General features: G+C 47.1%; 17 protein-coding genes and 1 pseudogene across 38 annotated transcripts in view; 6 read left to right on the forward strand and 12 right to left on the reverse strand.

Annotated features, from left to right (window-relative positions):
• Positions 1-10,718, reverse strand: part of ZBTB8B (zinc finger and BTB domain containing 8B) — a 21,771-nt gene extending 11,053 nt beyond the window's left edge. The window contains exons 1-2 of one of the 2 annotated variants that reach the window (XR_006723910.2): positions 10,680-10,718; positions 6,669-7,144 (exon numbers count right to left, since the gene is read on the reverse strand). Coding sequence is in view for 1 of the 2 variants with exons in the window: in XM_010952156.3 (XP_010950458.1) it covers positions 904-1,891 (988 nt within the window). In the remaining variant the exon portion in view is untranslated. Of the gene's footprint in view, positions 1-903; positions 1,928-6,668; positions 7,145-10,679 lie in introns of those variants that run through there. The other variant, XM_010952156.3, reaches the window with a different exon arrangement.
• A 12,539-nt stretch (positions 10,719-23,257) lies between these two features.
• On the forward strand, positions 23,258-47,297 carry BSDC1 (BSD domain containing 1). Of its 4 annotated transcripts, none has more exons than XM_010952157.3 (11): positions 23,258-23,298; positions 23,564-23,624; positions 28,749-28,865; positions 31,545-31,712; positions 33,072-33,126; positions 35,008-35,123; positions 35,546-35,614; positions 35,769-35,847; positions 36,655-37,134; positions 42,737-42,840; positions 46,499-47,297. In XM_010952157.3, the coding sequence occupies exons 1-11, from the start codon at positions 23,288-23,290 to the stop codon at positions 46,532-46,534; spliced, it is 1,296 nt and encodes a 431-aa protein (XP_010950459.2). In that variant the 5' UTR covers positions 23,258-23,287; the 3' UTR covers positions 46,535-47,297. The 4 variants fall into 4 exon arrangements, with proteins under 4 accessions (XP_010950459.2, XP_010950460.1, XP_074233043.1 ...); XM_010952158.3 differs by lacking the exon at positions 46,499-47,297 and adding an exon at positions 44,327-46,275; XM_074376942.1 differs by having other exon boundaries at positions 23,275-23,298; positions 23,522-23,624.
• On the reverse strand, positions 46,452-47,966 carry TSSK3 (testis specific serine kinase 3). Its single transcript, XM_010952161.3, has 2 exons — positions 47,822-47,966; positions 46,452-47,113 (listed from the first exon to the last, which is right to left on the reverse strand). Exons 1-2 carry the CDS (start codon positions 47,964-47,966, stop codon positions 46,452-46,454), a joined length of 807 nt encoding a protein of 268 aa, XP_010950463.2.
• Positions 47,445-49,386, forward strand: FAM229A (family with sequence similarity 229 member A). Its single transcript, XM_074376944.1, has 3 exons — positions 47,445-48,687; positions 48,769-48,915; positions 49,121-49,386. Exons 1-3 carry the CDS (start codon positions 48,551-48,553, stop codon positions 49,221-49,223), a joined length of 387 nt encoding a protein of 128 aa, XP_074233045.1. The 5' UTR covers positions 47,445-48,550; the 3' UTR covers positions 49,224-49,386.
• A 19,904-nt stretch (positions 49,387-69,290) lies between these two features.
• On the forward strand, positions 69,291-71,702 carry MARCKSL1 (MARCKS like 1). The gene is made up of 2 exons (XM_074376946.1): positions 69,291-69,597; positions 70,429-71,702. The coding sequence occupies exons 1-2, from the start codon at positions 69,511-69,513 to the stop codon at positions 70,939-70,941; spliced, it is 600 nt and encodes a 199-aa protein (XP_074233047.1). The 5' UTR covers positions 69,291-69,510; the 3' UTR covers positions 70,942-71,702.
• A 181-nt stretch (positions 71,703-71,883) lies between these two features.
• Positions 71,884-99,037, reverse strand: HDAC1 (histone deacetylase 1). The gene is made up of 14 exons (XM_010952162.3): positions 98,880-99,037; positions 92,581-92,693; positions 83,984-84,101; positions 79,530-79,604; positions 77,971-78,109; positions 77,369-77,510; positions 76,199-76,291; positions 74,876-74,984; positions 74,653-74,793; positions 74,018-74,126; positions 73,790-73,920; positions 73,363-73,515; positions 72,776-72,824; positions 71,884-72,496 (listed from the first exon to the last, which is right to left on the reverse strand). The coding sequence occupies exons 1-14, from the start codon at positions 98,926-98,928 to the stop codon at positions 72,469-72,471; spliced, it is 1,449 nt and encodes a 482-aa protein (XP_010950464.1). The 5' UTR covers positions 98,929-99,037; the 3' UTR covers positions 71,884-72,468.
• A 2,835-nt stretch (positions 99,038-101,872) lies between these two features.
• On the reverse strand, positions 101,873-120,247 carry LCK (LCK proto-oncogene, Src family tyrosine kinase). 3 transcript variants are annotated; one of them, XM_010952163.3, is made up of 13 exons: positions 120,090-120,247; positions 109,593-109,702; positions 109,206-109,287; positions 108,932-109,022; positions 108,586-108,684; positions 108,340-108,443; positions 108,005-108,154; positions 107,583-107,735; positions 107,250-107,429; positions 105,234-105,310; positions 104,990-105,143; positions 104,775-104,906; positions 101,873-102,516 (listed from the first exon to the last, which is right to left on the reverse strand). In XM_010952163.3, the coding sequence occupies exons 2-13, from the start codon at positions 109,695-109,697 to the stop codon at positions 102,314-102,316; spliced, it is 1,530 nt and encodes a 509-aa protein (XP_010950465.1). In that variant the 5' UTR covers positions 109,698-109,702; positions 120,090-120,247; the 3' UTR covers positions 101,873-102,313. The 3 variants fall into 3 exon arrangements, with proteins under 3 accessions (XP_010950465.1, XP_045370598.1, XP_074233046.1); XM_045514642.2 differs by lacking the exon at positions 107,583-107,735; XM_074376945.1 differs by lacking the exon at positions 120,090-120,247 and having other exon boundaries at positions 109,593-115,124.
• Positions 120,248-122,065: 1,818 nt separating this feature from the next.
• On the reverse strand, positions 122,066-123,630 carry FAM167B (family with sequence similarity 167 member B). The gene is made up of 2 exons (XM_010952164.3): positions 123,162-123,630; positions 122,066-122,540 (listed from the first exon to the last, which is right to left on the reverse strand). Exons 1-2 carry the CDS (start codon positions 123,417-123,419, stop codon positions 122,310-122,312), a joined length of 489 nt encoding a protein of 162 aa, XP_010950466.1. The 5' UTR covers positions 123,420-123,630; the 3' UTR covers positions 122,066-122,309.
• Positions 123,631-125,895: 2,265 nt separating this feature from the next.
• On the forward strand, positions 125,896-132,064 carry LOC105066769 (myotubularin-related protein 9-like). 2 transcript variants are annotated; one of them, XM_010952166.3, is made up of 10 exons: positions 125,896-126,470; positions 126,647-126,755; positions 127,023-127,091; positions 127,201-127,374; positions 127,818-128,044; positions 129,501-129,662; positions 129,841-129,982; positions 130,059-130,279; positions 131,529-131,680; positions 131,754-132,064. In XM_010952166.3, exons 1-10 carry the CDS (start codon positions 126,286-126,288, stop codon positions 131,885-131,887), a joined length of 1,575 nt encoding a protein of 524 aa, XP_010950468.1. In that variant the 5' UTR covers positions 125,896-126,285; the 3' UTR covers positions 131,888-132,064. The 2 variants fall into 2 exon arrangements, with proteins under 2 accessions (XP_010950468.1, XP_010950467.1); XM_010952165.3 differs by having other exon boundaries at positions 125,901-126,470; positions 126,966-127,091.
• Positions 132,065-132,128: 64 nt separating this feature from the next.
• On the reverse strand, positions 132,129-139,130 carry EIF3I (eukaryotic translation initiation factor 3 subunit I). Its single transcript, XM_010952169.3, has 11 exons — positions 139,065-139,130; positions 138,880-138,972; positions 137,508-137,595; positions 137,133-137,198; positions 136,020-136,169; positions 135,805-135,932; positions 133,625-133,735; positions 133,419-133,508; positions 133,026-133,099; positions 132,429-132,521; positions 132,129-132,299 (listed from the first exon to the last, which is right to left on the reverse strand). The coding sequence occupies exons 1-11, from the start codon at positions 139,065-139,067 to the stop codon at positions 132,218-132,220; spliced, it is 978 nt and encodes a 325-aa protein (XP_010950471.1). The 5' UTR covers positions 139,068-139,130; the 3' UTR covers positions 132,129-132,217.
• On the forward strand, positions 139,065-151,822 carry TMEM234 (transmembrane protein 234). Of its 4 annotated transcripts, none has more exons than XR_006723915.2 (6): positions 139,071-139,355; positions 139,514-139,660; positions 140,429-140,495; positions 143,043-143,135; positions 143,392-143,542; positions 151,686-151,822. XR_006723915.2 is itself a non-coding variant. In XM_010952173.3 (5 exons), exons 1-5 carry the CDS (start codon positions 139,187-139,189, stop codon positions 143,484-143,486), a joined length of 423 nt encoding a protein of 140 aa, XP_010950475.1. In that variant the 5' UTR covers positions 139,065-139,186; the 3' UTR covers positions 143,487-144,133. The 4 variants fall into 4 exon arrangements, 2 of the variants coding, with proteins under 2 accessions (XP_010950475.1, XP_045370603.2); XR_006723914.2 differs by lacking the exon at positions 151,686-151,822 and adding an exon at positions 151,151-151,287; XM_010952173.3 differs by lacking the exon at positions 151,686-151,822 and having other exon boundaries at positions 139,065-139,202; positions 139,509-139,660; positions 143,392-144,133.
• On the reverse strand, positions 144,136-149,043 carry DCDC2B (doublecortin domain containing 2B). Of its 4 annotated transcripts, XM_010952171.3 has the most exons (9): positions 148,746-149,043; positions 147,582-147,633; positions 147,068-147,144; positions 146,724-146,855; positions 146,278-146,424; positions 146,134-146,173; positions 145,339-145,474; positions 144,816-144,919; positions 144,136-144,549 (listed from the first exon to the last, which is right to left on the reverse strand). In XM_010952171.3, exons 1-9 carry the CDS (start codon positions 149,009-149,011, stop codon positions 144,454-144,456), a joined length of 1,050 nt encoding a protein of 349 aa, XP_010950473.1. In that variant the 5' UTR covers positions 149,012-149,043; the 3' UTR covers positions 144,136-144,453. The 4 variants fall into 4 exon arrangements, with proteins under 4 accessions (XP_010950473.1, XP_074233055.1, XP_074233058.1 ...); XM_074376954.1 differs by lacking the exon at positions 147,068-147,144 and having other exon boundaries at positions 146,724-146,872; XM_074376957.1 differs by lacking the exon at positions 146,134-146,173.
• Positions 149,517-152,178, reverse strand: IQCC (IQ motif containing C). The gene is given in 7 exon segments (XM_074376951.1): positions 149,517-149,894; positions 149,896-150,248; positions 150,251-150,632; positions 150,753-150,871; positions 151,105-151,366; positions 151,603-151,746; positions 152,028-152,178. Coding segments are annotated over 7 exon segments (1,497 nt in total). The 5' UTR covers positions 152,172-152,178; the 3' UTR covers positions 149,517-149,801.
• A 57-nt stretch (positions 152,179-152,235) lies between these two features.
• CCDC28B (coiled-coil domain containing 28B) lies at positions 152,236-156,599 on the reverse strand. 7 transcript variants are annotated; one of them, XR_012511357.1, is made up of 7 exons: positions 156,483-156,588; positions 155,073-155,260; positions 153,778-153,944; positions 153,474-153,664; positions 153,234-153,256; positions 152,529-152,644; positions 152,244-152,371 (listed from the first exon to the last, which is right to left on the reverse strand). XR_012511357.1 is itself a non-coding variant. In XM_074376960.1 (6 exons), the coding sequence occupies exons 2-5, from the start codon at positions 155,234-155,236 to the stop codon at positions 152,568-152,570; spliced, it is 735 nt and encodes a 244-aa protein (XP_074233061.1). In that variant the 5' UTR covers positions 155,237-155,260; positions 156,483-156,588; the 3' UTR covers positions 152,236-152,371; positions 152,529-152,567. The 7 variants fall into 7 exon arrangements, 6 of the variants coding, with proteins under 6 accessions (XP_074233061.1, XP_074233063.1, XP_074233062.1 ...); XM_074376960.1 differs by having other exon boundaries at positions 152,236-152,371; positions 153,474-153,944; XM_074376962.1 differs by lacking the exon at positions 152,244-152,371 and having other exon boundaries at positions 152,474-152,644.
• A 2,362-nt stretch (positions 156,600-158,961) lies between these two features.
• On the reverse strand, positions 158,962-172,479 carry TXLNA (taxilin alpha). Of its 2 annotated transcripts, none has more exons than XM_074376949.1 (11): positions 172,325-172,479; positions 171,593-171,802; positions 170,609-170,947; positions 169,127-169,218; positions 168,303-168,473; positions 166,235-166,429; positions 164,398-164,517; positions 164,109-164,183; positions 163,508-163,600; positions 162,997-163,092; positions 158,962-162,269 (listed from the first exon to the last, which is right to left on the reverse strand). In XM_074376949.1, the coding sequence occupies exons 2-11, from the start codon at positions 171,768-171,770 to the stop codon at positions 161,943-161,945; spliced, it is 1,686 nt and encodes a 561-aa protein (XP_074233050.1). In that variant the 5' UTR covers positions 171,771-171,802; positions 172,325-172,479; the 3' UTR covers positions 158,962-161,942. The 2 variants fall into 2 exon arrangements, with proteins under 2 accessions (XP_074233050.1, XP_074233051.1); XM_074376950.1 differs by having other exon boundaries at positions 172,296-172,432.
• A 2,519-nt stretch (positions 172,480-174,998) lies between these two features.
• Positions 174,999-214,770, reverse strand: KPNA6 (karyopherin subunit alpha 6). The gene is made up of 14 exons (XM_010952177.3): positions 214,631-214,770; positions 190,209-190,342; positions 189,306-189,398; positions 188,812-188,911; positions 187,972-188,066; positions 187,121-187,252; positions 185,838-185,926; positions 184,809-184,908; positions 184,334-184,497; positions 184,075-184,153; positions 182,347-182,472; positions 181,869-181,996; positions 180,705-180,883; positions 174,999-180,121 (listed from the first exon to the last, which is right to left on the reverse strand). Exons 1-14 carry the CDS (start codon positions 214,632-214,634, stop codon positions 179,934-179,936), a joined length of 1,611 nt encoding a protein of 536 aa, XP_010950479.1. The 5' UTR covers positions 214,635-214,770; the 3' UTR covers positions 174,999-179,933.
• LOC105066776 (thioredoxin pseudogene) lies at positions 194,317-195,361 on the forward strand (annotated as a pseudogene).
• A 2,536-nt stretch (positions 214,771-217,306) lies between the features above and the next one.
• TMEM39B (transmembrane protein 39B) lies at positions 217,307-234,070 on the reverse strand. Of its 2 annotated transcripts, XM_074376948.1 has the most exons (10): positions 233,922-234,070; positions 232,137-232,263; positions 231,399-231,618; positions 230,714-230,797; positions 230,232-230,386; positions 223,647-223,983; positions 222,524-222,711; positions 219,440-219,560; positions 219,267-219,353; positions 217,307-217,763 (listed from the first exon to the last, which is right to left on the reverse strand). In XM_074376948.1, exons 1-10 carry the CDS (start codon positions 234,067-234,069, stop codon positions 217,521-217,523), a joined length of 1,710 nt encoding a protein of 569 aa, XP_074233049.1. In that variant the 5' UTR covers position 234,070; the 3' UTR covers positions 217,307-217,520. The 2 variants fall into 2 exon arrangements, with proteins under 2 accessions (XP_074233049.1, XP_010950482.3); XM_010952180.3 differs by lacking the exon at positions 219,267-219,353 and having other exon boundaries at positions 233,922-234,069.
• Positions 234,071-235,226: the final 1,156 nt, after the last annotated feature.

The raw sequence follows: 235,226 nt of genomic DNA on the forward strand, positions 1-235,226 counted from the left end.
ATGTTATTAAACTTTTGTTTGATTTTCTCCTGTTTAAAAAAAAAGTCTCAAGACAGCTATTTAGTAGTGAATAAAAGCAGCTGATCTTCCCTTAACGTGATGGAGTTTCACTGCTCAATACTGAACGGTGAATTAGAAATGTGACTCATTAATTTCTTGGCTTGAGATTCTAGAAGCCATAGGGTACTGTCACCAGTAAGGTGACAGCCAAGTCTATTTCTATCGCCTACAAAACAATTTACAACACAATCATCTCATTTGTTAAGAAGAGTTAACCACTTTAACTCATCTCTCAGAATTGTTCAGGCAAACAACTAACTTCTCTTAAAACACAAAAACCTACCAAATAACATAAGAAATCTGCTCTCAGGACACCAAATCCAACTCTAAAATATTCTCAAGTAGATGACACCATCAAGTATGACATGTTACCTGAGTGTCTACACGTGTCAGTAACCATGGTTGACACAAAGGAGAATAGAACATGTTATCATAGGTGAGGACCTTTTCATTTGGTCCTCAACCCTGTGAGAAAGGCAAAGTGAGGGTGATAATCTTCTGAACAAAATTCAGAAGTTTTGGTTCAAAGAAGGGGACCTTAACCAAGGTCCCCCTGCTAGTTAGTAGAAGAGAACGGGTTCTTTCCATGTCCCCAAACTGCACTCAGCATGCTTATACTCTAGTTGTAGAGGTAAAAGACAAACATAGAGGAAGAGGCAATGCCCTGCACACAGCAGGTACTCAATTAATACCTATTGGCAGTGGTGGCAGCGATAATGTGGTGATAATGGTGGCAGCAGTGATGATGGTAGTGACTATGACGATGATGAGGATGATGGCGGGAGACCATAAGGCACACAAGCTAAATGACAGGCAAAGATGATGGATGCTCATGGAGCTCACCTGAGTCCTCTCCATACCAGTCAGTCTGCGCATCCATCATGGAACTCATGGCTACGCCCACACCATCTGGCCTTCCTTCCAAACTGCGAGGAAAGTGATTGTCCGCATCCTCTTTGCTCTGGATGGCACTGTTGCGCAGGAGTGCCTCCAGGAATTGCTTCACGTGGTGGTTACTATAAGCCAAGTCAACAGCCGGGCCACTGGGCAAAGCCTCCTCTACGTGGGCCAGGCTCAGTGGGGCAGCATACTTCTGCAGCTGTCCCCCAGCCTCCACCTCCACTTCGTCGGCATTGAACTCCACCTTGGGCTCTATCTGTTTGGGCAGGATCAGGAGGTCACTGTCCCCTGAGCCACTGCCCTGGCTGTCTTTCGCCACCAGTTCCAGAGGGTGGCAGCCTCTGCAGTCACCACAGGAGGACTCTGTTGGACTGTCCATACTCTCTTCCCCCTCAGCTGGAGAGACCAAGCTCTTGATATCACAGGAAGTCCCTTCCCTGCCTGAATTGGGGCTTCCACTGTCCACCTGATGAGCCGCTGCTGCAGCCGCTGCCGCCGCCGCAGCCGCTGCCGCCGCCACTGCTGCGGCCACAGCAGCCTCCTTCTCCATCTTTCGGCAGATGTCAAGGGATGATCTGATGTACGTCTTGCAGAAGTTCACCACGTCGTTCATCTGCAGGTAGCTGGCAGCCGACATAACTTCAATCACGTTCTCCCCACACAAATCCAGTTTCCCAGAATAGAGGAAGTCTAAGATGGTGGAGAAGGCGTCGGAGGTGACAATGTCCAAGGAGGCGGTGCTGTGCCGCCCGCTGTCCTGGATATAGTGAATGAGCAGGGCTCGGAAGTAGCCACTGTTGGCAAACAAGATGTTTCTGTGGGCCTTGAAGATCCGCCCTTCCACAATGATGCTGCAGTCACAGAAAAAATCCCTCTGTCGCTGTTCATTCAACTCCCCCAAGAGCTTGGCATAATAGGATTGCATCTCCATTTCTCCACCAGCTGCTGCCACGCGGGAGTACTGTGGATCTCTGCCAAGATTTTTTTTTTTCGGTTAATTCACTTATCCCCACCTTACAAATAAAATGTTCATTTTTTTTTCCCTTTTAATTCTTCTAAAAACCCTGGTTCAATAATGTCTATAATATGAGCTGTTTGGGATCTAACAAAAATCAAAAGTTGTCTAACTGGGTTAACTGTTCAAAAACAACTATAGCTAACCGTATATAAGCACAGTACTTAGTGTTTTACATGGGTTCCTTCAATGAATTTTTATAAAAATATTATAAATATTTTTATAAAAATATTAGTACTTACTTGTACTCTCCATGGATTGTAATGTTAAAGGAGGCATTGTAAAATATTGTGTAAATATCCTTCTGTTTAGAGAAAGATGCCAATTATGAAAAATTACTAATACACTGACAGAGAAGAAATAGTTCCTAAGAAGATATAGGGTCTTCTTTTCCTTTAGCTAGTCTCCTTTTTTTGTATTGTAAGTACTAATATTATACTTAAAATGTTGTACTTACTAATACTGTACTCATGAGACTTAGAGAGTATAGGAAATGATCCAGCCATAACAGAAACAAGACTCAAAACTAGGTTGGTTAACCTCCAGAGTTCATGCTCTTAGGAATTACATTCTACTTTCTTCAAGGCTCAAAACAGAGATAATACCTGAATCTAAGAATTACAGTTCAGTCTCCAATGTCCCAGTACAGAACTTAGAGACTGACCCGTACGGTCTCAGCTCACACCTATTACCATAAGTTTGTGGAAACATTTGGTGGATGCCTGGGCTAGCCAGCATGCATTCTCCATTCTTATGGTTTTAGTGCTCTGTTTGGCTTTGGTGGAATCATCCTTGTCCCATCTGTGCCCAATGTGCTTTGCATAAAGCTGGCACCATCTCCAGGCTCCAGATGTGTAAGATGTCACACAGGAGAAAACCATCAACATAGCTCACCCTCTGACCACAGTGATTGGCTCAGAAATGGCCATGTACATGGTCAGAGCCAATGAAAAGCAATGAAACATTTGCTGGGGGTTCCAAAAAAGCGCACTCTCTGCTCTGTGGGCATGTGGGATGTGAGGATGCTGCTGCCACATCACAATGGGAACCAGTCTAACAAGGATGACAGTCCAGCTCAGGCAGGAGCAACAGATGGAACCCAGGGACACCATCTGAGCCCCAGCTCATGCTGTGCCAAATGCCAATTAAGTCCCTTTTTGCTTTAGCTGGTCTGAGTTGGATTTTCTATATCTTGTAACTGAGAGACTTCTAACTCATTGACTCCACAACCCTTGGTTCTCTCCTCTGTATTTTTATGTTCTGGCCCTTCTCTGTCAGGGAATTAAAAGCCTTTTGAAGGCATATGCCATGCCTTATTTGATTTAACTTCCCCCACAGCACCAGGCAGAGTGTTTTGGACAAAGCAGGTTTGCTAAATACAAAGGAATACTCCTTTCTTACAAGCTGCTGAGTAGAACAAGTATAAATAAAGTTTAAAATCCTTCTACTAGTGAGGAAGACAGATGCTGACCTTCTTCCCTGAGCTCTCTCCTCCATCTTGTCCCATCACACAAACCGTATAGCCATCCATCAACTTACCCTTTTACTTATTGACCTACTGAGCTCAGAGAAGTTCCTACATCATCTCCACCTACTGGAATCCCAAAAGGCCTGGTTAAAGCTGCCAAGCACATCTAACAACTCTTCAGCACCCTTCCTTTCTACAAATGGAACACAACTACCTCATCCAACCAGAAATGAAGCACCTCCTCCCCGCAGAAAGAGTCTTTTCACTGGCAAAATAGATCCCTCAAGGCCTAAGAGCTAACTGAATAGACTTTACTTATAAAAGACCAACAATAACCTTATTAAATGGCAATTTACATCTACTTTATACATATTTATAACAAGTGATGCATTAAGTTTAGGAACTAGAGAACCAATTAGGAAAAAAGTAGAGGAGCTTCTATAAGCAAGCAAAGTGACAAACTTAAAAATGAGAACTGACAGCCAGGAAAAGGTAAAAAAAAAAAAGTTATAAAAATTAGACCTAGAAATTTTTTCAAAATATTAGCCTGAGGCCACTTAGCTAAGGATATTAAATGCTCTTACATATTCAAAATGGCCTAAGGACATCACTAAATTATAGCCCAGGGATATAATTGATGGGCCTAAATCATGAAGATGATTCTTATATTCAATTTAAACTCATGGAAGTTATAATTTTGGGACTTTTTTCATCCAAAGTAGTTAAAATTAACATTTTGGTTCAGAAAGGAAGAGAACTGTCAGATATCTGAAAATTTCTACGCTTCCCAAATAAATCAACACTAAGCATTCTCATAAGACTAAGGTAAGGTTTCACTGTCACTCTCACTGCTTCCAACTGCTCCAGCAAAGCATTCCTGCCACTGCATTTGACAATCAAAATATTAAGGAAAAACAAGATAAAGGAGGATACTACATTTAAATACTACATCCTATTCTTCCTCAGAACTGAAAGAAAATCTATCAGACTGGTAAAATCACATTTTTCAACGTAATAATAATCACTGTTGGTGGAAAGGTAATTTGGAACACCATTTTAAAGGGGAATTTGGCAATATTTATCAAAATTTCAAATGTACACATCTTTTGCCCCCAAATTTCATTGCTAAAAACTTACTCTTTTGGATGTATTCCCAAAAGTATATCAAATCATAAGTTCAGAGATGTTCATCACACCAGGTTTTTGTACTAGCACAAAAGTAGGAAATAATCTGAATGTCCACCAGTAGGAAATAAGTTAAATCAATGAGCTACATTCACACAGTGGAATACTATGCAATCATGCTTTTAATGAGCTAGAGTTATGTGTCTTTGTGTGAAAAGGTCACCAAGATATATTACGGAAAAAAGGCAAGATGCAAAACAAACTGTACAGTATGATCCCATCTGTGTATACACTTCTGCTGGTATATGTAAGAATTCTTTTTGAAGGTTATATAAGCAAGAGTTAACAACAGATATCTTTGAGGAGAGGGACAAGGGGAAAGGGTGTGTGGAAAGACCTTCACTTTTCATTTATAACTTTTCTGTACTGTTAGGATCTTTTACTGTGCACACATATTGGCTTTTTTTTTTCTTTCCTTTGCAGCAAAGAAGAAAAAGGAAGATGGGACAGAGGGATAAGGAGTTGGAAAATCAGGGAGATAAATACTAAGTAGGTACAATACTTCTTAACTTGTAGAATGCTCTTATCTACAGGGCCTCCTCCCAGGGCACTGGCATTTTTCACTGGAAGTGCACCTTTCCACCAATACTACCCAAAACCCATTTCCTGGGGTTTTCTCTCTACAAACATTCTAGATTCTACTGGGTCATATAAACATTTCCTGGTTTTACAAAAGCCTATCCACATACATTTTTCAAACCTTTCTCCAATCCTGCATTTGGCACACGTGGAAATATTTATTCACATCAATCCCACATGTGTTCAGTGCTCTGCATCCCGAGAGATGCTAAGGATCACCACTTCTCTCTGAAAGAAGCTCTCGGGGTATACTGCTCCCAGAAGTACATTTATCCACTCTCTGGCAGAGACCCTCCCAACCTTCCCAACAGTTCCAATTCAATTCAACAGTTACTGGCTATATGCAATGCCTGACACAAGGAAGATGCCAGGAGTAGAAAAATGAACGAAGTACAGTGCATGTCCTCCAGGAGAGGGCAGATGCCAACACTACCACCTGCAACAAATTCCCATGTTCCCCTGAGGGGATCACAGGACTGTCTTCGTTGCAGCACCAAAATAAGCTCTGAATTCCACCCACAAACTCTTTCCAACAATATTCCTCTAGTCTCACCAACAGGAGAATAATGAAAATCTGCTCATCAATTGTTAGACTTTTCTGAGCACTACTCCTCAGCAAGCACTGTAAAAAGTACTTTAGAAGCATCAATTACTTTTAACTTCACAATAATCCAGTGTGGTAGACAAAATCATTACATCTTCTTTTTCAGAGGAGGAAATTGAGGTTCAAATCTACAGGTAACATGCTCAAGCTGGGATTGGAACTGACACCGGTTTGAGTCCAAATCTGACATCCCTAACCACTATGCCAATCTGACTCCCTGAAACCTCCAGGACACTGTGAGAAGGGTTGGAGATGTCACTCCTTTCCCCAGTGCACAGAGTGGAGGGGAACGACTCTGAAGAATTTCTGCTTCTGTAGAAAGTATTTCAGGGTCAAATGCATCTTTGATTCACTTGCCAAACTGCTCGAAAAGCAAGGGAATCTCCCCCGTCGGGAGCCAGACCACCCTGCAGAGATCACCAGAACCCGTTGCTAGACACGTTTTTTGGCCCCCGAGGGTGGGAATCAAGGCCTTGCCCCTCCCGTGGCCTCCCGCGGAAAAAGTGACCATCGCTGCGATGTCCACTGCCCCAGCCCGGCCGAATCCTCGCGCACTGGTACCATCAGAAAGAGCGCGCCCAAACCACGAGCTGGACGACGCCGGGGGTGGGGGCAGCCCAGTGCCAGAGAAGGAGGCAGACCTGCCGCCGCGCCGCCCCTCCCCACGTCGGAGGGGAGGGAGGTGGTCAGTCATCCAGCGCGGGTTCCCCCTGGGATCTAGGGAGTCGCCAGGGCTGGGAGGTCCGAGGGAAGCCGACCGAGACGGGCATCCCTGCCCGCTGCCCCACTCTCCGGGCGCCCCAAATCCTCCCCACGTCAATGAAAGCGGTAGCTTGAGCCCGCTTCTCGGCTCTCACCTTCCAGCGGGTTCCAGCCGCTCCGCCGCCGAGCTATGCTCACCGACACGCCCCCCTTTCATTCACCTGTCGCCCCCTCCGGTGAGAAGCTGGGTGGCTGACCAATCATAGGTGTGTCTGGGTTCAGGAAGGCGGGCCCTTTGGCCAGCAGGTTGGTCAATGGCGCCGGCGCCCCCTTAGGATGATGCGCTCTGAAGGCTCTAATGCTCGCGTGGTGATGGGAGTTGTGGTCTCACTGTTCATTTTTCGGGCAAAAATATAGTGGACAAAACTACAAGTACCAAGATGCCAAAAGGAGCAAGGACCAGAGTTTGCAAAAGGCTGGAGCTTGGTTCGGTCTTGGGAGTCCCACTTGAGGGACCTGCGAAGTGTCGGTCTCTTTGTTCGGAGAGCTAAAAGCACGTTGTGCATATGAATACAGCCTGGAGAATAAGAGCTCCGACCTGTCAGTCCGCGGGCACTCTCCGCAAAAAATTCTGGAAATGAGAGAAAAGATTTAATCTACTCAACAGGTTTTTCTTGAGCACCCGCAACAGACTCTTCCACTGAAAGGCTTTCAAGTTTATATACACAAGTGAAACTGTTAAACAGCACTATGTACATGTTGCTAAGTAACCGTATAGGCACGTTTTGGGGCAGCTGTAAAATAGACAAACCAGATTACCGCTCTCAGAGAGTTTAGTTCTAATGGGGGCGGGGGGTGCGTTTGTTGGGGCTGCTGTAACAAAGTACCACAAACTGGTTTAAACAACAGAAACTTATTGTCTCACAATTCTGGAGACTAGAAGTCCGAAATCAAGGTGAAGGCGAGTTTGGTTCTTTTGAGGGCCATGAAGGAAGAATCCATTTCAGGCCTCTCTCCTTGACTTGTAGATGGTCTTCTTCATGCTCACATAGTGTTCTCCCTGAATACATCCCTGTGCCCAGATTTCCCCTTTTTTATAAGGACACTAGTCATATTGGATTAGAGGTTCACTCTACTCCAGTACAACCTCATCTTAACTAATTACATCTGCAGCAATCCTATTTCCAAATAAGGTCACCTTCTGAGGTACTGAGGGTTAGGACTTCAACACAGGAATTGGGACGGTGGTGGGGGTGGGGAGTGGCTGGACACAATTCAACCTGTAACAGGGAGAGATGGCCAATAGATAACTTAAAAAAGGAAACAGATGAAGTGCATGGCAAAGAAAACAGGGTGCTGAAGCAACAAAGAATGATTCGGTGGCTAGGCTAGGTTGAGGGTCAGGAATGGCCTCTCTTCTTTGGTGACATTTCAGCTGATACCCTAATTAGGAGGAATGAACCATGCTAAGCTTAAACAGGGGAGCATTTCAGGGAGAGGAAGAGCTAGTACAAAGGCTCTAAAACAGAAACAAGAAGATGGCCCCTGGGGTGAGGTGGTGGATGACAGGCAGACCAGCTTAATGGGCATGCAACCTGTGTGATCTCAGTGACAACCACAGCTGCATGTTCAAGGCCATGGAACCTATATGGACATACCCAACTACCAAATTGTATACATTAACTAGATTTGATTTCTGTTTTGGAAAGATGGGGAAAGGCTATAACCCTTCACTAAGACCATCTATATTTCTCCACAGAGCAGGAGGGACTGGAATAATTGCAAATGTAATGTACCTGTAGCTACCCTGGCAAGTCTGAGCATGCTCTGAGGTCAGGAAAAGACCACCAACAAAACCTCTCCAAGTCAGCGTTCAGGCAGCCCTGGCAATGAGCAAAAGCTTCTGATGCTCAGTCTCTTAATGAGCAGCAACAATGCTGGTGCCCCAGGATTTGGGATGTGTGTTGCCTATTACAGGGGCCACTGATGAGACGGTGATCGTAGAATCTGCCACAGTGCTGAGGTTAAAAACAGTGACAATCATATTCTTTCCAGCATAATCTCTGCATTTACTGTGGCCAGCCCCTGTCAACACCTGTCTTAGTGAGAACACAAAACTCATTGGAGAATGTTCCCACTCTATTCCTTCTCCAGAGGAACTTGTGTAGGATGGTAATTACTCCATCTCTGCACAGTCCACTTCTTTGGATACCCACATCCACACTCATTCTTCTTCCCAAACATCAAACATGTTCATGTCCTCCCTAACAGACCATCTAAAGTTCTATCCAGTTACTGCATCTTACTCAAAGTCTCTGTGTGATGTGCAGTCTTCTCTATCAAGTCCAGATGTGGAAAACATTATCTGCCTATCATCTACTCCCAATCTACAATGGTAAAGAAAAATACAGGAAACCTGCAGAAGTCATGGAAATTGTCCATGGCAATTGTTAAAACCTCTGGAGCAGAAACTGTGAGGATTCCCTGCCCAGTCAGTATTGTAAATTCTTGAGTCCACCAGCCAGCCAGCCCCTGGATCTCTTCTCTGGAAGAATCTTCTTAGTCTGTTGTTTTCTGTGTCCACATCTGAGGTGGACATTGGAGAAAATGTCCTTCTTGGCAGCTACCCAGCTGTTCTGGTTATTAATCTATTGTCTCTCAGCTCCAAATCCACCCTCTAGGCTCCACTTTGTGATGCTGGGGCTGAGACTCAGAAAACCACAGTTCCTTTTTGCCACCTGCCAATATGGAATACCCGAGGGAGATAGCAATTCTGGAAGAGGTTGAAGGGATATCCTTCTTCCTGTCTACTTCCTGTTCCCCCATCATCACCTTGGCAATGATTTTTCACTCTGGCAGCTACAGTTTGTTCCAGTAGCAGTGATTGATTTTGGTTTGTACTTTTCTGACAATCATAGAATCTATTTCATTGTGCCTCCCTCAGAAACACCAGTCACTTCAAGCAGCCTCTTCTCAGAGATCTGGGTTCCAGCTAGGGTTGCCAGATTTCACAAAGAAAAACACTGGACACGAGTTAAATCTGAATTTCAGATGAACTACGAATAATTTTTTAGTACACGTATGTCCCCTGCGATATTTGGGACATATTTACATATAAAATAATTCATCGTTTATTTGAAATTCAGATTTAACTGGCATCCAGTGTTTTTCTTTGTGAAATCTTGCCAACCTAGTTCCTAAATTGAACTTCTAAATTGAAGTGATTCCACCCCCTCCCCTACGATGCCCCAGCGGTAGGTAGGGGTGGTAGTTATTTCTTGCAGTTACTCTCTTTGTGATACTTTAGTTTGTCTTTTTTGCCTTTGTGGTTCTCTATCATCTGCTTAACAATTATTTATATTAAACTCTCTCTCTTAAAAGAATTGATATATTTTCTGCCTCCTGATTGGATCCTGATTGATAAACCAGCAGAGCCCACTTCCTGGCGGTGTGGATTTTGGGACCCTGGAATGGCCTCAAATACAATCCCTCAAAAATGTAGTAGGGCTTTAGTCTCTTTGCTTCCTGTAAACTTGTTTCCATATGTAAACAACTATAGCCAAAATGCTCCTCTAGAATTGTTGGCTCCTTATTGCTGACTTCTGATCTCTGCCTATCAACCTCTCTCTTAACTTAATGGCCACTGCCATAGAAACAATATATGAGCTCATTCCTGAGGGCTGGCAGGTGAAAAGTGCTTTTAAAAAGTCTGGGAGCCACAGTCTTATCTCCTTCCAAAGTAAGCACTTTGCTGCCATCACTATTAACTTGTCCAATTTGGGATACAGAAGCAGATGGCTTTTTCAGCTGCACGAGGGACAAAATTATGGGGTTCTAGTCAATTTAGATTGCAGGCTTTAGGCAGAGTTCCTTCCTTAGTAAAGCTATGCTCCAATCATCTCTTCTTGCAAACTGGCTGGCTCTACTGTGAGTTCCTCTTTCTATCAAAGGACTTTGCTAAATGTAGCAAGAAGGAGCCAGCACACCCCAACAATCTGCATTTTCATACCACTGCCCCTAAAGCTACTGCCTCAGCCAGCTTATGATCTGCTTTCCAAGATAAGACAGGCAATATTGGGAATAAATATTATACTTCTATATTTTAAAAGTCACCTGTTTTCCAGTCTCCAAAAATCTGTTTCCTCATTGCCCCCAGAAGAACTTACCTTCTCCCTGAATCCATCTCCGTTAGGTTCCATTTCCTGCAGCAACAGATATGAAATTCTGATTAAAGTAGGAATTGTATGTAATAGAGACCTGAAAAACCTATAACTTAAATTCTGGATTTAATTTTTCTAGTAAAATGAGAAGTCCAGAGGTAGGCAGCCAGGCCTGTGTAGTTCAGGAAATCATCAGGGACTCAGGTTCTTTTTGTTATCCTGTGTGTCATCTAGCGCACAGCTTTCATATTCAAGATTCCCTTGGGTCATAGGATAACTGCTGGAACTCCAGTCATTAAAGCCAAGCTCCAGGAAGGAAGAAGGGGAATGTAAAGGAGCAAGAGACATATACTAACTGAGTTAGCTCACCTTGTAAAGTTTTCCTGGAAGCCTTACCCAGTAATTCCTACTTAAGTTTTGTTAGCCAGAATGTAGTCATGTGGCCACTCCTATCTGCAAGGGAGACTAGAGAATGTAATTTCTTAGCTGGGAGTACTGCTGTCTCAGGGTTGTGTTAGTAAGAAAGAAAGTGGGAAATGAATATTGGTAAGCATATCTCAGCTGGTGGGATCAGCACTGACAGAGGATACTAGAGCGTAGCCCACTAGCCATGAGCGTCCCACACGCTGTGGGCATCAGTTAGTATGTTTAAAGAAAGCATGGATGACAAGCAAAAATCAGTTTTGATTCTATATACCAGCAATGAACAATCTGAAGAGAAAACTAAGAAAACAATTCTATTTATAATAGCATCCAAAAGAATAAAATACCTAAGAATAAATGTAATCAGGGAGGGGAAAAACTTGTATACTGAAAACTATCAAACATTGCTGAAATTAAAGAAGACCTAAATAAATGGAAAGACATTCCATGTTTACAGATTAGAAGACTTAATATCATTAGGATAACAATTCTCCCCACCCAAAAAAACCCCCCCAAAACTATAGATTCAACACAATCTCTATTAAAACTCCAGGGAGGGGGGTGGGAAGGGATAGACTGGGAGTTCAAAATTTGTAGATTCTGACAGGCATATGTAGAATAGATAAACAAGATTATACGGTATAGCACAGGGAAATATATACAAGATCTTGTGGTAGCTCACAGCAAAAAAAAAATGTGACAATGAATATATGTATGTTCATGTATAACTGAAAAATTGTGCTCTACACTGAAATTTGAGACAGCATTGTAAAATGACTATAACTCGATAAAAAAATGCTACAAAAAAAACCTCCATGGCCTTTGTGTAGAAATAGAAAAGCTAATGCTCAAATTCATGTAGAATTGCATGAATAGCCAAAACAATATTGAAAAAGAAAAATAAAGTTGGAGAACTCTGACTTTCTGATTTCAAAACTCACTATGAAGCTACAGTAATCAGAACAGTGTGGTCCTGGTATAAGGGTAGACACACATACCAATGGAATAAAACTGAGAGTCCAGAAATGAATTCAAACATCTGTGACCAATTGACTTTCAGCAAGAGAGCCAAGGCCAATAGGGAAAGAGTAGTCTTTTCAACAAATGGTACTGGAACAACTGGATAACTATGCGCAGAAGAATGAAGCTGGATCCCTACCTCACTCCACATGCAAACATTAACTAAAATGGATCAATGACTTAAATATAAGATCTAAAACTATAAAACCCTCAGAAAAAAACATAGGGGTCAATCTTCATGACCTCAAATTTGGTAATGGTTTATTAGATTTGACAACAAAAAATCCAAGCAACAGAAGAAAAAATAGATAATTTGGACTTCAAAGGATTAAAAATTTTTGTTTTATCAAGAATGTGAAAGCAACCTATAGAATTGGAGAGAATATTTGCAAATCAATCTCTGATAAGGTTTCAGAATATATAAATAACACTTGCAACTCAACAACAAAAAGACAGACAGCCAATTTTTAAATGGGCAAAGGACTTGAATAGATATTTCTTCAAAGAAGGTATATAAATGTCCAGTACACACATGAAAAGATACTCAACATCATTGGTCATTAAGAAAATGCAATCAAAACCACAATGAGATACCACTTCACATCTACTAATATGGCTTTGACCGAAAAGACAGATACTATAATAAAGAGGATAACAAGGATATGGAGAAATAGAAACTCTTGTACATTGCTGGCAGGAATGCAAAATGGCATAAGCTATTGTGGAAAACTATTTGATGAGTTCCTCAAAAAGTTAGATAGGATTACTACATGACCCAGAAATTCCACTCTTATGTAACACCCAAAAGAAATGAGAATATACGTCCACAGGGAAACTTGTACACAAATATTTTTAGCAGCATTATTCATAATAGCCAAAAGGTAGAAACAACACAAATGTCCACCAACAGATAAATGAATAAGCAAAATATGGTATATACATACAATGGAATATTATTCAAGCATAAGAAAGAACAAAGTTTTGATATATGCTACAAGTTGGATGAATTTCAAAAACATGCCAAGTGAAAGAAGCCAGACACAAAAGGTCATAGTTTGTTTGGTTCCTTTCATATGATATATCCAGAACAGGCAAACCCATAGAGACAGAAAGCAGATTAGTAGTTACTAGGGGATGGGAGGAGGGGAAAATAAGGATATGAGGTGTTTTTCTAGGGTGATGAAAAAATTGAAACTAGAGAGAGATAGTAGTTGTACAACATTGTGAAGGCACTAAATAACACTGAATTGTACACTTTTAAATGGTTAATTATATGTTATATGAATCTTACCTCTATTTTGTTTAAAAGCATGGAATGATGGGGAGTGTATAGCTCAGTGGTAGAGTGTTTGCTTAGCGTGCATGAGGTCCTGGGTTCCATCCCCAGTACTGCCACTGAAAAATGAATATTAACTACCGCCGCTCCAAAAAAAGAAAGAAAGAAAAAAGAAATTTTTAAAAAGTGTGGAGAAAATAGTGGTCATGGAGAGTATCAGTTAATCAAGGGCAAGTCAGTTAAGTGTAGGTCAATTAAGAGAAGTTCTTCTAATACATTTAATCCAAGTTGTGAGACTTGACTAAATTTCTTAGCAAGTGTAGAGAACTGTCTACAGAGCCATATGAAGTATTCTCTCCTCCCTTGCCTGAAGAATTTGATCCTTCCTTAATTGATAAGAATGAACCCTCATTGCTGGAGAAAGTCCATTCTTGTCCCTCTGGACAGAACCAAAGTCCAAACCTAACATGTCCTGTAGGATGAAAAGCAGACAAAAAATAGGAAAGAAGAGGTCTGCCAAAAGAAAAAAAAGTACAAGAATTTGCTATTTTATATAATGAAAAAGCAGGAGACTATTGATGGAGGTGGATCTGGAGAGTACTTAAGGAAAGACTGAATATAGTTTCAGATAAAAATGAATACATTGATGTGAGTGTACTTACTGGAGAGTCTGCATTCAATGTGCTCACTGACAGCTGGCAGCTGTTATCCTAGCAACTTGAAGTGTTGGTTTATGCAAATGTGGATACAATACTGACCCATCATTAATTTGTATAACAGTGGAAATCTCTTGGCATAAACCAGAGGAAGAAATTCAAAGATCTCAGGAGGCAGGATGATTTATTGAATCTATATATGCATCTTGCTGACCAAGCCAATATTATATTCTTTGAAAAGGCCCAGAATTCACCTCCTCTACCAAAGGTAAAGGACAATTGATGAGGGAAGTGCCAAAATCATTAAAAAGCACTTTCCTGACTATCTTCTCCATGCCAGGAGTGGTGGTGAATGGATCTACAATCGAAATAAACTCTCATTTCAGGGAGGATGGGCAGATTCTGGGGTGATAGAGCCCAAGTGGTGGCAGTTACCTATCTAATACAAGGTGGAAAAGGTTACCAATAAGCAGTAAAGTTGTTATGAAATCAGAGTGGTTTGATACACAGAGATCTTTGAAAACAACTAACTAATCGTGGATAGCCTACTAAGTTCCCATTTAATTTTTATAACAATAACAGGGGGAAAATATTTCTATGGCCAGTAAACAAAGGCTTATAATGACATAATAGACAATTTTGATCTTTCATCCAATCCTCATACCCAAATCAATTCACAAGTGTACAGATCACTGAGAAAAAAAAGAAAGTTGAGGACCCTTAAGGAAAGATCCAACAAAAATACCGTGAGACCATACTGTGAGTCTTTCTACTGCCTTGTCCAAAGAACTTGTGCTCGGACACTGGCCACACTTATTTCTGGACATCCAGAATGCCTCTGTGCTGCACAAGAGTGTGGGCTTATGGAAATTTGTGAATCGGCGTCCAGTTAGGAAAACAGAGACCACCCTTTGTATTCCAAGCAGAGACGAATTTAATGTAGCAACTTGGTCACAATGACATTAGAAATGTTGAGGAGCTAGGGGTAAAAGGTGGCATTCTCCAGAGCCCAGGAAGCTGCTCGTACCATTGGACTGATGCCTACAATCCTACACTCACTACTGACAGTGCCAGAGGACACACTTTTGCCAAAGATAAGTCACCTCCTCAAGCAGGAGCATTTTCCCCTTCCTTCCACCTTCAAATATAACCAAGTGCCTCCCATTGTTAGAACCTAACTGGGACCCAACTATCAGTGGAATCTGGGAAATGTAGTCTGCAGGCTTCTAGCCCTGGCAGTACAGGGGAGATCACAAAGGGACAGATGAGAGACTAAGAAACAATATGAGGTATAGGAAATCAGGCAATAAATGGAGTTCTGACCAAAGTCTGCTTAAGGATAGATCTAGGTCCCAAATCTATGTGCTAGTTTTTATCCTCATTTGCGTAACTGGAATAAATATCTTCAACTACTGACAGAATCCTACATTGGCTCCCAGACCACAGGGTAAAAGCTTCTATTATAAGAAAAATGTAGTAGACATTATTGAAGCTTATCACTCCCACTAATATGTAAATTAAGGTGAAAACTCCAGACAGCATTACACAGATTAATGCCACCATTAAAAACTTTAAATATGCAGATGTGGTGATTTCTGTCACATCAGTGTCTATTCTTCACTCGGACAGTGGGAAAGACAGATGGTCTTGAAGAAGATGTAAACTTAATCAAATGGTGACTTCAGCTGCAAATGCTGCTCCATATATGAGCTTTTTAGAGGGAGTATATCAGCACAACCCCCAAAACCTCATCAGTCAAATGCATTTTTCTGCATTGTGACAGAAAATGTAAGAAACTATTAGCTTTATAATCTTTCCTCAGAGAAAAGCCAGTCCTTCTGCTCTAAGCCCTAAGGTAGCTTGCAGGAATCTGGACTCTGCCACCATCTGGCTCAGTCAGTTCAGTGCAGGAAGTAGAAACCACTCCAGGTATTTGTAGATCTTGCTTGCCAGCAGCCACTGCTGCAGAAAGATGTCTTCTGCCTCAATTCTGCTTTCTGAAGTCTCATGTGGCTGCACCTACTCAAAGGAACCTAACCCACATCCAGAAACTTAGCTGCAAGGGAGTCTGAGATTTTTTTTTTTTTTTTTAGCTTTACGATTCCTCAAATAGAAGGAAGGTGGAATAGAGGTCAAGGGTCAATCCAAGTACCTGTCGCTTCATCCTACAGGCAGTCACACTGGTGGCCCCATACTGATAGAACACAAAAAGTAGGAAATACCAGGTGCCAAATAAATCCAGTGAAAATACAGCAGACTGACACTTCATGAAAATTCTGGAGTCACATGGCCTGAGACACATCAGGACATTCCCTCCAAAGCAAAGGACAGGTTGCTGCACTTTGGACTTCCTTCCTCACAGAAGGAGCCCAGGGCTTGGTGGGTCTCTTTGGATTCGGGAGGCAACGTACAGCCTGATTGGTGCACTACTCCTATCCATCAGCCAGTTTCCAGCTTTGAGTAAAGCATAGAGCAAAAGAGGGCAAGTGAGACCCCTCTAGCTGGTCCAGGCTGCAGTGCAAGTAGCTCAGTCTTTTGGTGCTGAAGACCGAACAGATCCTTGGCTCAAAGTGCCTGAGGTAAATCAGGATGCTCTATGGAACTTATTGCAAACACTGGTAGAGGGATCACTACAGACAGGCCCTTAGGGTTTATGGGCAAAGTCATGCTTTATTCTTAAGTGAGTTTTTTTTTTTTAATAGCTCCTGGAGTCTTAATAGGCTATGATAGATTGCACACCTGATCAAGGGGCACCAGGTGACCTTGTAACCTGAGCTGCCCATTGTGAACTGAATGTTTTCTGATCCCTAGGCCTGCAGTTCTCAAGGTGAAATGGTTCATCTAGAACCTGGCCCAAACAGCCAGATGTGCTGGTATCAGACAAAAATGGACTGCTGTGGCTTGAGCACCCCATCCAAGACAACCCTGTCCTTCAGGAAGGAAATTGTGCTAGTGGCAGAACATGGAATGGGGCATGTGGTTTTCCACTTTGCAAGATGGCCTGAAATCAAGATTGACATTAAATCACAGGCAGTGGCTACTGAAGGAAACAAGATGAGAGGCTTGGGAACAAAAGGTTGGGGACAGAGGAACAAGGACAGACCTGCTGGAATAGGCCCAGACTATTAGAATGTTCACTATGGGAGTGACTGGGACAAGGCTCCCTGTAAAGGAAAAAATATTAGAGCTTGGTTTCCAGATGGCAGATTCTGAAAGAGTAAGAAATGGCTTTATAGAAATGGTTATGTGACTAGTGGAGAAAGAAATCCTTCAGCAGGCAGAACTGTACGCTGTATAACTCATTGTCCACATTGCCTGGAAGGAGAGATGGCCTGAGGTCAAGATCTGCACCAGGTCATGGACAGTGACTAATGACATGAGCAGCTCAGTATCATAAAGATTGGAAGTTTATGAGAAAGAAGTTTGCAAAAGATGGATTTCTAGAATGATCGTAGATCATGAGACAGCAGGTATGCCAAATGAATGGTCACCATGGGCCCCCATGGTGGGGAAGCTTTTAATAATCAGCCAAGAAAATGTTCTGTGGGTGTTAACTCAATGGTTTTACCCCACCCAGTCCAGCTCTTGTTCAATGGGTTCATGGACAAAAGACCATGATGACAGGGGAGAAGATTATGCATGAACTCAAGAACAGGAAAGACTCTACCCTCTACCCTCCTAGGTTCCATAGCTGGATCTGTGAAATAAACTAACAGGCAAATTAACAGGAGAAAAGGTACACAAATTTATTCATTTTTAATATTGTGCGCACGGGCATAATATAGGGGGAAAAAAAGTAAATACCAAAAAAAGTGGTGGGATTTGGAAGCTTATATACTGTCTTAATAGGAAAGGGGGAGGGGAGAGGTAGGCCACTTAGAGGAGAGAGTAAATGATTTTTTTAGGAAAGATGAATGGGTCCTCAGAAGAACATATAGGAGATACGACAGTTTGTGACAAAGTTTGTCTGGGTGTTGGGTCAACTTCTAGTCTCCCCTCTGTGATAAAAGTTTATCTTCCCTGGTTGATGAAACTCCAGGAGAAGGGATTTATGATAACTGAGTTCCTTTTGGAAGACCTGTCCTTAAGCAGATGAGGGAAGTTCAGAGAAAACCTCTCCAGGAATTTTCTGTTTTTCAAGAGACTTCAGTGCAAAATAATCACTACACCAAGGCAACATATTTTGGGCTGACATTTCCTGAACTCCTTCAGCATCCAATCCCAGTCTCCCTTTTTGGAAAAACCCTCACTGTTGTCACAGGAAGAAGGAAATGCCAGATCTCACCTCCCACTGCTGTGTCTTTCTACAGAAGCAAAGCGAGCTAGCTCTTTCCTCTACCCACTCTTAGATACAGCCATGGAGCAAGCTTATGATAAAGAAGTCCCAAGAACAATGCTGGAGGCAGCTGGAAAAATATTATCATTTATCCAACGCAAGAAAAAAGCACAGAAAGGTAATGTGACTTGCTTCCCTGAAATCAGTCCACAGCGCCACCTTCTGGGAGCCTTGGTGAAATCATCAGCTCTTCTGCAGCAACATTCTTTGGCTATTTGGACCACTATAATCTACCTGCCTCTTTTGACCACAATAATCTGCCCAGTACACAAAGGATGTCTCCCTTTTGTAAATTATAAAGTGATGCATAAAATTCTTGGAGGCTGGAACAGGGCTCTGCTCAAGATCACACAACACAGAATGTTAGGAGTACAACCAAGAGAGGGGTGTACTGGGAACAGTATAACAACCGCCTGTGGAGGGTAGGGAGCATGATTTGTAATGTTTATAGATTTAATGATGTAAACACTCCCACCTTCATCAATTTTAGACTACAGCGTGACAACACTGAATGCAGAGCTGGGAAGAGAACACCATTATATAGTATTTCCTCCACATAGATACAATAAATCGTAAGTCACTTTAAAAGCACAGATAGTGAAATGTATAAAAAATATGTTTGGCTGTTTATTACCTTTGTTTTTATATAATTTATTTAAATGTAAGTTTATATGATTTAAGTTTTTATAATAGCTATATTCAACAACAAGATCATAAAATTTCTGAAATTTTAACAGTCAGCTCTAGAAGGCTGAACTAGAACCATTCTGCTGGCTTTTAGGCATGTCCTGTGCTGCCTCCACCAGCAATTTAGGCATTTTCATTTTGCACTGGATCCCACAATTTATGTAGCAGGTCCCGCTGCCAACTCTACACTGGGATTTCCAGAGTGGAAATAGGGTAGGCTTTGGAAATTTCACTTCCCAGGAGCATCCCGAGCCTGACTGTCTTCCACTGAGGAAGCCCAGCCTCTCCAGAGGAGCCAGAAGGCCATCCTAGGACCACTCCTGTCAGCCCTACTGCAGACTAGAAACCAGCTTCATTTGAATGAGTCAGAGCACCATCTGGTGGCACCTGAGTGTCAGGGATTCCTGGGAACCAAAACCCAGAGGCTCCTAGGACAAGAATTGTTTGCCAAGAGGGATCCAGCAACATAGAAGAGGGGATGTGAGTGAAAGGAGGGTCTGAAGGTCAGGGACAGGGTGAGATTATACATTCATATTTCACCTAAGCGCTAGAGGAGAACTTGGAGGTCCTGAGGATGGGGGAAAAAAACAATCCTAGAGGCAAAAAATGACCAATGCCCATAACCCAGGATTAAAATCCACATTTGCTAACTCCCAATCCAGTGTTCTTTCAACATACCATTGAATTCAACAAATGCTTATGAATCCTCTACCAGTGCCTAGGAGAGGGTAAGGGGCTACGGCAATAATAATGACTACATTAAGGACTTTATGCCATATGATATGCTAGGTGTTTTATTTACTTAATTCTCACAACGACAAGGAGTATTATCCTCATTTTAATGATGAAGACACTAGAGCCAGGGGGAGTTAACTTGCCCAAGGCCACACTGCTGGAAAGTGGCTGAGCTGGGATTTGAATCCAGATCTGGCTGATGCCACTAAAGGGAGCCAAGGGTCAAGGTGTGGGGATGAACAGATGGGGAAGACTAAAGAGATCCAACAGGAGGGTCCCACTCAGTCTACACACACTGAAGACCTCATGGTCATGCACTGTGCCAGGCCTGGGGGTGAGGGGATGAGAGAAGGTGAGTAGACAAAGAGAGGATGCAGTACTTGCCTGTCTGCAGCTTGTGGGCTGAGTGGGGAAGCAGGACATGAGGCTGGACCAGGTTAAAGCACATGCGATGTGCAGAAACCTGATTTTATCAGATGGCCATGGGTTCAAATCAGAGTTCTGCTATTTCCTAGCTGGATGGCCTTGGGAAAATCACTCCATCTCTCCGAATCTCAGCTTCTTCAACTATAAAATGGAGATTAGAAATAGTTTTTACCTCATAGGACTATTGGGAAGATCACACAAGATACTCTGTGTAAAACATATTAAGTGGTGTGGTCACTAGATCAATCACCTTCACAGCGTAAGTCATTTCCTTAGTCAAAAACCTCTGGTGACTCTCCTGTGTCCATAGATTAGGTTTGAATTTTCAGTCCTGTATCCTGTATTCTCAGGAATCTAGATGTTAATGACCTTTACAGCCTCACCACCATCTTCTCTTTTCCCTTTTATTTGAGCCACTCCAGCGTGCTCCAAATTAGTCTTGTTTTATCCTTATTCTCCTTGCATTTGTTCTTTCACTTGCTCCATAAATATTGTCTATTACGTTCCAGACACTGTACCAGATGCTAGGGGTAGACAGGTAAACAAGACAAACAAAAATCCCTGCCTTCGTGGAGGTCATATTTCTAGTCAAAGAAGGACAGATAATTGTTTTTAAAGTAAAAAGTGTAGTATGTAAGATGGTGATAAATAGTGTGGAGAGAAAAATTAAGCAGGGGAGAGGAATGAAAATGCTCGGAGTGCAAGATGTAATTTTAAATAATGTGGTCAGAGTGAGTAAGAAGATGATTGTTGAGCCAAGATCTGAAGGAGGTGAAGGTTTGAAGCACATGGAAATCTGGGTAACAGCATCCTAAGCAGAGGAAACAGCAAGTTTAAAGGACTTGAGTCAGGAGAGTGCTGGGAATTTTCAAGGAGCATCAAAGTGGCCAATGTGGTTGAAGCAGAAGGACTAAGAGGCCTAGTAGCTCAAAGTCAAATCAACTATGTAGATTCACAGACATAGAAAACAAACTTATGGTTACCAAAAGGAAAGGGGGGGAAGGGATAAATTCCAAGTTTGAGATTTGCAGATACTACTATATAAAATAGATAAGCAAGAAGTGTATTTTGTATAGCACAGGGAATATATTCAGTATCTTGTAGTAACCTACAATGAATGAAAAACAATATGAAAATGAATATATGTATGACTGAAACATTATGCTATACACCAGAAATTGACAATTGATACATTGTAAACTGACTATACTTCAATTAATAAAAAATTTTTAATTAGCAAAAAAATCTAGACTATAGGAAGGCAAGAGTTGATGCAGAGATACCAGTTATCCAGATGAGAGATGATATTGGCTTGTACCTACTCAGTAGCAGTGGAGGTGGTAAGATGTGACTGGATTCTGGTTTTGTTTTAGAAGTAGAGCCAACTAGATTTGCCAAGGGATTAGCTTTGGAGTATGAAAGAAAGTGAGGAATCAAAGCTGTCTCCCAGGTTTTTGATTTGAGAAACTGGAGGAGTAAGGTTGCCATTTACAGTTTTGGGAAAAGTTTGCAGGAAGATGAGGTGGATACATCAGGAGTTTGGGGATGTATTAAGTTTATATATCTATTATACATCCAAAAATAGATAATGATCCTGGTGTTCAGAGAAGATGTGTGGGTTGGAGAGAAAATTTGAGAGCCAGTGTATAGATTTAAAAACCATAAGACTTGAGGAGATCATCTGGGGAATGATTTCAGACTTCGAAAAGGAGAGGGTCAAGGACTGAGCCCTAGGACAATCTAGCAACAAGAAGTGGATGAGAAAAAAAAAAAAAAAACAGCAAAGAACTGACGAGAAGCCAGTGAGGTAGAAGAAAGTCAGGAGGGCATGATGTACTGGGAGCCAAGTGAAGAACATGTTTGAAGGAGAAGGAAAGTGATCCAACTCTATTAAATAAGGTGCTGATAGTCCAAGTAAGATGAGAATTGCAAATTAGCCATTGCTCTTTGCACCCTAACAAAAGTGATTTAAAGGACTTTGGGAAGGAAAAACCTGACTGACGTGAGCTCAAGAGAGAATGGTGAGTATAGGGAACACTTTCAGGAGTTTTGCTGTAAAGAGGAGTAGTGAAATGGTGTAGGGTCAAGAGAGGGTTAGTTTTTCTTTGCTATTAAGACGAGAGAACTAACAGTATGCATGATGACAGAAATAACCCTGTAAAGAGGGAAAACAGAACGGGGTTGGTAAAGAATTACTAAAGCTAGGTCTTTAGACAAGAAGTAATGGGATCTAGTAAAAAGTATGAGGGTGCGGATGCAGGTAGCAGATGAAGCAGTAAGAGCAGTGGAAGTCTCCTCCGGAAAGCCCCTGTCTCTGTCTCTCTGTCACTCTGTCTCTGTCTCACACACACACTCAATCCTCCTCCTCCAGGCTGTCTCCAGATTTCTCCAGACCACACTCAGCTCATGTTGCGCTAAGCTGGGTCGCGAAGAGTTAAGATAAATAAATGTGTGTGTGTCTCCCCAACATCCTAAGAACCCCTCCAGAGGCTGCAACGAAGACACCTCAGAATTTTCCGCCGCACACCTCCAAACCCTGGCCCAGAGCCCCGCATACTGCGCTTGCTGAATTAACCCGAAGAGACCCCAGGCAGCTGCTACGCGGCTGGTTTCATAAAGGGGGGCGGTCCTAGCCCTGAGCTCTGGGATACGGACTTTCGAGCTCCAGCTCCACACTCTCCCTTTCTCCCCTCTACTCCCACCTCCCGGCCTCTCAGCCAGAGGGCCGATCTTGGCCCAAAACAGCCACCGTATCGGATGTCAGCTGATACTGGACCGAGGTTGTTGGGATAGGGCTAATACTGGAGGTGGGGCCTGAATACGAAACTGGGTGGGGATTGGACAGAGCGTTAAGGGGAGGAGTTGAAATCTGAACTCTGGACAGAGACTGGACTGAGCTCAAGGAGGTGGAGCCTAATAATAGAGTGGGGCGGAGATTGGGCTGAGGGTGGTGTGGGCGCGGGACTGGGCCGCGCGCTCCGGGGCGGTGCTTGAGGGGGCGGTGCCGTGTCGGAAGTCAAAGGTCAGTAAATAGTGGTGATGTCAGGCGGGCAAGATGGCGGAAGGGTGAGCCCGTCATCCAGTTCTCCGGCGTTGGGCCGTGAATTTTCCCAGGGTTGGGGTGCTGGGCCAGGGTCACCGCGGGGAACAGGAAGCCAGTGCGGGCGTGGACGGAGCCGAAAAGGCGGGGTGGAGTCACAGTGTGAGGGGGTGGGGAAGCGGCCTGCGAAGCCTCGGCCCGCGGGCCACATCTGAGGGGGAAACTGAGAGCCGATCTTTGCGCGGCCAGGAGTCGCACCGCGGGGCCGCCAGATGTGTCTGTCTTCCACAGGGAGGACGTGGGATGGTGGCGGAGCTGGCTGCAGCAGAGCTACCAGGCAGTCAAGGAGAAGGTAAGCCGGGCTGGCGCCGTTGCTCCGGTAGGGCCCCGCGCTGCCTCACGGTAACCTGGTCCGAGCCGCACCGCCAGACCTATAGGGGCGCCGGGCTTCGGGGATGAGGCCGACTTGGGCCCTACTCTCTGGCCCCGACTCAGACCGGTATGAGTCTAGCCGCAGTGAAATAAAATTGGTCTTAAAGGCTGGAGCTACCCTGTCGTAGGAATCCATGGGAAAGAGTGATTTATTCCCTCTCGGGAAATCTACAACTTCGTAGAAGAGAGAACATTTGATTAGGCCTTCAAGAGAAAGGATTCTAGCAATAGAATCTTCCTTCTATAGTCATTCAGGTACTGGAGTGTATGCCACAGCCAGCACTTTCTAACAGGTCCTGAGAATACCGACTTCAGTCAAACAGATGCAATCCTGGGCCTCCCAAAACTCACAGTCTAGTGGGGTAACAGCAATTCCTGGGAGATGAGTGAGGGTTGACTTTGCCAGTGGACAATGCCATTGTGTTCCTGTTTCATTCCATACTAGTTTGTCAAAACCAACCCAACTGAATTCTAGAAAAAGTTAATTACTATTTACCTCAAGCAATTGGGGTGAGTCTTGCTTCAGGGCAGACTCCCAAGAGGCTTCCGGCTTCATTTAAATCAGTCCTCTACTCTGGGAGTATTTTTATCCTCCTCTAGCCTGCATACTCTTAGATAGCCTCTCAGCTACAGCCCAGCAAATCTGAGAATAGTTCAAGCTGTTTATGTTGTTGATGAGGCCTCAGAGAGAATTTCACACTGAGGTTTAATAGAAGAGACCCCAAAGTAACTTGCTTCTTGTTGCAGTCTGCCGGAAGGAGAGTCCGACATTCATTTAGCAAATGTGTGAGGAACTCCTGTGATTTACTCTCAAGGTTGATCTCATCATAACACACACAAAAATAGATAGTTGATTAGCCTTCCATCTTTGTTCTCTCATTTGAAGCAAGGGAGGGGTGGGTGTTTCACTTTTGACAGTTCCCCATTTGGGAAGAGAAGGCTTAATTTCATACTCTTATGTGAACCTAGGCAAGTTATTTCACCTCTCAAAGCCTCAGTTCCTCATCTCTAAAATGGGAATACTAATAATACTTACCTGATAGGATTGTGAGGATTAAATGATAATGTAGGTAAAGCACTAAGAACAATACCTAGCACACAGTAATTACTATATAAGTGTTAACTATTTTTATTAAGTACTGAGAGTGATGGGGAAACTTCTTAAATACCACCAATCCATTTTTCCTTCAATTCTGTTCTCGGTCTTTCAGGGCTTTCCTGGCCTGCCTTCCTTCCCTTCCTATCCTGGCTCCATCTGGACCACTCAATTCCCAGCACCCCTGATTCTCTTGCACCCCATAGCATATATTGCCCTGGAAAATACAGCTCGGAGACGCTACTGTAATCTGCCTTCCTCTGCTCCTTACTTCCTCTTGTAGAGTGTGTGTGTGTGTGTGTGTGTGTGTGTGCGCTTGCCACAGACACTGGTAGGGAAAGTCTCGTTGCTCTTTGGCCCCACCACAGATTCCCCAAACTCATCTGGGCCTGAGCCCTTCAGATCTCCCAACACCTACCCCAGCAAGTTTTTTCAGTCTCATATGTGCTTCTCCCCTTGCCTTCAGAAACTTTCCCCAAACCTAACTCTTCCCTCAAGTCCCCTGTTCGACCACTTCCTCTTTTACTTCCCAGAGACAACCTCACCTCCTCCTTTTTAAAATTTGAAGTCAACAGCATGATTTCTTCTTAACTCCCTCAGCACCCCTGAAGCCACTACACCATAACTTATCTGTATAAACACTCGTTTTCACCTACCATTTGCCAAATCCAGTGGATGTTTTTCAGCCCTTATCTTCCTGGACCTTTCTGCTGCATTAGACACTAGTGATCACTCCCTCTTTCCTGAAACTACTTTCCTGGCTTTTGTGGCATGATTCTCAGTTCTCCACATACTACTCCAGACTTTCCTTTCTTTTTTTTCTTTTTTAATGTTTTATTTATTTATTATTTAATCATTTTATTTTGGCAGGAGGAGGTAATTAGGTTTATTTATTTTTGGAGTTGGTGCTGGGGTTTGAAGCCAGGACCTCATGCATGCTAAGCATGCACTCTACCACTTGAGCTATGCCCTCCCCATACTTTCCTTTCCTGTTTTGTGAGTTCCTCTTCCTCTACTTTCCCCTTAATTTTTTTTTTTTAATGGAAGTACTGGGGATTGAACCCAGGACCTCGTGCACGCTAAGTATGCACTCTACTAATGAGCTATACCCTCCCCTCTACTTTCCCCTTAAAGGTGGCGTTTGAAGGGCCTTGTTCTTAGCCCATTGCTCTGTTTACTCAACAAACTCTTCCTGGGTGACCTCCTCCATTTTCATTTTGGGGTGACTCCTGGTCCTTTTCTCTGAGCTTTCGTGTTTGAGAATAGCTCCTGCTGGACAGCTGTCCCAGGTAGCCCACAATCACCACAGATTCTATGTACCAAAGTCATTGTTACCATCTATTTTCTAAACCTGCTCTCCCTTCAGCATTTTCTCCCTCAGCTGGCAGCACTACAACCACCCAGTCACCTAGCTTAGTAGCGAGTAGCTCTCCCTGACTTTCTTTCCCTGAGTCAACACATCTGTTTAATCACCAGATCCACCCTTTTTGCCTAATATTTCTTGAACCAGTCCCCCATCCTCTCATCCTTACCAGCACTGTACTTATTCATATTCTTCTATTTTCTTTCCTGGACTATTGCAGCAGCCTCCTGACTGGTCTTCCTCCATTTCTAATGTTGTTGCTCCTGGACCTATCATCCATGCCAGTCTCTGGAGTGACCTATCAAAAATGCAATTTCATTATGTCCAACCTCCTTCAAACTTTTGGTGGCTCCCCATCACCCACAGGCCTGACCAGGCCCTCCACGGTTGCCCTCTCCAGCTTTATCCTTTACCACCTCTGTTTTGCGTTTTATGTTCACTAGGACTACATTGCTTGTAGGTCTCAGTAAACCCCAGGCCCCACTATGCCTAGACTTCCTTAGCTGACTCCTGCCCATTCTTTAGAGCTCAGTCCAGGATTCCCTTCTCCAGGTCTTTACAGCCTCCCCACAACATGCTGGTCACTGCTCTGCCCTCGCACACCAGCACTGTTGTGTGAGCATTTTCCCTGGTAGACTGACTTTCTTGAGGGCTGGCACCATGTCTGTTCATTTATGTTCCCTCAGAGCTCACAGTCTAGTAAGGGAGACAACCATTCATCACATAGTCATGTGAATGTTATATAATTAAAACTGTCCTAGTACATGTCAATTTAACAAGCACACATTTTTTGAGGGCCTACTCTATGCCACACTCCACGTCAGATACTGGGAAAGCACCAATGAACAGAAAACAAAGGCTCTATATTCATGGAACTCAGCAGTTTATGCAGGAAGATAGGTGTTGAACAGATAATCACACGTCTAAAGCAAGGCAAATGTTAAAGAGGTGCCCATAAAGCAGGAGAGCCATCCTAGTCTGAGGTGGCATCAGGGGGGGTTCCCCAGGGAAGCGACATGTAAACATAGATCTGAAGGGGGAACAGGGGTTAGCCAAGTGAGAGGGTTCATTCATTTTGTTTGTTCTCTTGTTTTGAAAAGCTGAGCTGTGTGTCAAGGAGAGGGAATGATGTGTTCAGATGTCCTGAGGTAGGGAAGATGCTAGAGCATTTGGGAAACTTGAAGGCCAACTGGTGCTCAGTGAGGGGCACAGTGGGAGGGGATGAGAGTCTGCCAGAGGTGAGATTATATGGGTCTTGTAAGTAAAGGTAAAGATTTTATATTTGCCGTAGGATATCATGTAACCACTGAAGAATGTAAGGCAAGGGCAACATGCTGTTCCAACTTTCAAAGCTCCCACTGGTGTCACAAGGAGAAGGTAGCAGAGGTATCTGATCAACCTGGGAAAGGAGTCCAGGTGAAAGAGCATGTTGGTCTGGACTAAGGTGGTGGCAGTGTGGATGGAGAGAGAATTAATAAATGACTCTTCCACTCCAGTTAAGGAGTCCCAGTCTGAAATGGAGGCATCCTCACCCCCAGAGAAGCCCCTGGCTGACAGATGAGCCTGTCTCATTCAGAGCCTTCCCAGGCAGGCCCTTCAGCAAAGAAAAAAAAAATCACCAGAACTCTCAAAAACATGTTTAAAAAATGCAGGTACTTAACCCTGTGTAAAATGGAAGGGCTTACAGGGGTGAGCACAAATAGTCCAGGAAGGTGTCCTAGAGTGGGTGAGGATGAAGCAAGACAAGGAAAGACTCAGACAAGGGCTGCAGGCCTGCTGTCTCACAGTGGGTCTGAGTGCAGGGTGAGAGGCAGGTTGGTCCGACAGAAGCAAATATCAGTTCTGTCCAAAGGAGCTTTATGGGTGAATGGAACCTTGGAATGGTGGAACCAAGAAAGCCTCGGAGAGAATCCAGTCCAATATTTCTCTTAACATCTGCTTTGTTGAATGTAAAAATTCACACACCTTTATCCTGGTGTTAAAAATTGCTCATAAAAGCTTTCTAAACTGTTGCTGTCACCAATGCAACATGTTTATGAAAACTTTCAAGCAAATAATTTCATATACTGCCTCAGATTTCTGCTGAATTTCCCCATAACAAAAAAGTAAAAATAGAAACACTTTTCTTTGATAAAAAAATCATACACCTTCTCTTCGTGTTGTTTGAAATTAGAAGCAAAGGTCATGACTTCTACAGCATAGCAAAGTGTGCATCAGTCTGTTTTATTTTCAGACTCCACATGTCCCCTTCCCCAGTCTGCTCACCAGAGCCACTGATCTAGTCCACCTCCCTCATTTCCTAAGAGGAAAACGAGGACTAGGTGAGAGTTCCTTCTGGCCACATATCTTATAAGTGTCTGAGCTGAGCTCAGTCCCTGTTCTCAGAGCAGCAGGAAGTTCCTCCTTGCTATTCTGCTGTTGGGTAATCCCGGGTCGTGGAATTGGGACAAGAAAGCATTGTTTTTGAGCCCAGGTGCCATATTTCTTGAGTTTTCCATTTGTCTGTCTGGAACTGAAGTACAGGGAACAGGAACAAAAGGTGGTGGAGCCAGCTGGCTCTGTCATCCCTCTCTGTCTTCCCTTAGTCCTCCGAAGCCTTGGAGTTCATGAAGCGGGACCTGACAGAGTTCACACAGGTGGTACAACACGACACGGCCTGCACCATTGCAGCCACCGCCAGCGTGGTCAAGGAGAAGCTGGCTGTGAGTACCACCTGCACCCTCTAAATATCTGTCCCTCACAGCCTGACCTGCTCTGGGACCCTGGTGAGGGTTCCCAGCCTTTCTACCATTAGGTGACTGTTTTTCCCCATAGACTCCCATTTTGAAAGAATTGTGTCTGTCAAGTAAATAAGCTACATATATTAAGTAATAATAAGTTTTCCCACTTCTGTACTGTTCTAGCAAATGTTTTCCTATGAGCAAAGTCAGCATTATAAACAATTTAGAAAATGGAGATAAATAAAATAAAAAGACCTAGACACACCTGTAATTCAGTCTCCCAGAGATAACTGCTGTTTGTATTTGAGGAGCATATCCCTTATGTACAAGTTCTTTTTCAAAACTAGAATCAACTGAATACCATGGTTTATAATCTACTTTTTTTTCCCCCTCTGGCAGGGGGAGGTAATTAGGTTTATTTATTTCATTACTTTTATAATGGAGGTACTGGGGATTGAACCCAGGACCTCATGCATGCTAAGCATGTGCTCTACCACTTGAACTATACACTCCTCCTATAACTTACTTTTTTACTTAATCATTGCAGACCTTATTCTACAGCATCATAAATGGCATGGTAATCTGTTATGTGGATTTAACCAGTTCCTAGTTTCCTATTTCAGTTCTCTACAATGTTGTAAACAACTACAGTGAACATTCTGACTGCTAAATCTTTGCCCCTGATATTTTCTTTATAATGAAGCACTGGAGGGGATATAGGGTGAGTACAGTCTTAGACCTTTTACTATCTACGGCAAAACTACCCTCCAGAAAGATTTTGCCAACTTATATTCTTACTGGCTCCGTTTTTGTTTTGTTTTGTTTTTAATCAATCAGAGATGTATAATGGAATTCTCTTGTAAGATAGAAGTTAGATTCTGAAGTCAATGTAAAAAGTGAAAATTGTACTTCAAGGTCAAAGATAACCCTGCAAACCGCAAGTTTCCAATGAAGGACAGTACACTGGTTTTGTATTATAGTTTCTCCATTAGTGTTGGAACAGATTTCAGTTTCTTCGTTTACTCACCAGCTGAATCAGTTGCCTTGTGATTAGAGGCCATGTTATGAAAAACATGTTGTGGAATTTTTTTAGCCAAATTCTTCTGTTAAATTTTGTAAAATACTGTCTGCCTGCTAACCACTGCTACTGATGAATATGAATGACAAGTAGTAATCCTGCTAAACTGCTCTAAGTCCAGCCAGTAGCACAGACACCACTCGTTCCTTTCATTTATTTATTCCTTTTTTCATTTCACAAATATGATTGTATACCTGTGCCAACACGTCCCGGGCACTGTTGATAGGCTCTAGGTTTAAAATGCCTGGGCAGCCTATCAGGAGTAAATATTTTCTACAAGGTTTGCAGAGCCTGGCCTTGTCTCTCAACATCCCATCCCTGCTCGCTCAAGGGCATTCTGTCCAAATTGGCTCAAGATTGGTGCCCGACTTGCCCCTTCTACAAAGTCCATACACTGGCCCTCAGCTGGTCCCAGGGTTGCTTCTAGGCAAGGCTGCCTGTTCTCATCCCGCCCATGTTTCCTCAACCTTTCATACAAAATACTTCCTTGGGGGTGGGTATAAGCTCTGGTAGAGCGCATGCTTAGCATGCATGAGGTTCAATCCCCAGTACTTCCATTTTAAAAAGAGAAAAAGAAAAGCAAAATACTCTATTTCCTGAATAATTATGATGATATTGTAATATTACAGTACTGCTGTTTATTAATTATTTGCGGTGTGCATTGTGCATGCCTTATCTCTTTTAATCTCCACAGTAACCCCCTGAAGGAAATTTATTTACCTGCATTTTATTGATAAGGAAACAGACTCCAAGAGGGTTTAGGTATTGTAGCCAACAAGCAGTAGAACTGGGATTCAAATCCAAGACTGACCCCAAAGCTAGTACCTTTCCCATCACTCTACCCATAAGTCTATGGCATGGATCCTCTCTTGTCTCTCTTTTTTTTTTTTAAAGACAAAATTTTTTTTTAAATTTCATTTTTCTCTCTTTTTTTCCCCCCCTAGAGGGGAGGGAGGTAATTAGGTTTATTTATTTATGTGTTTTTTAATGGCAGTACCAGGGATTGAACCCAGGACCTCATGCATGCTAAGCATGTGCTCTACCACTTGAGCTATACCCTCCCCCCTTCATTTTTCTTATTCTTTTTTTTCTATATATTTTTTTCTCTTTAAAGCCTACTATTTTATCCTTGTTTTTTTGTGGGGGGGGAGATAATTAGGGTGAGTGGGTGGTTGGTTTATTGATTGATTGATTTTAATGGAGGCACGGAGGATTGAACCCAGGACCTCGTGCATGCTAAGCACACACTCCACTCAGCTATATACCCTCCATACTCTCCCATCAATATCTGATCAGCCTGACTGGCCTTGAAATTTTGGTGAACCAGCCAGTCAAGGAGCTCTGCTCTGACCTACACAGGCCTACTGTGGCCCTGTTTTGTACCTTCATCTGGGGGATGAGGTCCCTGGCTGCCTTTCTCTCCTTCTCCAGCCAGAGGTATGAGCTGAAAGGTTGTGAGCATTTCTCTGGTCCCACACAGAGAGTACACTTTGGCCCCTCATGCTTCAACCCTCCATACCTCATACCCCAGGTTGCAGCCTGCTCCTGGGCCACTTGCTTCTTCTCCTGGCTTCTCTCTGCAGACTGAAGGCTCATCGGGAGCGACGGAGAAAATGAAGAAAGGGCTGTCTGACTTCCTAGGGGTGATCTCCGACACCTTTGCTCCCTCACCAGACAAAACCATCGACTGTGATGTCATCACCCTGATGGGCACGCCCTCTGGCACAGCTGAGCCCTATGATGGCACCAAGGTATTCACTCACTGTCTCCCCTGCAAATGCCTAACGGCACTGGGCTGTAGCTTCCAACCTGAGCTCAAAAACAATACATATTCATAAAAAAAAATATGTATATAACTAAATTAGAGAATATTGATATTGAAGAAGATAATCATTTCTAAACTTATAATCCCATCACACAAAAAGAACTACTGATTCCTCACTGGTGTATAGCCTTCCAATTCTTTTTGCTCGCAAACACTGATATAGTTTTGGTTTTTCCTTTCTAACAAAAGAAGCACTTTACATATGCAGTTTTGTAACCCACTTTTAAAAAATTTACAATTAACTGTTAGCATCTTTCCTAATCACCATTACTTTTAATGTCTTTAAATTCTTGCAAGTACATACAGCATAATTTTTCAGTCATTCCCCTAGTGTTGCACATTTGGATTCCTTTCAGCTTTCAACCACAATAAGGAATGCTGTGAAAGCATCTTAAATAACATTTGTGTTATTTAAGACTAATTTCCAATAGGAATAAATGTTCAGGGGAGGATGTCTTCAAAGCAGTTAAGTCAACAACAATGGTAGGATATTTCTACAGCATTTTATATTCTCATGGTTACTTCTCATATTTTGTGGGGTATTTTCTCCTAAATTCACAGGGTGGTGTCACAGCACTTTGGCCTTCATAGCATTTTACCACGTTGAATTTCCATTCCAAACACAGTTTTTCGTGCATGTTTTTCAGTGCTGGTCTTTGCACTACTACTTAGTGCACATTTGAGTAGATTGTGAAACTTTTTCAATTATAGGATTTTAAATTGTAACAGTAAATCACCAGAATCACTTGCTGAAGCTCTGATGCAGCCATCCCATGCTTCATGTAATGATGAGGAAGGAAGGAGGGACTTTCTGTTTACTAACTAAAGTTTGCTACTCCTGTGGCCCTAATGGGAACACAGCTTGCAGTTTATTTGGCAGACTGGCTATGAAATTAAGAAATTCTTGATGAATTGTTTTAATTTGAAGGAATTACTTTATTTCAAAATGTGCCAATGAATTTGGACTTTATTAATATATTTGCATTACCATTTTTCATATTTCACATAATTCAAAACCATTTTATACATATAGTTTTGTAGCTTGCTTATACTTCATTTTCTTAGTTCCCGAGGTGGGATATGGGTTGAAAGACCATTTTTCTAGGAACTCCAGCTTTGGATTCCTATGCCTGTGCTCCACTCTGTAGCCCACAGTATTAATTGCCAAGTGTCCTGTGGGTATGGTAGCCCACGGGGAGAAGCTTGTGGTGGCTGACTGGCTGAGAGGGGCTACTTTCTATCTGAAGCACCCCAGAATTTCTGTTCTTTTCTCTGATTCTTATAGGCTCGCCTCTATAGCCTGCAGTCAGACCCAGCAACCTACTGCAATGAACCAGATGGTAAGGAGGTAGCAGTGAGGGGGCAGGCTTGCTGGGCAGGGAGACCAAGGAGGTCTGGACTGTGTGCCATGTTTATCTCTGGTAGCAGTGGCCAGGCACCCACTGTGTAGAGGGACCAGAGTGGGGCTTGCTTGAACCTTACATTTGGTGGGATGGGTTGATGGTCCCTCTTCCTCCCTGAACCCAGACTGTCTTCATCCCCTTCTGCAGAAGCTTTGCTCCTCTTGTCCCTCATCGTCAGCTCAGGCTCCCTCCCCGCCCTGTGCCCTGCCTGCCTTCCCTTTGTCCTGTTTGCTAAGCCTCTGCTGTACAGTAAGCTCTAGGCTGGGAACTGGAAACCAGAAATTGTCAAACCTTCCATTCTATCCAGACCTCCAGGAACCTGCCGTTAGGAGAGGAAAACAGGGAATAAAGGAAAGATAGTAGAGATGGAGTGACTGCTCCTGCGAAAGATGGAGGCATTGTGAACCCGGAGGATGGCACTCAATCCAGCCTAGGAAACCTAGGATATGACACTTGAATTGAGACTTTAACGATGAATTAGAAGTAAACTAATTTTATTTTTAGAAGTGGGAAAAGGGTGTTCAAGTATAGGAACAGGACACTTGAAGGTCCAGAAAAATCTAGGCATTTGGGAAGGCTGGATAAAGGGTGAGGGAATGAGAACAGTGAGAGCTGCTGGGGGCACCAGACTGGAAGGGCTTTGGGTGCCAGACTAAGCAGTTGGAATAGTGTCCTAAAAGTTTCAAGGTAGTGGTTCTTAACCTTTTTTTAAGTCACAAAGACCTTTAAAAAATCTGTTGAAAATGACAAGCCCTCTTTCAACAGATTTTTGTATGCAATATGGGAATTCTTTAACTCTTTGAAGCCCATCTTTGGATATCGCCTAAAAAGACCTTCTGTAGAGAACTGTTGAAGGATTTTGAGGCCTGAGGTGATCAGATTTTGCATTTTCTAAAAGAGTCTCTGGGCAGTGTTGTGTAGGATGAAATAGGGAGAGACAGAGATGGGAATACCAGTTAGGAGGCTTGGTAGGAATCCTCATGTCAGAGATAGACCCAGAACCAGGGAGGTGGCAGGTAGAATGAAGAGGAAGGTGTGCATATAAGAGACACTGAGGAGGTGCAGTCCAGAGTGACAGAGAAAGGAGGCGTCTGGGAGGGCCCCCAGGTCTCTGGTGAATAACTGGGTGGGACAGGTGAGGGAGAGCAGAAGATGAGTGCACATTGGGTTTGTGGCATCTGTACAGATGGACATGTCCAGGCACCTGGACCTCTGGATCTGGAGCCTAGAATGGTAGTCTGGGCTGCAAAGACAGACTGAGGAATTGTCAGGGGGAGGAGGAGGTTGAAACTCATGGTTTAGTGGAGGTTATTGTGGGAGAAAATGGAGAATGAGAAGAGATAAGGAAAGGAAAAAGAGGAGCCCACTGAAGACTCAGATGGAACAACTAGACAAGTGGGAGGAAATACACAAAAGAGTAAGAAGCCAGGAGAGAAAAGGGCTCTAAGAGGAAGGTAGTGGTTCCCAGGGTCAGAAACTAGGATGGTCAGAAACACGAGAGAGGACAGAGACGCCATCGTTGGATCTGGCAGCACAGGGTCACTGGTGACCTGAGAACAGCTGTTTCAGAGAGGAAAGGGTTCAGTAGCCTAGTGCAGTGGGCTAATAAGCAGGCATGGGAGAGTGGGGACCACAGCCCCTCCTGGAGATCACTCCTTCATCCTGCCTGACCCCTCCCTCCACTTTGGGCCATATGGCTCTGAAAAAAATGATAAGCTTTCCTCATTGTCCATGTCCAGGCTTAGGTGTGATTTTAATAGGCCCAGTGTTCTTTTCTCAGACCCATGGAACTGACCATCAGTGTCTGTCCCTCTGCAGGGCCCCCGGAATTGTTTGACGCCTGGCTTTCCCAGTTCTGCTTGGAGGAGAAGAAGGGGGAGATCTCAGAGCTCCTTGTAGGCAGCCCCTCCATCCGGGCCCTCTACACCAAGATGGTGAGGGCCCAGCCAGCAGGACCTCAGCCAGCTCCCGGCTTGAGGTGTGGGGAGGTGGGAGGGACATGACCAGAGAGAGCCATTGTGGAGGCTTCTGGCCTAGAGCGCAGTGAGAGGCCCTGTGGAGCCGAGCCAGCCAGGTCCTGAGCCAAGAAACCACATGTGGGAAACAATTTGCCAGGCTTCTGGCATTCACGGGGAGAAATGAGAGGGCCAGCAAAGCCTGATGGGAGTTCTTTTCTCCCTCCTTGGCCAAGCTGGGCCAGGAAGGTGGGCCTGGTGGGAACAAGTGCTCTAAGAATCACTGCTCAGCCACTTAGACCATGTGAAATCCAGAGCAGCTGGGAGCTGGCTGATAAGGCTGGGGACACATCCCACACAACCACTCCCAAAGTCTCATTTCTGCTGCCCTTTCCCTCTAGGTGCCAGCAGCTGTTTCCCATTCAGAATTCTGGCATCGCTATTTCTATAAAGTCCATCAACTAGAGCAGGTATGCTGGCCTGGCCTGGGGAGATACTCCACTCAGCTGTGGGGGAAGTGGGCTGGATTTTGTTGAGGGAAGAAGGGGATAGAGGGTGCCAAGAGTTCTGGGGTCAGGACCAGGGTCTGGGAAGAGGGTTCCCTGACTGCTCCCCCATATTCAGGAACAGGCCCGGAGGGATGCCTTGAAGCAGCGGGCAGAACAGAGCATCTCTGAAGAGCCTGGCTGGGAGGAGGAAGAAGGTAAGAGATATTGAGAGGTGGTAGGCAGGTACAAAGTCCTGCCTGTGAGGTACTCTCTGGGCCATTCTCTCTGAAGCCTAGAGGTATGTGGCACCCCCAGGGAAGAGGAGGGAAGGAGTACAGTGTTTGCACATGTGGAAAATAGGCTGAGCTAGCAAGGGGATGTTTACCAAGGCTGGTGGATCCCAGGTTTAGGTACAGAAAATTGCATGTGTTATATTATATGTCCAAATTATACTAGAAGCTTTACATGTATAGTCCCTACCATAACTTCATTATCCCTCTTTTGCAAATGAGGCAGGTAGGTTAAAGAAAAGTTAAGTGGCTTGCTCAAGATCATGCACCTAGGATGTAGCAGAGCCCCACCTGAACCTCAGACTGGCTTACTTTCAAGTCTTGGCTTTTTAAGCTAAAATACAATTTGGGGCTGTGCTGCCGGAAGCTGAGTGCCCACCAAGCATGCGCTAGGCCTCCCTGGTAGGAGAGACTTTGACCAACAGGAAGTATCTGCAGAAGAACCATGACAGAGAAGGTGTGAGGAAACTGGCACCTGTTAGTCTTTTTTTCGAGGGTGAGGGGTTACTTATTTATTTAGATTTCACTTGGAGATACATTGAGTTTTGATGCATTAGATATTGTTACAAATAAGCAAATACAATGATCTGGACCTATCTTTAGTGAAGCACTTGTTAGTCTTGATGAGAGCACTTTGGTGGGAATCTGAGGTCTGTCTTCAGAGAGCTCCAAGGTTATCTTGGTGCTGACCAGGGCACATCACTCTCTTTCTCTGCCTTTCTCTCTTAACAGAGGAGCTTGTGGGCATTTCACCCACATCTCCAAAAGAGGCGAAGGTTCCTGTGGCCAAAACTTCCACATCCCTTAAAGGAGGACCTGGCCCCCGGAGCCCCTGTGAAGAGACTCTGGTGACCCCAGTTGAGCCTCCAACAGAAGTGACTCCATCAGCGAGCAGTGAGAGCATCTCCCTGGTGACACAGATTGCCAAACCTACCCCTGCACCTGAGGCACCAGTGCTGCCCAAGGACTTGTCCCAGAAGCTTCTAGAGGCATCTTTGGAGGAACAGGGCCCGGCCGTGGACATGGGCGAGATTGGACCCCCACCCCTAGCTCAGTCCAAGCCCCACATCCCTGCTGGCCGCCCCAGTGGCCCAGAGTCCAGGCCTCCAGCCAGAGTAGAGACTCTCAGGGAGGAGGTGCTCACAGACTTACGGGTGTTTGAGCTGAACTCGGACAGCGGGAAGTCTACACCCTCCAACAATGGAAAGAAAGGTAAGTCAAGACCAAGGCCCAGGGAATGTGTCAGGGCAGGGCAGGTGAGAATTGCCACCTCGCAAGACAGACTTGTCTCCTTGTCCCTTGTGAGGATCCTAGGAGCAGATGGCCTTTATTTGTGATACTGATGATGATGATGGCAGCTGCTATAGGTTGAATATTTATTACCATGTTCCATCAATTCTAAGATATATTTATTCTCTGAAATTAGGATGCACGTTGTAATTATTAGGGTCTTAGATTCAACAAAATAAGGTTTATGTCAGACCCTTTGCTAAGAATGTAGTATTGCATTTAATTTCTCAGTTACCAGGGGAGCTTGTTAATTTCTAGACATGTCACAACCCCATGATGTCAGTATTACTGTTCTCATTTAATAGATGAAGTGGGGAGGGTATAGCTCAGTGGTAGAGCCATGCTTAGCATGCACAAGGCCCTGGGTTCAATCTCGTATCTCCATTAAAAATGAATAAATAAATAAACCTAGTTATCTCCCCTCACCAAAAATTAAAAAAAAAAAATGAAGAAAGTGAGTCTCAGACATGTTAAGTAACTTGCTGAAATTCACATGGCCAGGAAGTAGCAAACCCAAATTCAGACCCAGATCTGTCTGATCTGAAACCCATAGCCTTAACTATCACACTGTGCCAATTTCTATCCTTTTGGACAATTTAACTTTATCCTAGGGTGGGAATTCCTGTGACATTGATTGCTGTCAAGGTTCTTCTCCCCTGTATGACCTCAGGAAAGTCATTTAGCTTCCCTAGATCTTCACTATTATTAACTATATAAACAAAACTTACATGTACAGTTTAAAGAAGAATAAAATGAACACTCATGAACTTGCAGTGACCCAGCTTAAATAACAGAGCTTAGTTTCTTATCTGCATAATGAAATTTTAGACTGGAGACTGACTTTATGTAAGGGGGGAACCTCTCTTTAACTCCTGCAATTAAAGGAAGTGGTATCAGCTTTAGCTCTGGTGCCAGCTTTTTGCCACATCCAAAATACTTCTCCAGAGATAGCTGGATTGTCAGCGAGAGCTCGCCTAGGCTTCTCACACACACATATCCCGTCTTTGCCAACACTCAGCACCAGTTGGCCACAAAGCTTGCCCAGGAGGTGAGCGCTGGCCTGCTGGCAGCAAGGGACTGGCTTGCTGCTGTGTATGGGGAAACGGGCCCCCTCACACCCTACCCACTCCCTGATGGAAACTGTGGGATTTCCAGTTTCCAACAGAGTGCTTTCCTTCTGACTCTGATTCAGTGAGGTCATCCATTGAGCTCCTGCTCTTTATGAGACACTGAGGAGGGAGGGGCAAAAGCTACAGTCTTTATGATGAAGCGCGAAGCAGTATGGGACAGGCTTGGTACCGGAGGAGTTCAGAGAAAGAAGGAACCTCCGAGCATCAGCAGGTTTTTCACCAAGGAGACAGGCACTGTATAGGAGAGTCGGAGAGTTTGGGGTAGGTGCGGGCGAGTAGTAGCCCAGGCTGAGGGGGCCTAGAAAGTCCAGATAGCAGAGGGCATGAGGCACATTGAAGGGGGTGACCAAAGTCCATTTTTCTGTATTGTCTCCTATGAGAGGAAGGGAGTAAGAAGGGAGGTGGGTTTGGCTCAGAAATAGAACTTAAGAACTTAAATTTTTAAGCTGAATTCAGGAAGTTGGACTTCGTGCCGCAAAGCAGCAGGGTATGTTGCTTATGTTATATGCCCAGCCTGTACTAGGAGGTTTACGTGTAGAGGCTTGGGCTCAGGCTCCGAAGTTCAGGCAGTTCTGGGTTCAAATCCCAGCTTTGTTCATAAGCTATGTGACTTCAGAGAAGTTACTGACCTTCTCTAAGCCTCCGTTTCTTTTCTGTATGTTGGGAGTAATTGTTTCATGATAGGTCCTCAGGGAAGAAATGGGGGTAGAGCCCTGCTTTGGGGAAATGATGAAGATAATAAGAGGCGCCATTCTCTGAGCACCTTCTTTATGTCTATATAGCTCTATGCTAAGCCCTTGATACGCATATTACTCAGTCCTCACCAGAGCCCTGTGAGATCTGTGAGATTTTCCCCACTTTTTCTTACTGGTAGGAAACTGAGATCAATCACCCACCCAATAAGCATTTAGAAAAGTGTGAAATAGCCTTTAGGAGAGTGAAGAGTAGGTGATGGACCTGACAGGTGGTATGGGTGGTGGGTGGGTGGTACAAAGGGTCCATTTGAGGTAATGGTCGTGAATTTTTGGAGAGCCCAGTCAGCATTGTTGTACTTTTGTCCAGCCACATTCAGTTGCTCAGGTGCGGGCACAGATAAGATGGGGAATTGGATTTAACCAGGTTTCAAGTTTAGCCAGGTGAATTCAAAAAGACTAGAGTCCAAGTGTATGCAAGAAGTGATCAGATTGATGCTTCATGGAATCTGAACTGGGTAAGAGAGGGAATAACAGTGAAACAGTTGAAAGGTTAAAGAATTACAGGTTCCATTTGGAATTGGGCTACTGGAGAGTATGATCAGAAAAAATGAGTGGTGGGTGGAGACTGGAAAAAATGAGATTATGAGGGAGATGCAGTATAAGCTCTTAATCACTCTGCTACGAGGTGTCTAATGCACTCGGGAATTCACGGAAGGAGGGCCTGGGGATTCAGTGAAGAAGACCTACCAGAAGTAGTCACTTAGGGGGAAGCTGGGGACTTGCACTAGAGTGGGACAGTGGGTAAATAGAGGGAGTAAGTTTTAAAAGAATGGAAGCTTGGTGACTCCTTTTCTCTCTTGTGTCCACGTCCTAAGATGACATGAGGGAGGCTTGGTTTATGAGTACAGCAGTCTCTGGGGGTGGCCCAGCCACAGGGCCTGCTAAGGGCCCAGGGTGCTCCCTGTCATTGCAGGGCTGCTTCCCACCTGCATTTTGTGCCGAGACCCATTTATCCAGGAGACTAGACTTACTCCGCTCAGGTCCCTCAGCAGGAAGCAGGGAGAGGAGACTGGGGCAGATCCTGTGGCCTGTGGACTGGAAGGAGCCCGACAGTAAAACTCCATCATGAATTCTTAAATTGTTGTTGCATAGATCAGTTCTCTGCCGCGTGCACAGTGTACTGGAGATCTTAGTGGTCTCATTGTGTGACAGGACAGGATGGTGGGAGGAGGCAGGTGGTAGAGAAAGTCCAGATTCACATCTCTGCCATTCAACACCTTTGTTTTCTCATCTGTAAAATGGAACTGTTAATACCCACCCCAGAGGATAGATGTGAAGTGCTCCAAAAATGTTAGCTGTTACACTTTTCTACACCAAAGCGTCTGCCCTAGCATTTAAGCCTGAAGAAGAGAGTTTCAAATCCCTAGAGGGTCTCCTGAGGTTAGAGAAAGCTGTCACAGCCACAGCTCTGAAGGAGGAATCAGCCAGGAGTCCTGACTTCTAATCCACAGGAAACCTGCACTGACAGAGCCAGGCATGAGCCACCAGTGTCCTGAAAGCACAGGGAGCCTTAGATGTGGAGTCAGAAGTGGGTATGGTTGCAGGTCTGCCCCTGACTGGCTGTGGGACCATGTGCAAAATTACTTAACTCTGAGACCAGGCCTTTAACGGCTCCATTTGTTAAATATCCACTATGTAGATATGTTACAGGCACTTTACATGATACTGCTAATTTTAACACTGTTGTATCTCAAACTACAGGCCTAGGTCTACAGAGAGTCATCCAGTACCTGTTTATAATGCAGAATTCTGGGCTGTCGCCTAGAACTGCTGAATCTAAATGAGGGGGATGGGAAGGCAGGAATCTGCATTCTGATAACCTCCTCTGGTGGTTCTTTCAAAGAGGGTGGTTTTACCCTTACTTTATAAATAAACTGAAGCCCAGAATAACTTGCCCATAGTAGATAGAAGAGTCGGGATTCCACCCAGGTCTGCTTGGCTCCAGAGACCCTGCTCTTATCACACTGCTTATGGCTAGCTAGGTGGCTAGAGAGAACAGTGCAAGACCCCTTACAAGGAATATGGGGATGGGCTGGGGGCGATCTCCAAGTCTGGGCACCTGGTGAGGAGCAAGCTTGACAAGAAGAAACAAGATTTTACAGGTGGTGCCATTGAGGGCTCAGAGCTTACTCTTTTTAAAAAGTGCTTTTTTAAAAAAATGGTTACAAAGTAATATGTGTTCATTTTAGAAACCAAAAAAAAAAAAAACCAAGAAAAATTACCCCATGGCCTCATCACCTAGAGATAACTACTGTTAGTATTCTTGTGGATATTTTGCTCATCCTTTCTGTATGTGTGCATGCATCTGTGCGTGTATTTTTTTAAATGGAATCATACTGCATATACATTTTTTTACAGGAACTATTTTTGTAGTTTTCTTCTTAGTAATATTATTTCCCATATACATTTTTTTATATTGCCTGTAAGAAGTCATACCTGAATATGAATGTTTGGAGCAATGGTTTTCAAGTCTTAGTAGGCATCAGAATCACCTAGATCAGGGAGGAGTAAATATTTTCCATACAGAGCCAGGTCACAAATACTTTAGGCTTTTGGGGGCATACAGTCTCTGTCCAACTTCTCAACTCTGTCATTAAAGCTTGAAAACAGTCATACATAGATGATGTGTAAACGAATGGCCCTGGCTGTGTTCCAAAATTTTTTTTCCAAAAACAGGCTGTAGGCTGGATTTGGTCCACAGATCATAATTTGCCAGCCCCTGATTTAGAGGAAGGGTCTTTGAATATTTATTGAGTATAAACTATTTGTTCTAGTCAATTGTAATACATAACAGAAGCTCCCTGTCCTTGGGGAGCCCACATTCTAGCTCCTCTATTATTAGACAATAAGCATAGTAAATCTGGTTGTGTAATACACTAGAAAGTGACAAATAGAATGGAATAGAACAACCAGAGCAGAGTGAGGGGATTGGGGCTGCAATGGAAAATAGGACGGTGAGAGTAGGCCACATTTGGGGTGGTGAGATTTGAGCAAAGACGTGAAGGAAGTGAGCAAGTTGGCCTGTGAATATCTGAGGAAGAGTCCCAGGTACAGGGAACAGCCCTAGCAAAGGCCCTAGGTGGGATTGCACCTGGTGTGTTTCAGGAGTAGCAGGATCAGGGTAAGGATGGAGTGAGAGGAGAAAGAAGTTCATTGTTTATTTCTTCCGAAAGATTTCCATAGCCCCAGGGAGCCTCTGGACCAAGATGCTTCTCCACTGTTCAGTAACTTGCTTTTTCTCACTTAATAACTTAAGACTATTTCATCATGTATATAAATGTTCTATGGCCTAACCTTTAAAAGCATAATGTTTTAATTTAATATAAAAACATAATGTTCTATCATATGATGACACCATTTATTTTTGTAATTCCCTATCAGTGGACTTTCAGGTGGTTTTTTTAAGTTTTTATCACTATAACAACACTACAGTAAACATCCTTTTGGTTAAATTTTTTACTGAATCCAGGATTTTTCCTTAGAATAGATTCCTAAAAGTGGGATCACTGAGCTGGAGAAAGCAGAATGTAAAAACCTTTGATGTGTATTTGTCAGGCCCTTTTATGAAGTGCTGTCACCCCAACTCCCACCTCTTCACATGCCCCTTCCTGTCTTTCACACTGTGGATCATGGTTCCAGGCTCAAGCACAGACATCAGTGAGGACTGGGAGAAGGACTTTGACTTGGACATGACTGAAGAAGAAGTGCAGATGGCGCTTTCCAAAGTGGATGCCTCCGGTGAGGTGAGTGGGCCTGTTGGCCACGGGGAGACAAGCCCAGTGATCCCAGGTCTGAGGACTCCCCTTCCCAAGCCCAATAGTCCCCTCAGAGTGGATCCCAGTCCTGTCTGAGGTGTCAGGCTGCAGGAAGGGAGCTCTGGCCTCCCACGCAGGCCCTGCCTGAATTTTTGTCATCAGCAGCCTCTGCTTCCCCTCAGTTCCAGGGTGCATGGATGGGAGAGTTCTTGACCTTAGCTCATATCAAAATCACCTGAGGAACTGCTAAAAAATACAGATGCCAAACCCTGCCCCAGATCTTTTAACTCATGGTCTCCAGATGTGTGACTGGAGCAGACCCCTGGCCTTAGAGACAAAAGACAGTGTGATCTAGGGCAAGTCACTTAACCTGAGCTTGTTTCCCCATCTAAAACATGGACTTGATCACCCTAATCTTACATGTTGTGATAGATGATGCATGTACACACGTGAGGCATAGTGCTTGGACATGGGAGCACTAATAGATATTACTGAAACCACCACAAAACCCAGTCCAGTTATAAGCTCAGAGGCTTATTCTTCACCACCTGTCAGAATCAAGAAGGGTCATTTTGAATGAGAACCTGGGAGAAGAAGCTCTCACAGCTAGTAAAGGACAGGGCTGAGGCTTCAGCCAACAAATCTGATTCAAGTCAGTGTTACATCCACCGTCACACAAGTACCACATGATTTCTTCCATCATGTAGTTCAAGAACCCACTGGAAAGAAGTGAACAGATTAGAGACAAGGGAAGGACCTTGTTTTTCATGTTGGGAGACTGAAGCCTGCAGGGAGGTAGTGACCTGCACTAGAGTATTTTGCACCTGTGACCTTACTATACCCAGGGTAGAGAAGGCCCATGGTGCCCTCTCATGCCACAGCACCTTCATGGCTTTTGTGTCTTTGCAGCCCTCTTTAAAACCTGGCATACAGTATACCTGGACAGAGTCATTCCACAACTTGTCATACCAGGGATCCACTGACAGCAGGCCAGGAGAGAGTTGCCTGGGGAGACTTCAGCTGGGGATTTAGGGTCCTAGAGCCCCTAGTGAAGAACCTGTGAGCACTTGCAGCCTGGTACCTCACTTGCTTCTGATCACAGTGCCACTCTCAGGTTCCCTGCCTGTCAGAGCCATGATCTTATCTGCTCAGCCAGAGACAAGTTCTCCTTAAGGGATTGACTATTTGGTTCTCACAGGCAGGGCGTCCCCTTGTAGTGTCCAGTGTTGGTTGGTAGTAGTATTTCCTCTGGGTCTGGAACAGTCAGAGCAGCAGATCCACCCCTTAGGCAGAAGACAGCTCTGCTCCCCAGATACTCCTTAAGGCTCTCATAGGAGGCAGGGTATGACCTGGGTCAGTGGGGGTGGGGGGGGAGAGCTATCCTGAAATGGAGGCAGCTGGGGAGCTTGGGTCTGGGCTTGACTCAGAGGAGTAAATATGTGTTTGTGCTCTCCATTACTTCTTCCCTTTGCAGCTGGAAGATGTAGAGTGGGAGGACTGGGAATGAGGGGAGCCAGAGCAAGCAGCTCCCCCACCCACAGCACCTCCCAACTCCCTCGCTCGTCTCAGCCCGGCCCTGGAAGACACTAAGAATGTCCCCCAAATGGCCTCTGTCAACCAGAGCTCTGGGTAGATTCTGGGTTGTTCCTTGTTGGCCCTTTAGGCCTCTACTCTGGGAAGGGGCTCGTTAAATCCAAACCTGGAACTCTGACTTGTGCCAACCATAGGATGACCCGAGGGGGAAGAAACCTTACCCTCTCACCAGAAGAGCCTACATTTCTCTGCTGAACACCCACTGTTCCTGGGGACTCTTGCTGGGAACTCCCAAGGGAGAGCCCTAGCCCATCTACCAGTGTAGACAGAGGCTAAACCACCAATCTCTTGGAGGACGCCAAGACAATATACTCTGTCATCCATAAGCAGACAAGGAAGGCCATGCCATCTGCCCTTGGCTAGACAGGGATGGTGAATACATTTTGGTTCCTGTCTCAGGGGGTAAGAGGCATTCATTTCTGGGAAATTTGCCTCTCTTGGGAATCTCCCCTACCCAGGCATTTTCCATTCCTAGAAAGATTCCTTTGGTTCAGAATCTAGAGACCAAACTCTGAGATCCCACCTCCCTCCTTTCATCCAGTCTAGGCTGGTACTTCCCCACCGCCTTTCCCAAGGCTTCTTCGTGTCAGATGCACCCGAGTCCTTAGCCCAGCTGTGCCACCTGCAAGAGTCTGCTCTTGCTTTTCTTCCTCTCCCCAGGAAGGGAGGGGGCCACTTCAGGCCCTTCCGTGCGTTGCCTGACGAGATACCCTGTCCAACCAGCAACCCACCTCGACTCCCCTGTAGCTTAGGACACAAGCCAGCTACCAGCGGTACAGAGCAGTGATCAGAGCTGAGTACTTACAACGCTGGTAAGCCCAGCTTCTCCGCCTCAACCCTTCTGCTTCTTGAAGGGACATGCTGGGGGTGAACTTCTTGAGACTCATCAGGCTTCTGCAGAAGCTCTTCTTCCTGAAGGCAGGCCCAGTCTTTGCGGCTCTCACCCCCACCCTGGTAAAGCTGCACCTCTCTTGGGGGACTGAGGGGCTGCAGGAATTCCTGGAGACCCTGGTGCTTCACAATGCTGCTCTGGTGATTCTTGTACATAATCTGGTGTGTTCACCAATGATTTAAAGGGATTGTGGTCAGGGACGCCAAGAGAGTGGTGGTCACTTCCACTTCAAACCTTCAATGGGGGTGGGATGGAGAGAATGCTGAATCTTTTTTTGACGGGGTGGGGTTTTTTCTCTTTGTAATTATTTTAGTTTAATTAACCTTTTGGTTGTTTGTGCAATATTATATATTTTAAATTATAATGCATCTCCCCAGAGTATTTTGTAGCTGGGAAAAGAAAAAAGGAAAAAAAAAAAAGATTCTAACAGCTGTTAGTTTTGTAATTAAAAAAGAAAGAAAAAAGAACTTTGTCCTGAACCTTTTCCAGACTTGCCGTTAACAGCATTAAAGAGATTCAACCAGAAGCTGGAAGATGTCTGGGGGTCTGTTCTTGTCCCCACAGCAGCTGCCCCAGGAGCCAATGTGCAGGGTGGCTTCCTGCTATAGCCTGGGGGAGGGGTGGAGTTGGGGAGGAGTCCTGAGGAAGTCCCTTGTCCTCATCCCAGACTGTTTGGCCTTTGCGATGAGGAAGGGACAGGGCCCCCAACAGGCCTCTCACCAAGACAAGGAGTCAAGGGCCATTTCTGCATTCCCAATGCTTCTGCTTTTATTTGGAAAGGAAGTTGCAACAGTGGTAGTTCTAATTGCTCTTGGTCATTTTTCTCCTCTCCTCCTCCTGTATGTGTATGATTCTGGGGTCTATTTTTAATTAACTTTAGTTAAACACCTGTATGAAAAATCACTTGTCAGCTGTAATAAAAGGGAAGTCTGAATGAGGCCTTCTGGTTCCATGAAGATCTTTAAAGGGAAAGAGAAGTAGGGCTGGGGAGGGTGTAGGTAAGTTTTAGGATAACTAAACTTAAAGTGTAAAATATATATCACCATTTTAGAAGCGGGTTTTTGGGTTTGCTTTCTCCCCCTGCTTTATTGGGGAGGACTTGCCATTGCTTTTATCAAGTGCTTGCTAGCCATGGATGCCAACTAACTTCTTCAATTGAAGGCCGGAGAATCATGTCTGGTTCCAGGAGCCGCTTGAGCAAGTCCTGGCATTCGGCTGAGATGCCCAGATGAGTGGGGAAGGACACCCCCTTCTGCTGCTGCCACAGCATCTTGGGGATGTCTGTGTCGTCAAAAGGTAGGCTGGCACAGAGCATGACGTACAGGACCACGCCCATGCTCCAGACGTCACCCTTCTTGCTATCATGGGGAATGCCCTGCAGCACCTCGGGGGCGGCATAGGCTGTGCTGCCGCAGAAGGTCTGGCTCAGCTCCCTGCGTGATTTGGGCAGCACCTTGGCGAAGCCAAAGTCTGTCAGCTTCAGGTTGAAGCCCTGCAACAAGGCGTTCTCGCATTTGAGGTCCCGGTGGGCCACACCACAGCCATGGCAGTAGCGGATGGCCTCGACCATCTGACGGAAGAGAGCCTTGGCCCGGCTCTCGGGCAGTGGCCCCCCATTCAGCACACAGTCAAAGACATCCCCTCCTTCAGCCAGCTCCATCACCAGGTAGATCTTCCCATCGGCAGACTCCAGCATCTCATACACCCGGATGATGTTCTTGTGGTCCAGGGTACGGACAATCTGGAGCTCCCGGGGCAGGAATCTCTGGATAAACTCTAAGGAAACAAGGGGAAAGAGATGGAGTATCAAGTCCAGCCTTCTGTCTGCCTGTCTGCCCACTACATCTGGATCTTGTGCCTTGGTTCCCTTCAACCAGTCTTAAATGTCTAGCTGCTTGGACACAGCAAAGAAAGTTCACTTCTATTGTTATTGTAGTTAATATATTATTCAAAGGAACTACTTTCTGTCAGCTTCAGGGAGTGTTGTGAGCAGCCTGTGAGACCGTGGATATCAAAGTGCTTTGGGGAGTTTTAGACAAAGCTATTGAATTCCAGTTATGAGGCCTGATTTGCCCACAACACAGTGAGCCAGCTCCTCTCACCTCTGCCTCTGACCCACAGTTCTTTCCAAGAGCCCTATCTTTTTCCCATCTCTACCTGCCTTAGCACCAGGTCCTGCCCTCTGCTAGCTCTGGCCATGGCCTAGCCCATCTCTCTTCCCCTCCTGGAATAGGAAAGGCCTGGTGAGCTTGGGGTCTGCTTCTGGGGATCCTTCACCTCCTGCCACTTTAATTTGGACTTTGGAGGATGTGATTTTCCTCACTCCCAGCATCCCTCTGTTCCCCACTGACCTGCTCCAGAGCCACAGTCTCCTGCTCTCCTTGGTTCCAGACTAAAGGGGAGGAGGGAATGATCCTTCTGACTGGAGGAAGCACCCACCCACCTCAGCCAGCCCTCCCTTTCTCCAAAGGGGCCCCAGCTCACCTTCTGGCCCTCCCATCTTGTCTATAATTTTAATTGCCACTTTTCTTTGGTGTTTTTTGGAAACTGCTTCTTTTACTTTTGAGTAGGTCCCTTCCCCAATGGTCTTGCCCAGCTGGTACCCATTGGAGAGCAGAAAGTCCTCCATGCTGTCTAGCACCTCCTTCCTATCACCCTCTCAGCTCATGCTGCCTCTGCGAGGCAGCTCTACTCCACCATCGCCCTTGGCCCGCTCCTTTTCCCCCCAAGGACTTCATCCACAGCCGCCCCCAGCGCTAGAACATTCTCCGTCTGGACACAGCAGCCGCGGGTAGTGGGGAGGGAGAGGGCCAGACATTTTAAAACTCTGGCCCAATTGTGATGTAAATGCTGTGTGACCCTTGGCCGAAATGGGCAATGCCCCTACTTGCCCGCGCAGCCACCACCAAACCCAGCACGGGTTAAGTCATCGCTGCACCCCGCGCCTGGCCTGCGCCTGGCCTGCACCTGGCGGTGAGTCGCAGCCCCGCCTGTCGGGGGCGCTCCGGGTTTCTGCGCGGAGCCCAGGATGCCAGACTCCTTTTCATGGGAGCCGCCTCCTGCGCCCCCATCGGGCAGCTGGGGGTCTGCGCGACCCATAGCGCGAGCCCTCCAACTCCCCGCTCGCCGCCGCGCTAAGTGTCTGGGCGGCGCGAGGTTCCCTGGCGGGAGGAACGGGTTCTGTGAGGTCAGCGCGTCGCGGCCCGGGTCACAATGCAGCCCTCCCCCTCGGCACCCGGGCCCGGACGCGCCGCAGACACCTGCCCGGCTCCGCCTGGACCGGAGCGTCCTCCCGCGGCCAGGGCTCGGGCAGCTGCTTCCAGCCTGGGACCGGCCTCGGCCTCCGGCAGGTGAGCAACAGCCCAGGGGGCGGGCGCGGGGAGGCGGCGCCAGGCTGCCCTGGAGCGGCCTGACCGCCACTCCCTGCGCAGAGCGCCCAGGGGCCTGGACATGAGTGCTCAGGAGCCCCCGCAGGGTCGGAGATTCCCAATTGAGGCCGGAGACTCCCCTGGCCTTGCCGCCGCCCCCGAGTCCCAGGACAGCCCGGAGCCGGTAGCTACGGAGCACAACCCGGTCAGGTGAGGCCGGCGCCCCTCCCCGCCGCCCCGCCCCGGCCCGGCCCACTTTTCCTCCCCAGAGCCCCCCCGCCCCCGCCCCCGCCCCACGTAAGGTCCCACATGCGCGCCCGAACCTGGAGGACCCCAAGTGCACTCCTTGATACGTCCCCAACAGAATGGGCCGCCCCCGCCTTCAGCGCCCACTGTCGCGCCCCGCTTTCCCCAGGCCGCTTCGACGCTGCCCGGGCTGCCACTGCCTGACGCTGCTGCACGTGCCCATCGACGTCTACCTGGCCATGGGCGGGAGCCCCCGGGCCCGCGCCACCTGAGTGCGCCTGCGCACGGCGGCACCGCGGGAGCCGGGAGGGGACGAGGCCCGCCGCGGGCCACCACGCTGAGGTCGCGCGCGCCGAGCACGAGACAATGATGCACATTTTAAAATAAAAGAATGATGCACATTTTAATAAAGCACAGCATAAACTGTTCTTTCTACTCTGGGCTGGCCGTGTATGTCTGTCCCGTCGGATTGGACCGCCAGCTGCTCCGCCTCCAACAACACCTTCCCTTCTGCTGCCTCCTCCCTTGGACCCAGCCCTAGGGGCCCGCCCTTTCCAGTCTGCTTTCTTCTTGTAGGGCACCAGCCTGTCCCCCCATTTCTTGCTAGTCGTGACCCCTCCCCAGGGTCCCTCTGCTAGGGCCCTCCCCTCATCCTTCTCCCCATCGCTCTCCTTGGTTATCCAGTAAAATTCGCATTACTATGCGGGACCCAGGGTTCAGAGAATCATGTGACTGGAGGGAGTGGATAGACAACTTAGAATAAAGAGAATGGCCACCCACACCGGGCCCAGGCCCATTTAATTCTCCCAAGATGGAGTTTGGTTTTGCTGCTTGCTGTTTTGTGACCCTGGGCACCTCTGGCTTTGTTGGAGGGGTTACGGGCTGCCCTGTACATCTTGAGCCTTGGTTTCTTTTGACTGTTGGGGCCAGAAAAAGACTGGGGAAGAAGGAGTTTGAAAAACTTTGATTTCATATTTCTATTTTACAGGTGAGGGAACTGAGTCTTAAGCAACTTGCCAGGCGTCCCCAGATGATAGGCGATGCTAGCAAACTCCTCAGCATCCTCAGACTTGATGTCACGAAATCCGACTGTGGGAGGGGCCCACTACAGGAAGGCTGCCTGAAAGTGTAGTATTTAAGCTGAATGAGTATTTCCTATTTTGCAATTTTGCTTTAATAAATTTTATTTTAATTTATTAAAATTTTATTTTAATATTGGGAAAAAATGTAACCCAAAGGTCAGGTTTAGTCTCGTGTCCCCTGAGATTTAAGTATGGTTGACTCAACACCCCTCCCCTAATACACATGGAGTAGAAGCCCCAGCCCCCCAGAGCGCTTCAGATCTCATGGTCACCTGAAAGGGACACCCTTCTCAACTTCCACACAAAACTCTCTCCCAGGCAGCCCCAAATATGGGAGGCTTATTGAAAGAGGAGATACTTATTTGAAAGGGTCTACTTGGACTTTAGACTTGACCTTTCAGTGCGCTGCTCTTTTAACATTCTAGCTCTTGAAAGCCCCTCCATGCCTATCTTTCCCCTTCACCGGAATAATCCTTGGCTTCAGGTCATAGTGCTGGCTTCTCTCTCCTTCACTCCTCTCCCCCTTCACCCTTACCTCCTGGAGACCCACCCCATCCCACCTCTACCCCAGGACTCTGTTCTTCTCTCCATTAAGTGAAGTATTCCTGCTGTTTCCTTCCCCATCAAACTCCATGCAGGCCCTACTCTGCCTAACAGCCCATTCTGCCACTCTGCCGAAAAAGGGCCTCCCTCTCTGTAAATACTCCTTACCCTCCTTCGGAGGCCCTTGTTATTTTAGCAAGAAAAAACTTTTGGCCTCTGTATTGATAAAGTCTCTCTATTGCAAGTGATTGATGTTAGTTCAAGCAAAAAAGGAATTGACTGTTTCAAGTGGCTGGAAAGGATATAAGCTAGTGATTAAAGAAAGAACTATAGGAACCAGGGCAGCCACTGGGGTGGAATTAAGGATTCAACCTCACTGAGACTGTTGCTCTGTTCCTCTCTCATCCCCTATTAGCTCCTCTGGGCAGGGAACATGGCTGCAGCTGCTTAGAAATCCCAGGAAGGGAGAGTTGCTTTCTCCCAGTCTCAGTGTACCTATCTCTGGGAAGAGCAGTGATTGACCCTTTTTAGACCACATCCACATTCCTTGGGCCAATTACCACTGTCGGGGAGATGGGAGACTAATTGATCAGGCTGAGCCGTAAGCCTACCCTTGAGGTGCCAGCACAGCCAAGTGATTGACAGCATCACAAGAAAATAATGGGTAAAAATGGAGAAAAAAACATTCTAGGAGCAGGGGCAGCTTAGGCAAAGATTGCGTATGCCTGGGAGGAAAAGAAGCTTGAAAAAAAAAAGGGAGGGGTAGAGAGTGGAAGGGGCCAGTGTGACAACTCTATTTCACAGCAATGAGGAGCCTTGGACAGTCTGACCAAGAGTCAGGCCACTGAGTTCTAGTTCAGGCTTTGTCCCTGTCTCAGTCAATAAGATCTGCCGGCCAGTCTTGTGCAGGACACTGGGGATTCAGCAGTGAACCTGACAGACAAGGGCCTTGACCCTCATGGATCTCACATGGCCTAGCAATGAGGCTTCACTTAGGCAGGTCCCTTCCCTCTGGGCCCATTTCCTCACTAGCTCGGAAAAAAAAAAAAAAAAGCACCAGCTGATCTCCATGGACCTTGCCAGGCCCCAAAGTCTAAAGCCTTCCTGTTCTTCCTTTCTCTCTTCTCATCTCCCTCACTTCCTTTCTCCAGTCTTTCAAACCCTCCTTTCCTTTAACAAAAAGATTTAACGCCATCTCCCAGATGCTAGGTTAACGAGGGATACAAAGATTCCAGACAAACACCCTGCCAGTGGGCCAGACCCTGGGGCTAGATAGCTCTAAAATATCATGCGCAAGGGGAAAGGTCATTCCAGGTGGAGGGAACACTGTGAGCAAAGGACTAGAGGCAGAAAAGTGAACAAATTCAATTAATTCAGTTCAATCAACATTCACCAACACCTCCCTGGGCCTTGCTGGATGCTTTATCTGACAGAGCTCAGAATTCAAGGGAGCCAGGGATGAGTTAATAGAAAAGAAGTTGGATCATGGAGGCCTTGAATTTGAACTTTGTTCTGTAGGTGAACGGGAGCATGACAGGAACTAACCTGGGTCACTTCACTCTATTTATCCTGTTCTCTGTTGCTTCTTCCTCTTTCCCCTTGGAAAAGTCACTGGCCTAAACTCCAGTCCAGGATTTGAGTCCTGACTGCCATTTACTAGCTGTGCAACTTTGGGCTAGTTACTTAGCCTCTCTGAGTCTCTATTTCCAAATCTGTAAAATGGGGCTAATGACACCTAATGGAAGCTTTCAGTAAAGTCATGCAGGTATAGCACTGGCGGGAATCTTGGGCACAGAGATTGCTGCTGCTCCTACCTTTGGTTGGCTTCAAGGGGCAGCAGAGAGCTAGCCAGCGATGTCCCCAGGGGCTGGGTAATGCCCAGCCTTGGAGAGGGTTGGGGAATCTCTCTTGCTTCCCTCTGCCAACTTCCTAGCAATTCTGCTCAGGAGATGAGGAACTTGGTGGGGGGTGGACATTTTCAGGGGAATCCCAAATGGGAAAGGCAGAGTTGCCTCCCTCACCCTAGAGGGTAAAGCTGTCCCCAGACCCCAAAGCAGGACCCCCACATCCCAGCCTCATTCCCTGGGCCTGAGGAATGGGGAGAGACCCAGGGAAGGGAGCATACTCAATTCACTGCCTTTCCTGACTTCTCTCTCAGACACCTTATTAGCCAGCCTCCCTTAAAGACCCTCTTTTAGAAGGAGGGGGCGAGGTACAGATGGACCCCCCCAGGTTACCATGGAGATGGTAGGGAAAGGATTGCTATATCACCATGACAACAACTGACGTCAGCACTACCCTTTCCCATCGCTTGATATGAGAGGGGGCAGCCACCCCAACCATAAGCAAATCCTCCACAAAGCCTCCTCCCTTTACTGAGCCAATCAACCAAGGGGTCGACAGGCTTAATATAGCACAGGAGTTAAAAGCACAGACTCTGATGTCAGTCAAACCTTGGTTCAAATCCTCTTTCTACATCATCTTAGATGTTTGAATTTGAGCAAGTCCCTTAACCCTGGAAATCTAGTATGTACAATGGGGATAGTGAGCTACATGCCTCTGAGGGTTAATGTGAAGATTGCAGGGAATCATGCATGTAACAGGCATTGAGCCAGCTCACGGGAAGTGCACACCTATGTTAGTGACTCTCTAGAATCCTGGGGACCTGTCAGGGCATTGTGGCTTTTCAGATATAGACTCACAGCCCATAGAAGGCCCCCAGGACTCCAAAGAACTGGGCCCTGAGTTTGAGCATCTCAGAATTTGGGGGTCTGAAGATGAAAGCCATAGAGTGGAATTTCCAGAGTCCAAGGAAACCCCAGATGCCACTTTCCCTGAAACCCCATCACATCCGGACCCTGACCCAACTTTCTCTTTCTCCCCCCCTGCCTCCTCCTAGGCCTTCTTTAGTAGTGCTTCTGCCTCTTGGGACTCCATCTGCTTCTCCAGGAAAAAGGATGGATGAGGGCCATGGGAAAGACATCAGGCAACCTGACACCAGGTAGATCAGTAGGTTGGACCCCAAGGGGATATGGGGGTCCCAGCTCCCACTGGCCTCTCCCCACTTGCCCTTGGAGTAAGAACACTGGAATCATTCTCATCCGCTCTCTCTTCCCCAACCCTCAGTCCACGTCACCACAATCTATTCTGCTCCAGTTCCACTGCCACCACCCTGAATCAGGCCCCTATCACTACTAATTTGAGTGACTCCAGCAGCCCTCTAACCAGTCTTGTGCTTCCTTCCCTGCTTGATTCCTCCAGCCCAGAATTATTTTATAAAGACCACAAAGCTAGCCATGTCATTCTCCTATTTAAATCTCATCAACGGCTTCTTTACATCATTTGTCCAACCATGTAGACACCACTGAGTTCTCCCCACCTTTCAGCATACTGTTCCTTCTGCCTGGAATAGCCCCCTCCCATCCCACTTACCCCTCAGATCTCCACCAATTGTCACTCCTCAAAAAAGTCTCCCCTACCCACCTGTCCTTCCCCTCCCATAGCACCTGCTTGTCCCACTGTGTACTTATCTCTTCCTTGATCCCTGATGAATGCCCATCTACCTCATTAAACTGTGGACTCATTGAGGGCAGAGGTTGTGTCATATTCATCATGACATCCCTGGGGCCTAGAATGGAAGGGCTTAGGAATTTGTAGAATGTCTGCAGATTAGACTAGCTGGTGAATGACTGCTCGATCAGTCCACAAAGGAGAGGCTGAGTGCTGTGAGGAGAAGGAACAGCAGACCCAGTGGGGGGCTGGGGTGGGGGTGAGGTGGGGGTTGGAATGGCATCCCTAAGGAACCGACACTGGAACTGAAACCAGAAGCAGTTACCCAGACAAGGACATGGAGGCAGGATATAGCCCTAGCCCTGGGCTATGTGCCACAGGTGAAGGTGATGCTAAAGACACTGTGAAGAGGGCCATGTTCATGTCTTGGAAAGACCACCCTAGTTGCTCTGTGAGAACAGATCACATAAGAGATCAAGGGTAACAGCAGGAAGATCATTCAGGAGGCTGCTGCAGCCTCCCAGGTGAAAGATTATGGGGCCTTGGACCAGGTGTTAGCAGTGGAGATGGAGAGGCAATTGGATTTCAGACACATGCTAGAGAGGGTGAGGTTTTGTAGCTGCTTGAATATAAAAAAGGAGAGACAGGGAAGAGTCTAGAACCAAGCCCAGATTTCCAGTTCAGGCAACCGAGAATATGGCCAAGCTGCAGAACATGGGAGGAAGGGCAGGTGTGAGGCACGTTTGCTGTGAGGTGAGGCATCCAGGGGGAGGGGTCCAGGAAACAAGTGTCGACAGGGAAAAGAGGTCTGGGCTGAAACGGAGAAGTGAGTCTAACACAGGTGGACATCGAAGGTGTGGGAACCAGTGAGATTTCCTGGGAAAAACTGTAGCCTGCCCAAGAACACCCATGATTAGGCAGTGAACAAAGGATGAGAAACTTTCCACGTGGCAGCAACCAGTAAGATAGCAAAACAACAGTAACAAAAAAAAATCAAGAGTGCAGTGTCCAGAAAAACAAGGGCACAAGAATATTTCAAATAGGAAGGAGCATTTGTGTCAAAGTCAGCCACTGCTAAGGGGTCAAGTCAGATAAAGACTCAAGCATCCCTAGATTTAGCAACAAGGAGGTCAGTGGTGACCCTGACAAGCTGATCCTGTGGAATGGTGGTGGGGGAGGAAGCCATCTGCAGGGGTTGGGGGAGGAAGTGGAAACAGCGTGTGTACACAACTCTTTCAAGAATGTTGGCTGTGAAGGGGGAGCTGGAGAAGGAGCTGGAGTCGAAGGAAGGCTTTCTTCTTTTTCAAAGATAGGAAAGACTAAAGGCTGTTTGTTTGCTGCTGGGAAGGAGCCATCAGGGATGGAGAGGTTGGAGATAGGGAAAGGAGGAAGGGTGAAAGGAGGAAGATTCCCCAAGGAGGGAAAAGAGGAGGTTAAATCCCCAAATATGGCCACACACTTTGGTGGCGGGGCAAGTCAGAGCCTGTACCAGGCTCTGGGGGCTCAGAACAGCTGCCCACTCTCCCCAGCAGCCAGTGTGAGTCATTGGGGTGGGGGGAATAGCCCACACTGGCTGTGTGGGAAAGGGAGTGAGGCCAGCATATTCCTCAGGATCCCAAGGGGGGTGGGGGAGCAGGGCCCAGCCTGGGCTCTGAGCCCTGAACCCCATGCTCTGAGCAAGACAAGGGCACAGAGAGGTTGTCTCACTCTTCGTAGGGGCAGGCAGAGTAATAGGAAGCCTGGGGTTTACTTTTGGCTCTTCTTTGCGTATCTTGGAACCTCATTTTCCCTTTCTGCAAGGTGTGGCTTTTTTTTTTTTTTTTTTTGGTGGGGGTGGGGAGAATGTCATACATGTCTGGGACCCCTTTTAGATTGTTTCTGAGGCAGGAAGCCCCATAAAAAGACCGGCAGGACCCCCAAGCAGGGCCGCTACTCTCCTGCCAGCACCATCCGGTTCCCTGACCCAGAAGCTCTATCTCACTTTTTGCCTCTGAAACGCCTTACTTACCCCCTAAAATGCTATTGGTTCCCTGAGCTCACTTCTGATTGGTTATTTCCTTCACTCCCAATTGGTTATTACTCTCACTTCTGATTGGTCCACTTTCCTAACTTTTGATTGGTCCATTTGTAGTACTTCATTTGCATGGAGCTCACTCCTGATTGGTTACTTCTCTCACTCCTGATTGGTCTATTTCTACAAAGCTTATTCCTAGTTGGTCAACCTCTGTTATACTTTATTTGCATATGATGTTGCAAAGTGTAAAACTGGCAGCCTATAAAGGCCTGTGTAAACCTACAGACAGGGTCCAGAGCTTGGAGTGTTAACTTTCCTAAGCTCGTCAGCATAAAAAACCAGAGTTCTCCAACTACGAGTGCTTCTTGATCTGTCACCCAGTTACAGTTGGCTGTCATAACTGAGCTGTAACACATTTTTCTGCAACATTTTCAGAAGTGTATGTGTGTTTGGAACTGTGTAGACAGTTTAGGGTGTCCAGGAGCCCCAATAAACTTACCCCTGGTCTCTGGATAGGAACACTGAACTAGAGTTGGCTGAGGAGCCCTTCTGCCTCTGATATTTAAGCGTGCCCTGGAGCAAGGGAAAGGCGCTTGTAAGGGATGTGGTAGGCAGGGGAGTAGGGGTCCTAAGCCCAGGAGCAGCAAGGCCTTTGGAAGTGTGGGCTCTTGGCGAGCACACCATTAGGGTTGTGAGCAGAGATTGGAGGCCCCTGGGTGGAATAAGGAAGGGTTTATTCTACCCTCAGCTGACCTTCCTGCCTGGGGCCCCCACTTGCTGCCTCTGCTTGTGTTCTGCCTTCTGTTATTGATCCTGGGGGAAGTACGGTAAGGTCTCGGGATCCTCAAAACACTGGTGACCAGCGCCTTCCCACTGAAGCGGCTGGTGAAGACCGACCACGAACTAGACCTCGCCCAAGGGTCTGGCGCTGCCCCACCCCCACCCCTCTGCCAGCTGACTCCTCCTGCTAAAAAAAGCGGGGCCCGAGGGGACTATGGGCTTTCAGGCCTCCCCCTCCACGCCTGGGCAGTTATTAAAGAGGTCGAAGCCGGGCCAGGCCTACTGGACACCATGCTATTCACTGAAACTGTCCACTTCGTGGTGAATTTTCTACTGTCCTGGTGAGGGGACCTGGGGGAGGGCGCCGGCGGGATGAAGAGCCCAGGTCTAGCAGCTCAGAGGGGAGGAGAAGCCCAGATTCTTGGGAGGGCCCCGACAGAGGCCTCCAATTCCTCTCCCCGTCCCTCTAAGTCGGCCAAGAGTGATCCCGGGCCTCGCCCCTCTGCGTCTGACCCCAGGCGGCCGCCTCCTCCCCGCCCGTCGTGCCTCTGGGGGTGACTGCTGCCCGGTCTCCCTGGCAAGAGCCCCCGGGCCACGCCCCCACACCGCCTGGACCGGGAACTGTGTTTCTGCGACTGTCGGGGCCCAGCCTTGCCGGCGCCCGGCGCCCGCCGAGTGGGCGATTATTGGCTGAGCCCGCAGTACCACCGCCCACCGGGCGGTGCCTGGCGCTGGCCTGCGCACAACCTGCTGCTGCTGCCAGGGACCACCGGGCTGACGGACTTGCCCTCCGCACGAGGGCCCAGCTGCTACGGCGCGCGCCCGCGCCTCACGTGAGCGCGCGGGGCGGGGCAAAGGCCTTGGAAAGAGAGGGGCGAGGCCTATGGCAGGGGGCGAGGTCTGTGGGAAGGTGCGGATCCCCAGAGCCGAGGACTGGTCAGGGGTTGGATAGGCTGGGCTTGACGGTGCCTGGGAGCGGGAGGAGGGGACGGAACTGACTGGGAAGGGCGGGGCCTGAAGCGGCTGAGCACGGAAGGAGGCGGGGCTAGGCGGCGTGGGAGTAGACGCAGAGGGAACTGGGAGCCTTACTCCCATCCTGTCGGCCTAACTTTCCCTCCCTCCAGGTGAAAGCACCGGTGGCAGAATATTAACTAACAATACCTGGGCAAGAGGAAGAGACATCTAGTTCCCCTGCGCCTGTGAGGGGCGGGGCGAAGAGGGCTCTACCTCGGAGGGGCGGGCCTAGAGGCGGGGCCTAACGGAGGAATGGGGCGGGGAGAGAAGGGCAGGGGCTGAGCACGAGGTCCGTCCGCCCTGACTTCCAAGGTCGAGGACTAGGAGGGGTTGAGCAGTGAGAGGCCCCGCGGGCCTACGTGTGAGTTTCTTCGGGTTATTCATTCCCACCATTCTCAAACCACCACATTTTTTTTAATTGACAGATTCGACTATATTAAAATTTCTGTTCATCAAAAGATACCCAAAGAAGTAAAATAGAGTTCCAAAGAGGGCACCTCAAGAGTAATGCCAGCGTTGTGCCCAGTACAAGGAGTGTGGGAACCAGAATAGGTTATGCCCTCGGGCACCAACTGGGTCAGTGCCAGGAAAGGGGTGACCCCAGCCCCAGGCCTGGTGACCAAGCTAAATGACCTAAGGGAAAGGGTCTGCCTAAGAGGCACTGTCCTGACCATCATCCTGTGATCATCCTGTGTGTGTCTGTGTGAGCTTCACATTTTGGGACATCTCTGAATGTCTTCTGCATCACCTCTGAGCATGGCTCTGTTTCTCTGTGTCTGTCTATCCCTGGTCTCTGTATCTATTTATTTATTAAACAAATACTTATCAAATACTTTAGTGGGTTGTGCCAGGTTTGTACTCTAAGTCACTGACTTTACATTGCTGAAAGAAACAGTTGAAGTCTCTGTCCTCATGGAGCTTACATTCTGGTTGGGGAGACAATAAAGAGAGGTCCAAGATAAACAGGGTGCTGTGTTTGGGAAGAACAAGGTGGGCCAGGTGCTATTTTATATGGAGTGGGCAGGGACTTCGTCTTACTCACAGATCTAAAACAGTGCCTGACTCATAACTGGGGCTTACTAAAGATTGCATGAATGCATGGCCAGGAGTTCCTGGCTGAGGAGGTAACTCTCAATCAAGACTTAAAAGGATGAGAGGTCAGCCACTCCAGACCCTGAGAAGAGTGTTGTGTGTGGAGGGAACAGCATATGTCTAATGGTGGCCCTTTGCCTCTGGATGTCTCTCCTGGAGTATCCCTTTGGCCATGTCTCTGTTCCTGTCTATTGTCTCTGTGATTTTGGGAGCTGTAGGCTGGTTTAAACAGGGCCTCTCCAGGGTCTCTGGAAGTGAGGTCACTTCTGAGCTGAGTCATTCCACTGACCCACTCTGACCCAACCAGCCTGGTCTGGCCATTCCCCTGGAAGCAACCCCTCCCCACAGTGGCCTCAGTCCCACGATCTCTGGCTCCTTCCCAGGATAGCATCCTGCGGCCCGGAAGGAAGTCCTTCGTCCTGTGTAACCACAGTCCCTGCTGGGGCAACCGCAGCCCTTTCCTCTCATTCAGCCTCATGTGCAGAGGGGAGGAGATGGAATGTCTCTGAGGCAGCAGATCCTGCCTGGACAGAGAACCCAAGTAAGGACCTGAAAGAGTGGAGGTGACCACCCCTCTGCAGCCCCAGGGAGGTGAACCTCAGAGGGGCAGAGACGATCACTCATGTTAGAAGCCTCTGCCACATCCATTATTTCATTTAATCCTTCAGCATCCCATTTTATAGATAGACACTCAGGCAGATCCAGAGAGGAAAACGTGTCAGAACTGGGACCAGAACTCAGGTCTCTCGATAACATAGTAATAATTATAACAGGTAATATTTATTGCATGTTTCATCTCAGCCAGGTACTATGCTAAAATTTTGCTGCCTCATCACAACCCTATGATGTATCATTGTTATTCCCATTATCCTCAGATAAGGGGATAGGCTCAGAGCCATTAAATGACTCGCCCGAGAACACCCAGCGACTTCACAGCTGAGCTGCACATGAGCCCAGGCAGTGTGGCATGCCCAGCTCCACACCCTGTGCCCTGGGTTTCAGAGGAGTGTCACCAACGTCTGTTTTTCCAGGGATTTGGGGAAGCAGGCCTCAGGTTCATTGCATGATGGTCCTGAGGCCGACTTGTGCCAAGCCAGGATGAGCAGGAAGATGGCCTGGGAGCACTGCACAGTCCCATGTCCCCTCTCTGTGGGTGAAGATTGTCCACCTTTGCCCTCTCTCCTGGGGTCTCTGTGTTTCTGCCCTTCACTGCGCAAATAAAGCTGCTTTCACCGATTTCTGGCTCTCCCTACTTCAGGGGGTGATTGAGGTCTCTATTCTCCCCAGTCACACACACTTAGACTGAACCCACAGGGCTGGGAGGGCCTCCACAGCCACCCCTGACCATCCCATTGCACCCACAAACCCCCATGGGGTAGACTGGATGAACCCCACTTGCTCCGGCTCCCCAGGCTCTCACAGTGCCGTAGAAAGGTAAAGACGTCCACCAGCTCAGTAAAGTGCCACAGGAGGGGGACACTGGGACACAATCAGTCTTCTGGAAGGTCAGGAAAGCCCTTAGGAGAAGTTCCTTGAGCTGAATCTTGACAGGTGGGTAGGCCCTTGGTAGACATACACGGGGAGTAGCAATCCAAGCAGAGTTGGCAGCATGGAGAAAGATTTGGTGGTTTGCAGGCTGAAGTGGTCTGGGCACCCCACTGAGGGAATCATGAGACTGGTGGCCAGGTGGGCTCTGCCTAAAATGAGGCCAGCTGGGCCTGGAGCTTCAAAGACCTTGAAGGCCAGAACAAGGGGTTAGGTTCTCCAAGAGGAAGCAGGGAGCCATGGACAGGTTTAAAGCAAGGGAGGGACATGGCCCCATCATGGCATCTCCTGGCCTAAAGCCCTCCGGGGGTCTCGGAATCCGCTCTGGTGAGCAAGTGGTCTCTGGCCCTCAACTAGGTCCAAGGCCCTGGGCACCTGTCCCTGTGTTCCCGTGTTCCCCCTACACACTCTCGCAGGTCCTAATTGGGATGGAGGCCCACTCTGAGGAGTGATCCCACGCAAACCTCCCTGCAGAGGTCCGGCAGAGGGAGCTGATAGCTAGAGGAAGGAGTCTTTGGGCCACTACCCAGACTCATCCACTCAGTGGTCCACAGCAGCTCCTTCCCCCACCCCTTAAGACCCACTTATGACCCATCCTCTGCCTTTTTTTAGGGGTCTCAGTCACATAAACAGTTAACTGCATGACAGCCACCCCAGCTCCCCACACCCAGCGGACCCCTAGAGCTGTCTCCGTTCCTCCTCTAGCCCCACTCTCCATCCACATGGAACTTCATTCCCACCTCTGGTGCTCTCCACATTCTGAATGTCTGCACTTCATCTCCCCCTCTGCCCTCTGCCCTTGCCTGGTTCAGGCCACTTACCCCATTGTCTGGACCGGTCCTATCGACTCTTTCCTGGTTTATCTTACCTCCAACTCTGTCCTTTCTAATCCGTGTCCTGAGCCTGTTTTGTTTCTCTATGTTTTGTAGATCCCTGTGGGACATCCAGGGTGATCTCCAAGGGCAGCCGGAGTTTTGGAGAGATCTGGGCTGGAGACAGAGATTTCTTCATGGTCAGCTTATAGACGCTTTTGTAGATACACGTAGAAAAGGATGGAGGAGAGACAGACAGGCAGACACACACACACAGATCTTCTCTTTTTCTCTCCAGCTCAGATTTCATTCCAGACCCACAGATCCTGATGACATCCCAAAGACACCTCAAGTCAACCTGTCCAAAGTTGACCTCTCTGTTTCCATGGAGACCCGCTGCTCCTCCTCTTTGCCCCTCCTTTCACCCATTTGCCCAAGCCATACCCTCGGGCCCCATCCTTGGTCCTTCCTCCTCATTTCCAACATCCTTAGTCCTTTGCTAAGACCTGTCACTTCTGCCCCCTGAGCCCCTCCTTTACTTCTGTGTCTTCCTCCACCTTCTGGAGCATTTGACATGGCGGATCACTCATTCCTTCTGGAAGCCATCTCCTCCCTCAGCCTTCAGGATTCCCCTGCTCCCAGTTCTCTTCCTTTCTCTCTGCCCATCAGCTAAATCCCCCTGCTGGGTCCCCGTCCAGAGTCTAAATGTCAGAGTGCCCCCGGTGCTGTCTTCTTGAGCTGTTCCTCTCAGTGGATCCCATCCAGTCCTGTGGCTTCCAATTTGAGACACCTCCAAGTTCTCCTCTGAAGTCCAGGCTCATAGATCCATTAACTGCCAGCCTGATGTCCCCACGAGGACTCTCACAGGCACCTAAAACTTCAACTTCAAGGGCACATTCACAATCCCCGGCACTGGGAATAGTCCCTAGCTCAAGACATGTTGGTGTTGGCTGACTCTCCCTCACTCTTTAGCAGAAGTCCCCATCATCCTTGCCTGGACTATTTCAACAGGCCATCTTGTTTCTCTGCTGCGTAGCAGGGAAGAGGGACAATCCAGTCAGAGGGACAGCCTGTGTAAGTGCAGGAAGGAGAACGGGGTTATGGCTTGGCGGAAAGCCCAGAGTGTGCTATGGGGATCAGACAGTGGAAACCTCACATGTAAGGCACAGACTGTCCTGAGGACAGTAGGGAGTCATGGGAAGAGTTAAAGCCAGGGGAATATGTTTGATGCTACATTTCTTTCACTCTTTCATTCATTCCTTCACTCATTTACTCCCCCAGTTAACAGGTATGTATTGAGCACCCTCTGTTGAAAGTGACCCAGACACAGGAGAATGGCTGGACTTGAGCAGAGAGACAGTGAGAAGCTGATGAAACAGCCTAGGTCCAGGTGAGAAGGGCAGATTGGGAGGGGGAGACAAGGGGATGATGAGCCAAGGTGGGTGGCCTGGTGATGCAGCCCAGGTTCCTGGTTTGGGCGACTGACTAGTGGGAACCCTAAGCCCAGAGGTGTGGATCAGGTGTGGGAAAGCCCTCCTTTCCTCCTGGGGAATCTGAAAAGACCTCAGGAGTGGTTTGATCTGGGTTTTAAGAGATTTAGAAATCTGGCAAGCAGAGAAGTGGAGAGAGGCATGCTAAGTGGATGAAACAGCCTGTTCAAAGGCCCTGAGGTGGGAGAAGTTCAGCACTCTGAGGAATCAGATGGCCAGGAGAGTTGAAGTTCCGTGGGCCAAGGAGAAAGAGGAGGGATGTAAGGGAAGTGAGGCTGGGAGCCCAATCTCTCTGAGGCACAATCTGGAGCATCATGGGCTGGTCCCCCGAGATGTAAAGCCTCCCTGTCACACAGGCAGGAAGGAGAATGTGGGGCAGAGCTGGGAGGGGACAGACAGATGATGTGTGTGTTGGAAGGGGGTCCAGAGTATATCTTTTCTGGAAAAAGTCACTAAAAGGAGGCCTCAAGGGGAAACTTCTGAGGGGTGAGAGAGGGGAGAGAATCCTCAAGGTTCTAGGGAGAGGCAGATTCCTTTACCATTTAAGGGATTGATTGACCCAAATAAATTTCCCTTTGAACACTTCAGCATCCTTAGATCAGTCCCTTCCCCACCTGTCCCAGAAGAAAGTTGATGGAGGGGATACTTGGTTATCCCAGGGTCCCAGATTCCCACCTCCTCGCCTTAGGTCAGGAAGGGAAGAGGAGGGACGGGAATGGGCACAAGTCTATGTCAGGCTCTCCCCCAGCATTTCATGTAACCGCACTTAGGACCACTGTTGAATATTCCCGTGTGCTCTGTGCCTCAGGGCTTGACATCATGGCAGTAGGTCGTTTATCTCACAGTAACCCTAAGAAATAGGCGATCATTGTTCCTGTTTTACAGATGAGGATACTGAGGCTCAGAAGGGCCAAAAGCCACAGAGCTAGGATGTGATGGGGCCAGCTCTGCGCAATGAAGACTGCCTCAGCACAGCGATGCCTCACGGAACCCTTGCCACAACCCCAAGTGGCGCCCAGTGTCCTCATTTTACAGGGTGGGCACTGCAGGACTTGTCAGGGGAAGGGACTTGTCCAGGGTCACAAAGCTGGAAGGGAGCAGTAGTGTGGCTCCAGATCATTTGAAGGAAGAGGCTGAATGGGAGAGGTCATGGGGCAAGATCTGAGCAGTGTGGAGAGGCAGGAGGGGGACCTGAATGGGACTAGGAGAGAGTTTCAGTTTCCCTTTTAAAGGGACTTCCCCTGAATGGGGGATTTTGGTTGGAAAGTTGTTAGCAATCCACATTCTATGGGTCTGGCCACCTCCTGGGTGCCTTCCCCAAAGGCATCCAGGATCTGAAAAGAAACTGAAAGTTGGGAGGAGGGGAGGGTGGGGCAGTAAGGGAGAGGCTGAGGCAGCCCAGAACAACTGGGTTGAATTTCTGGTGACCTCACTGAGCCTGGGGGAGATAGGCAGGCGAGCTGGGATTACACACAAACCTCTTAGCTATTGGAGAAATTGAGCCTCAAAGAAACTGTTCTATTAGATAGTGGCTGGGCCCTGTCCAGTGTACACAACCCAAACCTTGCTCCAGACTCAGCCTCTGCCTCCATCCCCACCACACCACCCACACACGACACACACACACACACACACACACACACACACACACACACACACACCCCAGAGATGAGAGGAAGAGGAGGGGAAAGGAAGAAATAAAAGATCTGGGTGGCCTAAAATTCTGAAGGGGAACTTTCGGAATCCCTTGTCTTTTGTGATGTGACTGGTTGGATGCTGGGTCCCAAGAAAGGGCCCCTGAGGTGCTCCAGTATCCAGACCCAGGTTCAAGGCCCAGGACTGGCAGAGAGGCTGCAGACCTGGGTCCTGCTGACAACTAAGCCAGAACCCAGTTTTCCCAGGGTGCTGGGGAGTCAAGTCCCAGGGCTCCTGGGCCTGCAGCTCCCTTGTGTCTCCCTGCCGACATCCCTAACTGCTCCTCCCAGACCTGGAGCATCAGAACCCTTCTTGGAGGCCTCCAGAGCCTAGCATGGCCCTGCTCCTCAGAGGTCCCAAAAACTGCTTTCTTTTAGTCCTGACCTCCTCGTCATCTTCTGCTCACGCAGACACGCCACCTCACTGAGCTTCAGTTTCCTCCTCTGTAAAGGGGAACAATGATGGTACACATCTCACTAGGTCACGAGGTAACATATGGAAAGCAGTTGGCACAGGGCTTGGCGTACAATGGGCACGCAATCAGTGCTAGCAGCTATGATTATTACTACTATTGCTCATTCTTACCTTTTTAAAACTCTCCCCCTCCCCCGTAGTCAAGGATCCCCATGATTCTGTCCTCTAGGGTTCTTCCTCCCCATCTCTGCTGGCTCCCTTCCTGGGGCCCTCTCCTGCTGCCTGTCCCCCACAACCCCCACAGTGGCAGAGCTCCCACTGTCTCCTAGAACTTCCTGGGTGACCTCATGTACTGCTTGGCTTCAGTTACCCTCTTCCTAGCAACAAACAGAGACCCAGATTTCCTGGGGTCAGTTCTGACTTAAAACCTTCTGTCTGTTGTCCCTAAGGTCATTAGCCAGACCCTGGCCTTGGAGTCCTGGCCTTGGGCTCAGGAAACACGATCACATGTCTATGTGCTGAAGCGTATAGACTTCAGGCTGCCTCCTGGATGTCCCCCGAGATGTTCCCTGGGCGCCTCAGACTCAACTCAACAAGGCTAGATCAAGCAACTCGCTCCCAAGTTTGTTTTTCCTCCGATGCCCTATCTCAGTCATGGGTCCATCTTACCAGCTGTCACCCAACACAGAAATGTGGGCAACAGCATCATCACTCCCACTTCCCCACCCCATCCCTGCATCCAGCCAGTCACCATACCCAAGGGTCCTGTCCCTTAAACCTTGCTCCAGACTCGGCCTCTGCCTCCATCCCCACCCTCATGCAAACCGTTTGCTGTTCCCCTTTGTGATGCTCTAAGTTCTTCCTCCATCCCCCAGCCCACCCACAGGTCCCTCCTCCTTGCAGCCCACAGGCCCTTCATCTGACCTGGCTCTGGCTCTTTCTTCCTCTGGTAAGGCATTGCCAGTCTCCCTGGATGGGAAACCCCTGAGGGCAGGGGCCCTGTGTGACTCACAGCTGATACTCTGCCATGTAGGAACAGAAGGAGGAACTCCATTCTCTGTGAGTATGAATCACAGAGGCCAAGCTGTCACTGTGCAGATGAGTAAACTGAGGCCCAAGAGGAGAAAAGACTGGCTTACCGTTACAGAGCAGGCGGAGGCAGACCTGGGGCTAGCATAAGGTCTCTGGCTCCAGCTGATGCTCCACGGAAGGAGAACTGGGCTGTGTGTGCCAAGTCACCATTCCTGAGGCCTCCACTGGGACCCAGCCATTCTCTGGTGTCTCTTCCCTCCACCGGCTTTTGTGTATGCTGGGCCCTCCCCACACCCACCCTCCAACCAGGAAGGCCCATCCTCCATCTCTGGCAAGATACTGCCACTCACGCCTCACGTAGCATCTAATCGGATCCCCACCCGAGCCCTCCTCAGAGGCCTCAAAGTGCCCCCACAACCTTCTTTATGGGGCAATGTTCTCTTCTGCTCTCCTTCCTCCTTCAGCCCCACCCTGTGCTCTCCCAGGGTCCCATTCCCTTCTGTCCATGGGGGCTGGGAGCATCTCAGGCCAGGACTAAGGTGTGAGCTTTTACCAGATAACTGAGACAGATGAGAGATGTGTGAAAACATGGGGTTTCTAGTCTCTGCAGCTTCCCTTCCATCCCAGAGTCCCCTGTCTTCCCCATTCCTCCCTTCCCTGCCACTCTGTCTTGGCAAAAGCTCATATCTCAAAGGTCCTGACCTGCTGAGGCACACACAGCCCCCCACAGGGACACTCACACAAACACAAAGTAGCCACTCCCTCATCCACACACTCAGATATTCTTTCACACAGCTACATGCACACTCAGAGCTACACACCCAATCACAGTCAGACACAGTCACCAACACAATGTCAAGGACAGACAGGCACACACCCAGAAAGTCTCAGAGAGTCACCAAGCGTCTCTCTCTCTCTGTCTCACACCCTGAACACACATAGCCAAACAAAGACGCAGACTCACACAACCGCAAAACTACACACCTGGTCACACACACACGCGCGCGGTCACAAAGTCTCTCTCACACACAGACATATACAGAGCAATACACAGCCACACACAGAGAGAAACAGACGCACACAGTTGCACACAGGCCCCTGGAGACACAGAACAATGGGCACATTGTCTAGGCTGGCAGCAGCTGGGGAGGAAGGAGCGCAGTGTGGACGGAGGAGGCCATGGGGGCTGCTGAACCACCCCCACTCACCCCCACAGCATCCTAAGCCTCTTCCCTCTTCCAGAAGCTGGGTTCAGCTAGGGCCTGGATTTGCTGAGGGATGCAACTCTCAAGCGCCCCCTCCCCAGCATCCTTTGATGTCTGCTGGGAGATGCAGGGGTTCCCCCCTGGTCCACAACCAGGCTCCCTCTGGGGCTCTGGGGACTCGGGGTCCTTTAGCCCTGATGCTCCTCTCTTCCTGGGATCATCTGGGTGATCTACCTCTTATCCCCACAGGGCAGTGCCTGGTAATGGGAGTCTTGGGAGCAGCTCTTAACCTCTGACTCCAACCCCTCCAGGACTCACACGCCCTCCATCTGAGCCCTGCCAACCGGTGCGGGCAGCGCCTGGCAGCATTGTGGGTTTCTTATTGTGGCCAAGACAGAGACTCGGGTCATGATGTCCATCCCCGAGTGGCAGTGGGTGGAGAAGTCATTGTCCTGTCAGTAAACTACAGTGGGGCATGATGCCCCTCCCTGTCCTAAAAGCTAGCTCCTCTTGCCTCCCACTCTGACCTGGCAGCCCCAGACCTCAATGGAGAGTTCTTCCAAGGCTTTCCTTACAGCCCCCACCCCCTTTTAGCTGTTCTCTCCAAATGCTTTCTCACCCTCAGCTACTGGTATCTGCTGTGTGCCCTTGGACATGTCACTTTCCCTTTCTGAACCTCAGTGTTCCAGTCTGTAAAATGAGGGGTGCCAATGAAGCTGAGAGCATTCTGTAGTCTCAGAGCGGTGTTGGGGTTGGAGGCTACAGGAGTGAGTACTGAATGTAGAAGCCACTTCAGCCCTCCCTGGCCCTATGTGGTCAGATCTGTGGGAGTTCCTGATTTCTCAGGCCCTAAGGTGTCTCCACACCTCACAGCCTCAGGCCTCCCAGGAGGCTTTACTTGGAGGGAGGGCATGAGGGAGAGACATGCTGAGCTGGCCAGGGCACAGCCCTGCTTTTGCAATACTTTGCTTCCTCCAACCCCCACCCCCTTCTTCCTGGGGGCTGAGGGCAGGCAGGCAGGCAGTCGGACACACACATCCGGGGTTGGCCTGGACTCTGGGGTTCCCCCTGGCCTAGGACAAGGAGGAGTGTAGAAGACTCTAGCTGGAGAGTCTCCAGCCACTGCCATCCTGCCCAGCCTCCAGGGTCCCTCACTCGGGCAGAGCTGAAGGCAAGGCTGGACAACCTTGGGGGCTGTCTTCAAGGGACTATCCAAGGGCCCTCCTCTTCAGGAACTGGGTGCTCTAAGGTTTATTGAGCCCCGTCTTGGGCTTCCTCTGCCTGCTTGAGGGGAATCCTGATGTAGGGGAGCAGATGTGATGGGAGAGCACCAAAGTCAGACAGGTTATGTCCACGTCCCTGAGCCTCAGGCTCCTCATCTTTCAAATGGGAATGGAGAAGCCTCTCAAGGTCACAAGACCACCCCAGATGGGAGTTTGTAACAGGTCCAAATTGAGGGCAGGAAGGACAGAGAGTGAGAGCTTGTCTGTAGGGGCTTAGTCTGACAGGCCACCAAGAGACCAAGAAGAGGGATGAGGGACGGGCCTCACTAGTCTGAGCAGAGTGACCCTGCGGCGGGCCAGACCTCCCAGGCTGGACAGGGCAGGCAGGCAGGCGGACACGTGGGCGGGACTTCGGACAGGTCGGCCTGAGGGGGCATAGAGCCCAGCTCCGGCCCTGCGGCTTCCATGACCACATTCTCTAGAGCGTAACTCGGAACCAGCCGGCTGACGAGTCTGGGCATGTGAGTCCTTCGAAGAGTTCTAGGAGAATGACGGGGGCTGCCAGCGCAGGACCAAGGTGATGGGAGCCACTGCAGGAGCTCGGGCGTCCACCCTGGGAGGTGGGCGGTGAGAAAGGAGGGGACGATTGCTCCCTCCCCTTTCCTCTAGGAGCCCCCCCTCCTCCTAGCTCGCGGAAGGACCCGCCTTTCTCTTTCCCACACCGGACACCACCTGCCCCTGGGAGCCGTGTGGGCTAGGGGGACGAGACCGCCAGCGTCGCCCACTGCGCAAGTGGGGCCCGCGACCTGAGCCCGCCTCCGCCCCTCGATTGGGCGCTCATTTAAATGTCCGGCCCCGCCCCAAGCTCCGGGCGCATATATATAGGCGGCTCGGCGGGCGGCGGGCGGCATTCTGGCGCGGAGCGGAGCGGCGGCGGGCGCGGCAAGCGGGGCGGGCGCCGAGCGGGGGTGCAGCTTGGTTTCCCCCCGACACCCCTCCCTCTCAGGCGAGAGCCCCACCCCTCCGCCGACCAGGCCCACCCGACCGAACTATCCCCTGCGGCGCGAGCCCAGGGCGGCTCCGGGCGCCCCCCAGCAGAACCCCCGCCATGGGCAGCCAGAGCTCCAAGGCTCCCCGGGGAGACGTGACCGCCGAGGAGGCAGCAGGCGCTTCCCCCGCTAAGGCCAACGGACAGGTGGGTGCGCTCGGCATGGCCCGAGCCGGCCCCCTCCTCTCGCATCTCGCCCTTTCTAGGGCCCCGGGCCGGGGCCGCGCGCTTTGTCCGGCCCGGGACACGCGGCGCCCCCTCCCCCGCCCGGTCCCTTTGTTCTCGGCGCCGCAGCCCCCGCGGGCGAAGCGAGGGGAGGGGCGGGGAGGGGGCGCCGGCCGGGCCCCGCCGCCTTCTTTGTTCCCGGCCCCGTCCCCCGGCGCTGCCCCCCAGCCGCCCCGAGTGCCGCGCGGGGAACAAAGGCGCTGCTGGTCCGCGCCAAGGGGGCGCCCAGGGGCCGCGGGGCGGGTGCCCGGAGGAGAGGGCACTCCCCCTGCAGATCCGACCTCAATAGCCCACAGCCTTTTTTTAGGGAGGAGTCGCGGTGTAGGGAGAGCCTGAGGTGAGTGGGGGGCCGTTTACACAAAGCAGGAGACTGGGAAAATAGGCCGTCCAGGTGCGGGGAACAGCGCCCCGGGGCGGCTTCCCGCCCAATATCGGCTGCACGGCTTTCTCGCCCTCCCGTCCGCGGGGATCCGCGGTCGCGGGCGGTTCTGCGCCGAATAGAGAGCGCGCCCCAGGGGAAATGGGTGGGGGGCCCCAAGACCCCAGCGCCTCCTGCCGGCCGCGGCCTGTGCGCGCCTGTGCGGGGCAGGAGGGAGATGTTTGACGGGATGCCGGCCGTGGGGTGAGCCGGCTACCAGGCTCTGGGGGTGCGGCGGAATGAATCGGGACCCCATTATCTGAAAGCGGTCAGAGGTGGGCTGGGGGAGGGGTGTAAGAGCCCCGGCCCTCAATGCTGTCTCCTCCGCCTTGCAGGAGAACGGCCACGTGAAAAGCAATGGAGACTTATCCCCCAAAGGTGAAGGGGAGTCGCCCCCGGTGAACGGAACAGAGGAGGCAGCCGGGGCCGCTGGCGATGCCATCGAGCCAGCACCCCCTAGCCAGGGCGCTGAAGCCAAGGGGGAGGCCCCCCCCAAGGAGACCCCCAAGAAGAAGAAGAAATTCTCTTTCAAGAAGCCTTTCAAATTGAGTGGCCTGTCCTTCAAGAGAAATCGGAAGGAGGGTGGGGGTGATTCGTCTGCCTCCTCACCCACAGAGGAAGAGCAGGAGCAGGGGGAAATCGGTGCCTGCAGCGAGGAAGGCACTACCCAGGAAGGGAAAGCTGTTGCCACCCCTGAGAGCCAGGAGCCCCAGGCCAAAGGGGCAGAGGCAAGCGTTGCCTCCAAGGGAGGAGACACAGAAGAAGAGGCAGGGCCCCAGGCCGCAGAGCCGTCCACTCCCTCGGGGCTGGAGAGTGGCCCTACACAAGCAAGCGAGCAGAATGAGTAGCTGGGTGGGGGCAGGTGGGTGATCTCTAAGCTGCAAAAACTGTGCTGTCCTTGTGAGGTCACTGCCTGGACCTGGTGCCCTGGCTGCCTTCCTGTGCCCGGAAAGGAAGGGGCTGTTGCCCCCTAGCCACGTTCCCTCTCCTCCTGTCCCTCCTGTGGATTCTCCCATCATCCAGCTGGTCTTCCTCTTAAGGCCAGTTGAAGATGGTCCCTTGCAGTTTCCCAAGTTAGGTTAGTGATGTGAAATGCTCCTGCCCTGGCCCTACCTCCTTCCCTGGCCCTACCCCTGCAAAAGGCAATTGTTGGTTTTCTTCCCCAGTTCTTTTCCAAGTAGGTTTTGTTTACTCCACAAATCCCTGAGCCAGATGTGGGGGTACCTACACTCCCAAACCCTGTGTGTCCAGCCTTTCCCTGTTGAGTTTTTAGTCTCTTTGTGCTGTGCCTAGTGGCACCTGGTCTGGGGTGGACACTGCCCCTGTCTAGGTTTTTATAAATGTCTTACTCAAGTTCAAACCTCCAGCTTGTGAATCAACTGTGTCTCTTTTTTGACTTGGTAAGCAAGTATTAAGCTTTGGGGTGGGGGGGAGGTCTGTAATGTGAAACAACTTCTTGTCTTTTTTTTTCCCCCTCCCATTGTTGTAAATAACTTTTAATGGCCAAACCCCAGATTTGTACTTTTTTTTTTTTTCTAACTGCTAAAACCATTCTCTTCCACCTGGTTTTACTGTAACATTTGGAAAAGGAATAAATGTCGTCCCTTTAGTGGTGCTTTTTAATGAGTGGTCTTCTGGGGTAGGGTGAGACTGATTAACCTCAAACCTTGAGGGAGGGACTAAGACAGGTAAGTTTGTGGAGTTTTTTTTTGTTGAGGGGTTGCTGAGATACAGACACCAGAAGCATAAAGAAGTATTGTCGAACCCAGGGATACTACTAGGAGACGAAATCAGGAGAGTATAGAAATGTACCATTTTATTACAAAGATTCTCACAAAAATGAAAATAGTATCTCAAAAAGGAAACTAGACTACCAATCTTCACCTGCAGAATTGGGGGAGGACAGAGGGTAGGCAGTGTGAGTTTCTTGGCTCACTGGGGGCCAGTAGGAAGGTATGAGAACAGAACCAATCTAAAAATGGCTGATGTTACCTTAAGGAGCCTGGAAAGAACAGGGGGTCCCTGGAAACCCAGCCACCCCTTCTAAAATGCTCAATAAGGGCACCTTTTCAAAGCTGAGTACTTCAAGATTTTGTCCTATGGCTGCTTAAGCGTATCCCTTACACGGAGACCTGGCATCCTTTATGGTTCAAAATTAAGAATTGGGGAGAGATGGGTGGCAAGGCAGCTACTAGAAAAGCTCACCTAACAAGTGTGCCCTGAGCTCAGGGCCCTGGTTCCTGTCTAGTCCCTGGGGATATTTATATTTAATATATTTTTATATAAATACACAGAGAAATAGAAAATATAAAATCTGAGGGGTTATGGGCTAAAGGTGGGGAACTTGGCAAGAAGCCAGAACTAGAGAGGTCTGTTCAGGCCAGCTTGACCTCCTCCTTGACCCTGTGGAGAGAGAGAGCAGAGACTGGCATGAGACAACCCACCCCAGAGGCCTTGAGGCAAAAGTGGGTACAAGACTTTCACAAGACCCGGGCTGCCCAGGTGACTGCTGAGGGCTGGGGCTTCCTAGCTCTGCCTGGAACTGCAGAGAGAGACAGACTGGTCCCTGAAAGAAGCCTTTGTAAACTGGACCAGCTGTCCCTGCGCCTTCCCTCTCAGCATGGTGGGACAAAGGGGCTGGTGCTCCAATGCCAGGGGGATGACAGACAACTCCTTCCTCACCCTTTGGCTTCTTGCTTCTCCTCCTTGGTTTTCTCCTCTTCTGCGACTTCTAGAACATAAGAGTGCAAGGATTTGAAGAGTGCAGCCCCTCTGGAAAGGCCTGTGGGCTCTCCACTTACCCTAAAACCCCTTCCCCAACATTAGAGCTCACTGGACACAGAAAAGAGGAAAGCCCATCACAGGTCCTCCCAGACAGCCCTGGAGAGAACAAACAGGTCGGACCAGTTTCTCAGCCTGCTAGAGCCTGAACTCGGTGGGCGGAGGCAGCCCCCTGGGAAACGGGTAAAGCACTGGGAAAAGGGCTTGGGTGGTATGTGAGAGCCATGCTCTGACCACGGGAAGCCCAGGCGTGTCCCTGGCTCTGCAGCCTGGCAGGGCTCAATCAGCCAGTGAAGATGACGAATTGAGTTTCATTCTTTTGTGGGCCCTGCCACTTCTGGGAACCACTGAAAGGTCGAAGGAGCCAAGGAAGAGCCCCACAGGAGCTGGCAGGGCCTGCGTCAGCTCCCTCCTCCCAGTGCCCTACATAAATTCCTGCTCCAGGGCCTGGGGCTCAAGACCCAAGTCCTGGCCCAACCCAAACTCACCTTTTTTCTCTTCTGGGTCTTTCTCTTTCTCATCTTCTGTTTTGACTCTCTTGGCCTTTTTAAAGTTGGAAGAGTTTTTGCGACCACCTTCTCCCTCCTCATCAGAGTCAGAGAACTCCTCCTCACAGGCAATTCGTTTGTCCGAGGAGCAGACTGGGAGGTAATGTTAATTATGGGTTAGAGAGCAGATTCTTTATCTTAGGGTCTGCCCAGTGCTTTCCTACATGTTCCCCCAAAATACACCAAGGGAAGGACCAAGACAAGGAGGGGGAGGGAACCTTGGACTCCCTAAATTATCCCTATAGGCACAGGAACTTGGGTTTCTCAACAGGTGGGTAGCTTGGGGAGCATATAGCCAGGAACAGAGAAGGGAAGTCAGAACTGCCTACAGAGTGCACAGGTACAGGCCCCCGGGGCTGGGTCTTACTCGAGATGCGCTTGTCAGGGTCTTCTTCATCCTCGTCTCCACTCTCCTCCGGAATGGCATCCTCGGGAATGGCCTGCATTTGGACCCCAGGTGCGTGGGGCAGCATTCTCAGGTTCTCAAACAGTCGCTGTCTGTGGCCAATGGTAGACATGTGGGTGACTGGGCTCTGGTCAGCGATCAAGCAGAGCCTGGAATGTTCAATTGGGGGGTGGGGTGGGGTATACTCACTTGATCTTTTCCAGATACTCATTTGTATTCTGGTTGGTCATATTGGAAGGACTGATGTGAAGTTTGAAATCTGGTCCAAAGTATTCGAAGTAGTCGTTGTATGGAAGCTCTAATTGGGGCAGGGGGGTAAGAGAGTCAAGAGACCTGGCCACCAGGGGACCCCGAGAAAAGCATTTGTAGGTTTATCCCAACTATCAGAGAAGCATGCCTCCAAGATAGGGTGAGACTTGGGTACCTATAGGATTTTAATTTTTCTAAAGCCAGTCTCCAGTGTCCATACCAGTAGTGTGTGTGTGTGTGTGTGTGTCACTGAGGAGAAGGCCAAAGCCCCTCATTTAGAAAAATTTAGGCAATGCTCATTGGGAAAACTCCCTTACTCACTACCACAGTTACCCTACAGAGCACAGACTCCAGAGCTGTAAATAACCACTGACAATTTTGTCCAGACCAGAAGCAAGGGGGAGATGGGACAGGTCAACTGCAGGACTCAGGAAAAACTGACTGTCATGGACTGAAACATCATAACAGGACAGACAGGAGAATCAGAGTCAGAAGAGGAGAGGTTGTATAGCCAATGGGAAAGGGGCCATGAACTTAAGGACACAAGAGCTCCAGCCTGGCCCTGGAGCTATTACCATTTGGGATCTCTGTGTCCAGGGCCACAGCTGTTTCGTATGTCCAGCACCGTGCAACATTACGAATGGTGTAGCCACCTCCTCCCAGCATCAGCATAGGCAGGTTGAAGCTCTTCACAAATTCCACACACTTGGCGTGCCCTTTGGTGGGAGAAGGAGTGCTGAGTTACAGGAGCACCCAGCAGGACCCTGCCCACCCATCCCTACACTACTCAAGTCTCACCTTTGATGGTCAAATTGAAGCAACCTAACCGATCCCCAGACAGGGAGTCGGAGCCACACTGTAAGACGACCGCACTGGGCTGGAACATCTCCATTACTTTGGACATGACCTGAAAGGACACAACCTGGTCACTACCAGCCTCAAGAAAAGCTATGCAAGGTTCAGGTTGAAAAGTGTGGGTGCAGCACTTTTTTCTGCTCCTTATTACCCACTCCTACCTTTCCACACTCCCTCATGCTGGGTGCTGACATACAGAAAAGGGAGTACCAACTTGGGGTTCTCATTTCCCTACTTTGTTCAGTTCTCCAATTTGAAAGGATCGCCAAGAGCCTTCTAGCTTCAGTAATGCTGAACCTAAAATGGCCTCCTCATCGATTCCTGAATCTTTCCCTTCTATCTCTGCTCCAAGCTCCAGTACCACTTGCTCTAAGAAGTCTTTCTGACCCTTCACTGCATCTGCCCCATGCATTTGGTCCTACAGACTTTGAGCCTTATACTGTGAGGAACTTCACTTTCGTATACATCATTCTCACAACTAGATTCTAACTGAGGACAGAGACCATAACTCAGGCTTCTCTGTCACCCTTATTACAAGGCACGTAGTAGGCATTGGTGTTTGCTAAATAACTACCTGACCTTATTAGGTTACTACTCTAGTAATGGTTGGTTCCTTGTTGCTTACAGGTGAAGATATAACTCCCTAGCATGACATTCAAGGTTCCCTTTGAAATACTGACCCCACAAACATTTCCTACCACATCCTTCAACACTCCTCCCCGACATCATACTAGCCTACGTACTACATACTGGCACCTCTGTGCTTCTGCTGGTGCTGTTCCCTCTGCTGAATGCCACCCCTCCCCTCCAGCCCCCACCTCCTCCTTCACATAGGTAACTCCTCATTTTTCAAAGTCCAGCTCAAATGTCACCACCTCTGTGAAATCATCTCTGACTGCCCTTTCCCCAGCCTAGGCAGCAGTTTCTCTTTTGCTTCTCTGTTCATCCCTCAGAAACAGCACTGACCACATACCGCTGGGGATGTGCCTGCCTCCCACACCACAGACTAAGGTCTTCAAGGGCACAGACTGTCTTAGATATTCTTGTATCCAACAGAGGGCCTGCCCACAGAAGGCATCGATAAATATCTGGATGAATTTTGTTCCCCTAACTGGCCACACAGCAAGCAATCCAGGGTTGAAACATATCTCATCTTCCAACCAGCCCCTCAGCGGGGAGAGATCCCTGAGCTGTTCTGGGGGTGCTTTGCTACCCCTTCCTTAGACCAACCCCGTTTATAACCCAGGTGACAGATAAGCCACTTACCGGCTTGAAAATGGCCTCATAGGACTCGTCATCAATCCCATCTCGGAGCGGGTAGTTAACAGCATAATACTTGCCTTTGCCAGCCCCAATATCCTAATCAAGAGGAACATTAAAGTAAAACTGAAAGATGAAGCTAGGGAGAAGTTCAAGGCTGGGGGCTGGAAGGCTAAGGAAAGAGGCAGTGGTTCTAAGAGAGATAAGCTGGGCCCATGAGGTGGGCCAGGGACAGAGCAGGTTAGTACCATTCCCCTCACTGGCAAGTCTGGCTCATGTCTCTGGACACACCACTGAGTCTGCACCCAGACTGAGAACTGCTCATGGGGCCAGAGACTGAATATCCTACCCCGCAACATGAGACCTCTCGCTTTGGCCTGTGGCAGGGGGCTTGGCCACAGAAATAACACCTACCTCATGACAACCCTTTCCCTTCCAGAGAGCTTTACTGCTCACTCCTCTACTCCCCACTCTCCTCTCTAGCGAGGTGTGGAAGGAAAGCAGAAAGGGAAGAATTCTTCAAGACTGTAAATGCTCACTTATTCTAATGTTTGCCATAGCAAACAACTGAATTATTGCCACTTTTTCACCCAGGGGCTACTGGCATGGCAAAGTGGCTGGTCTCATTGTATTCATGCTAATACATGCAGTTTAATAAATGAGCTTCCAAGGATTCTTATCCTGAGGTCCATGGACGGACTTCAGTAAGAAGTGTCTATTAACAATTCGATATTAAATGTAAAATTTCATGTACTTTTCTGAGGCGAGAGTACATAGCTTTCAGTCAGATGGTCAAAGGGGAAGGTAACCTAAAAATGTTAAGAACCCTTGAGATGGTCCATAAAGGTCTCAATTCCTAGCCCATGGGAGAGAATCTGATGTTTCTAGCCTAAAATTCATGCTGTCTGGGACATCTGAATAGTGTAATGCAACTCAGCTGTGGTCAGGAGGGAAGTGAAGTGAGTCAGGAGACCCCCATCCCTCCCAACCCTTTATGTACCATCATTCCCTTCCTCCAGAATAAGAAAAGGAAAGAGACCATGGCAGGTGTCCCAGGCTAGGGTGTGGTGGTCTGAATGGCAGTAGAGGCAGAAGGTGGTTTTTGGTGACATGAGATAGGAGAGTTAGAGCTGGCAGCTGAGGGTGAGCTGGTTGGCCCCTGAAGGGAATTCTCACCCGTAGGTCCCCAGTTCCTGGGAAGTACTCTCCATATTTATGAAAGGACACAGTCATGACTCGGTCTGTGGTATAGAAGGCCTCTTCCACGCCATCGCCGTGGTGAATATCAATGTCAATATACAGCACCCTCTGATGATACCTAGGATCAGAAGGGGGTCAGGGGGGTCTGGGGGCTCTTTGGGAGTGGGACGCGCCAAGGGCGCCAGGTCCCAGCTTACCGGGCTGGCTGCCTCCCTCAGGTATCTCTAAGCACCAGAGACGTGGAAACTGGCTGAAGGAAGGTGGAAGAGCGGCAGGGTGTCTCCAGAGGCCTGACCAAGCCGACCAAGTCCGATCTTCCTACTCTACAGCCAGGGTCAACTCCAGCCACACAGGGACACTCTGGAGGCAGGATCTGAGCAGCGCCTGCCCCTGATCTTGCCGTGGGCTCAGATCAAATCAAGACCCCGTCAAGGAGAGGATGGCCAGAGACACTCACCGAACACATCCTAGCCAGCACAATGCTAGGAAAAGCAAACTAGGGAGGCAAGCCCAAGGGAGAGGGAAGTGGGAACCTGGCCTAAGGTGCTCCTCCAAGAGACAAGGCCAGGCAGGCATACTTTAGCAGTTCCAGGATGGCCAAGACGATATCATTGACGTAACAGAAACCAGATGCTTCGGACTTCTTTGCATGGTGCAGGCCCCCAGCCCAATTCACAGCGATGTCCGTCTGCTGCTTATTAAGCTTCACGGCACTTGCTGGGCATGGGAAGAAAGAACACAAGCCTGTGACCAAGCCACACTCCCCCTTCCCCCAAGAAGCCAAGGGAACCCAGTTGAGAGGTGGGACCTACCTATTCAACAGCTGTATTCCACAGTTCACAAGCCAGTCCTCTCCCCACACCCTATTCCAACCAGGAATAAACATGATATTGGCTACTCTAAAAAAACCTGTTTTCCAAGCTGAGGGTGGTAACTCATTAGTAGGCCTTAAATTCATTTAGTGGGTCATGATTAGTATATATATATATATATATTTTTTTTTTTAATGAGATAGACTACAATGGAAATAACAGAATTAACAGTAATGGTAACCTTTTGTTACCTTTTTTAGCTCTTTTGTGAAACTGGCTTCGGGGGGGGTGGCGCACAGTGTGTGCACACATGTGCATGCACAACCCAGATTGCAAGTGTAAATGTATTTCTTACTGTCGTTCATGGTCAAAAAAATTTTGAAGATACCAAAGGTAGTAGAGGCTTAAAGTACAAATAGGTACAAGAAGTGAGAGAAATGCACACTCATATGTACAAGTGCATTCGTGGCAGCCTAACTTAAAACAGCAACAAAAAGAGAGCAACCTGAGGGAATCAATTATATCAACTGAAGTTGGTCTGTAACATGGAATAATTATGGAGCCACAGGAAATCATGCTATAGATTATTACAGTTAGAGAAATTTTAAAGAGGTACTAAGCAAAAAATGTAGGTGCAAAACTACATCTATATAAATCACACATTTTTGTAAAATATAGATGTATATATGTTATGCCCAGATACATGCACACAGAAAAAAGAATGGATGTACAAATATCAAAATGGTAATGATGGTTATCTGTGGACAGTGTGATTGTAGGCATTTTTCTTCCTATGCACTTCTTTGTTTTCTGAGATTATATTGTGAGGCAGTAGGAAGTAGGGAGGAAAGAAAACAATGATCATAGAAAAATAAATATTTGTTAAGAAGGAGTAGAGTAATCCTGGAGGTAATCTAGAAATTACTAATGGAAGCGAGAGATATGTGGAGAGTATTTCTGGCCTCTAAAGGTAATTACCATGCTCTTTTGTAAGACACAGATGATGACACTTCCCATTTTTATAGCACTTTGCAGTTCAAAAATTGCTTGTAAGTATAGCATCTCAGTAACCCCATGAGGTCCGCAGGGAATTGCTGTACACAGGATGTCTTGGTAGGAGAGGACAGTCAAGGACACCTGTCTGTACCATGTCAGATTGAACCTGGGCCGGGACTGGGCCAGAAGGACATTTTAAAAACCTAAGGTGAAAACCCACAGGACCATTTCACACGGTCACAGCTCAGCCCCACTGGGATAGCGGCCTAACAGACAGACCTCCCAGCACAACCCAGCGCAGCCCTTGAGAAGGGATGTATATTCCTTACCCACAGAGCCACCAGTAGACAGCTGACAGAACTCAAACAGGCCATCAAATACTGGACAGTCCTCACCAACGTTGACTTGAAAAACATAAGCAGAAGGTTAGTTTCCACAATTTCCTTTAGGTTTTATTTACATATTTATGAGCTGATGGAAAAAACACAGAATCTGGATTCAGAAGACCTGGCTTCTCGTCTAGGCTCTTCTATGTAATGGCCGTGTGAGCGCGTCACGTAACTTTCCTGAGCCTTGGCTCGGTATCTATAACAAGCAATAATGACACCCACCTCACCCAACTGTTGAGAAGATTGACAGAAATCCTACATGGGGAAGCATTTAGCAAGTAAGTACTTGGAAAATGTTGGCTCATTCCTGAGGGAGAAAAATTTAGCCTCTTACTCCACTGTGGGTTCGTTCCTGGACCTCACTGCAGCTGACCAGCAAGGAACAGAAATCCATGCTATCACCAACTAAATGCGTAACAGTGTGCCAGACACTGTGCTAAATGCTTTAAATACCTGATGACACTTATCCTCACACAACTTCTGAAGTAGGATGTGGTCATGTTTTACAAATGGGGAAACAAGCTCACAGAGGAGATCTGCCAGTAAGTGGCAGAGGCGGTATTCAAGCGTTTGGTCTGTCTAAAAGCCTATGAAAATATACGCTGGCCTTTTCCCCCGTAATTTCATATAGACAATCTCACATGATTCTCCTAACAACCCATAAAAGCTGGACAAGACAAATATCAGCCCCACTGTGCAGAGGAACAAACAGATGTGGAGAAGTTAAGCGACTTGCCCAAGGTTATAGAACCAGGCAGTGGCAGAACCAGAGTCCAGGTGTCTTGACTCCCACAGTCCAGTGCTTTTTCTACTACACCAAGTGACAACTGGAGTAAGGTTATTTCAGGCCTAAAGGGGTAAAAGTACAAACTAACACGTAATGAGGAAACACATGCAAACAAAAATGCAAATGAAATGAAAAAGACAGGATGGGAAGCACACCTGAAGGTTGTAGACTCAGAGCTAGAGAGGAACCTTATGGCTCCAAGTCTCCTCTCACAGAAAAGGAAAACTGCTGAGACATCAATGATACACAGAAGTTAGAGGCAGGGGTGGGGCTAGATCCTTGTTCTCTTGCCCCAGCCTTCCCACTGCACCCACTATTATCCACAGGGGTTCCCAAAGCAGAACATGGAGGAGGAGCTCTAGGATGAGGCAGGCAGGACAGCCCAGCTTGGACTGTAGTAGCCTCTTGAGACACAGCTGAAGCTCAAGATTGGCAATAACCGCAAGAGTTACCAACTCTGGCACTGGCACTGTCCTAAACTTGGAGGATGCCCTGGTCTGGTGCCCTGCCAAGAAAAGTGCTCTGAGGAAGTGTGGCGTGCACGAAGGGGTGAGCAGTGGGCAGCTCTCTCCCCCACTTAACAGGTAAACACTGGGAGGCTGTGTCAATAAGAACTTTGCTCCCTAAGGCTAAGTTATTTATTTATCCACTGGCAATCAATTTCCCCCTCTGGCTACTTCCTCCTTCGGTGAGTTTGGCCTGCCTGGGTTTCCAAAGCTTTGCTTATACTCCTGTTTGGGATGTGGGGCCCCCATGAGACTAAACCGGTATTTTAGAAACAGGGAAAAAAGTATTTTCCTTCAGGCCTTAAACCAACATGTAGCTCAAATGGCCAGCCCATTATTCCCAGCCAAATGGAGCTGCGTGATTACAGATGGAAGAAGGGTAAAATGGGAGAGCAGACCTTCACGTGGGCTAATCTGTGAAGCAAGGGAGGACTTTAATATGAGTTTTCCCTCTTCCCACTATAAATACTTTTCTCATTCTTAGGCTGGCTTTAGACTGAACGGGAGCAATACTGGGTGAGAGATGGCGAAGCAGACATAGGTGGAGAAGGCAGTATAAAGTCTATTGCAGAAAGAGATGCATGGGATTAAACACTGACTTCAGGATGGTGCTTAAGCCTTGGGGGGGGGGGCTCGTAATTTGGTGGAGGTGGGAGTAGAAGAGAAAGGGCATGTGATCTAGGAGATGCACCCGGGGGGCTTCAACTGTACTGGTAATGTTTTATTTCTTAGGGTGATTGTGGGGACATGGATGTTCATTATATTATTTTTACACTTTTTTTGCTATGTCTGAAATATTTTATATGCAGCATATTTTAAAATACTCCAGAATTAAGAGACTAGATTTCCATTCTCCATTCTACCACTATCTTGTATGACCCTGGGAAAGTCCATTCACCTCCCTGGGTCTCAGTTTATATATCTATAAAATGGACAAGAATGGCCCTAAATTTACCACCGTAAGTCCCTTTTATCATGTTTCTATCATGGGCCTCATGTTCTGATAGACTATCTGTCAAAAAAACGGCATTTATTCATGTTCCCATTTTCAATTCTTAAATACTAGGTCAGAACTTCTCATTAAGATTCTCAAAGTGACCACAAAGCATTTAAATTATATGCTAGCCAGGAGCAAGGAAACCTTATTTATTTGCTCTTATTACAGGTATAACTTCCTAGGTCAGGTGTTGGTAAATACTGAAAAAGAGTTCAGCTTTTATATCGCTGTTATTATTTCTGTAGACAACCCTGATTATAAAGCACTGCCCTAAGTGACACCTCTCTAGAACCTTCTCTTTTTTTTTTAATTTATTATTTTTTGGGGGGGAAGGAATTAGGTTTATTTACTTTTAGAGGAGGTACTGGGGATTGAACCCAGGATCTCCTGCATGCTAAGCTAAGCATATGCTCTACCTCTTGAGCTATACCCTCCCCTCTAGAACTTCCTGAATCAAGTCAGTAAGGTGCCTTGAAGTCCTTAGAAAGCCTCGTTCTTCCTACCCCCACCTTCAATGAGAGAAAATCTCAGACCTAATTTTTTCATGCACAACTTGAGAAAGCCGATTTCAAGAAAACTGGAGCAGACTGGGAGCCAGAGCCAAACCTGTGCCCTCCCAAGGGCCTAATATGTTGTCTGCCTTGACAGATTTGAAAATAGCTAAGGAGAGCAAAAGCTACCACTTACTGATAGTCGGTACTTTAAATACATTATCTTACTTATCCCCCAACTTCCATTATGAAATAGGCACTATTGCCTTCCTTTTTTTTTAATTTTTTTTTGGGGGGGTGGTCATTAGGTCTACTTATTTATTATTTGTGTTTTTTTTTTAATGGAGGTTCTGGGGATTGAACCCAGGACCTCATGCATGCTAAGTATGCGCTCTACTATTTCAGCTATACTCCCCCACCTTGTCTCCTTTTTAAAGGGAAAACAAGGCTCTGAGAGGCTAGGGGATTACTTAAGAACACACAGCTAAGTGGCAGAGCTAAAGGATTCAAATCAAGATATCAAAGTTCATTCTCTTGCTTCAATACCAAGTTGCTTCTCTAATGAGAGCCCTCTCTGCTGATAGTGGAGCCTGATTGCTGGCCTAAATAAGTTATGGAAACCCCTAAAGCCATCTAGTGCAAAGGAATGAAACTGCCTCACCTTGGAAGGAAACAGGACCCTGCCAATTCAGACAGTAAATACTTCACTTAGATGGGGCAGCAGCTCCTGGAGTTGTGGGTGGCAAAAAAGCTTAATGCTTCAGAAAAGGTCTCTGCGGTTCTGTAATCATTACCACTGCACAATTATTGTAACAAATAACCTTGGAAATCAGACTACCTTGTGGCCAGTAGCAACAAAAACGTGCCACAGATTTCCTGATAGCTCAAAATAAGCTATAAAATAAACTAATCAAAACTTCTGGACAACACTGTTACATTGTTTGATTATGAGATCTTAGGTGCTAAGAAATATTTTATAAAATAACACAAGGGAGAAATCAGATATGACAGTTTCTTCCTAAATTTCAACATATTTTTCCCTCACAGCTAAAATAATCCTGATAATTCCTATAAACAGGGTGTGGCTTCTGAGATGGGACCTGTTCTGAGTTTCAAGTCCCAGGGAACATGGGTAGAATCACCTCAACTCGAAGGTTACATCATAGAGAGTCTATTCTAAAGTGGTGCTAAATTCTCAATTAATATGCACAAAGTAAGAGTAGTTACAGTTGCATGGAATGACATCCAGTTCATTTTACAAAAGAAAAATCTTAGGGGAAGTGACTTGCCCAGTCAGTTAAAGAGTCAGAGCTGGGACCTGTATCTCCTGTCTCCCCCTCCACGTCAGTGCTTTCTCCATTACAACAATTACAGTTTGGGGGGTATAGTGTTGTGAACCAAACCGGACAAAGTTCAATCTCTATTCCTTACAATCAGGAAATAAGGAAAACCAAACTTGAGAAAAAAGAAGCACTTTGGCACCCTTATTACAAAGCAGGGAAAATCAGGTGTCAGCTGAATAGGGGACACAAGGGAAGGCAGGGTGAGCCTCTCTAACTGAAGGGCGATCCAACTGGGGGCTTGAGAGTAGGGAGGAAACAGAATGGACTTACATCTCTGCATCTGCTTGCTGTATTCAGACATGTTATCTGGGCGGATGGAGCGCAAGAATTTAATGTAGTCATCACTGTGGTACTTGGTCATCTCCTCAGCATTGGCTTTGTGGGGGCGCTAGAGGGCAGAGGGGAGAAAGAGCATGTTATTCTTGACCACTGCCAGTCTTCACTCAGCACTGAGCACTGAGCTATACGGAATAAAAAAAATTACTGATCAGATTCAGGTCTCAAGAAACTCACAACCTAGGTAAGCAAATAAGATTATCAAGAGATATTCAGTATCTCAAGATCTAGACTGCAATTCAAGCTCATTGCTTAGGCAAATCTGCTTTTTTTGTTGTTTTTCATTTTAAAAAATTGTTTTTAAGTTTTTAATTGTGGTGGTGGCAAGTCTATCTCTTGAGCCTCAGTTTCATTGACTAAACAGGGATAATGACATCTACCACACAGGGAAGTTGTGAGAATTGGGTGAGACTGTTATATATCTCTTTGTAAGCTGTAAAGCACTTTACAAATTATTACTTCTTTTTAGTATTAAATATAGTATATAATTATGGGCCAAATGGCTCTTAGAGTTCAAAAAGGAGTGATTAGTAATAACTGAAACAGATGAGAAACCCTATATAAATCATCATCACACCAACAATTCTGCTCACATCCTCCCCATTAAAATTTCCTTGACATAGTAACTTCCTGATTATCACAACATTCTGATTTACCCTCACCTTTTTAAAAAACTCTCTTCTCTTCCTCTCATCCCTTAAAGGTGGGTCTCCTTCAAAGATAACCCTCTTCTTTTCTAATTACCAGTACTTCTGTAGTTTATAAAGCATTTTTAATACACTAACATTAATTGTGTTTACTCTGTGCCAGCCACTGTTTCAGGCACTTTATATGCTATCTCATATGATCCTCACAACAATCTTTTAAAGCTCATACTATGATTATCTTTACTTTACAATAAGGAAACTACAGTAGAGAGGGGTTAAATGTAATTTACTCAAGGTTACACAGCTAGTAAGCTGGACTAGGAACCCAGAGGTCTGGCTCCAGGTACTATTTAACTCTCTTTTAATCCTCACTTAATATAATGAGGAATATTAAGACTGAAAGACAGATACTGCTTTATTAAAAACACCCATAGTGAAAGAAGCAAGATCTGGCTCCAAATACTAAGTTGTTTTTACTATACTAAGCCCTTATCCTCTTGGCAATGTCATCAAAGCCTCTGCTTTGACTATCCCGTCTACATAGGTGACTGCCCAGATTCTCACTCCATCTTTATCTCTGTTCTGAGCTCCAGATTCACAGTTCAAACAACTTTCCAACCAGCCCCACTCACGAACCCTAGAGGCACTTCAAATTCAACTGGACATGACTTGTTGAGAGCCTAGAGGCATTCAAATTTAACTTAACTTCCAGAACTTCTCTTAGGCTATTTTTGTTAGTGATACCAACATCCACTCCTGCTGAAAACCGAAGTGTCATCTTTAACTCTGTCCTCTCCTGACTTCCATTTCACTCCACTGCCAATCCCTTTCATTGTATCTCTGTCATCTCAATTGCATCCACCACCTTATTTCTCCTCTGTGCTTCTTTCCCAGGTTTCCTATTCTCACCACCACCCATTCAGTTGCTCAAGACAGATATCAAATCTGTCTACTTCCATCCCCAGGCCACCACATTCTGGCTTGGATCATGGCAACAATCTCCTAACTGGTATTCCACTCTCAACCGTAACAACTGTGAATCTGTTCTCAATCCTACAGCCAGAGTAATCTGTCTAAAATTCAAACTGAATCATGTCACTCCCCTCTAAAAACCTGTCAGCAGCTTCATTACTCACAAGATCAAGCTTAAACTCTTTAACCTGGCTTGAAAAATCAAAATAGTAGAGTCCCTGCTCACTTCTCTAGAATCCCTCTAAATATTTTATGCTGTAGCCCAAATTTAAAGCACTTATAAGAGTCAGGAAGTTTAGCTAACTTGGTGCTTAAAACAAATAAAATACTAGTGAGCACAGGGCAAGCCTTTACACAGCTCTAGCTGACTGCTGCCATGAAGGAATCTGGGCCCGACTGCCAGATCTACTCTGAGGCCAGGAGGAGGCCTGTCTTCATTCTAAGAAAATAGCACAGACTCCTGGCACTTAGCAGATGCTCAATAAATATCTGTTGTCCTAATAAATTAACTCTCATTTGGATTATTTTTTGGCCTCCTAATTGGTTCCATTTATATCCAGCCTTATCCTCTTCCAAACTATCTTCCATAATGGTGTCACAAAAATCTTTAAAAAGTCAATGTCCTCTAAAACATTCAATAGCACAAGAAAAGATTCTAAATTCTAACATGGTAATCAAGAAACTTTGCAAGGTTCCATTTCCAATCTAACTCCTCCCTACCCGCTTTTGTAAATATTATACTCTAGACAAACAACCCTTCCTCAACAAGACCTAGAGAGCTTCCCACCTCAGTGTCTGTGATCACGCCTTCCTACCATTTGACATTCATCCCTATCCCAAGAGTCTGAAAGACAAAACCCATCTCAAAAACCGCCTCTTTTACAAAGTAAAAGCAAATCTCACCCTAAGAACCCATCTTCATCCCAGGCCACAAAGTTCCAAGAAACATGACCTCACAATCAAAAAAAGCACACGAGGAAACAAAAGCGCTAGGAATGAGAGCCCACAGAAACAACCAATAGCAGAATCAGATCTGCAGGGGCCTTAGATATATGTTTAAATAAAAAAGAACTGCATTGCAATTCCATACACTAGCAAATAATTTTAAAATAAATGAGATGTAATTTATGGTAGCATTAAAAAAATGAAGTACTTGGAAAAAAAATCTAATAAAAGATGTACATCACCTTTATAGAGAAAATTATAAAACTTTATATTAATAGCCCAAATCTCAACTGCCCATCTACAATAGCATGGATAAGTTGTGGAATAATCTGCAATTAAATACTATACAGCAATTAATATAAACAAGCTACAGCTACACACACAAAATGTATACTGTATAATTTCACTTATATCAAGTTCAGCAAAATTAAATTATTTAGGTGTGGATAATTAGGTATTTAAATTATGATGAAGAGCAAGGAGGCAATTAACAGAAAAGTTAGGATTCTAGTTACCTCTGGGGAAAGAGGCTGGAATTAGGAAGGGACACATGTAGGTTTCTGAGGTACTGGCAATGTCCTATTTCTTGAAATAGTTGGTGTTTACACGTACGTTTACTTTATATCAATTTTATATCAATGTGTTAAATTGCACATTTGTTTTATGCACTTTTCTGTACATGTGTTATATTTCACAGTAAAGAAGCTAAAGGAAACCTTTATATGAGACATTTAAAAAGACCTAAATAAATGGCGATATACCATGTTCATGGATTCAAAGAGTTAATATTCTCAAAATATGAATTCTCCCTAAGCTAATGAATAGACTCAATGAAATTTCAACCAATATCCCAGTAGATTTATTTGTAGCACTTGATGAGTTAACTCTAAAATTTATACAGAAGTACAAAGAGCAAATAGCAAGTCACTTTTTCTTTTTTTTTTTAAGAATAACAAGGTGGGAGGACTTGTGCTACTAGATATGAAGACTTAATAAAAAGCTATTATAATTAACCCACTGTGGTACTGGCATATGGGGCAATAAACAGACCAAGTCAACAGAACATAGAGCCGAGAACCAGACTCACACATAGTTCCCGGCATAAAGTAGGTGCTTAATAAGTATTTGTGCAATTAATTAATAAATATGGACATTTCATATATAAAAGTGGTGGCACTTAGATTAGGAGGGAAACAATAGACTTTTCAATAAATTAGGTAGGACTATATGGGGGAAAAAATTTCAGTGGATTCCCTACTTCAAACCTTATTAAAAAAATCAATTCTAGATATAGTAAATACCTGTGTGTGAAAAGCAAACCTACAAAGATTTTAAAAGATTAACATAGAAGAATACTTTATGGGTTGGGAAGGATTTCTTAAGACATAAAAAGCACTTATAAAAGAAACAATAAATATGGCTATATTAAAATTATCTCTGTTCATTAAAGACACATTAGATTGAAAAACAAAACCAGAGTAGAAAATATTTATAGCAATATACTAACAATGAAGTATATATACCAAAATATATAAAGTACTGTTACGAATTGGTAAGAAAAAGAAAGGCAAACAACCCAAGAGGAAAATGGGCAAAAGAAATGAAGACATTTCACAGTAGAGGACATACAAATGGTTAATAAACATATAAAGAGATACTCAGTTTCACTGGTCACTAGCAAAATGCAAATCAAGACCACAACTACATATCGTTTTTTTCATCCATTTGATTGGCAAAATTTAAAGTCTAATTCCAAATGTAGGAGAGGATGTGAATCAGGGTATCTCTTACACATTGCCAGTTTATTCAACCACACTGAAAAACACTTGGCATTTAATATTCACATACCCGATTGTCCAGCAATTCCACTCCTAGAGAAATAGCCCCAAGAAAATTTTACATGTATGCACTAAGAGACATGTACAAGAATATTCATAGTCCTAATATTTAAAGCTTAGATACAAATTAAGATCATAGGTCAATGGATAAATTGCAGTATACTAACATGATAAAATATTATTCAGCAGAGAAAAATGAAAGAATTCAGGTGGATAGATTTTACAAATACAACAGTGAGATAAAAGCAAGTCCCAGAAGACTATACATAGCATGAGACCTTTTTCAAAAAGTCAAAAACAAGTAAATGAATACTATACATTGTTTAGGCACATGCACACATGATAAACATAGGAGAATAATATGATAAGCAAGAGAATGACAAACATGAAATTTAGAACAGTGGGATGTAGGAATATAGATGTTCATTGCACTATTAAAATATTTAAGTAAAAAATGAATGAATAAATAAAAAAATTTTTAAAAAGAAGGCCAAGCATGAACCTTCTTTTGATGCTTATAAGCCAAAGATAATGAGTAACCCAATTCTGTGTATCTGAGGTCCTATTAAAACAAAAAGAAAACAAAAACCAGACAATCAAAAAGAAAAATACATAGAAGGCTTGAACAGGAACTTCAATGGGGAAATCTGTAAAAAGATCCTCGACCTCACTAGTAACCAGGGAAATACAAATTAAAGTAGTAAGATACCATTTCATGTATATCTAAACTGGCCAAAAAAATGTAAACATGACAAAATCAAGTGTTGGCAAGGACTTGGAGCAACTGCAATTCTACATTGGTGGCAACTGGAAACCATTCTGGCATTACCTAATAAGGGTGACTGTGCATACATCCTGACCCAGCAACTCTACTCCTAGTACATCCCTTAGTGAAACTCTACAGCACATGTGCACCAAGGAACATGTTCAAGAATGTTCACAGCAGCAGTGTTTGTAATAGCTCAAAACTAGAAACAAATCAAATGCCCACTAACAATAAAATAGACAACTTGTAGTATATTCTTTCCATGAAATACAGTGAAAATAAATACAGCTACATGTATCAACATGAATGACTCTCAGGAACATGTTGAGGAAAACAGGAAAGTCACATAATAAATACTGTATGGCTCTATTTACATAACATTCAAACATGTAAAACTGAAAAATGTATTTTTTAAGAATATATACTGATAAACTTATAAAGAAAAGGAAATAATAAACCCCCAAGTTCAGCGCAGAGATTAACTCTGGGGAAGAAGAAAGGATCAGGGAAGGACATACAGGGGCTTTAGCAGCCATGAAAATATTCCTTTTCTTAAACTAGGTAGTATTAATTATAATGTGATTCTTTATACCCTACATATATTTTATAAAAATTCTACTCAATATTTTATAAAGACATTAAAAAAAAAAGAACAGAGGCAATGAATAAGAAGCCTGCAAATATACAAAATTAGCATCCAAGGCAAGGAAGAGAACAGGATTCTTAACTATGTAAATAGGAAGGTGCCTGGATGAAAAGTGAGGAATTAGGTTCTGGGAGAGACTAATTAAATGTGTAGAGACGGAATTGGAGGAGGAGGCGAGGAGGAAGCAAGGAGGATGACATCACGTAAAAAAGACTCCAACGTGCCTCCTTCAGGTAAAGAAACAGAATACAGCAACTTCTATGAGAAGTCTAGGGAGCTTCTTTCAGGACTGACTCTCAAAAGCCATCACTTTCAGGACAGACACTAAAATAAATGGTTGTTTGTGCTTTGCGAAAGGGATGCTAGGATTATAGCCCAGAGAAGAAAGAGGACAAAGGGATGAATGCAGAGAAACACTGTTGGGGGAAGAGGACTAAAGATTTAAACTTAATAAAGAGGTAGAACCAGAGAAGGAAAAAGATCACGTGAAAGAGAACAATGTCTAGAGATTTCAGAAAAAGATTATACTGGGGTTTTGCTCCAGAAGTTTACAACAAGAATACCACACAAATGAAGTAACCACCAATAAAGTATTATTATCTCCTATGACAGCCACTGTTGGTTGTTTCCCAAAAAGCCATTCTCCCCCTTCTTGTTAACAGATTTCAATTTGGTGCATGTTAAGGTACCCAGCCCCAAGGGTCAAATGTGATTAGTCTAAGCCAATTGCTGGTGAATGGTCTAAGAATGGCAAATGACCCAATGAGATTTAAGGGGAAATCTGTTAGGAAGCTTGTAAAGGAACGGTTTTGCCTCTTTAATTAAAAAAAATACAGTGTAGGGTGAGGGCAGTGGAAAGTAATCCAAATTAGGGTTGTTACAAGGATTACATGAAATAACAAGTAGCCTTGGCTTCGTCCCTAACAATCTACAATAAATGTTAGTTCATTTTGCCTCCCACTTAAAGGTAGGACCCATTTTTAAATATTAATATCACTCATAGAGGTTAAAATAGTCCCTGCGGTATGACAAGAACTCAAAAAAACATATGTTGAATAAAAGAAAAAAGAAACAGTGCTTGAGGTAACTTTGAAAATGAGTAAGATATGACTGGGCAGAGTAAATAATCCTCCCAATCACGATGGGGTGGAAAGAGGCAGAATCTGATCTGACTGCCTTGGAGGGGGAGTGGCAGGAAAGGAGGCAAGCCGAGGCCAGATCAGCCTGGTGCAGACGCACAAGCTACAGGCAGCTCCTTAAGGCCCTGGTGCATACTATTCCATATTCAGACATCTCTTTTATCTAAATGCTAGCTGGCTCCCTAGAGTCCCTGAGAACCTCTGCTAACTTTCATGTTTTTCATTCCCAGATGCCCTTCACACCTAAAAATGCTCTCTGGTCCCAAGACCCGTCTGATCCTCTGTCTACCTCCCTTCCTCGCTTCCCCAGCTGCCTCCAGTGGCTCGGGACATGACATGACCATCTGGGACAGAAAACTCATCTTTCAGTCTCTAGAATTGTGAGGAAGGATACTGTTGTTGTGAGGTTACCTAAGCTGTCAGTACAGACTTTAACAACAGACTCTTACACGCTAATCATAAGGCAACGCAGGCTACCAGCCCCTCTTTTAATTTTCTCATTTGGACCCTTGGAACAGCCTCCTAACTGACCTCCCTGCTTCTAAAATGCATGCCTATTCCACTCTCTCTCATTTAAAATACTTCATTTGTTCTTCACAGACTCCAAACAAGGTTCAAACTGGGAACCTCCGGACCAAATATGGTCTACAGATATACTCACGTATTTTTGTTTGTACAAACAAACTTGGGCCAACATTTTAAACCTGGGAGATTTTACATAACAATCTAGAGTGCTGGCTCCTCTTTAAAAACTGGTAGGTGAGGCAAAAATCATCAGCTAGAGCTGAGTCAAGAGCTTAGACAGTCTATATTCTCAAGTATTAGAGACTTGGCACCTAGTTCAACAAGGTCTCTATCACTTTTTTTTTTTTGGTATTGGATTTTTTTTGACCCTGGCCCAGCAGAGTAGCTAAGTATAATATATCCAACCACTGCTGACCTTTCCACCTCCAGCTCGATTTGCTTACACCTGTGAACTTTACACACAGCAATACCTACACACTGAATTACTTATATTTTCCCCAAACACACCATATTTTTCTTAGCTCTCTGCCTTTTTGTATACATTCTTCTCTTGGCCTGGTCTGCCAGTCCCCTCCTGAAATCCAGGCTAAATTCTATTCAATCTTTAAAGCACTGCTCAGATATCACCTCTAGAAAACATTCCAAGGCTCCCTCCTTCACTCCTCATTATCTCTGCATCTTACATATTTTTTAATTGTTGCACTTACACACTGTTGTACAATTTATCTGTGTACATGTCAGTCTCCAGCACTAGAGTAAGCTCCTTAAAAATGAGGATCTCTGGCGGGAGGGTCTAGCTCAGTGGTAGAGTGCATGCTAAGCATGCACGAGGTCCTGGGTTCAATTCCCATTACTTCCATTAACAAATAAATAAAACCTAATTACCTCCCCCCTCTCCTTCCAAAAAAAACCACAGAGGATCTCTATCATTTACAGTATCTGCCACAGAACAGCCAGCCAACACATGTGATAAATGAGTAGTTGAAAAAATAAGATAATGAATGACATATGGGGAACCAGAGCTGACGAGGGGTGAAGCTCCCAGTAACTCACATAGATTTCCATTTTTCGGTAGAGACCATAATTAAGCAGCAAATTGTGAGTCATGCGGATTCGGTGAGGCTTCATTGGGTGGCCTTGTCCATAATAGTAATTTCCAACATCCCCTGAAGAAAAAAGAGTGACGGTTTCAGTGACATAGTTAGACACACACTCCCAGGAGAACCCACCAATTTTTACAACAAACTTCCGGGCAAACTCTCTGGTTCATTCTAGGCTCCAAGATTCTCACCCACCTCAAGGAAGGGTAACTCCAAAAGAAAACAAAAATAGCAGGGGACTCCAGTGAGGTCAGCACTTAAGGATGTCAGTCTAGCCTAGTTTCTTCCCCTGAAACTCACAGGCACTAGTGTGAGGGGGCCATTCCAAAGCTACTGGGGAACAGCAGCCAGTGAGGTGACTCACCTCACCATATCTCCAGTGAATTCACTCCCACAACAGAAAAGTAACCATCAATACTGAGAAATTATTGTGAGTCGCAGTTCACCTCTTTGTGTTTTTCCACCTAGGCAATTTCTTTTTACTTTTAATTTATACACAATTTAAAAAGCTTCATTATGTGGTTCCCAATTCCACTGTAGATTAGAAGTAGCAGTTTAAATAAAAGAGAAAGAAAAGTCATAAAAAGTAGATACAATTTTTTCTTTTGGTGGGGGGAGATAATTGGATTTATTTGTTTGTTTGTTTTTGGGGGAGGTACTGGGTACTGAACCCAGGGCCTTGTGCATTCTAGACATGCACTCAGCATGCACTCTAACGCTTGAGCTATAGCCTCCCCCCGACAATTTGTTGAAGTGTAGAGTGTTCTGGACCATTTAATGGGCCATAAGCATGCAATACACAGTTCATTAACTCCTAGGTTCAGTCTCTGTATTGTAATTGATACAATAATAAATTTATAGCAGGATAATCTCAAATCATCATTAAATGATTAATTTATGTTTGATATACTTCTGTTAAAAGTAGAAGATATAAAAAGTACACTTTTGAACTGTTATCCAAACTGGTTTTATATATATATATAAACACGTAAGGAGTGAAGTGAACCCTTAGCTGTCTGGAAACTTGATTGTACAGAATTCTTTTTCTATGGGTTCCAAATAGACAAACTGTAGCTAAAACTATTGGTTGCCTCTCTGGCATCCATCCCATCCTTCTCCCATTATGTAGTAGCCATCCTCTTAGTGGGACTGACACATCTCTTGCTCCAGAGAAAGGCTTTGCTTGGCCTAAGCTAACACAGTTCACCTCTTGCACATTGTGACACTTTATGGTGTCAAAACACATTCACATTCGTTTTCTTACTGGATTCTCACAATACCCCGTAAGATAGTTAGGACCGGGAGTATTCTCATTTTATAGATAAAAAAACTAAACTCATCATCTCTTGCTTCATCTATAGTAAGAGCCTTCTAATTGGTCCCTCTGCCTTCAATTCAAACTATCTGCCACACTATCACAAGTTATTTTCCTAACACACAGCTTTGATAGCATCACTCCCCTGCTCAGAAATCCTTTATGGTCCCCCATACCTACAGGATAAAAAATAAAGAACAACTTCAGTAACCTGGCATTCAAGGACTTTCTTAATCTACTTTTCCAGCTTCCTACCACCACCCTACCCTACCACACACACACTGCTCTAAACCTGAGTAGGCAAACTATGGCCCTCGGGCCAAATACAACTAGCTGCCTGTTTTCTGGATACATGATGTTACTGGAACACAACCATGCCCATTAGTTTACATATTGTCTATGGCTGCTTTCAGATCATAATGGCAGAGTTGGGTAATTAAACAGTTACCAGAGACCCACCCATATGGCACACAAAGCCTAAAATATTTACTATCTGCCCCTTTACAGAAAGTTTGCCAATCTCTGCTGTAAACACACTAGATTATTATTAGCTTCCTGAACATGGCATTCACCTCCACACCAAAGTATCCTGTGCCTTTGACCTGGAATGTCCTTTCTTCTCTGATGATCTTCATACTACAAAACCAAGCTCAAGCTCCAAACATATTTATGATCAGAACAAATGGTCTCGTCCTCTGCATGCAGTTTTGTATATAGCATTTAATCTTGTTTTGTATCTGAATTATTTACATATATATTTTATAAGTCTAGTGCTCCTCAAAGGCAACGACGAATACGCCCTGTACATCACAGAGGCTCAATAAAGATTCAAGGAATTGAACTGAGACTCAGAGAAGTTAAGTGCCTGCTCAAGATCACACAGCTAATGAGTGATCTGGGAGTCAACCCTTCTAGTTCCAAATCCAGTATGCTAAAAGCTACTTGGGATTTCCCAGGTACCTGTATCAGTTTGTACTTAATCTGGAGGGCTCTATGAGTCTACTTGGTAGAAAGTTCCCAGAACAGTATTTCAAAATCACATGAACTACACACCCAAAGATCTCTCCTTGGAAGTCCATCAGGATGAGGCAGATCTTTCAGCACCAGTGAAAAAAAGGTCCCAACCTCTTATGTACTGTGATTTGGTAATTCCAGAAACAGGCTTCATTCCAGGGAGCAATGCACTGTGGGGAATGCCACCAATAGCATCCATGCCACACTCCAATTCTCTCTGGCATAGACATGGCCTAGGATAATCCGAAACTTCTAAACAGCTGGATATTTAGGGTCTCATCCTCTTCTCTCCCTTTTTAAATAAACCTTATTTTTTGAAAGAATTCTAGATATACAGAAGAATTGCAAAGTAAAGAGTTCTTAGATACTCCACATCCAGTTTCCTCTATTATTAACATTTTACATTAGTAGAATAACTAAAAGTCCATACTTTATTCAGATTTCCTTAGTTTTTACCGAATGTCCTTTCATCCTCTTCTCTTAATCTTAGTGAAGCCTCCGAGGGCAGGAACTGTGCTCTCAGCCAGAGTCACAAGCCAGAGCATTGCATGCAGTGGCATTCAATAGGGACCCTGTCCCATACAGACACAGACTTTAAGATGCAGTAGCAGGGAAGGTAGGCAGAAAAGTTTGTTCCCAGGGCTCTTCAGACAACCTTATCAACATTGGGATGGGAGAACAGGTTCTCAAGGCATTTGCTGAGACATTCAGATGCAGACCGAATTTCTGGGCAGTCAGAAGTCACACGGTCATTACTATGTTATATAATTGAATTCCTGGGCATGGGCCTTGATCCCTAGCAACTCCCTTGCCTATGAACCCTGAATCCAACCAAGGTTGAGACCCGGGAAACTGAGATAACTTATCTAGAAGGCTAAGGGGGCACCTGAGGTTTCGGCCTATAGACACCATCCTTTCCTTAACAGTTTTTAATCAGGTTGCTGAGAGATTTTAAAAGAAATAATCCTTTTAGATACATTTGGCCCTCCCTATCCACTATGCAGAAGCCTGGATAAGAACAGGTTCCTAAGAAAGGGGTGGGGGGGTTCCTGTACTATGCCATTTTATATAAGGAACTTGAACATCTTTTGCAGGGGTCCTAGAACCAATTCCACCCCACACACCCCTGCAGCTCTCCTCTAACCCTGCCCCGTGGATACTGAGGGACCACTGTACTACTTTTAAACTTTTAAAGAGCTTATCTCACTATTCTGATAGTTTTTCAGTTTCATAGGAGAGTGGCCTGAACCTTGGAAAGGTAACGTGACTTGCCCAATACTTCAAAGCTTCTGAGTGGCAGAGCCAAATCTAAGTCCCAAACTAGTGACCTCACTGCAAAATTCACAAGTAGTTTCTCAAAAAGTAAGAAATGTCCCTTGTCTAAAGACTGAAGTCTTTCTACTTTTTCTCTTTTTGAACTGAGTGTGGAGATCACAAAACTGTGCAAACTAATACGGCTACAAAGTCACAGACTTCAGCCTCAAATGGGCCCTTACCACTGCCCAGCAACTCTTCCCAATTTATTTTCTGGCTCCTTCTTTCATAATAGCTATTTAATAGCTGTCTCTCTTCAAGACTCCTACATTACTAACTGCCCTCCCCCTACTCACAGGAAAAGGAATATTCTCTTACCTCATCTTGAAAACCCCCTCCACTTTCTCCCCATCTTCTCCCCTTCAAACTTATCTACCTTGGAACTTGTTCTTGCCACTTACCCTCTCGTTCCGATGGAACTTCCTGTTGGAAGGCTAGTGTACCTCCCTATGCTCTAGTTTCCATCTCACCTGGTCTCCTCAGGAACCCTCATAATTACTAGCCCTTCTCTCCAATGTCTTCACCCTCTCTCTCTGGCTATTTTCCATAAGAATTTGCAAATAGTCAGCTCTCAGCCACTACATCTCCTCTTTATCAACAATCCTCCCTCTGCTCCAACAAGCTTCCTTTAAAAAGAGTCCAACCTGATGTCTTCTCTTCACTCATCCATTCATTCAAGCTACTGCAATTTAGCTTCAGTTCCAAACCCTGTACAGGAAACGGTTCTTGCCAAGACTTGGCCACTACCTCCCTATTTTGGCTTCTATTACCCAACACTTTCTGGTTCACTTATGTCTCTGGTCATTCTATCCGTATCTTTATCCAGTTAATCAGCAAGTATTTATTCACAACTTATTATGAGTTAGGCACTGTCTTGGGGACCGAGCATACAAAGGCAGACAAGACATGATCCCCTTCCCTAAGGAGCTTATTATCTGTAAGAAGTAAGAACAAATGGGCAATTCCAATACACAGTGACAAGTGCTATGACAAGGGAGTACTGAGCATAAAGAACACTAGATTTTTTCTCATCCACTTCCTTAGAATTTCACCCTGGATCCTCACCTCTTTCCATCCTATACAACTTCCTGTATAGGATGCGGGGGTGATCGCATCCTCTTCCATAACTAAAATTACCACTATATGTATGCATGCTGACAGCTACTAAAAATGTCTGTCTTCTCATTTGTCTTCTAAATTGCAGACCTGAATCACCAATTGCCTACTGGACACCTCTAGTCGGATATCCCCCAGACATCTCAACAAGTATTTCTTTAAAAAATGAAACCCTAAGTTATCAACTGACATGGCCTTCTCCAAACACTCAGCATCAAACTGCCCAAACGAGAAACCTTGTCTTCTTCCTCACTCTTCCATTCATGAATTTAATCTCTGTCCCAGATGATAGTTCTAAGGTATAAATCTGATGATGTCACTAACCTGCATACAACTTCAATGATTCACAGGGCTCTCAGAATAAAGTCCAACTTCCTTAGGGTAGTGTGCCCCACCCTTCATGATCTGGTCCGCATTTACTTCTCCAGTCTCATCACTTGCAACTTTTCCCTCACCCCTGCTCCCTACTTTCTAACAGTGTATCCTCAAATCTATGCCTCCACCACACTGTACATTTTAAAGGTGCTGTCCTCTCTCACCTTTCAGCTTTCTGTTATCTTTGCCCTTCCTAGGCCTGGCTAATAACTCCCATTCTTCAGGTCCTAACTGAGATGGCACCTCCTTCCCTGACACCTCAGGCTGGGCGGGTGCTTCTCTGTGCTCCCAGAACCCTCTGAGAGCTGTCCTTCCTCTCAGCCTCATAGTGGAGAGCAGTCTCTCCAGACTGAGAGGAAGATGGCAGTGCCTTGATCGTCACACAGCCCCAGCCCCTAAACACTACCTAGAACAGCTGCTCAACAGATTTCTGTTCAATGAAAAAGTCTTTTAACAGGTTGTATCCTTCTTTTCTCAACCCCAGAGGTCCCATTTCCCAGCAGCAACTGCAGGCACCGCTGGGAGACAGGGGGAGGGGAGCTGGTGACCACTAGGTGGTGAACCTTGCAGGCCTCTCATCGGAACAGATGAGGAAGGAAAGGAACAGTGAGAGATCTTCAGATTCTCAGCAGGAACATGTCATCCTGCAACCTTCTCGATCAAGTTCTGCCTCCCCTCTTGGACTCAGCCTCCCCTCTAGGAGGCCCCCTCAAACTCCACAGCCGACTTCTCCAGAATTCCCCACCAAGGTGACCTCAGGCTTCCCCGGGCCACCCTCTCGGCCTCGGCCTCGGCCTCCTTCCTCAGATCCGACCTCCTTCCCCTTAGCCTCCTCTCTCAGCCTCGACCTCCTTCCCCCCAGCCTCCTCCCTCAAGCTCCACCTCCTTTCCTCTTAGCCTCCTCCCCCAGCCCCGACCTCTTTTCGGCCTCCGCCCTCAGCCTCGACCTCCTTCTCTCAGCCTCCACCTCCTTCTCGCAGCCTCGTCCTCCTGCCAGCCTCCTCCCTCAGCCTCTCCCCAACGTCTCAGCCTCCCCCCTCGGATCTCCCAGGCTCCCACTCCTGGATCCGGCCCGGCCCCGGCCCCGCCCCCGCCTCCGGCGCAAGGACGGTGCTCACCATCGTAGTAGTAACAGACTTTCCTCCTGGTGCCCTGAGTCTGCGCCATTTTGCTCGCGTCCTAACCCTCCCGTCAGTCGGTCCGTCTACCCTCCCGCCAGCGGCTCTGCTCAGCGTCGGACCCAGCAGGGAGGGGGCGGGCCTCCAGCGGGCTCCGCCCGTCCCCGCCCGGGCTCACCTATAGCCGCGCAGCCCGGGCACCGCTCCAGCCAATCAGCGGCGCCGGGACGGCCCGGAACTCGGCGGGGGGCAAGGGCAGCCCGGCGAGGCCGCCCAGGGCCCCTTGGGCCTGTACCACGGTCCGCGACAGGCGGGTGGGGCTGCCCCGGGACCGTACCATTCGTCCCGGGGGAAGAAAGCCGGGCTGCAAACTTTGCCGTCCCATCCGGCGTTGGGAGCGTGCTTGAAGATCAGAGGCCAACTTTGTCATTTGACAGAGAACCAGCTGAGGCCTACGGGGAGAAAGTGACTTGCGCAAGGTGACTTAGTTAAGGAAACGGCTGGACCTGGAGTAGAACGCGGGTTTGAACGAGGAGAAATAAGCCGACAAAGGACAGGAAACTACTGTAGGCCAAGGGCTATATAATAGCTTTACCGGTGTTATCGACGTTTTCTCAGTGATCCCCATTATTCCTCATAATGGCTTTGGAAGGGGGCTTTCCCCCGCAGTTTTACAGATAAAGATAATGAAGCTCAGAACTTTGTGGCTTCCTCAGAGTCACACATTCAGTTACAAATTTCATTACACACAATTTTCAGTCATAGATTTTGAATGCCTACTTGTGCACCAGAGGCACATAACAAAGTGGTGGAACCCAGCCCTTCTTACTCCAAAGCCTACTTGATGCAGTCACCTAGGAGTACTAAGGGGATTGTCCTTCCCCTGTGCACTGTAGGCACTTTAGCAGCGTCCTTGACCTCTACTCATTAGATGCCAGTAGCACAACCTTCCCCACCCCCAACACCCCGCACACCCCCTGGTATGTCCTCAGGCACCGCAAAATGTTTCCAGGGCAATGGCTGAGGGGTAGGAGGGAGTGTAAAATTACCTCCCCACCCTACCCTTGAGAAAAACACTATACTGGATCAATCAGTCATCAACTAATCATTATTGAAAGCTAAAGACTTAAAATGCACTGTGATGGGCTATTAAAACAACTACAACAAAAAATGAAAAAAAAAAAAACAAAACCACAGCTACAATAATATTAATATTTAGTGAGCACTTACTATGTGCCCTGGTCTTATAGTCAATAAGATATGTTGTTATGCCTCTTTCCAGTTTGAAGATTCCTTGGTCACTTGAGTTCCTCATTTGGGAACTGCATTTGGACCATTAATTATAAAGGTAACAGGAGATCTAAGACTGGGCAGTTCTATTACAGAAACAGCAAAGCACCATGGAATAAACCCTATTCGCAGTTCTGTGCTGCTGCTTCCTAACTAAGAAACTTTCTGGGCCTCCATTTCCCTCTTTGTAAAATGGAGTTCACCAACTCTGTCTGCAGCAGTATCCAGAGGAGGGTGGGGATCAGATGAGGTCATGGGTGTGGCAGCATTTTATAAAATGCACAAACTCAGTGTGTACAGAGGTCAGGCACAGGTGGTTTGAGTGGATTTATATTTACATTATTTATGTTAGTTTGCTTTGGGACAATTTGCTTATTTTTTTAAATCAGATTCTTTTTCACTTTCATAAAGAAATATGTCCTTCCCCCATCTTTCTTCAAATACACTGCCATCTTCAGGTATCTTTAATTTTCTCACTTTTTAATGGAAATATGGGTGCAAAAAACTATTTCATTTTCCTCTTTATTATAAGAACAACAGCTCGACCATGATGAAAAATAGCCACTGACTCTCAAGTTCATTGTCTGGAAGCAACGGGGTGTGAAGAGGACTCTGGCAAAGGGAGAGTTCATGCCTCCTGAAGGGAATGGCCACTGCTCAGCTCCATGAGGATAGGTAAGTCCAAAGGAGCCAAATCTTCCTATTATTTTCAAGAGAAGACAGAAATCTGGAATTTTATACAAAAACCTCCCTAGTTTTATAAATTGCTAACTCAGTATATTTTCAAGACAGCAGTAAGTGCCATCCTTTTAAAATATAAGTCAGATCATGTCATGGCTCAGCACAAATCCCTGCAATGTCTCCTCAAAATGGCACCTGCAAAGGCCACAAGGCCCCAAGCCCCATATTCCCCTCCCTTAGGACAACAGTACCTTTCTGAGCCTGCCAGCAAGCTTCTGCCTCAGGCTGTTCCCTCTGCCTGACTGCTCCTCCCAGCCCCCAATACCATATGGCTCACCCCTCACCTCTGAGTCCTATCAAGTCTTCAAGTCACCTCAGTGAAGCCTTCCCAGACCACCCTCTTTAAACAAACCTCCCCTAAACACGCCATTCCTAACTCCCCTTACCCTGCTGTTTTCCCCTGAGCACTCTCACTTTGTAGCATCCTGTATCATTTACTTCTTCATGATGTTTATTGTCTATCTTCCCTTAAAGCATGTAAATTCCATTAGAGATCTTGCTTATCTACTGCATATCCTAGGAGCCCAGAATTGTGTCTGGCACACATTAGATGTTCAATAAATATTTGTTAACTGAGTGAATTATTTCAATGTTTAAAAATATCTTGAAGGTGAATCAGAACATATCTGAGCCCTTGAATCAGTAGCTGTAAAAAATGCTGTTGCCCTTAGATAATGGAGGAGGGGTGATAGTCACAGGACACATCTACTCTCTAAAAGGGTCTGGGTAGGGATTACCCATAATCCTTTAGGGCAGGATTTTGAAGAGGTTCAAAGAACCCATACAGCAAAGTATAGGGACCTCCTCTTGGCCCCCAACATCAGCAGGACTGGAAAAAGTTCAGATGTTCCTTCATCCCACCTTTCACCCCAATTCAGGGCATCATAGTTTCCATCTTCTGAATGCCCACTCCCCACTCCCAAGGAAGAGGAGATGGGAGTGGGGAGAAGAAAGATACAATCTTCACCAACACAGACATTTATTGAGCTCCTGATGTGTGCCAGGCACCAAAGAGGAGCACACAGAGGTATTAGACAAGGTCCCAGCCCTCAAGGAGCTCCTTGAGGATCAGGAGAAAGGAAAAGGGGGCAGGAGAACCTGGTGTCAATCACGGGCCTCTCTCCTCTCTTTGGTGGTCTTGGAAATAGGGGGACCCAGAAAGGGACAGCTTGAACAAATGTCCAAGACATACATACACAGGCCACACATGTACAAGCACATGTGCAGAGCCCACACAGAACCCATGAATAGGGCACAAGAAGTGTATGTGTTGCACATAGGTGGCATTCACACACAGAGTCCATATGTGCATAGGGCACATGGGTGTGACACAAAAACTGCATCTCCCCCAGCCCGGTTGGCAAGATGGGGGGAGGGCTCCAAGCCCCAGCCAGCCAGGCCTCTCAGGGCTGGGGCTGGTACTGGCCCTCCGTGGCCGTGAAGAAGTCCTCCAGCACGCTGCGCAGGTAGTCAAAAGTGGGCCGATCCTCCGGGCGTTCCTTCCAGCACAGCATCATGAGGTGGTACAACTCCTCTGGACAGTTGTCAGGTTGTACCATGCGGTAGCCTCGCTCCAGGTTCTGAATCACCTCAGGATTGGTCATCCCTAGAGGTTGATGGGAGAACTGACATCAAGGCTCCAGGCTTTGGAAGCCCACAGGCAGGGGGTGATGTTCAAAATATTTAACAACTGGTATGATGTGAGCACCAATCCAAAGGGACCTTGGTCTTCATCAACGGTAAGGGCATACCAGCAGTACCTGCTAAAGGTCAGTTGTGCCCACCTGCAGTGTCTGCTGTGACTTAAACACTCAATAACACACACGTGTGGCTGTGAGACCTTGAGTGAGCCACCATACCTCTCTGAGCCTCAGGTTCCTCATCTGGAAAATGGGACAATAGTACCTCCTACCTCATAGAGTTGTTATGAAGATTGAATGAGACAGTGCATACATAGCACTGAGTATAGTACCTGCAGAGGAGATGCTGCATAAAGAGTACTTGTGATTATCATGGTTTGGTGGGGAAGGATGGGGTGGTCAGGGCCCAGGGTGGGATGGGGGCCCCATGGCCAGGACAGTGGGGAGGCCTCTCCAGCTTTGGGAAAAGGCATATGAGATGCTGCATCAGGAAGCCAAATGGACACTGGGCTCTACCAAGGCAGATTCTACATGGGGCAGAGAAGGTCCACTAGGCCCCTCCATGACCCAGATGAAGCCATCTTTGGGCCAGTTCCCTCCCTTTGTGCTGGCCCCTTGGTAGGCTCCTTGCATGTGAACCCCAAGAGGAGCTGCTCTGTAGAACTGCAGGATCACAGCAGAAATAAAGCTCCCTGTTTCTGAATTACCCATGTGGCCTCTGGTTTCTCTTTCAGTCTCCTCTCAGGAGACTGTGACAGGCAGTCCCAGAGCCTGACCCTTAGAGGGTCCCAGCAAAACAGGAGTTTTGCTCCTATAAAGCACCAGACTGGAGAGATCTTTCCTCCCCAGGCTTTGCGCCTGGGGGGGCCTCTAACTATGCATCCCTCACGTCAAAACCAGGACACCGAAAGATGATAGGCTAGGGGACAACACTCATGGCTACAGTCAAGGGTACAAACCCACTGGCTACACCCAGCCTAAATATAGCCCACAGACATACTTTGGTTTGGCCCCTATAGTGTTTTTAAATAATCTGAATCATCATCAATATTTGGAAATGGGCAAACTGTCCTAAAACTCCGTGTTTTGGCTTCTCTTGAAAAGACAAAGATCTGTATTTTGGGCCCCCGTGTCTTAATAGCAACCATCTGCTGGAGCAGATGCAAGTTCAGCCAGGTCCCCATTACTCCCCGTAGCCTCCCTGACCCTGAAGCCATGTGTCAGTTGCCATTTATCATCATACTTTCTCTGCCTTTTTCCTTCAATACAAAAATTATCTAAGGGAGCAGTGACAGCCCTTTGCAGGATGACTGGAATGTGGGTCTAGCCCCAGCGCTGCCCCTGGACTCTGTGATGGGGCAAGTCCAGGGCAGCAAGGTCCTGCAGACTCTCACCTGATTCAGGTGACTTTACCTTTCTAGGAGCAAAGTTCTGTGCACACTGCGCTGGCGACATGGGAAGCTTCTGCCAGTCCCACCACTGTGCTCCATAACCTCCCTACCCTGTCTTTGTGTTCCATTTCCTTTCCCCAGAATTTCCAAGTAAGGTCCTTCCAAAAAAATTCCAATCCTGTCTTGCCTGAATTCAGAGGTAAAGGACTTTATCCAGGAGTTAGAGGGAGGGGTGGGAGAGGGTGAGAATTAGTTGTTTACATGTCTCTCTCGCTCTTTGCACAGAAAGCTTCAGAGGGGAGGGAAGTCAGTGTTTAGTGAGTATCTGAATCAAGCTCTCTTCCAAATAGTCTTGTTTTTCATATCATGAAACTGAGGCTCAGAGAGGTGATGTCATCTGCCCAAAGTCACTTGCCCAAAATGATTAATAATATAACCTAACACTCTTGAGTGCTTAGTATGGATCAGGTACTGTTCTAACCCCACATTTTATAGCTGGGAAAACAAGGAATGATCTGATCAAAGCCAAACAGAAAGCATCAGTGGCAGATCTGGTAACAAAAAGCAGGTCTCTTGCCTCCCAGGCCAGATCCTCTTCTACATACTAGGCTGCCTGTGTCAGAACTAAAGAAGAGAGCTGGGATTATTGAAGGAAGAGAGATCTGAAGAGGGAGATGGAAGCCAGCCCTGGGGGATATAGGAGTGACACCCCTGAGGGATGGAGGAGAAGCAGCTAGAAAGTTTCAGATTCCCAGGCTGGGAAAAAGTGAGTGGAAAGATGGATTTGCTGCCCTTCCCCATCAACCCCTTCAGTTACTGCCCTTGACCCTGACCTGGGTAAGGGATGCGGCCATGAGTGACAATCTCTGTCAGCAGGATCCCGAAAGACCACACGTCCGACTTGATGGTGAATGTCCCGTAGTTAATGGCCTCTGGTGCTGTCCACTTAATGGGAAACTTGGCCCCTGGAGGGAGGCAGAGTGAGGTCACTGGGGTCTGCTTGGCCAGACCCTGTAGACCCCAGACTTCCCTCATATCCCACACCTACCCTCTCGGGCTGTGTACTCATTGTCCTCAATCAGACGTGCTAGGCCAAAATCTGCGATCTTGCAGCTCAAGGTATCTGACACCAGGATGTTGGCTGCCCTCAAGTCACGGTGGATGTAATTTCGCTCTTCAATGAATGCCATGCCCTCTGCAATCTGCAGGCCGGGTACAGGTCAGCAATCCTGGGCCAACATCCTTATCCCACTGCCCTGCGCCCACCACCAGCCTCTCCCAGGTCTCCTTACTTGGGCTGCCATGTCCAAGAGTTTGTTGATGGTCAGCTTGATGCCTGTGGGGGTCTTGAGAAAATCCACCAGGCTTCCTGTGGGCAGAAGCAAGAGTTGCTGACCCAAGATGCCCCAGGAGAAAGCTCCCAGACCCTTTTCCTCTGACTGGGGGTCTAGAAGCAGTGTCTCACATGTGGAAAGAAAGAGTAAGAGCTACAAATGAAGGAATGTGTGTTCAGAGTGAGGATACCCAGGATGTGTGAACATCCCAGGGACTAGGATGCTGCACTCTTAGATGGGTCTGCAAGCTTCTTGTCACCAATGGGATAGAGCGTAAACTCCTCAGCCAGGCATACAAAGCCCTGCAAGTCCCATATTTGTAGCTTCTTCTCTTTCCTCAACTCCTGCCCCTTTCACTCTACTCACCCTAGACAATGTTGAGATTTTTCACATAAACCACTGGGTTCTCACTCCAAAGTCTCTTCATCCCATCTCGCCTAAAAATTCTACTTTTCATACATGGCCCAGCTAGACTTGTCCTCTAGAAAGCCTCTCTAGATCCTACCAGGCATAATAAATTGCATCATCATCTGCCTTCCCCACAGCATGCTGGAACTTGCCCAGACTCTGGTTTTCCTAGTGTACATAACTAAAATAAGGTTTCCCTGATAGCAGGAGCCTTGTTTTATCCATCAGTGTTTCTAGCCCACAGTAAGCAGCAATAAATGTGTGCTGAATATACCAAACAGAGTATGGAAAGAGGCCTGGGGGCCTAAGAGACTACGTCTCTGGTAGCAGAGGGTGACTAGGAGAAGACCAAGGATGGGAGTGGCTGGAACAGAGCTAGTGATCACTGGCTCTTCTCAAGAGATTAAAACCCTGTGTGAAGATGACAACAACCTGAGTGTCCCCTCTATGAGTGCTGAATTAGTCACTAAAGACAAAGACCTCACCCAGAGGCAGCAAATGTGGACATATGCCGCCATTCCTCCATTGTGTCCATGGCAGATGTTGCTAATCAATCCCAGCACTCACTTTCAGTGAACCTCAGAATCCTTCTCAACACAGAACTTCAAGCAACTACCAAATGAAAGCAGCCCGCAGGATAAAACCTATTTTTCATTTCCAGAATCCATTAGCCAATTAACAGCTTTTTTCCCTTCCTAAAAGGTAGACAGATCTTATACTCCCAAAGAATCAGAACCAGATAACAAAAAACTTACTGGGCAGTTACTATATGGCAGCCACTGCTCTGCTTTATATGCATTAACTTTCATCCCCACAAAGACCCTACAAGAAAGTTACTATTGCATTATTATCACCATTTTACAGATGAGGAAACCATGGCAGAGAGAAGTGAAGTGATCAGCCCAAGGCCACACAATCCTGAAGCCAGGGTTCCAACCCAGGCAATCAGACTCTGGAGTCCTTAATGACTACTCTTATTTCTGGATAAGCCCATTTAGATTTCTGCTGTTATACTTGGGGAAACTGCACATAAGAGGTGGGACAGGGACTTGGCCTGTGTCACACAGCAAATCAGGGGCAAAGCTGGACCTAGAAATTCCTATTTACCTTCCTGGGGCTCTCACTCTGTCCAACATTGGACCAAGGGAGGGGGAGGCCCACCCAGAACTGAAAAGGAGGACTTTGGAACAGATCTGCCCTCCTAAGGCTCAGAAGCAGAAGGGAGAGAAATGGGGTTAGGGACATACTCATCTCCTGAGATCAAGCATCCTTAAATCAAGGTAGGGCTTTGAAGAAGGCAAACAGGGCTGCAGGTCAAGGAAGACTGGGGGGTGTGGGTGAATGCTCTTCTACAGCCTGCCACCTCAGGCTGGGCTCCCAGAGGGGGCTTTAATGACACACCCTCTTCAAATACCCTCTTGTCGCCCCTGGAGGTTAATCTTTAGGGGCTCAGGAAAATTCCTCTAGAAAACCTCAGGGCTGAGCCCTGCATATCTTCACCCGCTAATAGGAGCAGAGGAGACCACAGCGCCCCTCCCTGGGGCCACCCATGGCGGCGCCGCCCACCATTCTCCATGTATTCCGTGATGATGTAGATGGGCTCCTGGGTGACCACAGCGTAGAGCCGAACCAGTCGCTGGTGCTGCAGCTGCTTCATGAGATTGGCCTCGGCCAGGAAGGCATCGGGGGACATGCTGCCCTGCTTCAGGCTCTTCACTGCCACCTTCGTGTGCCCGTTGTAGTACCCTGAGGCAAGAAGGTGTTGGAGGAAGTCAGTCGGAGCCCATGCACCCAGAGCCAGGCAGCTGCCCTGAAACAGGACACTGTCGTAGGACTCTCACGACCTCAGTAGACTCCTCCCCTCCCCCCTTCTCCGCAGTCCTGGAAGGCCTCACTCACCCATCCACACCTCCCCGAACTGGCCAGCCCCCAGCCGCTCCACCAGCTTCAGCGTCTCCCTGGGAACCTCCCACTCGTCCTCCCACCAGGGCTTCTGGGGCTTCTGGGTCTGGCAGGGGCGGCTCAACCGCGTGCACAACCCGTCCGAAGAATCTGTGAGGACAAGGGAGAAGGGTAGGGCTCCCAATATCGCGGGACTCGGGGTCCCCACCCGGTCCGCACCTGAGGAAGTGTACTGGCAGAGGATGTGGGGGGCTGTCACCTGACCTCTAGGGCTCTAGGGTACCGCACCTCACCCTTTACAGGGGGAATGAAGGAGACGGGTGGAGGTTACCCCTGAGAGGGACTTAGGGGAGGCAGGCTGATAGGGCACAGGTGAAGGAGCCTCAGGCGCACGTCTGAGGGAGTCCTGCTGGGCTCACTTGTGTAATGGCGGACCAGTTCATGCAAGCCAGGAAAAGTGATGCGAGGGGAGATGTAGAAGCCGCCTTTGTCCAGGTTACGGATCTTGTAATGTTTCACCACTTCTCCCTGGTTCTGGTCGAAGTCCCGGACAGACAATGAAAACGACCCTGAATGGAAGAAAGGATGAAGGAACACAACAGAGGGGGAGGGGTGGCCTCCAGCGAGTCGCACCTCCCCTCACGCGCCACCCCAACCCGCATCGGGCTCTCAGCACCAGGACCTCTGGGAGCAGCAGCCCCAGCCCGCGGCCCCGCCCATGGCCCCGCCCTCGAGGCCCCGCCTAGCGGCTCACCCGCGGTGCTCTCGCTCTCCCGGACCAGGAAGGAACCGTGCGTGTTCCCGGGCGCCAGGAGCTGCCTCTCCGCGTCCTTGCGGCTCAGGTTTTTGAAGAACCATCTGCGCAAGGCAGAAGCGAAGGCTTCTTTCATTTGTTGGTCCGTTCTTCCTCCATCACCCTCAAGCCTTCACCACCACCTCTCCTTTGCTCCAGGGTCCCTGGATCTACTCCCACCCATCTCTTCGACGAGTCCCTACTCACGGTTCGGGCTCCAGGCTGTTTGCTTTGGCCACGAAGTTGAAGGGGATGAAACCTTCCTGGCCTGTGGTCAGGGACTGCGCCTTCCACCACTCGCCGTTCCTGCGCGACAGCGGCAGTTAGCGTGGTCTGCTCTGTCTTGGACTAAGCAGGAAACCCTCCCTCGGGACCCCCAGTTAGGCCATGCCACCCCACCCTGCAGCTTAGCACTCCGGAGCCTCCCATTTTGTCTCAAGAGCATCCACTGCAAGCCAGATCAAGGGCCGCAGGAGGGCTGCGGTACCCGGAATCCCCGCTCCCTCACACTCTACCACTGGGCAAGGATGGGTGGCGCGACCGGGGCACTCACTGCTCCAGGATACGTAGCTGTTCACCCTTCTCGAAGCCCAGGTCTCCATCGTGAGAAGGCTCATAGCTGTGCAGGGCGATAACCAGGTTGTCTGTAAAAACAGGGAGCGTCAGGGAGAACTACTCTGAAATAGGCTGGGAGTATGAGTTCATGAGTTAAACAGGGCAGAGGAAAAGACTAAGGGGATGGAAGGACAGGTGGAGGGTAGGTGGGGAGGAGATGAAGGCCCACAGCCAAGGGTCCTTATCTTTGGGGCCTTGGTGGTTGAAGTCACCTTGCAGTGGAGAGGCTGGAGGGTTGGAGCCTTCATAAGTGACCAGTGGATCCCGCACTTCAGAGCCATTCCGGATGGGCAGCTGTAGGGGAGAGAGGGGGATGAGCAGAGACAGAGAGCAGGAGTCTGTGTCAGACCCTATCTCCCCTCCCCACTACCCTGCTCTCCTTCACTTGAGCTTGGCCGCATCTTATCACTGAATTTGCTAGCCGATTGCTGTGTGACATTAGGAGACTCCCTTCCCCTCTCTGGGCTTCTTTCCATTCTGTATTGCAGAGGAGGGGGCCTCGTTGTTATTTCAAGGACCTGTAGTGTTGGTCCATTTCTTTCTTCTGGGTTGTACACACCACCCAACTCCCTCACCAAGCCCCCTGTCTTGCCTCTTACCGTGGCCTTGACATCCAGTGGGACTATTGGGTAATGGCAGTTCTCACATACATCGATGTTTTCCATCCAATCATCTTCAGGGTTTGAGCTGCAGCTACAGCCCATGGTCCCTGGGAGAGTGGAGAGGGGGCTGAAAGGACTCCCCAAGAGCTACTTCCCCAACATCAGACATGCTAGGGCCTAGCCCTGGGAATTTCCGCAAGTGCCTGAGGTGGCCAGGCCCCCAGCCCACAATCACCAGCCACAGAAATCTGAAATGTGGTCCTAGCTCCCAGTAAAGTCACACATGGCCCCTCTTTGAGCCCTAGGCCCCGCCCTCCCACCTGGGCTGGGCAAACCGCCACAGGCACCTTTGTTAATCTAGAAGCCCACTTCCTGCCTCTCCCCCCTCCCTCTCTCTCTGCCCATCCCCCAAGTTGGGGGACTACCTACTAGAGATCACATACACTTCGCCAAGCCCTAGGGGAGACCTAAGTTTTGATCCTCCCCTACCAGAAGGGTGTGTGCGCCTCACCTCCTAACTATAATTCCCCTCTCCAGCCAAGGAAGGTAAATAAGACTCCTGCTCCTGAATGTCAGCCATCGGGCCTCTGCTCCCCCAGTCTCCCACACACAGAGTCTCCTTCAGAAGCTTCTTTCTGCTGCTTCCCAGCAGAAAACCCTTCAGCAGCCCTATTGGTCATATCTTTTTTATTTGTTTGCTTGCTTGAGCAGTGGAAACTTTTTGTCAGATGAAATCAAGCAGAACCCCATAGATGAAGCAGGTAAAAGTGGAGCTGTTCTGCCTGAAGCTCCTAGGAGTCCCTGCAGCACCTCCTTCCCGGGGCTGCTCCTCAGAACTGCTTGGAAAGCACTAGTCCTCAGATAAAGTTTAATTTACCATGCATTCAAGATCCTTTCATATCAATATCAAATCCACCTCCTCTGTCTATTCTGTTACACACACACAGACAGACAAACAAGCATCCCTACCCACACATTCACACAGCCTGTGTTCTGAGCTACTTCTCAAAACTTCACACTTTCCTTACAGCATTCCTTTGCATGTGGTTCCCCTGCCCTGGAATACTTTTGTCCACCTGTTGAACTCAAGGCTCAGCTCAAATATCACCTGTCCGATGAAGGCTTCCCAGTGCTCTTTGCTCTTACAATGTTCCACTCAGCCCACGATCATCAACTTAGACACTGAGTGCCATGATTAGACTAACTGATGTGTCAGTCCCACTGCATCTCCTACCCCCTTAATGAGATGGGGGATTCATCAAGAGCAGAAGCTGTGTTTTATTTTCCTAAATGTCCCAGCACCCAGAACTATTCTTGTTAATAATTGTTGACTAGTATGCAGAGGGTTAAAGCACAGATTCTCCACCTGCAAAATGTCTTAGAAACCACCAAGTCTAACCTCTGATTTTAGATGAGCAAACCGGGGCCAGGGCAGAAAAGGCCTGCTTAAATTCACACAATTTGGGGCCGAACAAAGCTAGAGTTGTTAATCCATGCTGGGACCAAGTGGAAGTGGGGAGCAGTGGTGGTTTTTTGGTTAGCAACTTTTAAAGAAATATGTCAATTATATTTCAATTAAAAAAGAAGAAGAAGAAGATTCAAGCACAGGCCCCAGAATCAGAGAGATCTATGTTCAAATTCTGGTTCTGATATTTATTGTGTCACTTTGCTGAAATCATTCTACCCAAGCCTCACTTTACCTTCTCTGTCAGTTGGGGACCATCACCCTTTTCTCAGAAGCTTAGATAAATTTTAGCTTAGTTTTGAGCTTAGAAAGTCTTCCATCACTGCCCAGTCTGCCCTACCAACCCTTCCTTTGGAAGGTGGGAGAATGGGACTGGTCCATAATCCTCTTTGCTTTAAACTCATGTTTCTTAAACTGAGATACTTACAACCTTTCATGGGTACTGGAAGTCACGGGTGTGCACCTTCCCAAAGCATGCACCTTCCCAAAACTTAGTCACAGAGTTAAACAAACATAGATCTATTACAAATAGAGAAAAATACAAAATGTACAAGGAATTTTAAGCCAAATCAAGAGCCTTTCAAGGAAAAGGGTATCCATTTACTCTCCTTCTACTGTTAGAAATCCTGGAGCATCGCGGGGACACATTTGAGAAATCCTGTTCAGCCAGAGTCCCACCCATCTGTGGCTGCATATGGCTATTGATTTTTTTGATTGCTAATTTTACTATGGCCAGGAACTGATTAGCAGCAGAAGCCTCCAGAAAAAAACTGATAACAACCTGGAACTAGCCTAAGATGAGCTAAGCTGTCTGATAAGGCCATGAGCATTCTGTTGTTTGTGATACTCAAATAGGCCTTGGAAAACCACAGGTTGGTTATATTACACAGAGAACACCAACATGGGATGAGATGTCAGCTTAGATCAGTAAGGTCCCTTCTAGGCTTGACATTCTTGGAGGCTTTGGAAAAGACTAAGAGAAAGATGAGAAAAGTTTCGAGGTGAGAAAAGAGGATGGACAGGGGTGCAGCAGTAAGGAGAGGCCGGTAGAAGGGGCAGTAGGAATCTAGGCTGAAGATCATAGGGTTGGAAGCTGGTTCCTAGTCCACAGTAGGGTCACATGGGAAGGAAAAAGGAGCCACAAGGCCTTGGGTCAGGGTCCGGGAGAGCATACAGGCAGGACCTATATCCTGCATGAATCTGGGCCTCCCAGAAGGAATCTGATGTCCTTAAAGACTGGGGCCAGATAAAAAAGAATGAAATATTGCCATTTGCAGCAACATGGATGGACCTAGGAATTATCATACTAAGTGAAATAAGCTGGACAGAGAAAGATAAATTAGTATATGCTATCACTTATATGTGGACTCTAAAAAAAATAATAATTCAAGGGGGAAGGTATAGCTCGAAGTGGTAGAGCACATGCTTGCATGCATGAGGTCTTGGGTTCAATCCCCAGTACCTCATCCAAGAATAAATAAATAAATCTAATTACCTCCCCACACCCGGGCAGGGGTGTGGGGGGAGACAGGGACCAGGAGTGAGAAAAAGTCAAGCTGTGTTAAATTAATCTGAAAAGAACTTGGTAACTCTGCTGGGTATGTGACCCCTAGTGTTTCCTCTGTGACTTGTTTTGTGCTCCTAGAGTCTTCCAGCTGCAGATAGAAGGCCCTGCCCCCTCCCAAAAGTGTGAGCTTTAGAGTATAGGGCCGGGCAGCAATCAGAAGACCCCAGGACCCCAGAGGTTATTTTGGTGAGTGGCTTCCAGCCACTGGGAGCTACATGCTCCTATGAGGCCCCAGGATAATGTTGAAGGCCTGCAGTTTATTTCAATATTTTAAAAATCTGAAGGGAAATGGTACTATGATTTGTTCCTTAGTTTGACAACTTGGATTACTGTTTCTTCAATGCATACTTAGTTAAGTCTCTGATTAAAATGTGAACTAGAAAACAAGAAAATTAGTACCTATGTGAGGTAGTTTAATAAGCAAAAACTTCAAAATCATGAGACCCATGGTGGGAGGGGAGGAAGTTCAACAAGGGAAAGGCGAAGGAGTCTCTGGAGGGAAGAGTTTAGAAGCACTAGTGTAATTCACCAGCCTCGCTTTAAAAATAGAGAAACTGTTGGATCAGAGAAGTTGAGTGATTTTCCCCATAGCACATGAGGGGCCTTGGCAGAGGTGAAACTCAAACCAGGCTTCTACCTCCTTTATCAAGGTACTCTCCTCTATTGTTCACTTCCTGGAAAGTCTAAAGAGGGTAGGGAATCCTGAGAGTTCATGGAGAAAAATAGACCAGGAAGGAGGTTTGATCATTGTGCGGTTAAGAAAGGCCTTTTTCTCTAAAACAGTTCTCCCTCTACCTAGAATGTGTGTTTGTGAGTATACATTTACTGGACTGGTGAATACAAGTGTCCGTGCATATGGAGGTCTATGAATCAGCGAGCATTGTGCTTATGTGTTCACGCCCATGGGTGTGTAAGAGTCTGTGTGTGCAGATGGATGTATAACAGAACAGGGTATGTATAATTTGTGCCTGTCCCTATATAATTGTGTTGTCTTATATGCATGTATTTATTTATACAAAATGTGGGTCCCATCTTAGTCTTAGTTTGACAAAGATTGCTGGGTAGCCAAAATGATCAAACCAAGTTAAAAAATGAGGTCAGCAAAAAGAAAATCAAAATTAAAGCTTAATATAAATTTCTCATCAGAAGGAAGGAACGAAGGAAGGAAGGAAGAAAGGATGGGAGGAAGGGGGAACAGATCCAGAGAATCCCCAGGGCTCTTAAGACCAGCAACAAGGGCAGATTCTGGGGTGAATGAAACAGGACATTCTCTCCCAGCTCAGGAATTCAAGGTCAATAGAAGGAATTTTGTAGGTTCCAGATCTCCTCTGACCAGGGTCTGTAATGTTTTCTGTCAAACTCAAGGTCTGTCCATGGTCCACAGAGCACTTTGTACCGGTTATAAAGGGCCACTTCCCTGTGGTTTCAAACAGAGAGTGGAATGAGGACTAGATTTCAGTTCCTACCCCTTCTTGTCCATTAGCACAGTGCCCAACACACATAGTGGTCCTGCTCATGCTGTAGAATTGATCAAAATTTCCAGGCTGCATGAAGCTTCTGGACTAGATTTTCTGATCCCAGGGTTGTTTAGGAATCATATCTCAGTGAGTTCTATTCTTGCCAACTTGTTCACTTTTATTGATTCCATAGACATGATCTTGCCTGGCTGGGCCTAGAAGGTGTTTTGTCCCCTTAAAAAAAAATATCCAACACTTTTCCTCCTCTAAACTGTAAACCTATTCATTTGTTAAACATTCTGTCCAAAATGTGTGCCAGCTTCTTGCCTGGTTTTCTCTGGCTAATGCTTTATGTTAAAAGTAGGCAAGGTAGGGAAGGTATATCTCAGTGGTAGAGTGTGAGGTCCTGGGTTCAATCCCCAGTACCTCCACTAAGAAATAAACGTAATTACTTGTTGGCATTGTACAGAAATTAACAGCCATATTGGTCTAGAAGCATTAAACATAATTTTTTGCATTTGTATAGGGGTAACACACTGTATTGAATATATAAGTTCTTACCTACATAGGTTTGATTACAGAAACTAATAAAGTATTCTCTAAATAATGAAAAAAAGAAATAAACCTAATAACTTAATAAATAAACCTAATTACCTCCCCTAAAACAATAACAACAAACAAACAAACAAGCAAAAGAATTGCAAAAAAAAAGAAACTAAATTAAAAAAAAAGCAGGCAGGCTATTCCACTGCAGACCACTGTTGTACTCTGGGCCACCTTGTGGCAAAATCTGTCAGGAATAATTTAAAATATTTTCTTGGTTTTTTTCCTTTGGCCAAGATTTGGTTATTGGCAAAATTGCATATTTTCAGGGGGAGGGTATAGCTCAGTGGTAGAGTGCGCACTTAGCATGCACCAGGTCCTAGGCTCAACCCCTAGTACCTCCATTAAATAAATAAATAAGTAAACTGAATCACCTCCCTGACCAAAAAAAAACTGCGTATGTTCAATGAAGAGACTGGACTGTGGATGCCCACACAGCCCTCATCATGGTACTCAATAATCAGGGTTGACAGGCATGGTAAATAATTTCTTGTGGGTAAAACAAGGATGTGTCCTTTTTCATGTTTTCCCTCTTTGATATAATACCACCTTTGAATGAACCCCGTGAGTTCACAGAGTTCACAAAAACAAAACGGGGGGGGAGGGTATAGCTCAAGTGGTAGAGCCCATGCTTAGCATACATGAGGTCCTGGGTTCAATCCCCAGTACCTCCATCAAAAAACTAAATAAATAGATGAACCTAATTACCTCCTCCCTGAAATAAATAAATAAATAAATAATTTTTTAAAAATTTTAAAAATGAAAAAGAATATTTAAAAAACAAAAAACAAAAACAAAACAGAAAGATAAGCCTTCCCTTGCATGCAAACAAGATGGCTTTATTCTCACAAGCTGGGAGCAGCTTGGACCTAGACCTGATTCTAATAGATAATTATTGCCATAAACAAGGACTGTAGAACAATCATTCTAAAGATGATATTTTTGGTAAAGGATCCTCCAACTAGGAACTTGTACATCCCTAGTAATTCCTTTTATTGGGTCCCCTTCCTCATGTACCTCTGTATGTATTTTGCATCAAGGGGGTTTTATCAGGACTAGTTTGGCAATCCAGACCACTTTATTAAAGTTTCTGAGAGTCTGCAGGGCAGGGAGTTTTCAGGTCACCATGTCCATGTCACAGTGACCCAAGTTCATTCCCAAGGCCTCTTAGTCACTCACTGGCAGAGGGCCTTTGGGCAGGTTATTACACCTTTCTGAGCCTCCCTCAGTTCCTTTATCTTCAAAAAAAGGACCTGCATCTAGGATTACTGTAAGCATTATACGTGATATCTAGATGATCTTATATAATAAAGTACTTTAAATGGTGCTTGGTACAGAGTAAGGCCTGAAAAATGAGAAGATAGTTATTTGAGGCTAGCATGGGCATTTCATTACCCCAGCCCGAAGCATTTTCAATTTCCTTTCTGATTTTTGGCACTTCCACAGACCACTTTTTCACCTTTAATATATTTACCTCAAATGGAAACTACCAAAAATGGAAAACCAGTTACCACCAGCCATAAATAGAAATCAGTATATATTAAAATAAACACATACTATAATACATACATTCACATTTGTAAATGTTCATTCATTACCCCCCTAAAATCACTCACCTGCATCAATGGTGCGCGGCCCATGTTTGGGAAAATGTACTGCAACACAAGCTTTGGGCTTAGGCCTCTACTGGTGAATTGGAGGAGGCACAGTTTTCTTACTTAGCCAACCTATCGACCAAAATTTAATGGCTCTGCCTTATGTGTCAGGCTCTGACCTAGAGCTGGGAACACAGAGGTGAGTTGACAGAGAGGTCCCTGTGCACTTGGCCCTGCCCTCTGTGACAGAGGTGGGTCCCCCTCTCCCGGGCCAGTCCATTTTCACAGGAGGCATTCAGGCCCGTCTTCAACTTGCTGATCTGTAATGTCTGTGACTCCCGACAACACTGACAACGCAAAACAGCAATACTTGCCAGGAAACAGCATCTCAAAATCACCACCATTACCCATTAAACCAAGTTAACGACATTTAGCTAAAACCATTGAAGATGAGGTAGATCTCCATGCATTGATGTGGAAATAGGTCCCAGACATAACATGGCAAGCAAGTTACAGAACAGAATGTAGAGTATAAGCCTATTTGCATTTAAAGATGTATATATAGGGGATTCTTTTAAGCCAGGCTCTGTTCTAAGCCTTTATTTGCATGACTTCATGTAATTCTCATAATAATCCTATGAGGTAAGTACTATTAATAGCCCCATTTTACAGATGCAAAAACAGAGGCTAAAATGGGGCAAAACAATTTGTCTGAGGCCTCATAACAAATAAGTCTGTGGAGTGGCAAGTCGAACCCCATTCTACCTGCCTCAAGAGACTAGGCTCTTAACCAATACGCTTTTCAGCAGCCACACACACAGAGGAAAATCTGGCAGGATGCACACCAAACTGTTCACAATGAGCATATCTCAAGAGTGAGACTGGAAGAAGCCGCATTTCTTATATTTTTTTAAGTTTAATTTTCTTTCTTTTCTTTCTTTCTTTCTTTCTTTCTTTTTAAAGTTTAATTTTCTTTAAATTGAATATAGTTGATTTACAATGTTGTGTTAGTTTCCTGTGTCTCTTATATTTCTTTGAATGCCTCAGTACTGTTTGAATTTTTAAAAACAGCCACATGCTAATTTTGTAATTGAAAAACAAACAAAAAAAAAACAACAAAACCACCACCAACGCAGAAACTCCACCAAGAAATAAAATCACCTGAGAAAGATCAACCATACAGCTTGCCCTTCCACTCTTCTCCTTGTCTCAAGAGGTGCAGGCATGGGACAGGGGTACAGGGGAAAAGATTCTGTGATGACAGAAGTCTGGGAAACACTGAACTGGTTAGAAACAATCAAACAGGGAGACTTTCTCTGGGGAGACTCTCAGAGCTTCAATAAGCTAACGTTGATCACGAAGTAAATATGGGACACTCTGCAGCTGAGGCCATGTTAATTTGTCCCCAGAACCATTTCCTTTCCAGGTGCCTCATGGGCCTAGCATTCTTTAAAACACACATCGGAAATGCCACTTACGAGACTTTAAAAGCAAGTCTGTATTTTGTTGGTAGAGGCCAAGTCCCTGGATGGTATCTTTGTCCCACCTGCCCCCATCCTACCTACGTACGCAGCTACCCTCAGCATTGCTTTCAATGAATTGAGCCTGGTCTTGAAGCCATCAGCATGGGTGTGTGTATGGATTTGTAGGATCCAGTGTGTGATGTATGTGCAGTCCCTGCTTCTGCCTCTGAATGTACATGCACACAAACATTTTCCAATGATGATATAAATGTTGTTTGGGCTAGAGAGGGAGGGTGCCCGTTGTGTGTGTGTGTGTGTGTGTGTGTGTGTGTGTGTGTGTGTGTGAAGCTGTGTATGGGACCCTCGTCTAAGGTGGATCCTGTGGCTCAGCCTAGAATTCTCACACCTACTATACACAGGAAACAAGTTCATTTGCAAAGCCACACCACAAGTGTGAGGGAATGGGCTGCTCACTGGCCTGCCAAGGTGCTGAGTAGGAGTAATTCTGGGTGTGGACAGCGCCCCCCTACCCCTTGGTGCACAATTTGCAAGAGAAGGTGGGGTGTTAACCTCCATTAAGCACCTACTATGTGTCAGGTACTATCCAGGGCACACTGCAGCCATTATTTTCTCTTTGATTCCCCACAAGCACTCTGTAAGGGAGGGATTTACTATTGTCTCTTTACCAATAAGTAAACTGGAGTTCAGAGCGGTGAAGCCACTTGTTCAAGGAAATGGCAGAACCGGAATTGTGCCTGGTCGGACTCCGAAACGCACATCCCTTGCACTACACCAAACCCCCCGGCTCTCTTGCGTTTGGTCTTGCTCTGCGGTTGGGGTCTCTGTCCTCATGGTACCCAAGGAACAGAACCCAGGGACAGTGACCTTGGTTTCATGTCCTAGGTACTCTGCAAAACAGGCCTTTGTCCTTCTCAGAACTGCCTTGACTCTTCCAGGAAGCCTTTTCTCGTCCTCTGAACCCTCACCTGTTCTCTTGCCCTATCACTTGGGACTTTTTCCTTTTGAGAAGAACCTCTGTCCCTGAGCCCCGAGGGCAAGGGACAGTGAATTATCTATCAGCACAGGTTGGATGTAGGAGACTGCTTAGGCCCATCCAGGGTCTGGATGAGCCCTCTTGACATGTGGGGAGAGTCAGCATGTTTTCCCAGACCCCGAAAGAGGCTGTAGGCCTTGGAGCTGGGGAGAAAAGAAAGGCTGGGACATGCTGACTCGGTGGAAACTATGTGTCAAGAAAAACTCCAGTGGTGGATGGTGAGGCAGGGGAAACCTGGAAAGTCTGGCTCAGGTGGGGACTTACCCCGTAAACTGCAGGCCGAGAGCTAGAAAGTGAGGGGGTGGACAGGGAGGTGACTCGGCCTCCCTGGGCCTCTACCTTCCTGGGGTTTGAAGCAGGAATCAGCAGAACATGTTGGCCCTACACATGCAGCAGCAGTGGGGGGTGGGGGACTGGAGCAGGAGGGAGCAAAGGGAAGAGGGGAGGACATCCTGTGGACACAAGGCAGGGGCAGGAGTGGCAATTTTCCAGATGGAAGTCCTTGCCCAGGGCCAACTGCATCCCTGTCCGGGATAAAAATAGCCCTTCCTCTTCCCTTCACCCATCATTCTCTCAACCTCCCCCATAACTTCCCAGAGTCCTGTCAGATACTTCCATGCTGGAGGCCCCATCCCAGATGATAAATATCCCCTCACATGTCCATCCGTTCCCAACGGAAGATGCCTCCCTCTCTCAAGCAATGCTGGTCACTGATTCTAAAATCACTTCTCACGTGTCTATCCGTATGCTCCGGGTTTCTCCTCTCTCCCTGTCCCTCAGGAGATCTTGTCACCGGGGTCTGCCCCAGCAACCAGAAGGATACTTGGGACCCCTGACTCAAGGTTGTCCATCACCCGGCTCCATGAGGGATCATACCCCAGGCCATCACCTCTCCCAGGGACTGTGGGGAGGGAGTGCTTTGCCCAGTCTGGGCCTCAGGAGGCTGATCCATCACGGGGTGAGGGACTGGGTTTAGGGATTTCTGAAGGCCTTTTCAGTACCTGTCAGTCCAGATCACCAAGAAAAATGCTCCCAGTGAGATGGGGACTGATGGCGGGCAGTGTGGCAGACAAGAGAGAGAACAAGTACCCAGGAAAAAAGGTAATCTGGATGTTCTGCCTGCTCCCACCTGACCTCCAGCCAGGTTATTCTGTCCCCCCAGCCTGATGGGCTGCTGCATACCCAGGGAGCCTGGCTCCATGCCCAGCTGCAGCCCTCTGCTCTCAGGCCCCCTAGGCAGACTCTCGGCCCTTACCGCAGCCCCTGGTCCCTGTTCCCAGTATTTCTTACCTGCCCAGCACAGGAGCCCTCTGGCCCCATTCACATGGTCTTCCTGGCCTAGCCTGGCTGCCCAGACACAGTTTCAGCTCCCCTCAGCGTCGTAGCCACCGCCTGTCTCCTCGCACCCACGTCCCACCCTGACTTCCTGCCTCCTCCTGAGGGCTCCGCAGCCAACCGGGCCCCAGCAGCCCAACCACAAGCCTCCAGCACCCAAAGCTTCCTGCTGCTATAGCCCCTGGCCTCTCAGCCCTTGGGGATCCTATACATCTCCAATCTAGGCCCTCCTCCCCCTGAGGGTGGCACTCGGAGGTGAAGGGAGGGTATTTGATGGAACCTTCCTCCTGCTCTCCAGGGTGCACCTGGACAAGAAATTCAAGGGGCAGCCTTTAAACTCCAATGAACAGGAGACAGACAAGCACTCAGCTTTCTGTGAAAGGCAAGTAGCACCACCACCATAGTCACAGTCTGAGAGATGAGTGACCCTTTCATTACAGTCGGAGGGCAGAAGTAACATCACCACAGAGTCAGAGGAGAGGACAACATCCCTGTGAAATTGTTGGAGAGCAGACACCGTGTTACAGTCAGACAGATACCAGGCTACCAATGTTGCCAGTCTCGGCAGCTGAACACCAGCCAAGTCATCTCAGGACACAGGATAATAGTTTTATTACTTGCAGAGGGTAGGCTAACATCCCTTTCACAGACAGAACACCTTTTACAGTCAGAAAGCCCGATGACAGGCTGTTTGAGGGAGCGGGCAGGACAACCCTGTGTCTTTAAGAGGGCAGAGTAAGAGCCTCTGATGTAGGCAGTGAGCAGGACAGCACCAACTAATTATGGTTGGAGAGAAGGGCAATCCTTCTAACCCAGGTAGAGGCCAGGCCACAGCCCTGTCAGAGGAACAGGGTCTGGCACCACCTCCTGCAACAGGTGGAAGACAGAACAAACACTCCCGTCCAGGCACCCAGGTGCAGGCGGCAGACTGGCAGCACTTTCTGTTATGGGCAGGAGGCAGGAACCTTGACACAAGCAGCAAGTAGGCCAACAATCTCCCTTTCCCCTGGGACCCTGCTGAGGGTAGCACCCATCGTAGGCTGAGGGACAGGTCACCACTGTTATGAGGAACTCTAGGTGGCCTCTATTAGGCACAAGAACTGGGCCTTGACCCCACCCAGAGGAAAACATACATGTGTTTCCACCCCTTGAGCCTGCACTAAGTTAGCAGGTTGGGGGAAGGGAGCCCACAGAGCATTGTTGGGGTTTGTGAGGTGGAAGCCTATGCTGTGTTCACCTCAGCTGCAGAGAGAAGGGGGAGACAGGAAATGGGTGGGGGGAAGAGGAAGCCTGAGTTGGAAAGTCAGACAAAGAGGGTAACACAGAAACAAAAGCTGAGAAATACAAAGTTTGAAAAAAAACCTACAGAATGACACAGAGCTCAGAGTCCCAGCTGCGGGCCCCAGCTCCCCTTGCTCTGAACCTGAGCACCTCCCAGCCCATCTCTGGGCCTCAGCACCACAGCAACAATACCACTGGGGACAGTAATCATACTCAATAGAAAGTTCACATTTATTGAGGGCTTACTGTGCATTATCTCACTTAAGATATATCAAACTACTGGGGAGTGAGAATTAGCATTTTCATTTTAGAGGTAAAGAAACAGATGCAGGGGTTAAGGGAGCCCCTCAAGATCCAATAGAAACAAATGGTGATGTCGGCATTGAACCCAGGTCTATCAGATCCTGCATTCTTCAGCTGCCCATTTAGCCAAGTCTCCTTCCATAGGGGTGATTTAGATTTTAAGTTCTTTTTCAGTTCTGATCTTGGTAAGGTGAAGAGAGAGAGATGGCGCTGTGGGAGAGTTGGGGATCCATTAGTCTATCTCCCTCCCCAAGGCCAGCATTCTCTCCTGCAGTGGAATCCTTGGTCCCTTCAACATGCAACATACAGCGACCTTTGGACTGAATAAATGACTGCAGAGTCCTTGATGGGAAGCAGGGCGTTTATTGGGGGAGCCTGGGAGTCTGTGAGCTCCTCCCCTTCCTCCTAGCCGCATTACCCTCCATCTAGGGCAGCAAGGGCAACAGGATGCTGGGGCTTTATGCTCCCAGAGAGCTGCGTGTGCCCCACCCCTCCCCCACCCCTCACCAGGTGCTGGCTCCTCTGGGCACCCCTCCCTTCCTCCTTCCCAGGTGGGCTTCTTCCCAGGTGGGCTGGGGTAGCGGGTGCCCCTCAGCAGAGGGTGAAGCGCCGGGAGCTGATGTTCATGCGCGTGAGGCCTAGGTGCCGCAGCGGCGGGGCGAGGGCCATGCCGGCCCCGGGTTCCAGCTCCAGCTCCAGCTCGGCCTCGTTCAGCAGCTCTTGGTGCAGGTGACAGGCTTGGTCCACCTTCAGCCGGTGCAGCTGGGCCCGCAGCCGTAGCAGCTGCCCTGCCAGCTGTCGGTCCTGTGCCTGCATCTCCCGCTGCGGCCGAAAGGGGGCGTGATCCCGCTGAACCTCCATTCTTCCCTTCCGCTCTACACCCTGGGTCTCTGCTCTGGCTGTGTCCTCCCCACCCCCTCATTCCTCTGCTATCTCTCAAATCTTGCTCTAAACCCTAGCTAAGGAACCATTTTTGCACAAATACAGGTGCCTGTAGCCCAATCCTAGATCAACTAAGTGGAATCTCCAGTTTGGAGAATGGATATCTTTACATTTGCACATACTGGGTTAAGAGCCATCTGTTCAACACTTGCCTCTGTCTACAGCTGGTCAGTGACTCCTTTGTATCTTTGAGGTATAACAATTCCCAGAGTATGGGAAGCCATGCCTTCCCCACCTGTAACTGGTGGCCCCCCAAGGGCAGGGCTCTGTCCCCTGAGTCACAGAAGCACAAGGTCAGTAGATTGAGTGGACTCCTTCTAGCAAGGCTCCCTGAATAAAACACTTGGCAAGTCCATTCCTGGTTCTTCAGCCCTGGGACAAAGCCAAAGGGGTGGGGGGCAGTTGCTGGAGGTGGCATCCCCTCCCACACCCGGGGTCTTGGGCCCTAAGGAGGACTGGCCCTCAGGCCCTCTGCCAGGCCACCCACCCCACCAGACTCACCAGCTCCCGACGGAGCCACTCAAGGGCAGAGTCGATTGAGTCGAAACCGCAGATGGCCCCGGGTCCCCCCGGCCCAGGTCTGGCTTGGGACCTGCGCCAGGCCTGGCTCTGGACTCGGGCTGTCCACTCCAGGTATGAAGGCCGCCGTGTCTGCAGCTGCAGCTTGGCAGTCAGTGCCTTTACAGAGTCCAGGCTCTCTTGTTCCTCATCCTCCTCTTCTTCGCCTACTGCCTGGAATTTCAGTGGCCCCAGGGCCATGGTTTGGGGTGAATGATAGGGCAAGGCTGGCAATATTGCCCAGGAAGAGGTGGCAGAAACTGAGAGTGGAAGAAATGTGCCAGGGAGTGTGCAATGGTGAGTGCTCAAGGTGGGTCAGGGAGGTTTGAGTGTGTCAGAGTGGGTAAGTAGATGGGTATGGGAGGCTAAGCATGCAAGGGCTGGGATTTTCCTGGACTGCTGACCCAGGGGCCACGTGATGCCCATCCGGGTTGGGGGCAGGAGGAGCTCTACTCCTCTGGCCCCTTGGATGAATTTTATTGTCTTTGACCAGAAGGAGACACCCAGTTCCCAGAAAGGAAGTTGCTCCAGGATAAGAAAAGCATCATTCACACCAGAGTGTTGGCCCTCTTCCCAAGACTCAAGTTAAGGGAGCTGGGAGAGGATAGAGCTGCCCCCTGTCCTCACTTATGACCCTAGCTCTTGCTCTTCAGCAAAGAGTGTCCAGATCCCTGGCACAGGAGTCAGGAGACTGGGTTCTGGCACTGGCTCTGTGGGACCTTGGACAAGTCACTGGCTCTCTGTTAGGACAGATCAATGATTTCAAGCTACACAGCTAAAGAACTTTAGGTTTCCCTGGGAATCCTTCAAGGACTGTGTGCAAGGTAAGAGCAAAGCTGTGGATAGGCTCCTAGACCTCTCTCCCCCTTCCCCATCTCAGAGCTTCAACCAGAGCAGTTCCCTTTTTCAAACCTTGTATTGAAATAGAACACACCCACAGAAAAATTCACGTATCATAAATACATGGCTTGATGAATTCTCCTATGTAAGCAGCACCCAGATCAAGCAACTGAGTATTACCAGCATCCAGGAAGTCTCCTTTTGTGCTTCTGGCCTATCACAACTCTCCTAATGTAATGTAACCACACAAAGGGCTCACTCCTGTGCCTGTAGTCCAAAAAGCCAAGCTTTGACAGGGTGTTTGCAGTAAAGTAAGGGTTTATTGCAGGGGGCCAAGCGTGGGAGTGGGAGACAAGCCTCAGATCCAGTCCAACTCGGTCTTTGCGTTGTTTTTTGTTTGTTTGTTTCTTTTTTAAAGATGAAGAACAAAGAGGCTGGGATTACTCACCATCTTGTGACGTTTCTGTGACATTTCTTAATCGTTTTTCTGACATTTCTTAATCGTAGTTTCAGGAGTCAGGATGTCTCTGGTTTATGATTATCTGGCCAGGTGGTCCATGGCTGGGGGCTGATGAGCTGTTAGCTCATCTTGCCCTGGAGAAACAACTTGAGTTTGTATGTTAATGATGATATCTAGAATAGCAGTTTTAGTATGTTAATGATGTTATTGACAAGAACAATTTTAGTCATCCTGACTCTGGTTGTTGAGGGTTCAATTAGTACAGGATTGAGGTCAGAGGGGACAAAAAAGGGAATAAAGTTTTGGTTAGAGAGATTAACCATAAACCTAGTAAGGGAACTAGGTTTTAGGGGGACCTGGTTTCAGTAATACTACCCTACTTTCTGACAGCATAGATTAGTTTTGCCTTTTTGTATATTTTCCAGTGATTCTCAAACTTTAGCCTAGGTCAGAATCACCTAGAAAGCTTGTTAAAATGGATTACTGGGGTAGCTCACAGCGAAAAAAAATGTGACAATGAATATACGTATGTTCATGTATAACTGAAAAATTGTGCTTTACACTGGGTTTTGACACAATATTGTAAAATGACTGTAACTCAATAAAAAAAGTTAAAAAAAAAAAAAAACCCAAAAACCAAAATGGACTACTGGGCTCCATTCCTAGAGCTTTGGATTCAGTATGTATGGGACAGGCCTATAATTTGCATTTCTAACAAATTCCCATCCCAGCTGATGCTGCAGGTCTGGAATTTTACAATTTGAACTCTTTTATGTCTGGTTCCTTTCACAGAGCAGTTCCAATTTTATGTTTATATTATGGGGGTACTTATGATTTCAATATTTGAAAGAAGCGTTGTGCACGCACACACACATAAAAGCCTGGAATCTAGTAGACCAGAAGGCTCTTTGAAGGCAGGAGTATATTTCTTCTTAGTAATCAGTGTAGGCATTGATGTTTAAGAAATAAAAGACTACTTGGATGGATGGGTCTTCTAGTAAATAGATTTAAACTCTTATAATTTACCAGCTTAAGTATGTCTCTGGCCAGACTGAAAATTGAACAGAAACTTCCTCAGCCATCCTTGGGTTCCAACACCCAATGCAGGGCCCAGCTCAGTGTAAAGTAATTCATATTGGGTCAAAGGATGGAGTGATGAAGGAAGAGGCTCTGGAGGGCAACTATACCAGAAGTGGCCCCCATAGAGGGCGCCCTCAGGCAGGGACTTCCAGCTGTGGTGGGGGAGGGGCACCAGCGACACAGCTGCTTGCACTTAAGGTGGACCAAGGGATTTCCCCCACCCAACCTCAGATGTGTGGGAGGACGCAGATAGTTCCCAGTTTCACACCCACTCTTTCCACCCCTTCTACCCGGGTACAGGAGAAAAGATAGTGTTTTTCTTTATTTTTTTAAAGCAGTAAGAGTGCCAGCACCCCAGGGTTAAACAAAATAAAAATATGAGTGCTTCCTGTGACCAGGCACCAGGGAAAGGGCTTTAACAAGATAATTCTCCCCATTTCACAGATGATTAAATTGAGGATTTCTTAACAGGTTCTAGCCCCGGGGTCCTAATTAAGAAGTGCTGGCAATAGGAGGGGGAAAATTCCTGTGAAACTGCGGTCCCTTCCTCCAAGGGGCCTCCTTAACAGCTGTCCTGCCGGCGTCGCCAGCTGCCCAGCCAGTTCCTGTCCCTGTCGGAGCCCGCTCTCACCCCGCCTGACGCTCCTGGAGTCTGTCCTGCTGGGCCCCAGGCCCACCACTAGCAGAATGGAGTTCTCGGAGCTGATCCGTACGGGTCAGGCTCAAGCCGAGCTCCTGCGGGGCCCGGAGGCACCCCCGCTGCGCGGCACGCTGTGTGTCACCGGCCACCACCTGCTGCTGTCCCCAGGGCCCCAGGCGACTCCGGACCTGTGGCTGCTGCTGTTGCGTAGTGTAGATTCCATCGAGAAGCGGTGAGACGTGGCGGGGAATCCCCATGGGGGGGAGCGCGCGGCTCGGCCGGCAGAGGGGGAAGGGCAAGTACAGTTGGATCTGGTGTCCCCCTTCATAACATACAATCCTAAGAAACTCGCTTCTCCTCCCCTGGTAGAGGGCAGGGGACACTAAGCCTAAGCCCGTCCATCCCCAGGGTAGCGGGTGACTGTGGCACCATCACGCTGCGCTGTAAGGACCTGCGAGTCCTGCAGCTGGACATAGAGGGCGTGGAAGCGACGCTGAACATTGCCCGCTCCATTGAGGTACCGCATCACTTAAGCTACCCTATCCCGTAACGAGGGAAGTAAATTGGGGTTACTACTCAAGGGGACTCAGCACCCAGTGCTATCTCTGAGCATAGCTAATGGCAAGGGGATGGATGCAGGGTGGTCTGGAGTACGTGGAGAGACGGGAGCTGCGGAACCAAGGGTTGGATTCCGATCTTTCCTAGACCCCTTGACTTCCTTCCCCAGGCGCTGTCCTCCCTGGAATCGGTCATCACCTCCTTTCCTTTCTTCTACCGTCCCAAGGGCTTGAGATTGGGCGACGCCTGGCACTTCCATCCGCCCGAACGCTACTACAAGCGAGTAGCTCGTGAGGTGGGCGCGGTCGTGAGGGCCTGGGAATTTGGGAGCGCCTAGCCGGAAAGGGATGCGGGGACGGCGCACTCAGTGGGTGCCCTAGACCTGGCCCCTTCCTACGCCGCAGACCAACGCGTGGCGGCTGAGCGAGGCGAACGAGGACTTCAGCTTGTGCCCCAGTTACCCCCGCGCTGTGATCGTGCCTCGCGCTGTTAATGACGATGCCCTGGCTCTCACCGCCCGCTTCCGCCAGGGAGGCCGCTTCCCAGTGCTCAGCTACCACCATGCTCCCAGCCGAACCGTGAGCCCCGCCCTCCCCAATCCCGCCGCTAGAACCAACTGCGTTCCTACTTGGCTCTTCTATACTGGCGGGGCCAATTCTCTGCCCTGCAGCGGCCGGGGCTCCTGCCCTATTCTGGCCCCCCCCCCGCTCAATCCAGCCTTTACCACGCTGACCCCGCCCCTCTTGCGGGTTTCCGAATCTCGCCTATCTCTGGCCCCGCCTCCGGCTGGTCTGAGCCCACGAAGCCTCGTCCCTCCTTTTGTCAACCCATAAGCCTCCCACTGCCTACCCTTCGGGTCTCTCCCCACTCCGGCCACAACCCGCCCAGACCCAGGTCCGACACTCGTAGGGCTCCTGCGCCCCTGCTCCAGTCTGCAGCCCCTGCTTAGAGACCCTCTGAGTGAAGTCCCTGAACCAGGGCTGGGTGGGTACGGCTTCCGGAGTTGAGTCCCTGTCCGCAGGTGCTGCTACGTTCCAGCCAGCCCTTGATCGGGCCCCAGAAGCGGCGTTGCGCTGAAGACGAGGCCCTGCTGCGAGCTGTGCTGGCAGGGTCTCGCCCTGGGGCCCGGGGCTTCATTGTGGATACGCGCTCGGCCCAGACCGCCAAACAGGCCCGCATGACTGGCGGCGGCACAGAGGCTAAGGCCGCCTACCCGGGCTGGAAAAGGCTGCACCGGCCCCTGGAGAGGTAAGGGACCTTCCCATCTTCTCCTAGGTTCTTTCCTGCCATGGGGGCGGGGAAGGGGTGTCTTGCAGGAATCTTGAGGACTGTTAGGTCTTTCCTGGTAGCCATGTCGCCAGGTGGGCATCCCCACTTGCACACTCCTAGTGACAGAGCTCATTCCTCTCTAGACATCCCAACTCTGCCTGGAAAGAAAAAGCACCTCTTTACATTAACAATGAAACTGAAGTTTGTCTTCCAGGAACAACCTCACCACACATACACCTTGCATTGTTTCCAGCCCTGCCCTGAGAAGTTTGCGGGCACAGTTGTTATGTATTCCCTCTGTGTTCAGGTGATGGCAGTACCAAGAGGAAGTCCTGAGAGAGTTATCCTGCTTTGAGGAGAGTGAAATACTCTCCTATCCAGATTACAAAACTCCACTTATTTATTTATTAAACATTGACTGAGCACTGAGATGGTGGCCAGCCCAGACATGGCTGGAAGATCAGCAGTAAATGAGCGATTAGAATTTATGTGCTCAGTAGCAGCATAGAGGAGGCACCGCTCTCTTAGACTAGGTCATCAAAAGAAAGTTTCCCTGAAAATAGGATGTTTTAGCTGAGACCTGAAAGAGAGAAAGGGTAAGCCAGAGGGTGGCAGGACATTCCAGGTGGAAGGCACTGAGGTGTATAGAACCAGGGAGCCTAGTCATTTGTCCTTTTTGTGGAACTGCAAGTCCTTCAGTATGGTGGAGTGTCGAGTGTGAGGTGGAGGGTGAGAGATGGATGGAGGTAGAGAGGCTAAAGCGGTGACGGGGGCCTGAGCAAAGGTCTTGAATGCTGTGATTCTGAACTTAGATTTTACCCTAAAGGCAGTGGGGAGCCACTGAAGGCTTTTTTAAAAAATTGAGGTACCAGGGATTGAACCCAGGACCTCATGAATGCTAAGCATGTGCTCTACCACTGAGGTATACCCAACCCTCAGAAGACTTTTAAATAAGGCTGAAAAAGTCTCAATTAGATTTTCTGGCAGATTACTGGTGTTCTAAAGCAGAACAGTTTCTGGAAAGTAGGAGCATATATCAGACCCCCAAGAGTATTATTTCTCTTGTCAGACTGGGGCTCCCCTGGGGATACTGTGTTGCTCCCATCAGATCAGGGTACTTCAAGGGTACTATGACACTTTCATCAAATTGGGTGTTTCCCGGAGCATTCTGTGTTTCCCCAGAGGGCTGTGTGACCCCTCTCCAGGTATGGCTAGGCCTCCCCAACAGACTAGGTCTCCCCAAAGGGTCTTGAGTCTCCTCCACCAGATTGAGGAATCCTCAAGATTGAAGAATCCTCTCCATTAGATTAGCTGGGCTCCCCAAAGGGCTCTGAGTCCCGCTTGTCAGCTGGGCTCCTTGGAGAGTTTTATGTCTCCCTCAGCGGTCTGGAGCAGTTGTTCTCAGGCTGTGCTCACCAGAGTCCCACTTGTACAGGGGGCGGCCCCTACAGGAGAGCTTCGTGCACCTGGTGGAGGCCTGTGGGGACCTGGAGCAGAGCATGGACCACTGGCTTAGTCGACTAGCGGGCTGCCGCTGGCTGGCACATGTGAAGGAGGCACTGAGCACCGCCTGCCTAGCAGCCCAGGGCATGGAGCGGTAAGCACCTCCCCCAACCCATGAGACAGAACAGGGCAGGGTGGGCGGGGCTCTCAACACCAGGCCACAAAACCTTGTCTCAGTAAGCAAACAGCCTTGAAATGGGCCCACAGTATTCCTAGCCTGGCCACTTCAGGCAGGGAAGGACTGGCCACTGTTGATAAGCCCTGGTCGACAGGGAAGGGGCCTGCATCTTGGTACATGGGGCTGAAGGCACAGACAGCACCCTGGTCGTGACTTCACTGGCCCAGCTCATCCTGGACCCCTCAAGCCGGACCATGGCTGGATTCCAGGAACTGGTAGAGCGAGAGTGGATTCAGGTAAGTGGCCGCCCAGCCCTACCTCTCCACCCAGAAACCCCACTTCCTTGTGCCCATCGCTCTGCCCCCTCCCCAGGCCGGCCACCCCTTCCAGCTGCGCTGTGCCCACTCGGCCTTCTCCCACGCCCGCCCCAAGCACGAGGCACCCACTTTTCTCCTCTTCCTGGACTGTGTGTGGCAGCTGGGCCGCCAGTTCCCGCTGTCGCTGGAGTTTGGGGAGGGGATGCTGTTGGCGCTGTTTGATCACGCCTATGCCTCCCCTTTCGGCACCTTCCTCTGCAACAGCGAACAGGAGAGGTGAGCTGGCGGGTGTCAAGGTGGGTCAGAGGGCAGGCACAGGACCGGGGCGGGTCCTTGCTACATCAGCACCCTACTTCCCTAGAAGACACCTTTCCCTTTCAAATGAGTTTCTCTCTTAGAAAATCTCTTGGTGTCCTCTCCTTCCCTACCTCTGCACTCACACTTCCCTGTAAATTCTGCAAACCCATAAATAGATGGCCAGTCCCTCAGACCTACTCAAGAACAACTGCATCCCAGCTTAAAAACAAAGACTGAAGGGGAAAGGTGCAGCCAGTTATTTCTGGGGCTCCCTACCACTTTGCAGGGTTGATTCTAGTGAAGCAATAGATTAGAGGTTGAAAGCTGAGTCAGATTGTTTGGGCTCAAGTTCCCGTCCCACCAGTCACCTGCTGGGTGTTCAAAAACAAACCCAAGTCTCTGTTTCATCAGTAGCAAGGAGAGGATTGTAATAGTTGCCAAAATCTAGGGGTGAGGTGGGAGTGTGTGAGAATTAGCTGAGTTAAAGGCACAGTGCCTGGCACACATGTGCTGGTTATTATTATTTGGTTGGCTTGTTGCATATGCTTGTGATCAGATTTCACTAGCTGTCCTTCTCTCATCAGGCTGAGATAAGGGGAGGGAGGGGCCCCTCCTCCCTAAGAAGGTGGGGATCATAGTTATCTTCTGTTGCCCAGCTGCCTCCTCCACTTATGTTGTTTTCACTAACTACACTTATGGGTCCCCCAGGTTAGAAACTGTTCTCTTTAGCTCCCTCTCCCCCATCCTTCTTATTTAGCTTTTCTTTTAAGAATTTCTCAGCTTAGTCCTTTCCTGTCAAAGGCCCCTCCTACTACCCTAATCCAGACCCTTTCCTTTCCATGTGGGCCATCGGAACAGCTTCCTCACCAGACCTATCAATATTCACATTGGTCCCTTTCCCAATTTCTTGCTTTTGCTCCTGCAGTTCCCACTTCTAAGTATTTACATGTTTTTGCACCCTTGAACTTCTGCTGCAGAGCCAGCTCCAATGGCCCATTTTTAATTAGCCTTCCCTGATCATCTCAGGCAAAGCTAAGCAGAACTCCTTTAAGAACTAGGACTTCATTCCTTTATCGTAATGTCCAATTCAGGATCTGATTGGCAGTAACATTTGCAGGAGAGGTTATCACTGTCCCGGAAGAGCTGTCACCCTACTTGCCAGGGCCTCCCACCCAGAATCCCAAAGGGCATAGCTGAGTCTGAAAGCTCACTCCCTCATTCCCTCCAGATGCCTGTGTGAAGTGAGAACTCGAACCCACTCCTTGTGGTCTGGGCTCAATCAGCTAAAGGAGCAACGCAAACTCCGGAACCCACTCTACGTTCCCAATCCCTTGGCCCTCTGGCCCTCTGTGGAGCCCCAGAGCCTGCGACTGTGGCAAGGTGACCCCCTACCCACCTTCTCCCCTTGGGAGTTCTCTGCTCAGCTTCCTTACCTGTCCTTCCTCCTCCTCAGGCCTGTTTCTGCGCTGGACCCGTCCACCTGAGCCTTCAGAGGCAGCATGGGAGAAGGTGTGGCAAATAGTGACAGATCAGGAGAAGACAGAAGGCTCTCAGCCAACAGTTTCAGCCTCTGAGCTCCAACTCTAAGTGTTGGTTCCTTGGATAGTGGTTGAGATGTTCCTGAACCCTCTCCCGGCCCCTCAGCACCTTTGGACCTTGGATGAGGGTGCCTGCAACCCAGCCTAGCCCATAATACTGAAGTTCCAGGTTTGAAGTGTCCAAAGTGTAGGGAGAAGTTCCAAATAATAAAGGTATCACCCATGATTGGTATCAGCTCGCTGGGGTATCACTGCAAAGGGAAAGTGATGAGACAGGCCCCATAAAAATATCTGATCAGAAATCATTTATTTCCAAACTAATTTATTTCTTGGAGTCTGAAACCTTCTGTGACCCTGGCCCAGATGGAGATCCAGCTTCTTAAGCCTCAAACTCAAACTCAAAGTACTGTGGGTCAAAGTAGTGGATGCGGACATAACCATCTTCTCCGCCGCTGCTGTAGCTGGAAAGAGACAGCCAGGGCCCAGTCAGATGCCTGCCCTGGGGGAGATAAGCCTGGGGGGGCAGGGCATGGGAAAGGGGCAGAGCGGGCAGACCAGGGCTGAGCTCAGCCTCCTTCACCGAGCCCTACCTCTTGCCATCAGGATGGAAGGCAACGCTGTTGATAGGTCCGAAGTGGCCCTTGACTCTTCCAAACTCTTCTTCAAAGGCCAAGTGGAAGAACCTGGAGGAGAGGTGGGTGGTAGGGTGGGGTGGGATGGCACAGTTAATTCATTCTCCACCTCCTTCCAAAGTGGTCAGAGGTATCTTCTCAAATGCAAACCACAAAGTGGGGAAAGTGGGACAAGGGGAAATGAAAATGAATGAAACAAGACAAAGTTGGGGGAAGACTGGACCCAAAAGTCTTCCCTACTATGTGCTGGACAGTGCTCTAAGAGCTTAACAACTATTAACTTATTTAATCTGCAGTTTTATGAGGTAAGTATATTATCATTGTCCCCATTTTATAGTCAAGGATAACGGCAGAGAGAACTACAATGCTGTGTAGGGCTTCAGAGCAAGAGAGTTCATGTTCTTAACTATTTTATTCACTCGTCACAGGAGGGCCACAAATTGGCTGTACTTCCTAGCAGCCAATGAATTAAGGGAGGTCTCCTTGTACGGTTTTTGTCCATCATGAAAGACATTTCATGATATCTCGGTCTGGAAGAGCTCCTTCCCCCTTTACCTGGCCTCGAACTTGCCAATCCTAGTGGAGGTAGTGGTTACATCCATGGCTTCCTGACCACCGCCCAGCACCACCTGAAGGGCAGAAGAAACTCTAGACAGGCCCAAAGCACAGGCAAGTCCATTTTCTGTTTTCCCACCACCCTATAAGCCTTTAAAATCTCCCACATCAGACGGGGAAGACACCAAGGGTAAGGAACAAACAGATCCTTCAGCCACCTCCTGCCCTGTCCCCTGGGGCTTCCCAGTCATTCAGCCTTGTTTTTGCTCTGGGCATTTCCTCTCTGCCTGACACTATATCCCCCCAGAGTTCCTTTCTTAATTGCTAGACAGACAGCTAGATCTTAGAAGCATTCTGAGGCTTTGATAGGAAGCTTGACTGGGGTTCTCTTACATGATCATAGTTGGGAGAGAGGGCAGCTGAGTTGACGGGACGTTCTGTCCGGAAAGTCTTCTGGTGTTCAAGGGTTGTGGAGTCAAAGAGCTAGAGAGAGAAGATGACGAGGAATCTGTAAAAGGAGACTTCTTGGGAAGTCGGGCAAGTTGAGAGTCATGCAGGAGGGTGGGAGAAGCCCCACCAGACTCCTTGCCCAGGCTCACCTTGGCTGTGTTGTCCTTGGATGCAGTGACAAACATGGTCATGTCCCTGGATAACTGGATGTCATTGATCTGCCGGGAGTGCTCCTTAACATTCACCAATACCTCTCCAGACTGTGGAAGGAAGAAGAACAATGCTCTGACCAGCTCGACCCCCACTGTTCAGCAAAGGGTCTATGCTGTTTCTTGTCCCATTAACAAATGGGAGGGGAAGTCTGGGTTGGGCTTGCCTCAGTATCCCTGAGTCAGCATTTACTCCCACTCCCAAGACCAAGCCTGTCCCTCGAAAAAACACATGCTTATGGTGACAAATCTACAGAACTATTAATTAATCATTGTGTAACAGCACAGCAATTTCCATTTAATCCTCTTCCAACAAATACTTATTGAATGGCTCTATTTGCCAAGTGTTGTGCTGAGCACTTACCACCTATTTCCTTTAATCCTCACAACAATCCTATGAAGTGGGTATTTTAACAGAAATTTTCAAAGGTAGAAACTAAGATCCAGAGGTGATGTGACTTGTTGGAGACCAGTAAGAGGTAAAGAGACAGCACGTATCCCCTTCTCTTGTAGGATCTTGGTCACAGTTCATGGGAACCGGGCACATTCATCTTTTTTTAGGTCTTCTCAAAGGGCCACTTCATCTCCTGATTTCCCTTCCCACTAAACAACCTGCTAGACTGTGTAATACAAAGAGCTTTAGAGTCTGCCTTTAAAAGTGCTTCTGTGTGCCTCAATTTCTCTATCTAGAAAACAAGATTATTAAAGGCCCCCAGGGTCACTGTAAGGATACTGGGACTGGGTCTTATTGACTGTGTGTGACACCTGGGCACCTGGGCTATGCTCTGTACACATTTGTTAGATGACTCAAACGCCTTAAGCATTAGGCCTCACACAGAGACCCTCAGAAAACTGTCACTTTCTTTCCTGAATTATTTTACCTATTATGAGGGAAGAATTATGCTTATGTCCTCCATTAATTTGGACACACAGTAGGGACGTATCTGGCTCCTACATCTTGCAGAACAAGTACCAGTTTTGCAGTCAGGCCTACCTGCAGCCCACATCAGCTCCACTGTTTGCTAGCATCCAGTGTTATTTTGTTTGTTTGTTTGTTTGGGGGGGAGATCATTAGGTCTATTTAATTTACTATATTATTAGTTTTTTTTTTTTTTTTTAATGGAGGACTGGGGATTGAACCCAGGACCTCATGCATGCTAAGTATGTGTTCTACCACTTGAGCTACATGAAGCATTAATTTAGATCTCTGACCTTGGTTCCCATTCCCTTCCTCCAAGTAGGCCCGTTACCTTAGTGGACCACAGTCAGAGCTGGCTGAGTGACTGATTAACCTTTATGGTATCACATTCCAGCACAGCACTCCCCAGAAACCCAGGCACCCACAACTGAAATCTGAGGCAGCCGGGACTTTTCCCTTTCCCTAATCCTCCATTTCATCAGTCAGCCCTGAATGCCTCTTGACTATCTGGTACTCCACGTCTCTGTGGCTATTGCCTAGTTTATGTCCATTCTCCAAACTGCAGCCTGCAGAACGTTTCTAAAGAGCAACTCTAATCATCCATAACCATTTGAAGATTCCCCACTACCTAAGGGAAAATCACAAGCCTTTATCTCCTGACACTCAAACAGCCTACTCCTTGCCTACCTTCCTCAACACCGCATTCCAATGATACCAGACTCTCCTGAAGAATCTGCCCACTCCCTTAACTCTGTGTCTTTGCACATGCTGCTCCTTTTGTCTGTGGAACGTCCAAAGCTCCATTTATTCTTCAGGGCTTAATGTACCTGCCACCGTCTCTGTGACAGAGGGCACTTTCTGTACTTGGTTGAGACCTCTATGGTGGCACAACTCACAATCTGACTCATGTGCTAGCTGTCTGTGAGTCTGTCTCCCCAGGTGCAGGAAAATGCTTAACTATGATCATCAGTAACACAGCCTGAGTACTCTGTGACAAGGTTTTCAAATACCTAATGTCATTTGGTCCTTGAAACATCTTACAGATAAACAGGCTCCGTGAAGTTATGCATTTGCCCAAGATCACATAATTAGAATGTGGTGAAATCTGAACATGAATCCAACCCTTGCTCTTAACCACAGGGCTTATCCTGCCTCTTGCAGGGAATCCTTCTGATGGGCTTAGCCCCACCGACCCCATTACCTTGGCACTATACTGGTTGAGCTCTCCGCCCTCGTGGCCTGCAATGATGCACTCTCCGAGGGGCCCCCAAACGGCGCTGGTGATCTTGGAGTCGTTGCAAGGGATCTTCATATAGGGCTCATTGCTGTCTGTGTGGGGCAGCAGATATCAGGCCCTGGGCTCTGGAGCTGCGCCCTTCACCTCAACCCTAGTCCTGAGCCCCAGTGCCGGCTCACCGATCTGGCTCGGATCCCGCAGGTCAAAGAAGCTGACGAAGCACTGGTAGCCCATCTGCTTGTCCGTGGAGAACATGATGATATTGCCCCCAAAGTCAAAGCCACAGGTCCGGACAGCTGAATTAGTCTTGAGTAGGGCCAGCTGCTTCCCTGGGGACAGGCAGAGTCTGGGCTACCCCTTGCCCACTGCCATCTCAGGATGGACACCCTCTACACATGCCTATTGTCACATCTCACTCTTCCTCCTGTGCTAGCGACTCCAGCCCCTCACCCTCCTCCTCCTCCCTGCTGGGCTTTGGCTCAAGCCTTTTAACTTCTTCCCCACAGTCCCTCCTCAGACTGCCATGGTGGCACTTATAGAGGATTGCATTACATTTGTCTCTGCCTCAGAATGTGCTCCTTCACAGTGAAGACCTGCTCTAACTTCTCTGTGTGTCCTCTGTGCCCAGCACAGACCTAGGAGAGAACTGTGTGTCCAGTAAATATTTACTAAATGGAGTGGCTTAAGAGGCTCCCCTGTCTTCTGTCTGTTCTTCCAATGCTCTCCCACTGCTGCGGAGCTGGCTAAAGCTAAACACGCTCTTCCCTGCTCAGGGACCTCCACAGCATGCCAAGTCCTATAGAACAAAGCCATGCTCCGGAGTTGGCATTCAAGGCCTGTGCTGGCTCCAGCCTGCCTTGTCATCTCCACTGCTGTCTATTTCAACCCCCAAGAGGCAGGAGCTCCTGCCAGATCAGATGACTTGGATATGACACTTGCCATGCTTTCATCCCTGCAGGTGCCAAAGTGATGACCTCCTTCTCATCCTTTAAACCTCAGCTCATATGACATTTACCTTGGGAAACCTTCCCAGGCTGCTCCCATCCCCGTTCCAGGCAGTCAGTTGTGCCCCATCTGGCCATCCACGGTACTCTTTGCTTCCTCTAACATGGCTTAGATCTCACTGGAGTGCCTCTTTTCCCGTCTGTCTTCCTTATTTTCTTGTCTGTCTCTTCCTCCCTAGACTAGGAACCATCTCGGGATTTATCTCTATTTCCCCAGAACCTGTTCACCTAAACAAGTGTACCGTAGGTCCTCACTGTTTGTTAAAAAAGTGAAGGGTCCAGGCTTACCTGTTTCACAGTCCCAAAGACGACAGCTGTTGTCAGCTGAGCCAGTGAGGACATGCTTGGTGTCCCCTGAAGAGGGTGTTAAGAAACATGACTGAGTTCACCTGAGCCCTTGTCCTCTTGGAAGGCCAACTGAATCACCTCCCTATTCAGCCCCAGAGAGCCTTTCTTCCTCTCTTACCGCAGAACATTCTAACCTCCTCATCTGGAACATTCATGTTCTAAATGTTCCCCCAACCAGTGAACAGACCAAGGAGTAGGAGGCTGGTATCATATTCTAGACCCATGGGAGTATCCCAAACTCCCAACTCCAAGTCAGCAGCCTCTCCATTGCTGGCAGACCCTGGGAGCAAAGACTCAGGGCAGAGACAAGGATACAGTCGGCATCCACACACCACACAGCTCCGGTATGGCCCATGTAGGTGCCCAGCCTCTCACCATTCACAGAGTACCATACATTGACAATCTGAAGGAGTCAACGACAACGTGACAGAATGATACACATCCCTGGAAGAGCAATGGTCTCCTATTTTGCCCCAGGAACCCTGGCAGCCTCTAACCAGGCCAGATTCTGCCCTCTCCTGCTCATCTCTTGAGAAACAGCAGATCGCTGGTAAAAAGACCAACTCCTGGATTCTCCTCCTTCCTGCAGGTAAGCAGCAGGGAGCCAGGAGGCTTGCACAAAGTCTCCATTTGCCACTATCTCAGCTCCTCCCCAGACTCCTAAGCCCTCAAAAGAACAAAAAGCCAAGTTGAGTGCCAGCCTAGAAAAAGAGTAGCTTTGGTGTTCTGTCCAAATGGGAGCAGTTGGCAGTAGGGAAGCCTGGGTTCCAGTCCCTGCTCTGCTACTATCTCACTGTATTATCTCAAAATTAGTGCTTCTCCCCTTGGAACTTCAGTTTTCCCATCTGTAAAATGGCCATGACAATAATGCCTTCTTCAAAGGGTAGCTGTGAGGCTCCAATAAAATGATATCTAAAACATTTAAAATATAAGTGACTAACATTAATTAGGAACGCACACACAGCAGGTACTGTGCGAAGCTCCCTCCTTGAATAATCTCATTAAATCTTAAAGACAATCCCATGAGGGAGGTAGTATTTTTACCCATGTTTTGTAAAAAGGGACACTTAAAAAGTTTATAAAGGTTAAACGACATGCTTAAAGTTACACTGCTAGTGAATAAGGGACTCAGGATTCAAATCAGGTCTGTTTGGTTTCAGAGCTCCCACTTTTCGCCACTAGAGTTAACTTCCTCCATATGCAGGTGTCTCAAAAGGCATTACTGTCAGGGGCTGTTTGCACTGAGTGGCAGGATGGAGCCCAAAAGGGCTGACTGAAATGAGATCAGGGTCATCTTCATTAAGGCCTCTGTGTCCCCTGCCGCCCAAGGATCAGCTTTCTCCTTCTACAGGTGGTCAGCTCCCCTATCCTTGTAGAATAGTTTGTTCTCCCCGCCCCGTGAGTGAGCTGACCCTCGTCCCGTCCCCCTTCCACCATGGTCTCTCGTTTTTCTTCTCGGCTACCCCCTCTTCCTACCAACAACTGAGCTCTTTTCCACCTCTCCCGGTTTAACGTTCTCGCCACCTAACCCTGGAATGGTCTCTCTTATTTCTCAGAATGTCGATTCTTTGGTTTCTCTCTCGTGGCAAAACTGGGTTGTTCACTCTTCGCCCCAGCAGAATGAACTTGCCCCCTCCCAGACCCTCTCCGCATGGTCCCGCCAGCCCGCCCTTCCGCCGAAGCTCACAGGGTCCTTGGCCACCGTGAAGAGGAGGTCTCCTTCGCGGTTGTACTTAATCTGAGTAATGGACCGCTCATGGCCCTGCAGCAGGATCGGCTTCTGTGGGGATAGGATGGGAGTGTCAGCGCCCAGAATCGGCCCCAGCCCCGGCCGGGATCCCCACGTAACACCCCGAACGCAAGAGAACTCACCATCCCTGCGGTGACGCGAGGGAAGCGGCAAAGTGAATGAGACCGGAAGAGGCTTTGGCGCCACTTCCGGATTACGGGCCTCCTCCCCTTCGTTCCCGGAAGTGGAGAGGAGCGGCGTTGCCATGGCGGCGACCCTGGGTGGGCAGGAGGGTCCCGCTCCCACTCTGCCTCTCCCCCGGCTTCACGACTCTTACCCGGAGTTCATTTCCTACTCCAACTCCGCCACCTAACCCCGACCCCGACTACAACCCCCAACGTGGGCTCCTGGATCTGTCTCCCCGGCCTCTCGGGGTCTGTCCTACCCGCCAATCGCACCCGGGGCGTCGGAGAGCGAAGGAGGGATGTGGGGGCGGCTGGCTGGAGAGGGGAGGCCGGAAGAGGGCTGGGGCTTGGCGGGCGGCGGAGCGGTGGGGCGGCGGGGGTGTCACTCACATCTCCATCCAGGGCAGGTGCTGGCTCTGGTGCTGGTGGCCGCTCTGTGGGGTGGCACACAGCCGCTGCTGAAGCGGGCCTCCTCCCGCCTGCAGCAGGTTCATGAGCGGACCTGGGCCCGGCAGTTGCTGCAGGAGATGAAGACCCTCTTCTTGAATACTGAGGTGCGTCTGTGAGTGACCCCGCTCTAGGGGTTAGCCGCTAAGAATTTGGTTTCAGAAGTCAAGCAGGTCTGGGTCCGAATTTGGGATGAGTCCCTTGTCCACCCTGAGCCTCAGTTTCATCATCTGTAAAATGGGAATAATATAGGTAACTATTCTATAGGGCAATTGAGAGGATTAAGTGAGGTGAGTCACTAAAAGCACTTAGCATTGGGCCTAGTACGTAATTAGGGCTCAATCTATGGCTGCTATTATTAATATTTGCTTATGTGATCCCTCCAACAGACCTTTCAGGAGGGAGGGCTTGGGGCTGAAATTTGTCCTGGGAAGGAGGAGATAAGGAAGGATTTGAAGAACTACCTCTGACCTCAAGGCTGCCAGTGTAGGCTAGTGAGAAAGACAGGACATAGACACAACCGCCTCTCAGGGCTAAGGGTTTTGAGAGAGGTACAGATAAAGTGCTGTGTGAGTTCAGAGGAGGGAGGCTGGAGCTCCGGGGCCAAAGGAAGCCCTTTGGAGGGAGTGACATTGACACTCAGGGACTTGCAGGATGGGGAGGACAGGATCTAGCAGGGCTAAGGGAGAGGGCCTTCAAGGCAAAGGCATGGAGTTCAGTCAGTGACTTACACTGTGCTCTGGAAAGCTCCTTTTCAGAGGGCTTAGGGCTCCCTAGGCCCTTATAGCTACCCCTCCGTCCAATCTCGAAGCTCAAAGACGGCAACACTGCTCAGTTAAGTAATCACACTGACTGAAGTTTTATTCTGTTTCTAGTACCTGATGCCCTTTTTCCTCAATCAGTGTGGCTCCCTTCTCTACTACCTCACCTTAGCATCAACAGGTGGGTCTCTGCTTAGAACTGCTATGCTTAGTGGTGGAAGCCACCCGAAGAGTCTCTTTGGGGAGGGTATCTAAAACACCTTGTTGCCTTGAGTGAGGGAGAGCCCACCATCTCTGGTTCTCTCGTTGCACCCTCTTCCCTGGGCAGTAGGGGCACAGTGGGCTGCCTATGATCATGCTGCCAGGCACCAGGGTTTGTGTGAAACCTGGCAGTCTTGTGCAGCGGCAGTGGAGGAAAGAAGGTTCATTTTGCTGTGCCAATGGCTGGTTTCCACTGCTTGCTATCTGCTTGACCTTGAGCGAGTCCCTTATTGGAACCTTGATTTTGTACAGTCAGCTTCTAGCACTGAGAGGACTAGATCCAGTGTATGAGAAGCATCTAGCAGAGTACCTGGTGCACACTGTACCAGGAGGACCTCAATAAATACAAATTTCCTTTCCCCCATTGTTGTTGACTGCCCTCTCCAACATTAGATACTGTCTTGACTTTATGCATCTCATTTCTCATCATGACCCTATGAAGTCAGCATGAATATCTCCACTTAGGAGATGAAGTTATAAAAACTTTGGGCAACTTCTTTCATCTCTCTTTAAGTCCCATAGCTTGTCAGTACAGAAGGATTTGAAGCCATGTGTTACTAAAGTTTATGCTCTTGAAATTTGCTGTGAGTTCTCCTGCTGCGGTTTCACCTCCCCTAGAGTCTCACCCCAGTGTCCCAGGGACTTAGGGGAGTTTGGGCCCCACATAGTTCTGGGAAACCCCTCAGAGGCTGTGGGGGTGGTGCAGGGATAGGCCGACCTCCATACCTGCCACCTCAGTATCACCTGGAGTCACTCCACTTTCATCTGTTTTACATTTTGGGCTTCTCAGAAAACTTGATTTAAAAGAAAGTTTGAAAGCCTCTGGCACTCCGTGCTGCCCAAGAATGCTGAACTCTCTGGCCAGCTGACTGCAGTTAGCCATTTACCAAGTTTTGAGCAAATTGGAATTTTAAGTTCCTGTTAGCTTACCATCTACCCTGCCTCTATCCTTTAATGTCCCCCAATTCTAACAGTCACAACAGTGGTCACTATTTACTAAGGACATATTTAGCCAGGGACTATACACACGTGATCACATTTCATCTTACAACAACCCTGCTGTCAGGAGATGTTATCTTGCTATTCCTGTTTTACGCGTCCGTCGGGGACAGGCTCAGAGTGTTTGGCCTAACCACAGTTGCATAGGGAAACCTAGGTCTGCCTCCCTCCAGCGCCCATGCTCTTCCACTGCACCCGCTGCTTGCCTCCCCCATCTCCTGCTGCAAACTAGCCTTAGCAGCCATGGCATTTGATGTCAGGTATGCAGGCTTCAGGAAGGAGCTCTGAGTAGGTAGCAGATGTGTCAATTTCTTGGATGGCTAAGGCAGGGGATGAGTTGCTGCACAGTTCTCTCCTCTCCCTGAAGCAAGTGAGGCCTGGGAGTGCTGGGAAAGAATGTTCTGGAGAGCCAACATGAGCAGCCTGCCTGGCACTTATGAGTCTTGCAAACGAGTAACTCAGCTTCTGATTTATCCATTCGTTTTTGTCGTTGTTGTACATGTTTAAGAACACTTAACATAAGATCTATCCTCTTAAAAAGTTTTAAGTACAGAAAATTTAGTGTAAATTTTAAGATAACAGTGTTGCTAGCTCCATTAGTCTTTTTAAAGTTTGTTTATTGGGAGTCAGTCCCTTGGAGCTTCAAAACTAAAGAACAGATCCTGGACTCTGGTGGCCTCTACCTAAGGCCCAGCCCTGTGGGGCCTCTCCTGGACTTGGCTTCCTACCTCTGACATTTTTTCTCTTCTGTAACTCCATCAGGCCCGAGCCTGAGTTGATACAGAAACAAAATATGCTTCACCTGCTGTTTTGATTTGTCCATATCCATTTAATTCAATAAGGGCACAGGCTTTGGGGTCAGGCAGACCTTGGCTCAAGTCCTCAATTTGCCTCAATTTATGTGACTTGATGTCTTTGAGCATTTGTTTCCTTTATCTATGCAGAATGATGAGAATGTTCTCTGGGCAGCGCTCTTGTGAAGATTAATGAGATGTTACACAAAGCACCCAGCATGTAACTTGTGCTTGATAAATGGTGCCTGTGTTTGGTGTTATTGGGCTCATGCAGCTGCATCCTTTGGGTTTTGGGTGCCTGTCTGTTCGGATGTCCTGGAGATCACAGGAGCTTTCCTTGAGTGCAAAGACCTCATCCTTACCAGCAAACCAAGGTGGTACCAGACCTTGTAGTTCAGGTCTTTGTGCTGAAATCCTGAGGGAGCACTGAATTTGGAGTCAGGAGGCCTGGGTTTGAATCCTGAGCTTTGCTGTGACGTCATCTGGGAAATGGGATCATGAGATACCTTTTTTTTTTAAGACTTAAAATAATTTGGCATTTTAATATATTTTACTGAAATCGTCACATGAGATGTCCTTTTTAAATGACTATCTTGATGATGTAATGAAAACTATTTGGTGCCTAGAAGGATATTTTTTGTGTCTTAGAGATTCTTTTCATTCTGATCACTCAGATCTGACTCTAGCTGTGCCCATCAGTAACTCTCTGGCCATCGTCTTTACACTGATTGTTGGGAAGGTCCTTGGAGAAGATATTGGTGGAAAACGTAAGTCGGGCCACTGCAAGTGTGGGAAGCCACTACTTGGGTCTTGACACCCCTGGGTTAGTGTTTTCCAGAGCCATCTCCCATGGCTGGGTCAGGAGAGGCTCTTCTCCCACCCTGCCCCTTTCCTCTGCAGCTCTCCTCCTTCTTTGTGGCCATCAGAGTTTCCTTCCCTCTCTGAGCCTTTCCCTCAGCCCTGCACCAGCTCCTGCTGGCATGGCTGGTCTCAGAGCCCCTCACTTTCTGCCTGTTGTCCCAGGAGCATTCACAGGTATGGTGCTCACCGTGGCAGGAATTTCACTCTGCATCACAAGCTCAGTGAACAAGACCCAGGGGCACCCATCTACGCTTTGAGTGGGCCATCACCACCCTCCAGCCCTGCTGTCTCCAGGAAGCCCCAAGGCCAGGAGGTAGAGGCAGTGAGCATGTGGACTTAACCCTTCCCTCCCCTCCCCACCAGCCTCTGGGCCACAGCTTCCTCATCTCTGGGAAGATAGCTACCTCATGGCTCACTGTAAGCGAACAAGAGTGAAAGGGTTTGGTAACTTTCAAGTGCTATTCAGCTGCTTGGATTTAGCACCAGAGACTTCACACTCACCCTCAGCAACCTTTCTTCCCCAGCAGCAGTCTGCCTGCTGTCATGTCAGGTCCCCAGCCCTGCCTGTGTGACTGTGGCCTAATCTGGACTATCCCAGTGGCATGGTTGATGGCCTATACAACCCCAGCAGGGAGAGGGCCAGCTGTCTTTGAGCCAGAAATGCAAACCGGAAGTCTCCAGGGCTCAGCCTTGACTGGCTGAGGAGGGAACTGAGGGGAGGGTGCCTAAGAATGGCAGATGTAGGGGAGATGAGCTGGCTGACCCTCCCGAAGGATGGTTGGAAATTCTCTGCTGCCTGCTGCCCTCAAACAGATAAGATACCTGTGGGCCCTGCATGGCTGACTTCAGCATGTGGAGCAATGCCTGGCGAGCAGTAGTCTGTAATAAATCTGTGGTAAACAGATGGAGGTTAGTAAGTATTCTTTTATTGTGACAGACCTGCTCCCAAGTTTGTGGTCTCTCCCCCAAGCTCAGTTGACCACTCCTTTCTCTGGCCAGAGAACCTCATAAAGAAATGGCCTCTGTGGCTGGGGCTGCTCTGCTCAGAGAGGAAGGGAAGACTGGGCTATGGGTTTAGGAGCAGAAGGGTGGGACTGAGGGAGCTTCTGTGTACCCTGTGAGCCCAGGGGATGTGCTGGGTCCTGGAGAACAGGCCTCTGGAGGCTGAGGATAAAAGGTGGCTGCAGAGTGGCCGTCCTCAGTTCCTGGTCAGAGCTGAGGCTCTCAAGATGGTGGAGCAGAGGCCGAGGCTGAGATAGCTGCCCCAGCTCCAGGCTGGTTTTCCAGGAACAGGGCCTCTTCCACTATCTGGGCTGCCCTCTGGAGGAGGCAGAAGGCCATACAGAATGAAGCCATTAGCACCCCATGCCCAGCCCCCAGCCCTTAGTCTTGAGTTTCCTGACCCCAGAAAAGGAAAAGACTAGAAATTAGGATCTGCCCTTTCATTTAACAAGGTAGGAAGTCAGACTCTGAGAGTTTAAGAGGTCTACTCACAGTCTCAAGAGAGAACTGTCTCTGGGACCCAGGGCTGCTGGTTTCCAGCTCAGAACTCCAGTCCCAACATATGGCTTCCAGCCCCAGCACACCTGATCTAAGAGTTCCTCGGTCCAGGTGTCCTCATCATCTGCTACTTCCTGGGCCCCTGCCGTCTCCTTCCTTGGGTGGGGAGCTCCATACACTCCCTTGACTCCTGATGTGGGAGGCAACAGGCTGATGCCCAGGCTGAGGAGCCCTCAGCATGCTTTCCTTGACCTTGTCTACCAGCCCCCTTGCCTCCCCCAGCCTCATTCCGCATCCCTCATGACCTCAGAGGTTGGCAGCTCAGTTGAGAGGCAGGCTTTTGATCCCCATCCCCATGCCTTCCAAATCCCACCCCTGCAATGTCATTGCTTTGAGTTTCCACCTGCTTCTTTTCATAAGCCAAATCCCTGTGAAGAGACAAGAGACTGGATATGCACATGGAGGAGTAGGAGACAGTTGTGCTAAGGTCAGGAGCGGCTCTGAACCTGGGCGTTCTTCCCCACGGACCTCCCCCATCATAGCAGGGCCCATCCTATGTCACTGTCAGAGGGTTGGCTAAGAAGGCCTTGGATTCTGGGGTCCCCTCACCTGATAGAAAGGAGAGAGTAGGCAGCATGCTTCTTGGCTGAATGGCCTGCTGGGGTCTGGCATAGAAAGCAGATGGCTCAATTTGGCTGGCTTCCTTTGGAGAGGACTGGGATGCCTGTGCCCTGTGGCCATGGGCCTGCAGAGGGAACACAGGGCTTGGGCCGTGGCTGCTAGCTGTCCTTACCTTGTCTACTCCCAGTCCAGGCTTGAATGCCCCTGGTGCCTGTGGGAGCTTGGGAGAAGAGATGCTGTCCACCCTCATAACCTGCATCCCCCCTCCCTGCTCCCTCTTCCCATCAGGTTGCCTTATCCAGGGCACAGCAGGTGGTGCCTGGTACTGAAGATGCCCAATGAAACCAGGCTGTATCCCTCTAACCCCCACTCAATGTGCACTGGCTCATCTCTTGGGAGGGCTCAGGCTTAGGATAAGACGGGAAGCTGGTAACCATCTTTGGACCCTGCTGTGCCAGATATGCTGGTTCTTTCTCCCAGCATCCAACCTGGCAAGAAGACATTAGGTCCAGCAATTCAGAGTCCTGAAGATCTTCATAGAGCCCAGATGAGCTGGCTTTCAGACCAGGTTCTGATCTGGCCCATGTCAATAACTGTGTTACATTGAACAAATTACTTCACTCCTCTCAACTTAGCCTCTCCTCTGGAAAATGGGAATAATAATCTCTATTTCACGAGATTATTGAGAGGATGCAGTGAGAGAAGATCAGAGCCTGAGCTGGAGGAGGACTCAGCTGGTCACCCCCTTTCTTTCCCACCCCCGTGGCCTGCTGCATCGCCTACCCCCTGCTTGTGGGGCCTGGACCTTGGGTCTGGGGGATGCCTGCAATGAAAAAAGAAAGGGTTTATAATAGGCCGAGGAGGACACAGAGTCAGGGTGGGGTCCTCTGCTCTAACCTGCTACCCTTCCACCTCACACGTACGTACCAGCATCCCCTGGGCAGTGAGGGGCTGGGCACTAGCAGCTCCAGGTAGGGGAGGGCCTTGAATTCATCCTCTCCAACAGCCACATAGTAATGGCCACTCACCAGAGCCTCCCTTGCTGACAGCGGGAGCCCCTCCAGGGTGCAGAGTCTGGGAGAGAGAGGTGAGCAGATAAGGGCCAGTGAACAAGATGCATCTTCATATTCAGCAGATTATGAGGGGGTGGGTACAACTATTCCAAAGTGCCTTTTGGCTGCTGGCCCTCCGGACACCAGGCTCTGTCCTGGCTCCGAGGGCTGGGCTGGAGGGGCCTCTCTCTCTGTGGCACAGAAAGAAGTCCCATTTCGGGAAACATGCTTTCCTTTTGCCTTTTCATTTTTGAGAACAGCCAAAACCAGAAGGGAGGCTCCCTTTGGGGACTTTCAGGTCTCCCCAGTCCCCAGACTCACTTGCACACAGTCCCGCTCTGTAATTTCACCTTCTTGGTCAGGAGCTTCAACACTGCTTCCCAGTCCTCGCTGGCAGCCTGGGGCAGCTTCAGGCTAAATGGGGGACTTAACAGGTCCCCATTCCTGAACACACTGGGACAAAGAGCAGCCTGGTAATGGTGTGAGAGGATGAGGGGTGGCACAGGGGCCAGAAGATGGGCCAAGGACCAGTGCATTGGTCCATTTTCACCCACCAAGCATGCTGGACTTTTTATAACCCCACCGGTGACCAGGGGCTCCTGGAACAAATCCACCCCCATTTTCTTGGTCTCACTGAAACAAAAATCTCTGACACGGGCACTCACTGGATGTAGCAGGGGGAACCTGCAGGTGGCCGCCGTCCAAGGGCCCCGCCACACAACTGGTGAGTCATGGGAGGACCCTGAAACCCAAGTCAGGAGAGAGCTGAGGCCTTTGGTCAGGGTAGGTCAGTCCAAGGTGGGTAGGGTAAGGAAAAGGAACCAGACTGGGGCAGAAGAGAGGGCAAGGAGGGATGGGACTGGTGACATCTTTCACCAAAGGGTGCTTCTACCTCACCTAAGTCACGTTCCTTGCCCCCTCTCGCCCCCTCTATGTTTTACAGCTTCCTCTTTCCTTTGAGAACTACAGCCTAGAGATAAGTAAAAGGCTGGAAAAGGAGCAAAGAATAGTGTCTTGAAATCCTCCACCCCTAGGAAGGCTAGCAGCTGCTCCAGAGTAGGTTTGGAGAGAGGCCAATCTGCTGCTTCCAGAGCCCCTGCCTTCCCAGACCAAACTGGGGGCAGTCCCCGGAGGGGGTGGAGAACAGAGTGCTGAGGGCCGGCCTCTCCCAGGACTCACTGGTGGTCTGCTGCTCTTCCCACCTGGATCCTTCCCTCCAGAGGGTAGATAGCTGAAAGGATAGATAGGTCGCAGGTCATCTTGGGAAGCCTAGGACCTCAACAGCCTGGCAGCTGCGAGTGCAGGGCTGGGACCTAGCTCACCAGGTCTCCCTGTTGGAATAGTCTGTCATCTCAGTCCAGAAACATGCTGACGTGTGAACTTGCCTTAAGAGACTTTTTTTTTTTTTTTTAAATGGAGGTACTGGGGATTGAATCCAGTACCTTGTGCCTGCTAAGCTATACCCTCCCCCTGAGCCTGCCTTAGGCCCTGTATCAGGCTGAACATCCAGACTGGGGTCTCAAGCCACAAGATTAAAGGTTGAGATCCTACTGTATCTCAGTAATTTTCTCTTTCATGAGGTAGGTGGTATTATCTCATTTTGTATGAGATTGAGTTAAGTGACTCACCTAAATAACACAGAAGTGACATAGCCCAGATTCTAAGCCTCTCTAGCTCTCAACTCCTTGTTCCATACGTTACAGCAGCGAGCAACCTCAGCTGAGAGCGGAGCAGGACCTGGAAGCCAGATCCGATTTGGAAGTTCAGATACTCAAATTATTCTCCCATCTTGGAAAGCACAGCTCCACTCACCCTGTAAAGGGTGATCCCAGCCTAGTGGAAAGCATGGGATACCTAAACACTGCAGGGAGGAAATGATGGATGGAGTATTTGGTGGTAGAGGATCCAATCAAGACCCTTTGAAGCAGGGGAGGGTATAGCTCAGTGGTAGAGTTTGTGCTTAGCATGCACTAGGTCCTGGGTTCAGTCCGCAGTACCTCCAATAAAAATTAATAAACCTAATTACCCCCCCCTAAAAAAAACAAACAAAAAAAAGAAGAGCCTTTGGAAAAAGAGGTTCAAAATGTTCTCACTGGTTGGTCCTGGCTCTATGATGGGCATGAACATCAGTGTCAGACTTCGACTTGAACTGTGGCTCCACTTCTGTTACTTGTGTACTCTTAGGCAGGCTATTTCACTACCCTGATTTCTCCTTCCAAAGGATGGAGATAAGACCACCCCCTTCATAGGATTGCTGTATTCCAGGAGATATACAGTAAATGCTGAACAAGTGTGGTTGCTGTTACCCACTCCCTAGGCTCTGACCAGCCCCAGCCCACTCACGGAAGCTTGCAGAATCGTTCGAAGCCAGCAGCCACATACTGCCCTCCATTCCGCAGGTCCGCCAGGTTGGTGACAGGGTGGCCATGACAAGGCGTGTAGAGAGCACGCACAGCCAGTGGGGCCTGCACAGCCGATGTTACCTCACAGAGGAAGGCCTCCAGGGTGGGGAAGCGTCGTTGAGTCACCACCAGCTGGTGGCCTGGGGAGAAGGGGTCCCCATTCCGGTACACTACTACCTTCTTGGCTGCTGGACTGCCACCTGCCATAGCGTATCCTCAGCTAGAGACGCACAGCTGTTGCCAGGCAACCAAGGCAGGGCTGGGAGGAGTGCCAATCTGAGGTGGAGTCCTGCTCTCTCACCCAGAGAGGCATGGAGAGCCTCCACAGGCAGATCTGTCTGCATTCAGGGTCTCATCCACTCTGCTCTTAGGGGAGCCTCACAACAGTAGGGCAGGTCTGATCACTATATATGAAAGATGACCCTGGGGCTCAGCGAGAGAGGCAGTGGCAGAAATAACACTGAAACACAGACGTTCCAATACTAGGGGGAAGGAGAGATTCTTAAGAGCCTCCCTGTTACTCTGCAGCCCAAGGGGTGAGCTTAAAGGAAGATCAGCTTTCAGGGCAGTTCCCCAAGGATGGCTAGTGTACTCCTGGGCTGTAGCTACCAGCCAGCTGTGGGGAAGATGCCCCATGTCAGCAGGAAGCAAACAGGAGAGTCCAGGGTCTGTCCTGACCAGAGGCAGAAGATGAATGCAACCAGGCTCAGAGTCTAAGAAAAACCTTTATTCTCTGTCTGGCCCCCCAACTTTATTTACCCCAGGTAAGTCCCAAAATGTGAACTGAACCACAGGCAAAGGATGAGAGTGTCCTCCCTCTTCTCTCTCTGCTGGTACCAGCCCTGTGCTTTAGCTTCTCTTGGTCTCATTAGCCAGGTCTCAATGGCCAGGGGCAGGGGGTAGAGCTGGTACCAAGGAGCTAGGAGGAGATCCTGTCTCCCTCATTGCCTTTTCATAGCATCCCTTTGGAACCTGGTCCTCCCTGATTCCCCAGGATCTACCCTGGTGGTCTTGCTTTCCACAGTATGATCCTCCAGTGGTCCTCTCTAGTGGAAGACAGTTTCTCAGGTGGCTTTGATCCCCATGGTAGATCCCCAAGTCTTCTCGTTTTTCCATCCTTCATGGATAGATTCATTGGAGGTTCTATCTCTAGAGCTTTTATCACTGCTGGTCTGGCCCTTGGGTGGTTTAGCCTTCCAGAGATCCAGGCCACCATACTCTGCCAAAGACCCATCCCGGATGATTTGGTCCCCTGAGAGACCCAACTCTTGTGGCCCAGCTCTTTGGCAATCAGGCTGTTTTTGGTCTGGCCCTCTGGGAGACTTGTCTTTGATGTCTGAGCCCTCATAAAGTGCACATAGCTGTGTCCTGGCCTTTTCAGAACAGTAGCCCCTAGGTTTGAGGCCTTTGGGGGACTGGTCCTCCAGAACTTTTGTCAGCTGTGGCAGCTCCCTCCAAAGGTCTGTTCTCCACAGTCTGGCTCTTTGGTGAGCCCCTTCCCTGTAGTCTGGTTATCTGACAATGTGGGCAGCTGTGGTCCAGTCCCCCTGTAGCATGGGTCCCTGTATTTGGCCCTAGCAGTGGTTTTGTCTGTAGTGGCCAGTCTTTCTGGGGATTTATGGGGTTGTGATTTGAGTCTCCAGCAGGAGTCACCCATGTGGTCTGGCTCTCCAGTGGTCCCATCTCTGTAGGACTGGTCTTCCAGTGGTAGGCTTGGTTGTGGCCCAGCTTTCTCACAGCCCTGTCCCCTGTGGTCTGGGCACATGCTGGGCTCGTCTCTGGTCTGGTTCACCTCTGTTGATCTCAGTGTTTGTTTGAGAACTAGGTACTATTGAGGAAGAGAACAGACACTGTACCAGGCAGGCCTGCTTCGGCATGGCAGGAGGCTTTTCCCAAACCCCCACCCTTGGCCCTAAATGTGCAGAAAGGGCTCCAAGTTGGTGCCTACCTCCTTACGGCTATTGATGGCCTGCTGTAGCCACAGCAGCTCCATGGCCAAGTGGCTGTGGTGGTACTGGAGCTCCTGGAGCTCAGTCTGGCTCTGGGGCAGTCTTGGACCTTCAGCTTCTGCAAAGGAGGGAAGAATGGAGAGAGAAAGCCTCGAGAAGGCAGACACTAGGCACTGGCCTAGCATGAGCTCCTGGCATGCTCCCCCTGCCCACCCATGAGTTGCCTCAAGCAAGGCAGAGGGAAGAAGGAAAGGGATGCAGCTTTTCTAGCACAAGTCTTTCACTTTTCAGATAAGAAAGCTGAGGCCCAGGGAGGGTCAGGGGCTTGCCCTGACCTAGGGAGAGAGGTACCTGGGTTGTCCATCCTTGACATGTCTCTGGTCTCTCCTTGGCTCAGTTTCCTGGTCTTCCTGTTCTGCTCATCCTGAAGCCATGGGCTGTCATCTCTGAAGGGAAGACTGCCTGAGTTTGCTGAGCTCTCTCCAGACTTCTTCAGTATCATCTCCTCCCAGATGGCCTCTTTCTCAGGTTCTTTACATGGGAAGTGGCTCCATAGTTCCTTTGGACTTGGTACCCTCTCTCTGGCTTTCCAGGTCTGATGGGATTTTGCCTTCTGAGAAAATCAGTCAGAGAGGTATGAGCTCCAAGGCTAAGCCCTCCAAGTGTCTGGGTACCATGATTTAGCATACAGGTTGCTGAGGATTAAGGACTGGGGTGTGAGGAGATGAGTCCGCTGCCTTTTCTATTGAGAAAAGCTTGTCAGCAGGAAGGGTGGGGGATCTACCATTCCCTTGAGTCCCTGCCGAGGGCCCTCCTTCCCCTCCCCTTTACCCCTGGGGTATGTACTACCTTCGGGAGAAATCTGGGCTTGGGAATCCAGCCCTGAGTCCACTGAAGCGTGCCCAGATCACCCTCGATTTCTTGTACAATAGCCTCATACTCAGCTCGAAGACTCTGGAACTGGCGTCGGACTAAGAAGCCCCGGACGCAGGCCTGGTGTGGAGAACGAGGGGAAGAAAACCCTTACCACTGCAACATAGGGGCATCTTGGAGAATTCTCCTGCAGAGGTCATTCCAGTGACTGCAAGAGGAGACCCTGCCCCGGGGAAAGAATGTGATGCTGTACGTTAGGGCCCCGGGGGGTTCGAGGGAGTGTGCTGGACTGAATCCACCTCTTGGACTTAAGGCCCTTCTGGCCATTTCCCTGATCCCACAGGAGCGTGTGAGGGTCCGTGGGTCCCAGCATTTTTAGGCTGGTGGGGGTGGGTGGGTACCTTCAGAGGCGAGCACGCGAGTAGGTAACTAAACGTGACGGCCTCATTTCGTCCGAAGGTCCCAGTCGGGTAGTAATCGTGTGCACCCTGCCCACCCCGCACCTGCAGCGTCGTCACCTTCCGAACCAACCGCTCCAGCTCCATCCGGGCGTCCGCTGACCGACCCGCTGGCCCGGCGCTTGCGCAGTGCGTCACTGGCCCGCGCCGCGCACTAGCTAGCGCAGGCCCCGCCCCGCCATCTCCACGGTGACCATCCGGCTCCCGCGCGGGCTAGACAAGGCTGGCGCCGGGCCGCAACTCCCACTCCAGAGATGCCCGCGGGAATCCAGCCCCACAAGAGGGACCTGCCGAACCGGAAGTGTGTTGCTCAGGGGCGGCCCCCAGGTAGCTGGTGCCCGGGCGACCCTGCTGAGTAAGGGCGCAGTGGGGGCAGGGAGGACACGGAGTCGCTTTCTTTCTTTCTGGTTTAATTCCATCCATTACCCCCCTCCCCCATAGCACCTGGGGGGCCGCGGAACACACAGTCGAGTCCGTAAAAAGTCACAGTTTGAAGGGAATGAGCCTACACAGCTGACGGCTCCTCAGGCTCGGCGTTCTCGGCCAGGTGCAGCTTCTGTCTGTGCCAGTCAAGGATTGTGACGCTTTGGACCGCGGTCCTTCCAGCCCTATTTTCCCAACCTGTACAGGTCTAATTTCCCCAATTGTGCAAAGGGGCGGGGGCCTGGGACTCCCGAGTGGTCCATGGTATGGAGTTGCAGTTCTTGCCTGCCCTTTTGTGCTAGGTGGCTTACCCACTACGCTTTTGGTGTAGATCATGAAGGTGTGTGCATTTGCACAACTTCCGACTAGGACTAGATACGGAGATAATCTAAGTCAGTACAAATAATTGTTCAGTGCTGAAAGAGTAGGAAGACATTAGACGAGTTTTGCCATGGATGGGTACTTGAAAAGATATTGATAAGTAGGTAAAATATATCCCCTGCAACCACCTTTCTCCTAATATTTGGAGAATTCTTTCTGCAGCCCTCTACCTGAGTGGGGGCAGCTTGTGGCTAATTTTGACTCAGTAGGACTGAAAGAGGTGAGAATGTTGGTTATATGTAAATATTCCCGGATGGTGATGGGACGGTGGAAGCTAATTTTTTCTCTGGGAGGCGTGCACACACGTACACAAATACACATTGTCAGGTTCCCTGGAAAGGATACATAGAATTACTAAGATCTTCCAGCTGTCAACAGAAAGAGAAAGGGAGGTTTCTGTCAGAAGGGGCACCAGGCCAACTCCAGATGCTGTAGGTTTCATCTTATGGTAGGGGTTGAGAGGCCCAGAGCTTTTGGCTCCATGCACCCCCATCTTTTCACCCAGGGGCCAGGAATGGTCTTAGAAGCATTTACCTCCCCCACCCCTGGTGCCCCTAGGAACTGAAGCATCCAGCCCTGACCCACATTGCTAAGTAGCTGGTCCAAGTTGCGGTCAGCCATCGTCTTCTTCTGCTCCTCAGGCAGCCCCTCGGTGACCCCATCCTCTTCCTCCTCCTCCTCCTCTTCCCCACACACGTCCAAGCTGAAGTGCAGCCGGGCCAGCTTCTCCTGCATCTCCCGGACGTGCTCCAACTGCTCAAAGGAGCATTCCTTCCCTGGACAGCACCTGTTAGCTCTGGGAGCGAGCTTGGGACCCTGGACCCAGCCAAGCCTCGGAGACCACCCATATTCACCCACATGCCCTCTAAGCGCTGCCCCCAGGACTCACCGAAGGCCTGCAGTCGGCCTGAGTGGAAATCATTGAGCAAGTTCAGCAGCCCCCCCTCCATCTCATAGACATCGGTCACCTCAGTCAGGAACGAGTGCTGCAGGGGGGTGCCTGCAGGGCCGCCCCCACCTCCGGCCAGCACTGGGCGGCATTTCTCCTTTCCTGCCCTGGGTGGGTGGGCATGGCCATGGTCACAGGGTAGGGGCAGGGCAGTCAGGTACCCCCGGTACCATCTGTCTATGCACTAATTCATCCTTCTATCCACTCATCAACATAAGTGGATGTTTGTTCTTCTGGCCCTGTCCTGGCCACTGGGATGGGTAAAGGGAAGGGAGTGGGTGCGGAGGGGTGAGGGTAAGAGGTCAAAGAAGTCTTTTTCTGCCAATGATGCAATCAGAGCCATGCCTAGAACAGGGCTCCTGAGTTCCTGTCTGAGCCCTTCACTCATTCCTCCTGCGACCCTGGGTGAATCACTTGTCCTCACTGGGCCTCAGTGAATTTGGGGACAGTAATCCCTTATTGCCATGAGAGCCATCTTATCTCTCCCCAAAATATCTTTCTGCCTCTCGTCTATGTTTTTTTTGAATTTTCCATTGCCTTCAGGATAGCACTGAATGACCATCCCAGCCTGCCTGCCACCCCCCGGCCTCTCCTGCCCCAGCCCTGAGCTTCTGACACCCCATTCTGGCAGCCCCAAACATGCCTTGCAGGCAGCTGGTGTGCAAAGGCACAGGGAAACAAAGTGATTGATCGGAGAAAGAACACGTGTTTAGTGGGAAACAAACACAGACATATTATAAGGTAGAAGGCAAATTTTCAATCATTAAAAAAATTAAGCAGAGAATTCAAGTTGTACACCTGAGTACCCCCTCATCATTTCCTGCCTCATGACACTCCAGGACCACCAAAGCGCCTGCAGTTCCCAGAGCCTTCCAGGCAATATTTTTCTTCCATACTTCTGCCAGGCAAGCCCCTCAGCTCAGAACATTCTCCCTCTCCAGGGTGCCAACACCCTTCTCTGACTCTCACTTCCTGGAAGTGTGGCTTACTCCTGCTCTAAGGTGTATCATCACATTGTGTGATCCCAGTGACCGATCTGGACTTTCCCCCACACTCTTGAGAGTAGGGACCAGGTCTGAGTTCTCAGGGGTCAGCCAGGGTGAGGGGAGCCCCAGGGAAAGCCTTGATAATTGCTTAGTAACTATAGGCTAAGGCCCCCTTTACCTTCCTCCCCATAGGGCTCAGTCCAGATTTGGGGTCCCTCCCTCCTTACCCTGCTTCCCTTCTGTACCCACCTCTTGAATTTGGCCCGCTGCTTTGGGGATGGCAGATGAGGGAGTCCCAGGGCCAAGGAGCCGCTGTGGCTGGTGGGCACTGGGACCCTGCGTAGTGTGCTGGGGGGCTGGGCTGGCTGGCTCAGGCAGGGCTTGGGACTCCTTTTCTTCTTCTTGTCCTCCATTGGGTGCTGGCTAGGCCTCAGGCCCTGGGAGGGAGGCAGTCCCACTGAAATAGTAAGGGCTAAAGCCGTCCTTTCCCTGGAAACTCCTGAGAGCTGCAAAGGACAGCCCTGAGACCTAATTGCCCCCTCATCTGTCCAGGATGGCGAAGGTCAGTTATCAGCACCGACTCCTGAGGTCATGGATGTGTATCTGAAGGACCTTCTGTGGCCCACCCCAGGTCCCCTGCCCAACCCTGCCCTCAAGCCTTAGCCTGGAAGGGCTGGACCAGACATTGTTTTCCTGCTGCAGCTGCTCCTGGGGTTTCCTGTCCCTGTAGCTGAGGGGGTGGAGCTGGCAGAGGAAACGTAGGGGGAGACAGGGTGGATATGAGCTGGCAGGAGCCCTGCTGAGGATTAGGGTTGTCTTAATTAGCCTCCGTTCTATTTATTAACTGCCTGGACAGACGCTGACAAACCCTGTCGGCATGGGAGGCAACCAAAGTGTGGATGGGGCACCTGGGAAGACCCCAGTGTCAAGCAGTAACCCCCAGAGGATGGGCAGCAGGGCCAGAAGCCGTGGCATGCGGGCAGGGCTCTGTGTGGATTCCACGCACTTCAACACCGGCATCCCTCCTTTTCCATCCCACCCCCAGTGGCAAACACCAGGCGACTCCTAGAAGTTCTCTGGGACAGACTTCCAGCCGTTTGGCCCTCTCCAGTCAGGAAGTTCCTGCTAGGCTTCTGCTGCAGCCAGAGTGGGCTGGGTGGTCGGGCAGCGGGCGGCCTGGGCCTGCAATAAAGGCTGAGCCCGAGGCTGGCACCGCTCGGCCGGCCGGCCGCCCGGCCCCGCCCCCTCAGCCTCAGGTCTCCGCCCACCGCATCTAATTCTGAGAGCCCTTTACGGGGTTTCCCCAAGCTGCTCACTCCCTGCAGCCACCACCAAGCCCGACTCTGCACTCTGGGATGGAGGTGGCGCTGGAGGCATAAGCATTTAAATTGGCACGAGGCTGGCTGGCAGTGAGGGGGTGTGGTTGAAAGTAGGTAAGAGCGCTTCAAATCCCTCTCCCAGTAGCAGCTTGGTCCAATTAGGAACTCGATAGAAAAATTGGATCAGGCCAGGAATGGCTGGGGGCGATCTGGGATCTGTTTCCCACGATCAGTCTCCAAAGCCAAATAGATAGCTCAGTTCAGGAGCCAGGATCCAAAATGGAACTTCAGACCCTCGTTATTCCGCCCCCCGCCCCCACTGCCGAAGGGGGAAACTGACCTGGAGGTTTGGGATCAGGAGTGATGCTTCTGTGCAGGTTCCCTTCGCCCTCAGCACTCTCCAACTAGGGAGCCGAATGGGTGGAAGCTGAGCTTGCGGAGATAATTTGCATTTAAAGAGAAAGTGACCTTTTTTTTTTTAACAGCGGGATGGAGTAAGATGGGAGGAGTATCCCCACGTTTATTAAGCTGTCCCTCTCACTCGACTTTACTGCCCCACCTGAAGTAAGGTGACCACGTTGGTTGTGTGATGGCTATCTAAAACTTTTTATTTTCCTATTAGTTTTGGAGAGAAGCTACCTTACAAAATGGTGGCAGCTTTGTCAGAAGTGGAGGGGAGGAGGAAGAGGGGGAGAGAGAATGAATGAATCCATATATATGTCATATAAGACGCACAAGAAGCAGCAGCAGGAAGAAACTGCAAGAGAAGAAAAACACCTTTCAAGTGAGTCCAGGTCCCCTATTAAGCATTTTATGTACATTAACAGAAGGGAGATACCATTTTACTGAAAGGAAACAATAGTCTTTTGAGAGCAATACCACTCTCCCCACAACACCCAGACACTTTTCCTGGTAGGCAGTAAGGGCTGTATTCAGCCACTCATGAAATGAGGCGATCAAGCCTAACCTCTCCCCACCCCCAGGCCTAGGGACACGTGTGGTGAGCATCAGGTCAGAGGGAAACCAGTTGGATTGACACCAGCCCCCAGGAGGGAAACCTGAGTGCTCCATGGAGGCTGAGCTAGGGCTGGTGGTGCTGCTGGCAGTGGATGGGGGGCAGATCAATGGGGCAGCTATTAAGACCTGGCAAAGGCTCCCCGCTCAGGTCCCTAGAGAAGCATCTGATGCAACAGGAGATGGGCTTATCCTTTGGCCAGGCTGCCCTGCAGTCTCAAGTAACTGCCCTGGGGCCAGTGCAAAGCCACCTCACCTACCTTTCCCCTCCCACTGGGCAGGAGCAGCTTCCTGGGGCCTCACTGAACTCTGGAGGGATGGACACTATTTCCAAAGGCTCTTGAACAGGGATCTTGCCCAGATGCTTCCAACACCTAGACAGCTCCAGAAGGGGAGACATTAATTTAGGACTTCAATAACCAGGGGTTGGAGGGAGGGGTCTGCATAGGTAGGCAAAGGGGACAACTGAATGTCCCTCTCCTCCCCTCCCAGAGCTGCTAGAGAGTGGCACAAAGGCTCTCCTAGGAAAGTGGCAGAGAGAGGTCATTCTCAGCACTACAGCAGAATTCTCAGAGCTTGTTCTGAAGCTCCAAGAATTATGGCTGTCTCCCTAGACCCCCTCCAAAGATCTCTGACTGGAGCCAATCAATGTGGCCAGCACAGAAAAATATCAACCCATTAGGACTCTGATCAAAAGGGGCAGGGGTTTTGTGGAGATTGTCACAGCTAGTGTGGACACATCTGCCTATGGAGGCCTGGAGGGAAGGGCACTTTAGTTGTCTCTGTCATTTTGGAGGCATTCATATATATTCCTTTGCGTCAGACCAGTCCAGTCCCGGGAGAGAGCAGGGTGCTGGGTGAGGCTGCCAGTAGAATGTCTGCCCTAAATTTAGGAGTCTCAACTTTTACACCTAGGCTTGGGGTGGGTGAACAGGAGTGTGTAAGAAATCAGTCCATTCTTTTTTTTTTTTTTTAAAACCAGCCCATTCTTAAGAACTGGGTGCAGGATGTGGTCTTGTCATGGAATGCACAAAATCAAAGGAACCTGGAAGGGCCTGTGTATTCCCTTGGGAGGGCCAGTGCCCAAGGGATGCTATCCATAGCAGACAGCCCAAATAGCAGTGGTGCAGTGTCCACTCATCTTGATTTGGGCCCCAACTGGCCTATGTTCAGCTCTCTGGTCTTGCCTTTTGCCTTCCTCGTGGACTTAACGAATTTCTTATTTTAACAACTTCAGTGGTTCCCCTCTACCCCACTCCCCACCCGTGGATCTAGCCCCAGTTCCTTAACCTGGCACACAGGCTCCTGGTCATTTGGTCTCTGATATATCTCCTTCCACCACTCTCCTGAGCAGCTGCATTGCTAGGTGAACCACGTCCTTAATGTTGTCAAACTTCTACTTGCCCTTTGGGTCCTAAGGCTATTCCAGGATCTACCCCTATCACCTTGCTGAAAGGGACAGGACCTCTTCTATGCTCCCATAGCACAAGTAACCTCTCTGTATCTAAAAGCACCTTTTCCCTCAATAGCCTGTGAGTCCTCAGAAGGCAGGGACAATCTTTGATTGAAAGAAGTCATATATATATGATGAGCATCACGCCAACTTTGCTGAGGGCTCCACTCAGGCAGCTTGGGTGAGCTGGCTAGCATTCCGTACCTGCTGTTACTGCTGGAAGGCAGACCACTCTGGAAGGTGCAAGATACCAGGACAGAGCCAGAGACTCTGGAGCAGATCTGGACATACCAGTGATGGCTGGACGGATCCAGAAGCACCAAATGACCACGAAGATCAGGAGAGAAATAAGTAAGGCAACAGACTCTTTATTTAATGTGGTTTTAAAATACATCAAAATCAAGTCCCTGGCTGTTGTAAATACCAAAAGGAGACAAAGAAGCTGTCAGCACAGCTTCAAACAAATCTGGGTGGCCAGGCTGGGCCATAAGGAAAGCAGTTACAGGGACAAAAGGCAGCACCCCTCCCCCAGGCAGGTACCAGGCTGTCCCTGGGGTGACTGCCTCTGTGCTGTGCTAGGTGGGAGGGCTGGAGCAGCAGCTGGAGAACCAACTCAGCAGGCTTCAGCCCTCCCCTAGAGACGCCAGAGCAGCTCCGCTGGCCTTTCCGTCAGCCCTCAGCAGGGCCACCAGGATGGGGGTGGTGGAGGGGGAATAACCATCTTTAAAGACGTTAACATTCTATTACAGAAAGTGCCTGAGCTCAGCCCATGGTCCAAAAACCTCATGGAAAACAAATCTTAAAAAGTGCTGCTGACACCTCTCAGAACCTGGTGTGCATGAAGCTCTCAGCTGGACAAGACCCTGAACACAAATTACCGTCAGCAGAGCCTCACCTGCCGTGGTCCCCTGGAGGAAAAGCTAGCAATCTAAGAATGCAACACAGCTCTTGGTCCTAAATCTGAGGTCACGTGCATGAGACCCGCCCCAGTGACTTAGGAACCGGCCTTCATTCTTGGAGAGACACCTCCCCTTTATCTGGCCCAGGATTCTGGCTGGTGTAGGCAGCACCCCGGCACCTGGGCTGACTTTGGAAAGCAGAGCAAGCAGAGCAGCTGTAGTGACTGGTAAGATTTGGTCAATGGAGAGGAAGAGGAAGAGGAAGAGGAAGAGGAAGAGGGTCCCCATGTGTTGCCTGGCCTGGAGGCCTAGAGACCACTCGCCGCAGCTGAGAGCAAAGGTTCCACCCCGCACAGCTGGGGCCACCTTGCTCACTGGACTTGGTTCCTGAGAACTGCTATGCTACTCAGCTGTGATTTCCCACACCTCGCTGGGCTCCAACAGCCTCCCCCTCCCCAACACTATGAGCTTTAAGAGGTAGCTGAACTGAGGCAGGCAATCACGTGGGCCATTGCAGGCCTTCCTGCTCTCTTTGAAGGGGGCAAGCAGAAACTTCTTAGCACAGCAAACCCTGTATGGGGTTGGCAGCTCTCATGCACCTCAGCAGAGCAGTATCTCAGCCAGGAATGGCAAATTAGGTCTCAACATGTGTACTGGCTGCTGGGCAAATCTTGAGAAATGAGGATATGCTAGGGACTTAGCAGGAAATCCTCTGAAGCAAAGTAGGGGTACCTACCATGGGGGGAGAGGGGCAATGGCGTGCTATTCATTTGCCATCTCTGATCTAAGTCCTAACATAACTCAGAAGTACCTAATACTGTTCATGAACCTAATTATCTGAGGGATTTAAGTTAAGGGCTGAAAAAGTGGGCTATTTGTGGAAGATGAAGGGACCTGTAAGATAATGAATTAACCTGAAAGAAATACAACAAAAAGCAAAAAACATAACCATCCAATCCATCTTAGTCTGTGGTTCTCTCAGCTACACCAAAGCTGAGGCCCCACTAGAGACGGGCTTACAGTACCCCAAACTCAGCACAGCCCTGCTTCCTGACCCAACTTATTCTGCTGTTCCAAAAAATTGTTCTGTACAAAGACGAACTAATGTGCCAGCAAGTCTGCAACCAGCAGAAGCTTCAGGGTATAGGGTACCATGTATGAGGGACGGAGATGGGGCTGGGGGGAGAAAAAAAATTACACAAATATCTGCAGCCATTCTGTGGATTTCTGGGGCTCTGTCAATGGTGAGTCTCACTCTTATCCATCAGCTGTCAGACAAGAGCTGGGGGCCCCCATACAGGAAGTGGGATATCAAGGCAGACAGGGCTCAAAGATGGCACACTGGAGGTGGGGGTGGAGGAAGCAAAACAGACTCAGAAAGCCAAGGAGGCAGCTGGATCTGGGGCCCAGCAACAGCTGCATGGAGACAGCAGTGATGGCGTCAGCAGTGGCCTCCCAGGATCGAAACCATAGGTGAGCTTGTGGCAAAAGCCATCAGAAGCCCTTTTCTTCCTCTCACTATAAACCATCTGATTCCTTCAAGCTGTCAGTACCAGCACGGCAAAGCTGCCAGTTGGGGTGGTGGGGGCACTGGAGGCCAGGAACCCAGGCACCACTGCTATAGCACCCCTTCCTCAGAAGATCCTCAATACAAACACTGCCACATGTGGAAAACAAAAACAAAACAAGAACAAAGGAAACAAAACAAAACCCCAAAACCTTCAGAATCCTTTGGGTGATCTCTTGTCAATCATTTGTGCAGGCTACAGAGGCACCTGTGAATGATAAGGCTACTGCGAAGCATCGTTGGCCTGGTCCTGGCACTACCAGAGGGCAGGGGAAGCGGTGCCTGAGGGGCTCCCTACCAGCACGTCATCCCACACAGAACATTCTCCAGGTCCCTTGTCCTAGGCAGGGAAGCAGTTCGATCGCCGGTGGCTCTAAGTTGCCCTGTCAACGCCCTGCCTGGCCACCTCTTTTCCGGGTCAGAAGCCAAGGAGCTTCCAGGAGAGCTGGGAGAGCCAGAGCTGCCCATGTCCCGCTAACAGGAGAAACACAGTCAAGGCCTGGACGTGTCACCTGTCACAGGAGGGAGGGGCTGAGCCTCAAATAGGGCAGGGAAATGCTCATGCTCAAGTCACTCGTCCTGCCGGCTCACTGTGACTACAGCTCCGTGTAAAGACTCCTCAGCTCACAGAAGAGCCACTGACTTCATCTGGACACACCCCCACCTCTGATGCAAGCCCATTTTACACGTTCAGATATAAATGTATGAGGCCTTGAGCATATGCCTTATGTACGTAAAACTGACCCACAAAATCTGAAACCGCAGAGTCAGATGCCAGCCAGGTCAGAGCACCCTGGGCCTCAGCGGTGGGAGCCTCGCACGGGCTAGGCTGGCCCGGGCTGCTCGCCCCTTCCCAGCACGGGCTCCCTAGGCGGTGGTGGAGGCGGGCTCCGGGGGCCCCATTTGGCCTGACGCTTCCATGTTTGGTGCTCCAGGGCAGCAAGGTACTTCTGTGGCCCTTGGGGAGCTGGGTGCTTGGACCCTGGGACCCTCGCCACCCTGTTCCTTGGAGGCATCGGCAGCCTCTGGCCTTCGCTCAGGGCCACCATCAGGGAGCAGGCCCCGGCCTCCGGCACTCAGGTCCTGCACCCTCTTGTTCAGGTCGTTGCGCTCCGTCTGCAGCGCCCGGCACAGCTTCTCCAGACGCTGGATTTTCACCTGCAGGCCCTCCAGCTCTTTGTCCCGGAGTGTTTTCTGGGGAGAGAAATGGGGCCTTCAGTGCCATGTCACTCAATCCCCACCCGGCACTGCCACTTGGTAGAAACATTCACACTCTGACAATGCTAAGGACAGAGCAGAGTCCCCACTGTTTACTTGAAAGCTGGCCCCTTTTGAGTAAACAGCCCTGGTTTATGCTGTCATATGAGACCTGGCTGTCAGCTGGGGGTATTGTGGTGCAGAGAAGGGACATGGCTGGGAGACAATGGATTCCTCAGTTTATCTACCAGGTGGCCTTGGTGAAGTGCTGGCTTTTGAGCATATCCCCTAATCTCTTCAACGGGAGTAGGAACATCACCCTCACAGAGCTCAGGAGAGCTCAGTGAACTGGCACATCTTAACATTCAGCAGGGTCTAGCATGCAGCAGCTGCTCCAGCAATTAGTTATTTCTCCTCCTACATCTGAAGCCACAAAATCAAATTATCTGGGTATAAGCTATGTGCATCACTGGCATCCCTTTTTTTGGCTCCTTTCTTCCCTTCTCTGATTTGCTCTCTTTGCTTCCACTACAGACCTATCACCAAGCTCACCACCTCCCTCGGGGAGACAGCAGACAGTGTCTTTGGCCTTGGACAGACATGCATGGGAACCCAGCTCCACCTCGTGCGAGCTGCATCGCTTCTTGGTGGGACGTACAGGAAAGGGCCCAGTACTCAGCAGCCGCACACCCCTGGCCCCAGCCGCAGATGGCACTCAGCCCACCTCCTCGGCCATCTCAAGCAGGGCCTTGTTGCTGCTCTCCCACCGGGACCGGTACATGGTGGTTTCTTTCTCCAGCTTCTTGATCTTCTTTGTCATCTGGGTTATGTGACACACAGAGGGACATGGTCAGGGGGGCAGGCTGCCTGTGCATCTGTGTCTCCGAGGTGGGGAACAGTCCCAAGGGGGCAAGGTATCACAGGGCGCGGTCAGTGTCGTCTGTGCCACCCCCAGATGTCTCAAATGAAATGCCACCAATAAAACAGGCAACAAGACTGCGCCCTCTTCAGGACAGCCTGGAGGGCACACCCACCACTGATACTTCCTTGAGAGGGAAGAAAGGCTGTGACTCCTCCTTATGGCCCACCCCTGCTATCCACCACACTGTCACTGTCAACAGCTCCTGTGAGGCACCCCCCCAGGGATGGCAGCTTCCAGGAGGCAGGCCCAGTGTTCAACTCTGAATGAAGCCATTCGTGCCCCGGCAGCCACACCCAGTCTGGAGCACCATTACCTTTTCCATCTCCTGTTTGAATGTGGTGAACACCTCACTGCTTTTGGAAAGAGTGTTCTGGAACTCTTCAAACTTCTCCGTGTACAGGGCAAGCTGGGTGAGAGAGAAGCCCATAAGTAAGACTGGGCTTCTCGGGAGGGCAGCTCCGGTTGGCACACTCAGACCCGCCTTTGGCCCTCTGACCCAACCATTCTATTGAGATACCATTTTTCTTTAAATAGAAACTATGTATTTGGAAGGCTATAGTCCAAAATGTTAAGCCCAAAAAGTAGGATTTGGGGGGACTTGTATTTTGTCTTTATGTTTGTTTTCAAACTTTTCTTCCAGAATGAAGTCTAATTTATGTAATTAAAATCACCCGTTCTGCCCCCAACTACTAAAAAGCAGCACAACACTTCTGACTAGAAACGAAGTCCTTCGAGCTCACCTAGCCACCTGGTCACCACCACACAGGTGCTGGGCGGGTCCAGAGAGAACAAAGGCTCAGCAAGGTCACACAGGAGTCAAGGTGGTCCTAGAATGAGGGTTCCAGTTCCCTCCCCCCAGGGTGGGGCTCAGTGCAGAGACCGTGGAGGCACAAGGGCAGGACACACAGTCTCACCTGCTGCTTCAGGTGGGTCTCCTGCTGCTTCATCAGCTCGCACATCCTCTGTGACTCCACAGCCTCTTTGAGGAGCTATTTCCGAGACAGGACCCCAGATCCCATCAGAAGCCCCTGGGGGCTGTTTGGCTTTTTTAAGCTACACGCACCATAACCCACTGAGGCCTCCTGCTCTCAGACTGGTGCCTGATCTGGCCAGGCAGCTCCTGTATATAAACCTGACTATGAGCTGAGCCAGAACCCAACCCACCTCCTCCCAGACCCCCCACTCCCGGGGCCTGAGCCTCACAAAATCCTTCTCCCGCTGGTGCCTCTCCTCTGCCTCCTTCAGCATCTCCTGGGCCTGCTGGAGCTTGGCATCCACCAGCTGCTGCTGCAGGTCCTTGTGTTTGAAGACTTTGTCGATATGCTGCAGGAAAGCATGGTGGGAGGGGTCTGGTGTTGGGCGCTCCCTTTCTCGGGGAGGCCCAGTGGCTGCAGAGATGCCCCATCTGCAGACCAGGGCACACTGCCCAGCCTCCCACCTCACACCGACATGCTAAACACCCACATATACCACAGGACATGGGCCCCAAGTTCCTGGAAGGTCTGCTTCCCACCCTCACCTTCTGTCTCTCCCACTGAGTCAGTCTGGGGTGAGCAGAGGGGTTGTAAGGAAGAGATCAGCTCCCAGGAAGCCAAGTAATAAACACACTCAAACCTCTAGCCCCAGAAAAGATTATTACAAAAGTGACAACCTTCACTTTTGTAGCCCAACTCCCTTGTAAATGGGAAGAAAGGGCAAAAGGACACCTCTACCAACACAACAGCTGAGGTCAGTTGGCAGAGACCTGCCACATCTATATTTGAAGATGAGACATGCAGCCCGAGGGATGGCTGTCCTGACTGCCCAAGGAGCCCTGGGAAGCGGGACCAGGTGAGAAAGCTGTGATGGACTCAAATGCTATTTCAAAGTTCAAAAAACAAATGAAATCAGGGAGGTGGGGAACTGAATGTAGTTTTTGGATGTGGGAAGACAAGGTGGCTGAGACAGGTCTCGTCTGGGACATGATGAATTTCAGTCACCTGTGATCTAAGGTCCAGAGGCTCAGGGGGGCAGGACAAGAGTGACTGAATCTGACTGGGGACAGGGAGCACCTCCACCTCTACAGGCAGTACTGGGGGGAAGGAGAGGGAAGAGGAAGAGGGCCCTCAGCTTCTCGAAGCAGGTGCCTCACTCTGATGTCAGGAAAATTCCATGTCTCTCAGTGCCAAGGGACAAGAACCAAACCAACTCCTCTTAAATCAGCCTTGTTCCCAGACGTCAAAGCACAGGAAAAGAAGGGGTAGGTCAGGGGAGGCCCATTCTGGCCCCCCACACACGGGACCGAGCCCAAGAGGACAGGGTCTTGCCCATCCCACCCACCACCACACCCCAGGGCCTGGGAAGGGGCCTCGACCAGCCTTGTAAGGTAGCTGCCAATCACCTTTTTCATGACAAAGAAACAGAAACCCAGAACAGCCAAGTTAATGGTGTGTGGGGACCCAAAGGGAGGGATTTGAGTGCCTGGGGCGGCAGACAACACCAGCCAAGGCAGTGACACCCTGCCCTTGCAGGTGGCCGGGGCAGCAGAACAGCAAGAAAACAGCCCTTAGAGTCAATCACTGATGACAGTTCCAGCTCCTACCCTGTGATTTCAAATTCTAAAAAACTCTGAGAACTGAAATTGTCATAAGAAGGCAGAATAATCTGGCCTGTACCATTGCAAGGTTAATTATAAACCTAGGTGAGTATACTCAGAAGTTTAATTGCATAAGGATTAACGTGTCTGATTTGGGGTTGCTGCCAAAAGGTCCTGCTGGGGGTGCTACATAACACACACTGCGTGAACATAACTCCAGTCTAAAACTAGGACAGTTCTAATTTCAAGAGACACCTGGCCCCACCATTTAGGATGAGGCACTGTGGACCTGTGGCTTTCTCTTCTCCGGACCCAAGATCCTCATCTATACGAGAATGTATGGCATCACTCCCCTCCCGAGGAAAGAGTGAGTGAGTGAATGGGATGAAGCCTGCAAAGTGTCCCCGGCCTTCCCCGCCCCCTCCCCCACATCCTCACCCCGCCACCCCGCTGCAGACCCCTCACCTCCTCCCGCAGCTCGTACTGCTCAATCAGCTTCTTGAGCCGCTCAGCCAGCTCCATGTTCTCCTGGCGCAGCTTAGAATTGCGCTCATTGTGCTGTTCCATCTGCAGCTGAATGTCATTCAGCGTCACCTGGAAGTGCGAGGTCACCTCCTTGCGTTTCTCCTCCTCCTCCCTGGCCCGCTGCACGCCTTCCTCCTGGGCAGAGAAGGCAGCCCCGGCGCCATCATGCACTGCTCCCTGGCCAGCCCCACAGGACTCCCCCACTAGCCCAGGGATGGTCTCTCCCAACAGCCTTCCCTGCTCTCAAAGTGAGGAGTAGCCAGGCTCCAAGATGTCACCCAATGGGGCTCCAACAAACCCCTCTGTATATCAGGTGACATCAAGTGAGGCTCTCTAGAAAAACGCAGGCATACGTCTAAGCACCTTTCTAAAGAAATCTGGATCTCCTGAAGTCTACTCTTCCAGACCTCAGAATAGATTTGGAAGACCTAATAGTCTCAGTTTAATGTGCATTCAACTCTGCCTCTCCCTCTCTCCCGACCAACTAGTTAAAATTCAGTAATACCCAGGGTTGCACAGAATTAGGCACTCAGACACTTGTTGGTGAGAAGGTAAGCTGACAAAACCTATTAAAATTTAAAATCTTCATACTCTTTGACTCAGACATTTCACTTCTGAGATTTATCCTATGGATAAATACGTAATTAGCGAGGGGTATATATAACAAGAGTTTTCAGTGTAGCTCTATACATGTAATAGTGAAAAATTGGAAACAATCTAACATACATTAACTAGGGCACTGATCAAATGCAGTACACCCATGCAACGACGCTGTTAGAAAGAATGTGATAGTCCTATATAAACTGATGGGGAAAGATAAGGCATTGAGTAAACTGAGAAAATGTAACAGGATATGAAACAATACATGTATAATAATGTATTATATTGTTTAAAAAACCATATGTAAGGTATTACATGTAGACAGGGAAGTTAAAAAGCTGTACTTAAACTTACACATAAGTAGGTTTACTTCCCAGTGGTTTCTGCTGGGACTGAGGTTGAGGAGGATGGGCAACTATCACCTTTCATTTGTGAGACTCGACCTGTCACCTTTGAGTCCCTTACATCACATTTACATTAAATTTGTAACGTTTAAAAGATAAACTAAGTGTGGGGGTTGTTCTATGCATTAAAAGACGCACTCCTGGATTCTGCCCAGTAGATACCAGTAGTAACATCCCCCCGCCCAAAACAAGTTGTGACAACCAAAAATATCTCCAGACATTGCCAAATATTCCATGGGGGGCATGACTGCCCTCAGTTATCAACTGCTGTAGAGGTCACAATTCTGCTTTGTATCACCAGAGACTAGTTTTGCCTGTTTTGGGACTTAGCGGTAGGCTAGTACTGTACACACTGTTTAAATTCTGGCTTCTTTAGCCCAACGTCTGTCTATCAGATTCATTCACATTGTTGCATGTATCATAGTTGATTCTCTTTTACTGTTCTGTAGGTATTCCTTCTTATGCACATACCACAATTTGTTTCTCTATTCTTTTGCTGATGGAGATTCGGATTTTTTTCTACTTTTTGGATATTATGAATAGAATTACTTTGAACATTACTGTGAAGAAAAAAAAGATAAACTAAAATTGAGCAAAACAAGCTGCAAAATACCTGATATTTACGGATGCAAATTTTATAAGAAATATAAAGGATGTGCATACACAGTGAGCAGGCTTCAACCAGATGACCCCTCCCCCCATCCACCCACAGGAGAAGCAGAACGAGAAAGGCCCCAGCACTCTGGACTGACCATGCTCCGGGAGAGGAGCTGCCTGTCCTTGTGATGCCAACTCCCCCAGGGACAGCTATGGAATGGGAAAATCTGAAGCCCTGCCCCGGTCCCTTTACCTCACCTAGTACAAGTCCACGTCAAGTGGTTACCAGTAACTCTCTGTACAGTACAACATCACGGGTGAAATTACTTCTGTGCTGAAGGCCCGTGCTGCTTTCTAAGAGGAAAGCCCACCGAAGACGAGCAAGGCTGGGGAAACAGGCGGCCCACCTTGAGGGAGCGGTTGTGGCGCTGCAGCTCGCGGCACAGGCTCTCCAGCTTGCTTCGAGCCAGGACGGCCTTGCTGTGCTCGCCACGCAGGTGGTCCTTCTCCTGCACCAGCTGGCTCTGCTTCTTCTGCAGGAGCTTCATCTGCTTCTGGGAGTTCCGGTGCTCCTCCAGCTGGGGACGGGGATGGGGATGGGGAGGGCAGGTAAGGGCCCTGCAGGGGGCTCTCCCCACGGGGACCCAGGGTCTCCTCAGCTGACCTGAGTCCAGCCACCACAGCTGAGGCAGGACACTGTGCAGGGGCTTCACACACTCCCCCTAGTAGCCCCAAGGGCTCCATCTCAAGGACCCGTTAGCAGACACTCAGGACAAGCAGAGGTGTGTAGCCAGCAGATCCCAGTTTCTCTCCCAGCTCTGACTCCAGAGACCAAGCTCATGAGACTCCCAGAGGGTGACATTCCTCCAACTCTAGGGACACTTGTGTCCTCAGAAGAGCCCACCTGCTACCCCTCTTTGTCCTCAACAGACCCCCTCACTCACTCTCGCTGCTCCAAGACTTTTCCACTGTTCACCATCTCTCTCCTCAACATGATTCCTAGCATCAAACTGGCCTTTTCATTTTGTCGACAGATAATCCTTTTTGCTCCCTGGCCTCACAGTCCTTCACCTCCTGCTCGGAACCTGTCCTCTCCCAGCTTATCTCCCTTCCCATGAGCCTATTCAGTGCTAAACAGGACAAATACAATTTGACTTAAAGCAATCAAAAATGTTCTCATGGCCTGCCAACCTTCTGAGGCAGGGAGGGAGAGAGAAGGAGGAGAACTGACCAGTTCAGCATACTTCTTGCACAGAGCCGCAAGCTTCTCCTCTGGGGTACTCAGTGTGTTCAGGGTCTGCATCAGCAATGTGATCTCCTTTCCTGCAAAGCACAGGGAGCAAAGGCATGCACCCCCTTCTCTGGGGGTCCCCTTCAGGCCCCTGAAGCAGCCCTCCCCGGACAGTCTGTGTGTTTCATGGGGGCTGGGGCCAACTCAGTTCTACCTGTCACTGAGCCCCAGGACTGCCCCCAGTGCCCATCACAGAGGACATGCTCAATAAATACTTCTTAAACCAATGACTGAGTCTCTGTGAAATCTGCTTGGTGAGCACCAGGAGCGGGAGAAAGAAACTACCTGCTCAACCAACAGGTGAAAGAAAGGTGCCCCACCTGTGAATTCAGTGCTACTGTTTCAATGCAAGGAAGGCCCTTCTGAAGGAGGAAGGATGCGAAAAGGAATGGGTCTCCTTCAGAACACTGCACTCTCGTCAACAGAGACAGCCAACAGTGAAGTTTAAAATGAATATCCCCCAAAACAAATAAATAAATAAAATAAAATGACTATACCTTCCAGTGTTTGATCCTAAGATTAAAATAATCAAAGGAACCTTCTTTAAATTAGTATGACAGGTAGGGAGTGGGGGAGGAAGGACTAAGACGTGGGTATAATATCACCTAACTTTGATTCAACATCCAAACCCTCAACCCCCACCCAAGTGACTCCTCCGCTGCCTGTCCCTGAGTCAAAGAGAGGGCCATTGTATATAGCACTGCACCAGGCTCCTGAAGGAGGCGCTGACAGATCAATGCAGATGCTGCAAACCACTGGCACATAGGCCAAATACAACCCACAGATGGGTTTTGTTTGGCTCCTAGTGTATCAGTTGCCAACAGTTAAAAATCTAGAGATTTCACATAATAACTCTAGAGTTCTGGCTTTAAAAAAAAAAAGGAAAAAAAAAAGATTGTTTCACTTAGCTGTAGTTTTACATGCTATCCACTTGCTGGTACCAGGTGGTAGTCAACCCTTTGGGTCAAGTAGGCATTTTCTTGGTCCTCATGGGCCCTCTGTCTAGCTTGGCTAGCTTGAGTTTTCAACCCTGGTCTAGTCCAATTCTCTTACTGTGTAGAGAAGTAACAACTAAAGACCAGAGAGGAGAAAGGTCTTGCCTAAGGTTATACAGCAAGTTAGAAATGGTGCTGGCTGGCACAGGACTGCCCACTCAGGCCTCCTGCTTTCCATCTTCTCAAAGAGAGCAGGTTGGACTTCAGTTCCCACTTGCTCCCAAAGCCAGAAGCCCTTGCACAGTGAACAACCTGCACACCTCTATGCTATGGCCCCATAGCCCCGGCTTTGATTAAACTACATAATTTGACTCACTGTTCTGGAAGCAGGGTTTCCTCTGAATCGTGGCAGAGCAGGCTAGCCCAGGAATGTCAGGTCCAAACTCCCTCCCCTCACCAGCCTCCCAAGTAGCTGCCCTCTGCTCACCCAGACCCTTGGATTTCTTCTTCTCCTGCGGCCTTCGGTGGTCCCGGTCTACGACCTCGTCATTGGCCCGGATCTCATCTGTGCCTGGCTCCCCCTTGGAGGTCTCCTTCTCACCATTGACTACCGGCGTCTCTGGCTCAGGCTCCCCATTCCTCGAAGCATAGGTGCGGGACTTCTCTGCATCTTCGGGTTCAGCAGGCTCACCCTGTGCCCCCTCCTCGCCTGGGCCCCCCTGATTGTTGTCCACACAGTATGTACTGAGGATGTCTTCCAACTGGCGGCTCAGCTCCTCAGAGACATCACGGAGGGCCCCAGACTGAGAGGTTTTGGCCTGTGCTCCTAGAGCAGGAGCGAAGGAGGGGTTGAGAGAGAAATTAAGGTGGTTATGCTATTGGTTGGGATTTTTCAGGCCCAAATTTACTAATTTGGGTTAAATGTTGCCTAAGTTCTTTAAGCCTCAGTTTATTTACCCATAAAACAATGTAACTATTTATCACTACTGCCCAACCATGTTTGTTGTGGGAATATAAAAAATCAAGTAAGTATAAAACTTTCAACACATAGGTGTGGCATCATGTAGCAGGAATTCGACGTCTAGTCCATCCCCTGCTCCTCCCCACAAATGTCACCTCTTGCTATTTAAAAAGTTCCAGAAATGCCTTAAATATGAACAGCAGTTATCCACTGGTGAATGAGGGGCTTCTAACCTGGATTTGCCAGTTGGGTGTCTCATCTGACTGCCAACCTGAATTAAACCCGTCTAAGCCGTCTCTCAACAGAGTTCTGTCCCTGTCCTTAGTGTGGGTGGCTCTGTCAACTACTCAGCACACGGTGGGAACTGCACAGATTCAGCCGTGTCCTCCTCTCACTCTACATTTCCTCCTTTCTGGGTAAACAGTGGCCTTGGCCTCTAACTCCAGAAGCTAGACTGGCGCACCGCAAACTCCTCCTCCCGACCGCTGGAAAAGCAGAGCTGGCACACACCCTCAGCCTTCCCTGGAGCCTGGCTGGTGGAACCTTCAGCTTCTGTCGCAGGAGCCGACTGGCTGGGCCGCCCCTGGGCTCCCTCTGGTCCTGCTTCCGGTTGCCCCGGGGTGTTTTTGGGGTTGGGAGCGTTGCCTGATTGCTTGGCAGCCCCATTCTTTTTGTCTTGGTTCTTCATTGCGGTTTGCAATGTTAGGTAAGGGGCAGATCCTATAGAAACAAACACACTTGCTATTTTCCAGACTTTAAAATTCTTCGCACCCTGGATCAGAAATCCCAATGCCAAGGGCGCACAGCTTCACATCGGCCGGCCTTCCCCGGAGGGAGCCAGCGGCTCTCCCTATCTCTGGTCGGTCAGGGGACTCTAGTGTGCCCAGCAGCGGGAGAGGAGAGGCCTCCTTTTTCCCGAAGCCACTTCCCGGAACAACACGGCCCCTTCACCAGAGGCCATGAGCGGGATAGGCTCAGGGTCGGGGACTGACGTGGCGGGACACTCAATTCCCGGTACCTCCCCGCCCCCCAGGCCCCACGTGGGCCCTCCCTCCCGCGCGCGCAGCCACCCACTCCCCGCGCGCCCTCCAGCCGCGCCCGCGCGCGCCGCCCGCGCATGCGCACAGATCTCAGCCCTGCCCCCCGGCCCGAGCCCTCGCGCGGATTCCCCGCACCCGCCGAAAGTGTACGGGCCCACAGACCCGCTGCTTGCCTCATGCCTCTAGCCGCCGCAGTACGTACCCGACCGCCGACGTCCCGACGGCTTCGCCCGCTCTGGCTTCGCACCGGAAGCCCTGGGTAACTGCTGCCGGCAGAGCCGCCTGCTTGCGCCGCGGCCAATCAATAGCCGGCGCTCGCGCGGGGCTTGCTGGGAAAGATGAAGCAAAGGCGGCCTCCGAGGCGGGGAAGTTGGGAAGGCGGGGGAGGGAAAGGACTACACGTCCCTCCATGCATCCCGGCTGACCCCGACTCCCAAGATGCAACAGGGCTTTGGTCCTCAGAGCCGCAGACCCAGGAGTTCCGAAAGGAGCCAGTCATTCTGCACAGATACGTCAACGTCGTTTCTGTCACGCAGAAGCTGTGATTCAGATCCCACAGCCTTGCATGCCTGGCTGCTTTTTAGTGCACGCTGCCACCACCCCTTTCCTCCTGCTGTGAACATATACGACTCTAGGAACTCTGAGAACAAGGGACGAAATACTGATACACACATCAGGAGACCTGTATTCCAGTCCTATCTTCGTTACTAATTTGCCGTGTTATCCGGCATTCCTTTCTCTCCCAGGTCCTCAATTTCCGTATTCAAAAAGAAACTTTTAATTACAGTAGTTCTTTGAAACCTTGCTTTCCCGGTATCCACTGGTTTAATCCTCATAACTACTCAAGATAAATATTATGCTACTTGTTATTCCCAGTTTACAGCTGAGGACTGTAAGACAAAGGTTAGATAACTTGTCCAAGGCCATACCTCTATGGACTGATGAGAGCATATTCAAAGCTAGGAAGTCTGGCACCCATCTCTACTCGACTGCCCTTCCTCTCAGAAGAAATAACCACCATGGCACGCTTGCACTGAGGATGAGTCAAAGTAACTTGTGAAAGGAGTTATTTTTCCATTTCCATTACCAGCTTGAGTCCTTCTTTGGAAGGTGCTGGAGGAAGCCCTGCAAGGGGAATTCTGGCCTCAGCAGGTTCCTGAGCCTTTTCTCTGGCTGGCCTACCCTCTACAAAGTCCCAGTTGCACTGGGACTAAAGAGGGAAAAAAAAAGCCAAGCTTTTCTCCAAATGTGAGATCACAGTTCGTTATCCATTTGTCTATAGGTAATGGAATATAAACCAACAATCCATGTGCCTGGAATTTAATGCCTAAATGGTTTGGCTTCCATTTCCAGCCAGTCCTCCCATCCTCTCTGCCTTTTTTGTTTCAGCTATACTTTTACTATTTCCAGGATTTCCCAGGTTTTTGCAGGTGCTATTCCACATTCCAAAATGTCTTCCTTGGCAAAACAAAATCTTTTGAGGCCCACCCAGCTCAAAGGTCACTTCAGAGCTTTTTCAGTGCTCTGCAGTCTGTCTCTGCTCCCTAGTCTGGATAGAGTTCTATTACAGCATTAGTGATGAGATGTTGAAATTATTTGCTTACAAGTCACTGAACATTGCAAGAACTGTTGGCTAAATTCTCTAGTCCTAAAGCCTAGCATCTATTTGGGGGAAGATGTTTTAAACTGTTGTGCAAATTGGGTGTTGTTTTAGAGTTCGTAAGATGTTAAACATTTCCCCCAGTTGAGACTTCAGGGCAGTGCTTTTCTCCACTCCTTAGGCAGTGTTTACCAGCTAACGTTGAGAGGCAAAGCTGGTGTAACAGTATAACGGTGGAACACAAGCTCAGAAAGTTTTGGAATCCAGGTCTCTCAAAACTAAGGCCCTATTTGCAGAAAAGCTGTTGGAAATCTCTTGAGGAGGTAACATATAAATATCAAGCCTTGATGGATTTCCATAGGAAGAGGGTGTTCACAACAGAAGTAAAGAACATTAATGAGCAAGAACAAGGTATGCATGGGGTATGGAGTGCAGTGGGAAGGGTCGAGGGTGGCCTACGGGGGCCTGCTGGGTAATGAGTAGAACAGGCAGGCAAGCAGTAAGAAAATCTGACAGAAACATGGGTTAAAAAGTTACTTTCTCCTTTGCTGTAAGAGAAGATAGCAACAATGTTAGCACCTGTCACAGCCCATCAGGGAGCCCACTGGGAATGGTGGTGACTGGTAATAGAGTTCTTACAGATTGTTTTCAAGCAGAAACTCAGGCTCAGTGGTGCCTGATATTTTAAAAGATAGATAGGTACATCTTTCTTTGGTGATGAATTAAAACTCAAAACATACTATTGGCCAACCAACACCCTCCTTTTGGGTTGTTATCAACTTTTTGGCTGCTAGTCTATAATCCTTGCTTTAGGAATTGATCTAAACCAAAGAGAGTAGTTTGTGAACTAAATGACCTTGATGGGCTCAAAGGGCTGTGGAGTGATGAAATGATGCAAAAATCCTTTAGAGAAACTCTAGAAAATGCAAACAAAACCATAGTGACAGAACTCTGACCAGTGGTTGCTTGGGGGTTAGGCAAGCAGGAAGGATTCCAAAGGGGCACGTGGAAACTTCTACTAGAGGTGATGGATGTTCACCTATCTTGATTGTGGTGATGGTTTCATGGGTGCATATATGTCAACACTTAACAAATTGTTTAAGTATGTACCATTTACTGTATGTCCATTATATTTCAATACAGCTGATTTAAAAAATTCCTTATGGCAGAAGCAGGCTGTTGCAATTCTTAATTCCACTGGTAGGCAGCAAATTTAAACATCTTCTCTCCACTGACTTCCAAAAAATCCAGTCTAGGATCATTCCAAAGAAGAAGATTTAGAACTTTGCAACAGGTTTTTATTTTTGCTTTGTATCTATTACAGTGTTTGAAACCTAAAGAAATACATCGTCTCTTCAAATTTGGATGTGTATATAAATATCGTTTGTCTGGACTCAGCACACTCAATGCCATGGTTTCTTGGCCTATATCTGCTCTGAAATCATCAAACTTTGTCTGTCTACCCAGGGGCCCTGAGAACATGGAAAACAATAGCCAGAGTTTATAGTTCTTAAAAGCAAATAAATTTGGAAAGAAAAACCAGTGAGGAAAAAGGTTTGTTTCACCTTCCTAGGGTCTGTAGCTGGGAACCCAAGCTGTTTTTGAGGGACATCTCTTCTGTCTTGGGTGGCTCTGCTTTGCTTCTTTAGAGGCTCAAAGGCAATTCCCACAAAAGCTAGCTAGAAGAGCCAATACCCAGCTCCAAGGCCTGAGGGTTCTCGTCATGGCAGAGTTGTCTCTTCCCAAACCCAGGGGCTGGACATATGACCTACGTAGGGGAGCAGGACTAGGTTTAGCAGAGGGGTTCAGGTATGTGCTGATGTGGACATCAGCAGTCAGGCTGGCCCAGAAGCAGTGAGGTGGGCCCAGACCCATTGAAGACCTTCATGACGCACTACTCAAACCTTTCTCCTGGAGTGTTCTGGGCCCCAAATTTAATGGTTCTTCTTCTCATTCACACCCAGTTTTGATTCTGCACATAGCCCAGGCCTGATGGAGAATGCCCTCTCAGAGGAAAACTAACAGCTTTAATTCACAGACTGAGTTGGTACTGACCTCAGATTCTTCCCTTACCATGGTCCTAATCTGGGCATGGGGCTAGGGAACAGACAATAGGATGACTGCATCATTTATGAAGGCCTTGGCCAGAGAGCAGCTATTGCCTACCATATGGATCCCCACAGGGCCAAATTCTCAGCTTATTGGCTTAACAAAAAATACAAAAGACAGAAAAAAAATATTGGACAAGACTAGTCTAGAATATACAATCCTGAAACGGCTGTGGAAGAAACCTACTCTGAGCTATTTCTCAGTCTCACATGCACTTATTTCCAGGCTAGTCTTACCTAGATGTTGCTCCTGGTTGTGAGCATTGCCTATGGTTCACTGCACTGAGCCTGGTACCCTTCCCTGGCCTGCCAGGGAGGCAGACAGGCGCACATTCCTGAGGACCCCAGCCAGCCTGTTCTCCCAATGGGTCGCTGTAGTGCCTGCAAGTACCTGGTGAATCTGGCTCCTCGCCTTCAACTAAGAATTCAGAACCCGAGCCCACAAGATAAATCTACTGAGGAGTATCACAGATGTTGGATACCAGGCTGAATAAGTCTTGGGGAGAAGAGATGTGGGAAGAGGAGGGAAGTATTGCTAGGTATTCATCTTCTTCCCCTCTAGTTTGCTAGAAACAGGAGTAACTCTATAGAGTGTAGTGGGAAGGTAGGTAGACAGTGAGAAAATGGAAATCCAGTCCATTCTGCTAGTTTTCAATTTAAACTGGTTTGGCTTGAGGGAAACTGAAAGTTTGCCTGGAAGCCTTCTTTCACTCTTCCTTGACTAAGTATGGTAGCAGCTATAATCTGTGCAATTTAGCTCCAAAAAATAGGGCTCCTGGAAAAGGCTTCCAAGGAAAAGAGAACAGAAGTAGATCTAAGGGTTCTAGGTAAGTGGGAACACAAAGGATCCCTGAAAGCTGAAGCCAACAACACCTGTTTCTTCGAAGGGTCATTTGTACCCACTGTCCCAAGTAACCTGGCCGGCCAGCTGAGAGTGGAACCCATTTGATTCTCTACCAGAAAGTTGCAGCCAACACCAAGGCCAGTCAGTCACTGGCAATAGCTCAGAACTGAAGGCAGGCTCCTAAGATCAGAGATACAGTTAGTACTAGAGAAGATGGTTTAGGGTGGGATGCCCTGAGGGACTGGCAATAAAGAGTAGCTGGCACTGTTCAAAACACTACTTGAAAATTTTAGCTGAAAAAAAAGACTCCTTGACCCCTTAATCCACACCTAAATATCTCCAACATACCAGAGATCTTAAAACGGACGTAATAGCCATGCATCAAAATATTAAGATTCCCAAAACACGTCTTACCAGGCTATTCCCTACAGCAGGCTGGGGAGCCCCTCCATCCCTCTAACATCCATTCAGAAATCTGCCAGAACGCCTCTGACCTCACCTCGGCCAGGGTCTGGAGTCCAGATGGGGGCTGCCCATGAAGAATGGCTGTCATGCCTGGGCTAAAAAAAAGAAATAATATTTTTGCTTCCTAAGATGGCCAAAGGAGAGGAGACAAAAGATGATGTTATTGCCTCTATGGGCTGGAAGAACTTCATCTGTTGACTGAAAGGGGGTCAGGGGAAGATGAGAAAACATGATCTGAGGAGGACACTAACAAAGGAAAGCTCCTAGAGATCACGTTTATTTGATGAGAAATTTGTCCTCACGTTGCACCTTGGGAGACTTCAGCCTTTGGAATCCTTGTAGAAAACAGGCTTTACGCAGTAGCCAGGTGGTCAAAAAAGTCTCCCATCTGGTACCCGGCCCAGATCTGAAGTGAAAGTAAATTTTGGAGGAACAGTTGGGGAAGGCAGGGACTTAACTATTGCTTGAGATGTACAAAATAGATCTTACTAAATGTTCTGCTCTTTGGACAAGGACAAGGGGTGGGGTGGGTGGATTTCCTTTTAACTGTAAGAAAATAACTTTGTAATGGAGTCAGCAGGCCAAGTGAAAAGGGTCCTGCCCCTTGCCTACCTGGGAGACGGGGGGTTGGTAGTCATCATGCCGAAGCCAAAAAGTAACATTTGACTCAGGTGGTACAGCAGTGGTGAGACTTTTCAGTTGTAACCACTAGTTCCAACCACCTTTCTCAGAAAATGGCTCTGGAGTTGGATCTCAACACTTGGGGCAAATTCAGGATCAATGGCCAAAAGCACTTGAACTTTTTATCTGTAAGCAGAGTGGCATGAATTTCACCTGAGCCAGAGGGGGGATGTGTAGGAACGGGAGAAAGAATGGCATTGCTTCTGGGGAAGGGAAATATAGCTTGGAACAGGGCATCTCTGACTGACCTCTGTGGGGAAGCAGGGGCAGGGCAGATTATGCCTTCAGCTCCACCACTAGCTCCACACTTGGCCAACAACTTCTTCCACCCCACCCCCAACAACTGGGCTTTACTATCATGTGTGATCCACTGATGCATACAGGCAAGCCACCGAGGCACTGCAGTAGCTCTACTCAAAGGGAAAAGAAAAGGCATCAGGATTACAATTGTCACAGGAAGAGCAAAACCCAAATCATGTGCAAGGATCCCAATCAGGGAAGATATCAATCCCTCTCACAGAAGTCCTGAGGCTGCTGAATTTCTGTGGTAACAGGAGGAGCAGCCATCTGTGAAACTTACGCGGACAAGGGTCCTCTGAGACAGAATCTGAGGAGGCAGACTGCTTTCTGGATTCCCTGATGCAATCAGGATGCTCAGCAGCAAGGACTCAGTGGTAGACTTCACCAGGCCCTGGGGCCGTCCTTTGCTCCCTTCAGGTACTGGGACAATCAGACCAGGATTACTGGCTACAAAGGTTCCAGAGCTAAGGGCTGGCCCCAGGTGGTGGCCCAGAACCCAAGCACAGAGGAAAAGGACCAAGGTCAGGCTTCCTGAGCGAAGAAGCTTCTACATCTCTTTTTGGTCTTCCTCACAGTATCCTACTCAGAAATTACAGAGACAGTTCTTCCTCTTGAGACCAATTAAGATTGATCTACCTAATATATAGAATATAAAAAAATACAGAACTTTCTGACATTCTCTCCTTTGGAAGTAAAATATACATGATCCAACTATGGAAGAGGAAGAAGAAGAAGAAGAAAGGCCAAAGGCAGGGATCTGTGGCTATCCCAACACATGACACTCTCACTCCAACCTCCTCTGCAACTTAGATGGGTCACCAGAGCAAGAACTTTCTCCTCAGGAGAAAGGAAGGACCACAGCCCCCTGTCGCGTGCTTAGGAGAAAATACAGCTACCTCAGAGGTTCAATGCAACTCTGAGGGGAATTTTCAAGTAAACAAATGAAGTTGGGTTGCACCATTGGAAGGTGGGTAGGACACACGGGATCAGTAGCGACACATGGGAAGCCCCGTCTGAAGGCCTGTGCTCCTCCCCCCTCACTCCCACTGGTGTACATGCCCAGGGAGAGTGAAGGGGAGCTCCCAAACTAAAGAGGTCTGGGCAAGAGGTCAGAGAGAGGGAGGGGTCTTTGTCTCATGGTGACCTCCCCCTTAGCCTCTAGATCCAGACAATGCTGGCAGCTGGGATTCCTAAAACCAGGAACTCATGGCTCTTGGAAAGAGCAATCTTAATACAAGAAAAATGTGCAAAAGAAAAAATTAAATAACTCAATCCAAGCATACAAGATTAATATTCTGTCAGAGCAAGAACACTTTGTTTTGGATTTCTCCCCTCCCCTCCCACCCCCCTCCCCATCTCTGGAATATTCCATCTGCTCAAGTACCCAAGATAAGAGTTACACAGATCAGGGCAGAGGACTGGGAAGGATGAAGGAAGATAAAAGGAAGGAAGTCACCACTAAAGAAAAAAAATAAAATAAAAAAGGTGCAAAATTGATTACCTCAGTCCTCCTTTGTCTACCCTTGGGCTCCTGGGTTAAAGACATTATGTGCAGCCAAAATATAGTGTAAGGAAGAAAAACCCAACACGTCCCCTTCTCGTCACAAAACCCAAATGTGAGCCTCAGATGGTTCTGTCTGTCCAGAGGGTGCTCCCTCCAGGGAAGGGGGCGGAGCAGGGCAAGAGCACAGTTTCCAGGGCAGCAGAGGTGTGTGGTGGCTGACGATGGGGGGCTGGTATCCCGCCCACCAGAGGGCTGCTTTTCCGCTGGTTGGTGGTGCTTCCCATCCCCTCCCCTCCCCGGAGGCAGACATTATAGCTGGAAGCCCTCCATGGGGGCCTCAGGCTGTTGGAAGATGAACTGCTGTTGCGTTTCATCCACCTGGGGAGCCAGGCTGCTGTCATCATCTTCTACGCCAAAGTAGTGCTCAATGAGGTCGAAGGCCTTCTGGTAGATCTCCTGGTTCTCGTGGCTCTGGAGAAATTCAATTTTATCCAAGCCTATGGTGACAAGAAGGAAGGAGGGAGATGAGTAAACTCTGAGAGGTTTTCCATGAGTCTATGAAACATTCATCTATTTTTCTTTTCCTGAAGTATGTTAGTGTTCATAAACACAAGTAATATGATCAGATCTCTCTTTGACTTGAAACTACATAATCCCAAAGGAAAAAGACCAAAATGTCGGTTACAAATCAGAGATTCTAGCCCTGATTCTGCTTTTAACTACCTGTGTGACCTGGGCAAATCTCAATCTCTTGGAGTCGAGTGATGAGTCACTCCAGCACTCTTAACAGAACTTGCTATAAAAACAAAGTTGAAAACATGCCTTCCAGCTCCTGATCAATTCTGGAGCTTTATTTTTGCATCTGTATCATAACCTACTTACTGGGTAGAACCCATCAGAAAGAGAATTTCCCTCAGAGGGAAAAAGTTACTGGTGGGATAAAATTTCTCATTCAATGCTGACCCCTCAAAACACATACCCTCATGTATGTATACTACTTCAGAGGCCTACAGTCTCCAGGTTCTGAGCCTAGAACCTCTCTAACTGAGGCAGAAGAGAGGTTGGGGAGAGGGCACATACCATAGGCTTCCTCAATGAGGCCACAGTAGGGATTGACCCCTGAGCCACTGCGCTTGCCCTCTTGCTCTCCAAGCCGAAGGATGTTCTCCAGGCCATTGAGGGCCACTTGCACAATCTTTGAATCCATCACAGTCAGCAAGTCGCACAGGGGTTTGATGCAGCCCAGTGAGACCAGGTACCTGGGAGGCAGAGACAAGGCAAGTTCTAAATTAACGCAGGGCAAGGGAGGTGCTGTGGAGCCTCTGGGTCTCCCTCATACACGTCAGTACTCTCAGCAATCCACTCTGAGTCTTCACAAACACCCATCCTTTCAGTGTCCACACTCTCCATGTTACTGGTCTAGCTTCTTTCCATGTAGAGGGCTGCCACTGATTCCTCCTCGTCTAATGTCTCCTTGCTGCAATATTACTTACTTCGAACACATAATTTCCCTGCTTAAAATTTTCACAGTCCAAGCTCTACAGCCACGACAATACAATCTGGCTCCTCGCCTCCCTTTCTAGCTTCGCCTCCTGTTATTCCCTTCTAAGAACACTACATTCCAGTCAAATATGTAACGGTCTCCAGGCTTTGATTTTTGTGTCTTTACTTATGTTTTTTCCTTTTATGATCTTGTATCCTCCAAAGCTTAACTCAAAAGCTATCACTTTTCTCCCAAGGTCTTTATATACTGAATATACTCTGCTTCCTAAGTTACATGCTGAAGGCAAGACACTTTTCCAAATCTTACCACTCATACTCAGGCTGATAATAGAAACCAAAATCAGAGAGCAAACATATACAAAATTGCTTTCTATTTGCTTTTCCCAAGAATCAAAATGATTTCCCAAAGAAGCTGCTTTGATAGAGCCATAACATGGTTTTCCTTCATTTGTATAGGTAACTAAGAATTACACAGATTTAAATTCTCTGGAGGGTAGAAAGAGGCAGAGGAGAGATGGATGTCTGTGTCAGGTTCCATTCTCCAGGAGGGAGAAGAGGTACATGGTTTATAGGAATCTGTTTCAGATTCCAGCGTTACACTCTAGCAGCTTAAACCAGTTAAACCCTGCCGGAAGAGGGCAGATCTATTCCATAAAAAGCAGTTTGAAGATCACATGTATACCATGAACCAAGAGGTAGGGTATAAATATCACTTAAGACAACGGGAAAGGAGTGTAATACCTGATTTGCTCAGGGGTTCCTCCTGATGTGGCATTGGTGATAGCCCAGGCTGCCTCTTTCCTTGTACGGAACTCTGCTTTCTGAAGGATTTCGATCAACACAGGGAAGATATTTGCATCTATGACAGCCTGAGAGAGAATCGGGGAGAGGTAGAGGGGAGTGTGGAGAGACAGGGGGCATGCAGAAGGAAGAAAGTCACTTCAAGAAGAATAAGAAAATCCAGACCACAAATCAGCTAAGATATAGACATCTTTCCCTTTCTGGGAATCCTTCTTTGTTCTTCCCATACAGGTAAGAGGCTACAGAGGAACCTGACTTCTGCTACAGACTCTTTGACCAATAACATACATTGACCCCAATTTCTAAGGGGAAATAAATTCTTTCTTCTGGAAGCAAATATCCCACAATGTGTCAGGCTCCCAGGTCTTTCTACCTGCCAATCCACCCCTACCCCCTCATTCCCTCCTGCTTGTTCTACCTGTATCTGAGCCCTGTTGCCAGCAGTGATATTTGAAATGGTCCAGCAAGCTTCCTTTCGGATTGACTCTTTAGAGCTGCTCAGTAAGTGGAGGAGGCAAGGGAGGGCAGAACAGTTAAGAATGACCTAGAACACCAAAAGCATAGGCAACAAAAGAAAAATCAGATAAACTGGACTAAATTAAAACTTTTGTGCACAACATACCATCAACAGAGTGAACAGATAACCTAACCACAGGATGGGAGAAAGTATATGCAAATCATATATCTGATAAAGATTAATATCCATAATATATTAAAAAGAACTCTTACAACAACAAAAACTGAACCCAATTTAAAAATGAGCAAAGGACTTGAATAGACATTTCTCCAAAGAAAATATACAGATGGCCAATAAACACATGAAAAGATGCCAAACATCACTAATCATTAGGGAAATGCAAATCAAAACCTTAGTGACATATGACTTCATGCTTACTAGGATGGTTACTCTCAAACCTAGACAATACAAGTGTTGGTAAGGATGTGGAGAAATTGGAACCATGTACATTGCTGGTGGGAATGTAAAACAGCACAGCCAGTGTGTAAAACAGTACGGTGGTTCCTCAAAATTGTAAACATAAAATTATCATGTGATGCAGTAATTCCATTTCTGGGTATGTACCTAAAAGAACTGAAAGCAGGGACTCAAACAGATACCTGTATGCCAATTTTCAATGCACCACTAGCCACACTAGCCAAAAGGTGAAAACAACCCAAGTGTCTATCAACAGATGAATGGATAAACCAAATGTGGCATGTGTACAATGGAATATTATTCAGCCATAGAAAGGAATGTAGGTGTGACACATGCTATAATATGGATGAACCTTGAAAACATTATGCTAAGTGAAATGAGTGACACAAAAGGATACATATATATGGTTCTGCTTACATGAGGTACCTAGAGTAGTCAAACTCCTAAGAGACAGAAAGTAGTATGGTGGTTACCAGGGGCTGAGGGAAGGGGGAAATGAGAAGTTATTATTTAAAGGGTACAGAGTTTCAGTTTGGAATGATGGAAAAGTTGTGGAGGTGGAGGGTGGTGATGGTAGAATAACAATGTGAATGTACTTCATGCCACAAAACTGTATACTTAAAAATGGTTAAGAACAGTGTATTTTATGTTATGAATATTTGTACATACAGGCACACATGCACACACACAAGAATGGCCTAGAAAATGAGTGTGGGCTTCTGTGAGATTGCTCACCTGTAAGAAATTTGTTAAGAATCCCACAGAATTATGCAAGCTACTCAAGACCCAAAGAATGCTCAGATCTCTAGCCTTTGAACAGAGAAACACTGTATACTGGGCCCTCACTGGAGATGTCAGTAACACAAGACTAACATGAGGTAGTGTCCATGGGATCCTGAAGGTCTAGGAAGTAGGGGTGAGGTTCATAGCTTATTTCAAAGATACCATAATAATTACTTTACAATGTCCCAAGTAGTAAGTCAGGTTATTCTATTCAGTTTTCCTTCAGCAGCACCCAATGGATGATGACTTGCTTCCAATTTACAGAAGAAATGAAAGCAACCAAGTTGCTCACAATCAATAGAAAGTGGCAGCTAGAATTTTTCACTCAGGCTCATGCTTTCTCTCCTAGATCATGTTGCCTCCCATCAGGACCAAAGTCTGTGGCAGGGAAGGATTCTGTTCATAGACAGCTCTCTTCCTCCTCCTTACCTGCGTCTGGATGTCATCCCCGGTGACGATGTTACCCACAGCTCTCAGGGCAGGAGAAGCCACTTTGTTATCATTGTGCCTACAGAGGAGGGCGATCTGATCAGTAGGGAGCCAGCATGTGGCATTCAGCTCTGCTGACCATCAAGGCTGGCAGCACTCATGGCTCCAGACCATTGGATAGGGCAGCAGACTGCTGACTGCATTTCTGAGCTTAGAGAAGCTTAGGGAGTATGTACCCTTTCTACCAGATATCACTCACATTAGAAGCTCTACCAATCTCCGGCAGACTCCAGAGTCTATGACTGCCTGGATCTTCTCGTTGGGGCCATCAGACAGATAAGAAAGGGCCCAGCAAGCATCTGCCAGCAAGTCCGAGTCGCTGCTGAAGAGTAGGCGAGACAGCACAGGCAAACAAGGGGAGACCTGTTGGAAGCAGAGTGAGAAGGACTCATAGGGAGACAGGGTTACATCAGCTCTACCACTAACCCTAACATCGCCAAGCCCTCCTCTACAAGCAATTCTAAAACCTGGAGATTCCTACGACATTAAACCATTAGGCCCACATTTTCACTTTGCCATCCTGCACATGAGATTACCTAATTCACCGACAACTGCATCTTTCAGTCCCCCATGTATTGAGACTCTAAGGGGTTCCCCAAAGACTTGAAAACCCCCATATCCTCCATATGAAGAAAACTGCTGATAACTCAGGAACTGGTAAGAAGCTCTCTTACCTTTGCAAACTCTGGGGGTGGGTTTTTCCCTCGGCAGAGGTTTGACAGGGCCCAGACTGCATTCCGTGTCATTGTCAGCCGTGTGGACTTGGTAAGGAGTCTGAAGGAAACAGGAAACAGCAAAGGCAGATCCTGAGTAATGATGCCCTTTGCATAGAGCTGTTCCTATGAACCTCAGAAGCAAATCCAATCAGACCTCTAGGACTCCAGCAGCCTGATTCTCTCTTCCTACCCACAGACCTAAGTTAATTGGGCCTGTTCGGCTCAGGAGGCCAGTTTACATCTTCAGAGGACTAGGACCAGACACGAACAGTCAAGCCTGTAACTACAAGGACAGCCAGAGGGCTGGACCTTGAGTAAGCATGCCAAGCGTTTATGAGGACATACTGTGCCCCAAACTGTGGCCACAAGTTCTAAACAAGGAGTGTCGTTCTTTTGGAAATAAAAGCTGGTATAGTGTGAGGGCTTTAGCTTTGTGGTATGGAATGTTTTTCTGCAACAGGCCCAAGAAAGATTTATAGTAGTAGCCTATGAGATTGTGGTCTCTGAAGAAGAGCTCACCACTCTGTTTTGGTTTGGATGTAGCTCTGCTTTAAGTGTATGGGAGGAAAGGATGGGAGCAGCCACATAACCCTGCATGAGGTCTTATATCTGTGGTTTACAACAGAGTTCTCTAGCGTACCTATGCATAAACCCACAGCAAATCAGTGCATTCCATAGAGAAGGCTGGGATTTCCCAGATGTGCTGGTCCTGCCTCTCTCCCCTGGCTCAACAATAAGGCAGGTATGAGGAAGGTGAGATTCGACAGCGCTATGAAGTGAGGAAGCACAGGATCCTCTTTGGAACAGATCAGTAGCACAATCTTCTTACTCTCAAAAGATACCTATCTATTACTCTGGCAATCAGAATGCACTTCTAGCATTTTTGTATTTACTCATATCTTAAGGTAAGCTGTCCCCCTTCAAAGATCTGCCACATAGCTGCCCTATAGACAGATGCCCCAGGTGCAGACGATAATAATTACTCACGTTAACAAAGGATTAAGGATGGAACAGTTCAAGACATAATCTCGGCAAACGGAGCTGTCTCCAGCTATATTTCCCAGTGCCCAGACTGCCTAAAAAAGAAATGGTGGAACTGTCATCCACAGAGTGACACCCATCAGTAACCCGGACGAACAACCTATCAAGGCCTGAAACACACTAAACCTTGTTGACATCCTCATTGAACACCTGCTATATGAGGACTTTTCCTGAGAGTTCCTGGTTCAGTGAGAAAGACAGGCTGACACTGTACTGCAGCCAGAGAGGCCAAACTAAGACTTCCTTATCTCTATTCAGAAAACAAGAAAATGATGGGAAAACTGCATTCCTGTAGCCTCATAGGACCAACCTCCACAGAGGAAAAAACTCTAGTACCACTCCACTTCTATTCAACCAGTGAAACTCCAGTGGAAGAAACAGAAGTCTTTATGATCTGTAGATGCTGAGAAATGGGTACCGCAGTCTTTTCCCCAATACCACCTCTGATGACAAATGTGTGGATTTTTTTTTCCACATCAGCAATCAATTCTCTGACACTAACCTGGAGTTAGTGCAGATCTCACAGGTTAAGGGCTCAGTCCCACGAGACTGCCCTCACTTTAGACACCAGTTGCAATTCCCAAGTGCCACCCGTACTTCTGACTGACTATGAATTCAGAAGTTCCACCATCTCCTCCTAAGGTTCAATAATTCACTAGAATAATTCACAGAACTCAGGAAAACACTTTACTTATGTTAGCCAGTTTACTGTAATAGATGTAACTCAGAAAGAGCTAAACGGAAGAGATGCACAGGGCAAAGTATGGGGTGAGGAGTGGGGGGTAGCACAAAACTTCCAGGCCCTCTCCACCCACGGCACCTTCCCAGCACACTGATGTGTTCACCAACCCACAAATTCTCTGAATCCCACTGCTTAAGATTTTTTTTAACAACCAAATCACCCCCTCTAACTTCCCTGGGGAAGATGAGGTGGGGAAGTCAGATGGGGCGGGGCTGAGAGTTCCCATCCTCCAATCCCCTGTCTGGTATTTCTGATGACCAGCCCTCCTATCCTGAAGCTGTCTAGGGACTCCATTCTGAGTCACCTCATTAGCCGAGACTCAGGTGTGTTCCAAAGGGGCTCTTTGGGAATAACAAAAGACACTTCTATCACTCAGAAAATGCCAAGGTTTTTAGGAGCTCTTTGCCAGGAACTGGGGATAAAGATAAAATACACTTTTTATTACACCGCAGGTAACAAAAAGAATTAAGCTAAATTTGAGCATTACCTGTTCTTGTACATCCTCAAAGTCCGAGTTAAGCAGCTCTATAAAAATGGGGACAGCCCCTGCTTCAATGACAATTTTGGTCTGCTGAGAGGTTCCAGAGGCAATGTTCGTTAGAGCCCAGGCAGCTTCAAACTGAAAGTACGATTAAAGCCATAATTGAGAGGTCATTCCATACAGGGCAGCCATACCTACCAGGTGGCTCGGAGCAGTGAGCCTCCTGCCCCTGACTGGGAAAACAAACAAACAAACACAAACAAAACATAAGCCTTTTCCTTTCCCCCCTTTAAATGACAGGAAGTGGTACTGGCAGTGACGTAACACAATGGGAAGACGAAGCTGGGCTCCCGTGGTCTCAGGTCTAGTCCTGCACTACCACAGCACCCACAAGTCCTTGGGCAAGTCACTTTTTTGTCTCCTGAACTTCACTTTCTTCATTTCTGAAACCAGGGTAAGACTGAGATGGGTCTCTCAAAGTTCCTTTCAGCTAACTTTCTATTAAGTTCCAATAGATTGACTCATTACCCATTTCCAAGAAGAGAAACCCAGAAAAGCTAAATGGTTCACCTCAGGATTAGAAGTGGACTAGAACCTCTAATTTAAAATTTGTATTTATAATTTATAATATAACCTCTGAATAATCACTCTGTCATATTCTGGTATCTTTCCTTGGAGACTTTTAGGGAAGAGACTGTGGCTCTCCTATTTGAGGCCAGGACCTCTGAGGTAATGGCATCTCTTAAATGTTTCCTCATATCTTGTCTATATCCTAAGGTATGTGTCTGTAGAAACATCCTACTGCAGTTTCTTGGCAAAGGGGCTTTTATCTGGTACCTCTCCACCCTAGGCCTCACCTGTAATGTACAATTCTCATTCCTCTTCAGAAATTCCACAAACCGATCCACCACTCCCGGAGTGTTAATAACTTCATCTATTGGAGGACTAGGCTCTGGAAGAGGGACAAAGGAAGGAGAGGAAAAAATCAGGTAAGGCTTTGGCCTTCACTGGGATCAGTCCACCATCCTTCCTAGACACTCCTGACCATCCTTATAAACATTCTCAAACTCCCTTTTGGTGAGATAGTTTTAACAATAGCTAGTCATTTTCTAACTGTATAAAATAGCTGGGGTGGCAATACTAATTTAAGAATGCTCACCTATGGCTTCCTAAACCTAAGCAAGTAAGTAACGTTACTGATCTAAGCAAGTAAGGAATTGAGAGAAGACCAAGGGAGGAGCAACCCAAATCTAAACACTTTGCTTCTAAGACCAGCATTTTTTGCTGGGAGGAAGAAAAGTCAAGGAGTATTCTTCCTACCACATATTAAATTTTTAATGAGCATGAAGTATATGCTGGAATAGGTACCAAGGACACAGTAGTGAACAAAACCAAAAGTCTCTGCCCTCATAGAGCTTACATCCTAGTGAGAAGGGACATGCTATTGTGTTAGAAAGTAATAAGTATAATGGGGAAAAAATAGGTATAGTTGGGTAAGGAGATTAAAAATGTAAAAGGTAGGATCTGATCATAGAAATGAAGGCGCTGTCACATAGATATCTGCAAGGAAAGGATATCAGGCAGAGGCAACAGCCAGTGCAAAGGTAAGAATGTGCCTGGCTTGTTGATCAGGTCAGTGAGAAGAAATAAGAAGCCGAATCATGTAGGGCCTCTCTGGGGAGGACTAGGCTTTGTACCTTTGGAGAGCAGTTTCCGGAATTTCTGTGTGGTTGCTAACTGCAGGTCAGAATCATCAGAAAAGAGCATCTCCACCATCTCTCTTGTGATCACGCTCTCCTACAACATAAAACGGGTTCAAGACTTTGCAAACCAACACTAGAGCCAGATATGAGCACATAATTCTGCTTGGCATCCTGCTTTCTAAAGACTCGAGGGCAAGAGGCAGGCGTAACTGCAGGTGCAGGTGTTTAATCCATAGCTGCTTCAAGTTGGGACATCTGGAAGTGACTGAGGAAATTGATGGCTTCCCTTAAATGTTTTCTCTGGTGTTTCCATCGGAGATGAATCCTTGTTGACTCCTTAAGTGACCAGCTATAAACAGGCCCATGGAATAAAGAGCTTATATAGCATGATAGTCAGTGAAGTTACTAGATGACGTGAACTGCCCAATTCCTGTTCTGTGGAAGCAGGTACTTTTCAGGCCTGCCTGAAGCACATGCAAGGGTCTTACCCCAGTGGTAGAGCTCACATAGGAGTCCATAAGGAGACTATCAAACATGGCGGCTTCTTCATTAATCAACTCCACATTTCTCCGTTTAAAAAGCTGAAAGTAAGGAGAAGAAATGGTGGTAAGACTACTCACCGAAACAAAACAAAGAATGACCAAATGTTAAATTATGGTATAACTGTCAAAGAAATGCTAGTGTATGGGAAGATGCCAAACTTAATATACTGATATGGGAAGACATTAAAGGGCTTTACTTTCTATGTTATATCTAATTGTTCACATTTTTGGAGAACATCTTTATAAGCAAAAAAAATCTTTTAAAATTCGTGTCCTTTGGATAAAAGGTGATGCATATAAAAGGGTTTGAGAGAAGGGAATAATGGTAAAGCAAGAAGGTGGGCAAAAGTAGGTTAGCATCTAGACCTGGGCAAGGCATCAATCTGGTAGTGGTGTGTGGTGTGTGGTGTGTGGCAGAGCACAGATGATGAGGCATTAATAGTCTCAGTTCTAGGGAGACTTACTCAAGAATGGACTCAAGAAATAGGAGTAAGGCAGCCCAGAAAGGCTGACAAACTTCTTCAAGGATCAGGCTTAGGGCTGGGCCTCCAAGGCCAGATCTAATACTAACTATTGCGTAAAGAAGAGAAGGCAACAAGAGGCTAGCACTAGAATGATGTACTGAAGACATAACTGATGTCCAAGTTGTTCTACATTATGGAAAAGGAATAAGGAACAGTTCCTTCTCAAGGTTTCCAACATTTCTTTATAACAAAGGAAATTGGATGAGTGACCCACAAAGCTAAGCTACTTGCCCAAGGAGAAAGTGAGAGCACAAGGTGGAGGCCAACCATGGTGGCTGGACCACTTCCCCGAAGGGCATGTTTGAGAACACTTGGGGTAACCCACTTGTTGCTCCCGTTTCTGCTTCCGGAGCTGAATGCCCTCTTCCTCTCTTCTTCGCCTCATTTCTTCAGGGTTTAGGGCATTGTTCTTATAGCTCTTCATTCGATAATTGTCTTTCCCTGGGCTCGCCATGGTCTCTAGAAGAAGGGAAGATACAAACACATTGGCAAAGGCTCCTAGGAGTACAGCATTTCCTTCTCACAGGCTTCTGTCCCTACCCAGCCTCCCCCACAGAGGGGGACCCACAGCTTCCCAAGGAGGCCCAATAGTCTCAATAACTGCACCTGACATTTCCAGCACCACCACCCCAACACAGAGTCTCCTTTAATCATAATAAGTTTATTAAATAAGCACTATTACAGCAATTGATAAAAGCGCAGTAGTTAAAAGGTGTGGGCCCTACAGGCAGGTTGTGTGGGTTCAAATTTTGGATCTTCTACTTAGCTGTGCACCTTCAACAAGCTGCTTTAACCTCTATGCCTCAGTATATCATCTTTAAAACAGGGACATAATAGTTCCTACCTCAGAGTTTTTAGAAGGATTAAACAGCTTAATACATACAAAGTACTACTTAGAGCAATGCCATGCATATAGTAAAAGCTATGAACACCTCCATGACAAGAGAGAAAACAGTTAAAATGATTTACCCAGTAAATTCAAATACATATAACCCAGCCAGGTGAAATACATTATAGTACAGTAAACCTAATTCAGTGGAATACCATGAATCTTTTTTAATAACCTGCATGCCCACCATTTATTTTAATTAAAGAAATTAAAATTTTTATTATATAATATTTGATACATAAAGGTGAAACATAATGTTAAGTTACCAAACAAAATAATACAATGAGCATGTCAACTCACCACCAAATCTAAGAACTGATTTTACTATGCCTGAATCTAGCAGTAGGCTTTTCCCCATTTTCTCTCATAGGCTGCCTTTTCATTTTGTTGACTATTTCTTTTGTTGGGCAGAAGTTTTTAAGTTCTCTAGTTCAAGCTTTCTAGTTTGATGTGGTCCCACTTGCTCATTTTTGCTTTTGATGCTTGTGCTTTTGGTGTCATATCTGAAAAAAATCATCGTCAAGACCAAGATCTTTTTTCCTGTGTTTTCTTCTAGGAGATTTAACAGTTTTGGGTCTTACAATTAAGTGTTTAATCTATTCTGAGTTGGCAAATAACATCTTAATCTTTACTTCCCAGATCCTCTGAAATAGTCTGCAGATCACACTTTGAGAACTGCTGCTCTAACGAATGAACCGCTGGGGTGTAGGCAGGTATATGTTAATCAGCAGCTAGTACCACGTTGCCTTCCGATGTGATGCCAATTTACATTAGCTCAGCAATACATAATGAGTTCCCATTGATATATATCGTATTACTCAGAACTGTCACTTCTGCCAATCTACTGAGCATAAGGTATTTCACTGGGATAATGATTTGCATATCTCAGATTACTACTAATAGGGTTAGATTTTATGTTGGTTAGCCATGTTTTTCCCTTTCTGTGAAAAATGTCTGTTTATGGTATTGTGAGTATTTTTCTATTGAATTATTTGTCCTTTTCTTATTGATTTATAGTTTGTTAGATAGTCTAGTTATTAACCATTTGTTGGGTATTTGTATTACAAATATCTTCTAGGAGATTGTATCTTTTCATTTTTTTCAAATTTTCACTTTATGGATTCTTTAACAAGTTCTTAATTACAATGTAGTTAAATTTTTCTTTAATATTTAGTTTTTTTCTGTGTGTCTTGTTTAATAAAACTTTTCATGGTTCCGAGGTCACAAAGATACCCTTTCACATCTTCTGAAAATTTTAAAGCTTGCCCTTTTACATGCCAGTGTTTCATTTACCTGAAATTCAATTATTTGTGTATATGAGATAGGGATTCAAATTCATTTTTTTCCATGTGGATAACCAACTGTCCCAGCATGATTTACTGAACAGCCTTTCCTTTCCCACTAAGTCACTCCTGTCACCAAGCAAATATCTCTCTCTGACTAAGCCTAGTTTTACACTCTCTTCCACTGGTCAATTTCTTTCCTGCTCCAATATCACACTATCTTGATTAATAGAATTTTAACAAATCTCTTCATCTGGTAGAGCTGGTCCTCATGCCATAATCCTGAAAAGTGGGTTGGCTCTTTTTGACTTTTAATATTACTTAGAATTTTTGTATCCTTGTCCGTAAGTGATATAGGAAAATAAATAGGACCTTCTCATATTATCCTTCTTTGGTGGTGTTATCAAAAGTGTCCCTTTTTTCCTGTTTTCTGGAAGTATGTGTAAGAGTAAAATAACTTATTTATTAAAAATTTGGTAGAACTCATCTGAAAAGCCATTTAGACCTGGCGTTCTATTTGTAGGAATACTCTTTAGTGCTAATTCAATATATTTAATGATTATAAGGCTGGTAAGACATTCTAGTGAGTCAGTTTCAGCAAGTTATATTATTCTAGTAATTTGTCTTTTTGAGTATGTTAGCTAGCATAAAGTTTTTTTAATCTCTTTAGTCACCTGTAGTTATATTCTTTTTTTCATTCCTAATATTATTTGTGTCCTCTTTTGTTCTTGAGAAATCTCATCAGATGCTTGACTATTTTTAGTCTTTTGAAAGATCCAAGTTTTGCCTTTGTTGATTCTCTCTACTGGATGATTTCTCTTTTCTACTTTTCTTTCTAACCTCTGTACCTAAGTCATTAATGATCAGACTTTGTATTAACCTTCTAAGACTTGTAAATCACTTTCAAATTAATACCACTGAGCAGGGAGAGCGTTACATTGCAGTCTTACTAGTTGAGGATACAGAATGGAGAGTTCAAGGAGACTGAGACAGCTGGATATTGTGAGGCAGAGTTCCAAAGAAGACTGAGTTATAGAAGCTGTAAACTGCACAGTTCCCAGAGCTCACAAAGGGATAGAAGGCATCTGACGAACCAGAATGTAGTTACCTCACTGATCACTCAGGGCATTTAGTGAAAACCCTAAAAAGGTGATGCACTAGTAGAGGGATTAAACTATCCCTAGAAAAGACTACTGAAAGCTTAAAAACATGAGACTTAAATTGATCAACTGAGCAGCATGTAACAACTGCCTACAAAGCTCTGAATAGAAAGAAGGAAGGAAGGAAGGAAGGAAGGAAGGAAGGAAGGAAGGAAGGAAGGAAGGAAGGAAGGAAGGAAAGAAAGAAAGAAAGAAAGAAAGAAAGAAAGAAAGAAAGAAAGAAAGAAAGAAAGAAAGAAAGAAAGAAAAAAGAAAACAAACAAACAAAACAAACAGGGGTGGGTGGGTATAGCTCAGTGGTAGAGTGTGTGCTTAGCATGCATGAGGTCCTGAGTTCAATCCCCAGTACCTCCATTAAAATAAATAAACAAACCCAATTACCTACCCCCAAGAAAAATTATTTTAAAAATAACCAAAAAAGTGTGGTACTGGCATAAAGATAAACATATAGATCAACGGAATAGAACTGATATGTAATAACCTATAATGAAAAAGAATATGAAAAAGAATGTGTATATATATATATATATATATATATATATATATATATATATATATACACACACACATATGACTGAATCACTATGCTGTACACCAGAAACTAACACAACATTGTAAATCAACTACACTTCAACAACAACAACAATAAAAGAATTGAGAGTCCAGAAATAAACTCACACATCTATGCCCAGCCAACTGATTTTTGACATGGGTGTCAAGTCCATTCAATGGATTAAGAATAGTCTCTTCAATAACAACTAAACTTTCAGATCCAAAAGAATGAAGCTGGACCCCTAGCTTACACCACGTACAAAACTTAACTCAAAATGGATCAACAATCTAACTATATAAGCTAACACCATAAAACTCTTAGAACATAGGGTTAAATTTTGATGATTGTGGATTTCACGATGGATTTTTAGCTAGGAAGTCAAAAGCATAAGCAAAAAAAGAAACAAGAAAGTGAAAACATAACTTATAGAATGGGAGAAGTGATTTCCAAATCATCTATCTGATGAGTTTAATATCTAGAATATATAAAGAATTTCTACAACTCAACAACAACAAAAACTTAATTTGAAAATAGGCAAGGGACTTGAATACACCTTTCTCCAAGAAGATACACAAATGGCCAATATGCACATGAAAAGATGCCCCCCAGACATAATTAGTCTGAAGGGAAATGCAAATCAAAACCACAATGAAATACCACTTTGGTGCCTACTAGAATGGCCATAATAAAAATAAAAGAAAATAACAAGCGTTGGGAATGTGTAGAAATTGGAGTCTGCTGCAATGCTGATGGTACAGCTTTTGTGGAAAACAGCATGGTGGGTACTCAAAAAATTAAACATAGAACTATGACCTAACAATTCTACTCTCTGGTATATATCAAAAAGAATTGAAAATAGGGGTCAAGCAGATATTATACGTTCATGTTCAATGCAGTACTATTCACAATAGCCAAAAGGTGAAAACAACCCAAGTGTCCATCAATAGATAAATGGATAAACAAAATGTAGCACATACAGACGATGGAATATTATTCAACCATAAAAAGGAATGGAGTTCTGACACATGCTACAACATGGATGGATCCTGAAGATAGTATGCTAAGTGAAATTAGCCAGAACCAAAAGGGTAAATATTACATGACTTCATCTACATGAGGTACCTAGAGTAGTCAAATTTGTAGAGACAGAAAGTAGATGAGAGATTATTAGGTGCTGGGGGGAGGGGAAATGAGAAATTACTGAGCTCTGTGAGGCACCTAGGATCTGCTTCCATTGCTTCTACCGTAAGGTCGCTCATCAGACCCCAGCAGCCAAAATGGTGAAGCAGGTCGCAAGCAAGTATGCTTTTCAGGAAGCCTTGAACAGTGCAGGAGATAAACTTGTAGTAGCTGACTTCTCAGCCTCATGGTTTGGGTCTTGTAAAATGATCAAGCTTTTCTTTCATTCCCTCTCTGAAAAGTATTCCAATGTGTTCCTTGAAGTAGACGTGGATGACTCTCAGGATGTTGCTTCAGAGTGTGAAGTCAAATGCATTTAAAACCTTTCAGTTTTTTAAAAAGGGCCAAAAGGTGGGTGAATTCTCTGGAGCTAATAAGGAAAAACTTGAAGCCACTATTAATGAATTAATTTAATCATGTTTCTGAAGACATGATCAGCCATTGGCTATTTAAAACCTGTAATTTTTTTATTTACAAAAAGGAAAGATCAAGTATGAAAACTATGGGGGGAGGTATAGCTCAAGTGGTAGAGCACATGCTTAGCATGCATGAGGTTATTGGTTCAATCCCCAGTATCTCCTCTAAGAATAAATAAATACTAAATAAACCTAATTACTCCCCCCACCAAAAATAAATAAATAAATATATATTTTACGTATGAAAACTATATACCTGACTGCCATCTGATAAATGACAATAAAATATTAACTCTACTCTTTTTTTTTAAAAAAAGGAAAAGAAAATGAGAAATTATTGCTTAAAGGGAACAGAGTTTCTATTTAGGGTGATGAAAAGTCTGGAAATGGATAGTGGTTGATGATTGAACAACACTGTAGATGCAATTAATGCCACTTAATAATGGTTAAAATGGTGAATTAGGTTATATTTTGCCACAAAAAATTTTTTAAATTGCAGCATATCTCCTCCAATTAAATCTAACAAAGAATTCCCATTTTAAACATTTTTTAAAAAGATTCTGTATGTCTATTTGCATTCATTCATCACAGGGTCAATTATATTAACTGTATTTTCTTATTTTTTGTGTTCCTGATGTTCTGGCATTTGGGGGCCTTACAGACCCAAGGAGAGACTGTCACTCCCATGGCTAGCTAATTCCTAAAGACAACAGACCTGCCTAAGAGCATGCCTTTGCAAACTAACCAATCCAGAGCCACATCTCCTTTATCTTGCCTGTATACCCAGGAAGCAGTATTCTGCTTCATTCCATAGCCCCAAAAGTAGTAGGCAACTAGAGGCTACTCCCATAGCTCAAAGAACCCATAAGTATTCAAATTAGGCAATTCTAAACTATTTACTCTGCCCTAATGGCTCTGGCATAAACCTTCTGCTTGCTTCTGATCATTTTGCCTTCTGACTGCCTGGTGTTTCCCTCTGTGACCCTGTGTGGCACGTGGACCTCTCCCCAACCTGTGAGTATAATAAACTTCTTCCCTCCAAGCCTCATTCTTGTTTCCTCCTGTGGCCGCAGTGACTTTATCATACCTTACCCATATTTACATTTTTAAAACAATTTCAATATTTAAAACTGATAAAAGTGAAGTTGATTATGTTGAAGTACTAGTAGAGGAAACCTTACCAACCTGGTTCTCCCCATATAAGCATATCCCATCCTCTAAATTTCTAATCTGATACAGTTACTAAAAGTATTGCAAAAGGGATGAAAAATAAGTTTTATAGGCACACAGAAAGGGACAAATAACTCTAATACTGCCCCTTTTCTGGAGTGGTTTGGCGTGATTATGATGAGAGTTTAAAAAATTAATCTCCTAGAGGTTGGGGGGAGGCAGCATGAAAGAAGGAAAAGAAAAGAAAACCTCCCAAAGATTAGGGCTGGTTCTTCAAGGAGACCACCTTGAGGGTACAAATGGAACAAGAAAGTTCATAAATGTGAGAGGGGAAAAGAAGTCTATTAAGAGAATCTGAGTGAAAGAGAAATGAAAGTGGAAGTTGAGGAAGGAGCTGATTCTGGAGCTAGGAAATGAAACTTTAGAGAAGGTGCCTCTCTGTTCATTCTGGAAAGTAGCTAGGCAAAACCAACAGCACCAGGGTCTTAAAATGTGCAAGTCTCCACATCTACTTGGTGAAGCCCAAGTCGATTTATTATTTAAAAAAAAAAAGTTCTAGGGGACAGCAGTGGACTCCCTTTGAGGTACCCCTAGCCTGGAGACTAATATGCACAGGACAAATTCCTAAAGGCAACACTGTGGACTGCTGTCCCCCATTACCTTTACCTGACACATGGTTTTTCATGACTCTGAGCCTGGGCTCTTCCCAAGGGCTATCCTGTTCTTTGAGCAGAGCTGACAGTGAAGCTGGAAGGAGAACCAGGCTGTGCTGCTTTAGTCACCATGGTGACAAGAAACTATCACAAATATTTGCTTATGACTTCACTGGAGAAGCCAGGAAGGGGAGGTTAGATTGGAAGGAGGAACATCTGCAGAAGCACACCTGGAATCAGCAACCAAAGGAATGCTTGACTCTCATTCAGGGACTAGCAGGTAAGGGGGCTTTTTTCATCATGTACTCCCTACTTGCTGAGGCTGGATCAAGAAATCCATAACACAAATAAACCTTTTCTAGCATCTGACTGTCTTAGGAGACTTTGAGTTTTCTTGGTCAAGGAACTCTCTCAAAGTGAAGAGGTCCCTGAAGTTGTACCTCTCGTTTCTAGGAAATAAGTGCCTAATGTTGCCATGCATTTTCTAAGCTTTTAGAACCAAGGTACTAGCAATAATAATAAGAAATAAGTATGGGCCCTGTTAGGGCCTGAATTGCACCTCATCCTCCACGAATTCATATGTTAAAGTCTTAATTCCCAGTACCTCAAAATGTGACTTTATTTGGAGATAGTCTTTAAATTGATGATTATTTGAGTACGGCAACAGTAATCCAATATGAATAGCACCCTTATAAGAGGAGATCAGATACAGATGCACAGAGAGGGAAAACACCATGTGAACATGAAGACACCTATCTATAAACCAAGGAAAGAGGTCTCAGAAGAAGCCAACCCTGCTAATATCTTGATTCTGGACTTCTAGCCTCCAGCTCTATGAGTGAATAAATTTGCTGTTTAAGCCACTCAGTCTGTGATACTTTGTTATGCAGTCCTAGCAAATTATTATAGGCCCTAATTGATAGATGAAGAAACTGAGTCTCAGGTCACACACTAAGTGAGGAGCCAGATTATTGTTGTACTCCATTTAATCAATGGTATGTTTCAATTTTAAGATTTATAAAAATTTTCAATTATACACATTTTCTCAGAAAAAGGCATACTATCATACAGCTTATAGCCCGCTCTGCCGTGTGTGGGGTGGGAATGATACTAATACATTTTCAAGCTCACATCCTGGACAGATGCTGGCTCTAGGACTTCCCAAATCAAAGTCTTACGTACATGGTCTGTACTTAACACTGAAGCAGTCAGCCTTTTGAAATTATTTCTCTTATCCTAGTGCTAAACTGAGTCGGTGCTCCTCTTTGCAGAGGGAAGGTTTCTAATAAAATGTTATTGTACCTGCCCAGGCACACAGAATGAGCTAAACTTAATGCCTCTTCCTTCAAGAAGGAAAGAAACCTGATTTTTCCCAGGCTAAAATGGCTTTTTCCAGCAGGCCTCCCTTATTTCTCACTAGGAATTCTCTAGCAAATATGCATCACCGTAAGATTCCTGAGTTAAAACACTGGCCACGGGCCAGCTAATTAAAAAGGAAGAAGTAAGAATGTATCAGGACATAGAGCCCAGAGCCTTCACAGCTAGTAAAGTTTGATAATGTGCAAACTCTTTGTAGATATAATCTCTAATCTTCACAGCAATCCTGAGAATCCATTTTACAGATGAGAAAAACAAGACTCAGAGGTTAAGTGATAAGCCAGGAAGCTAATAAGTCAACCTCGACCTGCTTGGCCTCAAACTCCAGGTTTTTTTCATTTCCTGAAAAGGGAAGTAATTGATAACAAAATCCATCAGAATTCCAGTTTGGGGACTGTTCTGTCATCAATAAACAAATCTGCTCCCATTCCAGAATCTCAGTTAACACAAACTCAAATGCCTTAAAAGGTAAAGAGGTTAATGATTTTTAATGAAACAGTTACAATAGAACAGCAGGGATTGCACTCATACTCAATTTTTACAACATTGTGCCAGCCAAACAAAACTGAACAAGGGCTAGGGTGAAATCAGCTGTTAAACAGCTCTTGATTTGAGGACAATTAAATAATTAAATAAGCTTCCCTTTTCAAAAAATGTTTTCATACACAGGATCTAACTGACCTCTATAACCACCAATGAGAAAGATCAGTCAATTAGGAGCATATCCACTTAATAGCTAAGGAACCAGGTTCAGATGTCATGACTTGCAGATCATTTAGCTATTAAACTGTGAAGCTGGGACTGGGATCCAGACCCTCTAATTCCAATCTCAGAGAACTAACTTCCGTCCTCTGAACAGACACATAATTCTTTTCAGTTTGGATCCTGACCTTAGATTAGGTTCTGTCCATCTTGATCTATTTACTCACAGTCATTTTAACTTAAGAATTATTGGCAATTAATTCTCTAATTAGTGCATATAAACAGGGAGCAATTGAAAACTATTACTAAAGATGTTTGCCTAAGAGATTCCCCTCTGCACCCATCACATCTGACTTTCAGGAACTCAACTTCATAATACAGGTTTTTCTTTTGCAGTGAGTTCTCTCCCTAGACCACAAATCTAACCAGCCACAAAACTCATCCAATCTTATCAGTCTCTCTTGATGGCTTCTCCTCCCTACACCTACATAGTCATTTCTATCTTCACTCTCTACGTGATTTCATCCATTCTCATAAATCCTAAATTTACGTCCCCAGCCCAGCTCTTTCCCTTGAGCTCCAGATTCATATATCTGACTACTTATTGAAATTCATTTTAACATCCAAAACTAACTTAATTTCTACCCCCCACACCCACTTCAGCAACAGCATTTACAAGGTACTTAATCCAAATCCTAGGTTTTAAAAAAGCCATCCTTGATTCCTTCCCTTCTCTCACCTCTTTGGTCTAATCTACTGACAAATCCCGCCCCCATTTTATCTCCAAAATCTATCTTGAATGTATTTACATTATCTCTCTCACCCCATCCAAGTGACTATCACCTCTCTCCTGGCTACTAAAACACCTCCCACCCTCCCCAATCCATCCCCACACAATAAAACCAGAGCATACCACTGCTCCTACATAGAAGTAAAATCCTCTTCACAATTTTAAGGCGCTGCCTATACCTTCATCTCATTCACCATTTTACCCTCAGTCATCATATGCTGATGTTACAATGGCTCTCTCAGTATTTGGAAACTATCAAGCTGTTTCCAGATAGTCTTCACATTTCCTGTTTTCTTTCTGCCTTCATTGCTCTTCCCTAGCTCTCAGAATTGCTAGGTCCCTTCCTTGTCACCCTAACCCAACGTATGTTACTTTATTTTTGTCAGGACACCTGTTTTATTTCCTTCATTACACTATTTACAATCTATACCTGTTCTCCATAGGATGTGTAAGTTCTACAAAAACTTTTGTTGTAAGCTCCACAAACACAAAACACCCCCCAGCATCTATGATATAGATACACAAATATTTGTTGAATGAATCATTGTTCAACCATCGATTTAATACTTACTGAATACATACACTGTCCCAGACACAAGGCTTAGCTATAATAGTTGCTTAACAAGTGTTTGCCTGTAAGTGTAAGATAAGGGAAGACGTGTACAGCAAAGGAAACTTCCTTATGACTGGAATGGAGCAGAACTTCCAAAAGCAGATTTTTAGGAGGATTTCTTACTAGAAACCCAGAAACCACAGGTTTCCTCCAGAATTGATATGAAAACTGAATAAAGCACTCAGTAAAACTGTAGGACATAGTCGGCTCAGAAAAAGACATTTTAGACAGCTAAATCCAATGACCTTGTTAGTATTCATTCTAATTGAGTTTCTAATTTGTCACTGAGGATCACTTTTGCTTTCTTGAAACTCTACCCATGATTCTGGCAACACACTCTCCCAGTCCTCTTACCTTTCCAACCACTCCTTCTCAGGTTTCATACTGTGTTCCTTCTCCAATGCCAATCTCTCAATGTCAGTGTGTATCAAAATTCTACCTTTGGTCTTCTCAGCAGAAGCAGCCCCCTTCCCAAGTGATCTCCCTTAGCTTCAACCTCCACTTTTATACCAAGTACCAAATCTCTGTTTTCACAACCTCTGCCTGTTAAGTGTATTTCCAAATACCTACTGGCTGTCTCCACTTCACTGTCTCTCTCCATAAACCAGTTTCTTCTATCTTCTCTAGTTCAGAGTTAATGCAATTACCATTCATCTGCTTTTAGAATCAGCCACGAACCTTCTCTTTCCCACAGACAACAGACTGATAAATTGATTTTTACCTGTGCCAAAGATTCTCCCCTTAACCAAGCTCTCCCGGCTCCTCTGAGCCCTTTCTCAACTAGGCTTCAACCTTGGCCTATAAAGATTTGAACAAAACATGAACATGGTTTCTAACAGCTCAAGGTCACATCACTAGATGACTCTAGCCCCCCATAAAGTGCCTGCCTCAGGAAATCTCAAGGCTGCCAAACAAATTTACTGTTTGAGCCAATGCTTGAAAATAGGGTCGCTGTCTCCCGGGCTCTGTGGGAGGATAGGAGACTGCCTTCAACAAGCACCAGTAGCAAACCCAGGTGGGTTTCACACGGACCAACCCCCTTCCTCACATTCTGTAATTTTTCATTTCCCTGACTTTACTAATCTCCCCCTTACAACTTCCCCCATTCCCTCGTCCTTTCTTTAAAGCACCCAGTTACCTTTGTACAAATCAAAGTTGAAATCAGTTCATACTTTGCTCTATTGCAATAGCATATTACTGGTTAAAATCTGTCCTTAGACCACTTTGTCTCCGGCTTTGTTTATCTTTGACACCTGTTACTGTAAATTGGTTCCTACTGACAACCTCCAATGACCCTGTTTTAGTTCACAACTTATCACCTCTCATTCTAGACCATTAAATCTTTCAGAGCAAGAATCTACAGCACAGTGCACAACATATACATACTCTCAAAGGTTCTTTCCAACATCTTAAACTCCAGTTTTCCAAAGGATCTGAAGTGGTTTACAATAAATTCAACAAAAAATACAAAACCCAAAAATCTGGAATAGGAATATACAAATTTGTACAGAAAATGGGGAAAGATGAATGCAGATAAGCAGGACCCAGAGAATCACTTAATTATTAAAACTGAGTTGCATTTTGACATGTCAGCTACCTGTCAGCCAAATAAAGCAATATGAATGAGGACTTACATAATTCTCATTATCCATGATGGTGTCCTTTGAAGCACAAAAACCTTAAATTCTGACTAAGTCCAATTTATTCTTTTTGGGTTGGGAGGTTGCTTACACTTTTGGTGTCACATCTAAAAACCCTGCCTAATCCAAGGTCATGAAGATTTACCTCCTATGTTTTCTTTAAAAAGTTTAATAGTTTTAGCTGTTTACATTTAAGTCTTTGATCCAGAGTTAATTTTTATATACGGTGTAAGGCAAGAGGTTAGCTTCATTCTTTTGAAGATGCATACCTATTCTTTTTAGGCATTATATATAGCAGTAGCATATTAGAATAATCAAAATAAACCAGTGATTTACACAAGTTTATTTGGAGGGGAGGGGGAGTAATTAGATTTATTTACTTTTTTAAATGGAGGTACTGGGTATTGAACCCAGGACCTCGTGCATGCTAAGCATGTGCTCTACCACTTGAGCTATGCCCTCTCCCCACACAAGTCCTTTTTCTTTTCCCCCCCTTTTTTTAACCCTTATGTCAAGGGCTGACTATCAATAGATCTCGAGGCAGCTGCTCTGCTACTTACGAAACCCTGACCCAGAATACACAAGTCCTTTCTTAACGAATTTAGCATGAATTGAGATGCCTTCAAAGTTTTTTAAATAATTGAACCAATCTATTAAACTAACAAACTATTTTGGTATATAAGTTCCTTTCCTGTGTCAAGTTACTTATTTCTATATCCTGCTAGGAGACCTCCGTCAAGCACTGAGGCAGGCAAGGATCCTGATGCTCCTACCAAGAAAATCATACATCTGTGTCCTCACTGCTAGATGTGAAGCAGTCTTCTCAAATTCAGTTCAGAACTCTTTCCAAAGTCTCTGCGCATGGTGAAAAGTTTTTATCTACTAAATCCAGACTGAAAGCCAAGATTTCCCTTTTGAAACTGCCAAAGTCAATCTCTAACCTCTAGAGAGGGATGTTCCCAGGGAAAATTCAAATTTCATTGGTAATGACTTAGTAACAATTTTGCTTAGTTTTTAGTCTAAACTTATACAGCATCCCCATTTCAGAAGTGAGGAAACTGAGGCATAACTTGCAAAGGACGCAGCTAATAAATGGAAGACTCTAATCCAGATCTTTCTGACTAAAGCCAACGCTCTCTCCATTACATATACTTTACTTAACAACATACTAGCTACAGTGGACTCCTTTGTTATTTCTTAGAAGTATCAGTGTTCCCTCTTGGATTCTACCATCCTATCCATTGCCTGACTCAATCCCTCAAATGAGATGTGGTCCAGTTCTTGCCAGGAACAGGGAATACAAATATCAGATGATACCAACACAGATATGAAAGAAAGTAGAAAATTGTAGGGACTGGCAGGTAGCTAGGTAGTCGTTTGATGGCTATTTGTCACTTCAAAGGAGAAACAAAAACAACTGTGAGTTAACTCTATCTGTTCTTGTTTTTAAAGCCCCCCCTCATCGTGTGTGTGTGTGTTTGTGTGCACGCGCGTGCAGGAGGGAGGGAGTAACTGGTAGTGGTGGCAGCTGCGTTAATACAAAGTTGAGGGAAACAGGATGAGCTGAGGTGAATGCTATTTCAGTCTGGTGTAGGGTTTGAAAATCTTTTTTTTAAATCTTTTTAAAATGTTCAACATTATGTGAATGGGCAGAGTATCTCCAAGGGTTTATATTAAAAAGAAATACCTAGGTTACAGGAAGGCAGCTGTGCTGGATGAACCATTAACAGGCACGTTGGGAACAGCGTGGTATTGGTGAAAGGATCTACAAAGTCAGACAATCTGACTTCTGGTCTTGCTCCTTAACAAGTGTACAACCTTGGATGTCACTTACCTGCATCTCAATTTTCCTACCCTTACCCTATCTACCTCAGAGTTATACTGAAGATCAAATTAGAATACACATGAAAGTACTTTGTAAATAGTGAAATGTTGTGCTGGTAAGGTAGGACTAGGTTTGGTAATAGCTTTTCACACTTCTCTCAGAGCTTCATGACCAGGAAATACTGTAAACAAGAAAACAGTATGAAACAGGTCTGACAGCGTGAGGCTCTCTCAGGGTGTTATTTGCAAGCGTGTCAGAACTGCCAATCACCAAGACAATGGGAGAGACTCCTCTATGGACAACTGGGTTAGTCCACAATGGGGCCACAATAAGGCTGCTCATATTCTGGCAGATCCTCACAGGGCTCTCAAATATTCTATCCCAACATTTTAAACTTCAGTTTTCCAAAGGATCTGAAGTGGTGATCACTGGGCTGGAGAGTGATCACTCTGGGAAAAAAAGTTAAAATCTTATAAACTAGGTTTAGCTAATAGATCACTTGGGGAAAACTATCTCCTGAACACACAACTTTATATTCAAAGCTCAGGGCCTAAGTGAAGTATGGTACACTGAGGTTCTGGATCAACCAGATAAAGTTGACAGTCCCAGTTTTCTAATCCTAATTCTCTCCGAGGATTTACTAGTCCTTTTGGCCTGTCTATATATAAATGCAATGCTCAGATCTAGGAATGGGGAATGGAGGGTGGTGAGAGACAGGAGAGAACCAGCATAGCTACAGTCCAATTTCTCCAGAAGAAAATTTCCAAATATCCCTTTTAGACTGCAGAATCTGGAGGCTCTTGCTTTCCAAGGGACATCCCACTGCCACAACCACTAGGTACTACAAGGAGTTAAAATGATTTAAAGTAGGGAAACCAAAGAACTCAACTTCCATTTAAGCCAAAGCCAAAGCCAAAGCACTCATTGAGTATCTCCCAAACACTCACACTGTTCAAGGAATCAAGATGAAAAAGGAAAATCCAAATGGTTATCTCCAAATTGACGCAAATAGACAAATGATTTATTATGCATTTAATAAAATGTGTGTGCCAGGCACTTTGCAAAAGTTTCTGCCTTCAGGAAGCTTTACAACCTAGTTTAGACTCACAGCATGAAAAAAAAGATAATCTAAGTGTGCAATGACATCAGAGGGTCAAAGTGAGAACTATTTTTACTGTGTGGTGATCTCTGAAATGGTCTTTGAAGGCTAGATTGTTAATATTTTTGAAGGTAATGGGGTGAGGAGGGAGAGCAGGTCGCCAGGAGCAAAGATCAGAGATCAGAAACCCCAAGGTTGGTTTGAGGAATAAGACCAGTTTGGTTAGGGACGTATAAATACAAAGTTCCACAAGCAAAACGCCTCTGAGATCTAACAATGAACTTCTGGCTCCTACTCTGCAGCACTATGTCCCTCCATCCCCAGTCTTTCGACAAGGAGGGTTCTGCACTGTCTGTAGGCTGAATTACACAAATCCCTCTGATTAGCTCTTCTTCATTTAACTTTTGGTAATACAAAGAAAGGACTTTTCCAACAGCCCTTCTTAAAAATTAAAAGCAGGATTTCTCTAACCTATATATTAATCCAAAAAGAAGAAGCTAGAATTGTGAGGCAATCTTCTGAGGCCCTATGTACGAAGAGCCCAGGACAATATGGAGAAGCACCAGATTGAGAGGCCATACAAAGGGAATACTTTCTGTCCCCATGAGACATGCTATGAACAGACACTCAACGTTGCGCCTCAAATTCTGTCAACTCCTTCCAATATAATGTAGGGGGAAAGAGCACCGATTTGGAATTCAGGTGAGCTGGGTCCCAACTTCATAACCATGGGCAAACCACCCACTATTTTGAATCTCTGCTTCCATTATCTACAAAATGAGAATAATCAACTTTACAGCCCAGTATGACTGATAAGGTAATGTGAAAGTGTCTAGGGCCTAAATGCTGACAACCAATGGTATTTCCTTTTCTTCTCAGCTCCTACTCTGAAAGGTCTCAATTCCCTATAATGCCTTAGTATGTCATTTTTCTTGTTGGGTTTTCTTGAGTATTACATGAGCAACACTGACACCGACTTCATGAAAGGCAGACAAAAAGTATGCAAGAACTGTACTACAGAGCTATGGCAAATAGATGGCCTTTCAAGAGGAAGACTGAGAGACTCTCTGAACTGACGGCTGACTCTTGAAAGTCATGTGACAAGACGTGGACTGTGCTTGCCTGTCATGCCCTGTGGATGTTATTTATGTTTGATCCTCAGTGTTTTTTGTGTGTGACACAGGCTTTAGTAATTAAACTAAAAGTTTACATTTTATTATTTAATTCTATAAATTAAAATGTCCTGATTAATTATGCCAAGTGCTAAAAAGAAAAATGCTAATAATATCTGAATGACTACCTAGCAGCTAGTTATATTCTCATATCAAACAAAAGTTAAAACGTTTACTAAAAACAGAAACAAAACAAAAAACCAAAAGTTTACTAAAAATAATTTTAAGAAATTTTTTTCTACTGTTTTGCTTTTTCTGGAAAATGAAGAGCTTTAAAGGATTTCTAAAATTTCAATTACATTGTTTATGTATTTATAAATGCTAATTTACATATGCAATATGATACCTTACAATTTATGTAAGTAAACTACATTGAAGATACTCAGCAAATACAGCTATAAACTTAAATATAAATAGGTTTTTAATTTAATTTTTAACTTAAAAATCTTGTTTAGTCATTCTTAACCTTGCACTGAATAAAAAGCAAGCTTTATGCTTACTCTTTTTATGTATAAAGCACAGTTACAGTACATAAAAAGATATAGAGTATTTCTGTGTATTAAAATTCCACGGGAAAGATGAATTAGGGGAAAAAAATGTCTAAAAAAGCTTCTTAAAGGTGATAATGAACTGAAAGGCTGAGGAAATACTGATATAAGGGATTAGGAATCTGTACCAATATATTCTCAGCTTTTCAAGCCAGAAACTTGGGTCACCTTTGACAATTTCTTTTCCCTTATCCCCATATCCAATCACTAAGAATGATGGGCTTTATTTCCTAATTATTTCTAGACTCTGTCTCTTGTCTTTTATTCTCCATTCCTACTGCCAATGCCCTAATTCAGATCTTCATAATCTCTTACCTAGACTTTATAAGAGCCTATTAACCTGTTCCTTTTCTCTTAATGCCAAATTTCTCCAAACGGTTTGCCACTCCTCTCATTTCTTAGTCCACTCCAATTTGCTTCCATGCCATCAAAACTGTTTTTGGTGAAGACACTGATCAAGTGCATGATGCTAAACTCAGTAGACTTTCTCAGTCCTTATTTTGCTGGCCCTCTTGGCAGCACTCAATCTTGACAGCCATTTCCTTCTTCTTGAAACTCTTTTCCACTGGTTTATTAGACATCAGTCACTCCTTGTTTTCTTCAGATTATGGCTACTGATACCCTTCTTCCTGCACATTAAAGCTGATGTACCTTGGGTTTCTCTTTTCAGCCTATCTCTCATGATACTTACTTTTCATAGGTCCTACCAGTGATTCCCATGGTTTTAGTTACCATATAGAGATAAATAGATAATAATCCTCTATCTCCATCCCCAGACCCTACTCTTGAGCTCCAGACTTCTATATCCATTTGTTTTCTGGATACCTTTTCTTGGAGTTAAAAAGGGATACCTTAAAATATCCAAATTTAAACTCAACTCATTTAATGGCATCACTATCCACTCTGCTGCTCAAGGCAAGAGCCCTAGGTGTCATGCTTAATTCCACTCTCCCCACGCCTGCTTCAGCCTCCAGGTGAAATTAATAACCAAGCCCTGCCAATTCAAATATCTAACTCTCTTATTCTCTATTACCACCTCAATCACCATCAACATCTCTTACTAGGATGACCACACTACTACTTAAGAACTAATTCAAGAACCTGCAGGTTGGAATTCTATTGCAATTTAATTCATTCTCCCCAGCAGTCCAAGAAATAGAATAAATATAAATAAATAAATTTGATCATGTCATGAGACTGAAACCTTTCAATGGTATTTCACTGTCATCAGGATAAGGTCCAAATATCATTCCCCTCATTCTACCAATCCATCTAGCCAACAAACCTTTTGCTTGTGAAGTAATCATTCCCATCCTGTCACTGACAACTCCTATCCACAGGTCAGGTCTCATTAGCTTAAAGGCCTTCCCCAATTCCCCTAGGCTGGGGTGGACCCCCTTAGCACTGTGGACTGCCCCACGCCAAATACTTCTCATTTTATATTGGCCTCCAAAGCATGTGACACAAAATCAATAGGGATGTGGGAAGAAAAACATATATATGTGTGTGTGTTTACTAATATAGAAATGAATATATTAAGACATGTAATATATACTAATATATATTAATAAGACTTCATTGATATTAGCCTATTAATACTGGCAACTTTTATCTGTTGGTCAGATGGCCAAGTTTTCCTGAAGGAAGTTATCCCAAGCAGGTGAAGATACTCATTCATTCACATTTAACATACTGCATCACACTGTAGTTTGTGTGCCTAGTTAAATGGATTTACAAGTTATCTAGTTTTAACTAAATTAACATTTATAAAGTAAATAGCTTAGAGTCCTATGAAGAAACTGAATGGAGGATAATGTTAATAATGCAAGCAAGAGGAACAAAGAAACAGCAAAGCTGATGTCTCTGGAAGTAAGACTCCTAATTATCAGAATTTCACCTGCCATGTCAAAATAAAACAAAATAAAATAACATAATGACCAGCTAATAGATCTAAGTTAGCCAAAGATTTTAAATTATCTACTAGATTATTTAAAATATGGACTTATAATCTCTTGTGCATCTTACTCCAAATGTATAATATGCTTAAAAAGAATACTTACTGAATGTACAATGATATCATGATCAGCAAGACATGTAAAAATGCTTGTCTTCATCTTAAAAAAAATTTTTTTAACACACAGAATTTGGTAAAATACATAGACTGCTTAAGAAATAGTTAAAATACATAGAATATTAATTAGACAAAATTTATAAATAAGACAGGTGGTTCTTGGGCTATATTTGGCCTCAAATAGTCTATCTTTGGTTAGCTTAATGTTTTCAGATTTTATTTCTTTCTTTAAAAAAATCTATTTTTATTTAAGTCGATGTTTTTAGATTTTAAAAGTTAACTTTTTAAATATTTAATTCATTATGAAATCATATGAAAATCCAGATTTACAACCTCTCAAGGGGCAGAGGGGCTGTGGAAAGGGATGGGAAATTATGCAATAAGGCAACACTAGACCTACATTCCTCCATGGCAACAACTGGCTGGAGCTCACCAATTGTGTGGGACTCTCTAGGTGTCCTGCCAGTGTCCATCTGGTTGATTTTACTCAATCACTCATTAGAATTTAAATTCTGGGATTTCACTAGAAAGATATATTTTTGTCTGTTTTGTTCACCACTGTATTTCCAGGCCCTAGACAGTTGCTGGCATATAGTAGGCATTCAGTAAACATTTGCTGAAATTAACGAGTAAGTGTTGCCTGCCTGTCCTAAAAATGTATTTCTGACAAGTATTCATAATATGTTTCTGCCTTCTCCTAAAAGATGGATTAATCCTTTATATTTAATATTTAGCACATGGCCTGACACTAAGTACTTTATTTGTTCACTGATCGACTAACAGCAGTTAGTTATCATTTATTGAGTACTTACTGTGTACTAAACACGATGCTAAAATACTTCACAAACATTAGCTCATTTAATCACCCTAACACTCCTGTGAGGCGGATACTATTATTCCTATTTTAAGAGATGAGGAAAATAGGGCTCTGGAGATTAAGTAACTGGTCAAAGATCTAATTATATTACAGAATGAAATAACTATAACACAAGATAAAATATGAAAAGGGTTACATGAAAGGCAAGAACAAAGTGCTACAGAATTCAGAAGGATATCTTACTTCCAGTTTGGAAAGCATAAAGAATGTATTTGGGAAAGGTCCATGAAGAAGGTAGCATTTAAACTAGATCTTGTAAAAGAGGCAAGATTTCCAAAGGAAAGGATGGGTGGGGAAGAGACTGCTTAGGTCATTTTCTCTATCAGGAATGCTGAAGTACATACCAAGAAGGTGGTCTGAGTAGAATGCAGCATATGTGGATAAACATTAAATGGAGTAAGACTAGTACAGTCAACAGGAAGGCCTTGAATACCTGACCCTATGGGTTATGATTTTATCCTGTAGACCATAAGGAGTCCACGAAAGTTCCTAAGCTAAGGAGTACAGTGATAGGGATCAGGTGAGTGTTTTAGCAACACTGCTATAGCACAAATGGTAATGGTAGAGGAGGCTGTAGGACAGATTCAGAGGGCTCCTGAAATAACACCACCTTGACAATCTACAATATTTTTTGGTATCTAGTATTTTACTGAATCTTCACTATCAACATTAATAAATAGTATTATCCATATTTTCATGTCAAGGAGCCTGAGACTCATCAAGGTTCAAGACCACAGAATTTATAGGCTCTGTGAGACTATGTTGTGACAAAAACCAACACGAAGCAATTTAGGGACGACATCAGTAACAGGATCACACAGCATCCAACAACTGCCAATACAGAAAGGGAAGAAAAGAATAAGGAACCAAAGATGGGTAAGATTTTTATCTTATGCCCTAGTGTCTGGGCCAATGGTTCCACTGTCAACAAAAATGCAGAAAGTTTGAAGGGAGGGATAAATCAGGAGTTTAGGATTAACAGATACACACTACCATACATAAAACAGATAAACAAGGACCTGCTGTACAGCACAAAGAACTATATTCAATATCTTGTAATAACCTATAATGGAAAAGAATCTGAAAACATATATATATATATATATATATATATATATATATATATATATATATATACACACATATATATATACACACACAATCTGAATCATTTTGCTGTACTCTTGAAACTAACACAGCATTGTGAATCAACTATATTTCAATTAAAAAAAAATGCAGGAAAGGCATGCCAGAAAGGGGGAGTGTGTTTGATGCTTGTGGGACACTTAGTTTAGTGCCTTCTCAATTTAGTGCCTTCCTGACCTGGAGGGGTTATCAGAAAGGTTTTGTTACTTGCAGCCCAAAGCAAACTAAAGCAGCCTTCAGTATCCTAGTTGAGCCCCAGTGACAGGACAATTTCAAAAAGATCATGAAGAGTTCAGGTTCTTTCCATCTTGTCTTCCCTCACCCTTAGAACTGCCTGTTCTTATTTATGAATTCTGCCTCATGATCCCAGCATCGCTAATGGCAATTTCAGCGTCAGAAAAGGGCTCTTTCCTTTCCTGAGGCAGAATACTGCCCTTAGAAGCCCTTATTTTGGTTAGAACCATACTACCTAAGCAGTCCTCTAGAGCTAGTAAGCTCTGACCTTGTGCAAGATACCGAACCTCTCTGTGCTTCAGTTTTTTCAACTTAGAATGTGAGAATCTGATAATTAAGTGAATTAGTATTACAGTACTTAGTGTCTAGCACATAGCAAGTTCTATACAAGTGTTGGTTATTATTATAGCTTTCTCATCTCTCTTTTTTTTTTTGAAGCTCACACACATAGCTTGGTTAAATTATAAGTTGGAAAAAAAAAACCTGCCAAATTTCTTTTAAACAAGAAAGGCTTTTCCAGAAGTCCTCCAGGCTTCCCCTCACATCTAATTAGCCAGATCTGCATCACATGCCCATGCCTAAATTGATCACTGCTTAGGGAGATAGAATTTACAATGACTGGTTTAGAGTTTATATTAATCAAGACCCACCCGGTGGGGCTGGGAAGATGCTGCCAGATTCCTGATTAGCAGGATGGCAGGAATAGAGATAAAACAACCAGTATCTGTCAAGACTTAGTCTTGAGAGGCTGTGGTCTCTGCTAGGGAGGATTAGAAAAACTAACTTCTAGAGCTGCAAGCATCACTCCCACAGGGCTCCTAACAGCAGTGAAATCACTACAAAGTGTGTTAAGGCTAGTCAAGTTTGGTGCATGCGAAATAGTATAGGATATGGGCCAGAGCTTGAAGAGAATATGCCTAAGAGGTAATGCAAAACAGCAGGTTCTAGATTCGGGGAGGTGTGGCGCAGGTCATGTCAGTGTCCCCAGCACTAGGGCCCAGATTATCAGCCTTGGATTAGTCACCTAATCTCAAGCCCTGTTCACTCATTTATAAATGGGGATAACCCAAAGAACCTCAGATTTGATGTTAGGATCAAATATAAGGATCACCCCTGTGGTATAATGATCAGAGAAAAAAACAAAACAAAAAACAACCCTCCCTGAAAAAACCCCACAGAACAAAAACATCAGTAGCTGGGTGTTTAGAAAGACAACGTGCAAGGTGAGGCAGGGGGAGGTACCAGAAACGGAGCTGCAGAGAAAAGGGGAGGCTGCCTGACGCTAGACTAAAAATGCCTTTCAGGACCCCAGTCAGTTTGTTGCTCTACGGAAGAACTTTCATTTCAAAGGTTACCAGAAAAGGACTAACTTTAATCACACCTTAAGTCTTCTTAGAGGTTTATGTGCAGCAAAATGGGTAAGAATCCCACTTCTGGCTTTGCTGCTTACTAGCTGTGTTATATTCTCTGAGGTAGTTTCCCAATCTGTAAAAAAATGAGTAATTAACTGCCAAACTTATTTCACTGGGCTTAATAAACTAAACATTAGCTCCTTCCCTTTGAGGCACCAGTATTCCTGAAATTGAAGGCCAATACAAAATCTGTAATATAAAAGCCCTCAGAAATTTTCATTGATACAAAAAGCTGCAGTTACAAAGACAGGCCTATCATTCTTAATAGAGGATTCTGGAAACCGGAGTGCTTAAGGGAAAGAAACTAACATTACTGAAGGTGGAAAAGAATCTGTTCTGATATTTATACAGCCCTTACTGTCTGCAAACACTGTGGTATCTTATTTAGTTCTCAAACACCTCGATGATAACACTGCCCCCTCCCCTCTTTCTAGAGATGAGAAAAGGAAGGCTCAGAAAGGAAGGAAAATAACATTTATTGTGGACTGCGCTAGATGCTTTCCATATGCGTTACTGCATTTGACATTTAAGTGACTTCTCTGGATGATAGCTAGGAGGTAGCAGGCAGGATTATAATACCAGATCTAGTAATTGCCTTGAAGTTCAAGGGAATAATTTATGTTTCCTCAGGATCAGGGAGCTTACAAAACTCAATCCCAGAATCTCATTTATCTCCCTCACCTCCAACACACACACACACACACACACAAATAGCTGGGGTTAGCAATTCACTTTGGAATTTTTCAGTTTCTTTCAGATTAAAGATTTCAGAGTGGGCCCACTAGCAAAAACAAATCAAAACAAAACAAAACACCTTTACAACTCTGCCCAGGGTTAAAAGCTTTCTTTTCCCCTTTTCCAGCACAACCACTAGGGGGCCAGGCCATAAAGAACAGCAGCTATAAACTAGGGCTCTGGAGTGATCACCCTGGTTTAAGCTGACTGTGTGACCTTGGGTAAGTTACTTTACCTCTCTAAGCCTCAGCCTCCTTATCTGTAAAACAGGGATAACAGTAGTATCTATCTCACTAAGTTGTGCATATTAAATAAAACGTGACAATAAAGCAATCAGAACAATGCCTGCACATAGAAAAAGCTTAGCAAAGTTAATAGTTTTTATTGCTGGACTGGAAGTACCACTGATGGTTCTGTCCCTAAGTCCAAAGACTCCGCCATCATATTATCTCTGAGCACAGGCCTGGCTAGCCAGAGTCCCTTTAGAAAGAGCAACAGGTCTCTCCTTTTCTCCTAACCGGGGATGGGCCCAGAAACCTAAAGTCCCCGACCTATATATGGCCACAAGGTCTTGGCACTGGTTTTCTACCACTACAACGGCTGTCACTCTGAACCCAACCGAACCACCCCATTTCCGCCTCGGCTCGGTAAGTTCTCCCGGCCTTCAGCGGCCCAAGCTGCCTTCAGCATGGCTGCCCCTAGTTACAGGCCTGGAGCTGGTTCACCTGGCGTCCCTTCGCCAGAGGGCTCTCTCTGCGACGTAGGCAGGATTTCCCTGAGTTCACGGGAGCCAGTGAATCCAGTTAAGATGCGCGTCGGTCAAACACGCCTGGAGAAGGCTCCCTTAAGCGCCACCAGGGCCTGACACCGGGAGCCCGGCCCCCAGCTACAGGCTTTGCGCAGGCAGGGGGTCGAACCCTTTCTAGCCTCCAGGAACGCGTGGGATCCGGCTCAGGGTCACCACGTGGGGGCTACAGGAGAGGCAAGGTGTTCCTGGAACCAGCCCCCAAAGACTGCTCCCCGCATGGGCCCTAACCCAGCCCCAAACTGGCCTGAGCGACACTCCCAGCCTGCCTTCTCCCCTCAAACCTATTTGTATGGAATTCAAGACATCCTCGGCCGACTGGAGACAGGCTCTCGCCAGACCCCAAACCCCAAGACTACCTCAGCCCGAGACCCCAACTGCCTGGTATCCTTACTCACCCATCGCGGCCCCGCTCGCTCCTACTTGGCGGCGGCAGCTTCGGCGGCAGCTTCAGCAGACAATATGGCGGACCTGCAGGACGGCAGCCCGAAATGGACAAACTACTTAATATTCAATCCCGAGGAGAAACGCGCTTTCTGCCCCACCGCCTAGATTACCCAGAGAAGCGCATTTAAAGGGACCGCAGCTAAGAAAGACAGGGAATAGGGATGGAATATGAAAAGAGTGGGTGGAGAAAAACTGGAAGGGATACCTACTAAAGAAAGGTATGCGTGCTTAGGATTTCTCGACTTTATCTGCTACTATTTCCTCTCTGGAGTGAAGTCTCCCCTAGAAACTTTTTCTTTCAGAAAAGTATTCCTTCCTTTTGTAGTTACAGCCATGCCTAGACTCTGAGCTGAATATGAGTAAGGAATCCTCTGGAAAGGGGAAGTGACTTGCTCGAGAATATAGAGATTAGAAAATGAAGAAGTCAAGAGTAAAACCGATTACAATCTTAATGGAGAAAAGAAGTAGGAAAATGAGACTGGGGTAGCGCTTTATAGTTGATAGGGTTATTTCATTTATCCTCACAGCAAGCTCTCTGAGGGCAAGAGAGGTCGATTCTATATTGTTCATCACTGCATCTCCAGCACCTAGCACACACTATATGGTACGTGGTAAGTACTCCATAAATAATTGTTGAATGAATACACAAACTAATGAACAAACATATGAGTTAACACAAAATAAGTGATATGATCTCCCTTTTTAGAGATGAGGAAATTGAGGCTCTGAGTGTTCATGTGCCTTTGAATCATGGAATTTATGGCTGGTACACATTAGATCTCCCTTTTTGCGTAATGGCATGCCAGTCCTCCCATCCCCCACCTCAACACACAGAGGAAGGCTGTGTCTTCAAGTCACCAGTCCCAAGAGAGAGCTTTCTTTTGGAATCCCAGGTCCTGTCACAACAAATTGCCATGTCTAGTTATGTGCCTGGCCCATGAAGGGAAACAACTCTAAAAGCCAACTCTAGGGTCAGGAAAGGAAGCGTTGTCTTTCTTTTCCTACTGCCACGGCTCAAGGTCAGACCTCTTCATTCTTTGTTGGTCTATTTTACCTGTCTCCTCATTTGTCTCCTGCCTCCAGTTTCTCCCACTGGCACCCACTGTCTCTTTAAAAGCAGAGACCGTATCATAACACTCCTCTGTTTAGTGACTTCCTACTCCGTCTTAATGCCCAAACATTTCAATCTGAAAGTTACACTGGTCCTTACTGGCTTCTTGGGCTACTATTCCCCACCAGATAACCCAGATTCCATCCGTATCTAGGGAAACTTTTCCCCAAATACCCTCCTATCTTCTTTTGTGTCTTTGCATATGATCTTCTATCTGCTTGGAATGCGGTGCCCTCCCTTCCCCCTTGACCGTGAAGTGAACTACTCATGTTTAAGACCCAATTCAATTCTCACCTCCTTGAAAGACTGTCCAGACAGAGTCAGAGTAATCTGTCCTCTCTGCTCCCTGGTGCCCTGGACACACATTTTCCTCAGCACTTGGCACCCTAAGTTGCTCACAAGGTGTCTCTTTCTCCTGGTTGTCTTTTGGAAGGGACAGTATCTTCCTCATCTTTGTCTCTGTCCCAGTGCCTGGCACAATGCCTGCCTCAACAGAGGCACCAAAAACATTTGCTGCAGTGTCTGTCTCCTATACACCACCATGGGAACATCTGCGTGACTTGTGGCCAAACAAGTGCTCAGGGAATACAGGCAGAGACTAGAACAGAGTGTCTAACTATATATATAACTGTGTCTCCTCTCCTGCCAACCCCTGAATCCTCCAACCTATGCTCCATAGGAGCCAGGTGGCCTTCCAAGCAGCTTTGTTTCCATTCTAGCCCTTGGCCTTGCTCACACACCCTCCCTAGCCCAGAACCATTGGTCCTCCCTGATCCAGCCCCTGCAGACCTTTCCAGCTCCAGCCCACCTCATCTTTCCTGCACCAGGAAAGATTCTGTTTACCATCCTTAAGTACACCAGAATACTCCAAATCTCTGTGCTATTTCCCATGCTCTTTATTTTCTCTGCTTGAAGCACCTTACCTCCACTTGTCCACCTAGGAAGCGGCTGATACAACTCAGACTATCCCCTCTTCCAAGAAGTCCTGAGAGCATTCAACATTCTCTCCTGTGCTGTTCTGGACCTTGTAACTGTTATACCCATCCCAGCATAGTCTTGGCATCTTCACCATCTACCACAGCATCTGGCACAGAGCAGGGTCTCAGTGACTGCCTGCTGGGAATCAGGACATCACATTCTGCTAGGATAGTAATGTCATCTTTCAGACGGTTTTGGGGCCCAGCTCTACCACTTTCTAGCCTTGTTACCTTGGGTGAGTCACTATAGCTCCCTGAGCTCGTGTTTTTCACCTACAGGAGTGACAGCACCTAGGGTTGTCATAAAAGGTGGATCAAGGCAAGGCCTGTAATACGCATAGAGCAGCCTCTGGTTCAATGAGCATTCAGCAAGCTCACTGCTGCATGACCTCCGGTGTCTCCTCAGCTCTTCTCTGCTGGAGAAGGCAGAGCTCACAGGGGCCCCAGAAGCCACACATAGGGCTTCCTGGCCCAGAACCCCACACCTCTGCTCTATGCTTGACAGGCAAGAAGAGGAGAAAGAAATATAGGACACAGGCTTATTGGGAGTATAAAAATAGGACTTTTTTTTCCTCATAATCACATCAATTATCAAAGAAAGAAACAGTATGTAACAAAAATACAAAGCTCTGGTGGATTTTTTTGTCTGTTTTTGTTTGTTTGTTTTGCCCCTCACCCATCCCTCCCCAACAGCCTCTTCCCAGGGACCCCCTGGCTGAAGGCTGGATGCTGTCCCTGGGGTCGCCCTGGGGCTCAGGAGAACCGGTGGTCTAGGTCCCTCTGGGGGTTGGCCGAGTACGAGTAGGCTTTGCCCAATACCAGGCGGTCCCGCAGCAGCTTGAAGAAGGCGTAGTAGTTGCTGAAGAGGATGAGCGCCAGTGAGATGGTCTGGTGCCACTTTTCAGAGGACATTAAGGAGTAGAGCTGGTAGACGATGACAGCGCCCTCCAGCAGCAGAAGGATGTTGAGAATCCGCAGGGGTTTGCTGAAAAAGAACTGCCCAGGAAAGAGTAGGCATGGACTGGAAAGTATGTTTCAGAAACCTGCCTCATGGATGAGGGTACTGGGTAGGCCAGTAAAGGGCACAAGCTCTCGGGGTCCCATGGAGACTTGGGTGGGGAGGAAGACTTCACAGGGTTGGGCATGGACCTTGCCACCTCTCTGCTTTTGTTTGTGGGGTTCCTTCTGCCAAGGCTACTGCTTCCCACATAAGTTGTTTAAGATCCTGAACAACTTCTACCTACTCCAGGAAGCTTTTCTTGAGAGGTCTTGCTTGTCCTCTCAAATTTTCTTCTAGTCGAAAATCAACACCTTTTTCTATGCGATCCTCCCAGGTACAGTCAGGCCTTAACAAAGTAGAATCTTAAGACTTTAAAAAGTTACTGTAGACTCTGCAGCCCGAGTCACCCACTGCTTTATGTGCAGCATCCCCAGCTGGGCCAGAAGCTTCCAGGGGATGTGGAGACACTTCACTCTTACCTGGTGTTTACAGAGCAAGGCAGAGTGTAGAGACTAAGAAAAATGTTCTGATCAGTTTAAAAGAATGATCAATGTCCAGGGATCCTGATTCTGCAGGGGCCAAGGTACTTAAACCTCAAGAGCCATTTATAGGATAGGAGAAGTGGTGGGAAATGGAGAGTCCAAGAGACCAGCACCCCAGGCTCAGCTCTGTACCTGGCAGGCTGCAGGCCTTTGGGCAAGTCCCTTCCCTGTCTAGACCTCAGGTCTCTCTACTGGGAAATGAAGAGATCAGCCCAGATCAGTGATTTCTCAGACTGTGCTCCTCACAGCCCCAGGCTCCTAGGAGGTCTTTTAGGGGCTGTTGCAGGGGTGAGCAGGAAGTGAAGGGAGTTCCAACCCTTTTCAACAGAGCAGCGCCACTAAGGTCCTCTATACTGAACTTTAGTTTATGATTTTGACAGTAAAATAAGTAAATAAAATGGAGATGACCAGCCTAGATGATTTTGAGCAGCTCTTTCCATAGTTCCTGAGCCATTATCACTAGTTCCAAAGTTTCCCAGTAAGGTACCCTTGGAACAATTTAAACTATCTAAGCAAATTTCAGTACCTGAAAACTGGGATTGCCCTGGTATCCCTCTCACATACAAGGTTCTGGTGAAGACAGAATGGGAAGGTACGTGGGAAGTGCCTACCACAGTGCCTGGCACACAATAAGGAATGATGGTTGGGGGAGGGTATAGCTCAGTGGTAGAGCGTGTGGTTAGCATGTACAAGGTCCTGGGTTCAATCCCCAGTACCTCCACTAAAAAATAAATAAATAAACAAACCTAATTACCCTACTCCTCCAAAAAAAAAAAAAACCAACAAAAATTAAAAAAAAAAATAAATAAAACCACCTAAAATTGAACAATGCAAGAAATCCAACCATTTCAAAAAAAAAAAAAAGATGGTCGTAAATATTTTTACCACCAAGAACCCCTCCTTTTATTATATCATCTTTTCCACCCACCCCCTCCAATGTTTTGGAAGATCTGTTACCCAGTGAGCTGCCATGACGAAGTGATCATCTGCATGGCTGTCCTTGGGTTGCACGTGTGCATTGTCTTCTTTTGGATCTGGGAAATACTGAAAATAGCCTTCCCTGGCTAAGACGTCACCTTCCTGCTCAGCTGATCAGGCCCCACCCCTCCTTCCCAGGGGAGGAGACTCACGTGGAACCGGAAGTGGGAGACATCAGAGGGGATGGCCACATTGTAGTGGCCCACTGCTTTGTAGACGTTCTTGCTGTGCTTCACCAGCACGCCCTGTGGCCACATGCATTCTTCAGTCCACCTGGAGGCACAGCCCAACAGAACCCCTTATGCCCAGCTCCCCCACATAAGGGGATACTAGAAGACTGGGCACAGGGTCACCTCCAGGGATCTATTCCCATTTCTATCACTTAGACACAGTGACTTTCCTTTTCTGGGTCTCAGTTGCCTCTGCTGTGAAATGGGGTAAGAATCACAAGAAATTCCTGCACCGGGAGTCAGAAGGTTTAGGACCTACATTCATGTCTCTGAGGGATTCCAAGAAAACCTTTATCCCTCCCTGGGGTCATTTTCTTCATCAGCCTCCAATCAGTCTCACCTCTAGCGTCCAAGCAGTATACCACACAGCGGCCTGAGGGGTCTTTGTAAAACACCACACTGAGCCTAACTATTCTCTCCTCAAAACCCTTTAAGGCTTTCCAGTGCCCTTGGAGTCAAGTCCCCAAGAATTTGGCATGGCCTCAGAAGCCCTGTGTGGCCTTCCAGAACTTCCACTGCAGTTTCCTGCTCCAGAACTGTCTCTAGTTCCTCCAGCACACCTTACTGCTCTTATCTCTGCGTAAGTTGTTCCTTCCAGTTGGACTGCCCTTCCTGATGCCTTTCCTTCCTCAGGCTCTTTGTCATCTTTCAAAATCCAAGATCCTCCAGAAAGCCTTTCTCAAACTCCCCATGGAGTTCAGCATCCTTTAAATGCTTCCTGAATCTCCTGCTACTGGTCCACTTTCCCCAGTGTTTTGTCACTTATTCACTTCCCTGTATCCCTCACTAATCTGGGAGTGCTGAAGGGAAGGGATAGCATCCAATTCATTTTGGTGTCCTCAGAACACACCACAAGGCCTGGCACAGGGGGGCCCCAGTGAGCCTGTGAATAAGATTATGGGACCTGTGACATTTCTTCCAATGTTCTGCAAGATCTCCCAAAAACTCCCAAAGGTCCTGGGCCAGTGAATTGAGACCCACTCTCTGCAGGAACCTTAATCCCATGCTCCTGCCCTGTTGATTCCTTCATTTAAAAGACAGTTACCAGATCATATGCAACAACACAGATGAACCTCACAGATAATATGCTGAATGAAAGAAGCTGGACCCTAATATCTACTGTATGATTTTAATTTACACGAAGTTGTTAGAATAGGCAAAACTAATGTAGGGTGAAAGGAACTGAAAGGATGCTTGCTGAGGGGGGCGGTCATTGGGAAGGACCGTGAGGAAATTTCCTGAGGAGCTGGAAATGTTCTGTACCTTGATGGGGGATGGGTTACATGCATGCTATGCCTTTATCAAAGAATTGTACACTTTTAAGATTTGTGCATTTCACTGTATGTAAATTTTGCCTGCAAAAAAACACTACATACACAAAAAAAAACCCATGAAAAATTTGCTGTGGACCTATCATAAGACAGGCATTTTGCCAGGAGTGAGGAGGAGATGGCTGTTTGACAGCCGAGGACCCTGACCTCCAGGAGCTTTAGCCCTGGAATGACAGGTGAGTAACTAAGCAAACAGCAGAAAGTTTTAGGTGCAATGATCATGGTATTGCAGGGTTATGGGAGCACAGGGCAGGGACACTGAACCTATCCTGGGTGGTCAGGAAAGTGTTCCTGGAGGAAGCAAAGTGCTAAAGGATGAATAGAAATTAAACCGGAATAGAAAGCTGGAACGGGCATTCCAGGCAAAACATGCATCGTATGTAAAAGCCTGGATATAAAAGTACAAACAGAATTTGAGTCTGAAGAGGCTGGGTCTGGTTAGAGCAGAGTATGAGCTGGGGCATGGGAAGAGATGAGGCAGAAAAGGCTGGCAGGACCCAGTTCATCATAGGAAGCCATGTGAAGGAGCCTGGATCTTATCTGTGGACCACGGTGAACCATGGATAGGTTTATCTTTCTATTCATCCATGTACTATCTTTCCACTCCCTCTTCTCAGAGCCCAAGGCTAAGCCAAGCCCCACTTCGGACCATTCGATAATACCTAGCCCCTTTCTGGACCACCCGGACAGAGCCTGAGTAGGACCCTGACTGGCAGATAGGGCCAACACCAGGAGGCTTGGCCTCTGTGGCCACCCTTTGCCTCTCTGCAGGCCTACCTCTACAAACCTGTCCTAGGGGCCTCTCCTCTGCCAGGCCTTGTGTTGGGCCCAAGACTCAGATGTGATTCAGAGGCGATCCCAGCCTTGAGGACCTTCCAGTCGACTGGGGGAATATACGCAGGAAAATCAAATCCTGTGATGAAGAGCTACAGAAACACGAGGCACCAGGAAGGCTGGGCCCGGCTGAGGGGAAGACAGCATCTCAGGCCCCTGAGCAGGGTGAATTCGGCCTCTGCTTGGGGTGCAGTGCCATCCCACAGCTGGGCCTCCTTCGCCCCACTCATCTCACTCTTCGTTTACATGGCTGTCACCCCTACCAGACTGCGAACTCAGGGGTCTTGTCTCAGCCATTTCTTCTCTCTGGCTTTTCTTCCCTGGCCAGGGTTTGTCATCGTTACCAGACTGATATTTCTAAGGTGCATCTTGGAAGAGGTTCCTCCACTGTTCAGAACCCTCCATAGCTCCCCTCTGCCTATAGGTCAAAGTCCAATACACAGCACCAGGCCTGGAGTGAATCAGGCCGGAGTAAATATCTGCTGAAAGAATGGAGGACTCAACAGCTGAATGGATGAGTGAGCAGAAGGAGGGAAGAAATGAATGAATGTATGAGCAAATCAGTCAATGAGTAAATAAGTCAGTGAATGAGAAAGTCAATGAGTCTATGAATTTACTGCCTGCGACCCCCTCCATCTCCAGGACACTGCAAGTTACCCAAGGACAGGGGATATGTCCTCCTCAAGCCTGCCATCCTCCACTCTGGCCACGAGGCCTAGCGCACGAGACAGGCTCAAGAACTCTTTGTAGACTGAGTGAAGGAGTGATGAGTGGGGAGGTAAGTGACTGCAGACACTGACCGGGGAGCTGGGGTTAAGTCGAGAAGGACGGGATGACTCACGGGTGCTGCAGCACGTTGGAGCACAGTGCTGGGTCCACCTTCTGCCAGCAGCCCAGGTGGGCTGCTGCCTTGTGCAGCAGGTCGCAGTAGCTGGCAGGCAGCAGGTGCTGCATGAGGATCACCGAGGTGCTGATGGACACCAGCAGGAAGAGCTCGCAGGACCAGCGCTTGTCATAGTAATGGGTGTTCTGGGGGCAGTGGGAGGTGGGTAAGGCCTGAGCCACCCATAAGGGCCTCACTCCCTCCCCCTTCCCTGATTCTCTCTGCCTTGGCGACCAGGACAGCCCCAGAGAGACCTCGGGGTAGCCTGAGGTCAAGGATCAAACACCTAACAAAGAAGGCTCCATGATGGGTTTAAATCCTGTGCCCAATACTCAGTTTTCTACAAAGAAAAACTGCTCCCCCCTGCCTATTACGCTGAGCCAGAGGACAGGCTCTGCGGTCCAACAGAAATGAGCTCACATCTTGGCTCTGCAGCTTATTCGCCAGGAAACCTTGGGCAAGTCGCTTCACTTGCCTGTGCTCCAGCTACCTCATCTGTCACATGAGAAGAGTAACCACCTCTGATGGGCATGAGGAGGATTAGAATAATCATGAAAGCTCCAGCACACTGTTAGTGCCTAACAGACAGGAAGTCCTCTCAATCCCAGACCATTCAGTGCAGCCCATCCTCAGAGAAACGTGTCAATCCTCCTGTCAGCTGGGGGAGGTTCCTTCCCAGATGGCCACGCAAGCCAGAGAGAGAGCACAGGCTTTTGGAGCCACTCAGCTCTGGATGAATCCTGGCTCTCACGCTTAATGATAAATCAGGATGTTGTGATGTGCCTGTGCCAAAACAGCCACGCTGAAATACAAAGTCACCGCTTTTTGTTATCCAGTATTATGAACAACAATGCCATGGCCCCCTCACTGGCTGGGTGACCTTGTGCAGGACATTTCCGTGCAGCAAGCCTAGTTTTTTCCACTTGAAAATGGAGGCAGTAGTCACTCTGGCCCTCAGGACAACAGATGGGAATCTCATCAAAAGCAGCAGTTACTTATGTAAGCAGGAGGGCTCCTGTGGGCTGGGCGGCAGGGTGAGGCCTCAGGCAGGCCCCTTCCCTCCCCAGGTTAAGCTACTCACCTTCACAAACCACACAGGCACAAAGGCCACGTAATAGGCACTCAGCATGGAGCTGACCAGCACCTCCTTCATACGCCAGTTGAAGTCCATCTTGAGGAACTCCACCTCGCTGCGGATGAGGCTGGGTGACAGGCAGCAGGCATGGGTGGGCATGGCTTCCGGGCCATACAGCTGCCGCGTGTGCTGCTTCCACGTCTCCCGCAGCGTCAGCAGGTAGTCCCGGCTCCGTGCCAGGCCACTGACCGCCTCCCGGGGACCCATGGAGGCCATGTGGCTGAAGAGGTTTGTCTTGCGGAGGTCACAGTTCAGCTGCAGGAACGGAATGTACATCCCAAACCTGCTGGGGAAGAGAGTGGTGAGGACAGGCCTGCTCACGGGCCAGGATGCCAACCCTCAACCACGGAGAGAATCTTCTTTCCTGCCTGGGCTTTAGCTCTCCTGGCTGCTGAGAGGGGAGACTTTACCATCCAGCCTCCCAGCCAATGGTCAGTCATTCAACACGTGTTAGCACTGAGTTTGGGCCAAGCATGGTACCAAGCAGCAGAGACACAGTAGGAAGCAGATGAGTCCCTGCCCTCACAGTCTATTGCTGACCAGCAGTCATCATAACAGCCCACATTCACTAGGCATAACCTGTATTCCATACTAAGTGCTTTACACGCATTCTCTTCTTATGTTTCTCCTAACTCTGCATTAGGTACTGTTATTTTGTGCCCTTTTCAGCTGAGGAAGCTGTGGCTCAGAGAGGTGAAGCAGATTCTGAAAGGTCACACAGTTAGTAAGGAAGTAATAGAGCTGGGATTCAAATCCAGGACTGTCTCGTACCAGGGATCAAGACAGACACTCAACAAATACTATGAGTAATTTGTTAATTAAAAATGTGTATGCTATCACAAAAGAGACAAAGCAGTTGTCATGGGTATATATATATATTAGAGGCAGTTCTTTAGTTTGCAAAGGAGGACAGTTCAGGAATAATGTTTACTGTGTGTTTATTATGTGCCAGGCACTGAAATGGGCCCTTGAACAGTATAACCTCTTCCCCTGACCCTTTAGGTTACGCCTGAAGCTAATTAGTCAAGGGATGGAATGTGTGACTGGTATTGTTTGAGGAGAAAACTAGACAGACCCATAGCCCAGAAGAGTAGATAATTAAAGTGGGTAAGTGTCCAGCACAGTACATGGAACTTCATAATAGGTGCTCTTTATAGGCATTCCTTGTTTTTAGCTTGGGGCCTCTCAATTTCCCCAGGTCCTCAGACACAGCCCCTGAAGGGCCCCTGGGCTGCTGCCAGGAGCTAGAGCCAATGAGAAGCTATGTTTCTTTATCCACAGTAATTTTCCCTTCCTTTATTCTGAACTTCCAAGAAGGGATATATGAATGATCTTGGGCATTTAACCTTTTTGGGTTTTTGCTTTCTGGTCTATAAAATGGGAATGCTACCACTCTCTCTGGGATAGGGTTAAAGGAAGATAACTTAAGAGAATTCTGGTCAAGAGCATAACCTCTGGGGTTAAATGAGCCAGGATTAAAATCCCAGCTCTGCCACTTCCTAGCGTTGTGATGTAAGGCAAGTTATATAATCTCTATGAGACTCAGTTTCCTTAACCTGTCTTGAGTTGCATAGCATGTATTGATTCTCTATACTCAGCCAGGCATTATGCTAGTGTTTTTTGTTTTGGTTTTTTTTTTATAAATACTCTCTTTTAATCTTTGCAACAATGCCCAGCATGGTTTCTGGCTCAGAGTAGAATATCAATACAATTTTAGAAATTGTATTGTTTAGAAAAGAAAGAGGCCAGGATTCTGTGGGACAGAAAAGAACACTAAAATGGGATTCCCAAAACACTCTTCAGGATACTGGGTGGGAATGAGGGGTTGGGGCACCTATATGAACATACAATGGCTTCAGACCCAAATTAAGGACAAATACTTAAGAATCTCCCTGGTTTTGCCTCTAAGGACTTCAGATACAATTAAATTATTTGGTAACACCAAGTAGCTGCTCTGACAGGTCACACGTTAGAAACAACTTCACAGGCAAGATGGCAGATTACCTTTCAGCCTCTCCACCCAAGACATGACAGTACCAAAGTAGAAAATAAATAGACAAAAGTAGAAAATAAATCTGTGTGAGCAAAAAGAATGGGGGTTATTAGCACGTAAGTGATTTTGACAAATTCAGACAGCAGATGGAAACATGCTGACAGATGAGGAAGGAAGTCATCATTTAGAGCAGTGCTGTCCAGCAGAAACAGAGAGCCACATATATAATTCAAAATTTTCTAGTAGCCACATTAAAAAAAATTAGTTTTAATATTCTATTTTACTTAACCCAATATATGCAAAATATTATTTCAACATACAATATTTATGAATGAAATGTGTTACTTTTTTTCTATTAAGTCTTCAGAATCTGGTGTACATCTTACACTAAAAGCACATTTCAATTCAAACTAGTTTATTTCAAATGTTTAATGACAACAGGCAGTTAAAAGTTACCAAACTGGATAGTGTTGGCCTAGAATCTGCCATGAGAGGGCTGTACTGGGGGTGGGAGCTTATCTGCCCAGAGTGACCCAAGAGAGACTGGCTTGAAGTGGGCACGTTTGATAGAGGGTAGAAGTGAGAAGCAGGGCTGAACAAATGGGATTAAACAAAGATCTGTATTTATTTATGTGTCACTCCCTTTATTCTCCTACATAACATGACACAGCCTGCCCTGAGGGAGTCTACTCTAAAGAAATTGAATATGTAGCTATAAAATTCATCAAATTGTACATCTGAAATATGTGTAGTTTACTGTACAGGAATCATACTATAATAAAGGTATTTAAAAAAGGAAAGAAACTGAATAAACTGAGGAAAACTGAGGTCTCTAATGGGGGCATCCTAGAATAATATCCCCTTTCTGGTCTCTGGGGGCGCACAGCCTGACAACTAGCACCTCATTCACTTATCCTAAAGCAAAGTCTACCAGTGTGCCCTGCTCATGTACTTAGAATTCCCAGTCAAACCTCCCACTCATGTACACAATAGCAGAGGGAGAGAAAATGTACTTCAAGTCACTCAGGCCTTCACTCTTAAATGTAAACAGACAACCAAAGAAACTAACTACACTTATAAAACTAGCAGGATGAAACAGAAAAATTGACCCCAGTGGAATGACAAAATTGAGGGAACATAAGAGATTTTTAAAACAAGAATAGAATGCTATGAGAAAATAATAATCAGAAAATAAGAAAGAGCCCTTACAGATGAAAAATATGATTGCTGAAAAAAAACTCAATAAAAAAGCTGGAAGATAAAGTTGAGAAAATCACCCTAAAGGCAAAGAAAAAAGAGAGAGGAGAGAAAGAAAGAGGGGAGGGAGGGAGTGAGAAGGAGAAAGGGAGACAGATGAAAATTATGAGTGAAAATACAAGAGAAACAGATGACCAATCTATGAGGTCTACCATCTGATGAGAAGTCCCAAAGAGACCAGGAAAAATGGAGGGGAAGATATTACCAAAGAAATAATAGAAGAAACTTTCCCTGACCTGCAGAAATACCCCAATCTCCAGGTTAAAAAGGTCCTAGAGTACTGATAAGATGAATGACAAAAGTTCCACATCAGACACATCCTGTGAAATTTCAAACAATCAAAAAATAAATAGAATACCCCTAAGAGCTTTCAAAAGGAAAAAACAAGTCATCTACAAAGTAACTGGAATCAAACTAGTATCAGACTTCTCATTAGAAACACTGGATGCCAGAGACAATAGAGCACTATCTTCAAAATTCTGACAGAATATGAATCTGAACTTAGAAATCTACATTTGGCCAAACCATCAATCAAGTATGAGGGCAGAATAAAGACATTTTTAGATATGCAAGGACTCAGAATATATATACTTCCCACATACCACTTGTTAAGGAAATTACCTGATAATGCACTCCAGCAAAATAAGGAAGAAAACCAAGAAAGAGGAAGACATGGGATCCAGGAAACAGAGGATCCAACCAGGAGGGCAGCGAAGGGAAGTCCCAGGCTGAGAGCTGTACAGCAGGCCTAAAGAGCAACCACTCCAGACTGGAGCAGGAGGATGGAGGGCTCCAGGAGGGATGTCTTTGGGGGGAAAAATGGACTCCAGACAACAGGTAGCATGATTGAGAAGCTGGATAAACTTGAAGATATGTTGAAGGCCCATCATTCTTTTGTCAACAAGAAAAAAGAAAGGCAATTAGAAACTCCGAGAAAAATAAAAAGCTATATAAGAGAGTTACAATCTAAATATGAAGCAAACTAAAATGTGGCATGATTTTAAGCAACTGATGGAATGTAAGAAAAGAGAAATCATTTAACCCTGACACTAGGAACATACTTTTTTAAAGAGACCCAAGATTATAACTCAGTAACTATAGAGAAGGGATGTCATCTATGCACACTACTTGGTCCTGTAGTGAATATTTTCATACTCATGATAATATCAAGGACACTTACTGGTTTTTAATTTTTAGAACTAGCCTTAGACAAAGAACAGAAGACTTCAATTTGGCTATTTAGGATAACGTGAATGTCAAGTATGACAATATTAAAGTAAGAGTACAGTTGCCAGGAAGTGAGAATAATAATTTTGAAAAGTGGATGGGTAGGGCTCCTAATATTATGGTTTTATATAAAAATGATAAGAACTGACTATTGTTAATGGAATGAAAAAATACAGTCATATTCATATTATTGAAAAAGATAACCAATAGAAAAATAAAAATAATAACAGTTATCAAATATTAAGAACAGTATGGATGGAAGGTGAACTAAATCTTCATCTGTCATTAAGGGTACTGTACCTGTGTATGTGTATGTATGTATGTGGTATGCTTGTATATGCACTGGACATTCATTTCCAGGATATATAAGAAACCAGAAACAGTGGTGGTTACCTCTTGGAAGGGAAACTAGGTAGCTGGGAGACAAGAGTGAAGGGGAGACTTTCATGCTACATTCTTTTATACATTTTTCAAGTTTAATGATATAAACCTATTATCCAAATATAAAATCAATCAATAATATTTTTAAAGGAATAAACAAAAGCACAGGATACTAGAATTATGGAGTTTACTCAAAAAAAAAAACACTGAAAACTAGAAACAGTGAAAGAGGTTGCTTTTGAAAAATGGGACTAAGCTTTTCATCATAAGCTTTTTAGCACTACTGGATTTGATTTTTTCTGATATATTTATCTTACATTAATAAAAAGTTTTAAATTAAACAATATAAAATACAGCAAAATAAGAACACTGGGTGATGTCTGAGTAGTAACCAGAAAGTGTCAAATAAAGGCAACTGTTAACATTTCTAACCAGTACAATCTTGAAGGGCTATTTGTTAACATTTATTAAAAATGTAAAACATATCTTTTGGTACAGTAATTCTAATCTGTTTTACAGAAATATTGGACAAGTGTGCAAAGATGTATGCAAAAGAATGTTCTCTGCCTCATTGCTTCCAACAGGGAAAAACTAGAACAACTCAAAAGTCCACCAATAGAAGACAAGCACACTGCGAAAGTCCATACAATGGAAATATTATGAGGCCATTAAAAAAAAAATGAGGCAGACCCATAAATATTGCCATGGAAAAATATCCAAGTTGTATGACTATGTGAAAAATTTTGGAGGGATATGCTGCAAATAAAGGTTTTCTGGAGGACTGAGATGGTGTGGGAATTTCATTTCTATGCTAAAAGCTTTTATAAGCTTAGTATTTTTACATGATGCAGTATCACTCATAATTAACAACTAGTTCTAACCAAATCAAGTGTGATAGGGCTCCTCCCATGACAGTGCCCTTTGGGTCATGCAGGGTAGAGACAGAGGAATGTCCAGCTCTGAAGCTTCCCAGGGAACAGAACTGGCCCAGCCTGAAGAAGTTCATGACCCAGAAAGCCTAGGGGTTGGGAGATGCCTGTTAATGCCTAGGCAGCCAGGAGCCTGCCCCAGGAACAGCCAGAGTGCATATCTTGCCAAAGCTCTCCCCAGTTCTAGGCCAGAAAGGGGCAGGCTTGGGAGCTTCTCAGACACTCTCTCTCCATCCTCAACAGTCTCGGTTGTGGCAAGATGAGGGGAGTGAGTGAGCAAAGCAGACACACAGACAGACATGCATGCGCAGACACTCACACAGAAACATGCACACACGCAGGTGCTAGCACGCACACAGAGCCGGGGCAGTCCCTGAGAATTACATAAACACTAAGATACACAAAGAGACAGAGAAAGAACCAGAGAGAGAGGAAAGGAAGAGAGAGGGAGACAAAGCCCGTGCATCCCTGTTAGGAACTGTGGGATATACACAGATCTGAATCCCATTCTGACCTCCCCATCGGTGGCACCTTGGGGAGATTATGCCTGCCATCTCAGTTTCTGCTCCTGCAAAAGGCTAATCACCCTGATCTCAGGACAATGCTGTCAGACAATGTGAGAGGGGTACTGCTGCTGCCTGCCAGTGAGTCTTCTGGGTATGGGGGCCTGGTGACCCAGCCACACTCAGGGCAGAGGTCAGGAGCAGGTATTAGGTAGTGAGGGGTGAAGTGAGGGGTACTCACGGATAGCAGAGGAACAGGAGGTTCAGGAAGGAGTAGGTCCTGAAGAGGTGGATGAGGGAGCGGCACAGACTCCAGCCTGTTGCCGTGAGAACGGTGAAGCGGGTGAGGAACAGCAGGATGGAGCGAAAGAGGGAGACCTTCCCCCTCTGAGAAGCCTGGGTCAGGGCGAGATAGGACGGGATGGGGCCTTGGATGGAGGCCACGAGGGCTGTGACCAAATCCCACCCAGCATGGCCTATGATCCCACCCGGGGGAAGCGTGGGGCAGCAGGCTGGGCAGAACCTGACATGGCGAATCCTTTCCCTCGATGCCCAGTAAACTCCAAGAGCTGATGGGATGTGAGTAATGTTCTTAAACCAAGTTTGAAGGGAGCCCCAAGGAAATGCCTCAGGGTTGAAGGGCTGGGCATGTCTCCTTGGCACCCCACCCCTGGGGAAAGAGGAGCCCCAAAGTCCCCGGGTCAGCCTCTGGGACCCAATCACCTCCTTCACGATGGACCCAATGAAGCGGCGGCCCAGAACAATGGTGGTCACCATCAGCAAGTTGAAGTCGATCAGGTGGAAATTCTGTCAGGGGGCAGAGGCTGGGGGTCACGTGGGCCCCCTGCCCATGTACAGCCTTTTTGCATCCCCACCTCCCCCTGCCCAGTCCTTTCCATAGGGACTGTCCCCACTCTCTGACCTTCATAGGCCTCCAGCTGAGTCAGACCAGGAAAATACCTAGAGGAGTAGAACAGGACCCAGAGGAGGGAGGTGGGACAGTCCCTGGAGATAAGAGAGTGGTGTGTGAGCCCTCTTGCTCTGATCACCCATGCCCCTGTCCCTGCACCTCTCCTGCACAGAGCTCTTTTCACTCCTTGAAACGATCACATATGCCTGTGGCTCATCTCCCCCACAGGACTTAAGACTCTGCATTCCTTTAGACAAAATCTGTGTCAGATTCATTTCTGCCACCCTTATGATGAATAGCATGGTGCCGAGCACATTAGGGGTGAGTGTTCAGGAATCATCAGTTTCCTGTTCCTTTCTATGCCTCCCATGCCCAGCATGAGGCCAAGTATACAGGGTGCTTGGGAAGCTATGCTAAACTGAAGCCAAATGTCACACACACACACACACACACACACACACACACCCCACACACAGTGGATCCTGGTTAGGCACCTACCAGGGAGGTGTGGGAGGGTGGGTGGGAGGGCGGATACCACCACACTGTCTTGTAGATGTTGATGTAGTGGACGAAGAGAGCTATGAGCTGGCAGAAGAAGAGCTGCAACTCAAACAGAATGCTGGCCTGGACTGGCAGCTCGGGGATCTTGCAGTGTTGGAGGGGCACGACTGTCTGGGTCGCCAGTGGGGGGCTGGAGAGGCCCGTCCCAGAACTGCTCCTGGAGTGGGGGAGGGAACAAACATGAGGAGCTGACCTGAGAACCCTACCAAGAAGGGCTTCTGGGGCAGAGCACTGCAGGGGAGGATCAGAAAAGCAGCTCAGGGAAAGGATGAAGTCCTCCTAATCCTGCCTGTGAGGTAAAGGAGCTGACAGAGCCCTTTCCTATCCCTAATCTTATTCAGGCTTGCCAACATTCCCCAGGAAGAAAAGGATTATTAGGTCCATTTTACAGATGAGGAAAAGGAAGTCCAGAGAGGAGAGATAACTTGTCCAAGTCACCAGCAAATCAGAGGCAGAACTGTAACTGGAATCCAAGCCTTTGGGCTTATTACACTATGTCCCATTTCATCTGTCCCAGTGACCAACCTCTGGGACTTTCCTGCTGCTCCCTGCCCTTTAAGCCCCCATCTGGCATCTGGGGTATCACATCCTAGAGCCCAAGGTTTGGGCGGAGAGCTTTGTCCACACTGCTCCTGTGAGCCCACAGTGAGGGGCAACAGACAGAAAGTAATTTACCTGGTGCGGGAACGGACACTGGTGACAGATGCACTGGAAGTGTGGCCCCCACCAGAGCCCCCAGAGGATCCTGGCTCACAGAGTGGATTTCGACAGTAGGATGTCCTGTTGGGACCTCTTCGTCCTCCTGTGGGGCTCAACATAAGATAGATCCTCCAGCCAGAGGGCATGTATCAAGGATGACAGTAATGACACTGGCTACCTGGTGTCTCATTTTATCACTCAGTCACAGAGACCCACAATCTGGCCCCTGTGTACCTCTTCAAACGCATCTCCTACCATTCTCTGCCTCACCCCCATGTTTCAGCCAGCCTGGCTTTTTATCTCCTTGGGCAAACCAAGCTTGTTGCTACCTTTTGCACTTGCTGTACCTTCTGGAGGGCCCCTCCCTGATTGCCATTTTTGAAGTATCTGCCCTTATAACTATCTTATTTCTATTTTTTCCCACAATTCACTCTTCACCTTGTTCATTTGTTAACATATTTTTTGTCTATCTTTCCCACTGGAATGAAAGGCCAGTGAGGTCAGTATCTTGATCTTCTTTTTCATTGTTTATCCTCTCCCCCTACAGCAGTGTCCAGCATAAAGTAAGTGCCCAACAAAGTACATGTTGATGAGGGAGTGAACTCCACAAGGTAGGTTTTCCATAGATTAGGAAACTCGGTTTATATTGTGTCATAGGTATTTTGGGGGCCTGGGTCCTGTGCTCTTAGCGCTGGTGTACACTGCTCCATTCAGATACTACAAGTCTCTGTAGGCTTACAACTCTGGGTGCCCTTGAAGTGTTTTCCTCTAGGATCCAAGAACCAGCTCAATGAGTATCCTGGGTTCTCAAGGTCAGGACTCAGGGCCTGAGCCCAGGATCAAGGATGTGGGCTCTGGGAGAATGCTGTGGCTGTGGACCCAAAACTTGGACCCACAACCTCTTTCTCTAAGCTTAGCAGTCTAGCCCACGCTCCCAGGCACCACCCTGCACAAAGGTCCTAAACACCACCCTAGTCCCAGTCAAAGTCAAAGCCTTGTTCATCTCTCCTCAGGGCAGCACAGCAGCCTCCACACACACATCCCTTGCTCTAGCTTCTCAGCTTGGAAGCTTTCCCCACACATCTCCAAAAAGTTCTTATCCAGGAACTCTTCCCCTAACTAGCCCTCAGCCCTGAAGCTCTGTTCACGCACCACTATACCTGGCTTCGAAAACCCCACACAGGCATTCTCAGCCCAAATGCTCTGCCCACACTTGCTCTCCTCTCTTTAGAAGTTCTGCTCCCACATAAAACCCCTCAGCCCAGAAGCCCCGCCTACACACAACTGTCACCCCAGAAAACCCGCCCACAAGCCAATAAAAGCGCTCTGCCCAGAAGCCTGCTTCGAGTGGGCTCCCTTAGACTGGAAGGTCTCCTTCCCGCCCCACCTCCCCCAGTACAAAGCCGCTACAGTCCTGAAAGTTCGCCCGCGCACCAGGGCCTACAGCCCAGGAGCTCCGCCCTTAGCACTAACGCCCCGTCCACCTCTAAGCCCCGCCCCACTCTAGTCCTCTGAGTGGGTCCTCACCAAAGCCCCCAGGTGCCTCTCCATTTTAAATGCCCCGCCCACCGCTCCAACGTCCCGCCCCCACATCAGACGCCCCACCCGCAAGCGACAGGAGGGGGCGGGGTCCCTCTGTACCCATATCCCCTCCCCCCACCTCGCCGGGATCCTGTCCGCATGCGGGAGCAATTAGCAGCTCGGCCATCCTAACCCCCGAGCCCGCCCATTCCCGGGCCGAGCCGGACCCGCGCCGCTCACCCATCTCCACCCCCGGCGCTCTCCGCTTCGCCGCCGCGGCTCCTGCGGGCAATATGTCGAAGGCGACGGCGGCCGGGAGAGGACTAACCGCCGCAGCCCAGTCCCCGGGTATCAGCTGCGCGCTCCCGCCTCGCCGCCAAATTTGCATACAAGGCGGGCTAGAAGCTGGGGGCGCGCTTCTTAAAGGGGCCGCCTGGACGTAGGCAGTGCCGCGCGCTCTTTGTCTCGCGATTCCCCACGCCCTTCCTACAGCTGCTGCTGATAAATCCAAGAGGAAGGAGAACCCACCTCCAGCTCTTCCCTTGCGTGCCATCTCCATGCATCTTTTCAGGGCCGAGGGAGGGGCTGGAACCGCCTCTCGTTTCCTGTATCCATGAGTGGCCGGCCCACCGGCGCCTCGAACCCGTCTCGTCTCAAAGTGGGCTTTCATCTTTCCCTTTGGCATTCTTGCTCTTTGGCGCACCCCAGTCAAAACCTGAGAGTCATTTCCCTCGACCCACACATCGTCTTCCACCTGGTCTTGCTGACCCTAAGTCCTAATTATTTCTCACATCTCACCCTACTCTTCTACCACCACGTTAGTTCAAATCCTGACTGCCAGTTCTAAGACCTGAAATCCTATTTTTTGTTCTTTACTGGTAATATTCACCTTATTGGGACTTGGTGAGGATTAAATGAGCTAATGCATGTAGAACAGTCTGTTTTAATAAATGTTAGCCATCATTACTATTATGATGTACGGCAAGCACTTAACACAGAGGGAGCACTCAGTAACTGAGCCCCTACAGGTAGCTTATTTCTTCCCTCATAAGACCTATCAGCTGTCTGAATCACCTGGTACCTTCATCACTTAGCACAGTGTTTGGCACGTGATAGACAACAATATTCAATTAATTAAATGATTTAGTAGATATTTAATTAGTAGATATTCACAGAACTTACAGTTAAGTGGGAGGAGATGGACATAAATAAAATTAGTAAATTCTGTAGTATGTTAGAAGGGAATGATTGCTGTGGAGGTAAACAGGAACGGGGGATGGGAGGTTGCAATTTTAAACAGGGTAGTCGTGGGCTTCACTGAGAAGGTAACTTTTGAACAGACACTTGAAGGAAACACTTGAGTGAGTCAGTCATGCAGATGTCTGGAGAAAGGGGGCATTCCAGGCAGAAGGAGAAAGTCAGTGGAAGGGCCCTCAGGTACGAGCATGCCTGGTGTGTTTAAGAAACAGCAAGAATGCTAGTGTGGCTTGGAATGGAATAGACATGAGAGTCAGACATGAGAAGGAATGGACCTGAAGTTTTTAC

This window comes from Camelus bactrianus, chromosome 13 (genome assembly GCF_048773025.1).
Source record: "Camelus bactrianus isolate YW-2024 breed Bactrian camel chromosome 13, ASM4877302v1, whole genome shotgun sequence".
NCBI classification, from domain to species: Eukaryota; Metazoa; Chordata; class Mammalia; order Artiodactyla; family Camelidae; genus Camelus; species Camelus bactrianus.

Excerpts from the sequence above, each read along its gene's own strand:
- KPNA6 (XM_010952177.3), bottom strand. Across the intron at positions 187,253-187,971 it reads ATGAGAATTGTACATTACAG|TTTGAAGCTGCCTGGGCTCT; the intron begins GTGAGGCCTAGG and ends TCGTACTTTCAG. Across the intron at positions 184,909-185,837 it reads ATCCTTAATCCTTTGTTAAC|ACTCCTTACCAAGTCCACAC; the intron begins GTGAGTAATTAT and ends TGTTTCCTTCAG.
- BSDC1 (XM_074376942.1), top strand. Across the intron at positions 33,127-35,007 it reads CTACTGCAATGAACCAGATG|GGCCCCCGGAATTGTTTGAC; the intron begins GTAAGGAGGTAG and ends GTCCCTCTGCAG. Across the intron at positions 35,848-36,654 it reads TGGCTGGGAGGAGGAAGAAG|AGGAGCTTGTGGGCATTTCA; the intron begins GTAAGAGATATT and ends CTCTCTTAACAG.
- TMEM234 (XM_045514647.2), top strand. The coding sequence starts at position 139,101 with ATGAGACCGGAAGAGGCTTTGGCGCCACTTCCGGATTACGGGCCTCCT. Across the intron at positions 139,356-139,513 it reads TGTCTCCCCGGCCTCTCGGG|GTGCTGGCTCTGGTGCTGGT; the intron begins GTCTGTCCTACC and ends CATCCAGGGCAG. Across the intron at positions 143,136-143,391 it reads AGAAGATATTGGTGGAAAAC|GAGCATTCACAGGTATGGTG; the intron begins GTAAGTCGGGCC and ends CTGTTGTCCCAG.
- CCDC28B (XM_074376960.1), bottom strand. The coding sequence starts at position 155,236 with ATGGAGGACAAGAAGAAGAAAAGGAGTCCCAAGCCCTGCCTGAGCCAG. Across the intron at positions 153,945-155,072 it reads CAGCGGGCCAAATTCAAGAG|GGCAGGAAAGGAGAAATGCC; the intron begins GTGGGTACAGAA and ends CCACCCACCCAG. Across the intron at positions 153,257-153,473 it reads TGGACCAGCTACTTAGCAAT|CTGGAAGATCTTAGTAATTC; the intron begins GTGGGTCAGGGC and ends TTCTGTTGACAG.
- LOC105066769 (XM_010952165.3), top strand. The coding sequence starts at position 126,286 with ATGGAGTTCTCGGAGCTGATCCGTACGGGTCAGGCTCAAGCCGAGCTC. Across the intron at positions 127,092-127,200 it reads ACAAGCGAGTAGCTCGTGAG|ACCAACGCGTGGCGGCTGAG; the intron begins GTGGGCGCGGTC and ends CCTACGCCGCAG. Across the intron at positions 127,375-127,817 it reads ACCATGCTCCCAGCCGAACC|GTGCTGCTACGTTCCAGCCA; the intron begins GTGAGCCCCGCC and ends CCCTGTCCGCAG.
- FAM167B (XM_010952164.3), bottom strand. The coding sequence starts at position 123,419 with ATGGCCCTGGGGCCACTGAAATTCCAGGCAGTAGGCGAAGAAGAGGAG. Across the intron at positions 122,541-123,161 it reads AGTGGCTCCGTCGGGAGCTG|CGGGAGATGCAGGCACAGGA; the intron begins GTGAGTCTGGTG and ends TTTCGGCCGCAG.
- TSSK3 (XM_010952161.3), bottom strand. The coding sequence starts at position 47,966 with ATGGAGGACTTTCTGCTCTCCAATGGGTACCAGCTGGGCAAGACCATT. Across the intron at positions 47,114-47,821 it reads CAAGATGGGAGGGCCAGAAG|AGTTTATCCAGAGATTCCTG; the intron begins GTGAGCTGGGGC and ends TTGTTTCCTTAG.
- TMEM39B (XM_074376948.1), bottom strand. The coding sequence starts at position 234,069 with ATGCAAATTTGGCGGCGAGGCGGGAGCGCGCAGCTGATACCCGGGGAC. Across the intron at positions 219,561-222,523 it reads TCCAACGTGCTGCAGCACCC|GTGGACTGAAGAATGCATGT; the intron begins GTGAGTCATCCC and ends CTGTGCCTCCAG. Across the intron at positions 217,764-219,266 it reads TCGTCATGGCAGCTCACTGG|TTCTTTTTCAGCAAACCCCT; the intron begins GTAACAGATCTT and ends TTTCCTGGGCAG.
- LCK (XM_010952163.3), bottom strand. The coding sequence starts at position 109,697 with ATGGGCTGTAGCTGCAGCTCAAACCCTGAAGATGATTGGATGGAAAAC. Across the intron at positions 105,311-107,249 it reads CACGGAATACATGGAGAATG|GAAGCCTGGTGGATTTTCTC; the intron begins GTGGGCGGCGCC and ends TTCTGCCCACAG. Across the intron at positions 105,144-105,233 it reads TCTTGGACATGGCAGCCCAA|ATTGCAGAGGGCATGGCATT; the intron begins GTAAGGAGACCT and ends CCCGGCCTGCAG.
- FAM229A (XM_074376944.1), top strand. The coding sequence starts at position 48,551 with ATGCAGCCCTCCCCCTCGGCACCCGGGCCCGGACGCGCCGCAGACACC. Across the intron at positions 48,688-48,768 it reads CCGGCCTCGGCCTCCGGCAG|AGCGCCCAGGGGCCTGGACA; the intron begins GTGAGCAACAGC and ends CTCCCTGCGCAG. Across the intron at positions 48,916-49,120 it reads ACGGAGCACAACCCGGTCAG|GCCGCTTCGACGCTGCCCGG; the intron begins GTGAGGCCGGCG and ends CGCTTTCCCCAG.
- TXLNA (XM_074376949.1), bottom strand. The coding sequence starts at position 171,770 with ATGAAGAACCAAGACAAAAAGAATGGGGCTGCCAAGCAATCAGGCAAC. Across the intron at positions 163,601-164,108 it reads AGACCCACCTGAAGCAGCAG|CTTGCCCTGTACACGGAGAA; the intron begins GTGAGACTGTGT and ends TCTCTCACCCAG. Across the intron at positions 163,093-163,507 it reads TCAAACAGGAGATGGAAAAG|ATGACAAAGAAGATCAAGAA; the intron begins GTAATGGTGCTC and ends CACATAACCCAG.
- MARCKSL1 (XM_074376946.1), top strand. The coding sequence starts at position 69,511 with ATGGGCAGCCAGAGCTCCAAGGCTCCCCGGGGAGACGTGACCGCCGAG. Across the intron at positions 69,598-70,428 it reads CCGCTAAGGCCAACGGACAG|GAGAACGGCCACGTGAAAAG; the intron begins GTGGGTGCGCTC and ends TCCGCCTTGCAG.
- HDAC1 (XM_010952162.3), bottom strand. The coding sequence starts at position 98,928 with ATGGCGCAGACTCAGGGCACCAGGAGGAAAGTCTGTTACTACTACGAT. Across the intron at positions 92,694-98,879 it reads AGTCTGTTACTACTACGATG|GGGATGTTGGAAATTACTAT; the intron begins GTGAGCACCGTC and ends TTTTTTCTTCAG. Across the intron at positions 74,985-76,198 it reads ATGAGGCCATTTTCAAGCCG|GTCATGTCCAAAGTAATGGA; the intron begins GTAAGTGGCTTA and ends GTGTCCTTTCAG.
- DCDC2B (XM_010952171.3), bottom strand. The coding sequence starts at position 149,011 with ATGGCAGGTGGCAGTCCAGCAGCCAAGAAGGTAGTAGTGTACCGGAAT. Across the intron at positions 146,174-146,277 it reads TCACTGCCCAGGGGATGCTG|GCATCCCCCAGACCCAAGGT; the intron begins GTACGTACGTGT and ends TTTTCATTGCAG. Across the intron at positions 144,920-145,338 it reads TACTCTCTCCTTTCTATCAG|GAGTCAAGGGAGTGTATGGA; the intron begins GTGAGGGGACCC and ends CTCCCACATCAG.
- EIF3I (XM_010952169.3), bottom strand. Across the intron at positions 137,199-137,507 it reads GTGGTGTGTGGATGCCGACT|GGGACACCAAGCATGTCCTC; the intron begins GTATCCTTGTCT and ends CACCCTCTTCAG. Across the intron at positions 133,100-133,418 it reads TCTCTCCCAACTATGATCAT|GTGGTGCTGGGCGGTGGTCA; the intron begins GTAAGAGAACCC and ends TCTGCCCTTCAG.